The following is a 288,358-nucleotide window of genomic DNA, read 5'->3' as shown; positions in this document are numbered from 1 at the left end:
TTGTGATGACAAGGGTCATGGAGCATTGTGCTGACAAAGGCATGGAGCATTGTGATGACAAGAGTCACGGAACATTGTGATGAAAAGTTCATGGAGCACTGTGGTGACAAAAGTCACAGAGCCTTGTGAAGACAAGGGCATGGACCATTGTGATGATAAAGGTCATGAAGCATTGTGATGGCTGGAGTCAAGGACCATTTTCATGACGGGGTCATGGAGCATTGTGATGAGAAGGCATTGGGGCATTGTGATGACAGGGCAATGGAGCATGGGTCTGACAAGATGCATGGATTATTGTGATGACTGTGGGCATGGTGATAGGTGATCACAAGGGCATGGAGCATTGTGATGACAAGGTCATGGAGTATTGTGAAGACCGGTGTCAGGGTGCATTGTGATGACATATGTCATGGTCCATTGTGATGACAATGTCATGGAGCGTTGTGATGCCAAATGTCATGGAGGATTGTGATGAAAAAGGTAAAGGAGCATTGTGATGACAAGGGCTTGGTGAATTGTGATGACAAAGGCCATTGAGAATTTTGATGACAAGGTCATGAAGCATTGTGATGACAAGGGCATGGAGCTGGATATGACAGAGACATGGAGCATTGCAATGACAATTGCATGGAAAATTGTGATGACAAGGGCATGTAACATAATATTGAGTAGTGTCATGGAGCATTGTGATGACAAGGACGTGGAGAATTGTGAGGACAAGGGACATGGAGCATTGAGATGACCAGGACATGGAGCATTGTGATTGCAAGACCGTGTAGCATTGTGATGAGAAGACCATGGATAATTGGGATGATGAGCGTCATAGAGCACTGTAAAGACAAGGGACATGGAGCATTGTGAAGACAGGTGTCATGGAGCATTGTAATGACAGAGGCCATGGAGCATTGTGAGGATAAGCGTCAAGGAGTAATCTGATCACAAGCTTGTGGAGTATTGTGATGACAATTGCATGGAGCATTGTGATTAAACGGGCATGTATCATTGTGGTGAAAAGTGCAAGGAACCTTTTCATGACAGGGTTCAAGGAGCATTCTGACAACAAGTGTCAGGGAGCATTGTGATGACAAGTGTAATGAGCATAATGATGCCAGAGGTCATGGAGCATTGTGATGAAAATGGCATGGAGTATTGTGATGACAGGCATCATAGAGTGTTGTGATGACCAGTGTTATGGAACGTTGTGATCACAAGTGTTTGGAGCATTGTGATTAAAGAGGTCATGGATCATTTTGATTTCAAGGAGCGTGGAGCATTTTGATGACAAGGGCATGAAGCAATGTGATCCCAAGCTTCATGGAGGATTGTGATGACAATGGTAATGGAGTATTGTGAAGACAAGCGCATGGAGTATTGTGATGACAAGGTCATGTAGCATTTTGCTGACAATGGCAGGGAGCATCGTGATGACAAGTGCCATGGAACACTGTGATAACAAGCATCACAGAACATTGTGATTACAGGTGTCCTGGAGCTTTGGGATGAAAACGGCATGGATCATTGTGATGACAAGGGTAATGGAGCAATTTGATGACAAGAGTTCCGGATCATTGTGTTGTCAGGGGTCATGGAAGTTGTGATGACAGTGGTCATCGAGCACTGTGATGACATGGGTCATGGGGCATTCTGATGAAAAGCTTGTGGAGAATTGTGAGTATAATGTCATGGAGCATTGTGATGAAAGTGGCAAGGAGCATTGTGATGAAAAAGGCATGGAGCCTTTTATGACAGCATTTAAGGAGCATTCTGTTGACAAGTGTCAGGGAGCATTGTGATGACATGTGTAATGAGCATTATGATGACAAAGGTTTTGGAGCACTGTGATGACAAGGGCATGGAGTATTGTGATGATAGGTATCATGGAGTGTTGTGATGACAAGTGTTAAAGAATATTGTAATCACAAGGGTTTGGATCATTGTGATGACAGAGGTCATGAATCATATTGATTTCAAGGACCATGGAGCATAGTGATGGCAAGGGCATGAAGCATTGTGATCCTAAGGTTTATGGAGGTTAGTGATGAAAATGGTAATGGAGTATTATGATGAAAAGTGCATGGAGAATTGTGATGACAAGTGTCACGGACCACTGTGATGACAAGCGTCATGGAGCATTGTGATTACAGGGGTCATGGAGCATTGGGCTGAAAAGGGAAAGGATCATTTTGATGACAAATGTCATGGAGCATTTTGATGAAAAGAGTCCCGGATCATTGTGTTGTCAGGGGTCAGGGAGCATTGTGATGACAATGGTTATGAAGCATTGTGACAACAGGGCTTATGGAGCATTATGATGAGAAGGTCATGGAGCATTGAGCTGAAAATATTCATCTAGTATTGTGATGACAGGTGTCATGGAGCATTGTGATGACAAGGGAATGGAGCATTGTGATGACAACGACCTGGAGCATTGTGATGAGAAGACCATGAAGCCTTCAAATGACAAGGGCATAGAGCAATGTGATGAGAAGACCATGAATCCTTCTAATGACAAGGGAAAGGAACATTGTGATGAATGGATTCATGGAGCATTGTGATGACAATGGCATGGAGCATTGTGATGCCAAATGTCGTGGAACTTTGTGATGACAAATGCCATGGAGCATATGGACGAAAATGGTGTGGTGCATTGTGATGAGAAAGGCATGGAACATTGTGATGACAGGGTCATGGAGCAATTTGATGAAAAGGGTCATGGAACTTTTTGATGACAGTGGTTATGGAACATTGTGATGTCAGGGGTCATGGAGCATTGTGATGAAAAGGGTCATGGAGCATTTTGATGACACAGGTTATGGAACATTGTGATGTCACGTCTCATGGAGCATTGTGATGATAAGGGCATGTAGCATTGTGATGACAGGTGTCATAGAACATTGTGATGACACGGGTGAGTGTGTCTTGTGATGACTAGTGATGGAACATTGTGATATCAGTGGTGAGAGAGCATTTTGATGAGAAGGGCAGGAAGAATTGTGATGACAAGGTTTATGGAGCATTGTGTTGACAAATTTGTGGAGCATTGTGATGACAAGCACATGGCATATTGTGATGACATGCTTCATGGAGCATTGGGCTGACAAGAGCATGGAGCACTGAGATGACTAGGGACATGGAGCATTGTGACGACAAGGGTCACAGAGCATTGTGATGAAAAGTTTATGGAGCATTGTGGTGACAAGTGTCACAGAGCCTTGCGATGATGAGGGCATGGACGATTGTGATGACAAAGGTCATGTAACATTGTGATGACTGGAGTCACGGAACATTGTGATGACAGGTGTCATGGAGCATTGTGATGACAGGGGCATGGAGCATTTGTCTGACAATTTTCATGGATTATTATGATGACAGTGGGCATGGCTCATTGTGATGACAAGGGCATGGAGCATTGTGATGACAAGGTTATGGAGTATTTTGAAGACAGTTGTCAGGGAGCATTGTGATGACATATGTCATTGTTCATTGTGATGACAATTGCATGGAGCATTGTGATGCCAAGTGTCATGGAGGATTGTGATGACAAAGGTAATGGAGCATTGAGCTTCACTGGTGGTGCAGTGGTTGAGAGTCCGCCTGCCAATTCATGGGACACGGGTTCGTGTCCCAATCCGGAAAGATCCCACATGCCACGGAGCGGCTGGGCCCGTGAGCCATGGCCGCTGAGCCTGAGCGTCCGAAGCCTGTGCTCTGCAACACAGAGACCACAACAGTGAGAGGTCCATGTACCACAAAAAAATAAATAAATAAATAAATAAAAAGGTAATGGATCATTGTTATGACAAGGGCTTGGGGCATTTTGATGACAAGGGTCATTGAAAATTTTGATGACAAAGTCGTGAAGCATTGTGATGAGAAGTGCATGGAGCTTGCCATGACAAGGGTCATGGAGCATTGTAATGACAAGTGCATGGAGAATTGTGATGACAAGAACATATAGCATTTTGATGAGATATGTCATGGAGCATTGTGAAGAAAAGGACGTGTGGAATTGTGATGACAAGGGACATGGAGCATTGTGATGACCAGGGCATGGAGCATTGTGATGACCAGGGCATGGAGCATTGTGATGGCAAGACCGTGGAGCTTTGTGATGAGAAGACCATGGAAAATTGTGATGACGAGTGTCATGGAGAACTGTAATGACAAAGGCCATGGAGCATTGTGAGGACAGGTATCATGGAGCATTGTGATGACCGGGGTCATGGAGCATTCTGATGACAAGGGTCATAGAGGTTTGTGATGACAATGGTAATTTAGGATTGTGATGAAAAGCGCATGGAGCATTGTGATGACAAGGTCATGTAGCATTTTCTGACAAAGGCTTGGAGCATTGTGATGACAAGGGTCATTGAGCACTGTGATGAAAAGTGTCATGGAATATTTTGATGACAAGAGTCCCGGATCATTGTGTAGTCATGGGTCATGGAGCGTTGTGATGACCATGGTCATGGAGCATTGTGATGACAAGGGACATGGAGCATTGTGATGAGAAGATCATGAAGCATTGGGCTGAAAATATTCATGGAGTTTTGTGGTGACAGGGGTCATGTAGCATTGTGATGACAAAGGAATGGAGCATTGTGATTACAGGGTTCTTGGAACATTGTGATGAAAAGGGCATGGATCATTGTGATGAACAATGCATGGATCCTTTCCATGACAGGGTTCAAGGAGCATACTGATGACAAGTGTCAGGGAGCATTTTGATGACAAGTGTATTGAGCATTGTGATGACAAAGGTCATGGAGCATTGTGAGAAAAAGACCATGGATAATTGTGATGACGAGCATCATGGGGATTTGTGATGACAAATGTTATCGAACATTGTGATCAAAAGCTTTGGAACATTGTGATGACAGATGTCATGGATCATTTTGATTTCATTGTGATGACAATAGCATGAAGCAATATGATGATGGGCATGTTGCATTGTGATGACAGTGTTCATGGAGCATTGAGATGAAAAGGGGCATGGAGCATTGTGATTACATGGGTATTGGAGCATTTTGATGACAAGGGAATGGAACATTGTGATGAGAAAGCCATGGACAATTCTGATGACATGCATCTTGGAGCTTTGTGATGACAAGGGCATGGAGCATTGTGATTACAGACCAATGCTTTATGCACCTGTCATCACAATGCTCCATACCCTTGTCATCACAATGATCCACGAACCCTGTCATCACAATGCTCAGTGACTCCAGTCATCACAATGCTTCATGACCTCTGTCATCACAATGGTCCTTGCCCTGATCATCACAAGGTTTTGTGACCTTTGTCACAACAATGCTCCATTAGCTTTTCAACACAATATTCTGTGACCATTGTCATAACAATGTTACATGCTTTTGTCAGCACAATGCTTCATGACCCTTGTCATCACAGTGCTCCTTTCGCTTGTCAGCACAATGATCCATGATCCATGTCATCGCAATGTGCCATGCGCTTGTCATCACAATGCCCCACAACCTTGTCATCACAATGCTCCATGCACTTCTCATCAAAATGCTCTCTCACCACTGATACCACAGTGTTCCTTCACTAGTCATCACAATACTCCCTCACCCCTATCATCACAATGTTCGATGATACCTATCATCACAATGCTACACGCACTTATCATCACAATGCTCCATGAACACTGACATCACAATGTTCCATAACCCCTGTCATCAAAGTGATCCATGACCCTTTTCATCAAATTGCTCAATGATCCTGTCATCACAATGCACCCAGCCTTTCTCATCACAATGCACCACACACTTCTCATCAAAATGCTCCATGACTTTTGTCATCACCATGCTCCATGCCCCTTGGGATCAAAATGCTCCATGCCATTGTTATCAAAATGCACCGTGAACCATCTCATCACATTGCTCCATACCTTTCACATCACAATCCTCCATGCTCTCGTCATTAGAATTCTCCATGACCCATGTATCACAGTGTTCCATGACCTTGTCATCACAATGCTCCAAGACCCGTGTCATAAAAATGCTCCATGACACCAGCCATCACTATGTTCCTCGGCCTTGTCATCACAAGGCTCCATGATCATTGCAATCACAGTGTTCCACGACCACTGTAATCAAAATGGTCCATGCCTTTGTCATCACGAAGCCCCATAACACGTTATCAGAATGCTCCATGGCCTTCTCATCACAATGCCCCATGCCCTTGTCATTACAATATTCCTAGACTCCTGTAGTCAAAATGTTCCATACCGCTTTTCATCTCAATGCTCCATCAACCCTGTCATCACAATGCACCATGCCCATCATCATAATGCTTCATGCTATTGTCATCACAATGAAATCAAAATGCTCCATGACCTCTGTAATCACAATGAACCAAACCCATGAGAAAACAATATTCCATAACACTTGTCATCACAACACCCAATGACCCTCGTCATCACAATTTTCCATGGTCTTCTCATCACAATGCTCCATTAACTTTGTCATCTCAATGCTCCCTGACACTTCTCATGAGTATGCTCCTTGAACCCTGTCATGACAAGGCTCCATGCCTTTTTCATCACAATGATCCTTGCCCTTTTCTTCACAATGCTCCAAGACCCATGTAATCACAATGACCCATGTCCTTGTCATCACAAAGCTCCATGACATATGTCATCAAAATGCTCCATGGACTTCTCATCACAATGCTCCATGCCCTTGTCATCACAATGCTCCAAGAACCCTGTAATCACAATGACCCATGCCATTTTTCATCAGAATGATATATGAGAATTTTCATGACCAGGCTCCATGGCCTTCTCATCACAATGCTCCATGACATTCTCATCACAATGCTCCATGACCACTGTCATCACGATGCTCCATGACCACTGTCATCACAACACTTGATGACCCCTGACAACACAATGATCCGGGACTCTTGTCATCAAATGTGATATGACACTTCTCATCACAATGATCCATGCCTTTGTCATCCCAATGCTCCATGACCCCTGTAATAACAATGCTCCGTGACAGTTGTCATCACAGTGCTCCATGAATTGTCTCATCAAAATGCTCCATGCCTTTGTCATCAAAATGCTACATGACATTGTCATCACAATGCTCCATGCGCTCATCATCAAAATCCTCCATGAACCTCGGGATCACATTGCTTCATGGCCTTTCATCACAATTCTCCATCCTCCTTGAAATCAAAATGATCCGTGACCTCTGTCATCACAATACTCCAAACCCTTGTGTTCACAATTTTCCATAACATTTGTCATCACAACGCTCCATGATGCATGTCATCATAATAATCCATGCCCTTGTCATCACAATGATCCATGACCTTTGTCATCAAAATACTCAATACGCTTGTCATCACAATGCTCCCTGACACTTGTCATCAAAATGCCCCTTGAAACCTGTCATGAAAAGACTCCATGTCATGTTCATCACAATGCTCCATGCCCATTTCATCACAGTGTTCCATGCCGTTGTCATGCCAATACTCCACAAGTTTCTCATCAGAATGCTCCCTGAAGCTTGTCATCAAAGTGCTCCATGACCCATGTCATCACAATGCTCCATGACACCTGTCTTCACAATGCTTCATTTCCCTTGTCATTACAGTGCTCGTTGACGCTCGTCATCACAATTATGCATGATCTTCTCATCACAATGTTCCACGGTCTTGCCATCACAATGCTCAATGTCCTGGTCATCACAATGCTCCATGTCCCTTGTCATCACAATTCCCCACGTTTTTTTCACCACAATGCTCCATGACACTTCTCATCACAATGCTCCATGTTATTGTCATCACAATGGACCATAACATAAGTCATCACAATGCTCCCTGACACCTGTCTTCAAAATATGCCATGCCCTTGTCATCACAATGCTCCATGCCCCTGTCATCACAATGCGCCATGCACATTGTCATCACAATAATCCATGAAACTTGTCAGAACAATGATCCATGCCCCTGTCATCACAATGCTCCATGCCCTTTTCATCACAATGCTCCATGACCCCTGTCATCACAATGCTCTTTGACTCCAGTCAACACAATGCTTCAAGGCCTTTGTCATCACAATGGTCCATGCCCTCGTCATCACGTGGCTCTGGGACCTTGGTCACCACAGTTCTCCATGAAATTTTCATCACAATGCTCTGTGACCCTTGACATCACAATGCTCCATGCCTTTGTCAGATCAATGTTCCATGCCTTTGTCATTAAAATGCTACATGACATTGTCATCACAATGTTCCACTCGCTTGTCATCATAATACTGCAGAACCTTGGGATCAAATTGCTTCATGCCCTTATCATCAAAATGTTTTATGCTCCTTGTAATCAAAATGATCCATGACCACAGTCATCACAGTGCTCCAAATACTTGTGATCACCATGTTCCATAACACTTGTCATCACAATGCTCCATGATGCCTCTCATCACAATACTCCATGCCCTTTTCATCTCAATGTTTCATGACCTTTGTCATCACAATGCTCCCTGACACTTCTCATCAGAATGCTCCTTGAACCCTTCATTAAATGGCTCCATTCATTTTACATCACAATGCTCCTTTCCCTTTTCATCAAAATGCTCCATGCCATTGTCATCACAATACACCACAATCTTGTCATCAGAATGCTCCAAGACCCTTGTCCTCACAATGCTCCATGAACACTATCATCACAATGCTCCATGACCCCTGTCATCACAATGCTACATCTCCCCTGTCATTACAGTGCTCCATAAGGCTCGTCATCACAATTATCCATGGTCTTCTCATCACAATGCTCCACGGTCTTGCCATCACAATGCTCCATGCCCTGGTCATCACAATGCTGCATGACACTTCTCATCACAATGTTACATTCCCTTGTCATCACAATTCCCCTTGCACTTGTCATCCCAATGCTCCTTGACCCCTGTCATAGCAAGCTCCATGCGCTTGTCATCAAATGCTTCATGACATTGTCATCAGAATTTTCAATCGCCCTTGTCATCACAATGTTCCATGACCTTTTTCATCACATTCCTCCATGACACTTGGCATCACAATGCTCCATGCCATTGTCATCACAATGGACTATGACATATGTCATCACAATGCTCCAAGACACATGTCTTGATAATACTCCATGACCTTGTCATCACAATGTTCCATGTCCTTGTGACCAAAATGTGCCATACCCAATGTCATCACAATAGTCCAAGAAACTGGTCAGAATAATGCTACATGATCCTGTAATCACAAGGCTCCATGCCCTTGTCATCACAATGCTCCATGAACCCTGTCACCACAATGCTCCATGACTCCAGTCATCACAATTCTTCATGACCTTTGTCATCACAATGGTCTATGCCCTCGTCATCACAAGGCTCTCTGACCATTTTGACAACAATTCTCTATGAACTTTTCATTACAATGCTCTCTGACCCATGTCACCACAATGCTCCATGCCTTTGTCAACACAAAGCTCCATGACTCTTGTCATCACAATGTTCCATGTGCTTATCAGCACAATGCTCCATGACCCATGTCATCAAAATGTGCTATGCGCTTATCATCACAATGCTCCACAACCTTGTCATCACAATGACTTGAAAACATTGTCCTCACAATGCTCCATGTACTTCTCATCAAAATGCTCTCTCACCACTGATATCACAATGTTCCATCACTAATCATCACAATACTCCCTCACCACTGTCATCACAATGTTCCATTAACCCTGTCATGACAATGCTACATGCCCTTATCATCGCAATGTTCCATGAACCCTGACATCACAATATTCCATAACCCTTGTCATCAAAATGTTTCATGACACTTTTCATCAAATTGCTCTATGAAACTGTCATCACAATGTTCCCTGACCTTCTCATCACAATGCACCTCCCCCTTGTCATCAATATGTTCCATGACATTTGTCATCAAAAAGTTCCATGACCCTTGGCATCACAAGGATCCATGCCATTGTAATCAAAAGGCTTCATGAACCCTCTGATCACATTGCTCCAAGCCCTTGTCATCACAAAGCTCCATGACGCTTGTCTTCACATATGCTCGATGCCCTTCTCATCACAATGCTCCCTGCCCTTGTCATTACAATCCTCCATGACCAATGTATCACAGTGTTCAGTGCCTTTTTCATCAAAATGTTCCATGCCCACTCTCATCACAATAATCCATTAAATTTTTCAGACCAATGCTCCATGCCCTTGTCATCACAATGCTCCATTACCCCTGTCATAACAATGCTCCTTGAACCCTGCCATCACAATGTGACATGACATTTTCATCACAAGCCTCCATAACCCTTGTCATCACAATGCTCCAAGACCCCTGTAATCACAATGCTCAATGCCCTTGTCCTCACAAATCTCCATGACTCATGTCATCAGAATGCTCCATGGCCTTCTCATCACAATGCTCCATGCCCTTGTCATCACAAAGCTCCATAACGCATGCCATCACAATACTCCATGAACATTTTCAGCCAAATGCTCCATGACATTCTCATCACAATGCTCCATGACACATGCCATCACAATGCCCCATGACCACTGTCATCACAATAATCCATGACCCTTGAAACACAATGATTCGGGACTCTTTTCATCAAAATGCTCCATGACAATTCTCATCAAAATGATCCATGCCCTTGTCATCCAAATGCTCCATGACCCCTGTAATGAAATGCTCCGACAGCTGTCATCACAGTGCTCCATGACTCTTTCATCACAATGCTTCATGCCTCTGTCATCAAAAGGCTACATTACCTTGTCATCAAAATGCTCCCTGTGCTTCTCATCAAAATACTCCATGAACCTTGTGATCACAGTGTTTCATGCCCTTGTCATCACAATGCTCCATGCTTCTTGAAATCAAATGATCCATGACCTCTGTCATCACAATGCTCCAAACTCTTGTGATCACAATGTTGAATAACACTTGTCATCACAACGCTTCATGATGCCTGTCATCACAATACTCCATGCCCTTGTCATCACCATGCTCCATGACATTTGTCATCACAATGCTCAATACACTGGTCATCACAATGATCCCAGAGATTTGTCGTCAGAATGCTCCTTGAATCCTGTCATGAAAAGGCTCCATGCCTTTTTCATCACAATGTTCCATGTTATTTTCATCACAATGATCCATGCCATTATCATCACAATACTCCACAAGCTTGTTTTCAGAATTTTCCATGACACTTGTCATCACAATGTTCCATGACCCCTGTCATCACAATTATCCATGACACCTGTCATCACAATGCTTCATGTCCCTTGTCATTATAGTGCTCCATGATGGTCGTCATCACAATTATCCATAGTCTTCTCATCACAATGCTCCACTGTCTTGCCATCACAATGCTCCATGGCCTGTTCATCACAATGCTCCATGTCCCTTGTCATCACAATTATCCACGTCTTTGTCATCACAATTATCCATATTTCATGATAGTTTTCATCAAATTGCTCCATGACCGTGTCATCACAATGCTCCCTACCCTTCTCATCACAATGCACCACGCCCTTGTCATCAAAATGCTCCATGACCTTTGTCATTACAAATGTCCATCACCCTTGGCATCACAATGCTCCATGACATTGTCATCACAATGCTCCATGAACTGTCTAAGCACATCGCTCCATGCCCTTGTCATCACAATGCTCCATGACACTTGTCATCAAAATGGTCAATGCCCTTCTCATCACAATGCGCCATGCCCTTGTCATTACAATCCTCCATGACGCATGTATCACAATGTTCCGTGCTCCTGTCATCATAATGCTCCATGCCCACTCTCATCACAATAATCCATGAAACTTTTCAGACCAATGCTCCATGCCTTTGTCATCACAATGCTACATTACACTTGTCATAACAATGCTCCATGAACCCTGCCATCGCAATGTTCCACAGCGTAGGTATCACATGGCTCCGTGACCCATGTCACTACAATGCTCCAAGACCCCTGTCATCACAATGCTCCGTGCCCCAGACAACACAATGGTTCTGGACTCTCGTCATTAAAATGTTCCATGACACTTGTCATCCCAATGCTCCATGACACCTGTAATCACAATGCTCCATGACGCTTGTCATCATAATGCTCCATGGTAAATGTCATGACAATGCTCCATGTCCTTGTCATCACAATGCTCCATAACCCCTGTCATCACAATGTTCCGTGACTCCAGTCATCACAATGTTTCATGACCTTTGTCTTCAAAATGGTCCATGCCCTCATCATCACAAGGCTCTCTGACGTTTGTCATCACATGGTTCCATGAACTTTTCATCACAATGCTCCGTGACCCTTGTGATCACAATGTTCGAATCCTTTGTCAGCAAAATGCTCCATGACCCTTGTCACCACAATGCTCCATGCAATATTCAGCACAATGCAACATTACCCATGTCATCACAATGCTCCATAAACCTTATCATCACAATGCTCCATGGACTTCTCATCAAAATTATCTCTCACCACTGATATAACAATGTTCCATCACTAGTCATCACAATACTCCTTCACCGCTGTCATCACAATGTTCCATGACTCCTCTCATCACAATGCTACATGCCCGTATCATCACAATGCTCCATGACCCATGACATGACAATATTCCATAAAACCTGTCATCAAAATGCTCCAAGACACTTTTCATCACAATGTTCCATGACCCCTGACATCACAATGTTCCATAACCCCTGTCATCAAAATGTTCCATGACAATTTTCATCAAATTGCTCCATGACATTTTCATCACAATGCTCCCTGCACTTCTCATCACAATGCTGGATGGCCTTAACATCACAATGTTCCATGCCCTTGTCATCACAATCCTCCATGACACATGCATCACAGAGTCCCGTGCCTTGTCATCACAATGATCCATGACCCTTGTCATCACAATGATCCAAGAACCCTGTAATCACAATGCTACATGCCTTTGTCATCACAAAGCTCCATGACACATGTCATCAGAATGCTCCTGTCATTCTCATCACAATGCTCCATTCCCTTGTGATCACAATGCTCCATGACCCCTGTCATCACAATACTCCATGAATATTTTCTGCCCAATGCTCCATGAATTTCTCATCACAATGCTCCATAACACCTGTCATCACAATGCTCCATGACCACTATCATCACAAAGCTCCATGACCCCTGACAACACAATGATCCGGGACTCTTGTCATTAAAATGCTCCATGACCCTTGTCCTCACAATGATCCATGCCGTTGTCATCCCAATGCTCCATGACCCTTGTATTCACAATGCTCCATGACGCTTGTCATCACAGTCCTCTATGACACTTGCCATCACAATGTTCCATGCTTTTGTCAACAAAATTCTACATGACCTTGTCATCACAATGCTCAATACGGTTGTCATCACAATCCTGCATGAACTTGGGATAACATTGCTTCATACACTTGTCATCACAATGCTCCTTGCTCCTTTAAATCAAAATGATCCATGACCTCTGTCATCACGATGCTCCAAATTCTTGTGATCACAATGTTCTATAACACTTTTCATCACAACGCTTCATGATTCCTGTCATCACAATACTCCATTCCCTAGTCATCACAATGCTCATTGACACTTGTCATCACAATGTTCCATGACCCCAGTCATCACAATTCTCCATGACACCTGTCATCACAATAATCCGTGAAACATGTCATGAAAAGGCTCCATGCATTTTTCACATCAATGTTCCATGCCATTGACATCACAATACTCCACAAGCTTCTCATCAGAATGTTCCATGACCGTTGTCATCACCATGCTCCCTGACCCCTGTCATCACAATGCTCCATGACACCTGTCATCACAATAATCCATGAAACTTGTCAGACCAATGGCCCGTGCCCCTGTCATCACAATTCTCCATGCCCTTGTCATTGCAATGTTCCATAGCCCTCTCATCACAATACTCCGTGATTCCAGTCATCACAATGCTTCATGACCTTTATCATCACAATTGTCCATGCCCTCGTCATCACAAGGCTCTGTGAGATTTGTCACCACAATGCTCCATGAACTTTTCATCACAATGCTCTGTGACCCTTGTCATCACAATGCTCCATGCCTTTGTCATCACAATGCTCCATTACCCTTTTCATCACAGTGGTCTATGCGCTTCTCAGCACAATGCTCCATAACCCATGTCATCAAATGTGCCATGCACTTGTCATCATAATGCTCCACAAACTTGTCATCACAATGCTCCATAAACCTTGTCATCACAATGATCCATGCACTTCTCATCAAAATGCTCTCTCACCCCTGATATCAGAGTTTTCCATCACAAGTCATCACAATACTGCCTCACCACTGTCATCAAATGTTCCATGACACCTGTCATCGCAATGCTACATGACTTTATCATCAAAATGTTCCATGACCCCTGATATCACAATGTTCCATAACCCTTGTCATCAAAATGTTCCAGGACATATTTTATCAAATTGCTTCATGAACCTGTCATCACAATGCTCCCTGGCCTTCTCATCAAAATGCACCATGCCCTTGTCATTAAAATGCTCCAACATTTGTCATCCAAAGCTCCATGACACTTGGAATCTCAATGCTCCAAGCCATTGTCATCACAATGCTCCATGAAAACTCTCATCACATTGCTCCATGCCCTTGTCATCACAAAGCTCTATGACGTTTGTCATCACAATGTTCGATGCCCTTCTCATCACAATGATCAATGCCCTTGTCATTACAGTCCTCCATGACCCATGTATCACAGTGTTCCGTGTCCTTGTCATCACAATGATCCAAGCCAACTCTCATCACAATAATCCATTAAAATTTTCAGGAAAATGCTGCATGCCCAGGGCATCAAAATGCTCCATTACCCCTATCATAACAATGCTCTATGGCCCCTGCCATCACAATGTCCCACGGCCTTGTCATCACAAAGCTCCATGACGCATGTCATCAGAATGCTCCATGACCTTCTCATCACAATGCTCCATGCCCATGTCATCACAATGCTCCAAGACCTTGTCATCAAAATGGTCCATTACCTTAGGCATCACAATCCTCAATGACACTTGGCATCACAATACTCCATGCCACTGTCATCACAAAGGACCATGACATATTTCATCACAATGATCGCCTACACCTGTCTCCACAATAATCCATTACCTTGTCATCACAATACTCCAAACCCTTGTGATCACAAAGTTCCAAACACTTGTCATAAAAACGACACATCACGCTCATCACGACACTTATCCATGGTCTTCTCATCACAATGCTCCATGACCTCTGTCATCACAATGCTCAATAGGGTTGTCATCACAATGCTCCCTGATACTTGTCCTCATTATGCTCCTTGAACCTTGCCATGACAAGGATAAATGCCTTTTTCATCACAATGATACAAGTCCTTTTAATCACAAGGCTCCCAAACACCTGTAATTACAATGCTCCATGTCCTTGTCATTACAAATCTCCATGACACATGTCATCAGAATGCTCCATGGCATTCACAACACTATGCTCCATGTCATTGTCATCAAAATGCACCAGGCCCCTTGTCATTACAGTGCTCCATGACGCTCCACATCACAATTTTCCATGGTGTTCTCAACACAATGCTCCACGGTCTTGCCATCACAATGCTCCATGCCCTGGTCATCACAATGTTCCATGTCCCCTGGCATCACAATTCTCGACGTCCTTGTCATCATAATGCTCCATGACACATCTCATCACTGTGTTACAGGCTGTTGTCACCAAAATTTTCAATGCATTTGTCATCGCAATGCTCCATGACCCCTGTCATAGCAAGCTCCATGCGGTTTGTCATCTCAATGCTTCACGACGTTGTCATTAAATTTTTAAAAGGTCCTTTTCATCAAAATGCTCCATTCTCTTGTAATCACAATGCTCCATGACGCTTGTCTTCACAATGCTGCAAGCCATTGTCATCCCAATGATCCATGAACCCTGTCATAGCAAGCTCCATGCACTTTGTCATCACAATGCTTCACGAAGTTGTCATTAAAATTTTCAATGGCCCTTGTCATCACAATGTTCCATGCTCTTGTAATCACATTCTTCCATGATCCTTGTCATCACAATGCTCCAAGACCTTGTCATCACAATTCTCCATTACCTTTGTCATCACATTCCTCTATGACACTTGGCATCAAAATGCTCCATGCCATTGTCATCACAAAGAACCATGATATATGTCATCACAATGCTCCCTGACACCTGTCTTCACAATAAGCCATGACCTTCTCTTCACAATGCTCCATGCCTTTGCCATCACAATGCGCCATGCCCACTGTCATCACAATAATCCATGAAAATTGTCAGACCAATGTTCCATGACACTGTCATCACAATGCTCCAAGCCCTTGTCATCACAAAGCTCCATTACCTTTGTCATCACTATCCTCCATGACACTTGGCATCACAATGCTCCATGCCATGGTCATCACAATTGATCATGATATATGTCATCACAGTGCTCGCTGACACCTCTATACACAATAATCCATGACCTTGTAATCACAGTGCTCCATGCCCTTGTATCACAATGTGTCATGTGCACTGTCATCACAATAATCCATGAAAATTGTCAGGCCAAAACTCCATGCCCCGGTCTTCACAATGCTCTATGCCGTTGTCATCATAATGCTCTAAGCCCTTGTCATCGCAATGCTCCATTACCTTTGACATCATAATCCTCCATGACACTTGGCATCACAATGTTCCATGCCCTTGTCATCACAATGGACTGGACATATGTCATCACAATGCTTAATGACGCATGTCATCACAATGCTCCAGGGCATTCTCAACACAATGCTCCATGCCATTGTCATCACAATGTTCCATGACCGTTGTCATCACAACATTCCATATCCTTGTCATCACAATGCTGCATGACAATTTTCATCACAATGCTCAATACACATGCATCACAATGCTCCCTGACACTTGGAAGAAGGCTCCTTGTACCCTATCATGAAATATATCCGTGCCTTTTTCATCACAATGCTCCATGACCTTATCACCACAAAGCTCCATGCCATTGTCATCACAATGACCCATGACCCTTTTCATCAGAATGCTCCAAGCCCTTGTCATCACAATGCTCCACTACCTTTGTCATCACAATCCTCCATGACTCTAGGCACCACAATGCTCCATGCCATTGTCATCACAATGGACCGGAAATATGTCATCACAATGCTCCTTGACGCATGTAATCAGAATGCTACTGGGCATTTTCAACACAATGCTCCATGCCATTGTCATCAAAATGTTCCATGACCCTTGTCATCACAACGCTCCATGATGCCTGTCAGCACAATATTCCATGCCCTTGTCCTCATAATGCTAAATGAACAATGTCATCACAATGCTCAATACACTTGTCATCACATGCTCCCTGACACTTGGCAGAAGGCTACTTGAACTCTCTCAAGAAATAGATCCATGCCTTTTCATCACAATGCTCCATGCCCTTATCATCATAATGCTCCATGCCATTGTCATCACAATGCTCCATGAACCTTGCTATCACGATGCTCCAAGCCCTTGTCATCACAATGCTCCATTACCTTTGTCATGACAATCCTCCATGAAACTTGGCATCACAGTGCTCCATGCCATTGTCATCACAATGGACCATGACATATGTCATCACAATGCTCCCTGACACCTCTCTTCACAATAGTCCATGACCCTGTCATCACAATGCCCCATTCCCTTGTCATCACAGTGCTCCAAGACCTTGTCATCAGAAAGCTCCATTACCTTTGTCATCACTATCCTCAATGACACTTGGCATCACAATGCTCCTTGGAATTGTCATCACAATGGACCATGATATAAGTCATCACAATGCTCCCTGACACATCTCTACTCAATATTCCATGACCTTGAAATCACAGTGTTCCATGCCCTTGTCATCACAATGTGCCATGTGCACTGTCATCACAATAATCCAGGAAACTTATCAGGCCAATTCTCCATGCCCCTGTCATCTCAATGCTTTATGCCATTGTCATCACAATGTTCCAAGCCTTTATCATCACAATGTTCCATTACCTATGTCATCATAATCCTCCATGACACTGGGCATCAAATTCTCCATGCCATTGTCATCACAATGGACCGGACATATGTCATCACAATGCTCCATGACACATGATATCAGAATGCTCCAGGGGATTCTCAACAAATTGCTCCATGCCATTGTTATCACAATGCTCTATGACCCTTGTCATCACAACGCTCCATGATGCCTGTCATCACAATATTCCATGTCCTTGTCATCACAATGCTCCATGACCATTGTCATCACAATGCAATGCTCAATACAGTTGTCATCACAATGCTCCCTGACACTTGCCAGAAGTCTCCTTGGACTGTGTGATGAAATAGCTCAATGTGTTTTTCATCACAATGCTCCATGCCCTTGTCATAACAATGTTCCATGCCATTATCATCACAATGCTTCATGACCCTTGTCATCAGAATGCTCCAAACCCTTGTCATCACAATGCTCCTTTACCATTATCATCACAATCCTCCATGACCCTTGGCATCACAATGCTCCATGCCATTGTCATAAAAATGGACCATGACATAAAATATCACAATGCTCCCTGACAACTGTCTTCACAAAACTCCATGAACTTCTCATCACATTGCTCCAGGCCCTTGTCATCACAATGCTCCATGACCTTTTTTATGAAAATTCTCCGTGACTCCAGTCATCACAATGCCTCATGACATTTGTCATCACAATTCTCCGTGCCCTCGGCATCACAAGACTCTGTGACTTATGTCACTACATTGCTCCATTATCTTCTCATCACAATGCTCTCTGACCCTTGTCATCACAATGTTCCATGCCTTTATCACCACAATGCTCCATGACCCTTGTCATCACAATTGTCTATGCACTTGAGAGCACAATGCTCCATGACCAATGTCATCACAATATGCCGGGCGCTTGTCATCATAATGCTCCACAACCTTGTCATCACGATGCTCCATTAACCATGTCATCACAATGCTCCATGCACTTTTAATCAAAATGCTCTCTCACCACTGATATCAGAGTGTTCCATCAATAGTCATCACTATACCCCCTCACCCCTGTCATCACAATGTTCCATGACCCCTGTCATCGCAATGCTACATGACATTATCATTAAAATGCTCCATGACCCATGACATCACAATGTTCCATAACTCCTGTCATCAAAATGCTCCAAGATACTTTTCATCTCAATGCTCCATGAACCCTGTCATCACAATGCACCATGCCCATCATCATAATGCTTCATGCTATTGTCATCACAATGAAATCAAAATGCTCCATGACCCTTGTCATCACAATGCTCCATTACCTGTGTCTTCACAATCCTCCATGACACTAGGCATCACAATGCTCCATTCCATTGTCATCACAATGGACTGGTCGTATGTCATCACAATGCTCCATGAAGCATGTCATCAGAATGCTCCAGGACATTGTCAACACAATGCTCCATGCCATTGTCATCACAATGTTCCATGACCCTTCTCATCACAACGACTCCATAATGCCTGTCATCACAATACTCCATGTCCTTGTCATCACAATGCTGCATGAACATTGTCATCACAATGCTCAATACACTTGTCATCACAATGCTCACGGACATTTGTCAGAAGGCTCCTTGAACTCTGCCAAGAAACAAATCCATGCATTTTTCATCACAATGCTCCATGCCCTTATCATCACAATGCTCCATGCCATTGTCATCACAATGCTCCATGCCCTTGTTATCACAATGCTCCAAGCCCTTGTCATTACAAAGCTCCATTACCTTTGTCATCACTATCCTCCATGACACTTGGCAACACAATGCTCCCTGACACCTGTCTTCACAATAGTCCATGACCTTGTCATCACAATGCTCCATGTCTTTGCCATCACAATGCACCATGCCCACTGTCATCACAATAATCCATGAAACTTGTCAGGCCAATGCTCCATGCACCTGTCATCACATTGCTCTGTGCCATTGTCATCACAATGCTCAAAGCCCTTGTCATCACAATGCTCCATTACATTTGTCATCATAATCATCCATGACTCTTGGCATCACAATGCTCCATGCCATTGTCATCACAATGCACCAGACATATGTCATCACAATGCTCCATGACACATGATATCAGAATGCTCCAGGGGATTCTCAACAAAATGCTCCATGCCCTTGTCATCACAATGTTCCATGACTCTTGTCATGACAACGCTCCATGATGCTTGTCATCACAATATTCCATGTCCTTGTCATCACATTGCTCCATGACCATTGTCATCACAATGCTCAATACAGTTGTCATCACAATGCTCCCTGACACTTGCCAGAAGTCTCCTTCGACTGTGTCATGAAATAGCTCAATGTGTTTTTCATCACAATGCTCCATGCACTTGTCATAACAATGCTCCATGCCATTATCATCACAATGCTTCATGACCCTTGTCATCAGAATGTTACAATCCCTTTTCATCAGAATGCTCCATTACCTTTGTCACCACAATCCTCCATGAGTCTTGTCATCACAATGCTCCATGCCATTGTCATCACAATGGACCATGACATATATCATCACAATGCTCCCTGACAACTGTCTTCACAGAACTCCATTACCTTGTCATCACACTGCTCCCTGACAACAGTCTTCACAAAACTCCATGATCTTGTCATCACAGTGCTCCATGCCCTTGTCATCAAAATGCTCCATGACCTTTTTATGAAAATTCTCCGTTGCTCCAGTCATCACAATGCTTCATGTCATTTGTCATCACAATTGTCCATGCCCTCGTCATCACAGGACTCTGTGACTCATGTCACCACAATGCTCCATGAACTTCTCATCACAATGCTCTCTGACCCTTGTCATCACAATGCTCCATGCCTTTGTCACCACAGTGCTCCATGACCCTTGTTATCACAATTGTCTATGCACTTGTCAGGACAATGCTCCTTGACCAATATCATCACAATATGTCATGTGCTTGTCATCATAATGCTCCTCAGCCTTGTCATCACAATGCTCCATAAACCATGCCATCACAATCCTCCATGCACTATTCATCAAAATGTTCTCTCACCACTGATATTAGAGTGTTCCATCACTAGTCATCATTATACTCCCTCACACCTGTCATCACAATGTTCCATTAGCCCTGTCATCGCAATGCTACATGACCTTATCATCAAAATGCTCCATGACCCCTGACATCACAATGTTCCATGACCCCTGTCATCAAAATGCTCAATGACCCTTTACATCTTAATGCTCCATGAACCCTTTCTTCACAATGAACCATGCCCATCATCATAATGCTTCCTGCTATTGTCATCACAATGAAATCAAAATGCTCCACGACCCTTGTCATCACAATGCTCCAAGCCGTTGTCATCTCAATGCTCCATTACATTTGTCATCAAAATCCTCCATGACACTAGGCATCACAATGTCCCATGCCATTGTCATCACAATGGACCGGACATATGTCATCACAGTGTTCCATGACTCATGTCATCAGAATGCTCCAGGGCATTCTCAAACAATGCTCCATGCCATTGTCATCAGAATGTTCCATGACCCTTGTCATCACAACGCTCCATGATGCCTGTCATCACAATATTCCATGCCCTGGTCATCACAATGCTGCATGAACATTGTCATCACAATGCTCAATACACTTGTCATCACAATGCTCCCTGACACTTGTCAGAAGGCTCCTTGAACTCTGTCCAGAAATAGATACATGCCTTTTTCATCACAATGCTCCATGCCCTTATAAACACAATGTTCCATGACCTTGTCATCACAATGATCCAAGCCCTTGTCATCACAACGCTCCATTACCTTTGTCATCACTATCCTCCATGACACTTGGCATCACAATGCTCCATGCAATTGTCATCACAATGGACCATGACATATGTCATCACAATGCTCCCTGATAACTGTCTTCACAAAACTCCAAGACCTTCTCATCACAATGTTCCATGCCCTTGTCATCACTATGCTGCATGCCATTGTCATCACAATACTCCACACGCTTGTAATCAGAATGCTCCATGACCCTCGACATCACAATGCTCCATGACCCCTGTCATCACAATGCTCCTGAAACCTGTCCTCACAATGCTCCATGCCCCTTGTCATTACAGTGATCCATGAAGCTTGTCATCACAATTATCCATGGCCTTCTCATCATAATGCTCCACGGTCTGGCAATAAAAATGCTCCATACCCTTGCCATCACGATGCTCAATGTCCCTTGTCATCACAATTCTCCACGTCTTTGTTATCACAATGCTCCATGACACTTCTCAACACAAAGTTACAGGCTCTTGTCATTACAATTTTCCATGCCCTTGTCATCCCAATGCTCCATGACCCCTGTCGTAGCAAGATCCATGCGCTTTGTCATCACAATGCTTCACGACGTTGTCATTAAAATTTTCAATGGCCCTTGTCATCACAATGCTCCATGCCCTTGTAATCACATTCCTTCATGATCCTTGTCATCACAATGCTCCAAGCCCTTGTCATCGCAATGCTCCATTACCTTTGTCATCATAATCTTCCGTGACCCTTGCCATCACCAATGCTCCATGCCATTGTCATCACAATGGACCATGACATATGTCATCACAATGCTCCCTGACACATGTCTTCACAATAGTCCATGACCTTGTCATCACAATGCACCATGCCTTTGCCATCAAAATGTGCCATGCCCACTGTCATCACAATAAACCATGAAACTTGTCACACAAGTGCTCCATGACACTGTCATCACAATGCTCAATGTCCTTGTCATCTTAATGCTCCCAGCACATGTCATCACAAAGCTCCATTACCTTTGTCATCACTATCCTCCATGACACTTGGCATCACAATGCTCCATGCCATTGTCATCACAATGGACCATGATATATGTTACCACAATGCTCCCTGACACCTCTCTACACAATACTACATGACCTTGTAATCTCAGTGTTCCATGCCCTTGTCATCACAATGTGCCATGCGCACTGTCATCACAATAATCCATGAAACTTGTCAGGCCAATGCTCCTTGCCCTGTCATCACAATGCTTTATGGCGTTGTCATCACAATGCTCCCAGCCCTTGTCATCACAATGCTCCATTACCTTTGTCATCATAATGCTCCATGACACTTGGCATCACAATGCTCCCTGTCATTGTCATCAAAATGGACCGGACATATGTCATCACAATGCTCCATGACACATGACATCAGAATGCTCCAGGGGATTCTCAACAAATTGCTCCATACCATTGTCATCAAAATGCCCCATGACTTGTCATCACAACGCTCCATGATGCCTGTCATCACAATATTCCATGTCCTTGTCATCACAATGTTCCATGACACTTGTCATCACAATGCTCAATACAGTTGTCATCACAATGCTCCCAGCCCTTGTCATCACAATGCTCCATTACATTTGTCATCATAATGCTCCATGACACTTGGCATCACAATGCTCCCTGTCATTGTCATCAAAATGGACCGGACATATGTCATCACAATGCTTCATGACACATGACATCAGAATGCTCCAGTGGATTCTCAACAAAATGCTCCATGCCATTGTCATTACAATGCTCTATGACCCTTGTCATCACAACGCTCCATGATGCCTTTCTTCAGTATTCCATATCCTTGTCATCACAATGCTCCATGACGAATGCCATCACAATGCTCAATACACTTGTCATCACAATGCTCCCTGACACTTGTCAGAAGTCTCCTTGAACTCTGTCATTAAACAGCTCAATGCCTTTTCATCGCAATGTTCCATGCAATTGTCATCACAATGCTTCTTGATCATTGTCATCAGAATGCTCCAATCCCTTGTCATCACAATGTTCCATTACCTTTGTCATCACAATCCTCCATGACCCTTGGCATCACATTGCTCCATGCCATTGTCATCACAATGGACCATGACATATATCAGCACAATGCTCCCTGACAACTGTCTTCACAAAACTCCATGACCTTGTCATCACAATTCACCGGGCCCTTGTCACCACAATGCTCCATGTCCTTTTTTATGAAAATTCTCCGTGACTCCAGTCATCACAATGCTTCATGACATTTGTCATCACAATTGTCCTTGTCCTCATCATCACAAGACTCTTTGACTTATGTCACCACAATGCTCCATGAAATTCTCATCACAATGCTCTCTGACCCTTGTCATCACAATGCTCCATGCCGTTGTCAACACCATGCTCCATGACCCTTGTCATCACAATTGTCTATGCACTTGACAGCACAATGTTCCATGACAAGTGTCCTCACAAAATGCCATGCGCTTGTCATCATAATGCTCCACAACATTGTCATCACAATGCTCCATAAATGATGTCATCACAATGCTCCATGCACTTTTCATCAAAATGCTCTCTCACCACTGATATCAGAGTGTTCCATCACTAGTCATCACTATACTCCCTCACTGCTGTCATCACAATGTTCCTTGACCCCTGTCATCGCAATGCTACATGACCTTATCAACAAAATGCTCCATGACCCCTGACATCACAATGTTCCATAACCCCTGTCATCAAAATGATCATGGACCCTTTTCATCTCAATGCTCCATGAAATCTGTCATCACAATGCACCATGTCCATCATCATAATGCTTCATGCTATTGTCATCACAATGAAATCAAATGCTCCATGACCCTTGTCATCACAATGCTCCATTACCTTTGTCATCATAATCCCCCATGACACTTGGCATCACAATGCTCCATGCCATTGTCATCACAAGGGACCGGACTTATGTCATCACAATTCTCCAAGACACATGACATCAGAATGCTGCAGGGGATTCTCAACAAATTGCTCAATTCCATTGTCATCACAATGCTCCATTACCCTTGTCATCACAACGCTCCATGATGCCTGTCATCACAATATTCCATGTCCTTGTCATCACAATGCTCCATGACCATTGTCATCACTATGCTTAATACACTTGTCATCACAATGATCCCTGAAACTTGTCAGAAGTCTCCTTGAACTCGTTCATGACATATCTCAATGCCTTTTTCAACACAATGCTCCATGCCCTTATCATCACAATGCTCCATGCCATTGTCATCACAATGCTTCATGACGCTTGTCATCAGAATGCTCCAATCCCTTGTCATCACAATGTTCCATTACCTTTGTCATCACAATCCTCCATTACTCTTGGCATCACAATGCTCCATGCCATTGTCATCACAATGGACCATGACATATATCATCACAATGCTCCATGACAACTGTCTTAACAAAACTCCATGCACTTCTCATCACAATGCTCCAGGACCTTGTCGTCACAATGCTCCATGCCCTTGTCATAACAATGTTCCATGACCTTATTTATGAAAATTCTCCGTGACTCCAGTTATCACAATGCTTCATGACATTTGTCATCACAATTGTCCATGTCCTCGTCATCACAAGACTCTGTGACTTATGTCACCACAATGCTCCTTGAAATTCTCATCACAATGCTCTCTGACCCTTGTCATCACAATGCTCCATGATCCTTTTCATCATTGTTGTCTTTGCACTTGTCAGCACAATGCTCCATGGCCCATGTAATCACCATATGCCATGCTTTTGTCATCATAATGCTTCACAACATTGTCATCCCTATGCTCCATGCACTTTTCATCAAAATGCTCTCTCACCACTGATATCACAGTGTTCCATAACTAGTCATCACTGTACTCCCTCACCCCTGTCATCACAATGTTCCATGACCCCTGTCATCGCAATGCTACATGACCTTATCTTCAAAATGCTCCATGACCCCCGACATCACAATGTTCCATAACCCCTGTCATCAAAATGCTCCATGACCCTTTTCATCTCAATGCTCCATGAACTCTGTCATCACAATGCAAAATGCCCATCATCATAATGCTTCATGCTATTTTCATCACAATGAAATCAGAATGCTCCATGACCTCTGTCATCAAAATGCTCCAAACCCTTGTGATCACAATGTTCCATAACCCTTGTCTTCACAACGCCCCATGACACTCGTCATAACAATTATCCATGTTCTTCTCATCACAATGCTTCATGAACTTTGTCATCACAATATTCAATATACTTGTCATCACAATGCTCCCCGACACTTTTCCTCAGTATGCTCCTTGAACCCGTTCATGATAAGGCTCTATGTATTTTTCATCACAGTGATCAATACCGTTTTCTTCAAATTGCTCCATGACACCTGTAATCACAATGCTCCATGACCCGTTTCATCAGAATGCTCCATGAGACTTGTCATCACAAGGCTCCAAGGTCTTCTCATCACAATTCTCCAGGAACTTTTCATCACAATCTCCATTGACTTGTCATAAAAAAAGCTCCATGACCATGTCATCAAAATACTCCATGAACATTTTGAGCCCAATGCTCCATGACCTTCTCATCACAATGCTCCATGACACCTGTCATCACAATGCTCCATGACGCCTGTCATCAAAATGCTCCATGACCCTTGCCATCACAATAATCCATTCCCTTGTCATCTCATTGCTCCATGACCACTGTAATCACAATGCTCCATGACGCTTGTCATCACAGTGCTCCATGACACTTGTCATCCAAATGCTCCAAGCCTTCATCAGCAAAATGCTACATGACCTTGTCATCACGATGCTCCATGCGATTGTCATCACAATACTCCATTCCCATTGTGACCACAATCCTCCATGAAACTTGGGATCACATTGCTTTCTACCCTTGTCATCACAATGCTCCATGCTCCTTGAAATCAAAATGATCCATGACTTCTGTCATCACAATGCTCCACACACTTGTGATCCCAATGTTCCATAAAACTGGTCATCATAGCACTCCATCATGCCTGTCATCACAATATCTCATGCCCTTGTCATCACAATGCTCCATGACATTTGTCATCAAAATTCTCAATACACTTGTCATCACAATGCTCGCTGACAATTGTCAGAAGTCTCCTTGAAGTCAGTAATGAAATAGCTCCATGCCTTTTTCATCACAATTCTCCATGCCATTGTCATCACAATGCTCCATGCCCCTTGTCATAACAATGCTCCATGATGCCTGTCATCACAATATCCCATGCCCTTCTCATCACAATGCTCTATGGCATGTGTCATCACAATGCTCAAAACACTTGTCATCCAAATGCTCCCTGTCACTTGTCAGAAGACTCCTTGTAATCTGTCATGAAATAGCTCCATGCCTTTTTCATCACAATGCTCCATTCCCTTATCATCACAATGCTCCATGCCCTTGCCATCACAATGCTCCAAGCCCTTGTCATCACAATGGACCATGATACATGTCATCACAATGCTCACTGATAACTCTCTAATCAATACTTCATGACCTTATCTTCACAGTTCTCCATGTCCTAGTCATCACAATGTGTCATTCCCACTGTCCTCACAATATTCCATGAAACTTCTCAGTCTAATGCTACATTCCCCTGTCATCACAATGTTCTATGCCTTTGACATCACAATGCTCCAAGACCTTGTCATCACAATGCTCCATTATCTTTGTCATCACAATCCTCCATGTCACCTGGCATCACAATGGATCATGATATATGTCTTCACAATGCTCCCTGACACCTCTCTACACAATATTCCTTAACCTTGTCATCACAGTGCACCATGCCCTTGTCATCACCATGTGCCACCCACACTCTCATCACAATAATCCATGAAAATTGTCAGACCAATGCTCCATGCCCGTGTCATCACAATACTCCATTCCCTTGTCATCACAATGCTCCATGATCTCTTTTATGAAAATTCTCTTTGTCTCCTGTCATCACAATGCTTCATGACATTTGTCATCACAATTGTCCATGCCCTCGTCATCACAAGGCTCTGTGACTTTTGTCACCAACATGCTCCATGAACTTCTCATCTCAATGCTCCCTGATCATTGTCATAACAATGCTCCATGACTTTGTCAGCACAATAATCCATGACACTTTTCGTCACAATTGTCTATGCACTTGTCATCACAATGCTCCATGAACCATGTCATCAAAACGTGCCATGCGTCTGTCATCATAATGCTGAACAACCCTGTCATCACAATGTTCCTTAAAACTTGTCATCACAATGCTCCCTGCCATTCTCATCACAATGTACCATGCCCTTGTCATCAAAATGCTCCAACATTTGTCATCACAAAGCTCCATGACACTTGGCATCACAATGCTCGATGCCATTGTCATCGCAATGCTCCATGGAACGTCTCATCCCATTGTTCTATGCCCTTGTCATCACAAAGCTCCATGACGCTTGTCATCACAATCCTGGATGCCCTTGTCTTCACACTGATCGATGCACTTTTAATTACAATCCTCCATGACCCACGTATCACAGTGTTCCGTGCCTTTTTCATTACAATACTCGAGGCCTACTCTCTTTATAATAATCCATTAAAATTTTCAGACCAGTGTTGCATACCCAGGTCATCACAATGCTCCAAGACATTGTCATCACAATGCTCCATTAACTTTACATCACAATCCTCCATGACACTTGGCATCACAATGCTCCATGCCACTGTCATCACAATTGACCATGACATATGGCATCACAATGCTCCCTGATACCTTCTTTCACAATACTCCAAGACCTTGTGATCACAATGCTCCAAAATCTTGTGATCACAATGTTCCGTAACACTTGTCATCACAACGCCCCATGACGCTCATCGTCACAATTATCCATGGTCTTCTACTCACAATGTTCCATTAATTTTGTCATCACAATACTCCCTGATACTTGTCATCTTTAAGCTCCTTGAAACCAGTCATGACAAGGCTCCATGCCTTTTTCATCACAATGATCCATGCCCTTGTCATCACAAAGCTCCATGACGCATATCATCAGAGTGATTCATGGCATTCTCAACACAATGCTCCATGCCCTTGTCATCACAATGCTCCAACCCCTGTAATCACAATGCTCCATGCCCCTTTTCATCAAAGAGCTCCATGAGACATCTCATCACAAGGCTCAACGGTCCTCTCATCACGATGCTCCAGGACATTGTCATCACAATGCTTAATTCCATTTTCATCACAATGCTCCATGACAATTGTCATCACAATGTTACAGGCTCTTGTCATCACAATTATCCATGCACTTCTCATCGCAATGCTCGATGACCCCTGTCATAGCAAGCTCCAAGCACTTTGTCATCACAATGCTTCACGACGTTGTCATTAAAATGTTCATTGGCCCTTGTCATCACAATGCTCCATGCACTTGCAATCAAAATGCTCCATGAACCTTGTCATCACAATGCTCCAAGCCCTTCTCAACACAATGCTCCATTACCTTTGTCATCACAATCCCTCATGACACTTGGTATCACAATTATCCATGCCTTTGTCATCACAATGGACCATGACTTATGTCATCACAATGCTCCCTGACACCTGTCTTCACAGTAGTCCATCACCCTCTCATCACCATGAACCATGTCGACTGTCATCACAATAATCCATGAAACATGTCAGACCAATGCTCCATGACCCTGTCATTACAATGCTCCATGCGTTTGTCATCACACTCCTCCAAGCCATTTTCATCACAATGCTCCATTACCTTTGCCATCACAATCCTCCATGACTCTTGGCCTCACAATGCTCCATGACATTGTCATCACAATGGGCCATGTTATGTCATCACGGTGCTCCCTGACACCTCTCTACACAATACTCCATGACCTTGTCATCACAGTGCTCAATTCCCTTGAAATCAGAATGTGCCATGCGCACTGTCATCACAATAATCCATGAAACTTGTCAGACCAATGCTCCATGACTCTGTAATCACAATGCTCTATGCCGTTGTCAGCACAATGCTCCAAGCCCTTGTCATCACAATGCTCCATTACCTTTGTCATCATAATTCTTCATGACCCTTGGCATCACAATGCTCCATGCCATTGTCATCACAATGGACGGACATATGTCATCACAATGCTTCATGACACATGACATCAGAATGCTCCAGGGGATTCTCAACAAAATGTTCCATGCCATTGTCATTACAATGCTCCATGACCCTGGTCATCACAACGCTCCATGATGCCTTTCATTACAATATTCCATGTCCTTGTCATCACAATGTTCCATGACCATTGTCATCACAATGCTCAAGACACTTGTCATCACAATGATCCATGACTCTTATCGTCAAAATGCTCCTTGAACCGTGTCATGAAAAGGATCCATGCCTTTTTCATCACAATGCTCCATGCCCTTTTTATCACAATGCTCCATGCCATTGTCATCACAATACTCGACAAGCTTGTCATCAGAATGCTCCATGACACTTGTCATCACAATTCTCCATGACCCCTGTCATCACCATGGTCCATGACCCCTGTCCTCACAATGCTCAATGCCCCTTGTCATTACAGTGCTCCATGACGCTCATCATCACAATTATCCATGGTCTGCTCATCACCATTCTCCACTGTCTTGCCATCACAATGCTCCATGCCCTGGTCATCACAATGCTCCAAGCCATTGTCATTACAATCCTCCATGACACCTGGCATCACAATGCTCCATGCAATTGTCATCACAATGGACCATGAAACATGTCATCACAATGCTAACTGACACATGTCTTCACAGTACTCCATGCCCTTGTAATCCCAAAGTGCCATGCCCACTGTCATCACAATAATCCATGAAACATGTCAGACCAATGCAACATGACCCTGTCATCACAATGCTCCATGCCCTTCACATCTAAAAGCTCCATGACACCTCTCATCACAATGCTCCCTGACTCCAGTCATTACAATGCTTCATGACCTTTGTCATCACAATGGTCCATGCTTTTGTCATCAGAAGGCTCTGTGACATTTGTCACCACAATGTTCCATGAACTTTTCATCACAATGCTCCGTGACCCCTGTCAACACAATGCTCCATGACTCCAGTCTTCACAATGCTTCCTGAATTTTGTCATCACAATGGTCCATGCCCCCGTCATCACAAGGCTTTGTGACCTTTGTCACCACAATGCTCCATGAACTTTTCATCAGAATGCTCCATGACCCCAGTCATCACAATGCTCCATGCCTTTGTCAGCACAATGCTCCATGCGATACTCATCACAATACTCCATTACCATTGTCATCACAATAGTCCATTACCATTGTCATCACAATCCTCCATGAACCTCCGAATCACATTGCTTCATGCCCTTGTCATCACAATGCTCCATGCTCCTTGAAATCAAAATGATCCTTTACCTCTGTCATCACAATGCTCCATAAACCTTGTCATCACAATGCACCATGCACTTCTCTTCAAAATGCTCTCTCACCTCTGATATCACAATGTTCCATCAGTAGTCATCACAATACTTCCTCCCCACTGTCATCACAATGTTCCATGATCCCAGTCATCTCAATGCTACATGCACTTATCATCACAATGCACCATGACCCATGACATCACAATATTCCATAACCGTCATCAAAATACTCCATGACCCTTTTCATCACAATTCTGCATGACCACTGACATCAAAAATGTTCCATAACCACTGTCATCAAAATGTTCCATGACCCTTTTCATCAACTTTCTCCATGACCCTGTGACCAAAATACTCCCTGCCCTACTCGTCACATGCACCATGCCCCTGTCATCAAAATGCTCCATGACATTTGTCATCACAAAGCTCCATGACCTTTGGCATCACAATGATCCATGCCAGTGTCATAAGAGTGTTCCATGAATCCTCTCATCACATTGCTCCATGCCCTTGTCATCACAAGGCTTCATAGTCTTGTCATAACAATGTTCCATTCCCTTGGCTTCACAATGCTCCATGACAACTGTCATCACAATACTCCATGAACAGTTTCAGCCCAATGCTCCATGACCTTCTCATCATAATGCTCCATGACACATGTCGTGACAATGCTCCATAACCACTGTCATCACAACGCCCCATGACCCCTGACAACACAATGATCCGGACTCTTTTCATCAAAATGCTCCATGACCATTGTCATCACAATTATCCTTGCACTTGTCAGTCCAATGCTCCATGAGCCCTGTAATCACAAAGCTCCGTGATGCTTTTCATCACAGTGCTCCGTGACCATTGTCATCACACTTCTCCATGAATTTGTCATCAAAATGCTACATGACCTTGTCATCACAATGCTCCATGTGCTTCTCCTCACAATGCTCCAAGCCTTTGTCATCACAATACTCCATGACCCATGGCATCACAATGCTCCATGCAATTGTCATCATAGTGCACCTTGACATATATCATCACAATGCTAACTGACACCTGTCTTCACCATACTCCATGACCTTGTCATCACAATGATCCATGCCCTTGTCATCAAAATGAGCCATGCCCAATGCCATCAAATAATCCATGAAACTTGTCAGACCAATGTTCCATATCCCAGTCATCACAATGCTCCATACACTTGTCATCACAATGCTTCATGTCCTTTGTCATCACAATGCTCAATACAGTTCTCAACACAGTGCTCCATGACACTTGTCGTCAGAATGCTCCTTGAACCCTATCATGAAAAGGCTCCATGCCTTTTTCTTCAAAATGCTCCATACCCTTTTCATCACAATTCTCCATGCCATTGTCATCACAATACTCCACAAGCTTGTCATCAGAATGCTCCATGACCTTTGTCATCACAATGCTACATGACACCAGTCTTGACAATTCTACATGACCACTGTCATCACAACGCTTCATGACCCCTGACAACAGAATGATCTGGGACTCTGGTCATCAAAATGCTCCATGACCCTTGTCATCACAATGATCCATGCCCTTGTCAACCCAATGCTCCATGACACCTGTAATCACAATGAACCGTGATGCCTCTCGTCACAGTGTTCCATGACACTTGTCATCACGATGCTCCATGCGATTTTCATCACAATGCTCCATTATCATTGTCATCAAAATATTCCATTACCATTGTCATCACAATCCTTCATGAAACTTGGGATCACATTGCTTCATGCCCTTATCATCACAGTACTCCATGCTCCTTGAAACCAAAATCATCCATGACCTCTGTCATCACAATGCTCCAAACCATTGATTGCAATGTTCCATAACTCTTGTCATCACAATGCTCAATGATGCCTGTCATCACAATACTCCATGCACTTGTCATCAAAATGCTCCATGACTTTGTCATCACAATGCTCAATACACCTGTCAGCAGAATGCTCCCAGACACTTGTCCTCAGAATGCTCCTTGAAACCTGTCATGAAATGCTTCCATGCTTTTTTCATCACAATGCTCCATGACGTTATCATCACAATGCTCCATGCCATTGTCATACAATCCTCCATCAACCTTGGGATCACATTGCTTCATGCCCTTGTCTTCACAATGCTCCATGCTCCTTGAAATCTAAACGATCCATGACCTCTGTCTTCACAATGCTCCAAACCATTGATCACAATGTTCCATAACACTTGTCATCACAATGCTCAATGATGCCTGTCATCACAATACTCCATGCTCTTTTCCTCACAATGATCCATGACCTTAGTCATCACAATGCTCAATACACTTGTCATCACAATGCTCCCTGACACTTGCCGTCAAAATGCTCCATGAACCCTGTCATGAAAAGGCTCCATGCCTTTTTCATCACAATGCTCCATGCCATTGTCATCACAATACTCCACAAGCTTGTCATCAGAATATTCCATGAACCTTGTCATCACAATGCTCCATTACCCCTGTCATCACAGTGCTCCATGACACCTGTCATCACAATGCTCCATGTCCTTGTCATTACAGTTCTCCATGAGGCTCGTCATCACAATCATCCATTGTTTTTCATCACCATGCTCCACGGTATTGCCATCACAGTGCTTCATGCCCTGGTCATCACAATGCTCCAAGTCCCTTGTCATCACAATGTTCCATAACCACTGTTATCAAAATGTTCCATGGCCCTTTTCATCAAATTACTCCGTGACACTGTCATCACAATGATCCCTGCATTTCTCATCACATTGCACAATGCCCTTGTCATCAAAATGCTCCATTATTTTCTCATCACAAAACTCCATGACCGTTTGCATCACAATACTCCATGCCATTGTCATCACAATGCTCCATGAAACCTGCCATCATATTGCTCCATGCCTTTGTCATCACAATGCTCCATTCCCTTGTCATCAAAATGCTCCATGAACACTGTCATAACAATACACCATGAATATTTTCAAACCAATGCTCCATGACCTTCTCATCATAATGCACCATGAACCTTGTTGTCACAATGCTCCATAACAACAGTCATCTCATTGCTCCATGACCCCTGACAACACATTGATCAGGGACTCTTGTCATCAAAATGCTCCATGACACTTGTCATCACAATGATCTGGCCCTTCTCAGCCCAATGCTCCATCACCCATATAATCACAATGCTCCGTGATGCTTGTCATCACAGTGATCCATGATATTTTTCATCACAATGCTCCATGCCTTTGTCAGCAAAATGCTACATGACCTTTCCATCACAATATTCCATGCGCTTGTCATCACGATCCTCCATTACCATTGTCATCACAATCCTCCTTGAACCTTGGGATCACATTGCTTCATGCCCTTGTCATCACAATGCTCCATGCTCCTTGAAATCAAAATGATCCATGACCTCTGTCATCACCATGCTCCAAACCATTGTGATCACAATGTTCCATACACTTGTCATCATGAGGCTCCATAATGCCTGTCATCACAATACTCCATGAACTTTTCTTCACAATGCTCCATGACATTTATCATTACAATGCTCAATACACTTGTCATCACAATGCTCCTTGACACATTTCATCAGAATGCTCCATAAACCCTGTCAAGAAAAGGCTCCATGCCATTTTCTTCACAATGCTCCATGCACTGTTCATCACAATGCTCCATGCCATTGTCATCACAATAGTCCACAAGCTTCTCATTACAATGCTCCATGCCACCTGTCATCACAATGCTCCTTTCCCCTTGTCATTACAGGGCTCCATAATGCTCGTCATAACAATTATCCATGATCATCTCATCAACATGCTCCACGGTCATGCCATCACAATGCTTCATGCCCTGGTCATCACAAAGCTCCAAGCCCTTGTCATCACAGTCCTATCTGCCACTTGGCATCACAATGCTCCATGCAATTGTCATCACAATGGACCATGAAATATGTCATCACAATGCTAACTGAAACCTGTCTTCACAGTACTCCATGCCCTTGTAATCCCAATGTGCCATGCCCACTGTCATCACAATAATCCATGAAACTTGTTAGAACAATGCTCCATGCCCCTGTCATCACAATGCTCCATGCGATTGTCATCACAATCCTCCATTACCATTGTCATCACAATTCTCCATGAACCTTGGGATTACATTGCTTCATGCCCTTGTCATCACAATGCTCCATGCTCCTTGAAATCAAAATGATCCTTTACCTCTGTCATCACAATGCTCCATAAAACTTGTCACCACAATGCTCCATGCACTTCTCATCAAAATGCTCTCTCACCACTGATATCACAATATTCCATCACTAGTCATCACAATACTCCCTCATCACTGTCATCACAATATTCCATGACCCCAGTCATCACAATGCTACATGCACTTATCATCACAATACTCCATGACCCATGACATCAAAATGTTCCATTATCCTGTCATCAAAATGTTCCATGACCCTTTGCATCACAATTCTGCATGACCCCTGACATCACAATGTTCCATAACCACTGTCATCAAAATGTTCCATGACACTTTTCATCAAATTGCTCCATGACACTGTGACCACAATACTCCCTGCCCTACTCATCACAATGCACCACGCCCCTGTCATCAAAATGCTCCATGACCTTTTTCATCACAAAGCTCCATGACTCCTGTCAACAAAATGCTCCGTGACTCCAGTCATCAAACGCTTCATGAACTTTGTCATCACAGTGGTCCATGCCCCCGTCATCACAAGGTTTTGTGATCTTTGTCACCACAATGCTCCATGAAATTTTCATCACAATGCTCCATGACCACTGTCATCACAAAGCTCCATGCCTTTGTCAGCAAAATGCTCCTTGAGCTTGTCATCACAACACTCCATTACCATTGCCATCACAATCCTACATTACCATTGTCATCACAATCCTCCATGAGCCTTGGAATCACATTGTTTCATGCCCTTGTCATCACAATGCTCCATGCTCCTTGTAATCAAAATGATCCACAACCTCTATCATCACAATGCTCCAAACCCTTGTCATCACAATGTTCCATAACACTTGTCATCACAAAGCTCCATGATGCCTGTCATCACAATACTCCATGACCTCGTCATCAAAATGTTCCATGACACTTATCATCACAATGCTCAATACACTTGTCATCACAAGGCTCCTTGACACTTGTCGTCAGTATGCTCCATGAACCCTGTCATGAAAGACTCCATGCCTTTTCCAATACAAGGCTGCATGCACTTTTCATCACAATGCTCCTTGCCACCTGTCATCACAATGCTCCTTTCCCCTTGTCATTACAGTGCTCCATGATGCTCGTCATCACAATTTTCCATGGTATACTCATCAACATGCTCCACGATTTGGCCATCACAATGTTCCATGCCATGGTCATCACAATGCTCCAAGCCCTTCTCATCACAATCCTCCATGACCCCTGACATCACAATGCTCCATGCAATTGTCATCGCAATGGACCATGAAATATGTCATCACAATGCTTAATGACACATGTCTTCACAGTACTCCATGCCCTGGTAATCCCAATGTGCCATGTCCACTGTCATCACAATAATCCATGAAACTTGTCAGACCAATGCTCCATGCCCCACTCATCACAATGCTCGATGCCCTTGTCAACAAAATGCTCCATGACCCTTGTCATCACAATGCTCCCTGACTCCAGTCATCACAATGCTTCATGACCTTTGTCATCACAAGGGTCCCTGCCTTCGTCATCACAAGGCTCTGTGACCTGTGTCACCACAATGCTCCATGAAATTTTCATCACATGCTCCATGACCCCTGTCATCACAATGATCCGTGACTCCAGTCATCACAATGCTTCATGACACTTGCCATCACAATGCTCCATGCCATTGTCAGCACAATCCTCCATGACCCTAGTCATCACAAAGCTCCATGAGCTTGTCAGCACAATGCTCCATGACATATGTCATCACAATGCACCATGTGGTTGTCATCACCATGCTCCACAAACTTGTCATCACAATGTTCCATGAACCTTTTCATCACAATGCTGCATGCACTTCTCATCAAAATGCTCTCTCACCACAGATCTCACGATGTTCCATGACTCGTCATCACAATACTCCCTCATCCCTGTCATTACAATGTTCTATGACCACTGTCATCACAATGCTACATGGCCTTATCATCACAATGCTCCATGTCCCCTGACATCACAATGTTCCATAACCCCTGTCATCAAAATGTTCCATGACCTATTTCATCTCAATTCTCCATGTCCCCTGACATCACAATGTTCCATAACCACTGTCATCAAAATATTCCATGACCCTTTTCATCAAATTGCTCCATGGCCCTGTCACAATGCTCCCTGTCCTTCTCATAACAATGCACCATGCCCTTGTCATCAAAATGCTCCATGACCTTTGTCATCACAAAGCTCCCTAGCCTTTGGCATCACAATGCTCCAGGCCATTGTCATCTCAATGCTCCATGAACACTCTAATCACATTGTTCCATGCCCTTGTCATCACAAAGCTTCATGGTCTTCTCACCACAATTCTCCAGGCCCTTGTCATCAACATGTTCCATTCCATTGTATTCACAATGCTCCATGACACCTGTCATCACAATACTGCATGAATATTTTCAGCTCAATGTTCCATGACCTTCTCATCATAAATCTTCATGACCCCTGTCGTGACAATGATCCATAACTACTGTCATCACAACGCTCCATGGCCCTTGACAACACAATGATCCGAGACTCTTTTTATCAGAAAGTTCCATGACCCTTGTCATCACAATTATCCTTGCCCTAGTCAGCCCAATGCGCCATGAGCCCTGTAATCACAAAGCTCCGTGACGCTTGTCATCAGAGTGCACCGTGACCCTTGTAATCACCATTCTTCATTCTTTTGTCAGCAAAATGCTACATGAACATGTCATCACAATGCTCCCTGTGCTTGTCATCACAATGCTCCAAGCCTTTGTCATCACAATACTCCATGACACCTGTCATCACAATGCTTCATGCAATTGTCATCACAATGGACCATTACATATGTCATCACAATGCTAAATGACACCTGTCTTCACAATAGTCCATGACCTTGTCATCACAATGCTCCATGCCCTTGTCATCAAAATGAGCCATGCCCACTGTCATCACAATAATCCATGAAACTTGTCAGAACAATGCTCCATGTCCCAGTCATCACAATGTTCCATGCATTTGTCATCACAATGCTTCCTGACTTTTATCATCACAAGGCTCAATACAGTTGTCATCACAATGCTCCCTGACTCTTGTCATCACAATGATCCTTGAACACTGTCCCGAAAAGGTTCCACGCATTTTTCTTCACAATGCTCTATACAGTTTCCATCACAATGCTCCTTTCCATTGCCATCACAATACTCCACAAGCTTGTCATCAGGATGCTCCATGACCCTTGTCATCACAATGCTACATGACCCCAGGCTTCACAATTCTACATGACCACAGTCATCACAATGCTTCATGACCCCTGACAACACAATGATTCAGGACTCCTGTCATCAAATGATCCATGCCCTTGTCATCCCAATGCTCCATGACACCTGTAATCACAATGTTCCGTGATGCATGTCATCACAGTGTTCCATGACACATGTCATCACGATGTTCCATGCTTTTTTCAGCAAAATGCTACATGACCTTGTCATCACAATGCTCCATTACCATTGTCATCACAATCCTCCATGAAACTTGGTATCACATTGCTTCATCCCCTTGTCATCACAATGCTCCATGCACCTGAAATCGAAATGATCCATGACCTCTGTCATCACAATGCTCCAAAGCCTTGATCACAGTGTTCCATAACACTTGTCATCACAATGTTCCATGATGTCTGTCATCACAATACTCCATGCCCTTGTCATCAAAGTGCTCCATGACTTTGTCATCACAATGCTCAATACACTGCCATCACAATGCTCCCTGACACTTGTCTTCAGAATGCTCCTTGAATCTTGTCATGAAAAGGCTCCATGCCTTTTTCATCACAATACTCCATGCCCTTTTCATCACAATGCTCCATGCCATTGTCAAACAATCCCCCATGAACCTTGGGATCACATTGCTTCATACCCTTGTCATCACAATTCTCATTGTGATTGTCATCTCAATGCTCCATTATCATTGTCATTAAAATACTCCATTACCATTGTCATCACAATCCTCCATGAAACTTGGGATCACATTGTTTCATGCCCTTGTCATCACAATGCTCCATGTTCCTTGAACTCAAAATCATCCATGACCTCTCTCATCCAATGATCCAAACCGTTGATCACAATGTTCCTTAACACTTGTCATCACAACACTCCATGATGCCTGTCATCACAATACTCCATGCCCTGGTCATCAAAATGCTCCATGACTTTTTCATCACAATGATCCCTGACATTTGTCGTCAGAGTGCTCCTTGCATCCTCTCATGAAAAGCCTTCATGCCTTTTTCATTACAATGCTCCATGCTCTTTTCATCACAATGCTCCATATCCTTGACATCACAATACTCCAAAAGCTTGACATCAGAAAGCTACATGACTCCTGTCATCACAATTCTCCATGACACATGTCATCACAATGTTCCATGCCCTTGTCAGTACAGTGCTCCATGAGTCTAATCATCACCATCATCCATGGTTTCTCATCACCATGTTCCACAGTATTGCCATCACAGTGCTCCATGCCCTGGTCATCACAATGCTCCAAGTCCTTTGTCATCACAAATCTCCAGGTCCTTGTCATCACAATGCTCCATGACACTTACTATCACAACGTTACATGCTTTTGTCATAACTATTCTCCATGCTCTTGTCATCGCAATGCTCCATGACACTTCTCATAGCAAACTCCATACGACTGACATCACAATGCTTCACGACCTTGTCATCAAATTCTCAATGTCCCTTATGGTCACAATGCTCCATGCCATTGTCATCACAATGCTCCAAGCACTTGTCATCACAATCCTCCACGACACCTGGCATCACAATGTTTCATGCAATTGTCATCACAATGGACCATGACATATGTCAAAACAATGCTAACTAACACCTGTCTTCAGAATACTCCATGAACTTGTCATCACAATGCTCCATGAACCCTCTCATCACATTGCTCCATGCCCTTCTCATCACAATGCTCCATTCCCTTGTCATCACAATGCTCCAAGAAACCTGTTATCACAATACTCCATGAATATTTTCAGCCCAATGCTCCATCACCTTCTCATCATAATGCTCGTGACTCTTGTCGTCACAATGTTCCATAACCAATGTCATCACATCGCTCCATGACCCCTGACAACACAATGATCCAGGACGATTTTCATCAAAATGTTCCAGGACCCTTGTCATCACCATGATCTTGCCCTTTTCAGCCCCATGATCCATGACCCATGTATTCACAATGCCCCGTGTCGCTTGTCATCACAGTGCTCCGTGACCCTTGTCATCACAATTCTCCATTCCTTTGTCAGGAAAATGCTACATGACCTTGTCATCACAATTCTCCATGTGCTTTTCATCATAATGCTCTATGTTCCTTGGAATCAATATGATTCATGACCTCTGTCATCACAATGCTCCAAACCCTTGTGATCACAATGTTCAATAACACTTGTCATCACAATGCTGCATGATGCCTGTCATCACCATACTCCATGACCTTATCATCACAATGCTTCATGACCTTTTTCATCTCAATGCTCAGTACACTTGTCATCACAATTCTCACTGACACTTGTCGTCAGAATGCTCCTTGAAAACTTTCACGAAAAGTCTCCATGCCAGTTTCTTCACAATGCTCCATTCCCTCTTCTTCACAATGCTCCATGTCATTGTCATAACAATACTCCACAAGCTTGACATCAGAATGCTCCATTACCTTTGTCATCACAATGCTCCATGCTCCTTGAAATCAAAATGATCCATGACCTCTGTCATCACAATGCTCCAAACCCTTGTGATCACAATGTTCCATAACACTTGTCATCACAATGCTCCATGATGCTTGTCATCACAATACAGCATTAGTATTGTCATCACAAACCTCCATTACCATTGTTATCACAATCCTCCATGAATCTTGGGATCACATTTCTTCATGCACTTGTCATCACAATGCTCTCTGAACTTTGTCATCACAATGCACAATACACTTGTCATCACAATGTTCCATGACACTTTTTGTCCGAATGCTCCTTGAGCCCTGTCATGACAAGGCACCATGCCTGTTTCATCACATTGATCAATGCCCTTGTCATCAAAATGCTCCATGCCATTCTCATAACAATGCTCCATGACCACTCTCATCACATTGTTCCATGCCATTGTCATCACAAAGCTCCATGACTCTTATCACCACAATGCTCAATGCCCTCATCACAATGCTCCATGACCTGTCATTACAATGTTCCATGAACCATGTGTCAAAATGTTCCGTGCCATTCTCATCACAATGCTCCATGACCCTTTTCATCAAAATGCTCCAAGAACACTGTAATCACGATGCTCCATGTCCATCATCATAATGCTTCATGTCATTGTCATCACAATGTTCATTGCCCCTTATCATCAAAATGGTCCTCCACACCACTGTATTCACAATGTTCCAGGACACTTGTCATCACAGTTTTCCACGCCCATGTCATCACAAGGCTCCATAATCTTTGTCATCACAGTGCTCAAAGAACCCTGTATTTACAATGCTCCAATCCCTTGTCATCACAAAGCTCCATGACACATGTCATCAGAATGATCCATGGCATTCTCAACACAATGCTCCATGTCCTTGTCATCGCAATGCTCCAAGACACCTGTAATCACAATGCTCCATGCCCTTGTCATCACAAAGCTCCTTGACGCATGTCATCAGAATGATCCATCGCCTTCTCATCACAATGCTGCATGCAATTGTCATCACAATGGACCATGAAATATGTCATCAAAATGCTAACTGACACCTGTATTCACAGTACTGCATGCCCTTGTAATCCCAATGTGCCATGCCCACTGTCATCACAATAATCCATGAAACTTTTCAGAACAATGCTCCATGCCCCTGACATCACAATGCTCCATGCCCTTGTCCTCAAAATGCTCCATGACCACTGTCATCACAATGCTCCGTGACTTCAGGCATCACAATGCTTCATGACCATTGTCATCACAATGGTCCATGCCTTCGTCATCACAAGGCACTGACATTTGTCACCAAAATGCTCCATGAACTTTTCATCACAATGCTCCATGACCCTAGTCTTCACAATGCTCCATGCCTTTGTCAGCACAATGCTCGTTGCACTTCTCATCACAATACTCCATTACCATTGTCATCACAATCCTCCATTACCATTGTCATAACAATGCTCCATGCTCCTTGAAATCAAAATCATCCATGACTTCTGTCATCACAATGCTGCAAACCCTGGTGATCACAGTGTTCCATCACACTTGTCATCACAATGCTCCATGATGCTTGTTATCACAATACCCCATGCCCTTGTCATCACAATGCTCCTTAACCTTTATCATCACAATGCTCAATGCACTTGTCATCACAATACTCTTTAACCCTTGTAATCAGAATGCTCCATGAACCCTGTTATGAAAAGGCTCTGTGACTTTTTCATCACAATGCTCCATGCACTTTTCATCACACTGATCCATGCCATTATCATCACAATACTCCACAAGCTTGTAATCAGAATACTCCATGAACCTTATCATCACAATGCTCTATGACTCCTGTCATCACAAGACTCCATGACACCTGTCATCACAATGCTCCTTGCCCCTTGTCATTACAGTGCTCCATAACGCTTGTTATCACAATTTTCCATGGTATTCTCATCACCATGCTCCACGGCCTTGCCATGACAATGCTCCATGCCCTGGTCATCACAATGCTCCAAGCCCTTGTCATCACAGTCCTCCATGACACCTGACATCACAATGCTCCATGCAATTGTCATGACAATGGACCATGAAATATGTCATCACAATGGTAACTGACACCTGTCTTCACAGTAATCCATGCCCTTGTAATCCCAATGTGCCATACCCACTGTCATCACAATAATCCATGAAACTTGTCAGACCAATGCTCCCTATACCTGTCATCACGATGTTCCATGCCCTTGTCATCACAATGCTTCCTGACCTTTGTCATCACAATGTTCAATACAGTTGTCATCACAATGCTCCATGACACTTGTCATCAGAATGCTCCTAGAAACCTGGCATGAAAAGGCTCCATGCCTTTTTCATCACAATGCTCTATGCTCTTTTCATCAAAATGCTCCATGCCATTGTCATCACAACACTCCACAAGCTAGTCATCAGAATTTTCATGACCCTTGTCATCACAATGCTACATGACACCTGTCTTCACAATGCTACATGACCACTGTAATCACAACGCTTTGTGACCCCTGACAACACAATGATATGGGAATCTAGTCATCAAAATTCTCCATCACCCTTTTCATCACAATGATCCATGACCTTGTCATCCCAATGCACCATGACATCTGTAATCACAATGTTCCGTGACACCTGTCATCACAGTGCTGCATGACATTTGTCATCACGATGCTCCATGCCTTTTTCAACAAAACGCTACATGACCTTGTCATCACAATGCTCCCTGCAATTGTCATCACATTGCTCCATTATCATTGTCATCAAAATACTCCATTACCAATGTCATCACTATCTTCCATGAAACTTGGGATCACATTGCTTCATGACCCTCTCATCACAATGCTCCATGCTCCTTGAAATCAAAATCATCCATGACCTCTGTCATCACAATGCTCCAAACCGTTGATCAAAATGTTTGATAACACTTGCCATCACAATGCTCCATGATGCCTGTCATCACAATAATCCACGCAATTGTCATCAAAATGCTCCATGACTTTGTCATCACACTGCTCAATACACTTGTCATCACAATGCTCCCTGACACTTGTCGTCAGAATGCTCCTTGAATCCTGTAATGAATAGGCTCCATGCCTTTTTCATCACAATGCTCCATGCCGTTATCATCACAATGCTCCATGCCATTGTCATACAATCCTCCATGAAATTTAGGATCACATTGCTTCATGCCCTTGTCATAACAATGTTCCATGCTCCTTGAAATCAAAATCATCCATGACCTCTGTCATCACAATGCTTCAAACCCTTGTGATCACAATGTTCCATAACACTTGTCATCACAACGCTCCGTGATGCCTGTCATCACAGTAATCCATACCCTTGTCATCACAATTCTCCATGACCATTGTAATCACAATGCTCAATACACTTGTCATCAGAATATTCCCTGACATTTGTCGTCAGAATGCTCCATGAAACCTGTCAGAAAAGGCTCCATGCTTTTTTCATTACAATGCTCCATGCTCTTTTCATCAAAATGCTCCATGCCATTTTCATCTCAATACTCCACAAGCTTTTCATCAGAATTCTCCATGTCCCTTGTCATCACAATGCTCCATGAACCCTGTCATCACAATGCTCCATGACACCTGTCATCACAAAGCTCCATGACCCTTGTCATAACAGCGCTCCATGATGTTCCTCATCACAATCATCCAGGGTTTCTCATCACCATGCTCCACGGTATTGCCATCACAATGCTCCATTCCCTGGTCATCACAATGCTCCAAGTCCCTTGTCATCACAATTCTCCAGGTCCTTCTCATCACAATTCTCCATGACACTTCTCAACACAATGTTACATGCTCTTGTCATCACAACCTTCATGCATTTGTCATTGCAATGCCCCATGACCCTTTTCATAGCAAGCTCCATGCGCTTGGCAACAAAATGCTTCACGAGCTTGTCATCAAAATTCTCAATGGCCCTTGTCATCACAATGCCCCATGCCCTTGTCATCAAAATGCTCCTAGCCCTTGTCATCACAATACACCATGACACCTGGCATCACAATGCTCCTTCCAATTGTCATCACAATGGACCATGACATATGTCAAAACAATGCTAAATGACACATGTCTTCACAATACTCCATGACCTTGTCATCACAATGCTCCATGCCATTGTCATCACAATGTGCCATGCCCACTCTCATCACAATAATCCATGAAACTTCTCAGACCAATGCTCCATGCCCTTAACATCAAAATGCTCCATGCCTTTGTCATCAAAATGTTCCATGTACCCGGTCATCACATTGCTCCGTGACTCCAGTCATCACAATGATTTATGTCCTTTGTCATCCCAATGGTCCATGCCCTCGTCATCACAAGACTCTGTGACAGTTGTCACCACAATGCTCCATGAACTTTTCGTCACAATTCTTCATGACCACTATCATCACAATGCTCTGTGACTCCAGTCAACACAATGCTTCATGACCTTTGTCATGACAATGGTCCATGCCCTCATCATCACAAAGCTCTGTGACCTTTGTCATCACAATGCTCCATAAACTTTTCATCACAATGCTCTCTGACCCAAGTCATCACAATGCTCCATGAACCGTGTCATCACAATACTCCATGAATATTTACCGCCCAATGCTCCTTGACCTTCTCATCATGATGCTCCATGACTCCTGTCATCACAATGCTCCGTAAACAATATCACCGCATCACTCCATGACCCCTGACAACACAATGATCCGGGACGCTTCTCATCAAAATGCTCCAGGACCATTGTCAGCACAATGATCTTGCCCTTGTCAGCCCAATGCTCCATGTTCCCTGTAATCACAATGTTCCGTGTCGCTTGTCATCACAGTGTTCCGTGACACTTGTCATCCCAATGCTCCATGCCTTTGTCAGGAAAATGCTACATGACCTTGTCATCACAATGTTCTAGGCACTTGTCATCACAATACTCCATTACCATTGTCAGCACAATCCTCCATGAACCTTGGGATCACATTGTTTCATGCCCTTGTCATCACAATGCTCCATGGTCCTTGAAATCAAAATGATCCATGACCTCTGTCATCACAATGCTCCAAACCCTTGTGATCACAATGTTCAATAACACTGTCATCACAACGCTGCATGATGCCTGTCATCACCATACTCCATGACCTTGTCATCACAATCCTTCAGGACCTTTGTCATTACAATTCTCAATACACTTGTCACCACATTGCTCACAGACACTTGTCATCCGAATGCTCCTTGAACCCTCTCATGAAATGTCTCCATGCCTTTTTCTTCACAATGCTCCATTCCCTTTTCATCACAATGCTCCATGCCATTGTCATAACAATACTCCCCCAGCTAGTCATCAGAATGCTCGATTAAGGTTGTCATCACAATGATCCATGACCCCTGTCATCACAATGCTCCATGACACCTGTCATCACAATGCTCCATACCCTTTGTCATTACAGTGCTCCATGACTCTCGTCATCACAATTATTCGTGGTCTCTCATCACAATGTTCCACGGTCTTGCCATCACAATGCTCCATGTCCCTTGACATCAAAATTCTCTATATCCTTGTCATCACAATGTTTCATGACACTTTTCATCACAATGTTACATGCATTTGTCATCGCAATTCTCCATTCATTTGTAATTGCAATGCTCCATGACACCTGTCATAGCAAGCTCCATGCAATTGTCATCACAATGCTTCACGACATTGTCATCAAAATTCTCAATGGACCTTGTCATCACAATGCTCCATGCCCTTGTCATCACAATGCTCCCAGCCCTTGTCATCACAATGTTCCATTACCTTTGTCATCAAAATCCTTTATGACACTTGGCATCACAATGCTCCATGTCATTGCCATCACAATGGACCTTGACAAATGTCATCACAATGCTCCCTGACATCTGTCTTCACAATAAACCATGACATTGTCATCACAATCCTCCATGGCCTTGTCATCACAATGATCCAAGACCCCTGTCATCGCAATGCTCTGTGACACCAGTCATCACAATGCTTCATGACCTTTGACATCACAATGGTCCATTCCCTCGTCATCACAAGGCTCTGTGATCTTTGTCACCACAATGCTCCATGAACATTTCGTCACAAAGCTCTGTGACCCTTGTCATCACAATGCTCCATGCCTTTGTCAACACAATGCTCCATGACCCTTGTCCTCACAATGCTCCATGCGCTTGTCAGCACAATGCTCCATGACACATGTAATCACAATGTGCCATGCGATTCTCATCACAATCTCCACAAATTTGCCATCACAATGCTCCATAAATTTTGTCATCACAATCTCCATGCACTTCTCATCAAAATGCTCTATCACCACTGATATCACAATGTTCCATCAATAGTCATCACAATACTCCCTCACCCCTGACATCACAATGATCCATAACCACTGTCATCAAAATGTTCCATGATTCTTTGCATCAAATTGCTCCAAGACCCTGTCATCACAATGCTCCTTGCCATTCTCATCACAATGCGACACACACTTGTCATGTAAATGCTCCATTACTTTTGTCATCAAAACCCTCCATGTCCCTTGGCAGCAAAATGTTCCATGCCATTGTCATCACAATGCTCCATGTAAACTCTCATCACATTACTCCATGCCCTTGTCATAACAAAGCTCCATGACGCTTGTCATCGCAATGATCGATGCCCTTCTGATTAAAATGCTCCATGCCCTTGTCATTGCAATCGTCCATAACCCTTGTATCACAGTGTTCCTTGCCCTAGTCATCACAATGCTCCATGCACACTCTCATCTCAGTAATCCATGATATATTTCCAAACAATGCTCCATGTCCTTGTCATCACAATGCTCCATTATCCCTGTCATAAAAATGCTCCATGACCCCAGCCATCACAATATTCCACGGCCTTGTCATCAAAAGGCTCCATGACACTTCTCATCACAATGTTCCAAGACACTTGTAATCACAATGCTCCATGCCCCATTTCATCTCAATGCTCCATGAACCCTGTCATCACAATGCATAATGACCATTATAAAAATGCTTTATGCTATTGTCATACAATGAAATCAAAATGCTCCATGACCTCTGTCATCACAATGCTCCAAACCCTTGTGATCACAATGTTCCATAACCCTTGTCATCACAACGCTCTATGATGCTCGTCCTCACAATTATCCATGGTCTTCTTATCACAATGCTCCATAAACTTTGTCATCACAAAGCTCAATACACTTGTCGTCACAATGCTCCCTCACACTTGTCATCAGTGTGCTCCTTGAACCCTGTCATGACAAGGTTCCATGCAGTTTTCGTCACAATCATCCATGCCCTTTTCATCACAATGCTCCAATACACCTCTAATCACAATGCTCCATGCCCATGTCATCACAGAGCTCCATGATGCATGTCGTCTGAATGCTCCATGGCATTTTCATCCAAATGCTCCATGCCCTTGTCATCACAATGCTCCAAGACCCCTGTAATCACAATGCTTCATGCCCCTTTTCATCAGATTTCTCCATGAGACTTGTCATCACAAGGCTCCATGGTATTCTCATCACAATGCTCCAGGACCTTGTCATCACATTGCCCCTTTCCCTTGTCATCACAGTGCTCCATGACCACAGTCATCAAAATACTCCGTGAACATTTTCAGCTCAATGATCCATGACCTTCTCATCACAATGCTCCATGACCCCTGTCATCAGAATGCTCCATGAACACTGTTTTCACAACGCTCCATGACCCCTGAAAACACAATGATCCGGGACTATTGTCATCAAAAGGCTTCATGACAATTGTCATCCCAATGATCCACTCCCTTGTCATCCCAATGTTCCATGACACCTGTAATCACAATGCTACATAAAGCATGTCATCACAGTGCTCCATGACCCTTGTCATCACAATGCTCCATGCCTTTGTCAACAAAATGCTCCATTCACTTGTCATCACAATCCTCCATGAAACTTCTGATCACATCGCTTCATGCTCTTGTGATCAAAATGTTCAATGCTCCTTGATATCAAAATACTCCATGACCTCTGTCATCACAATGCTCCAAAGCCTTGTGATCACAGTGTTCCATAACACTTGTCATGACAACGCTCCATGATGCCTGTCATCACAATACTCCATGCCTTTTTCATCACAATGCTCCATGCGCTTTTCTTCACAATGTTCCATGCCATTGTCATCACAGTGTTCCATGACCCCGGTCATCACAATGTTCCATGACACCTGTCATCACAATGCTCCATGCCCCTTGTCATTACAGTGCTCCATGACGCTCGTCATCACAATACTCCATGAATATTTTCAGCCCAATGATCCATGACCTTCGTATCACAATGTTCCATGACCCCTATCATCACAATGCTCCATGACCCCTGTCATCACAACGCTCCATGAACCCTGAAAACAAAATGATCTTTGACTCTTGTAATTAAAATGCTCCATGACACTTCTCATCACAATGATCCATGCATTTGTAATCCCAATGTTCCATGACCCCTGTAATCACAATGCTCTGTGATGCTTGTCATCACAGTGCTCCATGACATTTGTCATCACAATGCTCCATGCCTTTGTCAGCAAAATTCTACATGACCTTGTCATTACAATGCTCCATGCACTGGTCATCACAATTCTCCATTACCATTGTCATCACATTCCACCATGAACCTTGGGATCACATTTCTTCATGCCCTTGTCATTACAATGTTCCATGCTCCTTGAAGTCAAAATGATACATGACTTCTGTCATCATAATGCTCCTAAACTTTGTAATCACAGCCTTCCATAACACGTGTCATCGCAACGCTCCATGTTGACTCTCTTCACAATGCTCCATGAGCTTTGTCATAACAATGTTAAATACACTTGTCATCACAAAGCTCCGTGACGCTTGTCATCAGAATACTCCTTGAAACCTTTCATGAAAATGCTCCATGCCTTTTTCATCACAATGATCGTTGCCCTTTTCATCACAATGCTCCAAGCCATTGTCATCACAATACTCCACAAACTTGTCATCAGAATGCTCCATGAACCTTGTCATCACAATGCTCCATGACCCCTGTCATCACAATGCTCCTTGACACCTGTCCTCACAATGCTCAATGCCCCTTTTCATTACAGTGGTCCATGACGCTCGTCATCACAATTATCCATGGTCTTCTCATCACAATGCTCCACGGTCTTGCCATCGCAATGATCCATGCCCTAGTCATCCCAATGCTGCATGTCCCTTGTCATCACATTGTTCCATGACACTTCTAATCACAATTTACATCCTCTTGTCATCACATTTCTCCATGCACTTGTCATCGCAATGCTCCTTGACAACTGTCGTAGCAAGCTCCATGTGCTTGTCATCACAATGCTTCACGAACCTGTCATTAAAATTCTCAATGGCCCTTGTCATCATAATGCTCCATGACCCTTGTCATCACAATGCTCCAAGCCCTTGTCACGACAATGGTCCATTACCTTTGTGTTTTGTGTTTTGTGCCCTTGTCATAGTGTTTTGTGCCCTTGTCATCACAATGCTCCATGCCCACTCGCATCTCAATAATCCATGAAATTTTTCAGACCAATGCTCCATGTCCATGTCATTACAATGCTCCATTACCACTGTCATAACAATGCTCCATGACCCCTACCATCACAATATTCCACGGCCTTGTCATCACAAGGCTCAATGACCCTTGTCATCACAATGCTCCCAGACCCATGTAATCATAATGCTACATGCCCTTGTCATCATAATCCTGTAAAACCCCTGTAATCACAATACTCCATGCCCCTTTTCTTCTCAATGCTACATGGATCCTGTCGTCACAATGTACCATGCCCATCATTATAACGCTTCATGCTATTGTCATCACAAGGAAATCAAAATGATCCATGACCACTGTCAACACAATCCTCTAAACCCTTGAGATCACAATGTTCCATAACCCTTGTCATCACAACGTCCCTTGACAATAATCATCACAATTTTCCATGGTCTTCTCATCACAATGCTCCATGACGTTTGTCATTACAATGCTCAATGCACTTGTTATCACAATGCTCCCTGACACTTGTAATCAGTATGCTCCTTGAACCCAGTCATGACAAGGCTCCATGCCTTTTTCATCACAATGATCCATGCACTTTTCATCACAATTCTCCAAGATCCCTGTAATCACAATGCTCCATGCCTTTGTCATCACAAAACTTCATGACACATGTCATTAGAATGCTCCGTGGCCTTCTCATCACAATGCTCATTGCCCTCGTCTTCACAGTGCTCCAAGACTCCTGTAATCACAATGATCCATTCCCCTTTTCACCTCAATGCTCCATGAGAATTGTCATCACAAGGCTCCATGGTATCCTCATCACAATGCCCCAGGACCTTGTCATCACAATGCTCCATTCCCATGTCATAACGATGCTCCATGACCCCTCTCATCACAATACTCCATGAACATTTTCTGCCCAATGCTCCCTGACCTTTCAGTCACAATGCTCCATGACACCTATAATCGCAATGCTCCATGACCACTGTCAACACAGTGCTCCATAACCCATAACAACACAATGATCAGGAACCCTCGTCATCAAAATGTTCCATGACCCCTATCATCACAATGATCCATGCCCTTGTCATTCCAATGCTCCATGACTTTTATCATCACAGTGCTCCATGACAATTGTTATTACCATTCTCTAAGCCTTTGTCAGCAAAATGCTACATGACCTTGTGATCACAATGCTCCATACGCTTGTCCTCACAATACTCCAATACCATTATCATCACAATCCTCCATGAACATCAGGATCACACTGCTTCATGTCCTTGTCATCATAATGCTCCATGTTCCTTGAAGTCAAAATGATCCATGACCTCTGTCATCACAATGTTCCAAAATCTTGTGATCACAATGTCCCGTAAGACTTTTCATCACAATGCCCAAAGACGCTCGTCATCACAATTATCCATGGTCTTATCATCAAATTGTTCCATGACCTTTGTCATCACAATGCTCAATAAACTTGTCATCACAATGCTCCGTGACACTTGTCATCAGAATGCTCCTTGAACCCTGTCATGAAAAGGACCCATGCCTTTTTCATCAGAAATCTCCTTGCCTTTTTCATCACAATGCTCCATGCCATTGTCATCACAGTACTCCACAAGTTGTCATGAGAATGCTCCATCACCCTTGTCATCACAATGCTCCATGACCCCTGCCCTCACAATGCTACATGCCCCTTGTCATTACAGTGCTCCATGACGCATGTCATCACAATTATCCATGGTTTTCTCTTCACAATGCTCCATGGTCTTGCCATTACAACGGTCCATGCCCTGTTCATCAAAATGATCCATGTCAATTGTCATCACAATTCTCCACGTCCTTGTCATCACAATGCTCCTGGAAACTTCTCATCACACTGTTACATGATATTGTCATCACAATTGTCCATGCACTTGTCATCACATTGCTCCATGACTGCTGTCATAGCAAGCTCCATGCGCTTGACATCACAATGCTCCATTACCCCTGTCATAACAACGCTCCATAACACCTGCCATCACAATTTTCCACGGCCTTGTCATCACAAGGCTCCATGACCCTTGTCATAACAATGCTCCAAGCACCCTGTAATCACAATGCTCCATGCCCTTGTCATCACAAAGTTCCATGATGCATGTCATGAGAATGCTCCATGGCCTTCTCATCACAATGCCCCATGCCCTTGTCAACACAATGCTCCAAAACCCATGTAATCACAATGTTCCATGCCCCTTTTCAGCTCAATGCTCCATGAAGCCTGTCATCAAAATGCACCATGACCATCATCATAATGCTTCATACTATTGTCACCACAATGAAATCAAAATCCTCCATGACTTCTGTCATCACAATGCTCCAAACCCTTGTGATCACAATGTTCCATAACACTTGTCATCACAATGCCCAATGACGCTCGTCATCAGAATTATCCATGGTCTTATCATCACAATGCTCCATGACTTTTGTCATCCAATGCTCAATACAGCTGTCATCCGAATGCTCCATGACACTTGTCGTCACTATGCTCCTTGAACCCTGTCATGACACGGCTCCATGCCTTTTTCATCACAATGATCCATGCCCTTTCCATCACAATGCTCCAAGAACCCTGTAATCGCAATGCTCCATGCCCTTGTCATCACAAAGCTCCATGACGCATGTCATCAGAATGCTCCATGGACTTCTCATCACAATGCTCCATGCCTTTGTCATTACGATGCTCCAAGACCCCTGTAATCACAATGCTCCATGCCCGGTTTCATCAGAATGCTCCATGGCACTTGTCATCACAAGGCTCCGTGGACTTCTCAACACAATGCTCCAGGAACTAGTCATCACAATGCTCTATTCACTTGTCATCACAATGTTCCATTACCCCTCTCATCACAATACTCCATGAATATATTAAGCCCAATGCTCCATGACCTTCCTATTACAATGCTCCATGACACCTGTCATCACAATGCTCCAGGACCATGGTCATCACAACGCTCGATGAACCCTAACAACACAATGATCCGGGACTCTTGTCATCAAAATGCTCCATGACACTTGGCATCACAATGATCCATGCCCTTGTCATCCCACTACTCCATGACCCCTATAATCACAATGCTTTGTGACGCTTGTCATCACAGTGCTCCATGCTTTTTTTATCACAATGTTCCACACACTTACGATCACAATTTTCCATAACTCTTGTCATCACAACGCTCCATGATGCATGTCATCACAATACTCCATGCCATTGTCATCACAATGCTCCATGACACTTATCACCACAATGCTCCAAGCCCTTGTCATCACAATGCTCCATTATCTTTGTCATCACAATCCTCCATGACACTTGGCATCACAATGCTCCATGCCATTTTCATCACAATAAACCATGACATATGTCATCACAATTATCCCTGACAACTCTCTTCACAATAATCCATGACATTTCATCACAATGCTCAATGCCCTTTTCATCACAATGCTCCTTCACCCATGTCATCACAATGCGCCATGTGCTTGTCCTCACAATGCTCCACAAGCTTGTCATCACAATGCTCCATAAACTTTGTCATCACAATGCTCCATGCACTTCCCATCAAAATACACTCTCACCACTGATATCACAATGTTCCATCACTAGTCATCACAACATTCCCTCACCCCTGTCATCAAAATGTTCCATGACCCCTGCCATCACAATGCTACATGCCCTTATCATCACAATGCTACATGACCCCTGACATCACAATGTTCCATAAACCCTGTAATCAAAATGCTCCGTAACCCATTTCATCACAATGCTCCATGACGCTTGACCTCACAATGTTCCATTAAAACTGTCATCAAATGATCCATGACAATTTTCATCAAATTGCTCCATGACCCTCTCATCACAATGCTCCATGACACTTCTCATCACACTGTTACATGCTCTTGTCATCACAATTCTCCATGCACTTGTTATCGCAATGCTCCATGACACCTGTCATAGCAAACTCCATCCGCTTTTCATCACAATGCTTCACGACATTCTCATCAAAATTCTCAATGGCCCTCGTCATCACAATGTTCCATGCTCTTGTCATCACAATGCTACATTACCATTGTCATCAAAATCCTCCATGACAATTGGCATCACAGTGATCCATGCCATTGTCATCCCAATGAACCATGATATGTGTCATCAAAATGCTCCTTGACCAATGTGTTCACAATAATCCATGAGCTTGTCATCACAATGTTCCATGCCCTTGTCATAACAATGTGCCATGCCCATGTCATCACAATAATCCATGAAACATGTCAGACCAATGCTCCATGCAGCTGTCATCGCAATGCTACATAACATTGTCATCACAATGCTCCATGACCTCTGTCATAACAATGCTCCGTGACTCCAGTCATCACAATGTTTCATGACCTTTGTCATCACAGTGGTCCATGCCCTCGTCATCACAAGACTCTGTGACTCTTGTCACCACAATTCTCCATGTAATTTCCATCACAAAGCTCTGTGAACCTGCTCATCACAATGCTCCATGCCTTTGTCAACACAATGCCCCATGACCCTTGTAATCAAAATGCTCCATGCGCTTGTCAGCACAATGTTCCATGATCCATTTCACAACAATGCTCCATGCGCTTGTCTTCACAATGTTCCACAAATTTGTCATCACAATGCTCCATAAAACTCGTCATCACAGTGCTCCATGCACACCTCATCAAAATGCTCTCTCACCACTGATATCACAATGTTTCATTACTAGTCATCACAATACACCCCCACCCCTGTCATCAAAATTTTCCATGACCCCTGTCATCACAATGCTACATACACTTATCATCACAATGCTCCATGACGCTTGACATCACAATGTCCCATAACCCCTCTCATCAAAATGCTCCATGACTCTTTTCATCACAATGCTCCATGACACCTGACATCACAATTTTCCATAAACCCTTTCATCAAAATGTTCCATGACGTTTTTCATCAAATTGCTCCATGAAACTGTCATTGCAATGCTCCCTGCCCTTCTCATCACAAAGCAGCACGTCCTTGTCAACAAAATGCTCCATGACCTTTGTTATCACAATGCACCATGCCATTGTCATCCCAATGCTCCATGAAAACTCTCATCACATTGCTCCATGCCCTTGTCATCAAAAAGATCCATGACACTTGTCATCACAATGCTCAATGCCCTTCTCATCACAATGCTCCATGACCTTGTGATTACAATCCTACATGACCCATGTATCACAGTGTACCGTGTACTTGTCATCACAATGCTCCATGCCCACTCTCATCCCAATAATCCATGAAACTTTTCACACCAGTGCTCCATGCCCTTGTCATCACAATGTTCCATGATACCTGTCATTACAGTGCTCCATGACGCTCATCATCACAATTATTCATGGGCTTCTCATCACAATGCTCCATGACCCATGTCATCACAATTCTCCATTACCCCTGTTATCACAACGCTCCATGATGCCTGTTATCACAATAATCCATGCCCTTGTCATCAGAATGCTCCAAGACACCTGTAATCACAATGGTCCATGCCACTTTTCATCAGAATGCTCCATGAAACTTGTCATCAAAAGGCTCCCTGGTCTTCTCTTCTAAATGTTCCAGGACATTGTCATCACTATGCTCCATTTCCTTCTCATCACAATGCTCCATGACCACTGTCATTACAATACTCCATGAACATGTTCAGCCCTATGATTCATGACCTTCTCATCAAAATGCTCCATGAGGCTGTCATCACAATGATCCATGACCACTGTCATCACAACGCTCCATGACCCCTGACAACAAAATGATCCTGGACTCTTCTCATCAAAATGCTCCATGACACTTTTCATCAAAATGATCCATGCGCTTGTCATCCCAATGTTCCATGACCTCTGTAATCACAATGCTCCTTGATGCTTGTCATCACAGTGCACCATGACCCTTGTCATCACAATGCTCCATGCCTTTGTCAGCAAAATGCTCCATGACTATGTCAACAAAATCCTCCATGAGCTTATCATCACAATCCTCCATGACCTCTGTAATCACAAAGCTCCTTGATGCTTGTCATCACAGTGCACCATGACCCTTGTCATCACAATGCTCCATGCCTTTGTCAGCAAAATGCTCCATGACTATGTCAACAAAATGCTCCATGAGCTTTTCATCACAATCCTCCATGAAACTTGGGATCACATTGCTTCATGCCCTTTTCATCACAATGCTCCATCCTACTTGAAATCAAAATGCTCCATGCCCTCTTTCATCACAATGCTCCAAACCCTTGAGATCACAATGTTCCATAACAGTTGTCATCACAATGCCCCATGACGGTTGTCATCACAATTAAACATGGTCTTCTCATCACAATGCTCCATGACCTTTTTCATCACAATGTTCAATACACTTGTCATCACAATGCTCCCTGACACTTTTCGTCAGTATGCTCCTTGAACACTTGCATGACAAAGCTCCATGCCTTTTTCATCAAAATGATACATGCCCTTTTCATCACAATGCTCCAAGCCCCCTGTAATCAAAATGCTCCATGCCCTTGTCATCACCAAGCTCCATGACACATGTCATCAGGATGCTCCATGGCCTTATCATCACAATGTTCCATGCCCTTGTAATCAAAATGCTCCAAGAACCCTGTAATCACAATGATCCATGCCCCTTTTCATCAGAATGCTCCATGAGACTTGTCATCACAAGGCTCCATGGTCTTCTCATCAAAATGCTCCAAGACCTTGTCAACACAATGTTCCATGACCCCTGTCATCACAATACTCCATGAACATGTTCAGCCCAATGATCCATGAAATTCTCATCACAATGCTCCATTACACTTGTCATCACAATGCTCCATGACCCCTGACAACACAATCATCCCAGACTCTTGGCATCAAAAACCTCCATGTCCCTTGTCATCCAAATGATCCATGCCCTTTTCATCCCAATGCTCCGTGACCTCTGTAATCACAATGCTCCGTGAGCTTGTCATCACAGTGCTCCATGACGCTTGTCATCAAAATGCTCCATGCGTTTTTCAGAAAAATGCTACATGACCGTGTCATCACAATACTCCATGTGCTTGTCATCACAATACTCCATTACCATTGTCTTCAAAATCCTCCATGACCCTTGGGATCAAAATGCTCCATGCCCTTTTCATCAAAATGCTCCATGATCCTTGAAATCAAAATGATCCACGAAATCTGTCATCACCATGCTCCAAACCCTTGTGATCACAATGTTCCATAACACTTGATATCACAATACTCCAGGATGCCTGCCATCACAATGCTCCATGACCTTTGTCATCACAATGCTCAATACACTTGTCATCTCAATGCTCCCTGACACTTGTCGTCACAAAGCTCCTTGAACCCTGTCATGAAAAGGCTCCATGCCTTTTTCATCACAATGCTCCATGCCCTTTTCATCACAATGCTCCATGCCATTGTCATCACAAAACTCCACAAGCTTGTCATCAGAATGCTCCAAGACCCTTGTCATCACAATTCTCCATGACACTTGTCATCACTATGTTCCAAGACAACTGTCATCACAATGCTCCATTCCCCTTGTCATTACAGTGCTCCATGAGGTTTGTCATCACAATTATCCATGGTCTTCTTATCACAATACTCCACGGTCTTGCGATCACAATGCTCCATGCAATGGTCATCACAATGCTCCATGTCCCTTGTCCTCACAATTCTCCCCGTCCTTGTCATCACAATGCTCCATGACACTTTTCATAACAATGTTACATGCTCTTGACATCACAATTCTCCATGCACTTGTCATCACAATTCTCCATCACCACTGTCATAGAAAGCTCCATGCGCTGGTCATCACAATGCTTCATGACATTGTCATCAAAATTCTCAAAGGCCTTTGTCATCAGAATGCTCCATGCACTTGTCATCACAATGCTCCAAGCCCTTGTCATCACAATACCCCATTACCTTTGTCATCATAATCCTTCGTGAAACTTGGCATCACAATGCTCCATGCCATTGCCATCACAAAGGACCATGACATATCTCCTCTCAATGTTCCATGCCCTTTTCATCACAATGCACCATGCCCCTTGTCATCCCAATAATCCATGAAACTTGTCAGACCAATGTTCCATGCCCCTGTCATCAAAATTCTCCATGCCCTTGTCATCACAATGCTCCTTGACTCCAGTCATCACCATGCTTCATGACATTTGTCATCACACTGTTCCATGCCCTTGTCATCACAAGGCTCTGTGACTTTTGTCACCACAATGCTCCATGAACTTTTCATCACAATGCCCTGTGACCATTGTAATCACAATGCTCCGTGCCTTTGTCAGCACTATGCTCCGAGTTCCTTGTCATCACAATACTCCATGCGATGATCACCACATTGATCCATGACCTTGTCATCACAATGCGCCATGTGCTTGTCATCACAGGGCTCCACTACCTTTTCAACACCATGCTCAATAAACCTTGTCTTCTCAATGCTCCAAGCACTTCTTATCAAAATGCTCTCTCACCACTGATATCACAATGTTCCATCACTAGTCATCACAATACTCCCTCACCTCTGTCATCACTATGTTCCATGACCCCGGTCATCACAATGCTACATGCCTTATCATCACAATGCTCCATGACCCCTGACATCACAATGTTCCATAACAACTCTCATCAAAATGTTCCATGACACTTTTCATCAAATTGCTCCATGACCCTGCCGTCACAATGCTCCCTGCCCTTCTCCTTACAATGCACCACACCCTTCTCATCAAAATGCTCCATGACACTCTCATCACAAAGCTCCATGACCCTTGGCATCACAGTGCTCCATGCCATTGTCCTCACAATGCTCCATGAAAACTCTCATCACATTGCTCCATGCCCTTGTCATTCCGAAGTTCCAGGACACTTGTCATCACAATGTTCAATGCACTTCTCATCACATTGCTCCATGCCCTTGTCATTACAATCCTCCATAAACCATGCATCAGTGTTCCTTTCCCTTGTGATCACAATGCTCCATGCCCACCCTCATCACAATAATCCATGAACTTGTTCAGACCAATGCTCCATGCCCTTGTCATAACAATGCTCCTTTACCCCTGTCATAACAATGCTCCATGACCCCTGATATCACAATGTTCTAAGGCCTTATCATCACAAAACTCCATGACGCATGTCATCAGAATGCTCCATGGACTTCTCATCACAATGCTCCATGCCCTTTTCATCACAATGCTCCAAGACCACTGTAAGAACAATGTTCCATGCCACTTTTCATCTCAATGCTGCATGAACCCTGTCATCACAATGCACCATGCCCATCATCATAATGCTTCATGCTATGTCATCACAATGAAATTAGAATGCTCCATGACTTCTGTCATCACAATGCTCCAAACCTTTGTGATCAAAATGTTCCATAACACTTTTCATCACAACGTCCCATGATGCTCGTCATCACAATTATCCATGGCCTTCTCATCACAATGCTCCATGTCCTTTGTTATCACAATGCTCAATACACTTGTCATCACAATGCTCCCTGACAATTGTCATCAGTATGCTCCTTGAACCCTGTCACGACAAGGCTCCATGCCTTTTTCATCACAATGATACGAGCCCTTTTCATCACAATGCTCCAAGACCACTGAAATCACAATGCTCCATTCACTTGTCATCACAAAGCTCCAAGACGCATGTCATCAGAATGCTCCATGGTCTTCTCATCAAAATGTTCGAGGCCCTTGTCATCACAATGCTCCAAGACCCCTGTAATCACAATGGTCCATGCCGCTTTTCATCAGAATTCTCCATGAGACTTGTCATCTCAAGGCTCCATGGTCTTCTCATCAAAATGGTACAGGACCTTGTCATCACAATGCTCCATTTTGTTGTCATCACTATACTCCATGATAGCTGTCATCACAATAGTCCATGAACATGTTCAGCACTATGTTCCGTGACCTTCTCATCACAATGCTCCATTACCCCTCTCATCACAATGCTCCATGACCAGAGTCATAACAATGCTCCATGACCCCTGACAGCACAATGATCCGGGACTCGTCTCATCAAAATGCTCCATGACACTTGTCATCACAATGACCCATGCACTTGTCATCCCAATGCTCCATGACCCCTGTAATCACAATTCTCCGTAACGCTAGCCATCACAGTGCTCCATGTCCCTTGTCATCAAAATACTCCATGCCTTTGTCAGCAAAATGCTACATGACCTCGTCATCACAATGCTCCATGTGCTTGTCATCACAATCCTCCATTACCCTTGTCATCACAATCCTCAATGAACCTTGGGATTCCATTGCTTCATGCCAATGTCATCACATTTATCCATGCTCCTTGAAATCAAAATGCTCCATGCACTCTATCATCACAATGCTCCAAACCCTTGTGATCACAATGTTCCATAACACTTCTCATCACAATGCTTCATGAAGCCTGTCATCGCAATACTCAATGCCCTAGTCATCACAATGCTCTATGAACTTTGTCATCACAATGCTCAAAACACTTGTCATCACAATGCTCCCTGACACTTGTCATCAAAATGCTCCTTGACATTGTCATGGAAAGGCTCCATGCCTTTTTTTTATCATAATGCTCCATGTACTTTTCATCACAATGCTCCATGCCATTGTCAGCACAATACTCCACAAGCTTGTCATCAGAATGCTCCATGACCCTTGGCATCACAAAGCTCCATGACCTCTGTCATCACAATGCTCCATGACACCTGTCATCAAAATGCTCCATGCCCCTTGTCATTACAGTGCTCCATGACGCTCCTCATCACAATTATCCATGATCTTCTCATCACAATGCTCCACTGTCTTGCCATCACCATGTTCCATGCCCTGGTCATCACAATGCTCCATGTCCCTTGTCATCTTAGTTCTCCAGGTCCTGGTCATCACAATGCTCCATGACACTTCTCATCACAACGTTACATGCTCTTGTCATCATATTTCTTCATTCACTTGTCATCGCAGTGCTCCAGGACCACTGTCAAAGGAACCTCCATGCGCTTGTCATGACAATGCTTCACGACCTTGTCATCCAAATTCTCAATGGCCCTTTTCATCACAATTCACCATGCCCTTGTCATCTCAATGCTCTATGACCCTTGTCATCACAATGCTCCAAGCACTTGTCATCACAATTATCCATTACTTTTTTAATCACAATACTCCATGACATTTGGCATCACAATGCTCCACGTCACTGTCATCAAAATGGACCATGATATATGTCATCACAATGCTCCCTGACACTTGTCTTTACAAACTCCAAGACCTTGTCATCACAATGCCCCATGACCTTGACATCACAATGTGCCATGCCCATTGTCATCCCAATAATCCATGAAACTTGTCAGAACTATGCTCCATGCCCCTGTGATCACAATGCTCCTGTCCCTTGTCATCACAATGCTCCATGACCCCTGTCATCACAATGCTCCGTGACTCCAGTCATCACAATGCTTCGTGATATTTGTCACCACGAAATCCATGAACTTTAATCACAATGCTCTTTGACCCTTGTCATCACAATGCTCCATGCACTTGTTAGCACAATGCTCCATGACCCATGTCATCACAATGTGCCATGATCTTGTCATCACAATGCTCCACAACTTTGTCATCACAATGCTCCATAAACCTTGTCATCACAATGCTCCATGCACTTCTCATCAAAATGCTCTCTCACCAATGATATCAAAATGTTCCATCACTAGTCTTCACAATTCTCCCTCACCCCTGTCATCACTATGTTCCATGACCCCTCTCATCACGATGTTACCTACCCTTATCATCACAATGCTCCATGACCCCTGACATCACAATGTTCCATAACCCCTGTCTTCAATATGTTCCTTGACCCTTTTCTTCAAATTGCTCCATGACCCTGTCATCACAATGCCCCCTGCCTTGCTCATCACAATGCACCATGCCCTTCTCATCAAAATGCTCCATAACATTTGTCATCACTTAGCCACATGACCCTTGGTATCACAATGCTCCATGCTTTTGTCATCACAATGCTCCATGAACCCTATCATCACATTGCTCCATGCCATTGTCTTCACATAGTTCCATGACGCTTGTCATCACAATGCTCGATGCCCTTCTCATCACAACATTCCATGACCTTGTCATTACAATCCTCCATGACACATGTATGAGAGTGTTCCGTACCCTTTTCCTCACATGGCTCCATGACCCTTGTCATAACAATGCTCCAAGACCCACAGTGACAGTAATCAATGAGAAAGTTCCCATGTGTTAGTTCTCATAATGATAGTTCTTGTAAGAGTGCTCATGTTGGCAGTGCTAGTGGTGACAGTGTTCTTGGTGACAGTGCTCATGGTGGCAGTGCCCATGGTGGGACTACCAATGGTGACACTCTCCATGGTGACAGTGCACATGGTCATGGTGCATCTGGTGGTAATGCAATATAGTGACAGTCCTCATTGTGAGATTGCTCATGGTGATAGTGCCCATGGTGTGTTCCCATGGTTACAGTGCTCATGGTGACAGTGCCCATGGTGACAGTGAACACTGTGTTACTGCCCTTTGTGGTTAGGCCCTTGGTGATACTTCTTATCATGATAGTGCTCAAGGTACCGGTTTCATGTTAATAGTGCTCATGGTAGCATTGCCCACAATGAGAGTGCCAAGGGTGTGAATACAGACTTTGACAGTGCCCATGGTGACTTTTTACTCTGTGACAGTGCCCTTGGGAAAGTGAGCACGGTGAGATTTCTCAAGGTGATAGTGCCCATTGTATCAGTTTTCATAGTGACAAGATCCATGGCGTCAGTGTCCATCATGGCATTGCTCACAGTAATAGTTTTCACGGTGAGAGTGTCCATGGTGATATTACCCACGGTTACAGTAATCAGTGATAAAATGCTCATGGTGACAGTGCCCATGGCGATAGTGCCCATGGTGAGAGTCTGCACATTGATAGTGCCCATGGTGGCAGTTCCTATTGTGAAAGTGCTCATGATGACATTGTCCATGTTGGTAGTTACCATGGTGACAGTGCTCATGGTGATAGTAACCATGGTCACAGTGCACATGGTGGACGTGCCCATGGTGACAGTGCCCATGATGACAGTACTCATGGTGATAGTTCTCATGTTGAAAGTGCCCATGGTGACATTTCACATGGTGGCAGTGAAAAATGGTAACAGTGCCCATGTTGACTCTTCTCATTGTGAAAGTGCTCATGGTGAAATCCCATGCAGACAGTACTAACGGTGACAGTTCTCATGGGTGCAGTGCCCATGGTGACAGTGCTCACAGTGATAATGCCCATGGTCGCAGTGCCCATGGTGACACTGCCCATGATGACAGTTCCTATGGGGACAGTGCCCATGGCATCATTGCTTATGGTGACAGTGCTCATGGTACCAGTGCCCATGGTGTCAGTGACCACGATGAGAGTGCTCACAGTGAAAGTGCCCATGGTGAGAGAGCTCATGGTGCCAGTCCGCATTGTGCCAGTACCCATGGCGACAGTGCTCATGGAGACAGTGAGCACCGTGAGAGTGCTCACGGTGATAGAGCTCATGGTAATAATGCAAATGGTGATAGTGCAAATGTTGACAATACCCATGGTGACAGTACTAATGTTGAAAATACCCATGGTGGCAGTTCTCATAGCGACAGTTCTCATGGTGACAGTGCTCATAATAGCAGTGCCTAAGGTGGTGACAGTGCTAATGGTGACACTGCTCTTGGTGGCAGTTCCCATGGGGACAGTACTGATGGTGACACTGTGCATAGTTACACTGCCCATGGTAACCGTGCTCACGTTGATAGTGCACATCGTGACAGTGCTCATGGTGGTAGTTCACCTGGTGACAGTGCTAAATAGTGACAGTGCACATGCTGACAGTGTTCATGGTGATAATGCCCATGGTGACAGTGCACAGGGTGATAATGGGCACTATTACAGTGTCCATGGTGACAGTGCTCACAATGACATTGCCCATGCTGACAGTGCCGACAGTAACAGTGCCCATGGTGACACTTCTCACGGTGACAGTGCCCATGGGGACAGTTAGCATGGTGAGATTTCTCACGGTGATAGTGCCTGTTGTGACAGTGCTAACAGTGACAATGCCCATTGTGCCAGTGCCCATAGAGACATTCCGCACGGTCATATTTTGCATGGTGATAGTGCCTATGGTGATATTACCCATGGTGACACTGCACATGGTTGCAGTGCAAAATGATGACAGTGCCCATGGTGACATTGCTCATGGTGACTTTGCTTACTGTGATAATCCTTACGCTGAAAGTGCCCATGATGACACTGCACATAGTGTCATTGTTCATGGTAACAGTGTTCACGGTGATAGTTCCAATGGTGAGAGTGGCCATGGTGACAGTGCCCATAGTCACAATTCTCATGGTGTAGTGCTCATAGTGACACTGCCCATGGTGAAGTTATGCAGGGTGACAGTAATCATGGTGACAGTGCTCATGGTGATAGTGCCCATGGTGACAGTGCCAATGTTCCCAATTCTCACAGTGATAATGGCTATGGTGAGAGTGCCTAGGGTGACAATGCCCATGGTGACAGTGCCCAAGGGGCCATGCCCATGGTGACAGTGCTCATCGTGACAGTGCTCACGTTGGCAGTGCCACTAATAAACGTGCTCATTGTGGCAGTGCTCATGGTGACAATGCTCATGGTGACAGTGCCCATGTTTTCAGTGTTTATTGTGATAGATGTCACGGTGTCAGTACCCACAAGGACAATGCCCATGCTGACAAAGCCCATGGTGATACTTCCCATTGTAAAAGTGCCCATGGTGACAGCGCCCATTGAGACAAGTCCCATGGTGACACTGCTCATGGTGACAGTGCCATTGGTGAGAGTGCCAAGAGTGACAGTGCTCATGGTGAAACTGCCCATGGACACATTGTCTATGGTGATAGTGCTCATGGTGACAACCACACGGTGACAGTGCCAATGGTGATAATCCCAGTGGTGACAGTTCTTATGTTGAATGTGACCATGGTGAGATTTCTCATGGTGACAGTGCCTATGGTGAAAATTCTCATAGTGACAGTGCTCATGGTAACAGTGCTCATGGTGATATTACCCATGGTGACAGTACTCATGGTAAAAGTGCCCATGGTGACACTGCACATTGTGGCCATGCAAAATGGTGACAGTGCCCATGGTGATATTGATCATGATGACATTGCGTACGGGGAGAGTCCTTACGGTGATAGTGTGTATGGTGAAACTGCACACAGTTACAGTGCTCATGGTGACAGTGTTCATAGTGAGAGTGCCGATGGTGAATGTGTCCATGGTGACAGTGTCCATAGTCACAATTCTCATGGTGTAGTGCTCACGGTGACAGTGCCCATGGGGAAAAAACAGAGTGTGACAGTATTCATGGGGACATTGCTCATGGTGATAGTGCCCATAGTGAAAGTGACCATGTTCACAGCTCTCACGGTGATAGTGCCCATGGTGACAATACCCAGGGTGACAGAGCACATGGTAAAAGTGTTCACGTTGACAGTGCCCATGGTGACATTACCTAAGGTGAAAATTCCCATGCTAAGAGTGCTCATGGTAACAGTGCCCATTGTGACAAAACCCAGGGTGTCCTGCCTATGTTGACAGTGATCATGGTGACATTGCTCATATGGACAGTGCTATAAGTGACAGTGCTCATGGTGGCAGTGCTCATGGTGACTGTGCTCATGGTGACTGTGCCCATGGTTACAGTGTTTATGGTGATTGATGTCACGGTGGCTGTGCCGATGGGGACAGTGCCCACAATGACAAAGCCCATTTTGATACTTCCCATTGTGACAGTGCCCACGGTGACAGAGCAAATGGTGACAGTGCCCGAGATAAGAGTGCCCATGGTGAGAGTGATAACAGTGACTGTGCCCATGGTGACAGCAACCAGTGTGACAACTCCCATTGTTACAGTGCTCATGGTGGCCATGCCGATGCTGACAGTGCCGATGGTGATAGTGCCAATAGTGAGACTGCTCATGGTGAAACTGCCAATGGAGATACTGCCCATGGTGATAGTGCTCATCGTGACAACCCCTCGGAGGCAGTGCCAATGGTGAGAGTTCTCGTGGTGACATTTCGCACTGTGAAAGTGACCCTGTTGAAATTGCTCATGGTGACATTATGCATGGTGACAGTGCTCAAGGTGATACTCTCCATTTTGACAGTGCCCATGGTGACTGTTCTCATGGTGGCAGAGCCTATGTTGATAATGCTCTTAGTGACAGTGCTCACGGTGACAGTGCCCATGGTAGACAGTGACCACGGTGACTGTTCTCACTGTGATAGTGCCCATGGTGACAGTGTTCACGGTGACACTCTGCATTGAGGTTGTGTCCGTGGTGACAGTGTTCAGGGTGATAATGCTCACAGTGATATTGCTCACGTTGACAGTGCCCAAGGTCACAATACTGATGGTGACAGTAATCATGGTGAAAGTGCCCATGGTGGCAGCTCTCATAGTGACAGTTCTTGTGACAGTGCTCTTGTTGGCAGTGACTATGGTGAGACTACCGATGGTGACACTGCCCATGGTGACAGTGCACATGGTCATGCTGCATCTGGTGGCAGTGCAAAATAGTGACAGTGCCCATGGTGATATTGCTTATGGTGATAGTGCCCATGGTGAGAGTGCCCATGTTTACAGTGCTCATGGTGACAGTGCCCATCCTGACAGTGCCCCTGGTGACAGTGCAGACCGTGAGAGTGCTCATGGTGGCCGTGCCCATGGTGACAGTTCTTATCATGATAATGCTCACGGTAGCAGTGTTCATGGTAATAGTGCTCACGGTGGCAGAGCCCACAATGAGAGTGCCAAACGGGAGAATACTGACTGTGACAGTCCACATGGTGACATTTCTCTCTGTGACAGTGCCCTTGGGGACAGTTAGCATGGTGAGCTTTCTCATGATAAGATCTGTCACCATGGGCACGTCCACCAAGCGCACTCTCACGGTGTGCACTGTCACCAGGGGCACTGTCACTATGGGCACTGTCACCATGAGCATTGTAACCATGGGCCCTTTACCATGGGCATTATAACTATGAGCAATATCACCATGGGCACTGTCACTATTTTGCACTGCCACCAGATGCACCATGACTATGTGCACTGTCACCATGGGCAGTGTCACCATCGGTAGTCTCACCATGGACACTACCAACATGAGCACTGTCAGCCACAGCACTGTCACCACGAGCACTGCCACCATGAGCACTTTCACCATGATTACTGTCACTTTGGGCACTGTCAACTTGAGTACTATCACCGTGAACACTATCACCCTGAGCACTGTCACCACGGGCACAGTCTCAATGAGGACTGTCAACATGAAGAGTCACAATGGACACTATCACGGTGAGAACAGTCAACGTGGTTACTGGCACCAAGGGCACTGTCACTGTGAGCACTGTCAATAAGAGCATTATCACCATAGGCACTGTCACCGTGAGAACAGTCACCATGTGCAGTGTTAACATGGAGACTATCACCTTGAACACTGTCACTATGAGCAGTGTCACCATGAGCAATTACAACAGGGTCACTTTCACCGTGAGAACTGTCATCACCGGTACTGTCACTATTGGCACTGCCTCCGAAGGGTTGTCACGATGAGCACTATCACCATGGGCAGTGTCTCCATGGGCAGTTTCACCATGAGCACCCTCACTATTGGCACTATCACCATTGGAACTGTCAACATCGGCATGGTCACTGTGAGCACTCTCACAATTGGTGTTGTCACACTGGTCGCTGTCACCATAGGCACAGTCACCATTGGCAGTTTCACCATGGACACCGTGATCTTGGGCAATGTCACCATGGGCTCTGTCACCGGGGCACTCTCACAATGGGAAATATCATTATGGGCTATGTCAGCCTGGGCACTGTCACCGTGGGCCATGCAACCCTGACATCTATCACCATAAGCACTGTAAACATGGGCACTAACACCATGGGCACTGTCACCATGAGCACTACACCGTGAGAATTGTGACTATGGGCACTGTCACCATGGACACATTCACCATCGGCACTCTAGCCGTGAACACCGTCACCATGAGCACTGTCACTGTCTGCAGTTTCACCATACACATGATCACTGTAAGTACTATCACCATAAGCAATGTCACCATGAGCAATATCACCATGGACACTGTCACCATTTCGCACTGCAACCATGTGCAGTGTCACCATGGGCACTTTTACCATGAGTACTGTCACCATGGGTAATATCACCATGGGCACAGTCATTGTGAGCACTGTTACTATGATAATTTTCACCATAGGCACTGTCACCGTGAGAACAGTCACCATGGGCACTGTCAACATGGAGACCATCACCTTGAGCAAAGTCACCATGAGCACTGTCACCATGAGAAATGTCACCATGGTTTCATTCAACATAAGAACTGTCACCACAGGGACTATTACCATTGGCACTGTCTCCATGGGGTTGTCACCATGAACACTATCACCATGGGCAATGTCACAGAGGTGTTGTCACCATGAGCACTATCACCATGCGAAACGCCTCCATGGACAGTTTCACCATGAACACTGTCACCGTGAACACTGTCACCATGGGCCTTGTCACACTGTGTGCTGTCACCATGGGCACTGTCACCGTGGGCACTGTCACAAAGGGAAGTATCACAATGGGCTTTGTCAGCGTGGGCACTGTCCCCGTGGACAACTGACACCTTGACATATATCACAATAAACACTGTAAACATGGTCACTGTCACCATGAGCACAGTCACCATGAGCACTGCCACAATGAGCAATGTTATTTATGGCACTGTCAACATGAGCACTGTTACCATGGGCATGACACCATGGGCTCTGTCACCATGGGCATTGTCACCCTATGTACTCTCACCATAGGCATTAGCACTGTGAGAATTGTGAACATGGGCACTGTTCCCATAGGCATTATCACAATGAGCACAGTCACCATGAGTACTGTCACCCTGGGTATTCACACCATGGGAACTGTCACTGTGAGCACTACACCATGAGAATTGTGACTATGGGCACTGTCACCATGGACACTCTCACCATGGGAACTACCACCGTGAACACTGTAACCATGAACAATGTCACTCTGTGCAGTGTCAACATGCGCACTGTCACCGTAAGGACTATCATGGTAAGCAAATTCACCATGAGGAATGTCACCATGGGCAATGTCACCATTTTGCACTCCAACCATGTGCATTGTCACCATGGGTAATATCACAATAGACACTTTCACCGTGAAATATGTGATCATGCAGAATGTTTCTATGGACACTGGCACCATGGGCATTGTCACTGTGAGAACTGTCACAATGGGCACTATAACCATGACAAATTTCACCATGCTAAATATCCCTATGGGCATTCTCACTGTGAGAAGGGTCACCATGGGCACTGTTACTGTCGGCACTGTCACCATGGGCACTGTCATTGTGGGCACTGTCACCATGTCTACTGCCACCTTGGGCTCTGTCAACATGAACACTCTAACAATGCCCATTATCACCATGTGCACTGTCACCATGGGCACTATCACCATGAGCACTGTCAGCATGTGCATTGTTACTATTTAACACTGTCACCAGGTGAACTACCACCATGGGCACTGTCACAATGTGCACTATCACCGTGAGCACAGTTACCATGGGCACTGTAACAATGCAAAGTGTCATCATCGGTACTGTCCCCATGGGAACTGCCACCAAGAGCACTGTCACCATTAGCACTGTCACCATGTGCACTCCAACTTTGGGCACTGCTAATATGAGCACTGTCACCATGAGTACTGTCGCTATGAGAACTGCCATCATGTGTATTTTCACCATGAGTACTGTCATCATGTGTATTGTCACCATTTGCACTATCACCATGAGCACTATTACCTTGAACACTATGACGGTGAGCACTCTCACTGTGGTCACTGTCACCATGGGTACTGGCACAATGCGGACTGGCACCATGAGCCCTGTCACCATGGGCACTATCACTGTGAGCACTCTAACCGTGGTCACTGTCACCATGGGCACTGTTACCATGAGCACTGTCACCATAGGCAATTGCACCATGGGAACTGGCAACATGGGCACTCTCATCATGGGCATTGTCACCATGGTCATTGTTACCATGGGCACTAGCATCAATGGTGCTATCACTGTGAGCACTGTCACCATGGGTGCTGCAACCATGAAAAGTGTCTCTATGAGTACTTTCTGCATGGGTTGTCACCATGTGCACTGTCACCATGACAACTGTCAACATGGGCAGGGTCTCCATTTTTCACTGACACCATGTGCAATGTCACCATGGGCACTATCACTGTGAGAACTGTCACCGTGAGTACTGTCACCATGGGAACTACCAAAATGGGCAATGTCATCATGAGCACTTTCACAATGGGAACTGCCACCATGGGTACTGTAAACGTGCGGACTCTCACCATGGTCACTATCACCATGGGCACTGTCACTGTGAGCACTGTTACCGTCGGCACTATCAGTATGAGCACTATTACTGTGAGCACTACCAGCGTGAGCACTCTCACCGTGTTAACTGTCACCATGGACACTCTCACTGTGAGCACTGTCACCTTGAGCAATGGCACAATGTAGACTGTCACCATGAGCATTGTCATCATGTGAACTATCACTGTTAGAACTGTCACTGTGGTCACTTTCACCATGTGAACTGTCACCATGGGCAGTGTCACCATTGGTAGTCTCACCATGGTCACTGCCACAATGAGCACTGTCACCAAGAGCCCTATCACCACGAGCACTGCCACCATGAGCACTGTCAAAAGAACTGTCACTATGAGAACTGGCACCATGGGCACTTTCACCATGATTACTGTCACCGTGTGTATCATCACCTTGGGCACTGTCAACGTGAGTGCTATCACCGTGAGCACTATCACCCTGAGCACTGTCACCATAGGCACAGCCTCAATGAAGACGGTCACAATGAACACTGTCTCCATGGGCACTATTACGGAGAAAACAGTCACCGTGTTCACTGTAACCATGGGCACTCTCACCGTGCACACTGTAACTAAGGGTATTATCACCATAGGCACTGTCTCCGTGAGAACAGTCACCATGGGCACTGTCAACATGGAGAAGACTATCACCTTGAGCACTGTCATCTTGAGCACTGTCACCATGGGCACTATTACCATGGGTAATGTTTTCATGGGCAAATACCAGGTGAGCACTTTCAACATGGGCACTGTCATCATGGGCACTGTCACGAAGAGCACTGCCACAATGAGCAGTGTCACCATGTGCACTCTCACCATGTGCACTATCACCGACTGTAAGTTTACCATTGGCCCTATCACAAAGTGCAGTGTCACCATCGGTTCTGTTCCCATGGAAACTCTCACCAAGTGCACTGCCACCATGAGCACTGTCAAAATGAGCACTGTCACTTTGGTCCCTGCTATAATGAGCACTGTCACCCTGAGAACTATCACTATGAAAAATGCCGCCATGGGTATTTTCACCATGAGTACTGTCACCATGGGTATTGTCACCAGTTGCACTGTCACCATGAGGACTATTACCGCGAGCACACTCACTGTGAACACTGTCACCATGGGCACTTCTACAATGTGGACATTCACCATGAGCCCTGTCACCATGGGCACTGTCACCATGAGCACTGTCACCGTGAGCACTGTCACCGTGGGCATTGTCACCATGGGCCCTGTCATCATTGGCACTGCCACCATGGGAACTGTCACTGTGAGCACTGTCACCATGGATACTGCAATGATGAGCACTGTCACCGTGAGCACTGTCACCATGAGCACTGTCACTGTGTGCAGTGTCCCCATACACACTATCACAATAAGGACTATCACCGTAAGCAATATCACCATGAGCAATGTAACCATGGGCCCTGTCACCATGTGCACTATCAGCATGGGCAGTGCCACCATGGGCCCGTTATCATTGAGGACTGTCAACATGGGTAATATCACCATGGGAACTGTCACCGTGAGAACTATCACCGTGAGCAATGTCATAATGGGCCCTGTCGCCTTGGGTCTTGTCACTATGAGCACTGTCAGAATTGGTATTATCACAGTGAGCACTCTCACCATGGTAACTGTCCCCATGGGCACTGTCACCATGATAACTGTCATCATGGGCACTGTGACTGTGGACACTGCCACCGTGAGCATTATTACCATGAACACTGCAACCGTTAGAACTATCCTCATAAGTACTGTCAACATGGGCACTGTCACGATTGGCATGGCCAACATGGGCACTCTCAAGGAGTGCACTCTTACCCAGGGCACTGCCACCATGGGCACTGTCACAGTGAGCACTGTCACCGTGAGCAATGCCACAATGAGCACTGTCACTTCTGGCACTGCTTACATGAGCAGTGTCACCATGGGCATGACACCCTGGAAAAAGGTACCATGGGCACTGTCACCATGCGCACTCTCAGCTTGGGCATTACACCCTAGGTACTGGGACCATGGGAACATTCACCATGAGCATTGTTATCATGAGCTCTGTCTCCTTGGGTATTGTCACCATGGGCACTATCAATGTGAGAATTATGATCATTGACACTGTCAACATAGGCACTATCACCATGAGCACTGTCACCATGAGTAATGTCACCCTGGGTATTGTCACCATGGGCTCTGTCACCGTGAACACTACACCATTGGAATTGTGACTATGGGCACTGTCACCATGTGCACTATCACTGTGAGCAAGTTTACCATGGGCAATATCACAATGTGCAGAGTCACCTTCGGTAATGTCCCCAGGGGATCTGCCACCAGGTGTACTGTCACCACTAGCAATGGCACCACGGGCACTGCCACCATGGGCACTGCCACCATGAGCATTATTACGATTAACACTGCTACTGTGAGCAGTATCATCATAAATACTGTCACCATTGACACTGTCACATTTGGCATGACCACCAATTGCATACTCATGGTGTGTACTGTCACCAGTGGCACTGCCACCATATGCAGTGTCATCATGAGCACTGTAACCATGGGCACTCTCACCATGGGCACTGACATCATGGGCAGTGTCACCGTGGGCAATGTCAGCAGGGGCCTGGTCACATGGGTGCTGTCACCATGGGCATTCTCACCTTTAGCACTTTCACTATGGGTACTGTCAGCAGGGGTACTACCACCATGGGTAATGTTATCAGGGACACTTTCCAGGTGAGCACTTTCAACATGGGCACTGTCATCATGGGCACTGTCAACATGGGCACTGTCACCATGGCCATTGTCTTCGTGGGCACTGTCAACAGTTTCACTGTCACTCTAAGCTCTCTCACCTTTGCACTGTGATGGTGAGCACTGTCACCATGCGTCTATAACCGTGGGCATTGGCAGCATGAGCAGTGTCACTGAGGGCACTGCCTCCATGAGCACTATCACCATGAGCACAGCCACTGTGAACTCTATCACCATAAGCACTGTCATCATTCTGCACTGTCCCCATGTGAACTGCCACAATGAGCAGTGTCACCATGGGCACTTCCACCATGAGCACTGTCACCATGAGCACTGTCACAGTGAGCCGTGTCTCCATGATCAATGTCAACCTGTGTACTCTCACCAAGTGCACTATCCTCGATAGCAAGCTTACCATTGGCTCTGTCACAAAGAGCTGTGTCACCATCAGTACTGTTCCCATGGCAACTGTCACCAAGTTCACTGTCACTATGAGCATTGTCATCACGAGCACTGCCACCTTGTACCCTGCCATTATGAGCACTGTCACCCTGTGAACTATCGCTATAAAAACTGCCACAATGGGTATTTTCACCATGAGTACTGTCACCATGGGTATTGTCACCATTTGTACTGTCACCATGTGCACTATCACAGCAAGGACTATCACCTTAAGCAATATCACCATGCACAATATCACCATAGACACTGTCACCATTTTGCACTGCCACCGTTTGCACTATCACCATAGGCAGTGTCACCATAGGCACTTTATTATTGAGTACTCTCTCCATGGTTAATATCACCAAGGGCATTGTCACTGTGACAACTATCACCATGAGCAATATCATGATTGGCCCAGACGTCATGGGACTTGTCACTATGAGCACTGTCACAATGGGCACTATCACCATGAGCAGTCTCAGTGTGGTATCTGTCAACATGGGCACTGTCACCATGGGCACGGTCATTTTCGACACTGTGCCATGGGCACTGTCACTGTGGGCACTGCCACTGTGAGCAGTATTATGATGAACACTGCTACTGTGAGCAGTATCATCATAAATACTGTCCCCATGGACACTGTCACAATTAGCACGGCCACCATGGGCATACTCATGGTGTGCACTCTCACCAAGGGCACTGACATCATGGGCAGTGTCACCGTGGGCACTGTCACCAGGGGCCTTGTCACATGGGTGCTGTCACCATGGGTATTCCCACCATTAGCACTTTCACTATGGATACTGTCACCAGGGGCACTACCGCCATGGATAATGTTATCACGGGCACTTTACAGGTGAGCACTTTCACCATGCGCACTGTCATCATGGGCACTGTCAAAATGGGCACTGTCACCATGAGCACTCTAACCATGGCCATTGTCTTAGTGGGCACTGTCAACAGTTTCACTGTCACCGTAAGCTCTCTCACCATTGCACTGTGATGGTGGGCACTGTCACCATGCGTCTATAAACGTGGGCATTGGCAGCATGAGCAGTGTCACTGAGGACACTGCCTCCATGAGCACAGCCACTGTGAACTCTATCACCATAAGCACTGTCATCATCGGCATTGTCCCCATGAGCACTGCCACAATGAGCAGCGTCACGATGGGCACTTCCACCATGAGCACTGTCACCATGAGCACTGTCACAGTGAGCCGTGTCTCCACGGACAATGTCAACCTGTGCACTCTCACCAAGTGCACTATCCCTAGAGCAAGCTTACTATTGGCTCTGTCACAAAGTGCAGTATCACCATCGGTACTGTTCCCATGGGAACTGTCACCAAGTGCACTGTCACTATGAGCATTCTCATCACGAGCACTGCCACCTTGTACCCAGCTATTATGAGCACTGTCACCCTGAGAACTGTCGCTATAAAAACTGCCACAATGGGTATTTTCACCATGAGTACTGTCACCATGTGTATTGTCACCATTTGTACTGACACCATGTGCACTATCACCGCATGGACTATCACCTTAAGCAATATCACCATGCACAATATCACCAGGGACTCTGTCACCATTTTGCACTGCCACCATGTGCAGTCTCACCATAGGCAGTGTCACCATAGGCCCTTTATTATTGAGTCCTCTCACCATGGGTAATATCACCATGGGCATTGTCACCGTGACAACTATCACCGTGAGCAATATCATGATTGGCCCTGACGCCATGGGACTTGTCACTATGAGCACTTTCACAATGGGCACTATCACCGTGAGCAGTCTCACTGTGGTATCTGTTACCATGGGCACTGTCACCATAGGCACTGTCACTTTCGGCACTGTGCCATGGGCACTGCCACTATGAGCATTATTACGATGAACACTGCTACTGTGAGGAGTATCATCATAAATACTGTCACCATGGGCACTGTCCCAATTGGCATGGCCACCATGTGCATACTCATGGTGAGCAGTGTCATCAGGGCCACTGCCACCATGGGAGTGTCACCATGAGCACTGTAACCATGGGCACTGTCACCATGGGCACTATCACCATGGGTAATGTTATCATGGGCACTTTCCAAGTGAGCACTTTCACCATGGGCAATGTGATCATGGGCAACGTCAACACAGGCCCTGTCACAGTGAGAACTGTCACCATGGGCACTGTCACTTTCAGCACTGTCCATGGGCACTGTCACTGTGGGCACTGCCACCATGAGCATTATTATGATGAACATTGCTACTGTGAGCAATATCATCATAAGTACTGTCACCATGGGCACTGTCCCAGTTAGCACGGCCACCATGTGCATACTGATGGTGTGCACTGTCACCAGGGCCACTGCCACCATGGGCAGTGTCACCATGAGCACGGTAACCATGGGCACTGTCCAAATGGGCACTATCACCATAGGTAATGTTTTCATGGGCAATTTCCAGGTGAACACTTTCAACATGGGCCCTGTCATCATGGGCAGTGTCACGAACAGCACTGCCACAATGAGCAGTGTCACCATGTGCACTCTAACCATGTGCACGATCACCAAGTGCAAGTTTACCATCGGCCCTGTCACAAAGTGCAGTGTCACCATCGGTTCTGTTCCCATGGAAACTCTCACCAAGTGCACTGTCACCATGAGCACTGCACAATGAGCACTGTCACTTTAGACCCTGCTATTATGAGCACTGTCACCCTGAGAACTGTCACTATGAAAACTGCTGCCATGGGTATTTTCACCATGAGTACTGTCACCATGGGTATTGTCACCAGTGGCACTGTCACCATGAGCACTATTACCGCGAGCACTATCACTGTGAACGCTGTCACCATGGGCACATGTACAATGTGGACTTTCACCATGAGCCCTGTCACCATGGGCACTGTCACTGTGAGCACTGTCACCATGAACACTGTCACCGTGGGCATTGTCACCATGGGACCTGTCATCATTGACACTGCTACCATGGGAACAGTCACTGTGAACACTGTCACCATGGGTACTGCAATGATGAGCACTGTCACCGTGAGCACTGTCACCATGAGCACTGTCACTGTGTGCAGTGTCCCCATACACACTATCACAATAAGGACTATCACCGTAAGCAATATCACCGTGAACATTGTCTCCATCGACACTGTCACCATGTGCACTATCACCATGGGCAGGGCCACCATGGGCCCGTTATCATTGAGGACTGTCAACATGGGTAATATCACCATGGGAACTGTCACCGTGAGAACTATCACCGTGAGCAATGTCATTAGGGGCCCTGTCGCCATGGGCCTTGTCACTATGAGCACTGTCAGAATTGGTATTATCACAGTGAGCAGTCTAACCATGCTAACTGTCACCATGGGCACTGTCACCGTGATAACTGTCACCATGGTCACTGTGACTGTGGGCACTGCCACCGTGAGCATTATTACCATGATCACTGCAACCGTTAGAACTATCCTCATAAGTACTGTCAACATGGGCACTGTCACGATTGGCATGGCCATCATGGGCACTCTCAAGGTGTGCACTGTTATCCAGGGCACTGCCACCATGGGCACTGTCACAGTGAGCACTGTCACCGTGAGCAATGCCACAATGAGCACTGTCACTTCTGGCACTGCTTACATGAGCAGTGTCACCATGGGCATGACACCCTGCTTCTTGTCACCATGGGCACTGTCACCATGCGCACTCTCAGCATGGGCATTACACCCTAGGTAGGTACTGGGACCATGGGAACATTCACCGTGAGCATTGTGACCATGAGCTCTGTCACCCTGGGTATTGTCACCATGGGCACTATCACCGTGAGAATTATGAACATGGACACGGTCACCAAAGGCACTATAACCATGAACACTGTCACCATGAGTAATGTCACCCTGGGTATGGTCACCATGGTCTCTGTCACTGTGTGGACTACAGCATGGGAATTGTGACTATGGGCACTGTCACCAGGTGCAATACCACCATGGTCACTGTCACCATGTGCACTATCACTGTGAGCAAGTTTACCTTGGGCAATATCACAATGTGCAGCGTCACCTTCGGTAATGTCCCCAGGGGATACGCCACCAGGTGTACTGTCACCACTAGCAATGGCACCACGGGCACTGACACCTTGGGCACTGCTATTAGGATCACTGTCATCATGAGAACTGTCGCTATGAGAACTGTCACCATGGGTATTTTCACCATGAGTACTCTCACCATAGGTATTGTCACCATTTGCACTCTCAGCATGAGCACTATTATGGTGAGCACTATCACCATTAGCAATTTTACCATGGGCACTGGCACAATTCGGACTCTCACCAAGAGCCCTGTCACCAAGGGCACTATCAACCTGAGTACTGACACCATAGGCAATGTCAGCGTGGGGACTTTCACCGCAGGCACTGTCATCATGGGCAGTGTCACCGTGGGGAAGTGTCACAAGGGTCAATGTCACTATGGGCACTGCCACCATAGGCACTGCCACTGTGAGCACTATTACCATGGGTAATGCAACCATGAGCACTGTCACCATGAGCAATGTCAGCTTGGGTTGTCACCATGTGCACTTTCACCTAGAGCACTGTCATGGTGGGAAGTGTTACCATGCCCTCTATCACAGCAAGTACTATCACGTTAAGCAATATCGCCATGAGCAATGTCACCATTGGTACTGTCACCATGTTGCACTGCCATCATGTGCACTATCACCATAGGCACTGTCACCATGGGCACTTTATCATTGAGTATTCTCACCATGGGTAATATCACCATGGGCATTGTTACCATGACAACTATCACTGTGAGCAATATCATGATTGGCCCTGGCGCCATGGACCTTGTCACTATGAGCACTGTCTCAATGGGCACTATCACCGTGAGCAGTCTCATTGTGATATCTGTCACCATGGACACTGTCTCCCTTATAACTGTCACCATGTGCACTGTCACTTTTGGCACTGTGCCAAGGGCACTGTCATTGTGGGCATTGCCACCATGAGCATTATTACGATGAACACTGCTACTGTGAGCAGTATCATCATAAATACTGTCACCATGGACACTGTCACAATTGACATGGCCACCATGTGCATACTCATGGTGTACACTGTCACCAGGGTCACTGCCACCATGGGCACTCTCACCATGGGCACTGACATCATGGGCAGTGTCACCGTGGGCACTGCCACCAGGGGTCTTGTCACATGGGTGCTGTCACCATGGGCATTCTCACCATTAGCACTTTCACTATGGGTACTGTCACCAGAGGCACTAACACCATGGGTAATATTATCAGGGACAATTTCCAGGTGAACACTTTCAACATGTGCACTGTCATCATGGGTACTGTCAACATGGGCCATTGTCTTCGTGGGCACTGTCAACAGTTCCACTGTCACCGTAAGCTCTCTCACCATTGCACTGTGATGGTGGGCTCTGTCACCATGCATCTATAAACGTGGGCATTGCCAGCATGAGCAGTGTCACTGAGGACACTGCCTCCATGAGCACTATCACCATGAGCACAGCCAATGTGAACTCTATCACCATAAGCACTGTCATCATCAGCATTGTCCCCATGAGCACTGCCACAATGAGCAGCGTCATGATGGACACTTCCACCATGAGCACTGTCACCATGAGCACTGTCACAGTGAGCCATGTCTCCCTGGTCAATGTCAACCTGTGCACTCTCACCAAGTGCACTATCCCTAGAGCAAGCTTACCATTGGCTCTGTCACAAAGTGCAGAATCACCATCAGTACTGTTCCCATGGGAACTGTCACCAACTGCACTGTCACTATAAGCATTCTCATCACGAGCACTACCACCTTGTACCCTGCTATTATGAGCACTGTCACCCTGAGAACTGTCGCTATAAAAACTGCCACAATGGGTATTTTCACCATGAGTACTGTCACCATGGGTATTGTCACCATTTGTACTGTCACCATGTGCACTATCACCGCAAGGACTATCACCTTAAGCAATATCAGCATGCACAATATCACCAGGGACACTGTCATCATTTTGCACTGCCACCATGTGCACTATCACCATAGGCAGTGTCACCATAGGCACTTTATTATTGAGTCCTCTCACCATGGGTAATATCACCATGGGCATTGTCACCATGACAACTATCACCGTGAGCAATATCATGATTGGCCCTGACGCCATGGGACTTGTCACTATGAGCACTGTCACAATGGGCACTATCACCGTGATCAGTCTCACTGTGGTATCTGTCACCATGGGCACTGTCACCATGGGCACTGTCACTTTCGGCACTGTGCCTAGGGCACTGTCACTGTGGGCACTGCCACGGTGAGCATTATTACGATGAACACTGTTACTGTGAGCAGTATCATCATAAATACTGTCACCATGGGCACTGTCACAGTTGGCATGGCCACCACGTGCATACTCATGGTGTGCAGTGTCATCAGGGCCACTGCCACCATGGGCAGTGTCACCATGAGCACTGTAACCATGGGCACTGTCACCATGGGCACTATCACCATGGGTAATGTTATCATGGGCACTTTCCAAGTGAGCACTTTCACCATGGGCACTGTCATCATGGGCAATGTCAACACAGGCCCTGTCACAGTGAGAACTGTCACCATGGGCACTGTCACTTTCAGCACTGTCCATGGGCACTGTCACTGTGGGCACTGCCACCATGAGCATTATTATGATGAACATTGCTACTGTTAGCAATATCATCATAAATACTGTCACCATGGGCACTGTCCCAATTGGCACGGCCACCATGTGCATACTCATGGTGTGCACTGTCACCAGGGGCACTGCCACTATGGGCAGTGTCACCATTAGCACTGTAACCATGGGCACTGTCACCATGGGCACTATCACCATAGGTAATGTTTTCATGGACAATTTCCAGGTGAGCACTTTCAACATGGGCACTGTCATCATGGGCACTGTAACGAAGAGCACTGCCACAATGAGCAGTGTCACCATGTGAACTCTCACCATGTGCACGATCACCGAGTGCAAGTTTACCATTGGCCCTGTCACAAAGTGCAGTGTCACCTTCGGTTCTGTTCCCATGGAAACTGTCACCAAGTGCACTGTCACCATGAGCACTGTCACAATGAGCACTGTCACTTTGGTCCCTGCTATTATGAGCACAGTCACCCTGAGAACTGCCACTATGAAAACTGCTGCCATGGGTATTTTCACCATGAGTACTGTCACCATGGGTATTGTCACCAGTGGCACTGTCACCATGTGCACTATCACCATGGGCAGGGCCACCATGGGCCCGTTATCATTGAGGACTGTCAACATGGGTAATATCACCATGGGAACTGTCACCGTGAGAACTATCACTTGAGCAATGTCATAATGGGCCCTGTCGCCATAGGCCTTGTCACTATGAGCACTGTCAGAATTGGTCTTATCACAGTGAGCAGTGTCACCATGGTAACTGTCACCATGGGCACTGTCACCTTGATAACTGTCACCATGGGCACTGTGACTGTGGGCACTGCCACCATGAGCATTATTACCATGATCAGTGCAACCGTTAGAACTCTCCTTATAAGTACTGTCACCATGGGCACTGTCACGATTGGCATGGCCATCATGGGCACTCTCAAGGTGTGCACTGTTACCCAGGGCACTGCCACCATGGGCACTGTCACAGTGAGCACTGTCACCATGAGCAATGCCACAATGAGCACTGTCACTTCTGGCACTGCTTACACGAGCAGTGTCACCATGGTCATGACACCATGGTTATTGTCACCATGGGCACTGTCACCATGAGCAATCTCAGCATGGGCATTACACCCTAAGTGCTGTGACCATGGGAACATTCACCGTGAGCATTGTGACCATGAGCTCTTTCACCCTGGGTATTGTCACCATGGGCACTATCACCGTGAGAATTATGATCATGGACACTGTCACCATAGGCACTATCACCATGAACACTGTCACCATGAGTAATGTCACCCTGGGTATTCTCACCATGGGCTCTGTCACCGTGAGCACTGTCACCATGAGGAATGTCACCCTGGGTATTGTCACCATGGGCTCTGTCACTGTGAGGACTACACCATGGGAATTGTGACTATGGGCACTGTCACCAGGTGCAATACTATCATGGGCAATGTCACCATGTGCACTATCACTGTGAGCATGGTTACCATGGGCAATGTCACAATGTGCAGAGTCACCTTCGGTAATGTCCCCAGGGGATCCGCCACCAGGTGTACTCCCACCACTAGCAATGGCACCACGGGCACTGCCACCTTGGGCACTGCTATTAGGAGCACTGTCACCATGAGAACTGTCGCTATGAGAACTCTCACCATGGGTATTTTCACCATGAGTACCCTCACCATAGGTATTGACACCATTTACACTGTCAGCATGAGCATTATTATGGTGAGCACTATCACCGTAAGCACTTTCACCATGGGCACTGGCACAATTCGGACTCTCACCAAGAGCCCTGTCACCATGGGCACTATCACCATGAGCACTGACACCATAGGCAACGTCAGCGTGGGCACTTTCACGGTGGGCACTGTCATCATGTGCAGTGTCACTGTGGGGAAGTGTCACAATGGGCAATGTCACCATGGGCACTGCCACCATAGGCACTGTCACCATGAGCACTGTCAGTATGGTTTGTCACCGTGTGCACTTTCACCAAGAGCACTGTCATGGTGGGGAGTGTTACCATGCGCTCTATCACCGCAAGTACTATCACGTTAAGCAATGTCACCATGAGCAATGTCACCATTGGTACTGTCACCATGTTGCACTGCCATCATGTGCACTATCACCATAGGCACTGTCACCATGGGCACTTTATCATTGAGTACTCTCACCATGGGTAATATGACCATGTGCATTGTCACCATGACAACTATCACTGTGAGCAATATCATGATTGACCCTGGCGCCATGGACCTTGTCACTATGAGCACTGTCACAATGGGCACTATCACCGTGAGCAGTCTCACTGTGGTACCTGTCACCATGGACACTGTCTCCCTTAGAACTGTCACCATGGGCACTGTCACTTTTGGCACTGTCCACGGGCACTGTTACTGTGGGCACTGCCACCGTGAGCATTATTATGATGAACATTGCTACGGTGAGCAGTATCATCATAAATACTGTCACCATGGACACTGTCACAATTGGCACGGTCACCATGTGCATACTCATGGTGTGCACTGTCACCAGGGGCACTGCCACCATGGGCAATGTCACCATGAGCACTGTAACCATGGGCACTCTCACCATCGGCACTGATATCATGGGCAGTGTCACCATGGGCACTGTCACCAGCGGCCTTTTCACATGGGTGCTGTCACCATGCGCATTCTCACCTTTAGCTCTTTCACTATGGATACTGTACCAGGGGCACTACCACCATGGGTATTGACATCATGGGCCCTTTCCAATTGAGCACTTGCACCATGGACACTGTCATCATGGGCACTGTCTCCATGAGCACTGCCACCATGGCCATTGTCCTCGTGGGTAATGTCAGCATTTACACTGTCACCGTGAGCTCTCTCACCATTGCACTGTGATTGTAGACACTGTCACCATGCGTCTATCACCTGGGCATTGCCATTTTGAGCTTTGTCGCTAAGGGCACTGCCTCCATGAGCACTATCACCATGAGCACAGCCACTGTGAACTCTGTCACCTTAAGCACTGTCATCATCGGCACTGTCCTCATGTGCACTGCCACAATGACCTGTGTCACCATGGGCACTTCCACCATGAGCACTGTCACCATAATCCCTGTCACAGTGAGCCATGTCTCCATGGGCAATGTCACATTGGGCACTTTCACCATGTGCACTATCACTGCGAGCAAGGTTACCGTTGGCTCTGTCACAAATTGCGGTGTCACCATCAGTACTGTTCCTATGGAAACTTTCACCAAGGGCACTGTCACCATGAGCACTGTCACCACTTCCACTGCCACCTTGTTCCATGCTATTATGAGCACAGTCACCCTGAGAACTGGCGCTATGAGAACTGCCATGATGCGTATTTTCACCATGAGTACTGTCGCCATGGGTACTGTCACCATTTGCACTGTCACCATGTGCACTATCACCGCAAGGATTATCACCTTAAGCAATGTCACCATGTGCAATGTCACCATGGACACTGTAACCATTTTGAACTGCCACCATGTGGACTATCACCTTGGGCACTGTCACCATGGGCCCTTTATCATTGAGTACTGTCACCATGGGTAATATCTCCATGGGCCCTGTCTCCATGAGAACTATCACCGTGTGCAATATTACCAAGAGCACTGTCACCATGAGCACTGCCACCTTGCACACTTCTATTATGAGCACTGTCCCCATGAGAATGGTAACTATGAGAAATGCCACAATGGGTATTTTCACCAGGAGTACTGTCACCATGGGTATTGTCACCATTTGTAATGTCACCATGAACACTGTCACCATGGGCACTGTCACTGTCAGCACTTTCACCTTAGGCACTGCTACCATGCACAATGTCACCATGGGCATTATCACTGTGAGCACTGTCAACATGAGAACGTCACCAAGCGCACTGTCAACATGGGTACTCTCTCCAAGGGCAATTTCACCATTAGCACTGTGTCACCACGGGCAGTATCACCACGAGCATTATCACTGTGGACACTGTCACCAGGGACACTGTCAGTTTCAGTACTGTCACCATGGATACTGCAACCATGAGCACTGTCACCATGAGCATTGTCACCATTGGCATTATCACCCTGTGCACTCTCACCATGGGCAGTATCACCATGAGAACTGTCAGAATGGGCACTTTATCATTGAGTACTCTCACCATGGGTAATATCACCGTGGGCACTGTCACCATGACAACTATCACCGTGAGCAATAACATGATTGGCCCTGGCGCCATGGGACTTGTCACTCTGAGCACTGTCACAATGGGCACTATCACCATGAGCAGTCTCCCTGTGGTATGTGTCACCATGGGCCCTGTCACTTTTGGCAATGTCCATGGCCACTGTCATTGTGGGCACTGCCACCATGAGCATTATTACAATGAACACTGCTACTGTGAGCAGTATCATCATAAATACTGTCACCACGGGCACTATCACAATTAGCATGGCCATCATATGCATACTCATGGTGTGCACTGTCACCAGGGGCACTGCCACCATGACCAGTGTCACCATGAACATTGTAACCATGGGCACTGTCGCCATGGGCACTGACATCATGTGCAGTTTCATTGTAGGCACTGTCACCAGGGGCCTTGTCACATGGGTGCTGTCACCATGGGCATTCTCACAATTAGCACTGTCACTATGGGCACTGTCACCAGGGTCCCTACCACCATCGGTATTGTTATCATGGACCCTTTCCAGGTAAGCACTTTCACCATGGGCACTGTCATCATGGGCATTGTCACCATGGGCACTGTCACTGTGGGCACTGCCACCATGAGCATTATAATGATGAACACTGCTACCGTGAGCAGCAACATCATAAATACTGTCACCAGGGGCACTGCCACCATGGGCAAGGTCACCATGAGCACTGTAACCATGGACACTGTCACCGTGGGCACTGTCACCATGGGCCTTGGCACATGGGTGCTGTCATCATGGCCATTGTCTTCTTGGACACTGTCACCAGTTTCAATGTCACCGTAAGCTCTCTCACCATTGCACTGCGATGGTGGGCACTGTCACCGTACGTCTATCATCATGGGCCTTGCCAGCATGAGCAGTATCACTGAGGGCACTGCCTCCGTGAGCACTATCACCATGACCACAGCCACTGTGAACTCTATCACCACAAGTACTGTCATCATCCGCACTGTCACCATTAGCACTGCCACAATGAGCAGTGTCACCATGGTCACTTCCACCATGAGCACTGTCACCATGAGCATTGTCACACTGAGCTTTGTCTCCATGGGCAATGTCACCATGGGCACGCTCACCATGTGCAATATCCCCGAGACCAAGGTTACCATTGGCCCTGTCACAAAGTGCATTTTCACCATCAGTTCTGTTCCCATGGGGACTGTCACCAAGTGCACTGTCACCATGGGCACTGTCACCACGACCACTGCCACCTTGGGCCCTGCTATTATGAGCACTGTCCCCCTGAGAATTGTCACTATGAGAACTGCCACCATGGTTATTTTCACCATGAGTACTGTCGCCATGGGTATTGTCACCTTTTGCACTGTCACCATGTGCACTATCACCGCAAGGACTATCACCTTAAGCAATGTCACCATGCACAATATCACGATGGACACTGTCACCATGAGAACTCTCACCGTGAACAATGTTACCAAGAGCACTGTCACTATGAGCACTGCCACCTTGGGCCCTGCTATTATGAGCACTGTTACCATGAGAACTGTCGCCATGGGAACTGCCACCATGGGTATTTTCACTATGAGTACTGTCACCATGGGTATTGACACCATTTGTTGTGTCACCATGAGCTCTGTCACTGTGACAAATGTCACTATTAGAATTGCCACATGGGAACTTTTACGATGAATACTCTCACCATGGGCATTTTCAACATGGGCACTGTCACAGTGAGCATAGTTACCATGGGCACTGTCACAATGTGCAGTGTCACAATCGGTACTGTCCCCATGGGAACTGACACAAAGAACACTGTCACCTCGAACACTGCCACCTTGGGTAGTCTCAATATGAGTACTGCCACCATGGGTATTGGCACCATTTGCACTGTCACCATTAGCACTATTACCGCAAGCACTATCACCATGAGCACTGTCACCATGGGCACTGGTACAATGCGGACTTTCACCATGAGCCCAATCACCATGGGCTCTATCACTGTGAGCACTCTCACCGTGTTCACTGTCACCATGGGCACTGTCACCATGAGCACTGTCACCATAGGCAATGTCACCGTGGGCATTATCACCATGGGCCCTGTCATCATTGGCACTGCCACCATGGGAACTGTCACTGTGAGCACTGTCATCATGGGTACTGCAACCATGAGCACTGTCACCATGAACACTGTCACTGTGTGCAGTGTCCCCCATGTGCACTATCACCCTAAGGACTATCACCGTAAGCAATGTCACCATGAGTAATGTCACCATGGGCATTGTCACCATTTGGCCCTGCCACCATGTGCACTATCACCATGGGCACTGTCACCATGGGCCCTTTATCATTGAGTACTGTCACCATGGATAATATCACCATGGGAACTGTCACCATGAGAACTATCACCGTGAGCAATGTCATAATGGGCACTGGCGCCATGGGCCTTGGCACTATGAGCACTGTCAGAATTGGTATTATCACAGTGAGCAGTCTCACCATGTTAACTGTCACCACGGGCTCTGTAACCATGATAACTGTCACCATGGACACTGTCACTGTCGGCACTCTCCATGGGCACTGTCACTGTGGGCACTGCCACTGTGAGCATTATTACCATGAACACTGTAACCGTTAGAAATATCAACATAAGTACTTTCACCATGGGCACTCTCACCATTGGCATGGCCACCAGGGGCACTCTCATGATGAGTACTATCACCATGGGTATTTTCACCATGGGCACTGTCACCGTTAGCAGTGTTACCATGAGCACTTTCTTTATGAGCACTGTCTCCATGGGCACTGGCACAATGTGGAGGCTCACCGTGAGCCATGTCACCATGGGAACTATCACCGTGAGCATTTTTCCCGTGGTCACTGTCACCATGGGCAATCTCACCGTGAACATTGTCACCATAGACAATGTCACAATGGTAACTGTCACCTTGGGCACTGTCATCAAAGGCATGGTCACTGTGGACACTGTCACCATGGGCACTGTCAGTTTGAGCACTGTCACTATGGGTACTGCAACCATGGGCAATATCACCATGAGCACTGTCACCATTGGCAGTATTACCATGTGCACTTGACGGAGTCCAGCTCCATTGAGTCCAGGGATTCCCGAGGGATGGATAGTGTCGGCAAAGGAAATAATTCTATTAAAATTCTTAAAGTATCAGCATTGCATGTTTCTCTTTTTCACGTCTTTATTCTTTATTCTTCTTCTATTGTTTACAATCACAGGTTTATATATTGTTGTTTATTCCATTACCAGGTACGTGGCTAAACAGTCTTAGCACAATCAAACCTCAAAATGTTCTATAAAGATTGTTTTTAAAAAAATATCCCCTAGTTTCTAGATGTCCTACTAAGATATTTCCCCAAGTTCCAATTAATCACAGGTTATTTCTTAGTAACTAAGCCAAGCAGTTATATGATAATTTTAATTGTAAAAGTTGGAGCTATTTGTTCCTATTTCTCTTCCTGCATGGGCAGCCTTTTACATGAGTTCCATGAAAACATTTACAATATACCCGGCATGCCCTTTCTTGTTGTTTCCTCCAACTGAGACAGTGTTTTCTCCCTATCCTAACAACCAATTCTGCTCTAGTCATTTGCTTTTCTATAATTAATGTTCCTTTATAATAGAACCATACATTTCCTATGTTATCAGGAACTCTGGCCCATGGCCATAACTCCATACTAGAGGGTGTTTTTCATAAAGACATCGCTTTAGTGCCAGGCTCTTAATTCTTTACCCATTTCCCCTGGGCTTTAGTGGGTACTTCCCATTCTGTTGTAGTTTCAGGAGGGGGAGTCCTAGAGGAATTTTTCTTTCACGTGGAGCAATATCCCCCAAAATTGCCCCTATATGTAAATTTATTTCCATAAAACATAACAACAGAACTGTAGTCCACCTTCCTGGCATGGCACTGCCATGCAGTTTCGCCTTCCATTGCTCCATGACTTTGTCATGGTGCAGTGGCTCGAGGATGGCTTCCAACATCTCCCCCCTTTTCATTTTTTTTAAAAGTGCAGTATGTAGCTCCCCGAAAAGTTGTTTGATGTTTTTAATAATTATTCTGACAATGACTGGAAGTACAAATATCAGAATTAGTACAACTCCTGCAATGATTCCTCCATTAATGAGCATTGAGAATAAGGTTTTATGTGACACAAATGACTTAATGCTTTCAAAAAAAATCTGAGCAGACTATCCTGGAGATAAATCTAAGTTTGTATTTCCTATGTCATGAATCTCTTGATGTAATTTAGTAAGGTCTAAACTAACATCTGTTTGGTTCCAAACTTCCATAATATGAGTACGAATTTGTTCCCAAGAATATAATGATGCATTCACTTTTAAAGGAGTAACACAAATCCATCTATATTTTTTATGACACGTCAAAGTTAATCTTATTTTGAGTGCTGTTACTTCTTGCCCTATGTGTAAAATTGCTTCTTCTAAGGCATCCACCTTTGCTTCTAACTTTCTGTCTATAACTTCCTGAGTAGCCAGAGCTAAAGATACATTTTTTGAAAGCTCATTTACATGTTGAGCTGCATGTACTTGTTGAGCTACGGAACTTATTGAAAGAGAAAATGATGCTATTACAGCTATCAATGTAGATATTCCTAGAATTAATGCTGAAACAAATCTTTTTGAACGTAATAAAACTTCAGTTTCATGCAAAACTTGTAAGCCATAATCGTCATACCAGGCAGAGGACAATTTTACAGGCAACATAATATATGGTGGTCGTTCAAGAATCATTAAAACTTGTGCATTCATAGAGGAATTTATACGAGTTGTCAAAATACAATCAAAGCAATGTGTCCAAAATGTAGAATCAGAAGCATTATGATAAATATTTAGATCCACATATTTTGGGGCTACCAAGAATACATAAGGTGCTGACACACAAGCCTGCATAGAATAAATGCCCATATTTTTAAGTCTTTGAAGAATAACTGGCGATGGTGCAACAATAGCTTTCCAAAGCTGGGTCTGTGCATAATACATATTATCTTGAGCCATAGTTAGGATAGGAGGCACCCATCCTCCAGTGTGCCATCTATTAACAAGCATAGAAGCAGGAATGAATGAATTATTCCAATCATAACGTGCAAGATGTTGTAAATAAGATCTATAATCCTTACATGGATCAGGATTACTCCAATCATGCACATTTTTTGTGGTATCCTCTATGGGAATATCAATTCGTGAACAATATATACAATAATTCCATGTAGGAAATCCTGTATTGGTACCTACAGCATCCCAGTTACTATCCAATTGGTCTTCCGGAGATTGTAATATAAATGATTGTATTCCTGTACGAATACTTTAAGGAGGATTACAAGGAGGAAATTTAAAGAATGAGAGGAAGGTTGATTCTAAGTTTGATCTTCTCCGGGTGCTAGATAAATCAAAGACCAAAGAAGTCTCTTATTAGATTGACTCGAAGGAGAAGCAGTAAGCTGTCCTTTAGGAAAAACCAGTATACAACCATCCTTACGAGAGGCTACAGAATTATTAATTGATGGAAATATAAAACATATAGGATGGAACTCTGATTTTCCTTGAAAAATAAAATTATTCTTTGTTTAAATTTATTATATGGATAGGAGCTTATGGCTCCTCCCATTAACCTGGGCATAGTAGTAGACACTAGTATACCCTCATTATCCCAGGCTACAGTTTGTAAAATCAGTGGATCAGGGAGATAAGTCCAATAAGAATTACCCAAAACATTTCCCCTAGTTACCTGGCAAGCCAATATAGCAAGCATAGCAACAAAAAGATTTCCAGGTGTTAAGGTAGCTCCCTGGTCTATTACCACTTTCTCGTCGTCATCAGCAAGTCATTTAATCTGACCCCAAATTGGTGGGTTTGAAGTTCTCGTAGAGATGGCTTGTCTCTTGTGAGGTCTTGGGCACGGACGTGGCAGACAAAGAATTGATCTCTCTCCGGTGGTGAGGTTTTGTATCTGCTGCAGCAATGGTTTCTATATGAGGAATGGTGACAGTGAACACGGTGACAACCCATGCTGACAGTGCTCATGGTAGCAGTACCCGTGGTTTCAGTGCTCACAGTGATAGTGCCCATGGTGGCAGTGCCCATGGTGACACAGCCCATGGTGACATTGCCCATGATGACGGTGCCCATGGTGACAGTACCCATGGTGCCATTGCTTATGGTGACATTGCTCACAGTGACAGTACCCATAGTAACAGTGATCACAGTGAGAGTGCTCATGGTGACAGTGTCCATGGTGACTGGGCTCATTGTGACAGTCTGCATTGTGCCAGTAACCCTAGTGACAGTGCTCACACTGACAGTGCCCATGGTGACAGTGTCCACGGTGAGAGTGCTCACGGTGGTAGTGCTCACAATAATAGTGCTCATGGTGACAGTGCTGATGGTGTCAGTGCTCACGGTGACAGTGCCCATGGTTATATTGCCCATGGTGAGAGTCCGCACGTTAATAGTGCCCATGGTAGCAGTTCCAATTGTGAAAGTGCACAGGATGACATTGCTCATGTTGGTAGTTCCCATGGTGAGAGTGCTCATGGTGATAGTGACCATGGTAACAGTGCACATGGTTGCTGTTCCCTTGGTGACAGTGCCCATGAGGACAGTACTCATGGTGACAGTTCTCATGGTGATAGTGCCAATGGTGACATTGCACATGGTGGCAGTGAAAAATGGTGACAGTGCCCATGTTGACAGTTCTCATGGTGACAGTGCACATGGTGACAACCCATGCAGACAATACACACTGTGCCAGTTCTCATGGTTGCAGTACGCATGGTGACAGTGATCAAAGTGATAGTGCCGATGGTGGCAGTGCCCATGTTGACAGTGCCCATGGCGCCATTGCCTATGGTGGCAGTGCCCATGGTGACAGTTACCATAGTGAGAGTGCTCACAGTGATAGTGCCCATGGTGAAAGGGCTCATGGTGCCAGTCCACATTGTGCCAGTACCCATGGAGACAGTGCTCATGGTGACAGTTACCACAGTGAGAGTGCTCATGGTGATAGTGCTCATGGTGACAGTTCAAATGGTGACAATACCCATGGTGAGAGTACTCATGGTGAAAATACCTATGGTGGCAGTTCTCATAGTGACAGTTCTCATGGTGACAGTGCTCATAATAGCAGTGCCCAAGGTGGCAATGCTCGTGGTGACAGTGCTAATGGTGACAGTGCTCTTGGTGGCATTTCCGATGGGGAAAATACCGATGGTGACACTGTGCATCATTACAGTGCCCATGGTAACCATGCTCATGGTGATAGTGCACATTGTGACAGTGCCCATGGTGGTAGTTCACCTGGTGACAGTGTTAAATAGTGACAGTGCACATGCTGACAGTGCTCATGGTGATAGTGCCCATGGTGACAGTGCACAGGGTGATAATGGGCATTGTTACAGTGTTCATGGTAACAGAGCCCAAGGTAGCAGAGGCCATGGTGAGAGTGCCCACAATGACAGTGTCCTTAGTGCCAGTGCCTTCAGTGACAATGCCCATGGTGACACTTCTCACGGTGACAGTGCCCATGGGGACAGTTCGCATGGTGAGATTTCTCATGGTGATACTGCCCGTTGTGACAGTGCTCACAGTGACAATTCCCATGGTGCCAGTGCCCATAGAGACATTCCGCATGGTCACATTTCTCATGGTGAAAGTGCCTATGTTGATATTGTCCATGGTGACACTGCACATGGTGGCAGTGCAAAATGGTGACAGTGCCAATGGTGACATTGCTCACGGTGACTCTCCTTACAGTGATATTCCTTACAGTGACCGTGCGCATGGTGACACTGCACCCAGTAACAGTGTTCATGGTGACAGTGTTCACAGTGATAGTTCCCATGTTGAGAGTGTCCATGGTGACAGTGCCCATAGTCACAATTCTTATGGTGTATTGCTCACAGTGACAGTGCCCATGGTGAAATTACCCAGGGTGACATTACTCATGGTGACAGTGCTCAGGGTGATAGTGCCCATGGTCACAATTTTCACAGTGATAATACCTATGCTGAGAATAACTAGGGTGACAATGCCCATGGTGGCATGCCCATGGTGACAGTGCTCATGGTGAAAGTGTTCATGGTGACAGTGCCCAGGTTTACAGTGTTTATGGTGATAGATGTCACGGTGTCTGTGCCCACGGGGACAGTGTCCAGGCTGACAAAGCCCATGGTGATACTTCCATTGTGATAGTGCCCACGGTGACAGTGCCCATGGTGACAGCGCTCAGTGTGACAAGGCCCATGGTGACAGTGCTCACGGTGACCGTGCTCATGGTGACAGTGCCCATGGTGAAAGTGCTCACCTGGTAAGTGTCCCTGATAACATTACCCATGGTGCTAGTGCCCCTGGTGACCGTACCCATAGTGAAAGTGCTAATGGTGAGAATGCCCATGGTGACAGTGCCCAGTGTGACAAGGCCCATGGTGACAGTGCTCACGGTGACCATGCCCATGGTGAGAGTGCCGATGGTGAGAGTGCCAATAGTGAGAGTGCTCATGGTGAAACTGCCCATGGTAACATTGACCATGGTGATAGTTCTCCTGGTGTCAACCCCACAGTGACAGTGCCAATGGTGATAGTGCCCGTGGTGAGAGTTCTTACATTGAGTGCGACCATAATGACCATTTTCACGGTGACAGTGCCCATGATGATATTACCCATGGTGACAGTACTCTTGGTAAAAGTGCCCATGGTGACACTGCACATGGTGGCAGTGCAAAATGGTGACAGTGCCCATGGTGATGTTGATCATGGTGACATTGCTTACGGTGATAGTCCTTATAGTGATAGTGTGTATGGTGAAACTGCAACAGTGACAGTGCTCATGGTGACAGTGTTCACGGCGATAGTGCCGATGGTGAATGTGCCGTTGGTGATAGTGCCCATAGTCACAATTCTCACAGTGTAGTGCTCACGGTGACAGTGCCCATAGTGAGAATACACAAGGAGACAGTATTCATGGTGACATTGCTCATGGTGAGAGTGCCCATGTTTACAACTCTCAAGGTGATAGTGCCCATGGTGACAATACCCAGGGTGACAGAGCTCATGGTAAAAGTGCTCATGGTGACAGTGCCCGTGGTGAGAGTAACTAAGGTGATATCTCAAATGGTGAGTGTGCTCATGGTGACAGTGCCCATGGTGACAATACCCAGGGTGTCCTGCCCATGGTGACAGTGATCATGGTGACACTGCTCTTGTGGACAGTGCCATAAGTGACATTGTTCATTGTGGCAGTGCTCATGGTGACAGTGCCCATGGTTACAGTGCTTATGGTGATAGATGTCACGGTGGCCGTGCCACAGTGAAAGTGCCCACACTGACAAAGCCTATGGTGATACTTCCCATTTTGACAGGGCTCACGGTGACAGAGCCCATGGTGACAGTGCCCAAGATCACAGTTCCCATGGTGAGAGTGCTAATGGTGACTGTGCCCATGGTGACAGTGCCCAGTGTGACCACATCCATTGTGACAGTGCTCACGGTGACCGTGTCGATGCTGACAGTACCGATCGTGATAGTGCCAATAGTGAGAGTGCTCACGGTGATACTGCTCACAGTAATAGTGCTCATGGTTACAGTGCAAATGGTGACAATACCCATGATGACACTACTCATGTTGAAAATACCCATGTGTCAGTTCTCATAGTGACCGTTCTCATGGTGACAGTGCAAATGGTGACAATACCCATGGTGAGAGTACTCATGTTGAAAATACCCATGGTGGCAGTTCTCATAGTGACCATTCTCATGGTGACAGTGCTCATAATAGCAGTGCCCAAGGTGGCAGTGCTCGTGGTGACAGTGCTAATGCTGACAGTACTCTTGGTGGCAGTTCCCATGGGGACAGTACTGATGGTGACACTGGGAATTGTTACAGTGCCTATGGTAACTGTGCTCACAGTGATAGTGCACATCGTGACAGTGCCCATGGTGGTAGGTCACCTGGTGACAGTGCTAAATAGTGACAGCGCACTTGCTGACAGTGCTCATGGTGATAGTGCCATGGTGACAGTGCACATGGTGATAATAGGCATTGTTACCGTGTTCATGGTGACAGAACTCTAGGTGGCAGTGGCCATGGTGACAGTGCCCACAATGACAGTGCCCGTGGTGAGAGTGCTGACAGTGACAATGTGCATGGTGACACTTCGCATGGTGACAGTGCCCATGGGGACACTTAGCATGGTGAGATTTCTCATGGTGATAGTGCCTGTTGGGACAGTGCTCACAGTGACAATGCCCATGGTTCCAGTGCCCATAGAGACATTCCTCACGGTCACATTTTTCACGGTGAAACTGCTTATGGTGATATTACCCATGGTGACACTGCACATGGTGGCAGTGCAAAAGGGTGATAGTGCCCATGGTGACATTGCTCATGGTGATTTTGCTTATGGTGATAGTCATTACGCTGAAAGTGCACATGATGACACTGCACGCAGTGTCAGTGTTCATGGTGACAGTGTTTATGGGTGATAGCTCACATTGTGTGTACATGGTGACAGTGCCCATAGTCCCAAATCTCATGGTGTAGTGCTCATAGTGACAGTGCCCATGGTGAAAATACCCAGGGTGACAGTACTCATGTTGACAGTGCTCAGGGTTATAGTGCCCATGGTGACAGTGCCCATGTTCACAATTCTCACAGTGATAATGCCTATGGTTTGAGTACCTAGTGTGGCAATGCCCATGGAGACAGTGCCCAAGGTGTCATGCCCATGGGGACAGTGCTCATGGTGACAGTGCTCACGTTTGCAGTGCCATAAATAACAGTGCTCATTGGGGCAGTGCTCATGGTGACCGTGCTCATGGTGACAATGCCCATGTTTAGAGTGTTTATGGTGATAGATGTCACGGTGTCAGTGCCCACGGGGACAGTGCCCATGCTGACAAAGCCCATGTGATACTTCCCATTGTGAAAGTGCCCATGGTGACATCGCCCAGTGTGACAAGTCCCATGGTGACACTGCTCATGGTGACAGTGCCGATGGTGAGAGTGCCAATAGTGACAGTGCTCATGGTGCAACTGCCCATGGATACATTGCCCATGGTGATACTGCTCTTGGTAACAACCCCACAGTGACAGGGCCAATGGTGATAGTCCCCGTGGTGACAGTTCTTACATTGAATGTGACCATGGTGACAGTTCTCACGGTGAGAGAGCCTATGGTGAAAATTCTAATAGTGACCATGCTCACGGTAACAGTTCCCATGGTGATTTTACCCAGGGTGACAGAGCTCATGGTAAAAGTGCTCACAGTGGCAGTGCCCATGGTGACAGTACTTAAGGTGGCAATTCCCATGCTAGGAGTGCTCATGGTAACAGTGCCCATGGTGACAATACCAAGGGTGTCCTGCCCATGGTGACAGTGATCATGGTGACCCTGCTCATGTGGACAGAGCCATAAGTGACTGTGCTCATTGTGTCAATGCTCATGGTGACCTTGCTCATGCTGAACAGTGCCCAAGGTTACAGTGCTTATGGTGATCAATGTCACGGTGGCTGTGCCCACGGTGACAGTGTCCACGATAACAAAGCCTATGGTGATACTTCCCATTGTGACAGTGCCCACGGTGACAGTGCACAAGATAACGGTACCCAAGGTGAGAGTAATAACTGTGACTGTGCCCATGTTGACAGCACCCAGTGTGACAACACCCATTGTGAAAGTGCTCACAGCGACTGTGTCGATGCTGACAGTGCCGATGGTGATAGTGTCAATTGAGAGAGTACTCACGGTGACACTGCCCATGGAGACACTGCCCATAGTGATAGTGCTCATCGTGACAACCCCTCGGAGGCAGTGCTAATGGTGAGAGTCCTCGTGGTGACAGTTCTCACGGTGAAAATGACCCTGTTGAAATTGCTCATGGTGACAGTGCTCATGGTGACAGTACTCAAGGTGATAGTCTCCATGTTGACAGTGCCCATGGTGACTCTTCTCATGGTGACAGTGCCTATGGTGATAATGCTCTTAGTGACAGTGCTCACGGGGACAGTGCCCATGGTGACAGTGACCACGGTGACTGTTCTCACCATGATAGTGCACATGGTGACAGTGTTCGTGGTGACAGTCCGCATTGAGGCTGTGCCCATGGTGACAGTGCTCAGGGTTATAGTGCCCAGAGTTATAGTACTCACGTTGACAGTGTCCAAGGTGACAACACCGACGGTGACAGTAATCATGGTGAAAGTGCCCATGGTGGCAGTTCTCATAGTGACAGTTCTTGTGACAGTGCTCATGGTGGCAGTGCCCATGGTCAGACTACCAATGGTGAAAACTGACCATGGTGACAGTGCACATGGTCATGGTGCATCTGGTGGCAGTGCGCATAGTGACAGTGCCCATGGTGATATTGCTCATGGTGATTGTGCCCATGGTGAGCGTGCCCATGGTTACAGTGCTCATGGAGACAGTGCCCATGGTGACAGTGCCCCTTGTGACGGTGCACACCGTGAGAGTGCCCATGGTGGCTGTGCCCATGGTGACAGTTCTTATCATCATAGTGCTCACGGTAGCATTGTTTATGGTAAGAGTGCTCATGGTGGCAGTGCTCACAATGAGAGTGCCAAAGGGGAGAATACTGACTGTGACAGTGCCCATGGGGACTTTTCTCTGTGTGACAGTGCCCTTGGGGAGAGTTAGCAGGGTGAGATTTTTCACAATAAGATCTGTCACCATGGGCACAGACACCATGGGCACTCTAATGGTGTGCACTGTCCCCAGGGGCACTGACACTATGGGTACTGTCACCATGAGCACTGTAACCATAGGCACTCTCACCATGGGCACTATCAATATGAGCAATATCACTATGGACACTGTCACCATTTTGTACTGCCACCATGTGCAGTGTCACCATGGGCATTTTCACTATGAGTACTGTCACCATGGGTAATATCACCATGGTCACTGTCACCATGAGCACTCTCACTATGAGAATTTTCTCCATTGGCCCTATCACCATGAGAATTGTCAGCATGGGCACTGTCAACATGGAGACTCTCATCTTGAGCACTATCACCATGAACACTGTCACCATGAGCAATTTCAACAGGGCCACTTTCACCATGAGAACGGTCATCACCGGGGCTCTCACCATTGGCACTGCCTCCGAGAGGTTGTCACGATGAGCACTATCACCATGGGCAGTGTCTCCATGGGCAGTTTCACCATGAGCACCCTCACTATTGGCACTATCACCATTGGCACTGTCAACGACAGCACGGTCACCGTGAGCACTGTCACAATGGGTGTTGTCACACTGGGTGCTGTCACAATGGGCACAGTCACCATTAGCAGTCTCACCATGGGCACTGTGACCATGGGCACTGTCACCATAAGCACGGTCACCATGAGCACTGCAACAATGAGCACTGTCACTTATGTCACTGTCCTCATGAGAAGTGTCATCATGATCACTCTCACCATGGGCAGGACACCCTGGGTATTGCCACCATGGGCACTGTCACCATGAGCACTCTCACCATGGGAATTGTCACCTTAGGTACTGTCACCATGGGCACTGGCACCGTGAACACTTTTACCATGAGCTTTGTCACCCTGGGTATTGTCACTATGGGCACTATCACCATGAGAGTTCTAAACATGGGCACTCTCACCATGGGCACTATCACCATGAGCAATGTCACCATGAATACTGTCACAATGTGTATTGTCACCATGGGCACTGTCACCGTTAGCACTCTCACCATGGGCACTGTGATCTTGGGCACTGTCACCATGGGATCTGCCCCCGTTGGCACTGTCACAATGGGAAGTATCACCATAGGCTTTGTCAGCGTGGGCAATGTCACCGTGGGCAAGGCCACCATGACATCTATCATCATAGGCACTGTAACCATGGGCACTGGCACCATGAGCATGGTCACCATGAGCACTGCCACAATGAGCAATGTCACTTATGGAACTGTCCTCATGAAAAGTGTCCCCATGGTCACTGTCACCATGGGCAGGACACCCTGGGTATTGTCACCATGGGCACTGTCTCTATGAGCATTCTCACCATGGAAATTTTCACCGTAGGTACTGTCACCATGGACACTGTCTCCGTGAACACTTTTATCATGAGCTCTGTCACCCTGGGTATTGTCACCATGGGCACTATCACCGTGAGAGTTGTGAACATGGGCACTCTCACCATGGGCACTATCACCTTGAGAAATGTCACCATGAATACTGTCACCCTGTGTATTTTCAGCATGGTCACTGTCACCGTAAGCAATACACCGTGAGAATTGTGAATATGGGCACAGTCACCATTGGCACATTCACCATTGGCACTATCGCCGTGAACACGGTCACCATGAGCACTATCACTGTGTGCAGTTTCACCATACACACTCTCACTGTAAGGATTAGCACCGTAAGCAATGTCACCATGATCAATATCCTCATGGGCACTTTCACCATTTTGTACTGCCACCATGTGCAGTGTCACCATGGGCATTTTCACTATGAGTACTGTCACCATGGGTAATATCACCATGGTCACTGTCACCATGAGCACTCTCACTATTAGAATTTTCACCATTGGCCCTGTCACCATGAGATTTGTCACCATGGGCACTGCCAACATGGAGACTATCACCTTGAGCACTGTCACCATGGTCACATTTAATGTAAGACCTGTCACCTCGGGGACTACCAACATTGGTACTGTCACCATGGGGTTGTCACCATGAGCACTATCACCATGGGCGATGTCTCCTTGGGCAGTTTTACCATGAGCACTGTCACTATTGGCAATCTCACCACCGGCACTGTCACCATGGGCACCATCACCGTGAGCACTGTCACCATGGGCCTTGTGACACTGGGTGCTGTCACCATGGGCACTGTCACCGTAGGCACTGTCACAATGGGAAGTATCACCATGGTCTTTGTCAGCCTTGGCACTGTCCCCATGGGCACTGACACCGTGACATCTATCACCATAAACACTGTAAACACGGGCAATGTCACCATGAGCACTGGCACAATGAGCACTGTTATTTATGGCACTGCCACCATGAGCATTGTGACCCTGAGCACTGTCACCATGGGCATGACCCCATGGGCACTGTCACCATGGGCATTGTCACCCTAGGTACTCTCACCATAGGCATTATCACTGTGAGAATTGTGAACATGGGCAATGCCAATATGAACACTGTCACCATGAGTACAGTCTTCCTGTTTATTGTCACCCTGGACACTGTACCGTGAGTACTACACCGTGAAAATTGTGACTCTGGGCACTGTCACCATCGGCTCATTCACCATCAGCACTATCGCCGTTAACACTGCCACCATGAGCACTGTCACTGTGTGCAGTTTCACCATACACACTATCACCGTAAGCAATGTCACCATGAGCAATATCTCCATAGGCACTGCCACTATTTTACACTGCCACCATGTGCAGTGTCACCATGGGCACATTTACCATGAGTACTGTCACCATGGGTAATATCACCATGGACACTTCACCGTGAGCACTGTCACTATGAGAATTTTCACCATAGGCACTGTCACCATGAGAAGTGTCACCATGGGCACTGTCAACATGGAGACCATCACCTTGAGCACTGTCACCATGAGCACTGTCACCATGAGCAATATCACCATGGTCACATTCAATGTAAGAACTGTCAGCACGGGGACTATCACCATTGGCACTGTCACTGAGGGGTTGTCACAATGAGCACTATCACCATGGGCATTGCCTCAATGGGCAGTTTTACCCTGAACACTGTCACTATTTGCACTCTCACTGTTGGCACTATCACCACAGGCACGGTCACTGTGGGCCCTGTCACCATTGGCCTTCTCACACTGGGCAATGTCATCATGGGCACTGTCACAATGGGCACTGTCACAATGGGAAGTATCACCGTGGGCTTTGTCAGTGTGGGCACTGTCTCCGTGGGCACTGACACCATGACATCTATCACCATAAACACTGTAAACATGGACACTGTCACCATGAGCACGGCCACCATGAGCACTGCCACAATGAGCACTGTTATTTATGGCACTGCAATCATGAGCACTGTCACCATGAGCACTGTCACCATGGGCTGACACCATGGGCACTGTCACCATGGGCATTTTCACCCTAGGTTCTCTCACCATAGGCATTATCACTGTGAGAATTGTGAACATGGGCACTGTAACCATGGACACTATCACCATGAACACTCTCACCGTGATCTCTGTTACCATGGGTACTGTCACTGTGAGCACTATCACCATAGGCAATGGCAGCGTGGGCACTGTCACCACGGGCACTGTCATCATGGGTATTGTCACCGTGGGCAGTGTCACCATGGGCAAGGCCACCATGGGCAATACCACTGTGAGCACTGTCACCACGGGTACTACTATCATGTGCACTGTCACTGTGAGCAATGTCAGTATGTGTTGTCACCGTTTGCACTGTCACCATGAGAACTGTCAACATGAGCACTGTCACCATTTTCCACTGCCACAATGTGCACTACCACCATGTGCACTGTCACCATGGGCACTATCACCATGAGCACTGGCACCATGAGTACTGTCATCATGGGCACTCTCACCAAGGGCACGGCCACCCTGTGCACTGTTACCATGGTCACTATCACCGTGAGCACTGTCACCATGGGAACTACCAACATGGGCACTGTCATCATGAGCACTTTCACAAAGGGCACTGCCACCATGGCACTATTCACGTGAGCACACTCACCATGGGCACTATCACCATAGGCACTGTCAGTTTCAGCACTATCACCATGGGTACTGCAACCCTGACCAATGTCACCAGTAACACTGTCACCATTCTCAGTATCACCATGTGCACTGTCACCATGGGCACTATCACCACGAGAACTGTCAGTCTGAGCACTGTCACCATGGGTATTGTGACTTTGGGCACTGTCACCGTGAGCTCTGTCACCATGGTCACTTTGCCATGAGCACTGCCACTCTGACCACTCTCAGTATAAGAACTGTCACCATGGACACTTTCACGATGGGCACTTCCAACATTGGCACTATCACCATGAGCACTGTCAACAAAAGCACCGTCACTGTGGGCAGTGTCAGCATGCACAATGTCACTGCAAGGACTATCACATTAAGAAATGTCATGATGGGCACTGTCAACATTTTGCACTGCCACCATGTGCACTATCAACTTAGGCACTGTCACCATGAGGACTTTATCACTGAGTACTCTCACCATGGGTAATATCACCATGGGCACTCTCACCATGAGAACTATCACCATGAGCAATGTCATGATGGGCACTGGCGCAATGGGTCTTGTCACTATGAGCACTGAAACAATGGGCACTATCACCGTGAGAAATCTCACCATGCTAACTCTCCCCAAGGGCACTGTCACAGAGAGAAAAGTCATCATGAGAACTGTCCCAGTCAGTATTCTCACCATGGGTACTCTCTTTGTGGGTAATGCCTCCGTAAGCACTATTACCATGAATACTGCTACCGTGAGCACTAGCATGATAAGAACTGTCACCATGGGCACGGCCACCATGGGCACTCTCAGGGTGTGCACTGTCACCAGGGGCACTGTCACCATGAGCAATGTAACCATGGGCACTCTCACCATGAGCAATATCACCATGGGCACTGTCACTCTTTGCACTGCCACCAGATGCACCATGACCATGTACACTGTCACCATGGGCAGTGTCACCATTGGTAGTCTCACTATGGGCACTGCCACCATGAGCACTGTCACCAAGAGCACTGTCACCATGAGCACAGCCACCATGAGCACCGTCACAAGAACTGTCACTATGAGAACTGTCACCATGGGCACTTTCATATGATTACGGTCACCGTGGTTATTGTCACCTTTGGCACTGTCAACGTGAGTACTATCACCGTGAGCACAATCACCCTGAGCACTGTCACCATGGGCACAGCCTCAATGCGGACTGTCACCGTGAACACTGTCACCATGGGCACTACCATGGTGAGAACAGTCACCATGGTCACTGTCACCATGGGCACTGTCCCCGTGAGCACCGTCACTAAGGGCATAATCACCATATGCACTGTCACCGTGAGAACAGTCACCATGGGCACTGTCAACATGGAAACTATCACCATGAGCAATGTCACCATGAGCAATTACAACAGGATCACTTTCACCGTTAGAACTGTCACCGCGGGGACTCTCACTATTGGCACTGCCTCCGAGGGTTTGTCATGATGAGCACTATCACCATGGGCAGTGTCTCCATGGGCAGTGTCACCGTGAACACTCTCAATATTGGCACTATCAACATCAGCACTGTCAGCATAGGCACGGTCACCATGAGCACTGTCATAAAGGGCATTGTCACACTGTTTGTTGTCACCATGGGAACAGTCACCATTAGCACTCTCACCATGGGCACTGTGATCTTGGGCACTGTCACCATGGACTCTGCCCCCGTTGGCACTGTCACAATGGGAAGTATCACCATGGGCTTTGTCAGCGTGAGCAATGTCACCGTGGGCAAGGTCACCATGACATCTATCACCATAGGCACTGTAACCATGGGCACTGGCACCATGAGCACAGTCACTATGAGAACTGCCACAATGAGCAATGTCACTTATGGCACTGTCCTCATGAGAAGTGAAACCATGATCACTGTCACCATGGGCAGGACAGCCTGGGTATTGTCACCATGGGCACTGTCACCATGAGGACTCTCACCATGGGAATTGTCACCTTAGGTACTGTCACCATGGGCACTGTCACCATGATCCCTTTTCCATGAGCTCTGTCACCCTGGGTATTGTCACCATGGGCACTATCACTATGAGAGTTGTGAACATGGGCACTTTCACCATGGGCACTATCACCATGAACAATGTCACCATGAATACTGTTACCCTCTGTATTGTCACCATGGGCACTGTCACCGTAAGCACTACACCGTCAGAATTGTGATAATGGGCACAGTCACCATGGGCACATTCACCACTGGAACTATCGCCGTGAACACTGTCACCATGAGCACTGTCTCTGTGTGCAGTTTCACCATACACACTATCACTGTAAGGACTATCATCGTAAGCAATGTCACCATGAGCAATATCCCCATGGGCACTTGCACCATTTTGCACTGCCACCATGTGCAGTGTCACCATGGACACTTTCACTATGAGTACTGTCACCATGGGTAATATCACCATGGTCACTCTCACCATGAGCACTGTCATTATGAGAATTTTCACCATAGGCCCTGTCACCATGAGAACTGTCACCATCCTCACTGTCAACATGGAGACCATCACCTTGAGCACTGTCACCATGAGCGATGTCACCATGGTCACATTCAACGTAAGAACTGTCACCACAGGGACTATCAACATTGGCACTGTCACCATGGGGTTGTCATCATGAGCACTATCACCATTAGCAATGTCTCCATGGGCAGTTTCACCATGAGCACTTTCACTATTGACACACTCACCATTGGCACTGTCACAATAGGCACTGTCACCGTGAGTACTGTCACCATGGGCCTTGTCACTCTGGGCGTTAACATCATTGGTACTGTCACCGTGGACACTGTCCCAATGGGAATTTTCACCATGGGCTTTGTCAACATAGGCAGTGTCCCCGTGGGCACTGACACCGTGACATCTATCACCATAAACCCTGTACACATGGGCACTTTCACCATGAGCACGGTCACCATGAGCACTGCCACAATGAGCACTGTTATTTATGGCACTGCCAACATGAGCACTGTCACTGTGGGCATGACACCATGGGCACTGTCACCATGGGCATTGTCACCCATGGTACTCTCACCACAGGCATTATCACTGTGAGAATTGTGAACATGGGCACTGTCTCCATGGGCATTATCACCATGAACACTGTCACGATGAGCACTGTCACCCTGGGTATTTTCACCATGGGCACTGTCACTGTGAGCACTACACCGTGAGAATTGTGACTATGGGCACTGTCACCATGAACACTCTCACCATGGGAACACTGTCACCATGAACACTGTCACTGTGTGCAGTGTCACCATGCGCACTGTCACCATTTTGCACTGCCACCATGTGCAGTGTCACCATGGGTAATATCACCATAGGCACATTCACCATGAGAAATGTGACCATGCGGAATGTCTCTATGGGCCCTGGCACCCTGGGCATTGTCACTGTGAGTACTGTCACAACGAGCACTATAACCGTGACAAATCTCACCATGCTAACTGTCCCCATGGGCACTCTCACTCTTAGAAGTGTCAGCATGGGCACTGTCACTGTCGTCACTGTCACCATGGCCACTGCCACCTTGGGCTCTGTCACCATGAACACTGTAACAATGCTCATTATCACCGTGTGCACTGTCACTATGGGCACTATCACGATGAGCACTGTCAGCATGTACACTATCACTATTTAGCACTGTCACCAGGTGAACTACCACCATGGGCACTGTCACGATGTGCACTATCACCGTAAGCACAGTTACCATGGGCACTGTAACAATGTGCAGTGTCACCATCAGTACTGTCCCCATGGGAACTGCCACGAAGAGCACTGTCACCATTAGCACTGTCACCATCTTGGGCACTGCTTTTATGAGCACTGTCACCATGGGTCTGTCGCTATGAGAACTGCCACCATGGGTATTTTCAACATGAGTACTGTCACCATGGGTATTGTCACCATTTGCACTATCACCACGAGCACTATTACCGTGAGATCTCTCACTGTGATCACTGTCACCATGAGCACTGTCGCCACGGGTACTGGCACAATGCGGACTGACACCATGAGCCCTGTCACCATGGGCACTATCACTGTGAGCACTCTCACCGTGGTCACTGTCACCATGGGCACTGTTACCATGAACACTGTCACCATGGTCACATTCAACGTAAGAGCTGTCACCATGGGGACTATCACCATTGGCACTGTCACTGTGGGGTTATCACCATGAGCACTATCACCATGGACGATGTCTCCATGGGCAGTTTCCCCATAAGCACTGTCACCATCGGCACTGTCACCATCGGCACGATCACCGTGAGAACTGTCACCATGGGCCTTGTCACACTGGGTTCTGTCACCATGGGCACTGTCACCCTGGGCATTGTCACAATGGGAAGTATCACCATGGGCTTTGTCAACCTAGGCAGTGTCCCCGTTGTCACTGACACCGTGACATCTATCACCATAAACATTGTAAACATTGGCACGGTCACCATGAGCCCTGGCACAATGAGCATTGTTATTTATGGCACTGCCACCATGAAAACTGTGACCCTGAGCACTGTCACCATGGGCATGACAAAATGGGCACTGTCACCATGGGCATTGTCACCCTAGGTACTCTCACCATAGACATTATCACTGTGAGAATTGTGAACATGGGCACTGTCACCATGCGCACTGTCACTGTAAGGACTATCCCGGTAAGCAATGTCACCATGAGCAATGTCACAGTAGGCACTGTCACCATTTTGCACTGCCACCATGTGCGGTGTCACCATGGGCACTTTTACCATGAGTACTCTCACCATGGGTAATATCAACATGGACACTGTCACCGTGAGCACTGTCACTATGAGAATTTTCACCATAGCCACTGTCACATTGAGAACTGTCACCATGGTCACATTCAATGTAGTAACTTTCACCTCGGGGACTATGACCATTGGCACTGTCACCGTGGTGTTGTCACCATGAGCACTATCTCCATGGGCAATGTCTCCATGGGCAGTATTACCATGAGCACTGTCACCATGGGAATTGTCACTTTAGGCTCTGTCAGCATGGGACTGTCACCGTGAGCACTTTTTCGATGAGCTCTGTCACCCTGGGTATTGTCACCATGGGCACTATCACCGTGAGAGTTGTGAACATGGGCAATCTCACTGTGGACACTATCACCATGAGCAATGTCACCATGAATACTGTCACCCTGTGTATTGACACCATGGGCACTGTCACCATGAGCACTATACCGTGAGAATTGTGAGAATGAGCACTGTCACCATTGGCACATTCATCATCGGCACTATCGCCATGAACACTGTCACCATGAGTACTGTTACTGTGTGCAGTTTCACCATACACACTATCACCGTAAGAACTATCACCGTAAGCAATGTCACCATGAGCAATATCACCATGGGAACTGTCACCATTTTGCACTGCCACTATGTGCAGTGTCACCATGGGTAATATCACCATAGGCACTATCACCGTGAGAAATGTGACCATGCAGAATGTCTCTATGGGCACTGGTACCATGGGCATTGGCACTGTGAGCACTGTAACATCGGGCACTCTCACCGTGAGAAATCTCACCATGCTAACTGTCCCCATGGGAACTGTCACCGTGAGAAGTGTCACCATGGGCACTGTCACTGTCGGCACTTTCACCATGGGCACTGTCATTGTGGGCACTCTCACCATGGCCATTGCCACCTTGGAGTCTATCACCATGAACACTGTAACAATGCCCATTATCACCGTGTGCAGTGTCACCATGGGCACTATCACCATGAGTACTGTCACCTTGAGTAATATCACCATGGGCACTGTCACCGTGAGCACTGTCACTATGAGAATTTTGACCATAGGCACTGTCACCATGAGAAATGTCACCATGGGCACCGTCAACATGGAGACCATCACCTTGAGCACTGTCACCATGAGCACTGTCACCATGAGCAATGTCACCATGGTCACATTCAATGTAAGAACTGTCACCACGGGGACTATCACCATTGGCACTGTCACCGTGGTGTTGTCACCATGAGCACTATCACCATGGGCAATGTCTCCATGGGCAGTTTCACCATGAGCACTGTCACTATTGGCCATCTCACTATCGCCCCTGTCACCATGGTCATGGTCACCATGAGCACTGTCACCATGGGCCTTGTCACACTGGGTGCTGTCACCATGGGAGCTGTCACCGTGGGCACTATCACAATGGGAAAAATCAGCAAGGGCTTTGTCACCAAGGGCACTGTCCCCATGGGCACTGACACCGTGACCTCTGTCACCTTAAACACTGTAAACATTTGCACTGTCACCATGAGCACGGTCACCATGAGAACTGCCACAATGAGCACTGTTATTTATGGCACTGCCAACATGAGCACTGTCACAATGAGCACTGTCTCCATGGTCATGACACCATGGACACTGTCACCAGGGGCATTGTAACCCTATGTACTCTCACCATTGGCTTTAACACTCTGAGAATTGTGAACATGGGCACTGTCCCATGGGCATTATCACCATGAGCACTGTCACCATGAGTACTCTCACCCTGGGTATTTTCACCATGTGCACTGTCACTGTGAGCCCTACACCATGAGAATTGTGACTCTGGGTACTGTTACTATGGACACTCTCACCATGGGAACTATCACCATGAACATTGTCACAATGAACACTGTCACTGTGTGCACTGTCACTATGTGCACTGTCACCATAAGGACTATCACTGTAAGTAAAGTCACCATGAGCAATATCACCATGGGCACTGTCACCTTCTTGCACTGCCACCACGTGCACTGTCACCATGGGTAATATCACCAAAGGCACTTTCACCATGAGAAATATGACCGTGCGGAATGTCTCTATGGGCACTGTCATCATGGGCCTTCTCACGGAGCACACTGTCACAACGGGCAATATCACCGTGAGAAATCTCACCATGCTAACTATCCCCATGGGCACTATGACCGTGAGAAGGGTCACCATGGGCACTGTCACTGTCGGCACTTTCACTTTGGGCACTGTCATTGTGGGCACTGTCACCATGGCCACTGCCACCTTGGGCTCTGTCACCATGAACACTGTAACAATGTCCATTATCACCGTGTGCACTGTCACCATGGGCACTATCACCATGAGCACTGTCAGCATGTGCACTGTCACTATTTAGCACTGTCACCAGGTGAACTACCACCAGGGGCACTGTCACGATGTGCACTATCACCGTGAGCACGGTTACCATGGGCACTGTAACAATGCACAGTGTCACCATCGGTACTGTCCCCATGGGAACTGCCACCAAGTGCACTGTCACCAGTAGCACTGTCACCACGAGCACTGCCACTTTGGGAACTGCTATTATGAGCACTGTCACCATGAGAACTGTCGCTATGAGAACTGCCACCATGGGTATTTTCAACATGAGTACCGTCACCCTGGGTATTGTCACCATTTGCACTGTCACCATAAGCACTATTACCGTCAGAACTATCACCGTGAGCACTCTCACTGTCGTCACTGTCACCATGAGCACTGTTGCCCTGGGTACTGACACAATTCGGACTGTCACCATGAGCCCTGTCACCATGGGCAATATCACTGTGAGCACTCTCACCTTACTCACTGTCTCATGGGCACTGTTACCATGAGCACTGTCAACATAGACAATAGTGCTGTGGGCAGTGTCACCATGGGCACTGCCACCATGTGCACTATCACTGTGAGCACTGTCACCATGGGTACTGCAACCATGAGAAATATCACCGTGAGTACTGTCTGAATGGGTTGTCACCATGTGCACTGTCACCATGAGAACTGTCAACATGGGCACTCACACCATTTCTCGTTGCCACCATGTGCAATGTCACCATGGGCACTATCACCATGAGAATTGTCAGCAAGAGTACTGTCATCATGGGTACTGTCACCAAGGGCACTGCCACCACGTGCACTGTTATCATGGTCACCAGCATCGTGAGCACTTTCACAATGGGAACTACCACCATGGGCATTATCAACGTAAGGACTCTCACCATGGGCACTATCACCATGGGCACTCTCACCATCGGCACTATTGCCATGAACACTGTCACCATGAACACTGTCACCGTGTGCAGTTTCACCATACACACTATCACTGTAAGGACTATCACCGTAAGCAATGTCACCATGAGCAATATCACAATGGGCACTGTCACCATTTTGCACTGCAACCATGTGCAGTGTCAGCATGGACACTTTTACCATGAGTACTGTCACCATGGGTAATATCACCATGGACACTCTCACCATAAGCACTGTCACTATGAGAATTTTCACCAAAGGCACTGTCACCGTGAGAACTGTCACTATGGTCACATTCAATGTAAGAACTGTCACCACGGGGACTATTACCATTGGCACTGTCACTGTGGACTTGTCACCATGAACACTATCAACATGGGGAATATCTCCATGGGCTGTTTCCCCATGAGCACTGTCACTATTGACACTCTCACAATCGGCACTGTCACCATGGGCACAGTCACCATGAGCAGTGTCACCATGGGCCTTGTCACACTGGGCACTGTCACCATGGGCACTTTCACAATGGGAATTATCACCACGGGCTTTGTCAGCGTGGGCACTGTCCCCATTGGCACTGACACCGTGACATCTATCAGCATAAGCACTTTAAACGTGGGCACTGTCACCATGAGCACGGTCACCATGAGCACTGTCACCATGGACCTTGTCACATTGGGCGCTGTCACCATGGGCACTGTCACCATGAGCATGCTCACCTTAAGCACTGCCACAATGAGCACTGTTATTTATGGCTCTCCCAACATGAGCACTGTTACCATGAGCACTGTCACCATGGGCATGACACCATGAGCACTGTCACCATGGGCATTGTCACCCTAGGTACTCTCACCATAGGCATTATCACCATGAGAATTGTGAACATGGACACTGTCACCATGGGCACTATCACATTGAGCACTGTCACCATGAGTACTGTCACCCTGGGTATTTTCACCATGGGCAGTGTCACTGTGAGCACTACACCATGAGAGTTGTGACTATGGGCACTGTCACCATGGACACTCTCACCATGGGAACAACCACCATGAACACTGTCATCATGAACACTGTCACCATGTGCACTGTCACCATGAGAACTGTCAGTATGGGCACTGTCACCATTATTCACTGCAACCGTGTGCACTACCACCATGGGCACTGTCACCATGGGCACTATCACGGTGAGCACTGTCACCATGAGTACTATCATCATGGGCACTGTCACCAAGGTCACGGCCACCATGTGCACAGTTACCATCGTCACTATCAACGTGAGCACTGTCACCATGGGAACTACCAACATGGGCACTGTCATCATGAGCACTTTCACAATGGGAACTGCCACCATGGGCACTATTAATGTAAGCACTCTCACCATGGGCACTATCACCAAGGGCACTGTCAGTTTCAGCACTATCACCATGGGTACTGCCACCATGACCACTGTCACCACAAACACTGTCACCATTCTCAGTATCACCATGTGCACTGTCACCATGGGCACTATCACCATGAGAACTGTGAGCCTGAGCACTGTCACCATGTGTATTGTGACTTTGGGCACTCTCACCATGAGCACTGTCACCTTGGGCACTGGCACAATGTGAACTTTCACCATGAACATTGTCATCATGTGCACAATCACTGTTAGAACTGTCACGGTCGTCACTGTCAAAATGGGAACTGTAACCGTGAGCACTTTCACCATGAGGGCTGTGACCATGGACACTGTCACCATGGGCAAGGTTCCCATGGACAATTTCACTGTTAGTACTGTCACCATGGACACTATAACTATTGGCACTGTCACCGTGAGCTCTGTTACCATGGGCACTTTCACCATGAGCAGTGACACTCTGACCACTCTCACCATAAGAGAGGTCACCATGGGCACTTTCACGATGGGCACTTCCACCATTGGCACTATCACTGTGAGCACTGTCAACAAGAGCACTGTCACGGTGGGCAGTGTCACCATGTGCACTATCCCCACAAGAACTATCACATTAAGCAATGTCACAATGGGCACTGTCACCATTTGCACTGCCACCATGTGCACTATCACCTTAGGCACTGTCACCATGAGCATTTTACACTGAGTACTGTCACCATGGGTAATATCACCATGGGCACTGTCACTGTGAGAACTGTCACCATGAGCAATGCCATGATGGGCACTGGAGCCATGGGTCTTGTCACTATGAGCACTGAAACAATGGGCACTATCACCGTGAGAAATCTCACCATGCTAACTCTCCCCAAGGGCACTATCACAGAGAGAAAAGTCACCAGCGGAACTGTCACAGTCAGTATTCTCATCTTTGGCATTCTCATTGTGGGCACTGCCTCCGTGGGCACTATTATCATGAACACTGGTACCGTGAGCTCTATCATGATAAGAACTTTGACCATGGGCACGGCCACCATGGGCATTCTCACGGTGTGCACTGTCACCAGGGGCATTGTCACCATGGACACTGTCACAATGAGCATGATAACCATGGGCACTCTCACCATGGGCACTATCACCATGAGCAATATCACCATGGGCACTGTCACTATTTTGCACTGCCACCAGAGGCACCATGACTATGTGCACTGTCACCATGTGCAGTGTCACCATTGGTATTCTCACCATGGGCACTGCCACCATGAGCACTGTCACCACGAGCACGGCCACCATGAGCACTGTCACAAGAACTGTCCCTATGAGAACTGCCACCATGGGCACTTTCACCATGATTACTGACACCGTGAGTATTGTCTCCTTGGGCAATGTCATCGTGAGTACTATCACCATGAGCACTATCACCCTGAGAACTGTCACCACGGGCACAGCCTCAATGCGGGCTGTCATCATGAACACTGTCACCATGGGCACTATCACGGTGAGAACAGTCACTGTGGTCACTGTCACCATGGGCACTGTCACTGTGAGCACTGTCACTAAGAGCATTATCACCATAGGCACTGTCACCATGAGAACAGTCACCATGGGCACTGTCAACATGGAGACTATCACCTTGAGCACTGTCACCATGAGCAATTTCAACAGGGTCACTTCCACCGTGAGAACTGTGACCATGCGTACTCTCACTATTGGCACTGCCTCTTAGGGGTTGTCACGATGAGCACTATCACCATTGTCAGTGGTCTCCATGGGCCGTGTCACCCTGTGTACTCTCAGTATTGGCACTATTACCATCGGCACTGTCATCATCGGCATGGTCACCGTGAACACTGTCACAATGGGTGTTGTCACAATGGGCGCTGTCATCATGGGCACAGTCACCATTAGCACTCTCACCATGAGCACTGTGATATTGGGCACTGTCACCATGGGCTCTGTCACAGTGGGCACTGTCAGAATGGGAAGTATCACCATGGGCTTTGTCAGCATGGGCACTGTCACCATAGGCATGGCCACCGTGACATCTATCACCATAAGCACTGTAACCAGGGGCACTGTCACCATAAGCGTGGTCACCATGAACACTGCCACAATGAGCACTATCACCATGGGCAATGTCTCCATGGGCAGTTTCACCATGAGCACTGTCACTATTGGCACTCTCACCATCAGCACTGTCACCATTGGCACGGTCACCGTTAGCTTTGTCACCATGGGCCTTGTCACACTGGGCGCTGTCACCATGGGCACTGTTAGGGTGGGTTCTGTCACAATAGGAAGTATCACCATGGGCTTTGTCAGCGTGGGCACTGTCCCCGTGGACACTGACACCGTGACATCTATCACCATAAACACTGTATACAAGGGCAATGTCACCATGAGCACGGTTACCATGAGCACTGCCACAATGAGCACTGTTATTTATGGCACTGCCAACATGGCACAGTCACCATGAGTGCTCTCTACCATGGGCATGACCCCATGGGCACTGTCACCATGGGCATTGTCACCCTAGGTACTCTCACCATAAGCATTATCACTGTGAGAATTGTGAACATGGGCAATGTCACCAAGGGCACTGTCACCATGGGCACTCTCACCATGAGTACTGTCACCCTGGGCCTTTTCACTTTGGGCACTGTCACTGTGAGCACTACAGCATGAGATTTGTGACTATGGTCACTGTCACCATGGACACTCTCACAATGGGATCTATCACCATGAACACTGTCACCATGAACACTGTCACTCTGTGCAGTGTCACCATGCACACTGTGACCATAAGGATTATCAGTGTAAGCCAAGTCACCATGAGCAATGTCACCATGGGCACTGTCACCATTTTGCACTGCCACCATGTGCAGTGTCAAGATGGGTAATATCATTATAGGCACATGCACTCTGAGAAATGTGACCATGTGGAATGTCTCTATGGGACCTGGCACCATGGGCATTGTCACTGTGAGCACTGTCACAATGGGCACTATCACTGTGACAAATCTCACCATGCTAACTGTCTCAATGGGTACTGCCACCGTTAGAAGTGTCAGCATGGGCACTGTCAGTGTTGGCACTGTCACCAAGGGCACTGTCATTGTGGGCACTGTCACCATGGCCACTGCCACCTTGGGCTCTGTCACCATGAACACTGTAACAATATCCATTATCACCGTGTGCACTGTCACCATGGGCACTATCACCATGAGCACTGTCAGCATGTGCACTGTCACTATTTAGCACTGTCACCAGGTGAACTACCACCAGGGGCACTGTCACGATGTGCACTATCACCGTGAGAACGGTTACCATGGGCACTGTAACAATGCACAGTGTCACCATCGGTACTGTCCCCATGGGAACTGCCACCAAGTGCACTGTCACCAGTAGCACTGTCACCACGAGCACTGCCACCTTGGGAACTGCTATTATGAGCACTGTCACCATGAGAACTGTCACTATGAGAACTGCCACCATGGGTATTTTCAACATGAGTACTCTCACCATGTGTATTGTCACCATTTGCACTGTCACCATAAGCACTATTACCGTCAGCACTATCACCGTGAGCACTCTCACTGTCGTCACTGTCCCCACGAGCACTTTTGCCCTGGGTACTGACACAATTCGGACTGTCACCATGAGCCCTGTCACCATGGGCAATATCACTGTAAGCACTCTCACCTTACTCACTGTCTCATGGGCACTGTTACCATGAGCACTGTCAACATAGACAATAGTGCTGTGGGCAGTGTCACCATGGGCAGTGTCACCATGGGCACTGCCACCATGTGCACTATCACTGTGAGCACTGTCACCATGGGTACTGCAACCATGAGAAATATCACCGTGAGTACTGTCTGAATGGGTTGTCACATGTGCACTGTCACCATGAGAACTGTCAACATGGGCACTCTCACCATTTTTCAGTGCCACCATGTGCAATGTCACCATGGGCACTATCACCGTGAGAATTGTCACCATGAGTACTGTCATCATGGGCACTGTCACCAAGGGCACTGCCACCACGTGCACTGTTATCATGGTCACCAGCATCGTGAGCACTTTCACAATGGGAACTACCACCATGGGCATTATCAACGTAAGGACTCTCACCATGGGCACTATCACCATGGGCACTCTCACCATGAGCACTGTCACTAATTGCATTATCACCATAGGCACTGTCACCATGTGAACAGTCACCATGGGCACTGTCATCATGGAGACTATCACCTTGAGCATTGTCACCATGAACAAAGTCAATAGGGTCACTTTCACCATGAGAGCTGTCACCACGGGGACCCTCACCATTGGCACTGCCTCCGAGGGGATGTCACGATGAGCACTATCACCATGGGCAGTGTCTCCATGGGCAGTTTCACTGTGAGCACTCTCACTATTGGCACTATCACCATCGGCACTGTCAGCATCAGTACGGTCACCGTGAGCAGAGTCACAATGGGCATTGTCACAGTGGGCACTGTCACAAAGGGCACAGTCTACATTAGCATTCTCACTATGGGCACTGTGATCTTGGGCACTGTCAACGTGGGCTCTTTCACTGTGGGCACTGTCACAATGGGAGGTATCACCATGGGCTTTGTCAGCGTGGGCACTGTCACCGTGGGCACGGCCACCGTGACATCTATCACCATAAGCACTGTAACAATGGGCACCGTCCCTCTGAGCACAGTCACCATGAGCACTGCCACAATGAGAACTGTCATTTATGGCACTGTCCACATGAGCAGTTTCACCATGATCACTGTCACCATGGGCAGGACACCCTGTGTATTGTCACCATGAGCACTCTCACCATGATCACTCTCACTATGGGAATTGTCACCTTAGGTACTGTCACCATGGGCACTGTCACCATGAGCACTTTTACCATGAGCTCTGTCACCCTGCTATTGTCACCATGAGCACTATACCTTGAGAATTGTGACTATGGGCACTGTCAGCATGGGCACTTTCACCATCGGCACTATCGCCGTGAACACTGTCACCATGAGCACTGTCACTGTGTCAAGTTTCACCATACACACTATCACCATAAGAACTATCACCATAAGCAGTGTCACCATGAGCAATATCACCATGGGCACTGTCACCATTTTGCACTGCCACCATGTGCAGTGTAACCATGGGCACTTTTACCATGAGTACTCTCACCATGGGTAATAACACCATGGGCACTCTCACCGTGAGCATTGTCACTATGAGAATTTTCACCATAGGCACTGTCACCATGAGAACTGTCACCTAGGTCACATTCAACATAAGAACTGTCACCACGGGGACCATCAAAATTGGCACTGTCACTGTGGGGTTGTCAGCATGAGTACTATCACCATGGCTAATGTCTCCATGGGCAATTTTCCCATGAGCACTGTCAATATTGGTTCTCTCACTATCGGCCCTGTCACCATGGGCATGGTCACCATGAGCACTGTCACCATGGGCCTTGTCACACTGGATGCTGTCACCATGGGCCATGTCACCATGGCCAGTCACAATGGGAAGTATCACCATGTGCTTTGTCATCCTGGACAGTGTCCCCTTGGGCACTGACACTGTGATATCTATCATCATAAACACTGTAAACATGGGCACTGTCACCATGAGCATGGTCACCATGAGCACTGCCACAATGAACACTGTTATTTATGGCACTGCCAACATGAGCCCTGTTACCATGAGCACAGTCACCATGGGCATGAAACCATGGGCACTGTCACCATGGGCATTGTCACCCTAGGTACTCTCACCATAGGCATTATCACTGTGGAAATTGTGAACATGGGCGCTGTCACCATGGGCACTATCACCATGAGCACTCTCACCATGAGTACTGTCACCCTGGGTATTTTCACCATGGGCACTGTCACTGTGAGCACTACACCATGAGAATTGTGACTGTGGGCACTGCCACCATGGGCACTATCACTATGATCACTGTCACCATGTGTACTGCAACCCTAAGAACTGTCAGCGTGAGTACTGTCTGCTTTGGTTGTCACCGTGTGCACTGTTATCATGAGAACTGTCAACATGGGCACTGTCACCGTTTTTCACTGCCACCATGTTCAATGTCACCATTGGCACTATCACCGTGAGAACTGTCACCATGAGTACTGTCATCATGGGCACTGTCACCAAGGCCACAGCCACCATGTACACTGTTACCATGGTCACTATCACCATGAGCACTGTCACCATGGGAACTACCAACATGGGAAATGTCATCATGAGCACTTTCACAATGGGAACTGCCACCATGGGCACTATCAATGGGCGGACTCTCACCATGGGCACTATCACCATGGGCACTGTCACTGTGAGCACTGTCACCATCGGCACTCTCACCATGAGCACTATTACTGTGAGCACTACCACCGCGAGCGCTGTCACCATGGTCACTGTCACCATGTGCACTGTCACCATGAGCACTGTCACTATGGGTACTGGCACAATGCGGACTGTCACAATGAGACCTCTCACCATGGACATTATCAACATGAGCACTCTCTCCGTGGTCACTGTTACCATGGGTACTGTCACTGTGAGCACTGTTACCATAGGCAATGGCACCGTGGGCACTGTCTCCATGTGCACTGTCATCATGGGCATTGTCACCGTGGGCAGTGTCACCGTGGGCACCGCCACCATTGGCACTATCACTGTGAGCTTCTTTACAAAAACAAGTTTGGGCACGTTCTTTACCTTATTATGTCGGTCATGTAAGGTCACATTCTAACTTGCCTGGAATCATATGTGAAGGTAATCGCCAAGCTGACCTTTTGACACGAATTGTCGCTTTCCCTTGTATTGAGGAGGCACAAGCTTCACATAATTTGCATCATCAAAATTCCGTAGCTCTGTGATATCAATTTCAACTGCCCCGGGAGACAGCCAGATCTATAATTAAAAATTGTCCACATTGTCCAACTTATTCATCCAGTTTGCCCATGGGGATCAACCCTAGAGGATTATTACCTAATATGTTATGGCAAATGGATGTAACTCATGTGCCAACTTTTGGAAAGCTATCTTATGTACATGGTTCTGTGGATACCTATTCTCATGTAATTCTTGCCTCAGCAAGAACCGGGAAAGATTTAAGGATGTTATGCAACACGTATTTTTCTGTTTTGCCTTTCTAGGCATTCCAAAAGCTCTAAAAACTGATAACGCTCCTGCCTACATTTCTAAGGCTTTTAAAGACTTTTGTGAAAAATTTAATATTTCCCATTCTATGGGAATCCCCTATAATCCTCAGGGTCATGCAATAGTGGAAAGAGCCCAACATACTTTAAAAGTTCAAATTACAAATTTACAGCAAGGGGAATTCAAATACACTTCTCCACATCACATCTTCAACACACACTATTTGTATTAAATAATTTGAATACTGATTCACAAGGTAATACTGCCATGATGAGGCATTGGAATCCCGATATTAATAAACCTAAACATAGGGTGAAATGGAAGGATCTGCTCACTCGTCAATGGAAAGGACCTGATATTTTCTAACCAGCGGCTGAGGGTATGCTTGTGTATTTCCACAGGACGCTGACTCGCTGTTGTGGGTGCCTGACTGTTTCATCAGACATGTCGGGCCCTCCGACCGTGCCTTACCACTTCCCAGTCAGGCACAAGGCACCACAGCCGGAGACGTCAGCTAATGAATCACCATCAGCTAAAGAACCGCTGCTGCAGCAGATACAAAAGCTCACCATTGGAGAGAGACCAATTCTTTGTCTTCCGCGTCCGCACCCAAGACCTCGCAAGACACAAGCCATCTCTACAAGAACTTCGAATCCACCAACGTGGGGTCATATTAAACGCTTGCTGATGACGCCGATAAAGTGGTAACAGACCAGGGAGCTACCTTAACACCTGGAAATCTTTTTGTTGCTATGCTTGCTATATTAGCCTGCCAGGTAACTAGGGGAAATGCTTTGGATAAATCTTATTGGACATATCTCCCTGATCCACCGATTTTACAAACTGTAGCCTGGGATAATGAGGGTATACCAGTGTCCACTACTATGCCCAGGTTAATGGGAGGAGCCATAAGCTCCTATCCATATAATAAATTTAAAACAAATAATAATTTTACATTTCATGGAAAATCAGGGTTCCATACTATATGTTTTATATTTCCATCAATTAATAACTCTGTAGCCTCTCGTAAGGATGGATGTATACCGGTTTTTCTTAAAGGACAGCTTACTGCTTCTCCTTTGAGTCAATCTAATAAGAGACTTCTTTGGTCTTTGATTTACCTAGCACCTGGAGAAGATCCAACTTATAATCAACCTTCCTCTCATCTCTAAAATTTCTTCCTTGTAATCCTCCTTATGGTATCCATACAGGAGTACAATCATCTATATTACAATCTCCGGAAGACCAATTGGATAGTAACTGGGACGCTGTAGATACCAATACCAGATTTCCTACATGGAATTATTGTATATATTCTTCAAGAATTGATATTCCCATAGAGGATACCACAAAAAATGTGCATGATTGGAGTAATCCTGATCCATGTAAGGATTATAGATCTTATTTACAACATCATGCACATTATGATTGGAATAATACACTCATTCCTGCTTCTATGCTTGTTAATAGATGGCACACTGGAGGATGTGTGCCTCCTATACTAACTATGGCTCAAGAGAGTATGTATTATGCACAGACCCAGCTTTGGAAAGCTATTGCTGCACCACCACCAGTTATTCTTCATAGACCTAAAAATATGGGCATTTATTCTATGCAGGCTTGTGTGTCAGCACCTTATGTATTCTTGGTAGCCCCAAAATATGTGGATCTAAATATTTATTATAATGCTTCTGATTCTACATTTTGGACACATTGCTTTGATTGTATTTCGACAAGTTGTATAAATCCCTCTATGAATGTACAAGTTTTAATGATTCTTAAACGACCGCCATACATTATGTTGCCTGTAAAATTATCCTCTGCCTCGTATGATGATTATGGCTTACAAGTTTTGCATGAAACTGAACTTTTATTACATTCAAAGAGACTTGTTGCAGCTTTAGTTCTAGCAATATCTACATTTATAGATGTAATAGCATCACTTTCTCTTTCAATAAGTTCCTTACCTCAACATGTACATACAGCTCAACATGTAAATGAGCTTTCAAAAAATGTATCTTTAGCTCTGGCTACTCAGGAAGTTATAGACAGAAAGTTAGAAGCAAAGGTGGATGCCTTAGAAGAAGCAATTTTACACATAGGGGATGAATTAACAGCGCTCAAAGTAAGATTAGCTTTGAGGTGTCATAAAAAATATAGATGGATTTGTGTTACTCCTCTAAAAGTGAATGAATCATATTTTTGGGAATAAATTCGTACTCATATTATGGGAGTTTGGAACCAAACAGATGCTAGTTTAGACCCTACTAAATTACATCAAGAGATTCATGACATAGGAAATACAGACTTAGGTTTATCTCCGGCACAGTCTGCTCAGAAATTTTTTGAAAGTATTAAGTCATTGGTGTCACATAAAACCTTATTCTCAATGCTCATTAATGGAGGAATCATGGCAGTTGTTGTACTAATTCTGATATTTTTACTTCCAGTCATCATTAGAATAATTATTAAAAGCATCAAACAACTTTCCGTGGAGCTCCATACTGCACTTTTAAAAAATAAAATAGGGGGAGATGTCGGAAGCCATCCTGGAGGCATTGCACCATGACAAAGTCATGAGCAACGGAAGGCACTGCAAGGCAGTGCCGTGTCAGTAAGGTGGACTACAGCTCCGTTGTTATGTTTTATGATAATAACTTTACATACAGGGGCAATTTTGGGGGATGTTGCTCCAGGTGAAAAAAAATTCCTCTAGGACTCCCCCTCCTGAAACTATCATAGGATGGGAAGTACCCACTAAGACCCTGTGTAAATGGTAAAGAATTAAGAGCCTGGAGCTAAGGGGATGTTTTTGTGAAAAACACCCTCTAGTATGGAGTTACGGCCATGGGCTGGAGTTCCTGATGATGACATAGGAAATTTATGGTTCTATTATAAAGGAAAATTAATTATAGAAAAACAAATGACTAGAGCAGAATTCGTTGCCCGGATAGGGAGAAAACGCTGTCTCAGTTGAAGGAAACAACGAGAAAGAGCATGCAGGTACATTGTAAATATTTTCCTGGAACCATTGTAAAAGGATGCACATGCAAGAAAAATAGGAACAAGTAGCTCCAAATTTTACAATTGAAATAATCATAGAACTGCTTGGCTTGGTTACTAAGAAACAACCTGTGATTAATGGGAACTTGGGGAAATATTTTAATAGGACATCTAGAAACTAGGGGATGTTTGTTTTAAAAAATCTTTATAGAATATTTTCAGGTTTGATTGTGCTAAGATTGTTTGGCCACGTACCTGGTAATGTAATCAACTACGACATATAAACCTGTTATTGTAAACAATAGAGGAAGAATGAAGAATAAAGACATGAGAAAGAGAAATATGCAATGCTGATACTTTAAGAAGTGTAATAGAATTATTTCCTTTGCTGACGCTATCCATCCCTCGGGTATCCCGAGACTCACTAGAGCTGGACTCTGGCAATATATGGCCTTTATTATGTTGTGGAATCTTCCTTCGATGTCTACTGTGTGGAGGGTTTTTATCATAACCTGGTGTTGAATTTTTTCTAAAGCTTTCTCTGCTTCTATTGAGATGATCACATGTGTTTTCTCTTTCAATTTTTTAATATTGTGTATCACATTGATTGATTTGCATATATTGAAGAATCCTTTTATTCCTGCAATAAACCCCACTTGATCATGGTGTATTTTCCTTTTAATGTGCTGTTGGCTTCTGTTTGCTACTATTTTGTTGAGGATTTTTGCATCTATATTCATCAGTGATATTGACCTGCAGTTTTCTTTTTTTGTGATATCTTTGTCTGGTTGTGGTATCAGTGATGGTGTCTCCATAGAATTAGTTTTGGACTTTTCCTCCCTCTGCCATATTTTGGAAGAGTTTGAGAAAGACAGATGTTAAACTCTTTAAGCCAGAAAGGACTGGCAGGACATCTTAAGTGATGAAGGAGAAAAACCTGCAACTAAGATTATTTTTTTTTGAAATATGTGAGATCACACCATGTTTGTTTTTATATGCCTGACTTACTTCTTAAGTACTTCTCACTTCGTCGTAATTCTGCTCAACATCTCTTACTATTAGAGATGTTGACTTAACATAGTGCCCTCAAGGTGCACCCATTTTGTTACAAAAGGCAGCATTTTCCTTCTACTATGCCTGAATATATTTTTATTGTGACACATTTTTTTCCTGCCACACAAAATACTTTTCTGTGCCACATTTTCTTTTTCCATCTATTCCGCCTAAGTGTGTTGTTTTCCTGTTATGGCATTTGAGAATGATGGTGCAGTGTACATGGGATGCAGGTATCTTTATGACTCGGTGATTTTTCTTCCTCTATAAAAATATCCAAAGATTTTTTCTGGATGATTTAGTAGTTCTACATTTTTAGCTTTTTGAGGAATCTTCAAACTGTTTTCTAGAGCAGCTACACCAATCAGCTTTCCCAACAAGAATGTAGGAGGGTTCCCTTTTGTCATGCATGCTATCTTCTCTTTTTTTTATAATAGACAATCTAATAGATATGAGGTGATATTCCACTACAGAGGTTTGGCACTTTCCTAATGTATGTTTGTTATTAGCTGCTTATCTCATATGTGTTTCTAATATTTTCTGCAATTCTGTAGATTGCCTGTTAATTCTGTTGATTCTTTCCTTTATTATATAGGAATGTTTCAGTTCAATTTCACTTCACTTAACTTTTGATTTTGTTGCCTGCTCTACTGCTGTCATAGCCAAGGAATTATTGCCAAGGCCAATCTTGAGAATTTGTTCCTTATCTTTTCTCAATGGATTTGAAACATTTTGGTCTTATCTTTAAAGCAATTTCCCCAACATTTCTGAGATACAATTGACATATAACATTGGCAGTTTTAAGGTACACAGCATGATGGTTAGATTTACATCTATGCTGTGAAATAATGTGATAATAATGTTATTTAATACTTCTATCAACTCACATGGTTACCAAATTTGTGTGTGTGCTGTAAGAACATTTAAGATCTACTTTCCGAGTAACTTTTAAACATGCAATAACGTATTGGTAACTAACTCACTATCCTGTAATTTAGATCCCAAGAAGTTACACATTTTATAACATGAAATTTATGCTCTTTGACTATCATCTCCCTATTTCTCCGAACCTCACACCTATTAAATACGTATACACTCTTTTTTTTGAAGACCTCAGCCATTTAGATTTCATAAATAAGTGGGATCACACAGTTTGTCTTTATGTCTCTGATTGTTTCACTAAGAATAATGCCTGCAAGTTGATTATATGTGGTCACAAATTGCAGGAATTTCATTATATGACTGTATAATATCCACTGTCGTAATATATACATTTCTTAATCCATTTAATCATTGATAAACGGTTAGTGACTATGCCTGGCATATTTTAGATAAATATTTACACAGTGAACATGGGAGTGCAAATATCTCTGTAAGTTAACTGATTTCATTTCTTTCAATTATGTATATTCAGAAATGGAATTGCTAGGTTATATGGTGGTATTATTTTTAGAATTTTGAGGAACATCCATATTATTTTCCATAGTGGTTGTACTAAGTTACATTACCACCAAAAGTCTGTAAGTGTTCCCTGTTTTCTACATGCTTGACTACACTTTTATGTCTTTTCTTTTTCATAATAACCACTATGAAATGCGTGAGTTGCTATCTCATTGTGGTTTTATTTTGCATTTCTCTTACTATTAAAGAGGTTGAGCAAATGTTCATGTGTCAGTTGGTCATTTGTACGTGTCGTATGGGGGGAATATATCTGCTAAGATCTTCAGCCCACCTTTTAATTAGATTATTCAACTTTTGTAAAAAAAACTAAGTCTTTTTTATGTTTCAACATTAGTCCTGTAGCTGGCATGTTGTTGGCAAATATTTTCTCCCATTCCGTAGGAGAATTCCTATACCTCCTGTTCCATTGCCTCTTCACTCTATTCAAGATTCTTTTCTTGCAGAGGCTTTTAAATTTGATGTTTTCACACATGTTGAATTTTCTTTTTGTTCCTTCTACTTTTGGTATCATATCCAAACGAATCATTGCTGACACAAATGCCTTGGAGATTTTTTTCTGTTTAATTCTAAGGATTTTGTGATTTCTGTTCACGTTGTGTTAATTTTTGAGTCATCTAAGATGGGTGTTCAATTTTATTCTTTTCCATGTGGATATCCAGCTTTTCCAACACTACTTAGTGTAAAGTCTATTTTTACTCCATTGTTTATTCTTGTCTTCTTTGTCATGTGTTAGTTGACTGGACATGGCTGAGTTTATTTCTGGGCTCTCAGTCCTATTCTATTGGTATTTTGTCTGTTTTTATTCTAATTTCACATTATTTTGGTTACCATAACTTTGTATAATAGTTTGAAACCAGGAAGTGAGTTGCACCCAGCTTTGATTATCTTGCTGAAAATTGTCTTGTCTATTTTCAGTGTCCTTTGTTGTTTCGTACAATTTTTAGGATTATTATTCTATTTCTGGGAATATTGCCATTGAAATGTTGATTGGGATTCCATTGAAACTATAGATAGCTTGAGGTAGCGTGAACATTTTAACAGTAATCATTCTTTCAATTTAGAAATATGGGATACTTTTCTATTTACATATATCTTCTTCAGTTTTTGTAAATGTTATATTTTTAGGTGTACAGATGATTTTGTCTCCTTGCTGAAATGTATTCCTAACATTTTATTGTTTTAGGTGCTGCGGTAAATGGAAGTGTTTTTTTCTTTTTTTCTGTCAGTTATTTTCTTGTTAGTGTATAGAAATGCAACTAATTTTGTATTCTTATTTCAAATCCAACAAAATTACTGATTTCATGTATTAGTTCTAACAGTTTCATGGGGTTTTGGTGGAGTCTTTAGGATTTCCTGCATACAGAATATGTCATCTTCATACAGAGACATTTTAAATTCTTCCTTTCCACTTTGGATCCCTTTCATTTCTTTTCCGTGCCTAATGATTCTGGCTAGGGATTCTACTATTATGATGAAGAGAAGTGGTGATAGTGACCATTTTTTATTTGTTCCTGTCTTAGAGGAAAAGTTTTCCGCTTTTCATCATGAATATGATGTTAGCTGTGGGCTTGATAATATATGATCTTTATTACATTTAAAATGTTTCTTCTCTCCCCAGGTAGTTGAAAGCTTTAATCAAGAAAATTTAGAAAATTCTTTCAAACATTTCTTCTGCATGCTATTCGTGTCGTAAATTAAAATTTTTGATTTAAAAATGTTAACTGCCCTTGCATCACCAGGAATTATTTCACCTTAGCATGTTGAACATTTTAGTGTGTTTTTGAATTTGGTTTGCTAGAATTTTGTTGAGAATTTTTGCATCTATATGTACAAGGATATTGGCTTGTAAGTTCTGTGCTTTTTGTTTTGTTTTGTTTTGTTTTGTGTTCCCTTCTATTTCCTTATGTGGCTTTGTTAATCAAGAAAATCCTGGTTTTATAAAATGAGTTTGGAAATGTTTCCTCTTTTGTAGTTATTTGGGAGAGTTTGGGAAGGACTGGCAATAAATCTTCATTAAATGTCCAGTAGAATTCACCAGTGAAACTAACTGATCCTGGGCTTCTCTTTGTTGGGAGAGTTTTGAATAGTGCTTCAATTTCCTAAGTCATTATTTGTATGATCAAGATATTTTTTGTTTGCTTGTTTTTTGCTTCTTCATGATTGTCTTGCTATGTTTTATATAGGAGTTTTTGGAGATTTATCCATTTTTGTAACCCAGTTTTTTAGCATTCTTTATAACTATTTGTATGCTATGGTGTCAGCTGCAATTTCTCCTCTTTCAGTTAAAGTTTTATTTATTAAGCTCTTTTTTTCTCTTCGTTAGTCTTGCTAAATCTTGTCAATTTTATGATCCTTTCCAAATTCCAACACTTGGATTCATTTTTTCCTAATTATCTGATATTTGTTTTATTCATTTCCATTTGAATCTTTCTTATTTTTTTCCTTTTATTCCTGGTGCTTAATTTGTTCATTTTCCCTAGTCCTTCATGTATATGCACAAGTGGTTTATTTTAGATTATTCTTTTCTCTTTTAGAAGAATCTATGATTGCTAAAATTAATTCATCCATTGACTGATTTTTCTATATTCCAAACGTTTTGGTATGTTGTCATTTTCGTTTATCAGAAGGTAGTTTCAGATTTCCTTTTTGACTTCTTCCTTGACCCATATATATTTCCAGTGTGCGTTGTATAAGTTTACATATAAGGGATTTTTCTTTTTCTCTTGTTATTGATTTCTAGCTTCATAACATTATGATCAAAAAAGATGCTTAATGTGACTCTGATCTTCTTAAATTTGTTAATGCTTGCTTTATGTTTCAAGACAGTGTCCATTCTGGGAAATGCTCCTTCAGCACTTAAGCAGAATATGAATTTTGGTATTGTTGAATGGAAGTTTTCTATAAGTTTATTAGGTACATTCTGTTTCTTTATTAATTTTCTAATGTAGAAAGTGGGATAATACAGTCACTTACTATTATTTGTTTTATTGTTGATTTATCCTCTGAGATCTTTTTTTTTTTTTTTTTTTTTTTTTGTGGGGTGGGGTGTATACGGGTCTCTCACTGTTGTGGCATCTCCCGCTGCAGAGCACAGGCTCCAGACGTGCAGGCTCAGCGGCCATGTCTCACGGGCCCAGCCGCTCCACGGCATGTGGGTTCTTCCCAGACCGGGGCATGAAGGCATGCCCCCTGCACGGCAGGTGGACTCTCAAGCACTGCGCCACCAGGGAAGCCCTCTATCAGATCTCTTAATGGTTGATTTAAATATATGTTTAATCCCGCAACGTTCAGTACATATATATTTACAATTATTATTTTCTCTAGATAAATTGATCCATTATCATTGTATACTGACCTTATTTATCACTTGTGACCTACTTTGACTGAAAGTCTGTATTACCTGAGATTGGGAGATCAAGTCCTGCACTTGTTTGGAAACTGTTTGGACTCTCAATTTCTATTCCCTCACCTTCAGCTTATGTGTGTCCTTAATGATAAAATGGTTCTTTTAAACAGCATATTGTTTTTTTTATCATTTATATGGCAATATAATTGTTTTACACTGTTGTGTTAGTTTCTGCTGTATAGTAAAGTGAATCAGCTATAGGTATATTTCCATATCCACTCCCTCTTGCATCTCCCTCCCACCCTCCCTATCCCACCAAGCTAGGTGGTCACAAAGCACTGAACGTATCTCCCTGTGCTATGCAGCTGCTTTCCACTAGCTATCTATTTTACATTTCGTAGTGTATATATGTACAGACGACTCTCTAACTTCATGCCAGCTTACCCTTTCCACTCACTATATTCTCAAATCAATTCTCTATATCAACATCTTTATTGCTGTCCTACACCTACATTCATCAGAATGTTTTTTTAATTCCATATATATATATATATATTAGCAAAAAGTTTGTCTTTTGTTTCTTTCTGACTCATTTCACACAGTATGACAGACTCTAAGTCTATCCACCTAACTGCAAATAGCTCAATTTTTATTTCTATTTATGGCTCAGTGATATTCCATTGTATATATATGACACACCTTCTTTATCCATTCTTCTGTCAATTGATACTTAGGTGTTTACCTGTCCTGGCTATTGTAATTACACCTGTAATGAACTTTGTGGTCCATGACCCTTTTGGAATAATGCTTTTCTCGGGGTATATACAAAGAAGCGGCATTGTGGGGTCATATATTAGTTCAGGTTTTAGGTTCTTAATGACCTCCATATTGTTCACCATAGTGGCTGTAACAATTTACATTCCCACTAACAGTGCAAGAGGGTACTGTTTTCCATACACCACTCCAGAATTTAGAGTTTGTAGAATTTTGAATTTGATGGCTATTCTGACTAGTGTGAGGTGACACCTCATTGTAGTTTGATTTATATTTCTTTAATGATTCATGATATTGAGCAAACTTCTATGTGTTTTATTGCAATCTGTGTATCATCTTTGGAGAAATGTCTATTTAGGTCTTCTGCCCACTTTTGGATTGTTGTTTGTATTTTTTGGTTTAGAGCTGCATGAGCTGCTGGTAAATTTTGAAGATTAATCGTTTGTCAGTTGCTTCATTTGCAAATATTTTCTGATTCTGAGGGTTGTCATTTGGTCTTGTTTGTGGTTCCCTTTGTTGTGAAAAATGTTTTAAGTTTCATTAGTTCCCATTTGTTTAATTTTGTTTTTATTTCCATTTCTTTAGGAAGTGGGTCAAAAAGAATCTTGCCGTGATTTATGTCATAGAGTGTTCTGCCTATGTGTTCCTCTAAGTGTATGATAGTGTGGAAACTTACTTTTAGGACTCTAATCCATTTGTGTTTATTTTTGTGTATGGTGTTAGGGAGTGTTCTGATTTCATTCTTGTACATGTAGCTGTTCAGTTTTCCTAGCACATCTTGTTGAATAGGATGTATTATCTCCATTGTATATTCTTGCAAGCTTTATCAAAAAGTAGGTGACCATATGTGCATGGGTTTACCTCTGGGCTTTCTATCCTGTTCCGTTGATCTATATTTCGGTTTTTGTGCCAGTATCATACTATCTTGATTATTGTAGATTTGTAGTATAGTCTGAAGTCCTGGAGCCTGATTCATCCAGCTGCGTTTTTCTTTCTCAAGAGTTCTTTTGGTATTTAGTGTCTTTTTTTGTTTCCATACACACTGTGTAATTTTTCTCCTAGTTCCCTGGAATATGCCATTGGTAATTTGATAATGATTGCATTGACTCTGTAGATTGCGTTAGGTCATATAGTCATTTTCACTATGTTGATTCCTACAACCCAAGAACATAATATATCTCTCCATCTCTTTGTATCCTCTTTCATTTCTTTCATCAGCGTCTTATAGGTTTCTGCATACAGGTCTTCTGTCTACCTTGGTATATTCGTTCCTATTCTATTTGTTGCAATGGTAAATGAGAGTGTTTCCTTAATTTCTCTTTCAGATTTTTCATCATTAGCCTATAGGAATCCCAGAGATTTCTGTGCATTAAATTTGTATCCTGCTACTTTCCCAAAATCATTGATTAGCGCTAGGCATTTTCTGGTAACATCTTTAGGATTCTCTCTGTGTAGTATCAGGTCATCTGCAAAGAGTGACAACTTTAGAGTACCTCCCAGAACTTCTACTGGCAGTGTCCTTGTCCCTATGGTGAGCCACAACAGCCCCCCGCCTCTGCAGGAGACCCTCCAACATTCGCAGGGAACTGTGGCCACGGCTGCCTTACCGGAGAGCGGGTCTTCCCTTGCCTTGCGAGCCCTGGGGTGGGGCTCACTTTACGCCTGGTGTGGGGTTGGTGTGATCAGCTTCGCAGTCTGGAAGGCTTTAGGAGTTCACAGTATAAAAGACTTTCGAAGTAAAATGCAATCAATATTTCCAGCAATTCCCAAGAACTCTGAATCGGCTGTTGAATGGGAGGAAGCATTGAAATCCAAATGAGATGAGCATGGTGGGTGAAGTCCAGAACGATTGATACGGGAAAAGCTGACTTTGGAGATGTCACAACAGCAAAGGGACTCGATGGATTTCTCCTCAGGAACACATGCAGATTGTTGAGTGAACCTGTGGGATGGATGGCATTCAGTGTCCTCATAGGAGGCCGACAGTCATTTCTGTGTGCTGTACTTTATTACAACTGATTTGGTTATGTTCATGTGGGGGGGGTGTTGGAGGGAGGGCAACGTTTTCCCAAAGTTAGGAAGACTATTTAAAAATATATGGGTACCTTCTCGATGTGGAGGAAATCCCAGGGGAAATACTTTTATGCCTGTAACAGTTGGAACCAAGTTTTTTACTTGAAAAAAAATTATAACGTATGATTAAAAATCTTTATAAACAGACTCCTAACAGCAGTAGTACCTCTAAGTCTAATTAAATAAGTTTCAGCAGCCTTTCTTGTCCGTATGTGGCTGTCAGAACTCGGAGGACTTGCTCCTGTTAGGCAGACTCCAAAGTGACGGGTTAATGGGTGAATCCTGTCCATCAGGCACTGGGTGTGGCTCTCTTGTCCTGAACACAGTCTTTGATTTGTATATGCCAGTCATTTACCTGACAGCCTCACCTTAGGCCTGTAAATTCTTAGACAAGAAGCCAGTAACAGATTATGATAACTTGAAAGGATAATCATGTGAAAATGATGATATTATGGGTATAAAATGTACTTTTTTGACAAGTTGGTTCTGGGTCCCTAAACACTGACTGACAGTATATAGCTTTATTTCAGTTGTCAATATAAAAATAGTCCAATTATCACCTATCTTATCAAATATTTTTAACCAAAAAGATACCTGAGAACTCAGTCTCAGGTAAATTAAATTTTAAGAAAAGTACTTTAACATGTCAGTATGACCAGAAAATTAACCTCTGGTTGAATATCATTGTGTATTTTCTTTATAATTGCTTAGGCTTTAATTAACAATCAGTTTTAAAAAGTACATTGAAATTTATCTGTTAAAATGAAACCTTTTAGTTTTAAGAAAAAAATTTAAATGAGATGTCAAGTGCCTAATGTAACATTTTTCTCTGGACTGTTACCCTATTAAAGCTGCTGTATAGTTAATTAAAAAAAAAAGAGTGACAACTTTAATTCTTCTTTTCCAATTTGGATTCCTTTTATTTCCTTGTCTTCTGGGATTGCTGTGGCTGAGACATCCAAAACTATGTTGAATAAGAGTTGAGAGGGTGGGCAAACTTGCCTTGTTCCTGATCTTAGTGAAAATACTTTCAGTTGTTCACCATTGAGGACGATGTTTGCTGTGGGTTTGTCATATAAGTCCTTTATTATGTTCAGGAATCTTCCCTCTATGCCTACTATGTGGAGGGTTTTTATCATAAACTGGTGTTGATTTTTTTCGAAAGCTTTCTCTGCATCTATTGAGATGATCATATGTGTTTTCTACTTCAATTTGTTAATATGGTGTATGACATTGGTTGCTTTGCATATATTGGAGAATCCTTGTATTCCTGGAATAAATCCCACTTGATCATGGTGTATTTTCCTTTTAATGTGCTGTTGGATTCTGTTTGCTACTATTTTGTTGAGAATTTTTGTATCTATATTCATCAGTAATATTGGCCTTCAGTTTTATTTATTCATTTATTTTTTTGATATTTTGTCTGCTTTTGGTATTAGTGATGGTGTCTCCATAGAATTAGTTTTTGATTTTTCCTCCCTCTGCTACATTTTGGAAGAGTTTTAGAAGGACAGGTGTTAAACACTCCAAGCCAGGAAGGACTGGCAGGACATCTTAAGTGATGAAGGAGAAAAACCTGCAACGAAGATATTTTTTTTTAAATATGTGAGATCACACTATGTTTGTTTTTATATGTCTGACTTACTTCTTAAGTGCTTCTTTCTTCGTCATACTTCTTCTCAAAATCTCTTACTATTAGAGATGTTGATTTAACATAGTGCTCTCAAGGTGCAGCCATTTTGTTACAAAAGGCAGCATTTTCCTTCTACTATGCCTGAGTATATTTTTATTGTGACACATTTTTTTCCTGCCACACAAAATACTTTTCTGTGCCACATTTTCTTTACCCATCTATTTAGCCCAAGTTTGTTGTTTCCTGTTATGGCATTTGAGAATGATGGTGCAGTGTACATGGGATGCAGGTGTCTTTATGATTTTGTGTGTTTCTTTTCTTTATAAAAATACCCAAAGAGTTTTTTTTCTGGATGATTTAGTAGTTCTAATTTTTAGCTTTTTGAGGAATCTTCAAACTGGTTTCTAGAGCGGCTATACCATTCAGCATTCCTAACAATAATGTAGGAGGGTTCCCTTTTGTCATGCCTGCTATCTTCTCTTCTTTGATAATAGACAATCTAATAGATATGAGGTGATAATCCACTACAGAGGTTTAGCACTTTCCTAATATATGTTCGTCATTAACCACTTATCAGGTATTTGTTTCTAATATTGTATGCTATTCTGTAGATTGCCTCTTAATTCTATTGATTGTTTCCTTTATTATATAGGAATGTTTCAGTTCAATTTCAATTCACTTAACTTTGGTTTTGTTGCCTGCTCTACTGCTGTCATAGCCAAGGAATTATTGCCAAGGCCAATCTCGAGAAGTTTGTTCCTTATCTTTTCTCAATGGATTTGAAACTTTTTGGTCTTATCTTTAAAGCAATTTCCCCAACACTTTTGAGATATAATTGACATATAACGTTGGTAGTTTTATGGTACACAGCATGATGATGAGATTTACATCTATGTTGAGAAATAATATGATAATAATGTTAGTTAATACTTCTATCACCTCACATGGTTACCAATTGTGTGTGTGTTCTGTAAGAAAACTGAAGATATACATTCCCAGTAACTTTTAAACATGCAATAAAGTATTGGTAACTAAGTCACTATCCTTTAATTTGGATCCCAAGAATTTACACATTTTATAACAGGAAATTTGTGCTCTTTGACAATCATCTCCCTGTTTCTCCCCACCTCACACCTATTAAATATGTATAAACTCTCTTTGTGATGAACTCACCATTTAGATTTCATAAATAAGTGGGATCACACAGTTTGTCTTAATGTCTGATTGTTTCACTAAGCATAATGCCTGCAAGTTGATTTCATGTGGTCACAAATTGCGGGAATTTCTTTATATGACTGTATAATACCCATTGTGGTAACATACATTTCTTAAGCCTTTTTATCATTGATAAACAGTTAGTGACAATGCCTTACACATTTTAGATAAATATTTATACAGTGAACATGGGAGTGCAAATATCTCTGTAAGTTAACTGATTTCATTTCCTTCAAATATGTGTATTCAGAAATGGAATTGCTAGGTTATATGGTGGTATTATTTTTAGTATTTTGAGGAACATCCGTATCATTTTCCATAGTGGTTGTACTAAGTTACATTCCCACCAAAAGTCTGTAAGTGTTCCCTGTGTTTTACATGTTTGACTACACTTTTCTCTCTTTTCCTTTTCATAAAAACCACCAGGAAATGTGTGAGTTGATATCCCATTGTGGTTTTATTTTGCATTTCTCTTACTATTACAGATATTGAGCCAATATTCATGTGTTGCTTGGTCATTTGTATGTCTCCTGTGGGGGGAATATATCTGCTAACATCTTCAGTCCACGTTTTAATTAGATTTTTCGCTTTTTTTTAACTGAGAGTGTTTATGTTTCTACATTCTCCTGTAGCTTGCATGCTGTTGGCAAATATTTTCTCCCATTTCACAGGACAATTCCTATGTCTCCTGTTCAGTGCCTCTTCACTCTGTTCAAATTTCTTTTAGTGCAGAGGCTTTTAAATTTAATGTTGTCACACATGTTGAATTTTCTTTTAGTTCCTTCTACTTTTGGTATCATATCCAAAAGAATCATTGCTGAGACAAATGTCTTGGAGATTTTTTTTTTTTTAATTCTCGGGATTTTGTGATTTCTGCTCATGTTGTGTTAATTCTTGAATTGTCTAAGATGCATGTTCAATTTTATTGTTTTCCATGTGGATATCCAGTTTTTCCAACACCATTCACTGTAAAGCCTATTTTTACTCCATTATTTATTCTTGTCATCCTTGTCAAATGTTAGTTGACTGGACATGGCTGAGTTTATTTCTGTGCTCTCAGTCCTATTCTATTGGTCTATTGTCTGTTTTTATGCTAGTCTCACACTATTTTGATTTCTGTAACTTTGTATTATGCTTTGAAACCACGAAGTGAGTTTCATCCAGCTTTGTTTATCTTGCTGAAAATTGCTTTGTCTATTTTCAGGGTCCTTTCTTGTTTTGTACAATTTTTAGGACTGTTATTCTATTCTAGGAAAATTGCCATTGAAAAGTTGATTGGGATTCCATTGAAACTATAGACAGCTTGAGGTAGCATGAACATTTTAACAGTATACATTCTTTCAATTCAGAAACATGGGATAAGTTTCTATTCACTTGTTTCTTCTTCAGTTTTTGTGAATATCATATTTTTAGGTGTACACATGTTTTTGTCTTCTTGCTTAAATGTATTCCTAAGATTTTATTGTTTTTGGTGCTGCTGTAAATGGAAGTGTTTTCTTTATTTTTCTGTCAGCTATTTTCTAGTTAGTGTATAGAAATGCAGCTAATTTTGTATTTTTATTTCATATCCAACAACATTACTGAATTCATTTATTAGTTCTAACAGTTTCACGGGGTTTTTGGTGGAGTCTTTAGGATTTCCTGCATACGTAATATGTCATCTTCAAACAGAGACATTTCTAATTCTTCCATTCCACTTTTGATCCCTTTTATTTCTTTTGCTTGCCTGAAGGTTCTGACTAGTGTTTCTAGTATTATGTTGAATAGGGGTGGTGATAGTGGGCATTTTTTATTTGTTCCTGTCTTAGAGGAAAGGTTTTCAGCTTTACACCATGAATATGATGTTAGCTGTGGGCTTGATAATATATGACCTTTATTACATTTAAAATGTTTCTTCTCTCCCCAGGTAGTTGAAAGCTTTAATCAAGAAAATTTAGAAAATTCTTTCAAACATATATTCTGCATGCTATTCGTGTCATAAATTAAATTTATTGATTTTAAAACATTAACTGCCCTTGCATCCCCAGGAATTATCCCACCTTATCACGTTGAACATTTTATTGTGCTATTGAATTATGTTTGCTAGAATTTTGTTGAGAATTTTTGCATCTATATATAAAAGGATATTAGCCTGTATGTTCTGTGGTTTTTGCTTGTTTGTTTGTATGTTTGTTTTGTTTTCTTTTGTTTTGTGTTTCCCTTGTTATTTCCTTATCTGGCTTTGTTATTCAGGAAAATGTTGGTTATATAAAATGAGTTTGGAAATGTTTCCTCTTTTGTAGTGATTTGGGAGAGTTTGGGTAGGACTGGCAATAAATCTTCATTAAATGTTCAGTAGAATTCACCAGTGAAACTAACTGATCCTGTGCTTCTCTTTGTTGGGAGAGTTTTGAATAATGCTTCAATTTCCTAAGTCATTATTTGTATGATCAAGATATTTTTTGTTTGTTTGTTTTTTTTTGCTTCTTCATGATTGTCTTGCTTCATTTTATATAGGAGTTGTTGGAGATTTATCCATTTGTGTGACCCGGTTTTTTATCATCCTTTATAATGATTTGTGTGCTATGATGTCAGTTGCAATTTCTCCTCTTTCAGTTAAAGTTTTATTTATTAAGCTCTTTTTTGCTCTTTGTTAGTCTAGCTAAAGCTTGTCAATTTTATTATCCTTTCCAAATGCCATCACTTGGATTCATTTTCTCCTAATTATCTGATATTCATTTTATTCATTTCCATTTGAATCTTTCTTACTTTCTCCTTTTATTCCTCGTGCTTAATTTGTTCATTTTTCCTATCCTTCAGGCATAAGTTTAAGTTGTTTATTTAAATCATTCCTTTCTCTTAATATAAGAATTTATGATTGCTAAAAATAATTCATTCTTTAGACTGATTTTTCTACATTCCCAAAGTTTGGGTATATTGTAATTTTTGTTTATCTGAAGGTAGTTTCAAGTTTCCCTTTTGAGTTCTTTCCTGACCCATAGGTTTTTCCAGTGTGTGCTGTATAATTCTACATATTAGTTTTTTTTCACTTTTTCTATTGTTATTGATTTCTATCTTCATAACATTATGATCAAAAGTGTTGCTTAATGTGCTTTTGATCTTCTTAAATTTGTTAACGCTTGCTTTATATTCCACGACAGCATCTATCCTAGGGAATGCTCTATCTGAACTTAAGAATAATGTGGAATCTGATTCTGTTGGATGGAACTTCTATATAATTTTATTGGGTACATTCAGTGTCTTTATCAATATCCTAAGGTATAAAGTGAGAGAATATAGTCCCTTACCATTATTAGTTTTACTGTTGATTTCTCCTATCAGATCTGTTGATGGGTAATTTATATATATGTTTAATCCTGCAACGTTCAGTACATATATATTTACAATTATTATAATCTCTTGATAAATTGATCTATTATCATTGTATACTGACCTTCTTTATCAATTGTGAACTATTTTGACTGAAAGTCTGTATTACCTGAGATTGGGGGAGTCAGTCCTGCTCTTGTTTGGAAACTGTTTGGACTATCAGTTTCTATTCCCTCATCTTCAGCTTATGTGTGTCCTTAAAGTTAAAATTGCTCTTGTAGACAACATATTGGGTTTTTTTTATCATTTATATGGTAATTTAATTGTTTTACAATGTTGTGTTAGTTTCTGTTGTATAACAAAATGAATCAGCTATAGGTATACATATATTCCAAATCCACTCCCTCTTGCATCTCCCTCCCACCCTCCCTATACCACCAAGCTAGGTGGTCACAAAGCACTGAACATATCTCCCTGTGCTATGCAGCTGCTTTCCACTAGCTATCTATTTTACATTTCGTAGTGTATATATGTACATACCACTCTCTCACTTCGTGCCAGCTTACCCTTTCCACTCCCCATGTTCTCAAGTCGATTCTCTACATCTGCATCTTTTATCCTGTGCTGCTCCTACCTTCATCAGAAACTTTTTTTTAGATTCCATATATATGTGTTAGCAAAGTGTTTTTTCTTTTTCTCTTTCTGACTTCACACATTATGACAGACTCTAAGTCTATCCACCTAACTGCAAATAGCTCAATTTAATTTCTCTTTATCTCTGAGTAATATTCCATTGTATATATATGCCACACCTTCTTTATTCATTCATGTGTCGATTGACACTTAGCTTTTTCCCTGTCCTGGCTATTGTAATTACACCTGTAATGAACTGTGTGGTCCATGACTCTTTTTGAATTATAGTTTTCTTATGGTATATGCACAGTTGTGGGATTATGCGGTCATATATTAGTTCTAGTTTTAGTTTCTTAATGACCACCATACTGTTCTCTATAGTGACTGTAACAATTTACATTCCCATTAACAGTGCTGGAGGGTTTCCTATTCCCTACACTCTCTCAAGAATGTATAGTATATTGATTTTTTGATGACGGCTCCTCTGACTAGGGTGAGGTGATACCTCATTGTAGATTTGATTTATATTTCTATAATGATTCATGCTCAACATGAAAGGTTGAGCCAACTTTCATGTGTTTTATTGCAATCTGGGTATCATCTTTGGAGAAATGTCTATTTAGGTCTTCTGCCCATTTTTGGATGGTTTGTGTTTTTTGGTTTACAGCTGCATGAGCTGTTGGTAAATTTTGGAGATTAATCCTATTTCAGTTGCTTCATTTGCAAATATTTTCTCCCATTCTGAGGGTTGTCGTTTCGTGTTGTTTATAGTTTCCTTTCCTGTGAAAAATTTTTGTTTCACTATGTCCCATTACTTTAATTTTGTTTTTATTTCCATTTTTCTAGGAAGTGGGTCAAAAAGAATCTTGCTGTTATTTATGTCATAGAGTGTTCTGCCTATGTTTTCCTCTAAGTGTTTGATAGTGTCTCACCTTACATTTAGTCCGTTAATCGATTTGTGTTTATTTTTGTGTATGGCGTTAGGGAGTGTTCTAATTTCATTCTTGTACATGTAGCCATTCAGTTTTCCCAGCACCACTTGTTGAAGAGGATGTCTTATCTCCATTGTATATTCTTCCCTCCTTTATCAAAAATAAGGTGACCATATATCTGTGGGTTTACCCCTGGGCTTTCTACTGTACTCCATTGATCTATATTTCTGTTTTTGTGCCAGTACCATACTGTCTTGATTACTGTAGCTTTTAGTATAGTCTGAAGTCCAGGAGCCCGATTCATCCAGCTCTGTTTTTCTTTCTCAAGATTGTTTTGGCTATTCGGCATGTTTTTTTTTTTTTTTTCCATACACACTGTGAATTTTTTTCTTCTAGTTCCCTCGAAAATGCCATTGGTATTTTGATAGGGATTGCATTGACTCTGTAGATTGCGTTATGTCATACAGTCATTTTCACTATGTTGATTCTTCAAACCCAAGAACATGGTATATATCTCCATCTCTTTGTATCCTCCTTCATTTCTTTCATCAGCATCTTATAGGTTTCTGCATACAGGTCTTTTGTCTACCTCGGTATGTTTCTTTCTATTCTATTTGTTGCAATGGTGAATGAGAGTGTTTCCTTAATTTCTCTTTCAGATTTTCCATCATTAGCCTATTGGAATCCCAGAGATTTCTGTGCATTAATTTTTTATTGTGCTACTTTACCAAATTTATCGGTTAGCTCTATTCATCTTCTGGTAGCATCCTTAGGATACTCTATGTGTAGTATCAAGTCATCTGCAAAGAGTGACAGCTTTACTTCTTCTTTTCTGATTTGGATTCCTTTTATTTCCTTTTCTTCTCTGATTGCTGTGTCTGAAACGCCCATATCTATGTGGAGAAAGAGCTGTGAGGGTGGACATCCTTGTCTTGTTCCTGATCTTAATGAAAATACTTTCGGTTTTTCACCATTGAGGATGATGTTTGCTGTGGGTTTGTTATATATGGCCTTTATTATGTTGAGGAAACTCCCCTCTATGCTTACTATGTGGAGGGTTTTTATCACATATTGGGTTTGAATTTTTTTGAAAGTTTCCCTGCATCCATTGAGATGATCATATTGTTTTTCTCCTTCAATTTGTTAATATGAAGTATCACGTTGATTGATTTGCATATATTGAAGAATCCTTGTATTCCTGGAATAAACTCCAATTGATCATGGTGTATTATCCTTTTAATGTGCTGTTGGCTTCTGTTTGCTACCATTTTGTTGAGGATTTTTGCATCTATATTCATCAGTGATATTGGCCTCTAGTTTTCTTTTTTTTATTATATCTTTGCCTGGTTTTGGTATCAGGGTGATTGTGGCACCATATAATTAGTTTTGGAGTCTTCCTCCCTCTGCTATATTTTGGAAGAGATTGTGAAGGACAGTTGTTAAACTCTCCAAGCCAGAATGGACTGGCAGGATATATTTAAAGTGATGAAGGAGAAAAACCTTCCACGAAGATTATTATTTTTTCCTATAAGTGAGATTACACCATTTTTGTTTTTATTTGTCTGATTTACTTCTTAAGTACTTCTTACTTCTTATTTCATCATACTTCTTCTCAACATCTCTTACTATTAGAGATGTTGACTTAACATAGTGCCATTAAGGTGCACCCATTTTGTTACAAAAAGGCACCATTTTATTTCTAGTATGCCTGAATATATTTTTATTGTGCCACTTTTTTTTCCTGCCACACAAAATAACTTGCTGGGGCACATTTCCTTTATCCATCTATTCAGGCTAAGTGTGTAGTTATCCTGGTATGACATTTGAGAATGATGGTACAGTGTACATGGTATTCAGGTGTTTTTTAGAGTCGGCATTTTTCCTTCCATTTTATAAATAACCAAAGATTTTCTTCTGGATGATTTGGTAGTTCTAATTTTTGGTTTTATGAGGAACCTCCAAACTCTTTTCTAGAGTGGCTACACCAAACAGCATTCCCAACAAGAGTGTAAGGTGGTTCCCTTTTGTCATGCCTGCTGTCTTCTCTTTTTTGATAATAGCCAATCTAACAGATATGAGGTGATATCCCACTACTGAGGTTTTGCACTTTTCTTATGTATGTTGGATATTAGCCACTTCTAAGGTACGTGTTTGTAAATATTTTATACTATTCTATAGATGGCCTGTTAATTCTGTTGATTGTTTCCTTTATTATGTAGGAATGTTTCAGGTCAATTTCACTTCACTTAACTATTGATTTTGTTGCCTTCTCTACTGCTGTCATAGTCAAGAAATTATTGCCAAGGCCAATCTTGAGAAGTTTGTTCCTTATCTTTACTCAAAGGCTTTGAAACATTTAGGTCTTATCTTTCATACATTTTCCCCAACATTATTGAGATATAATTGACATATAACCTTGGTAATTATAAGGTACACAGCATGATGATTAGACTTACATCTATGTTGTGAAATAATGTGATAATAATGTTAGTTAATACTTCTATCACCTCACATAGTTACCATTTTTGTGTGTGTGCTGTAAGAACATTTAAGATCTCCTTTCCTTGTAACCTTGAAATATGCAATAATGTGTTGGTAACTAAGTCACTATGCTGTAACTTAGATCCCAAGAATCTACATATTTTATACCAGGACATTTGTACTCTTTGACTCTCATCTCCTTATTTTTCCCAAACCCACACCTATTAAATACATATCAACTCTCTGTTTTGATGACCTCTGCTGTTTAGATTTAATAAATAAGTGGGACCACACAGTTTGTCTTTATGTCTCTGATTGTTTCACTAAGCATAATGCCCACAAGTTGATTTCATGTGGTCACAAATTGCAGGATTTTCTTTATATGGCTGTATAATATCCATTGTGGTAATATATACAGTTCTTAATCCGTTTATTCATTGATAAACAGTTAGTGTCTATGCCTTGCATATTTTGGTAAATATTAATACAGTGAACATGGGAGTTCAAATATCTCAGTAAAGTAACTGATTTCATTTCCTTCAAATATGTATATTCAGAAAAGGAATTGCTAGGTTATACGGTGGTATTATTTTTAGTACTTTGAGGAACATCCTAATTATTTTATGTAGTGTTTGTACTAAGGTATATTCCCGCCAACAGTCTGTAAGTTTTCCCAGTTTTCTACATGCTTGACTACACTTTTCTGTCTTTTCTTTTTCATAATAACCACTAGGAAATGTGTGAGTTGACATCTCTTTGTGGTTTTATTTTGCATTTCTCTTACTATTACAGATGTTGAGCAAATGTTCATGTGTCTCTTGGTCATTTGTAGGTCTCCTATGAAGGTAGTATATCTGCTAAGGTGTTCAGCCCACGTTTTAATTAGATTATTCAGCTTTTTTTTTAATTGAATCCTTTTATGTTTGGACATTAGTCTCGTAGCAGGCATGTTGTTGGCAAATCTTTTCTCCCATTCCATAGGAGAATTCTTATGCCTCCTGTTCAATGCCTCTTCACTCTGTTCAAGTTTCATTTTGTGCAGAGGCTTTTAAATTTGATGTTGTCACACATGTTGAATTTTCCTTTTGTTCCTTCTACTTTTGGTATCATACCCAAAAGAATCATTGCTGAGACAAATGCCTTGGAGATTTTTTTTCTGTTTAATTCTAGGCATGTTTTGATTTCTGTTCATGTTGTGTTAATTTTTGAACCGTCTAAGATGGGTGTTCAATTTAATTCTTTTCTGTGTGGATATCCCGTTTTTCCAACACCACTCAGTGTAAAGTCTATTTTTACTCCATTGTTTATTCTTGTCGTCCTTGTCAAATGTTAGTTGACTGGACATGACTGAGTTTATTTCTGGGCTGTCAGTCCTATTCTATTGGTCTATTGTCTTTTTTATGCTAATTTCACACTATTTTGATTACCATAACTTTGTATAATAGTTTGAAACCCGAAAGTGAGTTGCAACCAGCTTTGTTTATCTTGCTGAAAATTGTTTTGGCTATTATCAGGTTCCTTTGTTGTTTTGTACAATTTTTAGGATTTTTATTCTATTTCTAGGAAAATTGCCATTGAAAATTTATTGGGTTTCAAATGAAACTATAGATGGCTTTAGGTAGCGTGAACATTTGTACAGTATTCATTCTTTCAATTCAGAAACATGGGATAAGTTTCTATTCACTTGTGTCTTCTTCAGTTTTTGTAAATGTCATATTTTTAGGTGTACAGATATTTTTGTCTGCTTGCTTAAATGTAGTCCTAACATTTTATTGTTTTTGGTACTGCCGTAAATGGAAGTGTTTTCTTTATTTTTGTGTCAGCTATTTTCTTGTTAGTGTATACACATGCAACTAATTTGGTATTTTTGTTTCACAGCCAACAACATTACTGAATTTGTTTATTAGTTCTAACAATTTCATGCGGTTTTTGGTGGAGACTTTAGGATTTCCTTCATACAGCATATTTTATCTTCCAACAGAGGCATTTTTACTTCTTCCTTTCCACTTATGATCCCTTTCTTTTCTTTTTCTTGCCTAATGCTTCTGGCTAGGTATTCTAATATTATGTTGAATAGGAGTGGTGATAGTGGGCATTTTTTATTTGTTCCTGTCTGAGAGGAAAAGTTTTCAACTCTTCACCATGAATATGATGTTAGCTGTGGGCTTGTTAATATATGACCTTTATTACATTTAAAATGTTTCTTCGCTACACAGTTAGTTGAGAGCTTTAATCAAGAAAGTCTAAAAAATACTTTCAAACATTTCTTCTGCATGCTGTTCCTGTGGTTAATTAAAAGTATTGATTTTAATATGTTAACTACCCTTACATCCTTAGGAGTTATCCCACCTAATCATGTTGATCCTTTTAGTGTGCTATTGAACTTGGTTTGCTAGAATTTTCTTGAGAATTTTTCGACCAATATGTACAAGTATAATGGCCTGTAAGTTCTGCGTTTTTTGTTTGTTTTGTTTTGTGATTCCCTTGTTATATCTTTATCTGGTTTGTTAATCAGATAAATGCTGGTTTTATAAAATGAGTTTGGAAATGTTTCCTCTTTTTTAGTTATTTGGTAGGGTTGGGAAGGCCTGGCAATAAATCTTCATTAAATGTTCAGTAGAATTCATCCATGAAATGATCTGATCCTCGACTTCTCTTTGTTTGGAGAGTGTTGAATACTGAATCAATTTTCTAATTCATCATTTGTATGATCAAGACATACTTTTTTTTTTGTCTTCTTCATGATGGTCTTGCAACATGGTACATTAGAGTTAGTGGAGATTTATGCATTTGTGTGACCGTGTTTTTTAGCTTTCTTTATTATGATTTGTATGCTATGGTGTCAGTCACAATTTCTCCTCTTTCAATTAAAGTTTTATTTATTAAGTTCTTTTTTCTCTTCATTAGTCTAGCTAAAGCTTTGTCAATTTTATTATGCTTTACAAATACCAGCTCTTGGATTCAGTTTTTAAATAATTATATGATTATCGTTTTATTGATTTCCATTTGAAAATTTCATATTTCTTCCTTTTATTCTTGGAAATTAATTTGTTCCTTTTTCCTAGGCCTTCATGTATAAGGATAAGTCGTTTATTTAAGATCATTCTTTTCTCTTAATAAAAGAAGTTATGAATGCTAAAACTTCACTCCTTAGATTGATTATGATACATCCCCAAAGTTTTGGTATGTTGTCATTTTTGTTTATGTGAAGATAGTTTCAGATTTCCCTTTTGACTTCTTCCTTGACCCATAGATTTTTCCAGTGTGTGCTGTATAATTTTACATATTAGGAATTTTTCACTTTTTCTCTTGTTACTGATTTCTAGCTTCATAACGTTATGATAAAACAGGATGCTCAATGTGGTTTTGATCTTCTTAAATTTGTTAAGGCTTGCTTTATGTACCAAGGCAGTGACTATCAGGGGGAATGTTCCACCAGCACTTAGGAAACATGTGGATTCTGGTTCTGATGAATGGAAGTTCTCTATAAGTTTATTAGGTACCTTCTGTGTCTTTATTAATTTTCTAAGGTAGAAAGTGGGATAATATAGTTCCTTAGTATTATTATTTTTACTGTTGTTTTCTCCTATCAGATCTCTTAATGGTTGATTTAAATATTTGTTTAATCATGCAACATTCAGTACATATATATTTACAATTATTATAACCTCTTGATAAATTGATCCATTATTATTTTATACTGACCTTATTTACTGTGACTGAAAGTCTGTATTACATGAGATTGGGAGAGCCAGTCCTGCTCTTGTTTGGAAAGTGTTTGCACTATCAGTTTGTATTCCCACACCTTTAGCTTATGTGTGTCCTTAAAGTTAAAATGGCTCTTATAGACAGCATATTCCTTTTTTTTTAACACCTATATCGGAGTATAATTGCTTTACAATATTGCATTAGGTTCTGCTGTATATCAAAGTGAATCAGCTATAGATATACATATATTACCTTATCCACTCCCTATTGCATTTTCCTCACACCATCCCTATCTCACCCAGCTAGGTGGTCACAAAGCACTGAACTTATCTCCCTGTGTTATGCAGCTGCTTTCCACTAGCTATCCATTTTACATTTGGTAGTGTACGTACGTCTATATGACTATCTCACTTCGTGCCAGCTTATCCTTGCCCCTGCAAGTGTTATCAAGTCGATTCTCTACATCTGCATCTTTATTCCTCTCCTGCCCCTACGTTCATCAGAACCTTTTTATTTTCTGATTTCGTACATAAGTCTTAGCAAACAGTTTTTTCTTTTTTCTTTCTGATTTACTTCACGAAATATGGCAGACTCTAAGTCCATCCAACTAACCACAAAGAGCTCAAATTCATTTCTATTTATGTCTGAGTAATATTCCATTTTATATATATATATGCCACACATTCTTTATCCATTCTTCTGTCCATGGACACTTAAGTTGCTTCCATGTCCTGGCTATTGTAAATAGACCTGTAATGAACTTTGTGTTCCATGACTCCTTTTGAATTATGGTTTTCTAAGGGTATAAGCACAGTAGTGGGATTGCTGGGTCATATGCTATTTCTAGTAGTAGTTTCTTATGACCTCCATACTTTTCTCCGTAGTGACTGTAACAATTTACATTCCAAACAACAGTGCCAGAAGTTTCCCTTTTCTTCACACCCTCTACAGAATTTATTGTTTGTACCGTTTTTGTTGATGGTCATTCTGACTAATGTGAGGTGATACCTCAGTGTAGATTTGATTTACATTTCTTTAATGATTCATGATATTGGGCAACCTTTCATGTGTTTTATGGCAATCTGTATATCATCCTTGGAGAACTGTATAGTTAGATCTTCTGCTCATTTTTGGATTGTTGTTTGTGTTTTTGGTTTGGAGCTGCATGACCTGTTGGTAAAATTTGGAGATTAATCATTTTTCAGTTGCTTCATTTGCAAATATGTTCTCCTATTCTCAGGGTTGTCTTTTGTTCTTGTTTATGGTTTCCTTTGCTGTGCAGAAGCTTTTAAATTTCACTAGGTCTCATTTGTTTATTTTTGTTTTTACTTCCATTTCTCTAGGAGGTGGGTCAAAAAGAATCTTGCTGTGATTTATGTCATAGAGTGTTCTGCCTAAGTTTTCCTCTAATTGTTTGGTCATGTCTGACTTTACATTTAGGACTTTAATCCATTTGTGTTTATTTTTGTGTATGGTGTTAGTGAGTGTTTTAATTTCATTCTTGGACATGTATCCGTCCAGTTTTCCAAGCACCACTTGTTGAAGAGTATGTCTTGTCTCCATTGTATATGCTTGCCTGTTTTGTCAAAAATAAGATGACTATATGTGAGTGGGTTTATCTCTGGGCTTTCTATACTGTTACATTGATGTATATTTCGGTTTTTCTGTCAGTACCATACTGTGTTGAGGACTGTAACTTTGTAGTATAGTCTGAAGTGCAGGAGCTTGATTCATCCAGATCCGTTTTTCTTTCTCAAGTTTGTTTTCGTTATTCGGTGTCTTTTTATTTCCATACACATTGTGCAATATTTTCTTCTGATTCCCTGGAAAATGTGATTGCTAGTTTGATAGGCATTGCATTGAATCTGTAGATTGATTTGGGTAATATAGTCATTTTTACAATGTTGATTCTTCCAACCCAAGGACATGGCATATCTCTCCATCTGTATCACCTTTCATTTCTTTCATCAGCATCTTATAGTGTTCTGCATACAACTCTTTTCTCTCCCCGGGTATGTTTATTCCTATTCCTTTTGTTGCAATGGTAAATAAGAGTGTTTCATGAGTCAAGAGGAGTTCAAGTTGTCTAAAAGCCTACATGTCATTTGTAGAAAGGATCTAAACTTCAGGTATACCCTGAGGTATGTCTTTGCATCTATGGCCCATGGTGCCATTTAGGGGATGTCTATTCTGGAGGGGACCTATAGAGGTGGTGTTTAGGGACTGAGGGGAGGGATTTGGATGTCTCTTTGGGAGCATATCATTTTGCGCCAGGGCTTAGGAATATTTGGCAGATGGTCATTGGTGGCCATGTTTCGATAGCACATGGTATTTGCAACGTTCTCCAAAGGGAGGTGGATATGGGTAAAATTGGAGATTTCTAATCAAGGCAGGATTTGAGGAATATTGTTTAAGTAAGGGTCCTAGTACAAGTGTTGGGATCTTGCCAGAATGACTTTTGTGACCCAAGTTCCATTATAGGGTCCTCCAAGCATTTGGAGATCTGTGTCAATAAGATTCGATTCATCGGAAATCACTTTTCTCGTAAAGATAGTCTTCAAATCAGGCTAAGAAAGGATACTGGAGATAGTCAACTGGGATCTGGAGAGAAACAGGGTACCATTAGGACTTCATTTTCTATAGTTTTACTACCATTCATGAACATATGGCGCCCTTCTTGTCAGGAATGGAGAAAGAACAGTTGTGCTGCTGGGACACAGAAATTATCATGCAAAATTACATGCATTGGTTATTCATGAGGGAAAGTATAGTCCCAATTTAGAGAGGCTCTATTTAGGACAGATGTACATCTATCATGAAGAGTATGGCCTTTGCTCATTCATGTACATAAACTATGTATAATTTTCCCTAGCGGGTTATAGAGTTGTGAGCCTTGTGTCTAGCGAAGAAGTACATACTTCTGTATATGAGGAAGGGAAAGCCTTCTGGTCCAGTATGTCAGTTACCTGCAAAGTTTCTAAATGAAAAATCCAGCATTGTTCTCTCCCAGCTGTGTGATCACAGGCAATTTCTTTTCAGCATCCATTGGTGGTATGAAGGTGATGATAAGAAGAACAGCAAATACTTACATGATCTTTACAGTGTGGTGAATGTAAGTCTTTATCAGGTGTCATAATACACCAGGTAATTTAATAGTATTCCAGCTACTAATGTTAATTAGGTAGGATGTACTGTGTGTCACACTCTTTTTTATGCCCTTTATTCATATTTAGTCCTTTAAACTCTACCAATGGGGAAAGTTACAATCATTATCCTCATTTTATAGATGGCCCAGAGAAGTGAGGTCCCTGTCTTCAGGTCACACAGCTGATAATCATGGAAAGAATTACTGTAAGGGTCCAACACTTCTCTTGTGCCAACTGCGGGCTGGAACACGAAAGGATCATTGTTTCTTCCTCAGAAAGGACAGCTAATGAGTTATGTCAGAAGATGATAGTGTAAGGCCCTCCAAAAATTCTTTACATTACAAACCTACAAAGTTGTCAGACTCAACTTTTTCAGAACTCTGGAAATTGACAAAGTTTCACAGGAACTAGGGAAGTATTTACGTGTTTAAAAATGACTGAATCTTGGTAAGATCAGCAAGCTCTAGAGACTTAAAATGGTCACAATCCCATCCTCCTTTTTTCCAGCTTAATAATAGTACATATTGAAAGAGTATGCATTCCTTTTGCATCCGAGTAGCCACCAGAAGGAGAAGAACAAAGTGAGAATTCTTTCAGAACCTCATCTCCAAAGATTTATCATTATCTGATGTGACTGAGATGTTCCTTGGAATTCTGCGTTTTCAAGACTGTCTATATTTGACATAATTTGGAGGTCACCCAGTGCAAATGTACTTTAACCTGGGGAGTTGTCAAAATAATTATGGGGGCAGAAAGAAAGTTTTAAGAATTAATGCCAAGAAAGATCCCAAATTTGATGCAAAACATCATTATACAGATTCGCCCAGCTAAACAAACTCAAAGCAGGTTAAACTCAAAGAGATCCATAGCAACACATATCATAAACTACTGAAAGCCAAAAACCAAGAGGGAATTGTGAAAGCACTGTGTAGCAACCCATGACATGTAAGAGATTCTCAATTAAGCCAAAAAAAAAAAAAAACAAGACTACTCATCAGACAACATGCAGGGCAGAAAACACTTCGATACATTCATAGTGCTAAAAGAAAAAAAAAACAAAAACTGTCAACCAAGATTTTTATATGCAGCAAGACCATCTTTTGAAACTGAGGACAGGATTAGGACAATTCCAGATAAGCACAAAACGGAGAAGATTTATTGCTAACTATCTGCCCTACAAGATGAGATAATTCTTGGAGAGTGTCCAAACTAAAATGAAAGACACTTTGATGATAACTCAAATCCAGAGAAAGAAAGAACATCAGTAAAAGTAATTATATAGGTAAATATAGAGGATAATTTAAACGATTTTTTGTGTGTATGATTGTAGTCTGAATAATAGTCCCCCAATATGCCCACATTTTAATCCCCAGGACATGTATGTTATTTTATGCAGAAAACTTTGCATATATGATTATATTAGAGTCTTCAGATGGGAAATTTTCTTGGGTTACCTTGGGTGGATCTAATCAAAATATTTCTTATAAGAGGAATGAAGGAGATGTCGGTGACAGAGGACAAGTTAATGTGATGACAGAAGTAGATAATGAACTGATGTATTTGAAGGTAGTAGAAGGGGTTACTAGACTAGGAATACTAGCAACCACTAAGCAAAAAAAAAAAAAAAAGGGCAAGAAATACATTCTCCCAGCAGAGCCTCCAGATGGACCCAATCCTGCCAACATATTGACTTTAGCCCAGTAAAATGGATTTGGGACTTGTAACATGTAGTATTTTATGAGAACAATTTGTAAAGTTTTAAACAATTGAATTCCTGAAAATGTGTTAAAGCAACAATAGTAAACAAATGCAGTTACTTTTTTCTCTTACCTGATTTAAAGCATTACTCCACAGGAAAAAAAAAATTAATTGGTGCTGATGTAAAAAGTGTATAAAGATGTAATTTATGATAAGAACAACACAAGAAAAAGGATAAACTAGATAAAAGAAAAAATTCATATATTGAAATTAAGTTGGTATTAATGTGAACTAGGTTGTTAGAAACTGTCAGTTTACTTTATAACAACCTAACTCCAGAGCAACAACTAATAAAATGGCTCTAAAATGTATATAGTAAAAGAAATAACAAATAACCATAAAAGTGGTACACTAGAAGATGTCCAATTAAAAAGCAGATTGTCAGTATGGATTTTTTAAAAACATGACCACGTATATGTTGTTAAAGAGACAAATCTTAGTGTGAAACAAATAGATTTTAAGTAAAATGTTGCAAAGATAAGTCTCATGCCAAGAAAACTCGAAAGAGAGTTATAGTGACTATACTAACAACAGACAAAACAGATTTTAAATAAAAAAATGAGACAATGGACAGTATATATTACTGTATTATTATATTAGATTAATAATATATTATTGATAAAAGGGTAAATCTGTTGAAATACACAAGAATTATAAACAAATGCTCACCTAACAAAAAAGTTCCAGATACCTGAATCAAAAACTTACAAAATTTGAGAGAGAGATAAATAGGTTCAACAGCATATCCAAATGAATGACAAAACATATGATCACCAAGGGAAGAGAAGACCTAAACAAAACTATGATATAAACCGAGTGCACTTAACAGACATGTACACAACATTCCTCCCAAGAACAGAAGAATACAATTTCCTTTCACTTGAACTAGGAATGTTCTCCAGGATAGACTTCACGTTAGGCCATAAAACAAGTGTCAATAATTTAAATCACACCAAATTGTTCTCTGACCACAAAGGAAAGAATAATGGGCATCAGTAATAGGAGTAACTTGTGAAAACTTGTAAATATGTGGAAATTAAACAATGCATTCCTAAGTAATAAAAGAGTCAAACAGTGTCCAAGAGATATTAGAAAATACTCTGAAGTGAATGAAAATGTAAACACAACATACCAAAACATGGGATTCGGCAAAAACAGAGCACAGAGGAATATATATATATATATATATATATATATATATATATATATATATATATATATATATATATATATATGTATGTATGTATGTATGTATGTATGTATGTATGTATGTATGTATGTATGTATATATATATATATATATATATATATATATATAATACATTATATACATTTGTATAGTTTTCTCCATGTCTCTTTTGCAGTTTATTAAATATTTATTAAATATGGGTTTATAGTTTTATGAAATTGGGAAAATTTCTGCCCACATGTTTTTTGAAACTATTACTTTCGGAGCTCACTCCCATATCATTATCTCTTTCCAGAACTCCAATTACATGAGTATTAAGGCACTTGACTTTTTGACTTTCCCCACACACACACACCTTTTGTATTTTGCATAGTTTCTTCTACTTTGTTAAACTTCCTAATTTTTTCTTGTGTGTTAATTTGTTAATCACATCTGTTATGTAAAATCACAGGTTAAGAACATTAAAACATCTATTATAAATATATTTCACATGTCAAAGAAATTCCCAAGAAAGGGGTGGGCCAAAAGAGTTTTTGAAGAAATAATGGACAAAAAATTTACAAATTTAATGAAAACCAAAACCACAGATGTTGCTGGTAAGTTTCTGGTAAGTGTTGATGGAAGGAAGGTAATTGTGAATGTTAGCGTTTTGGAGTTGTGTTTTGTGTTCCTTTAATATTTTTGAGTCTGTTCTAGAGAAATTATGTAGTTGCCATCTGATCCTTTCAGGCCTTACTTCTTTTTCTCTAGAGTGGCATTTAGGCATAGAATACCTGTGTTGTCTGAAGAAATCAGCATTGTGTTTTCGTTTTTGATTTTGTTTTATGATGTACGATACATTATTTTTATTTCTTAATTGAAGTATAGTTGATTTAAAAATTAGTTACTTTTTGCTTTACAGCAAAGTAACTCAGTTATCTATATATACATTCTTTTTCATGTTCTATTCCATGATGGTTTATCTCAGGATACTGAATAGATTTCTGTGTGCTCTACAGTAGGACCCTGTTGTTTACCCATTCTATATATAATAGCTTATATCTGTTAACTCCAAACTCCCACTGTATGGGGGAGGGTGTTAGGTGAGGAAGAAGGTGGGAGGTTTTCATATTCCTCTTTTGATAGTGCTGTTGATCTTGGGAGGGAATGAATTGACAGATAACCCTTCATTCTTTTCATCCCCCAGGTCCCTACACCTTTAGTATCTGTGATACCTCCAATTTCTCTGACTACATCTGTGGAGGCATTGTCAGTCAAGTCAAAGTAACTAAGAGGATAAGCTTTGTGACTATGAGCAGGAGGGTGTGTTGTAGGGTTCCAGGCATCTCCACGTTTTTTACTTTTTTGGTTCTGATATCTTGTTCTTCACAGAAAACCTTGCCTACCTGACAGGCAGAGCCGGACTTTGTGATAACAAATTTTGTCAAGTATTCTGGCCCTCCTCAGCCACAAATTGGCTTCCGGGTCCTGCACCAGTTCCGTGCCCAGCATGGCCAGCTCTCTCGGCCTCACAATGAGGTAGATGGGTGGGCAAGCCAACCAGGCCCTTGAACCAAAGCTGCTCTATGCCTTTTCATCTATTTAATTTTTCTCCCTCTCCCTCTCCCCACAGTGGTGTGATTGTTCTTTTACTCCTTCCAGGAGGACGCAACAGAACTGGTGACCCTAGCACAGGCTTGAATTCTCAAGCTCTGCCAGCAGTGTAGCAAAACAGTCTGGATGAAGACCTCATCCAGAAGCCGGCTTATATGGCCCCTGGGGATCTGGCACCCATCAACTCCTTCACTGGTTGCGTGGCTGCCCAGGAGTATATGAAGGTCAGCGTGAGTGGAGACGGACAGTGCTGGGCGTGGACCAGGTTCCTTTCCTGCCCTGCTGCTTGCTTTCCAGCTCTGATTAACCAGCGATCACATTCTCTTTCTAACCGACTCCTCAGGGCTGCTCTGGAAAGTTTATGCCTGTTATACAGTAGCTGTACTTTGATGCCATTGAGTGTCTCCCTGTGGAAAAAGAGGCCTTTACAGAGGACACGTGCCTTCCAGTATGTGATTTGGGCCCATGGAGAAGACATTATTGTGGATCTTTTTAAGGTGGCTTTTCCCTAACCCTCTCTTCCCTTCACATGACTCAGTGCCAGAACCATTATGATGGGCAGGTGGCTGTATTTGGCTCTGACCTGCAAGAGAAGCTGGGTAAGCAGAGATACATCTTGGTGAGAGAACCTTGTGGTCAAAAGCTACCTTTAGGTCCCCTAGCCTCTGGCCACCTCTTCTGGAGTCTCCTCGTGGTGTACAAGGGATGGTGTTGGCTTGTACCCTCATCTCATCCCTCTTCCATTTTCTTCACACCAGGTCCTTTATATCCTGGTCTTGTGCCTCTTTCCTTAGAGGACCATGGATATTTATGGCACTGTGACTTAAATATGCAGTCATAGATCCTCTTACACTCTCTTGCCATCTGCAGGGGTAGTGAGGACTGAGGAGTGGTTTTGTTACCCAGTGACCCTAACCATCTTGTGTCTCTCTTCTTGGCCACCTCCCAGGTGGGTGCAGGGGCCGTTGGCTGTGAGCTACTCAAGACCTTTGCCATGACTGGGCTAGGCTGTGGGAGGGTGTGGCAATCACCATTACAGACATGGACACCATAGTAAAATCCAATCTGAATCGACAGTTCCTGTTCCGACCTTGTGATATCAAGGTGAGTGGAATGGATATGGTATGTGGTTCAGCTTTGTTTTTCACTTTTCTCCTGTCTTTTTCTGGTTATCTGTCTTATTGCCTTTGGACTTTTTTTTTTTTTTTTTTTTTTTTTGGTACACGGGCCTCACACTGTTGTGGCCTCTGCCATTGTGGAGCGCAGGCTCGGGACCTTCAGGTCCAGCGGCCATGGATCATGGGCACAGACGCACCATGGAATGTGGGATCTTCCTGGACAAGGGCACGAACCCATGTCCCCGAAACGGCAGGTGGACTCTCAACCACTGCACCACCAGGGAAGCCCACCTTAGGACTTTTTGTTTGTCTCTTTCCTTCAGTTCTTACCTTATTTCTTTTCTCTACCACTCACTTTTTCTTCCAGGAGATATTTATTGAAAACTTATTACATCTTTCATTTGTGTGTTTAAACCTGTCCCCAGCCATCTTTTTTTTTTTCTTTGGTTTTTGGTTACAGCTAATGTGGAACTCTGGAAGCTAGATTATAGAGGGATCTATCTGGGGCGTCTCTGTAAAGTTCAGTGTTATTTTGCCTGCCCAGTGTTTATCTTTCCTTTCATTTTATCATGCAAATACTAGGTACTACTTAAGTAGTTAGAATATATAAGATAGCAAATGAAAGGTTTCTGCTTTTGTCTAGTGAGAAGACATAGTAAATGAGAGATTCTCTAATGCAGTGGAGGTTGGCAGCACTCTTTCCTCAAGTCCAAAAGATCACAACTCTTTTAAGAATACTAAGACATTATGTCCTTTTTATCCTCATTTTATCAGGTGAAAGGGTAATTTTCCACTCTGTTCTAGGAGGCTGTCCATAACCCCAAAACACAGTATTTTCCAAATGACCAGACCAATTCATGATGATACAGAACTGTGCATTAACTAAAGAGCCATTCAAAATACAGAGAAAGACAGTGGGTATTGATGTGGATCAGTATTTTACCTTTCAACTAAACTTTAAAGAAATATCGCTTGTCAAGTTTTGATATATATATAATTTTAAATATCAACAGTCATCTGAAAATGTTATTGATTTTTTTTCTGTGAGGCTGGATATCCCTGACATCTTTCAAGCAAAACATGTAATACATTAAAGTCAGTAAATAACGAAAATTCAGCTATCTTCTAAGACATTATATAAGTAAAATTTGTAAAACTGTAAATACAGATTGACTCCTGTCATTAACGCTTTGTATTGGAGTTTCTTTCATAGTGTTTGTAGTATATAATGGAATTATTCCATATTTATTAATTAATTAATTAATTAATTTTTGGCTGTGTTGGGGCTTCCTTTCTATGTGAGGTCTTTCTCTAGTTGTCATAAGCGGGGACCATGCTTCATCGCAGTGTGCAGGCCTCTCACTAGTGCAGCCTGTCTTTTTGTGGAGCACAGGTTCCAGACGTGCAGGCTCAGTAGTTGTGGCTCTGGCCTAGTTGCTCCGTTGCATGTGGGATCTTCCAAGACCAGAGCTCAAAAACATTTCCTCTGCATTAGCTGGGAGATTCTAAACCACTGTGCCACCAGGGAAGCCCCTCCAATTTTAAATGGAGTAATAATATTTTAAAATGTTCTCAGATTAAATATCAAACGTAGGAAATCCTGATAGCTGTGCATCAGATAAAAAAGAAACCACAAACTTTGTTTTAACTTCATTTTGGACAACTGCTAGAGCAAATAATAAATACAATAACACTGTATGTGGTTAGAACATAACAAGTTGAAACATACTGTGTAGGGGCAAGAATGAAAATCAAGATATAGAACTGGAAGTGCCATGAGAGGGTGGTTTGCAGTGTGGTAAAGGAAATCCACATTGGAAAGGTGGTATAACCGCAGAGAATTAAAGATGGTATACGAGAACAGGAAGAAATCTCAGGGAAGAGTATGCCAGGTGAAGTTAACAGTGTGAGCAAAACCCTGAGTTTTGAATATGGCTGCTATGTTTAAGGAGTAGAGACAGAGATAGATCATGGTAAGAGAGAAGGTTGTCAAAGGAATAGGGACCAGCTCATTTCACCCTTAGTGAAAGTGGGAATCAATAGAGGGCTTTGAGGAGAGGAATGTGATCTGACTTGGACTTTCAGAGGATCCTTTTTGTTTTTGTAAGTTCAGAGGACCTTGGTTTTCTTTGCGTGAATGCACTCCAACTCGGTGTGCTAGTAACGAAAAACAGTGGATGTTCGGTAGACAAAAGAACAGATACTCAACCCATTGTCTCCTATTGTATCACTGTTTTCCTTTTTTAATCACACCATTCCTCATTTGTCCCAGCCCAATCTGTGTGGCATTTGTCATAGACCACAGAGCCTCCTGACCTCAGAGCCTAGGTCTTGTGCATCATTACTTAAATCAGTTTTCAGAACAGCTCTGTAAAGTTTTGTTGGGTGATTATGTGAATGACAGTTCTGTTTCTCCATCACTACCCAGAAATTGAAGTCTGATACAGATGCTGCAGCTGTGAACCAGATAAACGCACACATCCGTGTGATGAGCCATCAGAACTGTGTGGGCCCTCACACAGAGCATGTGTATGATTGATAAATTCCTCCAAAACCTGGATGGTGTGGACAATGCCTCGGACAATGTGGATGCCCGTGAGTTTTGGGGATGGGTGAGGACGAGGCGAGAGTAATGTGTGTGTTTTTGGGAGTGTGTGTCACCGTGTCCTATCCTGATGTTATTTTCCCCACCCTCACCTGCTGCAACTTTCTCACAGGCACGTATATGGACTGCTGCTGTGTGTTGTACCGAAAGCCTCTTCTGGAGTCAGGCACACTGGGTACCAAGGGTAATGTGTAAGGGTTTATCCCCTTCCTGACAGAGTCATACAGCTCCAGCCAGGACCCTCCTGACAAGTCCAATCCCAGGTGCACACTGAAGAACTTCCCGAATGTCATCGAGCACACTTTGCAGGTGATCAGCCTTGCAGGGAGAAAGAGGTGGAACAGATATGTACTGGGACAGTGTCTCAGTTGCCAAACTTGTTATTCCGATGATGAAGACTCAGTGTATGTAATATCTGCCCTCTCTTTAACTCTCCTTCACTCACTTTAAACCTAGGAGCCTAATGCTTTTCATAATTATTTTTTAACTTGAAATTTTTATTTTGCAAACATACAGGGAAGTATTATTTATACCATGTGTAATACTTTATGTGAGAAGTGTATATCTAAACGGTGAGGATATGTTTCTTTGTGTACAGGATACTATTTTGTTGTTGAACAAAATTAACTTAATATCATCTCTGCTAGTTATTTAGATATCTCTAATATTAAGTCCATATTTAGGAATAATTTTCTAATTGTTTCCCAAAATATGTTTAGTAGTTTGTCAGCATAGTTGTGTTTATATAGTACACATACATACAAAAGAGCATAACTCTCAGGTACATTGACATAGTAAAAGCACCCCATTAACTGGTCCTCAGAACTTGGCCCTAATTACAGTCCCCTTTCAAACCACAAATAACCATCCTTTTATCAAAATGATTCTTAACCCAGTCTTTGAGGCTATGTTTAGGAAGTATGGGAACAGGAAGAAAATGAGCAGTAACAGTTCAGTCTGTCACTTTTCCTTCCAGAAGGGATGAGTTTATACTTGTGGAGTCAGTTCAGTATGTGTCTTTCTCCCTTTCCATGCATCCCATGTTGGTGTGTGTGTGTGTGTGTGTGTGTGTGTGTAGATACAGAGAGACGGAGAAAGAGATGTGTTTGGGTGTGTGTGTGTTCATTTCTATACATATAAATCCTCTCCTAGGTTATGGTTCTATTATTGTGTTTCTCTCTACCCAGTATGCAGAAAGGCCAATAAAAAGGATTTTAAAACTAATATACTATGTGCCCTTGGACTTAACCACTTCATGCTTCAGATTCCTTATCTGTAAAATTGGAATGACAGTAGTAACTCTCACAGGAATTCAGAAAATCATGTATACTTAATATGCCCTTGTGACTTTCAAACTAAGCTTTAAATGTGTACATGTTTGCTTATTTCTTATTAACTCCATGAGGTGTAGTTTTACTGTTACAGTGTTTGTCTTTAAAATGAGGAAACACAAGTAAAGATATGCCTGATTGTCACAAGACTGTGGCACAGCTGGCCTTTGAACCTGGATTTCGAGCATCAAGGTGCTCCAGATCACTTCACCAGTGACTATTTATCGACCTCCGAATTCACAGGGGTCAAACCTCTATCTTACTTTCTTCCCAGTCCCCAGAACCTGCATAGAGATCGTTCATGTTTTATTCTTGGTGTGAACTTTTTCTTGAATTGATGCATGACATACCTAGGGTAATGTGTACATCTTAATAAATTCTGCATGAATGTACACTTGTGTGTAAACCTCTTCCCAGATTAAGATCATAGGTTTTTACATTGAAGTGGTGAGGGCTTGACAAGTTTGACGAGACAGATTGGGAGGGTTTTCTTCCTCTGTTCTCCCATAACAGCCATGCTCTTCCTATTTGCTGTATTTCCTGATGGTGGTCCTAAGGCCTACAGAAACTTATTTGTTTCCCGTAACCCACATAGTGTTGATTTGCTCTGTCTGCCATGGATGAGTTTGAAGGTCTGTTCAAGCAACCAGCAGAAAACGTCAACCAGTACGTAATGTGAGTAATTCTGTCCAAATCCTCGCTCACCGTGTCTGCTGCCTGTCAGTCAAAGCATTCTGTAACCAGTGTAACACTAAGGACATGGTCTACTTTTCAAATAATCTAATGATTCCTTGGGCCTTATACATTTGGGAGTCAGCACTGACTTTTCATGCTGTTAAGCTCCCTCTGGGATCACTGTGTAACTCTGAGTTTTTGTCCTCTCTAATTCTTGATAGGGATTCAAAGTTTGTGGAGCAAACACTGCACCTGGCAGGCATCCAAACCCTAGAGGTGCTGCAGGCTGTGCAGCTCAGCCTGGTGCTTCAGCGGCCACATACATGGGCTGACTGTGTGACGTGGGCTTACTAGCACTGGCACAACCAGTGCTCCAACAACATCAGACAGCTGCTGCGCAGCTTTCCTCCGAACCAGGTATTACACTCTTCTGGGCTCCATTTGTCAGAATAGGCTTACTGGAAGCAGTTTGTTACACGCTTTTGACATGGTTCATTGCAGTTCATCCATTTGTGGCAAGACCACCAAGTCCCAGAGATCTCATTAAATGATTAAGTGAGTGATTTTTGAAGTCAAAGACCTGTTCCTCCCAACCTCTCTCCTCTACCTGCCCAGCCCTGTTCTCTCAAGCAACATACTTGGTACCTATTTCCCTTAGATATGACATGAGTCATTCCAGATTCCCTGTCAGGGCTATAGAGATTGTAGAAGAGAAATTTTGGTGTTAAGAGCACGGGACCTAGGTGGCTTCAAATCTCAACTGCATTTGATATTGGGACTAATCATGTATTTTCTCTCTGTGCCTTAGTAGCCTCATGTAGGAAGTTGGAATAATGGTGACCTAATTTCATGAGAGTTCTATGAGGGTTGATTTCTATTTACTAAGTTAATAAATTAAATATGTTACTACACGACTGGCAATCCATAAAAGTTTCATAAATAGCTCTGTGTCTGGCACAAAGGGGGTGCCCAGCGATATACTAATTTGGGACTTCCGGGCTTGAAAATGAGGAGTCACAATTATGAGAAAGACCTCTCCTCTCAGGTCCCACTCTCCCACATCTTTCTGTTTTCCTAGCTTACAAGCTCAGGAGCCCCTTTCTGGTCTGTGCACAGACGCTCATCTTTGATGTCAGCAATGAAGTCTCCTCCCTCAGGTCTCCTACAGTCGGGTCAAATGGGGGTACGTGGATGGGAAGGAGGCTGCAGCTCCTTAGGTGAGTACTGATATGCTTACCCCTCCATACCTTGCCTTCTTTTAGCCCCTGCATCTGGACTAGGTGATAGCTGCTGCCAACCTGTTTGCCCAGGCCTATGGGCTGAGGGGCTCTCAGGACCGAGCTTCTGTGATCATACTCATTCAGTCTGTGCAGGTCCTTGAGTTCACCCCGAAGTCTGGTGTCAAGATCCATGTTTCTGACCAGGAGCTGCAGACCACTTCGTGTGTTGGTGAGGATGTTTATCTAGTTGGCCTAGAGCTAGCATCCTACTTATCACCTACCTATGCAAGCCTCCCCTGTACTTCTGTTTTGCCACTGGCTCTGCTCTGAGATCACAGGCCTGAGATTAATCCACACTGTCCTTTGGTCCTTGCTTCTTCCAATTTAAAATAAGGTTGGTTGGTTGAGGCAAGTTCTCTGATGCCCTACTACTTTGTTCTTCCCACTGTTTCTCCCTCAGGTGCACCAGTTGTCCAGCTCTTTTCTGTGTGTATGTTTGCTTTGTTTTGTTCTTTCTCTGTTTCTTTTTGTGTCCATATGCAGGGACAAATGGATATGATCTTTACCAGTATGCTCTCTGCCTTGATTTCTTCCTTGATTCATTTCATTATAGATCTCCTCATCCACCTCCCCCCTTCTTTGGTATGCCTGTTTACCCTATTGTTATTTATTTATTTACTGATTTATTTATTTATATAGGCTGTGTTGGGTCTTCATTTCTGTGTGAGGGCTTTCACTTCTTGTGGCTCACGGGCCTACTTGCTCTGTCGCATGTGGGATCTTCCCAGACCAGGGCTCGAACCCGTGTCCCCTGCCCTGGCAGGCATATTTTCAACCACTGGGCCACCAGGGAAGGCCTAACCTATTTTTAACCTCCATATATCTTTCCTCATCTCCCTCTCTAGATAGCCCTCCTCATCTCTCCATCTCTAACTACCCCCCGACTCAAATTTCCCCCCCTCTACCGTATTCTGTCTCATGCTCTGTAAGTCTTCCTCTACATTTCATCTTCTTTATATATATCCTTCAATTTCTTCATCTGTATATCTCTCCCCTCCTGATGTATCCCCCGCATTTCCCTTCCGAAATAACTACTCTCTCATGCTCCTCTTTGTATATTTTCTTTCTTTATCTCCCTCGTGTCTCCCTTTCAGGTGTTTTGAACTTTCCCATTCTCTGAACGTTCTCATAATCTTCACATTTATCCTCCTTGGTCTCCCTCTTCAGATTTTTTTCACGTCTCTCCCATTTCATATTACTCTCTTCTTTGCTGTCTGTACACTTTCCCCCTATGTTCCTTTCTGTATCTCTTATCCCTCTGTCTCTTGTTTTCCCTCGTATCTTCCTTCATGTCTCCCCATCTCTCTCTATGTCTTTCTCTTGAAGTATGTTCTCATTGACTCCCTTTTTTTTTTTTTAATTGTGGTAAGAAACACAAAGGATTTACCATCTTTAAATATAGTAGACTTCCAGTTTGGAAGGCTTACTATTTAATGGAATGGATTTTAAGGCTTAATATTTCATTGGATGGATAGATCACATTTTTCTGTCCACTCATTCAGCAGTGAACAACTTCTGTGCTTTCACCTCTTATCTGTCATGATTAATGCTGCTGTCTATATCCTTTCTTAGTGGCTTTACCTGTTGCCCTCAGTGTCTCTACATATCTCCATGTCCCACACACCTGTCTACCTTTTTCTTTTCTGACATGTTTTCTGCCCTATCTTTCCCCCTTCTTTTCTCTTTCCCATGATGTCTCTCCTTTTCAAATCCTTTATCTGCCTGAACATCTCTGCCCCACCCTGGACTCCTGCTGGCACCTCAGACCGTGAACAGGGATTTAACATGTATCTAAGGACTAACGTGTACTTCCTCCCTTTCCGCAGTGGATAATCACCTGCAGGAGCTCGAGCCATGCTGACCAACCAGAGAGCCTCCCTGGGTTCAAGATCTACCCCATCAACTTTGAGAAGGTGCTGTGATGGGGACCTCAACCGTGTATGAGAAATGGCTGAGCCACCCTAAGCATTTTTGGGGATTACAGGCCTGACTGTAATTATGTAAATTTTTTTTTTTTTTTTTGGTACGTGGCTTTCTCTCTCTTGTGGGCTCTCCCATTACTGAGCACAGGCGCAGGATGTGAAGGCTCAGCAAACATGGCTCCTGTGCCCAGCCGCTCCCTGGCATGTGGGATCTTCCCCGACTGGTGCACGGACCCGTTTCTCCTGCATTGGATGACCCAAGTATCTTTTGTGGTCTGGGCTAGTATTTGGCTGGTCTGGCAGGTAATTGAGGTGAATATACCTCAGTTCCCAGTATCCAGGAAAACTTTTTCTCTTTAACTCTGTCTCTCCTGTTCTTCCTCTGTCCCCACTCACAACAGGATGATGACAGCAACTTTCATATGCATTTCATTGTGGCTGTATTGAGTCTCCGGGCAGAGAGCTATAACATTCCCCCTGCTGACCGGCATAAGATTACAATACTCTATACCTAACCTTGCATCCTTTTCCAAGTTTAACTCTGCCACATTTGAAGTCTTCTGTAGACCTTGAACGTCTCTAACAACTATGTCTTCTCATCACCTTCTGTATTACAGATCAAGCTGATTGCAGGGAAGATCATTCCAGCCATAGCAGCTATAGTTGGCCTTGCAGGTCTGGAGCTGTACAAGGTAGTTCAGGGACACCAACAGCTTGAGTCCTATAAGAACAGCTTCATCAACTTGGCCCTTCCTTTTTTTTCCGTTTCTCTGAGCCTCTTGCCCCACACCATCACCAGGTAAGGGCTTGCTTTTATAGAAACCTTTGGTGTTGCCCATCAGTGATTGATGCTATGTGTGTGTGTGTGCATGCGTAGAAGTTGTGTGTATCTTATTTCGGTAGAACAGGCTCTAGTTTTCATCATACCTGGTGAGAGGCTTTTTTAATTTTGTGTATCCTTTGTTCATTGTTTGAACCTGTGCAAAGTAGGAATGGAACTGGCATGTTTGTGAAATGAAGAGGAGCGTATGATTAGGGCTTGCTCCCATTTTACTCTTTGTGCTTTACTCTGTGCTTTGTCCCATAATACTACAACCAGCAGTGGTCACTGTGGGATTGCTTTGAGGTACAGTGGCTGCAGCCTAATGGTGAAGAGATGCCCCTCAAGCAGTTCCTTGACTATTTTAAGGTAAGACCCTTTCACTCACTGCACCTGTGGTGGTGGTTGCCCAGGTTACTGGTACTGTCCATCCCAGTGACCCTGTTGCCCCTCCTCGTTTCCACCCTCTTCAGACAGAGTACAAGTTAGAGATCATCATGCTGTTCCAGGGTGTATCTATGTTCTACTCCTTTATCAAGACAGCAAGTAAGATCAAAGATCAACTCAGGCTTGAGTTGGGTCAGTGTGCAAACAGAAACAGGTCCTGCCTGGGGTGGGAAACATCAGCTAGCTATGCAACTCATCTTCACTGTTCTCTTAAATTTGTCTCTGTAAGTCTTTCCTCTCTGTTTACTTCACAGACTCTCTTTCTCCTCACCCCAGGATGTCAGCAATAGTGAAACGAGTATCAAAGCAAAAGCTGGGACACCACATTCAAGCACTGTTTCTTGAGCTGTGCTGCAACTAGAGCGGCAATGATTTGGATGTCCCCTATGTACGATACACCATTCGCTATTCCCTCTACACCCATCTACCTCATTCTCAGTCAAATCAATCTATTTCCATTTCTCTTATAGTTGTCGCAAATGCTGAGCCTTAAGTTCTTCTGAGGACTTTTTGTTGTTGCTGCTGCTTTCTACTGTTTGGAGTTGGAATTCTTAATAAAGAGTTATTAATCCAAGTGTGTCATATCATTCTTTTGTCAAAGGCCTGTACCCTGTTGTCTGTGGGAAAGACCAGCCTTTCTTTAGCTCTGTAGGTTCAGGTGATAGTTTGAAAGGCTCAGCCCCTCCCACCAGCATGGAATTTGCCTCACATCCAAGCTTATGAGAAAAGATTAAATCCACCTGTTCTGGTAAACCATTGGTTTGCTATTTTTTCCTTTGTCCTCTCTGTTTAAAAAGAAATAGAGGGGGAGTTCAGGAAGATGGCAGAAGAGTAAGTCACGGAGATCACCTTCCTCCCCACAGATACATCAGAAATACATCTACACGTGGAGCAACTCCTACAGAATACCTAATGAACACTGGCAGAAGGCCTCAGGCCTCTCAAAAGGGCAGAAACTCCCCACGTACCTGTGTAGGGCAAAAGAAAAAAAGAAAAAACAGAGACAAAAGAATAGGGATGGGACCTGCACCAGTGGCAGGGAGCTGTGAAGGAGGAAAGGCTTCCATACACTAGGAGCCCCTTTGTGGGCGGAGACTGCTGGTGGTTGAGGGGTGTAGCTTTGCAACCACATAGGAGAGCACAGCAACGGGTGCGGAGGGCAAAGCAGAGAGGTTCCCACACAGAGTATCGGTGATGACTGGGACTCACCAGCCCAAGAGGCTGGTCTGCTCAATGGCCGGGGCATGCAGGAGCTGGGAGCTTTGACTCGGGCTTGGGTCAGAGCGCAAGGAGAGGACTGGAGTTGGCGATGTGAACACAGCTTGAATGGGTTAGTGCAGCACGGCTAGCCGGGAGGGAGTCCGGGAAGAAGTCTGGAGCTTCCAGAGAGGCAAGAGACATTTTCTTCCCTCTTTGATTCCTGGTGCGCGAGGAGAGCGCTACTTAAAGGAGCTCCAGAGAAGGGTGAGAGTTGTGGCTATCAGCGTGACCCCAGAGATGGGCATGAGATGCTAAGGCTGCTGCTGCCACCACCTAGAATCCTGTGTAGAAGCACAGGTCCCTCCTCATGCCTCCGTGAACAGGAAGCAGAGCAGCCCGCCAGTGTCAGGGTCCCGAGATCCAGGGACAACTTCCCCAGGAGAATTAATTGTGCACCTCAGGCTGCTGCAAAGTCACGCCAGATTTGGACACCACAGGCCAGACCTGCATCCATATGCCTCCATCCCCACGGCCTGAGAGAGGCAGAGCCACTGAATCAGTGGCTCCTTTAACCCTGTCCTGTCTGAGCGAAGAACAGACACCCTCAGGCAAGCTACATGCAGAGGCAGGGCCAAATTCATAGCGGAAACACAGGAGCTGTGCGGGCAAAGAAGAGAAAGGGGGGCTTCTCTGGTGGCACAATCATTGAGAATCCGCCTGCTAATGCAGGTAACACGGGTTCGAGCCCTGGTCTGGGAAGATCCCACATGCCACGTGGAGCAACTAGGCCCGTAAGCCACAACTACTGACCCTGCACGTCTGGAGCCTAAGCTCCACAATAAGAGAGGCCACGACAGTGAGAGGCCTGCACACTGTAATGAAGAGTGGCCACTGCTTGCCAAAACTAGATAAAGCCCTCACACAGAAATGAAAACCAAGTACAGTTAAAAATAAATAAATAAATGAAAGTACACTTAATTAAAAAATATATTTTTAAAAGATATTTCACACCAGGGTCAAAAACTAAAACAAACAACAAAACACAGACAACAAAAACAAAAAAGATAAAGGGAGATCTCTCCCAGCAGCCTCAGGAGCAGCAGACTAATTCTCCACAATCAACTTCATGTACCCTGCATCAGTGGAATACCTGAATAGACAATGGTTCATCCCATATTGACGGGTGGACTTTGTGAGCAAGATATATTATTTATTCCTCTTTTCCTCTTTTTGTGAGTGTGTATGTGTATGCTTCTGTGTGAGATTTTGTTTGTATAGCTTTGCTTTCACAATTTGTCCTATGGTTCTGTCTGTCAATTTTTTTTTTACTTATAAAATATTTCTTTCCTTAATAATTATTTTTTATTTTTGTTTTAATAACTTTTTAAATTTTATCTATCTTTTCTTTTTTCTTGCTTTCCTTCCTTCCTTCTTTCTTTCCTTCTTTCTACTTTTTCTCCCTTTTATTCTGAGCCATGTGGATGAAAGGCTCTTGGTGCTCCAGCCAGGAGTCAGTGCTGTGCCTCTGAGGTGGGGAAGCCAAATTCAGGACACTGGCCCACAAGAGACCTCCCAGCTGCACATAATATCAAATGGTGAAAATCTCACAGAGATCTCCGTCTCAATGTCAAGACCCAGCTTCACTCAACAACCAACAAGCTATGGTGCTGGACACCATATGCCAAACAACTAGCAAGACAGGAACACAACACCACCCATTAGCAGAGAGGCTGCCTGAAATCATAATAAGGCCACAGACACCCTAGAACACAACACTAGACCTGGAAATTTTCACCAGAAAGACAAGATCCAACTGCATCCACCAGAACACAGGCACCAGAGTCCCCTCCACCAGGAAGCCTACACAACCCATTGAATGAACTTTAGCCACTGGAGACAGACACCAAAAACAATGGGAACTACGGACCTGCAGCCTGCAAAAAGGAGACCACAAACACAGAAAGATGAGCAAAATGAGAAGACAGAAAAACACACAGCAGATGACGGAGCAAGGTAAAAACCCACCAGACCTAGTAAATGAAGAGCAAATAGGCAGTCTACCTGAAAAAGAATTCAGAATAATGATAGTGAAGATGATCCAAAATCTGTGAAATAGAATAGAGAAAATGCAAGAAACATTTCACAAGACCTAGAACAAGTAAAGAAGAAACAAGTAATGATGAACAGCACAATAAATGAAACTAAAAATACTGTAGAATGGATCAGTAGCAGAATAACTGAGGCAGAAAAAATGGATAAGTGACCTGGAAGTAAAATAATGGAAATAAAACTGCAGAGCAGAATAAGGAGAAAAGAATGAAAAGAACTGCAGACAGTCTCACAGACCTCTTGGACAATATTAAATGCACCACATTCGAATCATATGTGTCCCAGAAGAAGAAGAGAAAACGAAAGGGACTGAGAAAATATTTGAAGAGATTATAGTTCAAAATATCCGTAATATGGGAAAGGAAAAATTTAATCAAATCCAGGAAGCACAGAGTCCCATGCAGGATAAATCCAAGGAGAAACACGCCAAGACACATATTAATCAAACTATCAAAAATTAAATACAAAGAAAACATATTAAAAGCAGCAGGGGAAAACAAACAAACAAACAAACAACACAAAAGAGATTCCCCATAAGGTTAACAGTGGATCTTTCAGCAGAAACCCTGCAAGCCAGAAGGGAGTGGCAGGACATATTTAAAGTGATGAAGGAGAAAAATCTACAACCCAGATTACACTACCTAACAAGGATCTCATTCACATTTGATGGGGAAATTAAAAACTTTAACGACAAGCAAAAGCTGAGAGACTTCAGCACCACCAAACTAACTTTACAGCAAATGCTAAAGGAACTTTTCTAGGCAAGAGACACAAGAGAAGAAAAAGATCTACAAAAACAAATACAAAATAATTAAGAAGTGGGAAGGGGAACATACATACTGATAATTACTTTAAAGGTAAATGGGTTAAATGCTCCGACCAAAAGACACAGACAAGCTGAATGGATACAAATCCAAGACCCATATATATGCTGTGTACAAGAGACCCACTTCAGACCGAGGGACACATACAGAATGAAAGTGAGGGGATGGAAAATGATATTCCATGCAAATGGAATTCAAAAGAAAGCTGGGGTAGCAATTCTCTTATCAGAAGAAAATAGAATTTAAAATAAAGACTATTACAAGAGACAAAGAAGGACACTACATAATGATCAAGGGATCGATCCAAGAGGAAGATATGACAATTGTAAATATTTATGCACCCAACATAGGGGCACCTCAGTACATAAAACAAATACTAACAGCCATAAAAGGGGAAATCGACAGTAACATATTCATAGTAGGGGACTTTAACACCCCACTTTCACCAATGGACAGATCATCCAAAATGAAAATAAATAAGGAAACACAAGCTTTATGTGATACATTAAAAAAGGTGGACCTAATTGATATTTATAGGGCATTCCATCCAAAAACAACAGAATACACATTTTTCTCAAATGCACATGGAACGTTCTCCAAGATAGATCATATCTTGGGTCACAAATCAAGCCTTGGTAAATTTAAGAAAATTGAAACTCTATCAAGTATCTTTTCCGACCACAATGCTATGAGACTAGATAGCAATTTCAGGAAAAGATCTGTAAAAAAATACAAACGCATGGAGGCTAAACAATACACTACTTAATAACGAAGTGATCACTGAAGAAATCAAAGAGGAAATCAAAAAATACCTAGCAACACATGACAATGGAGACATGATGACCAAAAACCTATGGGATGTAGCAAAAGCAGTTCTAAGAGGGAAGTTTATAGCAATACAATCCTACCTTAAGGAACAGGAAACATCTCAAATAAACAACCTAACCTTGCACCTAAAGCAATAAGAGAGAGAAGAACAAAAAACCCCCAAGGTTCGCAGAAGGAAAGAAATCAAAAACATCAGATGAGTAATAAATGAAAAAGAAATGAAGGAAACAACAGCAAATATCAAGAAAACCAAAAGCTGGTTCTTTGGGAAGATAAACAAAATTGATAAACCATTAGCCAGATTCATCAAGAAAAAAAGGGAGAAGACTCAAATCAATAGAATTAGAAATGACAAAGGAGAAGTAACAACTGACACTGCAGAAATACAAAAGATCATGAGAGATTGCTACAAGCAACTCTATGCCAATAAATTGGACAATCTGGAAGAAATGGAAAACTTATTAGAAATGCACAACCTGCCAAGACTGAATCAGGAAGAAATAGAAAATATGAACAGACCAATCACAAGCACTGAAATCGAAACTGTGATTAAACATCTTCCAACAAACAAAGCCCAAGACGAGACGGCTTCACAGGCGAACTCTATCAAACAACTAGTGAAGAGCTAACACCTATTCTTTTCAAAGTCTTCCAAAATATAGCAGAGGGAGGAACACTCCCAAACACATTTTAGGAGGCCAACATCACCGTGATACCAAAACCAGACAAGGATGTCACAAAGAAAGAAAACTACAGGCCAATGTCACTGATGAACATAGATGCAAAAATCCTCCACCAAATACTAGCAAAGAGAATGCAACAGCACATTAAAAGGATTCATTTAACCATTGATAAACAATGACATAGTTAATGACTATGCCTTGCATATTTTAGGTAAATATTAGTACAGTGAACAAGGGAGTGCAAATATCTCAGTAATTAATTTCATTTCCTTCAAATATGTATATTCAGAAATGGAATTGCTAGGTTATATGGTGGTACTGTTTTTACTATTTTGAGGAACATCCGAATTATTTTCCATAGTGGTTGTACTAAGTTACATTCCCACCAACAGTCTGTAAGTGTTCTCTTTTTTTCTACATGCTTGACTACACTTTTATGTCTTGTCTTTTTCATAATGACCACTATAAAATGTGTGAGTCGATATCTTTTTGTGGTTTTATGTTGCATTTCTCTTACTAGTACAGAACTTGAGCAAATTTTCATGTGTCTGTTGGTCATTCATAGGTCTCCTATGAGAGGAATATATCTGCTAAAGTGTTCAGCCCACTTTTTAATTAGATTATTCAGCTTTTGTTTTAATTGTGTCCTTTTATGTTTGGAGATTAGTCCCTTAGCTGTCATGTAGTTGGCAAATCTTTTCTCCCATTCCATAGAATTCCTATGCTTCCTGTTCCATTGCCTCTTTACTCTGTTCAAATATACGCACACACACACACATATATACACGTATACAGAAAAAAAAAAACTATAACCCCCACCTAGCCATAACATTGTGGACAGTTCCCAGCTACCGGGATCTATTTACATTTGGCGCTGAAACTCTGCCCCAGAGAGGTGGGTGTAACTCCAACATCGCTAGGACCACAGGATGTGTCTCTAGACCCCTAACTACCTTAGATTGCTAGGTAAGGAGTACTCCAATCAAGGCACTTATGTTACTAAGAATGGAACCCACAAAGTCTGGCTCCTGTGACCAAGGGGTTTACTGGTGGGATAAGGGGATTATGATGCAAAGGGCGGGGCTCCAATCAGTCCCCATCTGGCATGCAGTACTCCTGGCTTGCTTCCTGGGGAAGGGAGCATCTGACCGTGCTGCTGTCTGGAGCTCTGATGTCACAGCCTCAAGCCCAGAAACATCCACGTCTGGGTGCTCTGGAGTGCCTTCCTGTCCTGTGTCCCTACGTGACAAAGGTCTGAGCACTGCCTGGGAAAACTCTTCTACGTGGGTACCAGAGGAATGTGACAGGAAAAGCAGTAACAACCCCAAAGTCCATCAGAGTAGAACGGGCTAACTGGGGTGTGTTCCTAAAATGGAATACTACCCTCCACCCAAAAAGAGTGGATAACGGCTAGTCATCTCAGAAATATAAGGATGAGGGGGAGAAAAGTCAGCTCCAGAATACCCATTGTATATAACACATAAACTTCAAAATTAAGTAAATATAATTTGGGGGTGTGCAGTGAAACTTTATACAAACTACAGAATTCAGAATTCGGGTTACAACTAGGTGGAAGGGGGTGGTGGGGCGGAGTGTCTGGAAGAAACACGGAGTGACCTTTCCAGATGTCAGCAGTGCCGTTACTTACGATGGGGTGGGGGGTACACGAGTGTCTATTTTATTATGTCTTTCCTTTTACATCACTTATATACACTCTGATGTGTATGATTTATTTCACAAAAGTTTTAAGAGCCAGGTCTGTGCCAATCAGTGGTCTGAGAATCACTGTGGACATACACCATTCCCAGGTCACATATTTGTTTTTTAACTTGCTTTGGATGCCAACCTTAATTCACGCAGGAAGATAAAAACTTCCCTTAGTGGCTGCTTTCTAACTTTGTAAAGACTGAAAATTAAATCTGAGATGATGTAGTAAATTAAAACGATAGTGATGTTTTTAGATCAAATTGTATGTGTTAAAGTGTGTTTGATGGCTCGTTTTTAACATTGAAGAGAATTTGGCATATTCATCTCAGATTAGTTTTGTTATTTCAATTAGAAACCTACTAAATAACTCAGTTTAGGATTAAATGGAAAATTTAAGAACATTGTATTAAATGATATTTATTTGTTTTATTATTATTATTTTTTGATGTGAGGAAAAGAAACCTCAGGTTTTCTGGTTTCTTTTTTTATATTGTGAATTTTATTTTACTTTTTTATACAGCAGGTTCATATTAGTTATCCATTTTATACATATTAGTGTACGTATGTAAATGGTATTTTTAAAAGAACTAGAGATTCACCGTGTTTATGAGTTTATTAGATTCACTAGATCAGGTTAAATACTAGAAGAGGTGGCAATTAAAGGGCTTAAAAAGAAAATTAGGGAACAGTTCTCAGAGCTTTCTGAGATGCTCTTCCTGGGTTAGAATCCTCAAATTTGGCTCAAATAAAATTTTCCAATTTTTTCTTTAAAAAAGTTTAATTTAAAAAAATAAAAGATTTAATTTATAAATGCACTTAAAAAAAACAGTGATGCCCTTATGCCTTTTTATGGCAGTAGACGATAAAAAAAAAGATCAGAATTAACTATTTCAGATACTTGCAATGACCAGGGTGGGTATTTGGTAAAGGAAGCAGCAGCAATGTTTTGTAGTTTTCTGGAGGACCAGGAAAAGAGGCCCGTGTGAGCGGGGACTGTGGGAAAATCCTCATAGAAAACCCATCCCTCTGACCAGAGGAACCCAAATAAGATGTCCCTGTGACCTGAATGGTGGCAGTGTGGTTTTTGTTTTGTGTTTTTTTTTTAATAATTTTTATGGGAGTATAGTTGATTTTAAATGTTGTGTTAGTTTTTGCTGTACAGCAAAACAAATCAGTTATACATACACATATATCCATTCTGTTTTAGGTTCTTTTCCCATAGAGGCCGTTACAGACTAACAAGAAGCGTTCCCTGTGCTATACAGTAGGTCCTTACTAGTTACCTATTTTATACATAGTAGTGTGTACATGTCAATCCCAATCTCCCAATTTATCCCTCCCCCTCCCCTTCCCACCGGTAACCATGTTTGTTTTCTACATCTATGACTCTATTTCTGTTTTGTAAATAAGTTCATTGGTACCATATTTTTAGATTCCACATATAAGTGACATCATATGATATTTGCCTCTGACTTACTTCACTCAGTATGACCATCTCTAGGTCCACGCATGTTGCTGCAAATGGCATTATTTTGTTCTTTTTTATGGCCGAGTAATATCCCATTGTATATATGTACCACATCTTCTTTATCCATTCCTCTGGGGATGGACATTTAGGTTGCTTGGCTATCGTAAATAGTGCTGCAATAAACATCAGGGTGCACGTATCTTTTCAAATTATGGTTTTCTCTGGATATATTCCCAGACCTCCTTCCCCAGCCCCACTCTGCAGCCCTTGGGAATCTCCTTCTGAACAAAAGCAGAGATGGCCAGATGGTTTTTGGTGGTGGGCCTCGCCCCACTCAGGGCCCGTGGGGGGACCATTACTGAGGAAGGCAGACGTGACCCTGATGGGCCCCAAGGCTGCTCCCCCTCCCTCCTGAACCCTTAGGAGCCAGGCCGCAAGGCTGGTCACTCGACAGAAACACCTGGGAGTGAGTTTAAGCTTAAGTTTAAAAAAGGAAAAGGCGACAAGTACTTGCCCCCAGACCCATGAAATCAGGAATTCTACAGTAGGGCCCGGGAGTGGGAATTTTTCTGAAGTTCCCCCAGGTGACTCCAAAGTGCACCTCCCAGGCTGAAAACTACTAACAATTTGATTTGCAGCAAGACTCCTTAGACCAAAGGCAACAGTGTCCACCAGCACGGCTGGGCCCAAGCTCTAACGAAGAGAGCACAAAGGCAGCTCCTGTGGTTCCGAGCACCTTCCAACTGCAGACACCATTTATGCCATTTGACTTGGCAAATGCCTTCTGTACAGCAGGACAGGGTGACGATAACTCAGGTCCTTTCAGAGTTATGGAGGGACCCCCTGTGTACAGAACCAGCCTTCACGGTGCTGCAGAACATTGGGAATTCTATTTAAGCTGAAGCTAAATTTTATTTTCCTCCCTGAATTATTTATTCCTCAAAAAATAAATGGTGAACCCCAGGAGATGGTGGTGACAGCGCGTGTTGGTCAGGAGGGACTTTAAAAATCACTGCTCCAGCTGCTGCAGTAACAAATTCCACAAATAAAATGGCCATCGCAGAGCGCTCACCTCCCATCAGGTCACTTGGCAAGCTGATCTCGCCCCAGAACACGTATGTCACTTTACGCTCGTGGGTGGTTGGTGCCTCCATCCGGAATGAGTGGGAGGCACAGCGAAGCTGATGGTGCCCATGTCCTGGCGGAGCACAGCACATCTGACTGCACCCCCTGAAGCCACTGCTTTTATAAAACGAGTTGTACTTTTGTAACCAGCAGTGGTGACCCCAACTTGGCCATCTATTCCCTGCGCCCCCATTGGTGCCCCGGGAGCTCCTTTCGTGGGTCACTGTTCATCCATCCCTCCTCTCTCACCCGCTCCCCAATCTTAGCCTGGAGGTGAGCGTGCGTTTCTGGACCAAACGTCAACGTGTAACTGACACCACAACTAGCCACAGTGCACCCTGCAACCTTACGGGTAAGATTCCAAGAACAGCTGAGAAGCAAGGAGAGCTGGGGTTGTGGACTGGATGAGAAATCTGAATAAAACAAATCCCCACCAGATAATTGTGGCATAAAATAAATCTAATGGCAGACTAAATGGAGTATCTGGGAAGTACCTTGAACCTTCATTCAAAAACACATAACTCCTAAACCACGTCAGTTTTCTTGTTTCCACTTTTAATTCTGCCATTTTCCCTTAATGTTCAGGTTTTAACAAAGACAACAGGGCTATTGCTTGCCAAATCCCAGCTAGGAATTCAGAGCATAGAACAAATCAAAACTACAGCCAAAAAATTATCTGTACAACTAACTTTAGAAAATAGTTTAGTACAATTTTGTTGTATAACTCATTTACAGGTTAATCACATGTACTTATCAAATTTCCTCCTGATAATACATGAAAACAAAAACTCAATAAACTATGCATAGTAAATCCAAAGCAAATTATATACAAAGAAGCAAAACAAATTTTTAAGTACAATATATGCATGTTCAAAGAACTAAGACTGAAAGAAGGCCACTTTCTTTAACGCCAGGGCAAGGACGAAACTAACAGCTGCATTTTTCACCTGCAGTAAGGTTAACCACCAATCAACAACACTGCACTGACAGCCACATCAGGAAAGGCCACACTGTACATATGAAATGCTTCATGCAAATACATACATCAACAGGAACCACCAATCGATTCCAATGCAATGTCAGGTATGACTGTTTCCTGCTGGGAGAGGCTGTCAGGACACAGGCTTGCTCATTACCAGAGATGATGCACTAATTCTCACGTTGCCAGACCAGGTGGAAGGTGGACCAAAAGTGAACACAACGTGTGAGAACAGGCACCAAACTTAACTGGAAATAACATCGTTTGGGTGGGGCAGCAAAGTACGTACGGTGGGGAGCACTTACTTCACGTGTTGTGTGAGCGGAGTGGGAGAAGTTCCTGACCCCAGCTCTTTCCAGCATGCCTCTTCTCTAAGCTTACAGGTTTTAGATTCTCTACATTGTCACTACAAGTGTCTGCTAAATGAAGCATTTTACCAAGATAGCAGGAAAGTAAACTTAAAGAAACAATGAGCTTTCTTGCCAAAGGCCAGGCAGGAAGCTTACGAAGCCCCTACCCAGAGTGGGGCTCAGCCCGCCTCTGTCAACAGGGAGCAGGGGCTAACTGTGGGGACAGAGCACGTGCTCCCCGAGTGACAGGAGTGTTCAATCCCATCAGCAGAGGTCTGGAAACCAGAGGGAGGGACAAGGGTAACAAAGAAGTAGCATGCTTAAACCTTTGGCAACCAAATGTTTTTTTTTGAAAGCTCTTAATAACCTGCTTCAGTAGAATTCCTGATGAACACAAAGCCCTTTTTGCTTAAAAAGCAGATGACTGAAAAAGTTTCAAATGGTGCACATTCGTCTTCAGGAATGCATGCTTTCTCCCCCAAATTAACTAGGGCTGCAAAGCATTCACTACAAACCGCTAGTTCAAACAATGGTCAACTGTTACTAACACAGATTCTCAGTCTGTGATACCTCAACATCAGTGTGTGTGCGCTTGGAAAACTGGACTTTGACATTAGGCAGCCCTGCCCTCCATCAAGTCTCTCAAATCACCACCCACCATGGCCACCTCCTTTCACAGAAGCACAACCCCTCTAACCAGATCTTCCACCACAGCGGTGTATTTGCGTCACTTACGATGGTTTCCAAAGATGACAGGCAATCTGTCAACTCTCTCCCTGTTCTCAACTCCCAAGCATTTGCACTCCTCTCCCATCCTTCGCTTCTTAGAGGATGTTTCTCTCCTGCCTATAATATTGTATCTGGTCTGCCCTAACTGGTTCTCAAGCTGCCTGGTGACCAGTATCCCTTGGGAAGATGTTAAACATCCAGATTTTCACGAGTTGGATTCTCTTGGTGATCCCCAGGCTTCCACAAGCCACCCCAGCACTGCTCCAATACTTGGCAACCACTGGATTTGTAACCCACCAGTTGCAGGAAATTCACAATATGCTGGGGGGATCTGAATGACATTTCAAGAATTATTCTTTCATTTCACATTCTTCTATCTCACGAAGAATGAGAATTTTAGCTAGAGAACTACGTGCTGACTACAATGGGCAGACAAACTCATCACAGAAATGTAACATCCTGTGCCAAGGTGCCTCGTCTAAAAAGGTGCAGGAGTGGAACTTCACCTAACAGAGCTCTGCTTCCCAGGGTCTTGCCCAGGACACTCCAGTTGGTTTAACAGGACTCTGACCCAACACATTGACTCACTTCTCTCAGGCCACCTGGGCTGTTAAAAACATCTGTTTGCTACAACAATCTCTGAAAGGAACTGCCCTGCTCCCATCTTTTTTTTTTTTTAAATATAAGGTTGGTTCCGTTGAAAATGATTAACATTTTAAGCAGGGGAAAGAAAAGCTGTCTACCAGATTAAATTTTAAGAGGATCCTGTTATTTGCTATACAAATATACATTCCAACTTTTACAGCATCCTCTTAAAATCCTCCAGTCTGACCTTTCCTACAGAAGAACAAGAGATCAACATTTTAAGTCTTCGACTTCGAGGACATTATTACTGATACACAAATGCCTTGTGAAAGCTTTTGCAACTGACAAAATGTACTGAAGATGACCAAGAGGCCCATGTGTTAGGATACATTTTCTGTTTTCCAACAGCACACAAACTCCTTTAAGGAAAAAAATATAATCTTATCTGGACATTCCTACTAGCTGGTCATCTGAAATGTGCAGTAATGCTTGTGGCTGACAGTCTCATTTGGCTCCACTACAAAAGCTTCCTCTTCTTCAAGCTACTGTCCTCCTCCTCCAGTCCCCTCTCGTCCCAGCCTGAGTTCCTCTTTGTGTGGTGGCTCAGAGAGCCACGCCTCTCCTGATCCCCCTTGGTGAAGGCCCTGGTCTCCCTCCTGTGGCTGAGTGCCTCCCCTTCCTGGGCACATCTTCTCTCACTCGTGGAAGTACTGGTACTAGCAGCTGGAGGATCACACTGCATATGAGGTCTGTGGTTGTTCACAGCAGCTCCCTTGGCGGGGGCCTGCTGCCTGATACTGGTCAGATCCTGGTGACTTCCGGGGGAGCCTGGCTCTCCAGAGGGAGGCGTTGCTCCAGGATACCGGGGGCTCGAGGGCTGCAGCTCACAGAGGCACTTCCCTTTGGCTTCACAGCCCAAGCCCATCCTCCTAAGCAGTCGTGGGTCCCGAAGCCAGTCCTGAAGGGGTGGCCTTTCAGGGTCCTTTGCAGTAACAGTGACAGTGGCTTCTTTGGACTCAGAGGGTGAGGGGTACAGGGAAGAAGCAAGAGACATCTTGGCAAATTCACTGTCTAGCTTGTTGCTGGGCACTCTGCCCTGGGGTCTGGACACCTCTGGGGTGATAGCAGGAGGGTGAGTCAGACTTCTCTGCAGTACGGGCCTGCGTTTCAGAATCTTCATTGCATCGTGTCTATAGTTTTTGTTGCAAGTCTTAATAATGGCACCACGCTTCTGTGCATCCTGAATCAGGTGGTTCCAATGATGGTTTTCCTTGAAACAAAGAGAAGGAAGAAAATTACAACCCAAAGAAACACTCATATGCTTGGGAAGCAGAGGTTCCAGCTTTCACTTCTGAACAAATAGTAAGTATACTTTCGTGAACAGATTCTCAAGAATCCATTACTTTTCAGACAAGGCTGAAAGGAAAAATAAGGTCGAATACAAAACTATAAAGCCATGCTGCTAGAACAGAACACTGGGAACCACCTCTAAGAAAGTACTTCCATCATTTTACCACTGATACTCAGGCCACGTGGTGAATTAGCTGTCATGCAAATCTGTACCAACTGCTGGTAGCCTCATGTAGCTCTTTAATCTTCAATTAAATAAAATTAAAAATTCATTTCCTCAGTTGCACCAGCCACATTTCAAGTGCTCAGCAGACACATGTGACTACGGTTAGTATCCTGGACAACACAGACACAGAAGGGCTCCGTCATCCCACCAAGTTCCCTTTGACACTGCTGACCCTAGAGTCTTGCCTGTCTCCGGCCAAGGCTAACATTCTGGAAGAGGAAGGCTTGGTTTCAGAAAGCTCTAACTCTTGAGTGCATGCTGACTGTTCTAAAAAGAGGACCACAGCTTGCATCAAATTCCCAAAGGCTTCCCAAACTCCCAAGGGCTAAACCATCTTAATCTGCTGAGATAACTATTCCAAAGATGTTGTCTCACTTGTGTCTCTTTTCTAGAAGAGCTTAAATTATGAAAAGCACATCTAAACGGAAAAACAAAACAAAAACCCAACTCACGCATCTCTCCTCTCTTCCTTTTAGAGTTTCCTCAGCAATAAATTGCTTCTTTACAACCATCAGAACTTGGGCCTCTTTAGACAGAAGAAAGAGAGAGTATGAGGGAGGAAAAAAAGACAGAGACTGAAGGAAAGAGAAGGAAAGGATAGCTCCCCTCATGGGGGCTCCTGCACTATTCATGAAGGTGGGTAAGGGTATAGCAGTGAAGCTGCATACATAGTACTGACCTGCTGTGTGACCTTGGTCAAATCACTTGACCTCTCTGAGCCTGTTTCCTCACTGTAAGGTATGAATAGTATTTTATTTAAATGACTCTAAAATGTGCGTTGAAATAAAATAAAATAAATAAAATGCACTTTATTTTCACATTCTACCATTTCTGACTTTAGGGTGCCTCTAGGCCAGACAGCAGTTTCCATGTATGTAATCCTGGAGGAATTCATGGCTGGGCGACTACAACCGCTTGACTTTTAGTCAACAAACCACTTCTAAAAAGAATGAGTCCTGGCTCTTGCCTGAAAAATCTTTCCACAGACATCCTCTGATAAGACAAGAAAGTACCAGCACTACAACTTGGAGAATGGAGATCAGAAGTTGGAAAAAACCCCGGGACCACAGTGGGGCCCTCTCATGACACGCCTCTGACTGCACAGGGAATGGTTCGAGCGTCAGCAAGGGTACATGGGATGGTGAATGGGGACGACCAGAGTGTTAGTCTGAGAGTGAGATGCTTTCAGGGGTATCTTAGTCTACCTATTTTGCTGTTTTTCCTAGGTATGAACAAGAGTGGTATGACACTGGGTTGGCCAAAAAGTTCATTCAGATGCTACAGAAAAAAAAACAAATGAACCTTCTGGCCAACCCAAAAAAATCTGTCTAAAGTCTAAAAGAGTTCTTTCAGTCACTATAAGACAAAAATTCTAAGTGAAAATAAAGTGTCACAGTTCAATAGTGGAGCATAAAATAATGACGCACATTATATAACTATTGGCTTCTTGGATTTGATAAACTATGGTGGCAATGCAGACCTCACAGGGCCTTTTAAAGTAAGTCACGTAAATCAAGTGCACGGTACGGTGACCGCATGCATCAGGAAGGTGCATGTAAGCAGTACCAGGCTCAGATCTCCCTGACTCAGGAGAGCTCTTGAGAGTCCTACCCTGTGGCTGGAAAGCAGATGTAAAGCAGATGGCCTTGCTGCTATTTCTGCCAATTCTACTGCACCTAAACTTGCTGTTTAATCCAATCCCTAGATCACAAAAACAGTTCTGAGAAGGGGCTATTAGTCTTGATTTCTCAGAGGAAACCGAGTGCCTTAATCACTGATTCTATCTCCATAAGGGAAACTGGGCTGAAAAACCAAAAAAAAAAAAAAAAAAAGAGGCTCGGGAAGGGGGAAGCCCAAGGACAAATATGCAAGTTGGATTGCGAAGTCCAAATGATAAACTGGAAGTTTTTCTACTCTGTTCTGTCGGTCTCTTTTTGTCACACTGGCTTCCCAGAGTGAAGATAATAACGTCTATACTGCAGCTAGACGTCAGTGGTCTTCAAATCTGCGTGACGGTGACTCTGGGGCTCACAGAGACTTACTCGGGGGGATGTGAGCACGTTTTCTGGGAATCAATTTCCAAACCTCAGCTTCCAAACCCCAGTTCCCTATGTCCTCCTGGGGCTTTTCTGCCCTTCCACTCCATCCTTCACAACCACAAGTCTCACCTGTCCCAAATCTGACCACAGGGCACACAGCTAGGGGAGGTAAACACGCCTGGGTGTCAAATAGAGGGGGTGGTAAACAGAGGGGTGCCCATGAAGGCTCCTGCAATCAGGGCATCTAAGAGACACAACTCTATAAACATTTTACTTTTCGGGTTTGAACATTATCAAAATTCAACTGTGTGAAAAGAGTAATTGTTAATATGTTACTCAACTGACAAGATATCATTTGTTAATACTCAGATCCTTATGGTCACAGGAAAAATATACTTTTTTAAAAAACTCTTCGAGGTAACTATACATTCATAGGAAGTTACCAAAACAGTCCAGAGGTTCCACACACCCTTCACACAGTTTCCCCAAATCGTTATGAAAACCAATTCTTTAAATTTTCAAATTTACATGTAAAGTTTTTGTGGCAGAAAAGCCTTATAGTCATATTAACAGAAAGACTTTTAATTATGAAAATATATAAACTACCCCCACTGAATTTTATCCTAAACAGTATAAATGGCAATTCAATTTTAAAGAGCAGAAAGAATAGCACTGCTCTCTATTCCACTGGATATATTTCAGAGTGGCATAATGGATTTATTTTTAATAGCTTTCTTTTAAAATGTCAAATATTTACAATACATTAGAAACAAAATCTTTATCAACACTTAACGATGAAACATTTTCAATATAAACTTAAAAGCGGAGGATACACAGCTTTTAAACATTCTTTCAAGGGGCTACACAAACAACAAAGGTTGAAGACCACAAATCTAGGTAAGAGCTGAATGAGAAAGACTGTATTTGGGCGCCCTCTGGTGGAACTAACCAAAACAGGGGAAAATCCTACTGAGTTGGCACCTCTCCTGAGATAAAACAATGACTCTGTTAAATACAGAAATTAGAGAAACTGAGTTATTACACCTAATGAGGCAGGCAAATACATGCTTTATCTAGCTGTGGTTCACCAAATTAAGCTGTACTATTACTATTTGTCGACTACACATGTAAACTTGCCCCTCCTTCTACAGGAGTATCTGTACGCATGGATGAGCTCTGATGCCACTCACCCCTCAAGGGAAACAGCAAGCAGTGCTGCTCTAAGTGCCAAGACAGAAATGAAGATCCAAGCACTTTCCTGCAAATTCCCCCTCTCTCTGGCATTAAGCTAGGCTAATAGCCACATTTACTGAGTGTTTACTAAGTGCTAACCAATCTTCTAGCACTTTACATATATGGGTTTACATGTCTTCTTAACAATTCTACGATGTAGATACAATTTTTTTAAAGCTCATCTTGAGAGTACACTACGGATACCTGGGTCTTGGGCTAAGAAAGGGTGAGCGGTTTAGGCATTATTAAAGCTCCCAGGAAGAAGCTGCTGGAGGACAAAACAACCAGTGGGAAGAGGCTCATTATTGTTTGTAGCCTCAAAATCATTTCCACTTTGATGAAAAATAAAAACAAAACCTCAACCCGGTATCAGTCATCATGAGCAAACTCTGGAGTTCCCCGGTCCTCTAGAATGTACCTACCATCAGGGTCCTCAAATGTCCCAGGATGAAGAGGCTGTACTTGGCTCGTGTGATGGTGACATTCAATCTCTGCAAACTTGCCAGAAACCTAAGCAATAGAAGGAAAAAAAAAGAGTTACTTCTTTCTTCAGAAAGACTCGGCATGTCAGTGTAGGTGAGACACAGGCATTTCAGACAGCTTTTCTTGGGCTCCTGCTTTAAGCTCGTGGTGCAGGACCCGACACAGAAGCAATTCCCATTAAGGACAGCAAACAAACAAGAGGCCCAGTGCTTTCCTTCAAAGTGATGCATCTGTCTGTCGATTTCCTATTTTGACTTGGATGAGATATTGGAAATTTTAATGGTATGATTTTTAAGCCTTCAAAGATCCTAAAAATATGATAGTAGATCAATTATGACACATACCATGGAGAGGAGCATGCCCCTGCAAAATATACTGGATTCAATAATCTGTTTCACTCTTATCAAGTGAAACAACAGATTCACACTGTGACATGGGTTAATACACAAGGTACCAAGAGAAGCAGACCTAACAGTGGATCAACTTCACAACTTAAAAAAGAAACCTTCATGATATTACTCAATTTTTTATAAAAGAAAATAGAGCAAATGATGGTATTCTCTAACAGTGATTAAAAAGATCTAACTCTGGATCATAAACAAGCAAAGAATCAATGATGACAGTTACCCACCCAATTGAGCCTTGCATGGCATTTGCTCTGACACATGTAACAATAATACAGTCTTTCTCACGACCCTGGAAGGCATCCACGGTATCTACTTCTGCTGGCCTATTTACGAAGAGAGAAACATATTTGCTGAAAAAAGATAATTATTAAATATACATATTTATACAGTAGTATTTCTTACTTTTGTAGTGCTATCTTTTAAAACTGGAGTAGAATTCACATAACACAGAATTCACCATTTTAAAGCACACCATTTGGTGGTGTTGAGTCCATTCACTACAGTGTGCAGTCATCACCGCTATCTAATTTCATAGCATGTCCATCACCCAGGAGAGAAGCCCTGTGCCTATCAGCCATCAGTCTCTATCTCCCCCTCCCCAGGCCCTGGCAACCACTAATCTACTGTCTGTCTCTATGGACTTTTCTACATGGGAAATTTCATATAAATGGAATCATAAAATATGGGACCTTTTGTGTTGGGCTTCCTTCACCTAGCATAATGTTTTCAAGGTTCATCCGTGTCGTAGACTGGTAACAGTACTTCATTCCTTCCACGACTGACTATTCGCTTGTACAGATACACAATTTACTTCTTACCTAGGTACCATTTTGGGACATTTGGGTTGTTTCCACTTTTTGACTATCATGAATAATGCTGCTACGAACATTCATGTACAAGCTTTTGTGTGAACCCTTTCTCAATTCTTTCAGGTATGTACCTAGGAGTGGAATTGCTGGGTCACGTGGTAATTCTATGTTCAACTTTAGGAGGAACTGCCAAACTGTTTTCTGCAGTTTCTCATCAGCAATGTGTAAGTATTCTAATTTCTCCACATCCCTTCCAAAACTTGTTATTGTTTTTTTTTTTTTTTGTAATGATAGTCATCTTGGTGGGTGTGAAATGATATCTCCTCACTGTGGTTTTGATCTGCATTTCCCTCATGACAAATGATGTGGAGCAGCTTTTCATGTGCCTGTTGGATTTCTGTTTATCTTCTTTTGAGAAATGCTCTTCACATCCGTTGCCCGCTTAAAAAGTTAGATTATCATTTTATTAAGTTGTATGAGTTCTTTATATATGCTGGATATGACTTGTCAGATAAATATTTTGCAAGTATTTTCTCCCACTCTGTGTGTTGTCTTTTCACTCTTTTGATAGTGTGTCCTTTGAAACACGTAAGTTTTTAATTTTTATGAAGGCCGATTTACTTCTCCTTTGGTTACTGGCGCCTGGGTATCATATCTAAGAATCTGTTGCCTAATCTGAGGTCATATAAATTTACCTTTGTTTCCTTGTAAGTTTTATAGTTTTGTCTCTTAGACTCAGAGCACTCATTCATTTTGAGTTAATTACTCTATACAGTGTGAGACGGGGGTCTAAATTCATTCTTTTGCGGGTGGATATCCAGTTATTCCAGCACCATTTGTTGAAAAAGTATTATTTCCCCAATGAGTAGGCTTGGCACCCTTGTTGAGTATCAACTGGCCATGAATGTATGGACTGATTTCTGGAATCTCACTTCTATTCTATTGGTCTATATATGTCTACCCTTATGACAGTACCAGTGTTGATAGCTTTGTAGTAAATTTTGAAAGAGGGAAGTGTGAGCCCTCCAACACTGTTCTCTGTCAAGCTATTTAGGGTCTCTTGCACTTCCATGTGAATTTTAGAATAAGCTTGTCCATTTCTGTAAAAGAAGGTAGCTGGAATTTTGACAGAGGTAACAATGAATCTGTAGATCAACCTGGGGAATGGTGCCCTCTTAACAATATTAAGTCTTCCGATCCATGGACATGAAATGTCTTTACATTTATCTAGTACTTTAAATTCTTTCAACAACGTTTTGTCCTTCTGTGTATGAGCTCACACTTCTTTGGTTACATTTACTCCGAAGTATTTTGTTCTTTATGATGCTAGTGTAAATGGAATTTTAAGAAATTTTCCTTTTCAGACTTCTCTAGAGTGTAAAGAAATACAACTGATTTTTGTATACTGATCTTGTACCTTACAACTCTGCTGAACTTGTTTATAAGGACCAGTAGTTTGCATAGATTTTTTTTAGGTTTTTCTAGATGTAAGAGTATGCCATTTGTTTTTTTTTGTAGTTGTTGTTAGTTTTTTGTGTTTTTTTTTTTTTTTGGTTTTTGGATTTTTTGTGGCCACACAGCATGCAGGATCTTAGTTCCCTGACCAGGGATCAAACCCATGCCCCCTGCGGTGGAAGCATGGTGTCTTAACCACTGGACCACCAGGCAAGTCCCAGATTATGCCATTTGTTAAGAGACACTTTTACTTCTTCTTTTCCAATATGGATGCCATTTATTTCCTTTTCTTGCTTAATTGCTCTGCATAGAACTTCTAATACAGTGCTGCACAGAAGTAGTGCAAGTAGAGAGTGGCATCCTTCCTCATCATAGGGGGAAAGCTTTCAATCTTAGCATCAAGTATGATGTGTTAGCTGTGGGTTTTTCATAGATGCTCTTTATTAGGTTGAGGAAGTTCCCTTCTCTTCCTAGTTTGTTGAGTATCTTTATCATGAAAGGTTGCTGCATTCAGTCACATGTCTTTTCCACATTTATTCAGATGATCACCATCATGTGGGGTTTCCCCCTTTAATACGGTATATCACACTGACTGATTTTCATATGTTGAACCAACCTTGCATTCCTGAGATAAATTCCACTTGGCTGTGGTAAATAATCCTTTTAATATGCTGTTGAGTTCAGCTGCCATTATTTTGTTGAGAACTTCTGCATCCATATTCATAAAGGATATTGGTCCATAGTTTTCTTTTCTGGTGATGTCTCCATGGCTTTGGTATCAGGGTAATAATGGCCCCATAAAATGAGTTAGAAAGTGTTCCCTTCTATTTTTTGGAAGCATTTGCATAGGACTGGTGCTAATTCTTAATGTTGGACAGAATTCACCTGTGAAGCCTGATCCTCTGTTTTTCTCTGTTGGAAAGTGATTACTAACTCACTCTTTTTACATTTAATAGGTCTATCCAAAGTTTCTGGCTTTTCCTAGAGTCAATTTTGGTACTTTGTGTGTTTCTAGGTGCAGAAACTTTTGAGTTAATGGATTTCTAATATTTAATTTTTTTATTTTACTGTTGAGGCATAAAGGAGACAAAAACATGATCTTCACCCTATACATGAAGGCACTAAAAGGGTTAAATAATTTATTGTAAGTGAAAATGTGAATACATGATTCTCAGTAGAGTTAGAATTCAGATAACAAGTCATCCAACTAAAGGTAAAGGCCTGAAGAATTTCTCAGTCACTTCCATTGTCAAGTGTAACGGTGATGACATTTGAACTGGCAGGAGGCACTCCATCTGCAGGGGCTACACGTGTAACCACACTCCCTCCCAGCACAAGTCTATGGAGCCAGGGTCCTAGTCTCCTTGTTCTATACTACCAGGGTCTAAGACCACTCCCTAGAGTTAAGTTTCCTTTGCTTCTTTCCTTCTATCCCCTCTTTCTTCTTTTTAATTCAACAGAAAAACTCAAAATCTCTGTAAAAATAGAGATGCCTCACCCTTTTCTATCAAACTCTTTGTCCAAATCCTTCTGAATCATCGTCTTCTGAGCCTTGTAATGGGTTATTATGCCAATGTTTCGGAAAGTAACATCCCTTCTTCTGTCTTTCATAAGTTTAATTATTTCCATTACCAGTTTTATTTCTTGAACATTTACATATGAGCTAAATAAGATGAAAACAAAAAAATACAACACATCAAAACTAATAGCAGTCCAATTGCTAAGTTAAGTTCCACTTGGTTTTCCACTACAGTAAAGGGTACATAGGTAGGTTTCATCTTTATTCAGTCAGCAGTGATTCAAAGAGGCTGTTATAATGACCATTAATATTGTACATATGAATAAATATAAAAATAACTGCCCAGTGAAACACAAAGTTGTAGGAGAGAAAAGTGGTTCGAGTTACGTGATGTTAAGGCACCAGTTTCTTCACTTATTAAAACAGGGATAGCCACAGTGAGAACGAAAGTATTCATAATAATAATGAAGATATGACTAATGAATAGCTAACATTAAGGATTGACTATCTTCCCAACACTGAGAAAAGTGCTTCAGATGTACTACCTTCCTGCATTCCCCACCACAGGTCATGCAGATCATGCACCACATGACCGAGAGGATGGCAGCCACACGGACTAAATGTGACCCGGCTCCCAGAGATGAACAAACACGGGGCCCTACAGCAGGATCACGTCCTCTGTCCTTGCTGGCCTCATCCTGCACTCCCAACTCATCTCCTGAATTACAATGCGTTCCCTCATCACCATACCAAATGCAACATGTGTGCACACTGGGGGATGCCCTGCACGCGCAACTTTATTCCCGAGGCTACCTTATCTGTCTCACTTTAAAGCCTTAAATATTCACTATTCTAATTTCAAGACTTACTATACGGACAAGCCAGTCAGCTAGCTTTCTTTTCCATACCTGAAAGCTTTATTTGGTCACCTCTCAGGCCAACTCTCTTCCCGTGAACATCCATCTCCATAATACTTATGCGGTAAACTCTCAATCCCCTGCTCCATTCCAACAGACCCCACTACAACTTCCACAGTCCCTCTGGAATAGCAACCCCCCAGCCAACTGCTCCGTATTTCTAACTTCTTCACTGAGGGGCCCCTCCTTCCACCACTATTAACTAATATCTTATTCTCATGGAGGACACCACTTGCTTTGCAGCTCTCTCTTGACACAGAGGTGGAATTTCTATTTCTTCATACGTCATGATGCAGGGGTGGCATTTCTATCTGTGCTAACAAATGCAGCCTCCGGGCTCCTCCTCCTTTATTCTCTCACAAGAAGCCCCGGCTCCTCTGAGGTGCTTGCTAATTAGCAACCACTGCTCCTTTTGTGCTGTCATTCACAAACCACCTGATTCACAATCCAACATGCTGGAAGTATTGTCCACCCTCTGCCTCACACCTTGATTCAACTGTATCTGTACTTATCCGTCACAATACTTAACCCAACTGGAACCATTAATCACCACGGTGATGGCCTGGTTAATGTCTGTCTCGCCTGTTGGACCACAGCAGCCTTGCACTGGGGCCACGTCTGTTTTACTCACAGCTGGGATCTCAGCATGGATCTACTGAAGTGCTGACCGCATTTTAGGTAACATAACCCCCATTACCCAGTTAAGAAAAAAAAAAATCAAGACTGAAATATATAAAGACATCAGTAATTTATGATTGAAAAGGTGAAGTTATCAACCCAGCTAAAAGAAAATGATTGTGCACTGGCACTAGGCAGAGAGATTTATATGGAAAGTATTTTGAATTTAAATATGAACAGAAACAATACAAAAATTCTGGGACCATCAGTGGGGACTGAAGAAAAAGGAGAACTTACTCATTATCCCGCTTTTCTGAACCATCTTCAACATCAAACACGAGGTAGGGTTGAAATGGCCAGTCAGATGAACACCGAATGGTCTCTGTCATTCTACAAAAGAGCAGCCACCATTTAGAATGCAAGTCAAATTACAAGAGAAAATGTTTTAGAATTATTATTACTATTTGTTCTTTCTGTGGAAGAGAGCAAGGGAAAGTTAAGAGGACAAGAAGGACCTTCTTTTTAAATAAAATTAAATACTTGTAAATAACATATTTTAGTGAGAGGTAGCAGGTGAATTTCATTTCTATTCTAGTACTAGGGAGAATGACCCATGTAAATTAAAATATAACAATCATGATTGGAAAGTTACTCATAATACAGTAAGTGAAAAAAGCATGCTACAGTATACTATGTAGAGCATGGTGTGCTTTTTTCCTCCAAAAAAAGGAGAAAAAGTAAAAAAAAGATGTGCATAGTACAAGGACTGGAAGTAGATATAACAAAATGTTACCAGTGATTACTTCTGGGTAGTATCAATAGGGGTTGGGTTTATCCCTTTCTTTTCATTTATCTGCATTTGCTACAATCAATAGGACTTTTGTAATTAAAATTATTAAACCTTTGTGTTTTTAATAACAAGACCTAAAAGCACAACAAAAGAGCTATTCTTCCTAAGCAGCCAAACCTACAAATAAAACAGGTGAACATGCAATGAACAGAGCTCACCTATTTGTTTTCAAGTTCCTGTTATAAATGTAATTAGAAGGGAAGAGACATATGTCTGGGTGCATCCTGTACTGAATGGTGAGCTGTAAGACAGGCAGCCTGCCAATCACGTTGTGCTCCACGTTCTCTTCCAGAAGGTTGTAGAAGCGGGCCATCATCGACTGGTCATAGCCATACTCCTGGGCCTTCTGAAAGGAGGAAAACAAAACAATAATCTGCAAGAATTCATGTGTACTTTTCCCACTATTAAAAAAAAAATCACTGACCTCTCAAATGTACAAGGTATTACCAACAACCAAAGATTCAGAGAGAGAAGATATTTCCGACTCCAGCCCTAGAAAAGCCATGTAGCTTGACTACAAAAGTTAAGGTATTTTCCCCTTATTTAGAAAACCCACATACTGCTTATGAACGAGATGTGATCTTGTGAATGACCACAACTCTCGCTATTTTGGTGCTAACAGGGGTCACCTGAAAGAATCAATGATAAAAGCAGCAAAGAACTGTAACACAGATTTTAACAATTATTTCTGGGCTATGCTATCACAACTAGAAATAATGAATGCCATTGTAAATAAGCCTCTGAAAGACCACTTTCTTCATCCATCCATCATATACCAAGCAGCTAAAATTTGGGGTGCTGACAGTCTACAGTGAAGATCAAATGTCACAGAGCTTACATTCTAGTGGAGGACACAGGCAACTAAGTTGATTTCATAAATCCAAGAAAGGGTTACAAACCTGTGATCTGAAACACAGTGACTTAATTGACAAACGAAGAAAACTGTCTTAATGTTATCACGGTCGTGCCTTGGGATATACTTTTCAATGGTAGCATCATATCAAGATTCAAAAAGTATTACGTCTTAAATAATCTAGAAGCAAAAAATGTGCTCTGGAAAACCCACTAGGATGATGCAATCTTTATGAGGGACGTTGACAATATGAGCGTTGAAGATGTATGTGCAAAGTTTTAATAAACCTGTTTCACAAACTATCAGAGTGGAGAAAACAGGCGTTACTTCTTATTTATATTAGTTATATATGTGATTATTTACATATGTGATATTAAATAGGTTTCTATAATTAAAGAGAATATTTTTAGTAGACATTTGGCAATTTCATCTATACCCCCCAAAGTTTATCTATTCGTTAGCTAAAAAACCTCATTTATTTCACTCTGTGAAAAAAGAAAGAGGTTTATATGAGGTAACACATCTACTTCCAGAAAAAAAAACTGAGTCCATCCTACAAAATGATGGAGATTTTTATGTTTTGACATGAACATATATCCCTGATCTATTTACTGACTGGAAAAAAAGGTAATTTGGTACAGACTGATTCCTCCACCTTTAAACAAGGTCAAAACCTACATACAGGGCTTCCCTGGTGGCACAGTGGTTGAGAGTCTGCCTGCCAATGCAGGACCCAAGGGTTCGAGCCCTGGTCTGGGAAGATCCCACATGCCACGGAGCAGCTGGCCCCATGAGCCACAATTACTGAGCCTGCGCGTCTGGAGCCTGTGCTCCGCAACAAGAGAGGCCGCGATAGTGAAAGGCCCACACACCGTGATGTGGAGTGGCCCACACTTGCCACAACTAGAGAAAGCCCTCACACAGAAACGAAGATCCAACACAGCCATAAATTAAAAAAAAAAAAAACTACATACATATACACAAATTTATACATTCCCTATAGCCATCTGACATTCTGAATCTAGTAACTTATTTACTGTCTGTTACCCACTAGAATGTCAGCTTCATGAGGGCAAGGATTTTTTTTTTCTTTGTGGTATGCGGGCCTCTCACTGTTGTGGCCTCTCCCGCTGCGGAGCACAGGCTCTGGACACACAGCCTCAGCAGTCATGGCTCAGCCGCTCCGTGGCTTGTGGGATCTTCCCGGACTGGGACACGAACCCGGGTCCCCTGCATCGGCAGGCGGACTCTCAACCACTGTGCCACCAGGGAAGCCAGAGGCCAGGGATTTTTGTCAATTTTCGTCACTGTCATGACGCCAGAACTTAAAAACAGTGCTTGAATTAGCCTGGCACTCAATGAACACAGACTGAAAAAAAGTCAACACACATGCCCACAAACTGTTCAAATACTCACTAAACTGTTCATAGTACTTATCCGTAGGGTTAGAAAGGCATGCTGAGAAAATTAACTTTGTAATTATTTTCTGAATCTTCTCAATAAGCCTCTATTATTTTTGAAACAGTAAGAAAAGCCCGAATGGATTTTTCTCATTTCTGCTGTTCTTAATCAATCACCAAAGGAGACAGTGAAGTTGAGGCCTATCGACAACCCTTTTCACTAACCACGTGCTAAGGCCCTTCAGGAAGTTAAATCAGTAGGTTTCTGAAATACTGCCACTATTCAAAGAATGCAGGGCAGAGCTGGCTCCTCCTAGGTCTCCACAAGCAGAACCCCCCACAGCAGCTCTGTCCTATGGACAAGGTTTTCACTCAGGGACATGGGCGCTCCTAGGCTACTCCCTTGAACAGTCACGCACGAGTGTCCAGACGTCAAAGAACTGCACTATCATTTTGATGATTCCAAAGTCAAAAACAATACTAACCAAAAAAACCAGCTTTCTTTCCATAACGTAACAGAAATGCTGTGAAAATGGTCTGTTCTCTGGGACAGTTTATGCAGCCACTACTCTATATTTGTACAAATAATCTATGTATCAGTAAAATGCTCAAATTTCATTAAACTTCAAAACCGTCATCTAGACCTATGAAGATTACCCAAAACATCTGAATCCTGATTCTGCTGTGCATTTCTAGGAGCCATCTTTAGTGAGATTTAAGAAACGAAGTGAAGGGAACCACAACTTTGGTGCTCATCTTCCCACAAGCACAGCCCACAACCTCTTTCCTTTCACCACCTTCCCTTTCAGAGGATGTGAGGGACACCGGCATTTTCCTGTGCTATAGGATACAGAATCCTAAAATTGAAAACGTTACTGTAAGAATAATTTCTCTTTATACTGTTTTCCTCAAATTTGCACATATTGAAAGATAAATCAGGAGGTTGGATTCTATTCCCTGCTTTTAAAGTTTTTCTTTTATTATTGTTTTGGTGTTTATGTTACTAAAATAAATCAGATACAGCCCTTAGAACAGCTGCACACTGCCTTTCCCAAAGGAACAGCCCACTGCACATGGGACATCCTCCTCCTAAACTTCTGGTCTGTGACACTCACACTGCTCCTGTCACACACACATAAGCACATTATGAACAAAGGAACATTTCCGGAGACTTTCACTATGAAGGCTCTCAACAGTGGTTCTCTTTTCTCAGCCATTCCCTATTTATCCTTGCAAATAAGAGATGATGATCCAAGAAAGACCGCCCCACCGCCCAAAACAAAAAAAAAAACCCAAACAAGCCCCTTCCACTTTAAAGCAACACGAATGTGAAAAAACATACCATAGAAATGACTGTGGGAGGGAGCTGCTTAGATCTCCTACAAGGATGAGCTTGTTGCAACGATGTATGAGTGGAGTAAGAGTTTCAACTTCACAAGACTGTCCGGCCTTGGTAAGAGAGTACAGAATGGAGACATAATCAGAATTATCTCTATTATTTATTTATCCATATACAGTCTATCCAATTCACAAGTGTCCTAACCATTCAGAAACATACAGTTTCTCCTTCTGCACCAAAGATCAAAAATAAGAACTTCCTTTGGTTAGAAAACAAAACAACAAAAACATTCTAAACGCCGAAGCGGGGGAAAAAAACCCACACACGTTTTGAAGTCAGCCACCACTCAGGTGCCACTACCACCTGGGAAGCAGCCCATAAGCAAGAAGGGCCATGTCATGTCCCCAGTTTGTCTTCTTTGTCCCTGCTGGGTACATGGCTGGGGGGACTGTGTGTCTGTGTGCCCCACCCCCTCTCTCTTCCTTGCTCCTCAGTAGGCCACTTCAGTTGCAAGACTCAAGCTTCTTTTCAATTCAATGACATTTCCTTCAATTATTTCATCACTTCCATCTTTTCTATTCCTTCGTTTTGGTGAATACTGGATCTTGGATCTCCTGGATGGGTTCTCTGTACCTCATTTTCCATCTCTTTTGTCTTCTGGCTCTACATTCTGGCAAACAGTAGGTACCCAATAAATGTTTGCTCAATGAATGAAGTAGAAATAAAGATGTTAGCTGAAAATACGGTGGCTCAGAGCTGTCCAGAGTTATATTAAAAATGCTTCAAAAGGTCACCAGAGGGCTTCCCTGGTGGCGCAGTGGTTGAGAGTCCGCCTGCCGATGCAGGGGACACGGGCTCGTGCCCCGGTCCGGGAAGATCCCACATGCCGCGGAGCAGCTGGGCCCATGAGCCATGGCCGCTGAGCCTGTGCGTCCAGAGACTGTGCACCACAACGGGAGAGGCCACAACAGTGAGAGGGCCACGTACCGCAAAAAAAAAAAAAAACAAAAGGTAACCAGAGATATCCCAAGCAGGAGCTAGAATAATCCTTGGGAGGGATTTTATGAAGAACAATCAGGAATCTCTAAGACTACAGTCCCAATACTGAAAAAGCAATTTTCATCGTGGTGGGTCATTAGCAGCGTATTTCAACATAAGAGAATACATATGTAATGGCAGGTCAAAATCAGATGCAAAGACCACTTTGTCAACATCTCGGCAGCCACTCTTCATCTAAGACTTACTCTTTACTCCTAGCAAAGCTGTATGGCCGACTGCTTACTGACCTCATCAACAATGACACAACTAAAGGGGACACCCCCTTGCCCACGGAAAGCAGCCTCGAGCAGCAAACCACCACTCGTGCTCAGTGTGCAGCAGATGATGTGGGACTCTAAGATGATGATGTTCTGTGTCTTTTGTGGGCATCCTTGAACCTAAGAGAATAAAAGTTCATCAACATTCAGTTGTATATAAATTCTTAACTACACTTATTATGTGGCAGAATAATGTCTAGTAAATGTTAGGTAGGAACCTCAAGCCTAGAAAAGAGAAGAAACATTCAAGATAATCAGGAGCCACCAGAAAGAACACTTTGCAGTGGAGTCTAATCTCAGAACATGAGTTAATAATAAGCACATTAAGAAAAATTTATTCAGGTTTAATTTGGTCGAAGTGGATTACAATTCTTACAGCCTGACGTATGAGGGAAGGTATCAGAATAAGCAAAGATTAAGTAATTCTACTGAGTTGTGAAGCAATTATCTGAGTAAAACCAGGATCAGAACTAAGCCTGAACATACACTTTGCTGTTAGTTTTTAAGTATGTAATATTGTTCTTTTATAAGGGATAGTACCAACAAAAACGCCTGTGAAACTGACAAGCATTCTAGTTCCACAGTGAAATCCAACAACCTTGGTCCAGACTATAATGGAATAAACTGTGATGGAGACTAACAGTATGAATGACACCTCACAATGCATATCATTCAGTGTTCAAATTAATAAACTAGTACTCTCATCATAGATTCAGGTAGCCTATCTCCCCTCCTGAAAAAGCTGTCGTGAATCATCCCTGAACATGTGATAGATTCAACCATGGATGCCAAGGCATGTATGTGAAGAGAGGGTGGCAACTGTGGCCTTCTGGTGCTCACATGTTAACTGTCACATACCTCTCCTTTCAGCTATCTAATGAGTAAAACTGCCAAGTACAATTAATTTAATGGCCCACAGAACAATGTGATCAGCGGCAAAAACCATAATACTTGTAAACATGGACTTCATCCTTAAATGTGGGAAGATTAATTTTGGGCTCAGCTTAAAGTTTTATTAAAAAGCTTTCCACATAACTTTTGATTTAAATAAACAAACTGCTAGTGGAAATACACATTAAGTTCAATTATATTTATTTAGTCACACAGAGAAGTCAATAATACATTCAAGAGGAAAACCTCAGCTCAAATATACAAATACCATTACCGGTTGAGTATTACCCTCTCTTTCCCTGACTGCTAATTCATTTCATTAAGGGCTGCATACTGGTGATGGGGTACACACCTGGCTCATTCTAGCTTTGACCAATATAAATGTTAGTTGATATTTTTATATCCAAAGAAAACTGGGAAAAGTTATACATGTTATAGAAGGATTTTTTGTGATCAGAAACAAGTAAAAGGAGTGTATGCTTTCAGCCAAAAACTGAGAAAAAAGGTGCTTATATTTCTTGGGCCACATCCCAGCCACTGTCACTCTACCTGAATTCAGATGTGTATTTTTTTTCCTGTATCTTCAAATAGTTACTTATTTATTTATTTATTTGGCTACGCTGGGTCTTAGTTGTGGCATGTGGGATCTTCCCTGCAGCGTGTGGGATCTTTTAGTTGCAGCATGAGGGATCTTTTAGTTGTAGCATGCGGGCTCTTAGTTGCAGCACATGGGATCTAGTTCCCTGACCAGGAATTACACCCACACCCCCTGCAATGGAAGCAGAGTCCTAACCACTGGACAGCCAGGGAATTCCCCCAAATTTTTAAATGTAATTGAGAAAAGACCACAGGTTGTCTGAACTATTTCATAATTTTAAAAAAGAAAAAGTAATACCAGTAAAGTGCTACAGGTGAACTACTTACCTCTTTAATTTTAGAAGAAAGCTCCTGCCTTTCTTGTGAAACTTTGGCCATTTTTTCATCTAATTCTTGCCTCTGGAAAAAATCAGAATGCCATCATTAAAATTAAATTAAGCATTTTAAAATGCTTTCCAATGGACTGCCTCACATTTCAAAAGGGTGAGCCAGTACTTTACCAATGAAAAACTGATTCGCCCAGTGTGTTTTCTCTATACCAGTCTTTCTGTATTGCTGTGTGTCAGAGTTTAGCTAAGCTACTCCATGGTACTGATGCCCTGGCATCCATTTTGTTTGGCCAAGCAGCCTGCAGAGACCCCAAACTAACACTAGGCCCCTTCACACACATGCACGCCCTAGATGGAAGCCCGTGGAGTCACCGGCCCACCAGCCAACATAAGCTCTTGTGATCAACAGTCTCCTCTGCCATCCAGTGCCTTCCCCTTATATGCCCTTTAGATAAGAGACCCTCTAAGCTACTTACCAAAACCCTGCTCTTTCAGTTAAAATTGGCCAATCCAGCCCTAGCCTGGGAACCCCAAAGTACTCCACGCATGGACTCTGATAATGACATGTGCGCCAGGGCCTGCCTCTCTCTGTCTGCACTCTCCCTTGACCTGCCTGTCATGCCCCACGAGACATGCCTTATACCTTCCTCAAGACCTGTGAAAATAAACTTCTCTATTTCGCTTTCTCTTGTGGTCTGTTTTTAAACATCAGCTCATTGTCCAGCAACCCGACAACCAGCACCCCATGCTTCAATCAGTAGGTGCTAATTTGATAAATTCTTTTATTTTTTGTGGCCCCCCTGTGCAGCATGAGGGATGCTCATGAGGAACTAGGGTTCCCTGAGCAGGGATCAAACCTGAGCTCCCTTCAGTGTAAGTGCAGATTCTTAACCACTGGACCACCAGGGAAGTCCAATAAATTCTTAATAGTGTGTATGATTCAGTTCTGTTCAGAGTACTGCAGGTACGCTTTCTGCTTAAGCAGGCCAACCCTTGGGGCATCACTTACGTGTTATCTACTCTGCCTTCATGCTATTAACAGTGGCGTTCAGTGGCTAAAACAGACTGCACGTGGCCTGCAAAGTCTGAAATACTTACTATCTTGTTCTTTTAAAAAAAGGTTAACCCCTAATGTAAGGCATACCATCTCTGTGTACATTTTTGTACACAAATTATGCTATTCCACAATGAAAGAATGGCATCAAATACTCACCAACTAGTTTATCTATGAGCTTTTAAAAAACACTGATCAAGACATGTTTAGATACCTGTAGTTCCCTTCCACCTCGGCATAAAGCACGCTGGCGAGAAAGTTCATCTAGTTGATGATCTAGAAATTCCTTTCTTCTGTGAATCTCATGAATATGAGAAGGTAAGTCTTTTTCATTAAAAAAAAGATAAAAAGCTGTTGATTCTAACAAATACACACATATGCATACAAATGAGAAGGAAAACTAGCTTTCAAAACTAGACTACTTCTAGGGTCTCCAAATTACCTTTAATGCCCATGCCATTTTCTACCATACAAAAAGAAACAGAAATCAATTTATATATACCTTTATTCAGTACTTACTCATTCTGTGGTTAACTTGGCTCTCCAAACTGAATTTTAGGACCTCAGTATTAATACACTTTTCTGGACCTAGACGTACTAAATTTATATCTCCACAGTTTCCTGTTGATAGAAGTCACACTTAGAGGTTAATAAGAATGCTGTCAATTTCTGTACATAATAATTATTTCTAAGCAAATATATTAACAATCAGAGAAAGGAGCTAACATGAACTATTAATCAACCAAATACCTGGAACTGCGCTAGAGGTTCCACACACATTCTTTTAGATTTGCTTCATAAGAATCCTATAAGGCAAGGATTTATTTCCACCTAATAAAAGCTACTGAGGTTGCACAAGCAGTACACTGCAGAGTTGAGATTCTATTACACTAATGCTTCTCAAACTATGTTCTATACATCACTCCATGGTAAGATGTATTTGGGAAATGGCGAGTGAAAATAAAACAAATTTCTTGACCATAGGATATTTCGAAGATGAAGACTTTTCTCTATTAATGCAGGTCTGAATTCCCCAAACAGAATCTTACAGGACCATCAAATGCTTTTCTGCAGAATACTGAGAACCACGGTTTTGAAACACTGTTCCACATCACAATGCCACTCCAGGATCTAAGGGACACAAGATGCTGGAAATTCTGGAATATGGTAATTCCAAAAACTGTCAGCATCATTTAACTGGTTTATTAACCACATTTTAATTTTAGGTTAGCACATTTCAGATATTATTTAATCTAAAAGTCTCCCAATGCTTCACTGAACTACTAAACTATAGCAATCATGCAGCGTTTATTAGCACTTATCCCAATCTGACACATCACATACTTGATTGCTATCTCCTTCCACTGAATCCAAGTCCCATAAGAACCAGGTTTTGTTTTGGTCACAGCCTAGAAGCGCAGCTGGCACGTAAGTACAATAAACATACACTGAATGAATAAATGAACTCATTATACAACTGTTCACACATATTTTTGTTCCTAGTTCAGCTCATTCTTCTAAAATTTGAAGCCATCTTCTCTGACCAACATTTACTTGAAGGTGTCAAAATTGCTAACTTGTGTTTCTACCAGAAAGGTGGATGAGATTTATAGCCACTATAAGCATCTAAAAATGCTCTAGAAATTAAAACAGACATCCTTTAAATTGCAGGGTGAGCTCAGAAGGATGTAAGAGAAATTCCTAGGGGCCAAAAACAAAGAGAAAGGTGAAAAACAGAGGTGAAAGCCCCTGAGCTGCTGTGGCTTCCCTGGAGGGAACAGGGTGAGGGCTGGTCACTCTCTAGATGCTTAGGTGTTTGTTTTTTCATTTACATACAATCAAATGCAGAGATTTAAAAATCCTTAGTTCTACAGAGTTTGACAAATATCTACATCAGCAAAACTACCATTCCAATCAACATATAGAAATTGTATAATGGGGGCTTGGATTTTAACGTCCACTAGAAAGCAAGAGGGCATGCAAGTGGTGGAGGGATGAAAAAGACATGAATTTATATTGGCCTGGGCTTAGCTGGGAAAAAAAACTCTCTTCTAGGACTTTCCAACTATAGGCCCATGCCACATGTGGACTTAGAGCTTAAACACATAATACAGAGAATGACAAAGGTGACCCAACCAAAATACAGTTGAGATTTTAAAAATGAGAATACAGTGAACAATGTTATACCAATATATTTGAAAACCTAAGGTGAAGTGGAGATTTTTCTTGAATAATATGAATTAGCAAAACTCACTCAAATGTAGAAAACTTGAATAAACCAACAATTAAAGACATTCAGCACACAGAAACTTACCCATCTGTCAAAAAACAGACAAAAAACAAACAAACAAGAAGCCCCCCAAAAAACAACACTAAAAACAAATTAACCTTCAAATAACAGGTAATTCCCTGTCATATATGAAACATCCCAAATAAATGTCTGTATAATTCCTTTTTTTTTTTTTTTTTGTGGTTCACGGGACTCTTACTGCTCTGGCCTCTCCCGTTGTGGAGCACAGGCTCCAGACGCACCGGCTCAGCAGCCATGGCTTATGGGCCCAGCCTCTCTGTGGCACGTGGGATCCTCCCGGACCAGGGCACGAACACATGTCCTCTGCATCGGCAGGCAGACTCTCAACCACTATGGCACCAGGAAAGCCCTGAAAACTTCATTTTTAAAGTCTGTATAACTTCAATACTAAAACCAAAGATATGACAAAGAAAAATTATAGGCTGCCGTCAGTTAAAAAAATCAATAGCAATCCAGCAATGTGGTAAAAAAATAATAGTACACAACCAAGCAGACCTTATTCTAGGAATCAAAGATATTTTCAAATTAGTAAAGCATTGTAGGGAATTCCCTGGCAGTCCAGTGGTTAGGACTCGGCACTTTCACTGCCATGGGCCTGGTTTCAAACCCTGGTCGGGGAACTCAGATCCCTTAAGCCTCAGGGTATGGAAAGAAAGAAGAAAAGAAAGAAAGAAAGAAAAGAAAAGGGGCTTCCCTGGTTGCGCAGTGGTTGAGAGTCTGCCTGCCGATGCAGGGGACAGAGATTCGTGCCCCAGTCCGGGAAGATCCCATATGCCGTGGAGCGGCTAGGCCCGGGAGCCATGGCGTCCAGACCCTGTGCTCCGCAACGGGAGAGGCCACAACAGTGAGAGGCCAGCGTACCACACACACAAAAAAAAAAAGGAAAGGAAAAGAAAGGAAAGAAAAGAAAGAATTAAAGAAACAAAGAAAAGAAAAGCAGAATTCCCTGGTTAGGACTCTGTGCTTGCACTGCCATATGATGAGGGGGAGGGTTATATGAATGAAAAAATACTGCATGCAGTAAAATTCAACACCCATTAATTAAAAAACTATAATTAGGTGGGGACTTTTTTAACCTGATAAAAGCGTATATACCAAACCCCAGGAACAAACATCACACTTAATGGTGAGATGTCCAAGGTATTTCTGTAAAGGACACCCAGGACCACTGAACATAGTGAAAAGAAGCAAAAACGAAAGTACTGAATAAGAAGAAAAAAGCCGTCTTTACTGACAAGAGATGTCATTTTCTCTCTAACAAAAATATTAAAAATCCAACCTAGACACTACACTTGTGCCACCTTCGTCCCAGCCTTCTCGTGTTGTCAGCCCACACCTGAAAAAGGGCTTATTACCCTCCCTCAGGGAAAGGAAAGTGAAAACCACACGGGAACTGTTCTCGGTTGTATAATTTGATACAACTACTTTGGAGCAGAACCGGGCACTATCTAGAATCAGCACAAATCCTTCAACCCAGCATTCTCATTTCTAGGTATATATACACTAGACCAGTGTTTTTATAAACTCTTTTGACCGTGATCTATAGTATGAGGTACACTTCACATTGAAAGCCAGTACACTCATACCTCACCAATAAAACAGGTTTCACAAAACAATACTTTACCCCTCACTACCTACACTCTAATCTTTTCTGTTCTCTTCTGTTCTATCTTATCTTGTGTAAGTATGCTGGTTCTGATCTCCCTAAACTGATTTCACAATCCACTAACTGGTCACAAGCCACAGTGTGAAAGCACTGCCCTAGCAGCCTGTATGAATACTCAGGAGACGTGAGTAAGAACACAGTACTCCAGTGTACTCCCTTCAGCTGCTGTACAGTACAACACAATACAACTCAGTCACTGCAGTAAACGTTTTCATCCTGCACTGGAGAAACAGGCACAAGTACAGGAATTAAGTTTGAAATAACAAAAAAAAAAGGGAAAGAACTTACATTTCTATCAATGGATAACGAATGAACTGTGCACTCATAGATGAGACACCCTATAGCAGTTAACATGAATGACCGTATCCATATACAGCGATACATAAAGTCATAGTTCTCACAAACATAATGGTGAGTAGAAAAGTTGCCGTTCACAATGCATTTTCAGTTTTAAAAGCAAATGACCTCTAGATGTAGCTAATACATGTGCAATAAAAGGGGAAATATGTGTGATCCTTGCGAAGACAGACGACACATCCTGGCTGCTCCGCAGCTGGTGTGGCCACGGGACTAAGTTCTGGCCAAAAGGAAATAAGCAGAGGTGCTACTGGCAGCGTCTCAGAACTTTCCTTAAAGCACAGCTAGTATATCTGTCCCTTTTTCCTTGCACTTGCTAGATGGGAATACTGGTGCTGGAGCAGCTGTTTCTGACCATGAGGTGCACTAAGGAGTGGGGGGTCCCACGTAGTGCAGCAACAAGGTAGAAAGACCCTAGGTCTCTGAACACTCGGAAGTAGAGTCATCACGCCAGTATCATCCCTCAGCTGCCCATCTCTGGGCTTCTGAGTAAGAAGGAAATAAACTTCTATCATAGTTAAGCCACTGTAGTTGGAGTGTCTATTATTTGCAACCCAATTGAATCTTAACTGATTTAGGTCACTGCCAGGTAACATCAAGGAAAATAAAATTTGCTTAGGGAAGACGAGATACATGTGCTTAGAAGAGCAGCCCGACCCAGAGCCATAACCACGCCACTCAGGATGGCTGGTGTGAGAGGAGGTGTTAAGGTTAAGTGCACAGAAATGACTTTACACATTCGCTCAAGCATTCCGAATCCTCGGTGGCAATGCTCTTCAATCTGTCAACTGTACTGAAAAGACTTGTCCCTGTGGTATACTTTACATCTCAACTCCTCAGCTTCTCCGCCTATAAAATGTAGATAGGTTATTTATTGCATGGCTCAGAGGATTACTCTGAGTACTGACACATAGTGAGCACTCGGTAACCATAAGTGATGACTGCTCTAGCTTTTGTGTCACTAAACATCTACTAAGTCCCAACTGAGTGCCAGGCACTGTTCCAGGCACGGGGGTTACTACAATGAACACATTTTTAAAAGCCCTTGCCTTGGTGGACCTCGTTATATTCTAGCTAGACTGAACCATCCACGGTTCTCTGGCTTCTGGTCCTTTTTATGTACAGTAAGTTCCACCAGAGTCCTCTCCCCACTTCACTTCCTCATTGCTCTTCCACGTTTCATCTTAGATATCATTTCCTCTAAAAGTCTTCCCTAACCCCTACACAACTGAATCAAGGGCTGCTCTAAGGTGTTTCAAACGGCACAGGGCCTGGCACAGAATAAATGCTCCAAAATATTCAGTAAACAAAGCAGTAAGTACACATGGGCCACAGCCTCAAGTAGAAAAAATGACCAGAACTGGCTTGCTCTTTGTCATTCAAAGTTACCACACTAAACACTGAAAACAAAAACAAATGAAAAGCCCACATAAGTATCATACCTAAAGGATTCTTCTTGTCTTTACACTTCTCGTTGAATTCAAGCATAATTTTTTTCGTAAGTTCATCAACAGCTGTATTGGAAGGTGCACACACAAGGACACGGTTTTGTTTGATTTTGGCATTGGAGTTCTCATCTGAATGCCCCCTCCTCTGGTTCGACAATTTGCAACAAATAAACAAACAAGAAAACAAACAATACTGATAAGCTCTATTGTGCAGTGTTATAGTTCTTCTCTACTGTCACATATATTTGAAAGTTCCCCTAATAACTAGTTAAAAGTAAATAAAAGCACCTACATCTTACACTGATGTTAAAAAATTAACCTGGCTGGGAATTCCCTGGCCAACGAGTGGTTAGGACGCAGTGCTCTTACTGCCAAGGGCCCAGGTTTGATCCCTGGTCGGGGATCTAAGATCCCACATGCCGCATGGTGTGCCCGAAAAAATAAATTACTCTGGCATAAAATCTAACTTCTCTGAGCCTTACCTTACTATCCACTTATTTTATTCAATGTTCAATCCAAAATGTAACCCAGGAATACATTCAAGATTGTCTCCTGGGATTAGCCGTGACCTATAATAAAGCCCGAAGACCACTATTCTAGCCCTTAGAATTAGTTTCACACAAGATAACATTTTCTGTTCCTTTTATTTCTTATAACCTTCTCTACCTCTGCTACCGCTTTATCTGATATAGTTCCACACAGTATCAAAAAGATACACAGAAGTGAAGGGAAAAACACACTTTAGTACTTATTTACACGGTAAAGTGAAACAACATACTCAATTAAGGGCACCGATGCCCTCGTGCACACTCTACCTCTGTCAGTAGGCGGTACAGGAGGCCCACAATGGTTTTTGATTTTCCTGTCCCGGGTGGTCCATGAATCAGACAGATCTTGGCAACTGCTGGGGAGTGTTTCACCATGGCATATGCAGTTTCTATCGCTTTCTTTTGGTCTTCATTGAAATCTTTTAGGTAGGCGATCTATACAAAAGACACTAGTGAGAACGAGCGGTTCTTCCTGGGATGGCACAGGAGAGCGAGAGAGTGGAAGACATCTGTTTGAACTGCTGCTGACCTTTGTCAGACAGAAGCTTTGGTGATGATCAGGCAAAACCCCAAAATGACCCTTAATCTAAGAACCACTTTCACTACTGGAAAGAGCTACTGATGAGTCTACAGGCCTCAGTCCACCTACAACCACAACAACTATATTTTTATTTGTGATTCTTATAAAGATGATCACAATAAACTGTTTTGTACTTTTCTTCTTTTTATTCCGTGGTTCTTCCCATTTTAGTCAATCCTCTCTTTAGACAGTAAAAACATTCCAAGACTTCCTTTCCTAACACAAGTGATACAGTCAAAACAACAGGGATTTGGGGTCAGATCTGAGTCTACACCTCAGATTCACTCAAACGCTAGGTCTCTAAACTCCTAACCTCTCTGGGCTTCAGGCTTTGACAATCATTAAATCTGGGATTCCTTAGAGGGTGGGAACTGACTGAGAAAATGCATATGAAAGTCCTAACACAAGACAGGGGTTCAAATAACATTCCTTTCCTTCCGCCTGTCTCTGTGTTAATTTCCTGGAACTTACACCCAACTCTTACAACAATGAGAAATATGTGTTCACACAAAAATCACAACTTCGTCGTCGCACTGACAACAGTACCAGTCAATGCTCCACTGATCATTCAAATGCAAAAGTCATTCCATTAAACCTCCTCTTACTCCTGTATTTAATTACCTAACAAACAGTTAAGTAGGATGTTCACCTCACATTTTAATGCTGCTCTGCAAGCATGTTTTCAATTCCCTTTTGGACTCTACCTTTTTTCCTGAGGTAAGCTGACTAACTTAACACAAAGAACTACTTTGCAATATTAAAGAAAACTAAGCACTAAAAACGTCACTGGGCACACATGGTGACTATGTCTTTGTTGTAGACAACAGGGAATGTGTGACAGATAAAAATAACATGCTTTAACATCTTGACATGAAATGTTCTGACTTTCCCTGTTATCAAATGACTGTCACTCACAATTCTCTCAGATGCTGTAGTTAGTAAATCTTTTGTACAGAAGTCCATGGGGTTTGGATTCAGAACGGCTCTGGCCAGTTGGTTCCGACCACTCAGCAAAGACATGGCTTTCAACTTCCTCTGTGTAGTCACCAGAGAGCTGATTACAAGACATTTCACGAATTCATTTAAATTGACGGGTAAATTATGTTGAGTCTGGATGGAAAGGGAACACTCAGATTTCCCATTACGCACTATTATCAAGAAGGAGAAAAAGCAATTTCAGTTACCAGTGAATAACAGTGTCCAGTTAAAAAGGTTATTCAGAACAAGGTGTTTTGTAACTTTTTTTTGTGTGTGGTATGCAGCCCTCTCTCAATGTTGTGGCCTCTCCCGTTGCAGAGCACAGGCTCCGGACACGCAGGCTCAGCGGCCATGGCTCACGGGCCTAGCCGCTCTGTGGCACGTGGGGTCTTCTCAGACCGGGGCACGAACCCATGTCCCCTGCATCGGCAGGCGGACTCTCAACCGCTGCGCCACCAGGGAAGCCCTGTAACATGTTTTTTATACATCATTTAAATAATTTTCTCAGTAAGTATCTACTGACTGCCTCCTAAGAACCAGGAAACATTTCTGTCCTCTGGAGGCTTATTTTTTAGAAGAAGGGGGCAGATAAGCAAATAAACATGTCAGGTGATGGTAAGTGCTAGGAAGAAAGCCGAGAAGGGGGATGAGGAAGTGATGAGGGTTGTGAGGGAGTGTTGTTGTAGACAGGAGAGTCAGGGGAGGTTTTCCTGATATGATATTTGAGCAGAGCCATGGCATTAAGTGAGTGAGCCATGCCCGTAACCGGGGAAAGTGGGTTACAGGAAGAGAATCAGCAACTGCAAAGACAATGGGGCAGCGAGGTGCCTGGATTATTTTCACAAAAGGGAGAAGGCCAGAATGGCTAGAAGGAAAAGCAGGGAGAAGCGAGCTAGAAGACCAAGACGGTAAATGCAGCTACACTTCAGAGGGCTCTGCAGTTAACCACTCTGAACATGACTCTGAGTCAGTTCAAGAGCACAGGACAGCTCCGCGCAGGTAAGTGACACACGCTAAGTCACACATTAAAAGAATCACTTATCGCGAATGAAGAATAAACTGCAATGGAAAAAGCACAAGAAGACAACTTAAGAGGCTAAAATCTAGGTAAAAGTGAATGGTCACGTGGGCCAGGAGGCAGCAGGAGAGGTGGCACTTGGATGTAGGATATATGGCTAAGGAAGATCCGACAGGACTTCCTGATGCATTAGATGGAGCATGCGAGGGAAAGCAGGACTCAAGGATGACTCTGAGGTTTTGGGCTGAGCAACTGGAAGAATGGGATGGAGGTCCCACATGCTGAGTTGGGAAAAAACGGAGCAACAGCAGGTGTCAGGCAGTAAATCAAGTGCTTCCTTTTGGAGTAGGTTTGAAATGTCTAATAATCTCCAAATGGAGACGTCAGGTAGTTGGATGCATGAGGAGTTCCGGGAAGGAGACAGAAACCATTGCTAAATCTTAGAAACAGAACTTTGGCAAATGTAACCACTTGTAAGAGTTGAAAGCACAGATGAAGCTAGATATCCCTGGTGCTCAATGCATCTTGCACAAAGAACTGAGCTCTGACCACACAATAGTGGACATGGCACACCAGTTAGGATGCGGCACGATGTTAAACTCTAAGAGCTTTGTTGCTATTTTTAAGATATGATACAAAAAGGGGAAGGAATAATGATCACATATTCTCTTCCCGTAACAGAGACTAAGAGAGCAGCAATGTCAAAAAGGCAGCTTGGCATATATCAAGCATGTGGACTTCGTAGTCAAACAAAATTAGGTTTCAATTCTGGACCGAGTGTTTTAATAGTAAGGATGCCTTTGGATATGTTACTTAACATCCCTGAACTCTGATTTCCCAATGAGCAGGGAACAAACCATTCTGCTTTGCAGGGCTCTGGGAAAAGATGATAAATGTGTACAGGAAGGACAGGGCACACTGGCTGGCACACAGTCAGTAGTCCTTAAATTCAAGCTAACATTATTTTTGTTATGCTACCTTAGGGAGAGAAGTCCCTACACCACAGTGGATGGGAGTGATGAAACAGTAAACCCCTCCAGTTGCCTTACAATTAGTTCTGTGTTTGGTCTGCTCATCAATAATTAGCCCCCAAACCAAGGCTGGAATGTGATTTAACAAACAGATGGTTTGCAAACTGTCTGTTTTATAACAAACACACTGACAGATGAAGGCATTTACTAGAAGGAGAAGACATTACAAAAGAAAGCTTTAAAATCCTAAGTCTAAAGCAATACGTGCTGGGCCTTTTCCAGCTGAGTCTAGAAAAACTAAAAGAGGACTCTGAATGGTAAGTAATCAACCTAGCAAATACAGTCTGGTAAACATAGAGCAAACATACATCTGGTAAATGGACAGCAAATAGAGGGCTGGTAAATGTATAGCAAATACATGGCTAGTAAAGCCTAATTTAGAGGGAGATGAAAAGATGAGCTGCTGACAGATTTCTCTTCCATGTCTCATTAGGTACTTACTGACTGAAGTGCGGCGGAACGTATGAACATAGCCACAGTAATGTTCACGGGGAACTTGCAGGCGATGTCTCTCTATATCCTTCTTCTCTCCATTTAGTCTTTCAGGAACCAAAAACACCAAATCATTTTCCTTTGGATGAAGCTGTTTAGCTAGTTCACATTCCTCAAGATAAACTATAACACAAGAAGAAGCCAGCATTTATTCTAACAGAATTATTTTACATGAGATTAAAGGATATTAAACGCTTGTACTAAATTCAAGCAAGTATACAGCACTAGCGGACTTTGTACATACTTCAAAATGATAGTCTAAGCTAGTCAGCATTGACAAATATTGATCACACAGCATTATAAAAGTCTTCTTAAAACCTGCTACAAAGCCAAAATAGATGAAGTCATAATATTCAAAAGTAGCTAATACATTTATTTTCCTTGAAGTTTACCTTAGTTTTTAATCAAGGAATTTTCACTTTTGTGCCCTGCTTTCAAAATCCCGAGAGAAAATCTGGAAACAGATCCATGTACACGTAAGAATTTTGAGCCTACTAGTGGCATTTCAAACAAGGGGGAAAGGACAGTAGTAAAATAAATGGGGCTGGGAAAACAGAGCAAGCTCTAAAATTAAAAAAAAGTTCAGTACCAACTGCCAAATCCAGCAGCAACATATTGAACCAAAGCACGAAGTACTAGGATTAAGTAGACTGAACTACTAAGTCAAAAAAGAATTTTAAAAATGCATCATGTAAGAAATGTCTATTTGAAGGCATCAGAGAGCAAATACAACAATGAAGAATCACTCTGTTGAGATCCAGAACAAGGTGGAGATCCGTAAGGGTCAGCCCAGTATTTTCCCTAGAAACATCTGAACTCCTCAGGGAGTGGCAGCCAGGAATTTGAGCAGTACCTGGGATAGCCTTGTACAAAAAAAGAGACAAAAACTGGAGTCCAGGGCCTGCATAGATAAAGTAGGCATCCTGGTAGCCCTCAAGCTTCAGGTAGGGACCATGAAGGACTACACCCAACAATGAAGGCAGCTTCAATTCACCCGAGTACTTCAGGAAAGCTCAATCCTTTAAGCTGATCCCACATTGCTAGTACTCCCAGAATCCTGGCAGAAGCAAAGAAAAATCCTCTCTGGAAGAGGACATCCTATCATCCTAGGCCCCTGATTATTTTTTAAATAGCTTTCCAAAGACAATGACCAACATATTAGAAATAAGCAAAGCACCAGGAGAGAATACATGAACTACTAGAATCAACAAACAAACAAAAAAGGGCTGCACAAGGCACTACACAGAGTACAGTCCTTGAATTGGTTCTAGGACTCCCGCAGGCACCAAAATCCTCAGATGCTCATGTCCCTTATGTAAAACGGCATAGTATTTGCATATAACCCACGCACATCCTCCAGTACACTTTAAATCATCTCTAGATTACTTATAATACCTAATACAATGCAAACGCTATGGACATAGTTGTAAATCCAACATAAGTGGTATGTAAATAGGTGCTGGTGCATAGCAAACATGTTTTTCTGGAATTTTTTTTCCCTGAATATTTTCAATCCACGCTTGAATCCGATGACGCAAATCCCGCAAATACAGAGGACCAACTGTATGTATAACACAGTTTAAAATATAGAGTTAAAATACGTAACAATAATAATATACAAAGTGGAACAGATAAACAGGGTTAAAGTTTTTTAAGATTTTGCCTTATCTATGGAGACACTTAAAGTATCGATGAAATCTGTAAACTTTGAATCATGTACGCTCTAAGTGTTCACCTAAACTACTAAATGGCAAAAGAGGTACAAGTTGACGTATAATTTCCAAACTAAAAGAAAAGAAAAAATGAATGGTTCAAAGGTCTCACATATATGTAAAGAGTACACTCTAGTTCTATCAGTTTTTTCTTTATATATTTTATTAGGTATTCAAAATGGTCCTATCTTCTGTTCACTGAACTTGCTATCATTGTGAAATACTCGCTTTTAATCTCAAATAATGCTCTTCTGCCGTAAAGTCTATTTAGTCTGGTATTAACAGAGCAAAACAAGTTTCTTTTAGTTGGGTTTGCATGAGTAGCTTTCTCCAATCTTCCTCTTCTAACCTTTCTGTATCCTTATGTTTACATGTATTACTTGTAAACAGCATATAACATGCCAATACTGATCTTGAAATAACTTTTTCTACCCAAAGATACTACGGCTAGTTAGAAAATTGAAAGCTCACATACAGGATAAAACATATAGATGGTATCGGTTACATCAGGTAGCAAGAAAGCTCTCAAAGACTAGCCTGTCTAAAGGGCTCAGGAGCCAACTTGAAGAAACCAATTACAAAGACTTGAAACAAGTGTATTTAAGGCCATGTGTTCATAACGAAAAAACATTTTTTTAAAGTTCACTGGTCAACCCAGCACTTGCAGAGAATTAAGTCATTATTTTGAAAACTGGTCAGGAGTCAAGTATCAATACTTATTCTACCCTTCTTTATAAAGTATACTACTGAGTAATCAAATAAAATGGAGCACTTTTTCTTTACAGAACTACAATAGCAAATAAATGAAGAAATGATCAAATAAAAATATCACCATTTTGTATCCTTTAGTAAAATAATTAATCTAGGCATTAAGGATCAACGGTTATAAGTATTACAAAAAGAGAAATTAGAGATCAAGCACCTCCTGATAAAGGAACACACCAACCTCAGCTATGAACTAGTTTTGCCAAAAATATTAGGTCCAATGAAACTGATCAAGCCTCTAGATCCAACTATCAATTTACAAAAAGTACAAAGGACTGAAAAACATACTAAACACCACCAGGGGGATGCTATCAGCAAGACACAGACACAGACCCTGTAATTCTACAGGGTCAACAACACAATTTCTTCAAAAAATAAATTACAAAGCGGGAGGGATCCATGAGACAATTGTAATTGAAGAAGACATATTAACAATGTCAGTGAGTGGACCTAACTTGGATCTTAATTCAAGCAGGCTGAAATAAATTGTTCTTTATGAGGAAACGGAAAACTTGAACACTGTCTAGCTATCTAATATTAAGAAATCATGGTTCATACTTTAGCAACAAAATAATGAATTATCAGCAAAAATACTATGAATTTTTAGGTCCATCTCTATTAGAGATAGTCACTTAAATAATTATGACACCAAAAGAAAAAAAATCTAACCAATGATGATCTGCAAAACCTCTCCCTAGAAAACTGTAAAACATTACTGAAAGTAAACCTAAATAACTGACAGTATGTATCGTATTCAAATCAGTATTAGAAAGATGTCAATTCTTAACAAATGTCCACATCTTTTTTTTCTCTAAAACTTACATGGTAATGCAAAGGGACAAGAATAGCCAACGTACTCTTAAGGCCAAACAAGGTAAGCAGACTTGCTCATTAATGTTTATAATAAAGCTTAATTAAGTAAAATTAAGCAATGTGATATGGGCAGAAAGGTAGGCAAATGATCCAACAAAGAAGAAAGGAGTCCAGAAAAAGGCGAGTGCATTAAATGGACATTAGATTTGTAACAAATATGACACTGCAGACCATGGAGAAAGGATAATCTTTTCAATAAACACTACTGGGGTAATTACATCTCCATTAGGGAAAAAAAAATGAAACATGGCCCCTACATCTTACTCGTGTACAAAATCCATTCCAGGTCGGCAAAACAGCGAAGCCTCTAGAAAAGGGATTGGCAAACTTTCTGTAAAGAGCCAGATTTTTCTTTGCAGGCTACACATGGTGTCTGTTGCATATTCATCATCATCTTTTCTTCAAAAGCTTAAAAAAATGTAAGAACCTTACTCTTGGGCAGTATAAAAACAGGATACAGGGTAGATCTGCAAGCTGTGGTTTGCTGACACCTGTTCTAGATGTTAAGATAATATATTTATGACCTGCAGCAGGGAAAGGTTTCTTAAACCTTTGGCACAGACCATTAACCATAAAAAATACACAGATGCATTTGTTATGTTAAAAAATAAAGTCTAAACAAGAATAAAATAAGAATTTTAAAGACATCACTAAGAGAGACATAATGCAAGCCAAAGTGGGAGGATGGTTTATATCCAGATTGCATAAAGAACTTGCTACAAATCAGTAAGGAAAAGACAACTAACAGAAAATGAACAAGAGTCTTTAATAGGTGCTTCCCTAGAGAGGTTACTTGAGCATCTACTAAATATATGAGAAGGTGCTCAATCTCACTGATAGCCAGGATATTACAAAATAAAACCACAAATGGCCATCAATACACACACACTACAATGGCTAAAATGAACAGCACAATCAACACAAATGTGTTGGCAGAGACATGGAGCAACGTGACTTCCATACGCTGGTGGGGTGTGTCATTCTGCACGACTAGCTTGGCATTATCTACTCATGTTAAGCTCATGCATAATACCCTGAGACTCTGAGACCCACTTCAGGAGACAGACTCCACAAAAATGCCCTCGCATAACACGAAGAGACACATGAATGACCATAATAGCATTATTCATAAAATGCTGTGTGTAGAAGAAGGCCTGAGGCTGCTATCATTAGAAAGGCCTGCTTACAAGGTTGGCCCCCTTGGAATCTGGGAACTTGGTTTTCCAGACAGCTCTCATCATTTGCTGATGACAATGGCTCACTGTACCTTACCTGTTTGCCAAATTTTTTCTCTACAGCTTATGTCAAACACCCACTTTACTTGTGAAAGTCATGAATGTGGGCTAGGCAGAGGGTGTTTTAGGCACTGGGTCTCTAAGCTTCCCTGGTAGATAATGTGTCACATGGGTTGTCGCAGCCCACTACTGGGAAAATTAAGTGTGTCCTGTGTGACTTCGCTGGGAAATGACTCTTGGAAACTTGCTCCTGGTTTCCTTTTTCCCTTTGCTGATTTTGCTTTGTATCCTTTTGCCATAGTAAGTCACAGCCATGAGCAGGAATATAATTCTTGTGAGTCCTCCTAGCGAATCACTGAACTTGGGCATGGACTTGGAGAGCCCTGACACACAGGCCTAAACTGCTGAAAAAATGTCCATTAACGGGAGTTCTCTGGCGATCCAGTGGTTAGGACTCGGCGCTTTCACTGCTGTGGCCCGGGTTCAATCCCTGGTCGGGGAACTAAGATCCCACAAGCTGCATGGCACTGACAAAAAAAACTTCTTTAAAATAATAATAACAAAAATGTCCATCAACAGTAAAATTGTGACACAGTCACATATTGAAATACCACCACAGCAATGAAAAAAATACCAAAGATGCACACAAAATTGATGAATTACGAAGACATGTTACGTGAAAGAAGTCAGACACAAGAGTAAATGCTATGTGATTCTATCATACCATCAAGATAAATGGATGATAAATCAGTGATTTAAATATTAGAAAGAAATATAAAACTACTACAAGAAAATATGGAAGTATTTATCTGATTTCTAAAACCAACTGAACAGTAAAGAAATAAATACGGTATTTTTGAACATGTGAAGATAAAAATTGTCTGCCTCAAAAACTGCATGTGAAACTGAACAGCAAATAATGAAATTGAAAAAAATTAACAATGCATACAAGTAAGAAAATAACCTCCCTAAGAGAAAAAAAAAGGACAAAAGGCATGAACAGACAATTATCCGCCCCCCCCAAGAATATAAAAGACCAATAAATATTTGAGGACAAAAACTACAACTTCAAATGAGATACATGTTCCATATAAAACTGGGGGATAAGTTTAAACTAGCAAATGAGAAGAGATACATTCTTACATTCTTATGTCAGAAGTGAAAATGGTATTCTTTTTGGTAGACAGAGGCAATATGAACCGAAAGTCTTAAAATGCACACACTGTTTGATCTAGCAAAGGGATTTATTCAGTGTAACAGTAAAAAATCATAAGTAATGTACATGTCTAACTAGAAATTACTGGTTAAAGAGAACTATGGAATACACTTACAATGGAATAACTACAAACACTGAACATGCTATTATTATTTATCTCTGAAAAGACATTTATAATAGACTAAATGAAAATAAGACAAATGTAAGCTTCACGAAGGTGGAATTTTATGTTTTCATCACAGCTACATACCTAGCATCTAGAATCATACACTATCAGGTAGTATAAAGTCAGTAAATATTTGCTGAATAAATACATGAAAAAAGTCACTTAGGTAAAATAACCCTACCCACCCACCCTTCACTCAGATGAATAGGAAGTCTAGCAGTAAGATATACAATACTATGTTCATAAGATGATCTCTGAATGATGGGAACTGTGAGTGATGTTTATTTTACTATTGGCTAATATTATCTGAATAATCTACAGTGAACATATAATACCTTCCCCCCCAAATATATGTACACGCTTTTTTTCTTAAGTGAATCTATGGAGTGGGATGGACTGCAAGGGGGAAGGAGACAGACGGAGAATTTATACTTTTTATTTTAAAGGGTTCTAAATGCTTGGTTTATTTATAACTAAGACATAACTGTGACACATGCTCCAGACAACTCATGAAGTGAGAGCAGAGACGGCAGAGAGATTTACTCAGAATCTGTACGCACGATCATGTCAACACCCCCTCCGCCCCCGCCAATCAAACTCCCTCACTCACCTTCTCTCTCCCTTGCCCAGCATCTAGGGACACTTTGGCCTGTGGTATTCTGCTAGCACAATGGTTAAAACCATGAATTTTATAACTGTCCCAGTAATTATCCTCATTAAGTAAAGACTTTAAACATACTCTTTGTAAGAGCTTACAAATTCACCTCAGGAAACCTATATCCCAGAAAATTCAAGCAATTATTATGTTCCCTCAAATAGCAATCTCCAATTATTATATGATAGAGCCCAAGTTACATAAAAAAGAACTTACCCACAAACTCCCAGTATTTTTTATAATCAGCAGGAAATTTTCGTAAATGCAACTGATGGAATTTCTCTTTGTTTGGAGAGCTGTTCCATTCCTGTGCCACCTACGCAAAGCAAAAAAAGCAACTTAAGAAAGCAAAAACATCTGAAAAGCCAATGTTAAACGGCAAAATTTTCCAAAGTAAGCAACCATAAAATCCAGAACCTAGAACTCCTGTGTGACACAAACATTAAAAATTAATTTGGGACTTCTGGTTTCCAGCTTGGCATGTAAGGAACTTAGAAGTCGCCACTCCATCCTAACAAGTAAAAAGAGACAAAAAGGTGGATACAGACAATCACAACTTGCCAGCGCAGAAAACTCTGAAGTAGAAACCTCCATGCCAGGAGGAAATCCTGAACTGGATGCGACAAACTGTTGGAGGCTCAGCATGACCTCTCTTAAAAACTCTAGGGGGACCCAGTCATAAAAGGGACTCCACACTTTGGTGAGTCTTACCTCTAGGAGCTCGAACAGGCCCTCACAGTGAACACTGGAGAAAATTCCCTGTGTGCTTCCAGCGGGGGTGGGGGGTTGGTGGGGACTGGGGTAAAGGAACCATTGTGTAATACACCAGAGCATTCTTGACCTTCTTAACAAGGCCTGATCTATGAGATGCTATTTTTCCGGAGTCAAAGTTGCTGGGATTTTATCAGAGCTTAAACTACTTGAGGGAAGAAAACCAGCTCCAGCCCATTCTAACCATCCTGTCTCACCCAAGGAGGTGGGGGGAAACTAAGAAGCATGTGGTGTAAAGTTCTTAGTCCAGAGGCAAAGGCTCACTAAAAGAGTGACACCTTATCATAGGACTATGGAATGGTCTTCCTTCCCCCATACCTCATTTCTATATCACTAAAGGCCTATTTACTGCTGTTCCTTTTACTTAGTAGATTACGTCTGCCTTGCAACAAAAAAATTACAAGGCATACTCAAAGGCAAAAAGCACAGTTTGCACAGAATAAAGAAGCACTAAAACCTGTCAGATATGGCAGGAATACTGGAATTATCAGACCAGGATTTTTTTTATACTATAGTTAATATACTAAGAGTTTAATGAAAAAAGGAGGCCATGAAATAATAGATGGGTAATGTAATGAATGAGATGGAAAGTAGAAAGAATCAAAAGGTAATGCCAGAGATCAAAAACACTGTAACAGAAATGAAGGATGCCTCTGATGGCCTCATTAGTACACTGGACATTGCTGAGGAAACAATCTCTGAGCTTGAGGCTACAGCAATAGAAGCTACCAAAGCTGAAAAGCAAGGAGAAAAAAATGGGTAAAAAAAACCACACCCCAGAATATCCAAGACTGTGAGATAATGACAAAAGATGCAGCATACACATAATGGAGATACGAGAAGAAGAGAGAGCGAAAAAGCAGCAGTATTTGAGGTATAATGACTCAAGAGTTTTCCAAAATTAACATCAGACACCAAACCACAGATCCAGGAAGCTCCAAGACCAAGCAGAATAAATGCCAGAAACTACACCTAGGCATATCATATTCAACCTTCAGGAATATGAAATATCAAAGATAAAGGAAAAATAATTCATGAAAGAAGCCTGTGGGAAAAAACACCTTATCTATAGAGGAGGAAGGATAAGAATTACATCTAACTTCTCCTCAGAAACCATGCAAGCAAGGAGAGAGTAGTGAAATATTTAGACTGTTGAAAGAAAAAATCCTACCAATCTAGAATTCGGAATGCTGAAAAATTATCCTTTAATAGTGAAGGAGAAGGGCTTCTCTGGTGGCACAGTGGTTAAGAATCTGCCTGCCAACACAGGGGACACAGGTTCGATCCCTGGTCCAGGAAGATCTCACATGCCACGGAGCAACTAAGCCCGTGAGCCACAACTACTGAGCCCGCATGCCACAACCACTGAAGCCCACATGCCTAGAGCCCGTGCTCCATAACAAGAGAAGCCACTGCAATGAGAAGCCCACACACTGCAAAGAGTAGCCCCTGCTCGCTGCAACTAGAGGAAGCCTGTGCACAGCAATGAAGACCCAATGCAGCCAAAAATAAATAAACTAAATTTATTTAAAAAAGAAAAAAATAACTCAACAGTAAGAAAACAGACAACCTGATGAAAAAGATGTGCAAAAGGCCTGGACAGACACCTCACCAAAGTAGATATACAGACCGTAAATTAGTATATGAAAAAATGCTCCATATCTTATGTCATCAAAGGAATGCAAATTAAAACAACAAGATACTATTACACACGTATTAGAATGGCCAAAATCTGGAGCACTGACAGGACCAAATGCTGACGGGGATGTGGAACAGTAGGAACTCTCATTTATTGCTCGTGGGAATGTAAAATGGCACCATCACCTTTTTTTTTTTTTTCTTTTTTTTTGCTGAGCCACGTGGCTTGTGGGATTTAGTTCCCTGACCGGGGATCGAACCTGTGCCCCCTGCAAGTGGAAGTGCAGAGTCCTAACCACTGTACCACCAGGAAATTCCCAAGATGGTACCACCAGTTTGGAAGACTGTTCGGTGGTTTCCTATGAAACTAAACATATTCTTACTGTAGGATCCAGCAATAGTGCCCTCACTATTTATCCAAATGAACTGAAAACTTACATTTATGTTAAAAACCTGCACATGGATATTTATAGCAGCTTTATTCATAACTGCCTAAACTTGGAAGCAACCAAGATGCCCTTCAGTGGGTGAACGGATAAACCAACTATGGTACAACCAGACAATGGAATATTATTTAGTGCTAAAAAGAAATGAGCTATGAAGCCATGAAAAGACACAGAAGGACCTGAAATGCACATTACTAAGTGAAAGAAGCCAATCTGGAAAGGCTACATACTGTGTGATTCCAACTATTTGACATGCTGGAGAAAGCAAACTATGGAGACAGTAAAAGGATGAGTGATTGCCAGGGTTGAGACTGTGGAGGGGTGAACAGGCAGAGCAGAGAGGATTTTTAGGGCAGTGAAAGTACTCTGATATTAGAGGACTGCTACATGTCATTATACGTTTGTCCAAACCCTTAGAATATACAAATCAAGAGTGAACCCTAATGAAAACTATGGACTCTGGGTGGTAATGACGTGTCAATGTAGGTTCATCAGTTGTACAAATGTACTACATTGGTAGGGGATGTTGATAATGGGGGATGCTATGCAGAGTTCCTCTAGCTCGCTGCAACTAGAGAAAGCCTGTGTGCATCAACCAAGACCCAACCCAGCCAAAAATGAATCACATAAATTTCTATATATATTTAAAAAAGATAAGTACTGAGTACTATCTCCAAAATTTACGCCCAATGAATTCACTTCTCTTTATTTCCATAGCTACCACCTAGATCAAGCTACCATCATCTTTCTCCTGGGCTATTATAATAGCCCCCGACAGGTCTACTGCATCTATGCTTACCTTTCTACAGTTATTCTCTAATGAGCAACTAAGAATGTTTTCTTTAAAACAAAAAAGTAAACTATTACATATTGCTACTCCCCCAGCCTAAACACCAACCAACTAAAAATCCTCCAACATCTTCTCACTGTACTGAGAATGAAACCCCAACCTGCACTTACAGGGTTGTATACCATCCAGCTCTTGACTGATTTCTGCAATCTTACTTCATTTCCCTTTACCTCTAAGTTACCTCACTCCAGTCACATCAGCCTAATCTCTTTGCTCACACATGCTCAGTTAGGCCTACTTCAAAGCATTATAGTCTTGACCCTCCCCCCTCCTCTGCACAAAACCCTCCTCTCCTGGCTCTCAGCCCGATCTCAAAAGCAGCCTCCCAATGTCGCTCATCATATCAACCTGTTTTGTTTCCTTCACAGAACAAATTATAACAGGAAATTAGCTAAAAATGGTGCACTCTCCCTATAAGGGGTGTGGGCACTAAGAATCACAGCTGGTACTCCAGAAGGGCCCCCTTTCTGCCTGCTCCTTGTCTACACAACCTAAAAAGCAGCTGCCAATTACACTCTGCATACACGTGCATGCACACACAGGTAACCGAAGGGGACTGCAGACAGAGCCAGCAAACCAAAACTTTAAGAAAATAGAGTATTTGCCAAAACTGACCAAAAAAATTGGTCCCTGTCAAAATAGTGCACATTTATCTAATATTTTTGTGTGTTAAACGTAAGGATTAAAAACTAATATATCCTCTATCAGTCACATCAGTACACAAAAGACTCATATTTCTTTTTTTCCCCCCACACACTGTATTTTATTTTTACAAGAGATAAATAAACTGACACCAAGCATTGCAAATGGATGACCACAACAAAAGCAACAATGATTGCAATTACCAAACACGAAACAGACTCATACTATGTCATAATATTGACATTCAGTCCAGGAATCCTCCACTGTAACAGCTCCTTTACTTTGTTGTGAAAATTGACTTGTATACTTTTTGCCTCTGAGTCCTGTGGGATTTTTTTTTTATTCAAGAGACTCATATTTCTAAAAGTTGAATTTGCTCGTTTGCCCTTTGGGGCAAGGGATAATTCTACGCAATGTCATTGCATTCCACCTGCAATAAGACATAAGAACTGGATAACCAAACACTGCGTTTCATGTCCTAAATAGGATACCAACCACATTTCTGTCAAAGGACTCTAAACACACTTCAGCATTCCATTAACAAACAATATTACGAAGTCAAATTACATCCAAATGAGGATAAGAAGCCTTGGCCCAAGACTGTGGTTGATGCCACAGTCTCTGGCTTATAAGAAAGAATAAACATTAAAAGTAATCAAGGTATCTGAGAATTCTCTGGCAGTTCAGTTGTTAGTGCTTTCACTGCTGAGGGCCCAGGTTCAATCCCTGGTCAGGCAACTAAGATCCCACAAGCCACACGTTACAGTGGGAAAAAAAAAAAGGAATCAAGGTATATTAATAATACCATTAATAAATGTTGGCCTATATAAACTACAAATGCTAAAACAATGCTGTTTCACTACATGGTTAAAGAAAAAGAACAAGATTGCAAAAATAAGAAAAAAAGAACAAGATAAAACTTCACGGTAAAGATGACAGATTGAACACAGGCATTTCCTTTCATTCCCCTGAAACCCCACTAAAACACCCAAGGGATTTTTCACAACAGGATTAATTCATTAGGATGAAGAGAACAGAAGACGAGGCAAGAGTATCAAAATCTGGGAAGCTGGTAAGCAGATGGATGAATGGTTAACTAACTCAGCAAGTCCAAGAAGCTGAACTCTAAGAAGGAAGTGTCTGACATACACCTCTAGGAGGAGGAGGGCTAAAGGGAGACTGCCCATCCCTGTTCCTAGCAAAAAGCTAGAGTGGTTTCACTTCTATAAAGTGTGACCGTCTCTGCCTGTGGGGCAGCAGATAGAGAGGGGATACTGTACTTAAAAAAAAAAAAATGTGGGGGGGGGCGTCCCTGGTGGTACAGTGGTTAGGCATCTGCCTGCCAATGCAGGGGCCACGGGTTCTATCCCTGGTCTGGGAAGATCCCACGTGCCGTGGAGCAACTAAGCCCATGCACTACAACTACTGAGCCTGCGCTCTGGAGTCTTTGAGCCACAACTACTGAAGCCCTCGCCACAACTAGGGAAAAGCCCACGTGCAGCAACGAAGACCCAACACAGCCAAAAATAAATAAAATAATTTTAAAAATAAAATAATTTTTAAACAGGGAATTAAGCAAATATTTAGATACTGAATGCCTGGACCTTTCCCTCTGCCCCCACCCTCACCCCACAGTCAGCTCCCCATCAAGCCTATGCTTTCCAGGCAATCGATCTGAAGATTCTTCTTGGGGAAATCTGACCTCACTAAGAGGGGAAAAGAAAAGACTAAAAACAGTGACATGAGGGTGGGGATGAGGCTTCCCAATAAAATGCCAAATGGTCAACAAGCCTATCCCTTTCACTCAGAGCTTCTAATCTGTTTTAAAATCTTACATGTAACAAAATATAGATTATAACTATACCCAAGCATGTAATCTTAATATAAAGAATGAAACTAATTTGGATTTCACCATGTGATGGTGTCCTTCAGATCACATTTGACTTCCACAGTGCAAATAATAAAGGACCATTTTAGTACAAGTATCTCTTTTCCTAAGCATCTCTTTTGACCTGTCATTATTTAAATGCATCCTCTTTTCTTATAGCATTAAAAAGTTGAGATATAGTTCACAATATAAAATTCACCACTTTAAAGTGTGCACACTACAGTGTGTTTTTAGTACATTCACTATTTTGTGTAACCATCACCATTATCTAATTCCAGAACATTCCCACCATCCCAAAACAAGCCTTATACCTATTAGCAGTCAGTCCTAATTCCCACACCCCTCCCTCACCCATCCCCTGGCGACTACTAATCCACTTTCTGTCTCTACGGATGTGCCTATTCTGGAAAATTCATATAAATGGAATTACACAATGTGTGGCCTTCTGTACCTGGCTTCTTTCACTTAGCATAATATTTTCCAGGCTCATCAAAGGACAGGTAAAAGTACATAGAACGGGTCATTCCTTTTAATAGTAGACTAATATTCCATTGTAGGCATATACCATGTTTTGTTTACCCATTCATCTCCTGATGGACATCTCGGCTGTTTACAACTTTTGGCTATTATGAACAATGCTCCAATCTGCTTGTTAGTATCCTGTTCTTAAATGTGAGTAAACCAACAAAAATCATTAGACATGTGAAGAAAGGAGTTAACATGAAAGGTCTGTAGACACTAAAATGAATAGGAAAAAAGCAACTGGGAAAACAGGGACAATGAAAGGAGAAGAAAACTTTCAACAAACTTTAAACTTATCATTAATTAACTTCAGGTAGTAAAAAATACTGTGCACATGAAGAAAGCACACAATCCTATAAAAAGGAATAATGAGAGGACAAGAGTACTGTGAAACTAAAAATATGCTCAAAAATTGTTTCAATAGACTTGGACGCTGAGAAAGTCTCCAAGGAAGGAGAATGACGATGACAACAACAAAGACAGAGATGGCAAAATAGAAAGAAATTTTAAGACATGCAAAGTTTCAAAATTTATCTCCTACACATTCTTTTCTCAGGAAGCTTGAAGGATGTGCCTTACTAAAATGAGAGGGTGACAAAAACAGACAACCCTGGGTACAGGAGACAAAGATCCAACACAGGAAAGAAGGAAATGCAAGCCCTAGGATGAGGATGGTGAGCATTTCAGGTTAACCATCCTAAACCAAGAAGATGAAATTTATCAACTATCTGATGTGCCTGATCATACTGAGAGGCCTAAACATCCAAGAGACAGCCTGAAGCTAAATTAGTAATACGTACATAGAAAATTAAGTAAACAATAAATCCAGAGAAAGCAAAGAGTCGGAAACGAAAAGTAGTTACAACTACCACATGACTTAGTCGCGGACACTTTTGTTTTTAATTCAAAGACCTTATTCTCTTTTGTTTAAATTAATTTATTTTTGCTGTGTTGGGTCTTCGTTTCTGTGCGAGGGCTTTCTCTAGTTGCGGCAAGCGGGGGCTACTCTTCATCGCAGTGCGTGGGCCTCTCACTATCGCAGCCTCTCTAGTTGGGGAGCACAGGCTCCAGACACGCAGGCTCAGTACTTGTGGCTCACGGGCATAGCTGCTCCACGGCACGTGGGATCCTCCCAGACCAGGGCTCGAACCTGTGACCCCTGCATTAGCAGGCAGATTCTCAACCACTGCGCCACCAGGGAAGCCCAGTGGACACCTTTTATATCGTCAAAATAATAACAAATACTGACCTAAAAATTACAAGACTACTCCATAGTGAGGATGGGAAAACAGGAGAGGTGTGTGTGAACACAGGGCTGGGAAGAGAGGGTACTTCCTGTAGTGGGTAATTACAGAAAATGTCTAGTACTGAAAAATTAACAAGTCAAAATAGTGGCATGTTATTTAGAAATATGGAAGTAAATAACAAAAGGATCCCTCAAGGATCAAAAATAATTACTTGGGGAGGTGAGAGTGGCTGATTTTTTTTTTTTAATAATGGGCCTTCCACAAGTATTTGACTATCTTAAACTTTGTGTATATACAAACGGAACTTGTGCTCATTCTGCTTTGAAAAGGTTCTAGCTACAGAAATGTCCTGAAGGAAGAAATCTTAAAGATAAACATATAAATACTTCTGAACTAAGGGAAAAATAAAATCACAAATGTGTCCTAAATTTAAGGGCTATGAATGGCCTCTAAGCAATTTAGTGTTTTCTGGAAAGGATAAACGTTCAAGAAAAAAGTAAGCTCCAAGATGAAGAAAATCTCTGTATATTCCCCAGCTTATTTAACTGTATACACTGTTCACTGAACTAACGATTTTGTAAGGTAAGAAAATCATTCTTGTAATACTATTTCACATTGTTCTTAAGGAGAGAGACTGAAGAGCCTTTATCAGTTAGTTGTTTCTAATGGTTCTGAAACACTAGTAAAATAATTCTTACGACAATGGCTGAAATTTAGGGCATAAATTGACACCAACTTGCCTCTTTGTGCAGTACATCTCCTTTGCCTTTAACAATTCTAAGCTGGATCTTTGCAGTCTCTCTGCCTGTGATATACTTCCTATGGCCAACTCCTTCTGCTCACTCTGGTCTCGGTGTGAATACCATCGCTCACAGAGGCCGTCTCACCTTTCAGTCTCAAGTGCCTGCTCCCTTTTGTTCTAGATCATTCTAGAGCACTCTAGAGCCTTTTGTCCCGATCTGAAATGATCATTCCCAGAAGGCAGAGGCCTTGTCTGTCGTGTTCACCACTTTACCCCCGCCAGGTCTGTGATAGTACTGGGCAAGTATCAGGCACCCGAGGATCTGCTGACTGAATACGTGGGTATTTACCTCAGTGCTCTTGGTTTTGAAGAGTCTTGTTGCACACTCACCTTTTGGGTTTTTGTTTTTTAACCAATTTGAAAAAAAGGAAAAATCGACCTGCTGTGAGAACACCAAAAACATCCTTCAAAGTGCAGGTGGATGTTTACACTAAAGAATTACTGTTTTTCTGAGGTTCAAATTTAACTGGGAATCCTATATTTTTCTTGGCAATCCCAGTCAGGCAGTAAGAAAGAGAGAAGAACCAGAATGGGATGTGTTGGGGTAGGGGGGCAGCTAAAGGCTGCTATGAGGCCTAAGAAGTTGGGAAGACAGATGAGAAATTTGGGATTTACTGCTTTGTGCTGACCAGTGTAACTTGCCCTTTGCTACCTCCTCAAGAAAACTTCAGTAAAGGTTTACACTACTTTTCAAAAAAATAAACGCAGATGAGAGACTATGTCCTCTGAGAAGTCTTCCCTTATTTTACACCGAAAAACGTTTCCTCCTCCTGTGCCACCTCTGGACTTGGTAAACTAGCACTCTGAATTGTGTCTGTAAGCTCCAGAAGGGCAGAGTTTAAGGGTTTCCTCTGTATCACCGGCATCTAGAACACTGTGGGGCACAATGTCTGTTCAACATGAAATCTACAAGCTACATCTAAATCAAAATGCGATCAGTTATTTTAGCCGTACTCAGCATGGTAAAGAAACGTAATTTCAAAGTCTGAAGGTATACGATTAGAACATATACTTACAGTTTCAAAAGTATTCAGGATCATCAAAGGGAAAAACACATTAAAATATTCTCTACCATCTTGAAATCTCACAGGCACAGGTCTTGTGATGGACTGACAAAGAGTTGAAGGGGGTCCGCACTGATCAAAGTCCACAAACATTGCGTATTTCCATTTTAAGACCTCTTTAACGAAGGTGTCAGAGATGGACTGTGCTGACAAGAAAATGTTTACCGGAGAGGAAGGTGAAAAAGATCTGTTTTCACAAAATGGAACTTTGTAGCCTTGCCTGTTGGAATTATTTGGAGTATGACACTGGAGAACGTTGCACAAACCCTTCATTTCAGCCACTGGCTTCTGAGACACCACAGAGACTGGCTGTGGTACTTTCAAAGCAGATTGTACCCCACTTGACTTATTTTGCAGAGTTGGTAAGAGCGCTGACGTATTTACCAAAGACTTGTAAAGACCAGCAATTCGTGAAGTACTACTGGAGGTAAATATCTTAGCAGTGGGAGGTCTCGAAGGTTTAGATGAAGAGAGAGGCAAGCCAGGTCTACGAAATGTATCTTCATCTGCTGCTTTAGCTTCAGAGTGTTTGGAACAGTATTCACCCTGGTTTTCCAGTGTTTCCACACAATCTTTGTATTTACATTTTGTGCTACTCCAAGATTCCAACTGAGGCCGACTCACAGAATCTTCTTCTACCTGGACTGTATCTCTTCCATGAACTACTTCAATGAGTTCATCATTCTCTTTCTCCATTTGTGAACATAAATCCATATCTTCTGGATCACATTGTGTTAAAAATATATTATCCTCCTCTATGTCACTGTTGCATTCAGGTTCTCCCTCCTTCAAAGCTGCCTCTGCTGCTTTTTTAATGACCTCTTCAGGTACATAAGCTGGACCATAACCCCAATCATCTGTGATATCCCCTACATGAGTCAAGCACGAATTCTCTTCATTCTCTTGAACTGAATTCTTGTTGTCTGGTCTCTGATCTTGCCGAACTGAAAACACTTCACATGGACTTTCAAACTCAAAAAAATGAGAATCCGATTCCTCAAACCGCAAAAGGGACCTTGTATTTTCTTCCTTTATTACATTCTGTTCCACATTTGTGTTAGCTATTGAAGTATGATGCTCTGGACATCCTTTCTCAATGCATGTCTTACCCTGTTTAATGTGTTTCTTAAAACCCACAATTCTTTCATCATCATCATCATCTTCATCAGATTCTGAAATAATAATGACGTGTCCAGAGCAGGTTTCCCTGACACTATTTTGGTTGGCTGTCAAACATCTTCTATCATCTTTAACTTTTCTTTGTAGCTGGGATAAACTTCTTTGGGTTGAACCTGATGGGAACTTAATAACACTGGCTTGAGCTATTAAAGATAATATGTGGAGGTCTCTGTCTATCTGAGAATCTGTTAAAGGGTCAGACTTAGGACTGATGCTAAGGACCTGTTCTCTTAAATCAGAAGAAAACTCAACAGTACTCTTGCTAATTCCCGTATCTCTTGATTCAAGTCCAGTCACAGGATCTTTAAAGGGAGGTGTTTTCTCCACAAAAATATCGGTCATTTCTGTGAATGAGACCAAATCTTTATTACCAACATGACATTCTAGTATTTGACAACTGATATCAGGGGTGGAGAAAATGCCCAACTCTTCTTCCTGTACTTGTTTCTTTTTCAGCAGTAAACTGTTTTCAGGTTTTTGTTGTCCATTTTTATCATCCAGAACACCACTAGGGCCTAAAGAGAGATTGTGTATGAAGCCATCTCCTTTCTGAGCTCCTGTATCTTTCTGTGAACAGAAACTTTCAATGCTAGATACAGTCAGGTTTTCCTCTAAAGTGGTACTTTTCCTGTCTTGCTTTTTCATTACATGCAATAACTTAGCACAGATTTCATCTTTATGTGCCTTAGTGTTTGCTTTTGAGGTTTTGCCAAGAGCATCATCCTTTAAAGAGAAATCCTCATCTGATGTGGACACTTTTTCCAGAGAGTCATTGCTAGAATCAGTCAACAAACCTGTTGATGTGATTATTCCTCTGTCAAATACCTTTTCTGGACCATTTCTTGAAGTACAATTCTGTGGGGTATATGAGGAATTCTCTTTTACAGACTTATGCTTCCCTGTACTTATTTTAACTTGGCCTCGAGCTCTTTCATTCACAAGCCTTTTACTACTCGGCTTCAAGCACAACTCAGCTGAGAGATGGTCTTTGAGTTTCAAATCTTTTAGATAAGTTTGCTCATTATCCTCTTCTATGGCATTATGTGCCTTGCTGAAAATACTCTCTTTCACTTGACATGCATCAGCTTTCATCGGTTCTTTAGAGAATGTTGGGCTGGAGTTTTCCAGACAGTGCCTTTGTTTTTTAGACTTCTTCCCTGTTTGTTCACTTTCTTCTTTATTGTAAGATGCAGGAGGTGTTTTACATGGAGGAGTCAGATCCACAGAAGTGCTACACTGAGGCACTTTGAATTTTATGTTTCTAATACTTTGCTTTAAACAAGTTTGTAACTCATGGGTTTCCTGACTAGTCAACTGCCAACCTAAAGATATATTTCCTCGTAGGTATAAGTTGACCTTATCCCAGAATCGCTTACAAAGAGTCTGCTGCCCAAGCTGATAGCCTTCTTTAAGGAGACTTCTGATCAGCTGCACACAAGCAAGTTGTACAGAGTTAGATGGCACTGAATGCAGTGACAGAGATATCATTGTTGTGCCTTTGGAGCAGTTTCCAGATGACTTCTCAGAACTCCGAGCAAACGCGGTGGTGGGAAGCTTGGCACATTTTACGATGGCTTCCACCCACTGCTGGGAACTAACCCACAGCAAATGCAAACACTTTTTATTTCTATGCACTTCAATCACTGACACCAAAATCAGAAGGAAAAACTCAGTGACTGTGTCACACACGGCGTCCGTCTGGTTGAGGACGTCTTTGACTTCAGAATGCAGATGATGAATAACCTCCACTATATAGGCCACACCCAGATCCTTAAGATCCATGAGGGACTGCACAAAGTGGATGAACCACAGAAACGTGCTGTTATGAACACGCATGTCTTGACCGATATCTGACTGAAGCACATTAGCTAATGTTTCCATTTCTTCATACATGTTAGGACAATAATCTGGGCAAATGGCTGATCTCCACCCTGAATCCTAACATGAAAGAGATACTGACATTCAGATAAACAAGCACCATTCATGACAGGTTTAACACAAAAGTTGCCAACAAGAAAATACACTGCTCAACTTTCCTTGTGTTGATGTACATATATGGACCCCCAAGAAATTGAAAACAGTCCAATTTTGAGGTGAAGCTTTCATGAAAAGGTTAAATTTACAAAACCTCCATGTACTCTGGACCTCTTTCCTTCAGTTGGTTTTGATTTCTAGTCATGTGATTTATCTCCCTCATGCCATAAATGTTCTACCCTTCCAAAATGTACTTAAAAATTAATCTCTCAAACTGTGCATGCTCTCATTACAGACCATTTTTCCTCATGAGCTACTGTTCAATCAGAAACTGTTTTATGCAACAGTTGACTCAGAATAGCTACATATCATAAAATCAGCAATGCAACTAACCACGTAAAACACTGACTATACAATATAAAGGCAATACAATATCATCTGAATTCTCAAAATGTTTTATACCTTTTTGGTCTTTTCAGGGTTATAATTGTATACCATCTGGCTGCAAGTCACCATATCATCTAAATATGACTCCGGTTCTGACTTGGTCCTTAAATATTAAGAACAAATAGAAATTACTGAAATGAAGGGTAAAAAGAAGAGAAAAATCCTACTGTTAAAGTCAATTATAGTAGACTTCCTCATACAGACTGTCGGAAATCCTGACACAGGAACTGAACGAACCTCACAGAGCTGTTCCGTATGTTCTGGATCTCTTTCCTGTAGCTCACATTGTTGATAATGGATTGAAATGCCTCAATAGGATCAATCAGTTGACCCCAGACCTTAGATCCAAGACGATCCAGAATCACCATGAAACAGTGTAACGCTGGCCAGAAAGGATCCACACTATCATCTGAAACACAATGGAGTAATTTGCCAAATTACAACACAATTAGAGAAAGGGACTAAAATATATTGAGAATTAAGCATTCTTTACCTGGGTAGCAACAAAACTGAAAGCAAAGCAGGAAGTAATTTAAAGTAAAGTGTTGTCAACTACAGGTTTTAGAAACCTGGCAAACTTTTAAATAATGTCTGCATTTTTTTTTAAAGCAATACACCTCTGTTAAGAAATCTTGTAGTGTGGAACAAACTGAGATAGTCCAGATAAACTCAACTTTCTCACCCTATTTGCCAACCTGAAAGAATCGTTCCTCCTCTGCTTCTTCCAGACCTTTATACTCCCATCCTTCAATAAATAACAGAGGTAAAGTAGAAAAAAAAAGGGAGAGAAAGAAAAACTTGGTATTTTCAGATCTAAACAAAGTCCATGATATGAGAAATCCTGAATTGTGTGTGTCATTCGGTTGGAATAAAGGACTGAACCCCTCATCCACTGGATAAGCAGAGATACATACTCTTTATCCATCCATTCTCAACATGGCTTTGTTGTTATCTCCATTCCATCCAACTGGCAGGAATTCCCATTACTCACACACTCTTATGCCCGGTCCTTCCCCTCTTCTCTACATGCAGGGGCAAAACACTGCCCTGCTCAAAGACCTTCACTTGCTCCTTAATGTCTTCTAAGGAAATTAGAAGCCCTCAGTCAAGCATCTGTAAGATCTTACTCTATTCTTTCTTTCCAGATTTATTTTTGACACTCACATAAAGATACACCACCTACAGAAAAAAACAGATAGCTGGCTTTTTCCAAGTGAGAACCAGAATGGCTTCACTGTTAGCACCACCTGTCATCTTCCGCAGTATTCTTAGGAGGCAAGTGCTCTAACTCACCCAATTACTCTCAGCCTTAGAACTTTCTGCTTTATTTCCCTCAGGGCTCTTAGAGTCTACTTTTTTTTTATCATAGTCGTTCGTGTAGAACTGCTCATATACTTTTTTATCCTCTACTGAAGCTGTCTTATGTCTAGGAAGCTCTCAAATAAGGAAGAAAGTCATTAGTTAGGTGAAGACAATTATGGAATGTTTCTTAAAGAGGGGACTTCCCTGGTGGTGAAGTGGTAAAGAATCCGCCTGCCACAACATAGGCAGAACACTCTATGACATAAAAGACCCTTTTTGACCCACCGCCTAGAGACATGGAAATAAAAACAAACAAATGGGACCTAATGAAACTTCAAAGCTTTTGCACAGCAATGGAGAATATAAACAAGATGAAAAGACAACCCTCAGAATGGGAGAAAATATTTGCAAATGAAGCAACAGACAAATGATTAATCTCCAAAATTTACAAGCAGCTCATGCAGCTCAATATCAAAAAAATAAACAACCCCATCCAAAAATGGGCAGAAGCCCTAAACAGACATTTCTCCAAAGAAGATATACAGTTTGCCAACAAACACATGAAAGGATGCTCAACACCACTAATCATTAGAGCAGTGCAAATCAAAACTACAATGAGGTGTCACCTCACACCAGTCAGAATGGCCATCATCAAAAAATCTACAAACAACAAATGCTGGCGACGGTGTGGAGAAAAGGGAGCCCTCTTGCACTATTGGTAGGAATGTAAATTGATACAGCCACTATGGAGAGCAGTATGGAGGTTCCTTAAGAAACTAAAAATAGAACTACCATACGACCCAGAAATTCCACTCCTGGGCATATACCCTGAGAAAACCATAATCCAAAAACAGTCATGTACCACAATGTTCACTGCAGCTTTATTTACAAGAGCCAGGACATGGAAGCAACCCAAGTGTCCATCGACAGATGAACAGATAAAGATGTGGCTATACATACAATGGAATATTACTCAGCCATAAAAAAGAAACGAAATCGAGTTATTTGTAGTGAGGTAGGTGGACCTAGAGTCTGTGGTACAGAGTGAAGTAAGTCAGAAAGAGAAAAACAAATACTGTACCCTAACACTTACATATGGAATCTAAAAAAAAAAGGTTCTGAAGAACCTAGGGGCAGGACAGGAATAAAGATGCAGACATAGAGAATGGACGTGAGGACACGGGGAGAGGGAAGGGTAAGCTGGGACGAAGTGAGAGAGTGGCATGGACTACCACATGTAAAATAGCTAGTGGGAAGAAGCCACAGAGCACAGGGAGATCCGCTTGGTGCTCTGTGACCACCTAGATGGGTGGGATGGGGGTGTGGAAGGGAGACGCAAGAGGGAGGGGACATGGGGATATATGTATATGTGTAGCTGATTCACTTTGTTATACAGCAGAAACTAGCACACCATTGTAAAGAAATTATACTCCAATAAAGATGTTAAAGAAGGAATCTGTAGACCCCACTCGCTGCAACTAGAGAAAGCCCATGCACAGCACCAAAGACACAACACAGCCAAAAATTAATTAATTAATTTTTTCAAAAGTAAGTTAACTTCCTTGGGCTTCAGGTTCTTCTTTTATGAAAGTAACGTGCTGAGTTAAACTCTGAAGGTCCTTTCCAATTAAAAATTCTGACTCTGTGACCAAAACCATAAAACGGTCATTCTTTCTTTCCTCCACATCATACACCCAAGTTCTTACCGTGACACTAGTATTTTCAAAGTGCACCATCATCACAATAGTCAGCAAATAAAGTTTATTACCATCTGATTGCCTCTCCATGGCGTGAAGTATTGATTGCATAAAATCATTCTGTTTGTTTGAGCCCAACAACAGTGAATCCATGGTTTGCTCCTCAAGAATGGTCAGCAACATGCAGATACCTGTAAGATCACGTATAGTTTTCTTGAATTGATTAAATAAAACTGTTCTAATGTCTTCTCCAGTTTAGTTGGCAAAAAGAATAACAAGGCAGTAAGATGAAACCAAACAGTATCCAGTGCCTCAGACATTGAAGTCTGAGATATTCATATACAACTCCTCCTCCTAAGAACAGAACTTTAGATTGAATAAAAAGGGAAAATGGCACGAACCTGGTTAGAAAACCATTTCCAAAATGACTACCACACAATTTGCATCTCATAATATCAAAGACCCCTTAAATTTTAAGATCACTATATTTCAAGTACCAGTCACTGCCAAATATACACATGACTGTAAGACTCTGAATCAATGAAGTAGGACAGAACTACTTTAAGTCAATATACAACTTGATGAAAACCAAAGTTAGTATCGCTTTCTCCCAGGAAATATTTTACAGATGGGAAAAGAGGTATTAAACCTCTGTTTCAAGAGATCAAAACCCTATTAAGTTCAGCTGCTGTGCTAATACGGTAACATCTAATACTGCCTTAAATAAAAGATCTATTTGCCATACTTGAAAATGTACCTCTTACACCGATGATTTCTAGGATAAGAAATGTTTAAAGACAAGATGTTGTAATAGTCAATTTAATGACAGAACAAGAATTGTGAACTATGAAATCCTTTATTTAGCAATTTTGATCAGATTACCAGAAGAGATCCCTTCCCTTGCAGGATAATCGTAAGAAATATTGGAAAATACTAATTATATGTGTGTAGGAACAATACTCACCTAACCAATAGTTTTTGTAGTTGGCAGTATCATACATGTGTGAAGGCAGAAGAATCAGTTTACCCTTCTCAAGGACAGAAGAAGTATCAATGTCTGGACTTTCGAAAAGCCCCAACTCAATAACTTTAAAAAGGCAAGTCAAAACCTCCTGTAAGTCATAATAATCATCTCTGTTCACTTTCCCCAAGTTTCTTGCTGTCAGGATAGCCCAACGTGAAACCTAAAAGTGTAACACATTCATTACTTCATTTAACACACAATTGTCTACAGAAAGAATACAGTTAAAATAAGATTCTCTACAGATTACAGAGGACACAAGATACATCAAATACTTTAAAAAAATCATTGCACCGTATATCTTAAACTTATACAGTGCTGTATGTCAATTATACCTCAATAAAACTGGAAGAAAAAAACTATCATATAGAATAAAGTACTTTAGGAAAAATACATGATTTTCAGACATTTAAAGGAAATAAACCAAAAGGTCCATGATGACAGAAAAAAAAAAAAGACGGAAGATACTAATTACAATTGAACTTTGAACAACACACAAGGGTTAGGGGCACCTACCCTCTGCGTAGTTGAATACACTAATATAATTCGAATATAACATAGTTGGCAGCCCTCCATATCCTGGTTCTGCATCATGGATTCAACTAACCTCGAACTGTGTAGTACTATACTACATGCTATTAAAAAGAATCTGTGTATAAGAGGACCCATGCAGTTCAAACCCCTGTTGCTCAAGGGTCAACTGGAATGCGACATGTGAACCTTACTTGATCCTGATTTGATCTAACCCTGATAAAGCATTTTTGAGAGAGTAACTTCCACTCAAATACTGACTAGAAATATATTATTATTATTATTATAAGTGTGTCGATGTAATTGTTCTTTTAAAAGAGCACTTACCTTTTTGATACACGAACTAAAGTATTTTATGGATGAAATGCTCTGATGTCTAAGATTTGTGGTAACTAAACAGGAGTAGAATATTGACCACATATTGATAACAGATGAAGCACAGTGATGGATATGTGGGGGTTCACTACACCAATCTATTTTTGTATGTTTGTAATGTTCCATAATAGAAAGTTAAAAAAGGAAAAATGAAAAGAGAAACCTCAGAAGAAATCAAAGGTCACCTCTACATGGCGATATAGCATAGGGAAGTGATTTTAAATTTATTCTGCACTACAAACTGAATTTAGTGATCACAACCAACCTTAAAAACTAAATAAAATTTTAAAAAAAAATCAGTGGGCGTCCTTCATAGTAACAGTAAGTACTGTTTTGTGAAATGTTTAGGTCACGTATGTCTATATGTGTGTGAACTCGATGAAGAATATTTTTACTTAGGTTATGGGCAGAAAAGTTTGCAAAACATAGAACTAGTGGACAAAAGAATGGGCTCTATGCCAACATAATTAAGTAATGGATTTTAAGCTATCGAAAAAAAATACAAAGGAATCAATGAGTCTATAACTTATGATAAACAGATGAATAAATGAAGAGCAGGGAAAATGGCTCTTGATTATAGTATAATCAATGTCAAGTGCTGACTGGTAAACGTGTAAAGTGCTGGGGTTGAAACTATTTTGCAATCTTAGAAAAACTGGCTCAGGGAAGAACCATCAGGTAATGCTAAATTTAGGAGAACATTTTGGTGAGGAGTAAGGTATTTATGTGATCTTAGAGTACTTAAGAAATAGACATTGTACAGTGAAGAAACTGGACAACACCTCAACTAGATGATCAAAATTAACATCACCATGAGAGGCCGGATGATATGGCATGCCGTATATCTGACAGCCTGAGAAGGACATAGCATCCTTCACTTATGTAGTATTCCAGTTGGAACGTATAACCGAAGCCTAACCATGTGCAAGCATCAGACAAACCCAAAATGAAAAGCATTCTATTTTTTGTAAATGGGAGGGAGGCAGAAATGACTATTCTTCAGAAATGTAATTGTCATAAAAGACAAAGATAGGCTGCGGAAATGTTACAGATTAAGAGAGACTAAAGTAACACAACTACATGTAAATCCTGATCCTGGTCTGGATACTGGAGTACAGGGGGAAAATGCTACAAAGTACACTGGATCACACGACACAACTGGAAAACAGACCTTACTGTGTCAATGTTAAAGTCACTGAAGTTTATAATATTGTGAGAATATACTTATTCTTAGGAAATATACACTGAAGTATTTAGGGGCAAAAGGCTATGATACATGCAACCTACTCTCAAATGGTCAGAAAACAAACAGCTTTGTAGTTAACTGAAAGCAAATGATAGAACAAATGGAGTGAAACATTAGTAATTGGTGAATACAGCTAAAGAATATACAGGTGTTTTCTACTTTTTTTTTATTTTTGAGAATTTTCTGAAAATTTTAAAGTATTTTCAAATAAAAACTTTAAAAAAAGCATTAGGGCTCTGGATCAGGCTGCCTATATACAAATCCCAGTCACCATACTAGCCTGTGTAACTGTGGTTAAGTCTCCTGACTCAGTTTCCTCACCTACAAAAACACATATATAATGAAGAATACAGTCATTCCTGGCCCTGCAGACCCAGTCACCCAGTCTGCAAGTGCTTGGCCCAGGTCCTGGTTGCTCAGCTGGACCTGCTTCCTCTACTGCTTTGCAGCTTTAAGAAAGCCAGTCCCTAGGGCCTCCCTGGTGGCGCAGTGGTTGAGAGTCCGCCTGCCGATGCAGGGGATACGGGTTCGTGCCCCGGTCTGGGAGGATCCCATATGCCGCGGAGCGGCTGGGCCCGTGAGCCATGGCCGATGGGCCTGCGCATCCGGAGCCTGTGCTCCGCAACGGGAGAGGCCACAACAGTGAGAGGCCCGCATACCGCAAAAAGAAAAAAAAAAAAAAAAAAAAAAGAAAGCCAGTCCCGGAGAGCAGCTGGCTGTACTTTCTGTCAGTCTTCTTTCACAGGCAGGAAAGCCCCACCCTTATTTTAAGCACAGGCCTCGACTCTGGTTCTACCCTTGCCTGGAGTAGACTTGTAATTCTTATTATCATGCACAAACTCAGTCCCCTGCTACCTACAGCTACCCAGGCCGACATACAGGTTTCCACCATGTATCACTTTGTATTTCTGTTCCATTACTGGTCCAAAGAAACATTTACCCTTTAAAAAGTGTGACTATACCTTTTAGAATTCCACTTTTTGAATTCTTTTCTATCATTGTTTGGGTTTGGCACAAAGGAGACAGAAATTCACCACCATTCTGACTGGAAACCCCATTACCGTGTTCTTTCTTCGCCACTTAAAAAAAAAGCCTCTTTACTATCCTTCTATTGGCAGAGCAACCCTTCGTGGCTATTGTCTTAACGTTGTAACTCAGTTCTAGAGGCCAATGTGCACAGGTCCTACTGCACACGCTGCCTCGCCACATGATGTTAAGTCCTCAAACTCGAGCAACCAGCTCAAAGTCAGGTTCCAAGCCTCTGGTGTTGCTCTCTGCTTCTGTCTACCTACTGTTCTGATTCTCATGTTCCTCTTCCTGTTTGGCACCTAAGAACTGAATCTCCTTGTTCTCCCCTCTACCCCATCACCTGTTAAAAATCTCATCTATTAGCAAAATAATTATTTCAAGTGTTTTAACTGGTATTTCCATGTGCTTGGAGCGGGGCAGGCAAGCAAGAAAAGCAAGAGAGAACTCTCCTTCTTCGTTAGTTCAGGTCAACACACTGAAAGTTCAGATTATTCCCTCATGTGTCTTTTAAACTGAAGCATCACCTGTCAGAACTGTTTCCCTACTCTTTTAACCCTCTTCTTTGAGCCCCCCAGCACCCCCTCCTGAACTACAGTAATGTTACAACAACAAGAGAATAACTTTGGCAAATATTTTAAACAAAGTACACATCAAAAACCTCTATTATAGTTATCTGTAATATAGGTGCAAAAATAAAATATCCCCTCTTCCACTGCCTAACACTCACACTCACCATTTCATTGGGATGGACCAAAAACAAATAGATCCCTGGATGTTTGTCAAAAACCTGAAAGGAGCAGTTAGCTTGTTCCATCCGGCAAAGTGCTTCAACGCATAATTCATCTAAATAGAAAAAATAAGGCAGTAAACATAAGACATAAATCTTATCAACGTATCAAGATTCCCTAAATTTGGCTCCTTCAGTTGCTCTGTAAGTAAATGAAAAGTTGCTCCTTTTTTTTTTAAACTGAGGCATAAAAATGCTGTAAATGTAGGAATGATATTTAGCTGCTGAAAGACCGGTAGGTTGATCATAGTGTGTGCCTATGAATTGCTCTGACTTTCCTAGTACAAACATCTTTTTTCACACTGGGCATAATTATCTCCAGAGAGCACCTTCTTAGAAGTATGGCTATAGGTCCAATTCTATTAGCATTTTACATTTTGATCCATGAGGACTTTATCTTGTACCACAGGGATAAAATCAGCTTTGCCCCACAAATGACTATTTTGTCCTACTCTCAGTTACTGAGTAATCCATTTTCTCCACTGGTTTGAAATGCTACCATCAGCAAAGAGTAAATTCCCCAAATATATTCGGTTTACTTCTGGAGTCTCTACACTGCTCCATGAGTCTATCTGTACCAGCACTATCTTAATCCCTGTTGCTTCATGGAAATTTCTTCATCACTCTTTCAAAAGTATACTGAATAGACTCATACGTTTACCATATCAGATGAATCAACTTTATTTTGTCAAGCTTCAAAGAATATTGTAGTGACAGTGGTTAGCTTTGGGAAGGAGGGACAATGACTGGAAAAGTAAGAGGAGAGCTTCTGGTGTGTTGATGATGATTTGTTTCTGACCTGGGTGCCAGCTACACAAGTATGCTTAGTTTATGAAAAATCAAGCTTATATAGTTTTCTGGATATGGTACTCTTTAATAAATGTTTGAAAAATGACTTGTTCGAATTTAAAAATCTAGTTATTTTGAATTTATTTAGAAAGAACTGATTTATCTAATAAATCTTTAGATATACTTTTCAATTTACTGAAAATACAGAGGATAGAGAAACAAGTCAAATAACATGACAAGGAAGAAATCAGAAAAGTCCAGGAAGCACATTATTCTTTAGGGCAACCATCTGGTCTCAGCAAGTCAAAGTTATGACAAAAAAAATCTATCTATCTATCTATCCATCTATCTATTTATCTAACTATATCTATACCTGTGCACACATACGTAAAAGTAAACTATTCTGGATTAAAAGAGATGTAAGAAATATGGAACCAAATGGAACCAAATGCACAGTCCCTGATTGGACTCTAATTTAAATAAATCATCCTAAAAACACATTTTGCAACTACTGGGAAAATCTGAATGTGGACTAGATACAGTAGTGGGTGCCTTAAAGGTACTGTTATTTCGTTAGATTTGACAGATCAGGAAAATGTCTTCAAGAGATTCATATTAAGAAATGCAAATATAAATGGCCAAAATCTAGGCAGACATAATATGCTATGCCATTGTGATTACTGAAAACTACTACAGACCAGTGGTTCTCAACCTGGCGATTTTGTCCCCCACTGGCCCTGACCCCCAACTCCCAAGGGACGTTTGGCAATATCTGGGGACAATTTTGCTTGTCACAACTAGGGTAATGGGGAGAGCAAGTCACTACCAGCATCTAGTGGAGAGAGGCCAGGGATGCTGCTAAACATCCTACAATAAACAGCATGTCCCTCAGGAACCAAGATTTATCCAGTCCAAAATGTCAACAGTTCCAAGTATGAAAAACCCTGCTACAGACAAATTCCAAGAATGAAAATTAATTGAATGGATAGAAGAATAAATATGTGATAAAGCAAATACAGCAAGATATCAGCAGCTGTACAATCTATGTGGTGTGTATATGGTATTCACTGTGTAATTCACTTTTCTAGGTTTGGAAATGCTCAAAATAAAACGTTTGGAAAAAAATGTATCCTAAGTATATGTTTAAGAAACAGATTTTCAATATAGATAAACCCAAATTCTTACAATTCTTAAAATATAAAAATGATACAACTGTGAAACACCCAAGATACTCACTAACACGCTCATGTAAAAGCAAATAAGGATATTTCAGTATTTCAAGAAGAGCAACTCGAAGCTTATTTTCAAAGTCTTGGCCAGTAAGGTCAAACAGCTGTGCCTCTCCATTGTTGTCTACTATATATAACTCGTCATCGTCTCCAATTTCTCCCTTCATGGCCTTTTCAAAGTGATTTATGAGACGTGAGGTTTCTAATTCCCATAAAACCTACAGGAAAAGAAAAACGGGCAGTGTGCTTTATATCTTATTAGCAACAAAATATACTGGATATGATGATCCTTCTAGAAAGCCTTTTCCTAAGCATAAAAATTCAGAAGTTTAAAGAAGTACCAGGGTTTCCCTGGTGGCACAGCAGTTGAGAGTCTGCTTGCCGATGCAGGGGAAACGGGTTCGTGCCCCTGTCCGGGAAGATGCCACATGCCGCAAAGCTGCAGGGCCCGTGAGCCGTGGCTGCTGAGCCTGCGCGTCCGGAGCCTATGCTCAGCAACGGGAGAGGCCACAACAGTGAGAGGCCTGCGTACCAAAAAAAAAAAAAAAAAAAAAAAAAAAAAAAACGACTCAACCTCTTATATTAGATTTAAAGAAAACAGTCACTGAACATAAAAGTGGCTTTTATGATACATGAACATGAGTACATAGAGCATGAGATGTTTACAACATTGCTCTTGCAGAGTTTTGTTATCAACAGCACTGTCAACTATACTCTATTGAAAAGGAAATGAGAAGTTGGAGCTTCTTTACACAAGCTGGGCCTTCTCTGACTTCCCTCCTACGTTCCAGCCATAGGTAATTACCTTGAAACATCAGCTTTAGCATAAAGGCATTGGTTAGGTTCATCGCTAGGCAACTTTGTAAACGTAAAGTTTTCCTCAAAAGGTTCATAACTTATCATCCCCCTCCTCTCTTCTATATTATTATACGTAACTCTATGGTCTGTATTCCATTTCTCATCAGATAAATATAATAAACCAATATTCAAAGCCACATATTTAAAATTATATGTTTCACTTTGGTTCCTGTGAATGAAAAAAATGTTTGTCTTTATTGATTTATAGCACTTAACATTAAAAAATGAAAAGAGGGGAAAAAAAGAACTATTAGCCAATAAAAGAATAACCCAAGCCATTCAGATACCTGGCTGTTAAGAAAGTCAAACACAACGACATTAAAACATGAACCCAAAAAAAACCCATACGTCACTTCATTTCATGAAACTGTTTCACATCAAAATGTCTAAAAGTGGAGGATTATAAAATTCTGCTTTAGATTTCAATTCAATTCCATCAATCAATAAGCATTTATTCAGCACCTACTATCTACCAGGCTATGAGTTACATACTACACGTATATTAGCATTCACAGTTTAAATCACGTTTTCAGTTCCCTGAATGCTTCCAACAGAGTTTAAATTTATTCTCTTCCTAGTTATCAAGCTCTGAAAAATACTGCCCAATTAATGTAAAGTACCTTATGTAAGAATGGCAATTCATCCCTTGCTTTGTGGTATTCCGCCACACATTCTAAGCAGTAGCAGAGGTCTTCATCAGCTGTTTGAAATTCACTGGAGTGGGTCTTGGATGCATAGCGTTGCAGGAAGTCAATGGTGGAAATACCACCTGGTGTACACCAACAACATGTGCTCATTCTGTACCTGTATCCAGAAAAGAAGACATGGAAAGACTAAAGAAAAAAAAAAAAAACACAACACTTCAGGCCTATTCTGGTGGAGAATGGGTACATTTCCTACTAATGATCATGTCTTCAACTTACAATGTGCCTCGACCACATCCAGAACATTCTGCTGGCCAGCTTATCAATCACTGGCTAAACTCAATCTGGGCTTACTCGTAAAAACTTTACCTGTGACACATGAAAAATAATGAAAAATAATGAAATGAAAGCAGTTAGTAATAAACATCATAAGGCAACATACAGCTGTGTTATAAAGCCGGCTCAAAACTATACAGTACTGATGGGAAATTATACACAGAGACATAGAATTATCAATGTTTTCAAAGTACAGATTTTGGAGTGTTCTAATCATGTACTGGAGTCAAGTAAAAAGCTCAGGAAACCTTTCACATTCCCTGAGGCCCTGCTCCAGAAATCCCTGAAAACCTTAGAAATCCCCAAATATTAGTCCATACCAATAAGAAAAACTCATATAGAGAAGAATTTTCTCTTGGTTTGGAAGTATATATACACATGAATTTGCACATGTGTGTATGAACTGCTGCCCATAACTCACTGCTCGTCAAGGCAGTATAAACTGTAATGGCTGCAAATATAATAGCTACAAACCTATTCCTACTAAGTTTGAAACGTACAGTTTTCAACTGTCTCCAATTTGGGGTTTTATACTACCATCAGAGCCTCCACCATCCAAACTCAAGTAAAAAGGGTTAAATGAAATTAATTTCAGAGATTGGTTCAAGATGGCGGAGTACAGGATGTGCATCACTCCCTCTTGCGAGAGCACCGGAACCACAACTAACTGCTGAACAATCATCAACCGGAAGACACTAGAACTCACCAAAAAAGATACCCCACATCCAAAGACAAAGGAGAAGCTGCAATGACGAGGGGCGCAATCACAATAAAATCAAATACCATAATTGCTGGGCTGGTGACTCACAAACTGGAGAACACTTATACCACAAAGTCCACCCACTAGAGTGAAGGTTCTGAGCCCAATGTCAGGCTTCACAACCTGGGGGTCCGGCAACGGGAGGAAGAATTCCTGAAGAATCAGACTTTGAAGGCTAGCAGGATTTGATTGCAGGAATTTGACAGGACTGGGGGAAACAGAGACTCCACTCTTGCAGGGCACACACAAAGTAGTGTGAGCACTGGGACCCAGGGGAAGGAGCAGTGACCCCATAGGAGAGTGAACCAGACCTGCCTGCTAGTGTTGGAGCGTCTCCTGCAGAGGCAGGAGGGGAGGTGGCTGTGCCTCACCGTGGGGACAAGGACGCTGGTGGCAGAAGTTCTGGGAAGTACTCCTCGGTGGGAGCCCTTCCAGAGTCCGCCATTAGCCCCACCAAAGAGCCAGGTAGGCTCCAGTGCTAGGTTGCCTAAGGCCAAACAACCAGCAGGGAGGGAATGCAACCCCACCCATCAGCAGATAAGCAGATTAAAGTTTGACTGAGCCCTGCCCACCAGAGCAACACCCAGCTCTACCCACCACCTGTCCCTCCCATCAGGAAGCCTGCACAAGCCTCTTAGGTAGCCTCAGCCACCAGAGGGCAGACAGCAGAAGCAAGGAGAACTACAATTCTGCAGCCTGGGGAAGGAAAACCCTATTCACAGAAAGACAGACAAAATGAAAAGGCAGAGAGTGCTTTGTACCAGATGAAGGAACAAAATAAAACCCCAGAAAAACAACTAAATGAAGTGCAGATAGGCAACCTTCCAGAAAAAAGAATTCAGGAAAATGACAGTGAAGATGACCCAGGACCTTGGAAAAATAATGGAGGCAAAGATCGAGAAGATGCAAGAAAGGTTTAACAAAGCCCTACACGAATTAAAGAAAAAACACCTAGAAGAATTAAAGAACAAACAGAGATGAACAATACAATAACTGAAATGAAAAATACACTAGAAGGAATCAACAGCAGAGTAACTGAGTCAGAAGAACGGATAGGTGATCTGGAAGACAGAACGGTAGAATTCACCTGCTGTGGAACAGAATAAAGAAAAAAAGAATGAAAAGAAATGATGACAGCCTAAGAGACCTCTGGGACAACATTAAATGCAACACCATTCACATTATAGGGGTCCCAGAAGGAGAAGAGAGAGAGAAAGGACCCAAGGAAATATTTGAAGAGATGATGGACGAAAACTTCCCTAACATGGGAAAGGAAATAGCCACCCAAGTCCAGGAAGCGCAGAGAATCCCAGGCAGGATAAACCCAAGGACAAACACGCCAAGACACACAGTACTCTAATTGACAAAAAATTAAAGACAAAGAAACATTACTGAAAACAACAAGGGAAAAACGACACGTAACATACAAGGGAAGTCCCATAAGGTTAACAGCTGATTTCTCAGCAGAAACTCTACAAGCCAGAAGGGAGTGGCACGATATATTTAAAGTGATGAAAGGGAAGAACCTACAACCAAGATTACTCTACCTGGCAAGGAGCTCATTCACATTCAACGGAGAAATCAAAAGCTTTACATACAAGCAAAAGCAAAGAGAATTCAGCACCACCAAACCAGCTCTACAACAAATGCTAAAGAAACTTCTCTAAGTGGGAAACACAAAAGAAAACGACCTACAAAAACAAACCCATACCCATTAAGAAAATGGTAATAGGAACATACATATCAATAATTACCTTGAACATGAATGGATTAAATGCTCCAACCAAAAGACACAGGCTCGCTGAATGCATACAAAAACAAGACCCATATATATGCTGCCGACTAGAGACCCACTTCAGACCTAGGAACAGTTACAGACTGAAAGTGAGGGGATGGAAAAAGATATTCCAGGCAAATGGAAATCAAAAGAAAGCTGGAGTACCAATACTCATATCAGATAAAATAGACTTTAAAATAAAGAATGTTACAAGAGACAAGGAAGGATGCTACACAATGATCAAGGGATCAACCCAAGAAGAAGATATAATAACTATAAATATATATGCACCCAAAATAGGAGCACCTCAATATGTAAGGCAACTGCTAACAGCTATAAAAGCGGAAATCAACAGTAACACAATAATAGTGGGGGACTTTTTTTAATGTTAATTTATTTATTTTTGGCTGTGTTGGGTCTTCGTTGCTGCGTGCTGGCTTTCTCCAGCTGCAGCAAGCAGAGGCCACTCTTTGTTGTGGCGTGTGGGCTTCTGATTGCGGTGGCCTCTCTCGTGGAGTACGGGCTCTAGGTGCGTGGGCCTCAGCAGTTGTGGCATGCGGTCTCAGTAGTTGTGGCTCTCAGGCTCTAGAGCACAGGCTCAGTAGTTGTGGCCTGCAGGCTCTGTAGCGCAGGCTCAGTAGTTGTGGCGCACAGGCCCAGTTGCTCCGCAGCATGTGGGATCTTCCAGGACCAGGGCTCGAACCCGTGTCCCCTGCACTGGCAGGCAGACTCTCAACCACTGAGCCACCAGGGAAGCCCGGAACAGAAACAACGTGCACAAAACACAAAAGGATGGGGGCATGTCAAAGGGACATAATAGACACCAACCTGAAGAGCTCCCAGCGGCCAAAGCTGAAACAATCTGAGTAACAAAATAATGTAATATTGGATTATAACCCACAGTATAAATATACATGAATCCATACTGATACAAATGAATGAATAAACAAATGTGGGGGAAGGAACAAACTTTCCTTATGGAAGAATTGCAAATAATATATACAGATACTCCCCGTTCCAGGAAGTGGAGCTTAATCCCACCCTACCTTGAGCGAGGGCTGGACTTGGTGAAACACTTCCAAATAAGAAAGGATGCAAAGTGAAAATCACACTTATGGTGGAGACACCTGGCAAACACAACCTCAAACCAAGTGATCAAGGTTAACATCACCAGTGGTTAAGTCATGTTGGTAACCCCTGACACAAAGTGATGAGGCAGGAACTTCAACTCTGCAGTATGCTTCCCCAAACCCACAACCCCAGTCTATTCATGCGAAAAACATCAGACAAACTCAATGTATTAGCCAAACAGCTATTAGCCAGTCTTTGACAAAAATGGAGAAAACCACACCCAAGGGAAATCAAACCAAATGTTCTATCATATGGAAACATTTTATTGGTAATTGGGCCAGGAAATTACCCAACAAAACCGGTCTTGAAAACTTGACCTTCATTATCTAATGAATGTATATCAGCCTGATGGGAAAAAAGTTACAAACCCAACTGTAAACCCAATGAAGTTCATTGCCTAACTGGATGATCCTAATCCATGCATTCTCATCAGGAGTGACATCATCCTCAAGGAGATGAAAACTGGTTAGTGGAACACATCCTACTCTTTTTACATATAAAGCACAGGTATATGGACATTACGTAAAGAAGTATATAATATATATTGGTGGGATTAAAATTCATGGCAAATTCATAGGAAAGAAATGTCTTAAACGTTTCCTTTCAGAGAGGGAGAAGGGACAATAAAAGGTTAAGAAACATGACCCAAGTCATTGAATACTTGGGTACAGAAACTTGACAATGTTACATTTTTGAATGCATTACCACCCAAAAATTCAGAGTGCATAATAAGCTCTGCTAATGGGAAACTGATCACATCTTGACAGTATTTATAGTTTCTGTACAATCAAAAACATGGATTTGTCTTGTGAACTGATTTTTAAAATTTATTAAATATTAACTGTATACTTTCTTCAGGCTTCTGAAAAGAATTCAGGGCAGCTTTCAACATTAAAGTATAAAGAAAAAGACATTTTCGAAGGCAATTTAGAAAGGGAGAGAAATCAAAACTTATGTAGAAGAAATTTAATTTCAGTAAGGCCTAATTTAGGAGCTTCCTGAAAAGTAGAGCAGAAAAATAGTAAGAGTTACACAGTCCTTGTGTGAAAAATTAAAAAAAGTAATATGCTAGTTCGGCTGGAGAGACCTGCCCTTTCCTAACACTAATTCTAATTCAATTACATTTTTTAAGGGTGCTGCAAACTAGGGAATATGAAGTAACAGAATAGACACTATGTTTCTGCAGAATATAAATTTCACTCAAAGAACTTCTCATACTTGAAAAACCAGTAATATAATACCAGGAAGTTAAAAGTCTGCAGAAGCTGTGTTTTTCCAGTGATGTAATCTAATTCAACAAGTTTCACCCTTCTAGACAATGCAAGGACAGAAAATGAAACTCAGGGAAGATTTCTCAAACATCAGTTGTTTCAAGCTTGACTTGAGCAGGAAACAAGACTGCAGTCAACTGCAACTTTGAAAAAATCAAGGTACTGAAGTACAAATAAAATGTTGTATACATTTTTTTTTTTTTTTTTTTTTTTTGCGGTACACGTGCCTCTCACTGCGGTGGCCTCTCTCGTCGCAGAGCACAGGCTCCGGACGTGCAGGCTCAGCGGCCATGGCTCACCGGCCTAGCCGCTCCGTGCAGCATGTGGGATCTTCCAGGACTGGGGCACGAACCAGTGTCCCCTGCGTCGGCAGGTGGACTCTCAACCACTGCGCCACTGGGGAAGCCCAAAATGTTGTATACTTTAAAATAATTATTAACAGAGAAGTTAGTTACCAAAATAAACTTTCTAGTAAAAAAAAAAATTATGGAGGCTGCTTTTTATTTCACTCACTCAGAGAGCTGGCTTACTTCCACATTCCAGAAAGCAAACTAAATGTTCTCAATGTAGATAGGAGTTACTGCCATATAACAGGTAAGTGCCATGGAATTTAGAAAACAGAGAGAACAGTGCTACAGCAAATCAACAATAGAAACATGTTTCCATAGTTCTCTCAAAGGCCATAAGTGGGTGTGGTTATGTTCCTAAAACTAAAATCATCATTGGCCTGATAGCTAAGCCCAAAAAAATCTGAACAGGGTATACTGAAATTTTTCTTTTAAGGGAAAACTGCTGGTAGATGACTATGAATCTTGCAAATTTTTGTACAATTCAGTTCTTCTGGAGGACAGTTTTGTTAAGTTCATCAGTGTTTTTACTGCTTGGAATCATTACTGAACCACAAATGGGGGAGTCCAGGGAATCCTCAAGCTGCATGACAGAAGTAAGAGCGGCTCCTGTGCATCAGAGAGACAGTATTTTTGCCAATAACATAGGATGCTTCACCAGAGGTATAACTGTAATTTTCTATTGACTTATCCAGGGGATATCATTTATCAATAATAGCTGGCCAGAAACTTCAAATAACAATCACTTTCTTCTATCCTTCCTAGCTAAACTTTTTGAAAATTTATTTATTTTAAACTTCTTCACAATTGCTTTTATTTATTTTTTTCCTCAGCCACGCTGAGCGGCTCGAGGGATCTTAGTTTAGATCCCTGACAAGGGATTGAACCCGGGCCACGGCTGTGAAAGCGCCGAGTCCTAACCACTGGACCACCAGGGAACTCCCCTTGAAAAAATAATTTAGATTCACTTCTTTAGCTCCTTTGCACTCTGGCTTCTACCTTATGTTTCACTGAATGTTTTCACAAAAGTCCCTAATAATCTCTTTAATACCAAATCCAGTAGGTTCTTTAATGGACTCCTCTAAAGCATATGAAACTGCTAAGCATGTATTCCTTAGCTACGACAACACACCATTCTTCTCTCACTTCCTCTACCCAGCCCCCATAATCATCTGTTCCTTTTCCCCCTGCTTCATATCAACATTTCCAAAGGTTTGTCCTCAGGACTCTAACCCTTCATTCAATATCCTCTTTGTGGGTGACAATTCAACCTATTTCTTCAACTACTATTTATAATGAAGCTTCCCCAAAGACTGAGAACGTAGGTAAAACTCAATGCCATGTTTGTGTTTCAGCTACTCAATAAATGATAGCCTAGCCTAGAATTCCACAAAGATATACAGCTGCCCTTCAGTTTCTGCAGGGGATTGGTTCCAGGAGTACCCCCCATGCACACCAAAATCTGCAGATGCTCAAGTCCCTTCCATAAAATAGTGGAGTACAGGGAACACAGTTGGCCCTCTATATCCACACATGGGAAACCCAAAGATATGGAAGGCTGACCGTACTCAATATCCAACTGTACAGTGAATCTATACTCACTTGACAGTTGCCTCAAAGTAAACAGGACCAGAACAGAACAAAGTCCTTCCCGTCAATGTGTTATCTGTCCTGTATTCTCTGTATCCACGGTATTACCATGACTTCACTTTTTAAACCAGTAACCTGTGAATTCTCCTATGCTATCCTCCCTTAGCCCCCATCTCTACAAGTTCTATAGAGTCTACCACCTTGATTACCTCTGTACTTTACTCTCAGTGAGACTGCCATTTCCTTAGTTCAATACATTTTCATTATTTGTCTGGATTACAGAAGAAACCTAAATGATCTGCCTCTTGTTTGATCCACCATCAATTCTTCCTCCAAAGTGCTGCCAAAGGCCAAAGCCAAAACCAGACTCTAAAAGCACAAATGACTCCTCTACCTTTGGCCGATAAAATTAAAATTTCTGACCTCACCACACAAGGCTCTCCATGACCTGGCTTCAGCATCATCTCTTGACATTCCCCCTCACTTGCACTTCCTAAAATGCTTCCTGGTGTTTGGCATTACCTGCCTTTATGGAAGCTCTTCCATCTGCCTTGGACACCTACTCTTCATACCTTTGCCTGCTTCTTAACCCTGGATGTGCCTCAGACTCACCAAAGGAACTTGGCAAAAAAAATTAGCAAAGGCACATGGTGAGATACCACTGAGAAAATTCAGATGCGTTCTAAAGAAGACTCCACCAGTACGTCTGATAAAAAGCCAGATTTGGGGGACATCCCTGGTGGTCCAGGGGGTAAGACTCTGCACTCCCAATGCAGTGGGCCGGGGTTCGAGCCCTGGTCTGGGAACTAGATCCCACATGCATGCCGCCACTGAGAGTTCGCAAGCCACAACTAAGACCCAGCACAGCCAAAATAAATAAATAAGTAAATATTTCGGGGGCGGGGGTGGGAGGAGCCAGATTTGAGAACTACCTCTGAGCATCATCATGCCTGGAGGCTTGTCTGACTCATTCCCTCCCTTCCAATCTGTCTTTGATGACTTTTTTCTCTATCCCCTCAGGACTTTGTACATGGTCTCTATCACTGCATTTACCATGTTAGGCTGAGCTGTTTACTTATCTGTCTCCCACCTACAAGCTCCATCCTCAGCAATTCTGCGTGTGTTAGGGGGCAAGGATCCGTTCTGTATTTTTTTTTCTTTTGTCTTACTTCTCAGTGCTTGGCACATATTAAGTGCCTGAAAAAAAAAGTCTTAAATGTCTATTTAACAAATAACTGCCGACACTTCCCTGGTGGCACACTGGTTAAGACTCCGCGCTGCCAATGCAGGGGGCCCAGGTTCGATCCCTGGGTCTGGGAACTATATCCAACATGCATGCCACAACTAAGATTTCGCATGCCACAACTAAGGAGCCCGCCTGCTGCAACTAAGACCCAATGCAACCAAATAAATAATAAAACATGTAAACATTTAAAATTAAAAAAAAACAAATAATTACCTGGGGTAATGGCCTACAGCGAAGCCATCCTTTCAGTCGAGATTCCTGGGTTTATTTGAGAATGGGTGAGGATCTGCATTCATATATAACCAGACTCTGGCCCCCAACATTTCTGAAAAAGCAAAACAAAACAAAACTGAGGAAGTGGTTTTTAGACTCGCTCTCTCACCTGGGCTTCACATCAATCCTTATAAAGAACCACCAATATTACCATTTGATGACAGGGCTCAAGCTCCCAGAGGTTAGACAACATGCCTGTGGATCTAACAAGGAATGAAGAAACAGTGCAACTGCCATTCTGACTCCACAGGGGGAGTGGCTCCACGGGGGACCTCGTCCCCACGCTGGGGACAGCGAGGCACTTTGTCATTAAGTCCCGCAATTAGCAGGTGAGTTCAGCCCTACGATCGTCAGTAGCTAACACCTCTGCCGCTTTGACTGACCAGCCAAGGGTTCTTCTTCCTTCGAGCCTCGGGCCCGATTCCTTCTGGGCCACACAGGTCTTGGCACATCGTCGCTCCTGGAAGGTGGGGAGGACGGCAAAGGGCCCTCTGGCTGGCTGTCAGCGCTCCATCGCCTTCAGGTGGGGCAGGGAGGGCTCAGGTGGCCACTCGGGAGGGGCACACTCTCCAAAGGCACGAACCCCAGCAGGAGAAAGCAGGGGGCGCCGAGCGGACAGAGACTTTCTGTAGTGAGACACCCCACTCACTCCCACAGAAACTACGCAGCGCCCAGACTCAGAAGAGCTCACACGGGACGGCACTGCAGACGACGCGAAGGGAGAGGACCGGAGGGCGCCCCAATGGGCGCCGCAACTGTCCTGAGGGACGCGGCCGAGCTCACGCCGCCCCTACCCCACCCGCCCGGGCCTCACACGCTGCGACGGTTACACCGTGCGCACTCCCACGCTCACCGGGCCAGCAGCCGTGAGTTCAACGCTCTCCTCACCCGTCTCGGCCTCCCCCCGGCCGCTAACCAGCCTCCGCCTCCGTGCCTCAACTCAACAGTCCGCCGAGAACGGAAGTGCGGGCCTGCGATCAGTCGCCAACATCCGTAACCGACCACCCAACCGAAGAAGCCCCGAGCGCAGGACCCGCCCTCTGCGTGGCGTCGGCCGTCCGCAGGCCCCGCCCCGGCCGCCGCTTTCTTGTTTTGGTGCCCCGAGGGGCGGGGCTTGGGAAGAGACACACCCGGGCTCCGCCTGGAGGCCGGGAAGCCCGGCGTGGCGTCACTTCCGGGCTCCCAGGGCCGCCCAATCAGGAGCGTCCGTGAGGGGCGGGGTCTGGGGGAAAGCTTGAGGCCGAGGTTCCACCACGGCCTTGACCCGGATTTCTCCGGTAGCGGCCGCCCACCGATGCGCCCACCCCGGGCGACCTGGACGCTTACCCTGCTGTCTTTTCTGCCCAGTCCTTTTTCTTCCCTTTTAGACGCCTCAGGAGTTTCAGCAGGGGTGTTACGGGTTGCGAAGGAATTGTTTTTCTCTTTCGATTTCCTTTAGAGACCTAAAATATAATATGTAATCAACACGTACTTTGGGGGAAGTATATACTTTGTATCATAGAAAAGGGATACATTAAGTATTGGAAAGAGGAAAAACAGTACAGAATATAACAGTAAAACCCCCTGGGAAGCCTACCCATTTTTTGTTTTTTCTTTTAACGCTTACTGCTGACTTCGACGATGAGGCGTCACCACTAGCTTATACTCTAATAGAGGAGACAGAAAAACAAATAATTACTAGTTCTGATCAAGGCTCTAAAGGAAAGCAGAGGCTGAGTTAGGCCCGATCCAGACCGGTCAGCCAGCGATGATCTTACTGAGCAGAAAACCCTAACCAAAGAATGAGAAGGGGTGAGCCAGGGAAGAAGTGGGCAGGGTCCTGCTGAAGAACATTCCAGAAAGAGGGCGTGGCTTATCGGAAAGCCCCGATGCCTGTTATGGAAATTTAACAATCCCAGCGGGAGGCAAAGACTGTTATTCTCGTTTCTAGATTTTTCTCTGTCAGGCGGACTGTGTTGGCCAAATTCAAATCCAGTGTTTAAATACGAAAGTTACAAAACTGTGCGGAACTATATTGCACTATAAATTGGGTAGGTATCCTTTTTAAAATAATATTAATACTTTTGTAAAATAGGGATCTGGCTGGCTATTAAAAAAAAAAAAACTTTTTCTGAAAGAGAAGATGGAAAAAAAATCACCGGAATCTCTATTTCCCTGAGATAACCATTTTAATGTGTATCCTTGAAGAATGTATTACATACGTTTTTATTAAAGTAGCCATGAAAGGATATTTATAAAATGCTAAGCTACTCACCACAGTGTAAGAAACGGAATATTACCGTGAATCCTGAACAGAGGGGCTCCTCCATTTTACAGGGTAGCTTGGGCTAGGGACACACAGAAATGTTTTAACTTCTTATAAAATCAGAAAAACAAGTGGAATATTACGTTGAAGAAAATCTTTTAATATTTACCATTTATTTGTCTTTATACCAATACAGTCATAAAATATAAATTTTGGTATTTTTAAGGAGGAGAGTGCCCCTGAAGGCAAAAAGTGCCTAGGGCCACTGAAGCCATAATTTCATCCTGCTTTGGAGCCCGCTGTGGGTCTTTCCTTATAATATTACCACGTTTGTCTTTAATCTGTAAATATTTGAAGCTTAGCGTGTTTTTGAGCTTTATCAAATTAGACTGAATGCATTTTTCCGTGAATTGCTTTTTATACTCAGAGATTCATTGACCCAAGGTATGCTCAGGAGTTGTAGAGCCCAAAGTTTACACAACTTGAGGGGTGTCTTTAATATTTATTTGAAATGAATAGCACAAATTACAAATTTTTTAAATGGACAAACCCCACAAATACTAAAAATTCAGAAAAAAAAATATTTAAGCTGCAAACACAACTCTATAAAAGTTATATATTTGGGCTTCATACACTTTTATCTCAGCAATGAGGTTGAAGATCATTTTCTATACAAGGAACACAAATGTAATTCAGTCTCTTTTCTAGTAAGATTGATGAAATTTTACTGTGTTTATGAACATTTCAAATTAATACTTCGTTTGATAATATGCACATTTTAGGATTGTCAAGTTTAAAAAATTTGGATCAAGCCTTTTTTCACAGATAAGCTGTAAGAATTCAGAACACATAAAGTTTCTGGTGTAATGATTGAACCTAAGTACTTGGAATTGATAACACATTACTACTAGGTTGTCATAGATTTTCTCATTTTTAGATACAGATTGTGAGTTTTATATGTCAGTATTTTATGTCAAAATTTCAGTACTTTTTCCAGTTTGATCATTTGACTCATTACTCATCATTATTTGGATCATCAACATTCCAAGAACATGTTACACATTATTTCTATTTGAAATGGATCTGTTCTTAATGAATTACTAACATATTTGTTATATTATAATTTCTATTGACTTCATCATCATTAACCTTCATTGTAGCCTCTTAGTCCATTATTCTGTCAACTTTATATAATTTATATATAATTATACACAATAAGTACACATTTTAGGTGTATGGTTGAGAGATTTTAACAACTCCATAATTTCATGTAACCATCTCTAATCATGATATAAAACATTTTCTTCCTGCCAGAAAAGTGCCCTTGGGACACTTGGCAGAAAATCTTCTCCCCATTCACCCAATGGAAACATTGATTTGACTTCTATCAACATATCTATCATCATAGATTAATTTAGACTATTCTAGAACTCTATCAATGGAATTATACACTATGTATTCTTTTGACCATCTGCTTTTGTTCAACAGGAAGTGTATGAAGTCCACAGATGTTACTGTATGTATCAGCAATTCATTTTTATTGCAGAGAAGGGTGTCATTCAATGAATACAACACGATTGGGTTTTTTTCTTTTAGTCATCTACTGATGAATATTGGGTGGTTTCAAGTTTTCCACTGTTAATAGATAAAGCCGTTGTGAACACTACTGTACAAGTCTTTTTATGCTCATATGTTTTCATTTAACATGTATAAATATGCAGGAGTGGAATTGCTGGATTACAGGGTAGGTGTGTCTTTAACATTACAAGAATTTACAAGCCATTTCCAAAGTGATTTGACCATCTTCAATTACCATAAACAAAGTATAAGACTGCCATTTGCTCCACATCCTTGTCAATACTATCCCTATTGTAAGTATTTTAAATTTCAGTCATCCCAATGGGTTAAAATGGTGCCTCATTTGTATTTCCCTAATGAATAATGATGTAGAACATCTTTTCTTTTCTTTTCTTTTGTGGAATGCGGGCCTCTCACTGTTGCGGCCTCTCCTGTTGCGGAGCACAGGCTCCAGACGCACAGGCTCAGCGGCCATGGCTCACGGGCCCAGCTGTTCCGCAGCATGTGGGATCTTCAAGGACTGGGGCACGAACCCGTGTCTCCTGAATCGGCAGAAGGACTCTCAACCACTGCGCCACTGGGGAAGCCCTAGAAAATCTATTCATGTGCAGATTGAGAATTATTGTATCTTCTTTGTGAACTGACTGAGCTTTCAGGCAGAGCACAGAGGATTTTTAGGGCAGTGAAAGTACTCTGATATTAAAGGACTGATACATGTCAGTATACATTTGTCCAAATCCATAGAATGTACATATCAAGAGTGAACCCTAATGAAAACTATGGACTCTGGGTGATAATGACGTGTCACCGCAGGTTCCTCAGTTGTAACAAATGTACTACACTGGTAGGGAATATTGGTAATGGGGGATACTATGCATACGGCAGGGGGCAGCAGCGGGTATATCAGAAATCTCTGTAGCTTGCTCTGAATTTTGCTGTGAACCTAAAACTGCTCTGAGAAACTAAAGTCCTTTTTAACCTTATGGTCAAACAGCTCAGACGTTTGAATGGAAATAGCAGGTAGGTAGATTAATATTTTAGCCTGGAGTTTGGGGGAGAATCTGACCTATAACTACACATTTGGGAGCCATCAGCACATAGATGTTATTTCGAGGCACCGGGAGAATGTGAAGAGTCCAAAAAGTCTCGAGGAACATGAGCATTTAGAAGTTGGGGGCAGTTGGGGGAGTGTAGCAGAAAGTGGTAATTGATTCTACCTGTATAGAATCAAAGATAGCTAATACTGGGCTTCCCTGGTGGCGCAGTGGTTGGGGGTCCGCTTGCCAGTGCAGGGGGTGTGGGTCCGTGCCCCCGTCCGGGAGGATCCCGCATGCCACGGAGCACCTGGGCCCGTGGGCCATGGCCGCTGGGCCTGCGCGTCCGCAGCCTGTGCTCTGCGGCGGGAGGGTCCGCAGCGTTGAGGGGCCCACGTACCGCAAAAATAAAAATAAAAATAAAAAAGATAGCTAACACCATGGCTTGTTTGTATGGTGATAACAATGCAGAATAGAGATGACAATTGGGAACAATTGTCCACAGGGGTATTTACCCTTTCAGCCATTTAAGGCAGGTTGAGCTAAATCCGAGCCCCAGACATGAGCCCAGATGGGTTGAAGACCATCCTATTTTTTGTGGCTACAGTGATGGCTCAGAGTTGGGCACAAGCTCTAATTTGGGCACTGGAAACGAAACCCAGGACTTAAGCAAGAGCTATTGTTCTCTTCTCTGAATGGCATCCTCTATTTAAGTAATAATAAGGATGCTATAACATGGGGCTCTATGAAGGCACCCCTCAGGACCAAGGGGCCCCTTGTGTGGATTGAAGATGAAGTGGACTCTGGAGAAGGGAGAGCTGAGAATCAGCAAGAAAACACATTTTGGGGACTCCGAGTAGCTGGATCCATCCTCTCCCTCTGGATTTTCAGTCTGAGAGTCCCCAGATTCCTTTGAGCTATCTGAGTCTCATTTTCTGGCACTTGCAAGTCAAGACTTCTAACCTATAAACTCACAATCCCACTCCCCGGAGAGAACCACTGTCAACACTTTGGGTTTAATTCCTCCGTTACTCTGTAATGCATCTCTATTTACACATTTTTTTTTCTTTTTTGGCTGCACCACGCGGCATGTGGGATATTAGTTCCCCCAACAGGGATCGAACCTGTGCCCCCTGAATTGGAAGCAAGGTGTCTTAACCACTGGACCACCAGGAAGTCCCTATTTTTTTTTACTGTTACAAAATTAAGAAGATAATATGTACACTTCTGAATGAAAAACAGTATATATTTTAGTTGATGATACTGTTTACCTTGTATGTTAAAAAAATCTATCACTATCATTATTTTTTTTTAATTTATCTATTTATTCATGGCTGTGTTGTGTCTTTGTTGTCATGTGTGGGCTTTCTCTAGCTGCTGCGAGCAGAGGCTGCTCTTTGTTGTGGTGCGTGGGCTTCTCATTGCAGTGCCTTCTCTTGTTGTGAAGCACGGGCTCTAGGAGCGTGGGCTTCGGTAGTTGTGACACACAGGCTCAGTAGTTGTGGCCTGCGGGCTCTAGAGTGCAGGCTCAGTAGTTGTGGTGCATGGGCTTAGTTGCTCTGTGGCATGTGGGATCTTACCAGACCGGGGATTGAACCCATGTCCCCTGCATTGGCAGGCAGATTCTTAACCACTGCATCACCCGGGAAGTCCCTCATTATCATTCTTTAATTACTGCCTAATATTCCATTCTAGGAATACACCATCATATATAGTAAATTTCTTATGAAAGAACATTCATTTTTCTAGTTTCCATATTATAAATGTGCCATTCTTTTACACTAGTTCTGTTATTTCTTTAGGTCCTAGAAGTGAAATTGCTGGACCTCAGAATATGTACATTCTTAAGGCTTTGATGTATTCTACCGGATTGTCCTCCAAAAGGAACATGTAATTTATATTCCCATCAGCCTGAAGATTGGTATGTTTGACAGATAGAAGGAGGTGACTAAAGGCAAGATGCTTATTAAAAAGAAAATATTCATTTGTTCTGGGACTTCCCTGGTGGCGCAGTGGTTAAGAGTCCGCCTGCCAATGCAGGGGACATGGGTTCACCTCCTGGTCCAGGAAGATCCCACATGCTGCGGAGCAGCTAAGCCTGTGCACCACAACTAATGAGCCCATGGGCCACAACTACTGAAGCCCACATACCTATAGCCCGTGCTCCACAACAAGAGAAGCAACCAGAGTGAGAAGCCCGTGCACTGCAATGAAGAGTAGCCCCTGCTCTCCGCAACCAGAGAAAGCCTCTGCAGCAACGGAGACCCAACACAGCCAAAAATAAAGTAATTAATTAACTTTTAAAAAGAAAATACTCATTTGTGCCCTGAATATTTATCGAGTGTCTATTATTTGCACAACACCATGATAGGTGCTGTGGATATACTGGTGAATGAGGACTCCTAAACTTGTTTCTCTCTATTCTTCCTTCTCTGATGACGGCAAGCTTGGAAACATGTCTAGCTTTGTGGATGAATTAACCAACATCACACAGCATGATGCTACACTCAGGAGACAAGGGTGCTGCACCTTGGCCCAGAGGGTGGCCTCACTGTATGGGATATTGCTCACCCACACCTTCCTTTCTATGTTCTCCCCTGTACAGATGAGGCTAGAAGCCTGGGCACTTTATTCCCCTTGCCAGCAAGGGAAGTCTAACAGAGGCAGTTTTTCCAGAAGCAATGGAAGAGACTGCTGGATTCTTTGTTTTTTCCAGTTAAACACCAGAAGAATTCTGTGACTGGCTTTGAGAGGGCATCTTGTATGAAAAATACTTATCTTTAAACACTAGAATCACACTCGGGAAGATGAGATACGCACACCATGACAGGCACATGGGAACCGAAACCAGCTTCCAGGAACACAAACGTCCCTGTACCACTTACCTAATACGCACACACACTAAAATATACATCTAAACAACTGAAACACAGAAAAAAATGGCATGCATTATTAAAATTGTTAACATTCTCTGTTTTGCTGAATGCACGTATAGTTGAATCCACACCATGAAAATGTTCATTGGGGAATTCCCTGGCGGTCCAGGGGTTAGGACTCTGCGTTTTCACTGCCGAGGGCCTGGGTTCAATCCCCGGTGGGGAACTAAGATCCCATAAGCTATGTGGCACAGCCATAAAAAAAAAAAAACAAAAAGAAAATGTTCCTTGGACATGACTACCCTCTGCTGCCATTAGAGGGACTTGGGATCCTGTTGTTGTATGAAAACCATTAGTTGTAAGTATTTTCAATATGATAATTTTCAATATAATAGCACAGAAAATATTAAATCAACTCATGTACTCGCCTTTCTTTTCACATTCAGACAAACTTGAATATGAAATGTGAATCAATTTTTAATGTTCCACAGTATGTTATTATTTTCATACCCTTCCTTTGGCTGTTGCACCTTCTTCAGTAAAATCAATAGTGGAAATAGCATTATTGACACGTACATAAACACAACCAGACCTAGAAAAATGGACAAGAGAGTATCAGCCGCTTAACATTGTTCATCTCCGTCTTCTCCCTCACTGTCATCGTCACAACAAAAGATGTCTCGAAACAGGAAGACTGGCTTGGGGGTTGCCAGAGTCTGGATCTCAGTCCCGTTTTTCTCCATCTTCTTCTCTAATTTTTCTTGAAGCAACGGTAGACTAGTCTCATGAAGGTAGTCTATAATCTCTAAAGAAAAGAAACTGAATCTTGAGATGATCTGACAAAGCCTCTTCCCAAGGTCAAAGGACGGATGGCACAGATGATGACAATGCATTGTTACTGGCACTACTGTGTGCAAGACCTGGCTCTAACTGCTTTATTCATAGTCACTCATTCAATCCTCTCAAAAATGCTATGAGGTAGGCACTATTGTTCACCCGTGTTTCAAATGAGGCATAAAGACATGAAGCTCATCCAAAGTCATAGAGTCAGGAGGGCGAAGCCAGGATTCAAACCCAGGAAGTGCTGTCCGCTGAAAGCAAGGAGCATTTTGTCACACACTGCAGGGTGCAGTGTTACCTGAACCAGTGGTTCCCAAACAATGATGCTGGGCAGGCCACTGGCGACTCATCTGTGAGCTTGTTAGAGAAAAATCTAGCCTCTGGACCCAGACTAGAGACTAGGATCGACTGGGTCTGGGATGAGACCCAGGTATGTATCTTTTTTCCCAAGTTCCCCACCTGACTCCGATAGTCCAGGTTTGGGAATTACATATGTAAACCACCTACAAATGGCTGCAGAGAAGAAACTGTACCTCCAGTTTTTTGTGGATCAGTGTGTGTGCAGGCATGTGGTGTAAGCATGTGTGCTGTGCAATCCAGAAGCACTCGCAGCTCCTCACCCAGTGCTTGCTAAACGCCCGGCCGCCTGGTGACCACACTTCTCAAGCTCATTATCTCATTTAGTACTTTTGAAAGTCCTGTCAGGTAGGGGTTATAATTTGCCAATTTTTACCATTTTCCATTTGAAGAATCTGAGGTTCCCAAAAGTCACTACCCAAGGTCACACTACCAGCGTGTGTCCCCATATGCTGCGTTTTTAACTATTCAGATATCGAAAATACTGACCTGGAAAAGTCTTCTTCTGCCAAAACGGAACACAGGAAGCTTTCAGCTTATAAAATTTACTTTGGACGTAAGATGGAGGAACACCCCTTTAGAAAGGAAAAGGTGTCAAAAAGTTAGTGGCAGTTTAAAAATTAATCATTTCAGTCCTGTGTACTAAGTGCATTGATTGAGGGGTGGTCTACAGACCTAAGCAGCTTTCTTAATCCTCATGTCTACACATGTGAGAAAAATAAGACACGTATGAAAAGCTATTGTTCATCTGGTTAAACACACACACACAAAAGGAAGAAAAACAGAAGTACAACAACACGGATTCTGTCTAAACTAGAATAATCTAAACTACCAGTTGAGAAGACAAGGTGTAACACTAGCTCACAGGGGCTGATGCTAACATTGTCTTCAGCCCCACCCTGAGGGCTCTCCGCAGAGCAACAAATAACCCTCACGACCACTCTGTGTGGGGCCTCCTATGCTTATCCCTCGTTTTGGAGATGGGGAACCCAAGAGAAGATGCCCAAGATCTTACAGTGAATAGGGGGGAAGGGCTGGGACTTCAATTGGGTCCACTCCAAATTCTACTTTTTTCTTTCTTTTTTTTTGATATCAGTGTTTTTTAATGGAAGTATAGTTAATTTATAACGTTGTGTTACTTTCAAGGGTACAGCAGAAAGATTCAGTTGTACATATATATATATATATATATATATATATAATTTTTTCAGATTTTTTTTTCCATTATAGATTATTACAAGATATTGAGTATAGTTCCCTGTGCTATACAGTAGGTCCTTATTGTTTATGTATTTTACATACTGTAGTGTGTATATGTTAATCCAAGCCTCCTAAGTTATCCCCCTACCTCCCGCCCGCTAACCCTTTGGTAACCATAAGTCTGTTCTCTATGTCTGTGAGTCTATTTGTGTTTTGTAAGTAAGTTCATTTGTATCAGTTTTTTAAAGATTCCACATATAATTGATATCCTATGCTATTTGTCTTTCTCTGTGTGGCTTATTTCACTTAGTATGATCATCTCTAGGTCCATCCGTGTTGCTGCCAATGGCAACATTTCACAAATCCTACACTCTTAACCACTACCTTCAGGCTAACTATATATTTGTCACAATGCAAAGGCAGGGGTCTGGATTTTTTACTTTACAAAGCTAAATAAAGTGGATGCTTACGATATTCTGGTGAGTCAAATCCACTTTTCATTTACAATAAGTAGGACAGAAACAACCACATCTTAAATATTTTTTTAAAGTGAAAATCACTAACTTCACTTCCTGGGCACTCACTTCCTAAGCCACAAAAGCGTGGCATATTTGTTTCAGTAATTAATTAATCTAGTTGTTATATGATTAGTGGGAATAACTGGATCTGCTAGGTATGTGGAAGTACAAGATGGCTGGGCTCTCTCTGCCTCCTCATGGCAGCAGCTGCCCGCCGCGTGTGCATGGCATGACACGCACTGTCTCCTTGCTGTCGTCGTCATCACGGTGCTGTTACAAAGCTGCACAGATGAGGAAACCGTTACGCAGAGGCAAGTGAGGGAATGACCTGCCCAAGGCTGGCTAAATTATGAGCAGAGTCCCAGGACTTGACGCCCGGTCCACCTGACTGCAAAGCCCAAGATCTAGGGCATCTATGCCTTCCCTCTTCCCACAGCGCCCCACACCCAGGTTGTTCTGCAGATCAAAGCTCAGGCTTCAAGAAGTAACAATAACTGACCTGGACATTTTCAAACGAAGTAGGTGTTACATCTCATTAGGTGGAGATGCTTTCTTTAAAATCCTGCCTAAACAATTCACAAGGGAGGCTTAAAGAACCTGAAGAGACCGAACTTCTAATTTAATTATTTTCACTGTTTTAATTCGTTATTAAAACTTTGAGGATGTACTATTTCCAATGGTATTTGACTGGATGCCATGATGTCTGTTTTACAGTTTTGAGATTTCTAAACCTTAACCAGAACAATCAATATTTAAGTATATAATTCTACTTAAAATCATTAAAAACCCATTTTAATTTAAGAAATGTGATTTGTGGCAATGTCACAAGATACACAAACATTTATTGGAAAAGTCAGATTTTTCAAAAGGGGTTTGATATTACAAAGGGAGGGACCTGTCGACATGAATACTTCTTAGGATGGGAGTTGGTGGGGTACACAGCAGGACAGCCTTCCTTCAAAGCCCCTAACACCCTCCCCTCTCAGGGACCCACACCCAAGAGCTGGTGCCCCACCCCTGAGACGAGCTAGAAGAGGAAAGGGTTTGGAACCATGGGCATGTGTCTGTGACTCCCAACAGGGCCTGCCACGAAAAGATTCCAATTCTCCAAGTTAAAAAAAAAGGACTGATTGTTCTTTGTCCATAATCCCAAGGTGTAAATAACTAACCAGCAGAACCAGTTTACACCCTTCCTAATGGATCAGTGACAACCTCACGCCAGCAGCCACGTTTCTGAAAGGCAGCCAGGTTGTGGCAGCCCTGTTCCCCTCAGCACCCTTCCCGAACTAAAGGCCAGACAGTCCCTCAACATCCCCACCTCCCAAAGCCCACCAACCCCTGAGCCCTGTGATGCTCAACAGTTTGCATTGCTTAGAGGGACTGTGCTTTGCCAGCCAGCTCTCTGTTGCTTGGCCAGCAGTGAACTCAGGTCTTCAGAGTGATGGCCTCTCCTCCAGTGGCACGAACTGATTGAAAATGCAAGGACCATAGCAATGAAGACAGACAGTGACAACCGATGAAATCTCACTCCTCGGAGGAGAAATGCAAAGGAACAGCACACCGAAACCACTGAGGCAAATCCGAAGAGGAACAGGAGCTTGATGTGGTCTCAAAATATCTCCCCGTGGCCGTTTCTTTTCACCAAGAGAAAAACTTACTTTTCTACAGTGGGGCAGTGTGGCAGAGGCCGCCAGAGCCAGGGGATCAAAATCAGAACCACATGCCTCATGATGGGATGTGACCTGGTGACACAAACACAGCCTCCCCCGTGACTGATTCCCGTGTAAAATACAAAACCCGAATCTAACAGTGAGGAAGCGTCTGACAAACTCCCCAGCTGAGGCAAGTTCTCCACAATGACTAGCCTGTATTTTCCCACAATTTCAACATCGTAGAAGACAAAGGCATTAACAGATACACACTACTGTATATAGAATAGATAAACAACAAGGACCTAGTGTATAGCACAGGGGACTATATTCAATGTCTTGTAATAACCTATAATGGAGGGACTTCCCTGGTGGTGCAGTGGCTAAGAATCTGCCTGCCACTGCAGGGGACATGGGTTCGAGCCCTGGTCCAGGAAGATCCCACATGCCGCAGAGCAACTAAGCCTGTGCACCACAACTACTGAGCCTGTGCTCTAGAGCCCACGAGCCACAACTACTGAGCCCACGCGCCTAGAACCCGTGCTCCTCAACAAGAGAAGCCACCGTAATGAAAAGCCCGCGAGCCGCAATGAAGAGTAGCCCCTGCTCGCCCCAACTAGAGAAAGCCCACGCGCAGCAATCAAGACCCATCACAGCCAAAATTAAATAAATAAGATAATAAATAAATTTAAAAAAATCTATAACAGAAATCATTTTGCTGTACACCTGAAACACTGTAAATCAACTATACTCCAATAATTAAAAAAAAAGAAAAGAAAAGGCAGAACAACTCTGCTGTTTAGAAGACTCTAAGGAGACAGATCCTGGACTGGATCTTAAATCAGGGGGAAAGTGTTATAAAGGACAGGACTGGGACGCTGGGTGAAATTTGCATGGGGGCTGTGTTTTAGACAATAGTAGTGCATCAGTGTCAGGTGCCCTCAGTACGATCACTGTGCTGATGCAGAATAACAGCCTTGCTGAAGACATGGCGTCCACCACTAACACTGAAACGGTTAAGGGAAAGAATTCTATTCCCTTGTAGAAGGGAGCGGGAAAGGGAGGGATGATAAAGTCAATGTGGCAAATGGTAAAAGGCTAATTATGGGCAAAGGGACCATGGGTTCTTCATCCCAGTCATAGCTGGTGTGCTCCATGAAGCTTTTAAGAGACTCTGCACACATTTCATTCACTCTTCTCAGGTGTCTTGGGGTGGCGGTGGTGGTTGGAGCAGAGGGAGGACAGGTCTGATTTACCTGGTCTGGTACGTAGACAGGGTGTTCCCAATACATATATACACAAATACAATTTATAGATGAGTTCCATAAGCAGCAGGAATTTCAGTCCTGTTCTTCAAATCTGAGAGGCATTTATTAGAACTCCTCTCTGATTTTTTCATTAGATTAATATTAAACAAATGGCCTTACCCTATGGTGCTAGCAAGATCTTCCCAGTCTATTTCATTAACATCTTCCACATTTATTTCATTCAACCTATGAGAAAAAATAAAAATTAAGTTTTCAAGCCAAAAATCAACAGGATCCACATCTTCATGGGCTCACAGAATATTAAGAGCTGGAAGGCCTCAGCGTGTTCACCCCTGCTCCAGCTCCCCTGTTACACAGGCCCAGTGTCACTGGCATGCTAACCCAAGGTCAGCCCAAGGTCTTGGGGTGAGCTACAGACCAAAAAATCACCCTTCCTCCTCCTGAGCCCTTTGCATCTCCCACCAAGCCTAGTAAAAAACACAACTTCACAAGGAACTATATTAAATATGCTGTGATAAACCATAATAGAAAAGAATGAAATATGAAAAAGAATATATATATGTATAACTGAGTCACTTTGCTGTATAGCAAAGGTTAAACACAACATTGTAAATCAACTATACTTCAATTAAAAAAAAAAGAAAACACAGGGACTTCCCTGGTGGCAGAGTGGTTAAGACTCCACACTCCCAATGCAGGGCACACGGGTTTGATCCCTGGTCAGGGAACTAGATCCCACATGTATGCCACAACTAAGAGTCTGCATGCCACAACTAATGAACCTGCCTGCTGCAACTAAGACACGGCACAACCAAATAAATAAATACAATATTAAAAACCAACCAACCAAACAAACAAAAACACAACTTCACCATTCAATGTAGACACACAAGAGTAGTATACATGTGTACTCAGCACTTACTAAGTGACAAACACTGGGTTAAGACCTTGATACCCACTAATCCATTTACCCTCAACACCACCTGATGAAGCTAGGGGATTATGTCCTTTCCACAGGCCAGGAATCAGGGTTGAGAGCTCGGGTCATTGGCTCAAGGTTTCATGATTCATAGGGGGTACCCACATTGGAACCCAGGCCTGCCTGACGTGAGATGCCCTCCTTGGCTCTGCTAGTCTCTGCTGTCTCTGGTAGAGGAGAAAAACCCCAGCCAGGCCAGCGTGGAGAACGAGGAAGCCCACCAATGAAGGAGAAGCAGGCTTCCTGACAGAGCGCAAGAATAATGAAGCTGGACAGGGCGGCCAGAATCCAAAGGTTTCTTCTGCTCTTTGCTGTTCCTCATTGGACATGAGGCCAGGTCCACTAGACTCGCAGTCTTTGTAAAACAGTTCTGTGTCTCCCTGTCGATCAGGGGAGGGAGGACTCTGCACGGACCAGGAACTCAAAGACAAAACTAAAGACCAAGCAGCAGTGACGCCAACTAATGCATGCTAGAGAGCAGTAGGGCTCGGCCTGAAGTATTTACCTCCATTTTCCAATGGACAGAAGTAAGCAATGTCTATGTGAAAGCCTTAAAGACTCAAAGAGCTATGTTTATTGAGTGCATGCTACGTTTTGCATGCATTTTCATTTCTTCGGCCAATAACACTAAGAGGCAGGTACTGTTATTATCATCCTCATTTAAGATGAACAAACCAAGAACTAGAAAGGCAGGAAACACATCCAAGGTCATGCACATAGAAAGAGCTGGAACAGGAATATGAACCGTGGTAATCTTACTGCAGATTCTGCTGTTTAACAATTACTCTTTGGCTAGAGAGGAAAACGGGTAAAATATCGTCACTTTCTATTTCTGTACCTTTCAATGAGGTTGATCTTGGCCTGTAGGGCATTAAGTCCCCGGTATACGTCCCGACCATTTGTCCTCTTCTTGGTTAGAATTTCCATCCTACATTGAAAGAAAGAAAAACAGTTTATTTTCGGGGTAAAGTTTCCATTAAAATGTCCTTTGTTTTCCTCATTTAAATTGTCCTTATTCAGAACCACTTTATAACTTTTGCAACTCATCACAGCTAAGATTTACCACCATCAAGAATATACCTTTTTAAAAGTTTTTTAAAGTGGGAGAGGGTAAATAAAGAGATAGAAAGTTGATGGTTATTGAAAATGAGTGATGGATACAAGGAGTTCTAAGTTGGTGTGTGTTACACAATTTCCATAATAAACAGTATAATAAAAGGGAGGAAAAAAAAAGAATAAGCCTGCTTGCAGGTGCTAAAGGATGCTGTGTAGACTCAATTTATTTTTGCTTGTTTATCAAACAGAGAGATATTGCTCTTATTACCATTATAGCTGCTGAAACACCAAACTACACAGATTTACTAAAGTGATCAATGACTCCATGATTCCTCTAAGGCCCCAAGTTCAAGGCTGAGGGAAAGGGTTCCCTGAAGTTCCTAATGAGAGAAGCAGCCCAATTAAAAATATTTAAAAAGTGCTTCTCTTGAAGAGTGAAATCTGTCACAATCTGATGGACAGATCATGAGCTGTGACATTTACTTTCTTGAGCAGGGAGGTACATGAGGCACACACAGAGAAACTGACAGTTTTTACGAATAGCCGCCCATGTTCACTGGTTTGAAATGTACCCGCTGATGCCATTTCAATGTTTCATGAAGTAAACCTATGCTCAGCATTCAAGTTTCCTACTTTTTTCTTCAAATTAAAAAAGAACCCTTGCATGTTATTTAATTATGCTGATTCTGAAGCACGGCTCCCCTTCATCATTTCCTTTTTAAGACACTGACATATCATCTTCCAACCGAGGCTTTATAACCCACTCCTTTTTTAAAAGTAATTAATTAATAATTTATTTATTTTTGGCTGTGTTGGGTCTTCATTGCTGAACGTGGGTTTTCTTTAGTTGTGGCGAGCAGGGGCTACTCTTCATTGCGGTGCATGGGCTTCTCATTGCAGTGGCCTCTCTTGTCGCAGAGCACGGGCTCTAGGCAGGTGGGCTTCAGTAGTTGTGGCACACAGGCTCAGTAGTTATGGCTCACAGGCTCTAGAGTGCAGGCTCAGTAGTTGTGGCACACGGGCTTAGTTGCTCCACGGCATGTGGGATCTTACCAGGCCAGGGATCGAACCCGTGTCCCCTCCATTGGCAGGCGGATTCTTAACCACTGCACCACCAGGGAAGCCCCCACTCCTTTTTTTTTTTTTTTTTTTTTTCGGTACGCAGGCCTCTCACTGTTGTGGCCTCTCCCGTTGCAGAGCACAGGTTCTGGATGCACAGGCTCAGCAGCCATGGCTCACAGGCCTAGCCGCTCCGCGGCATGTGGGATCTTCCTGGACCAGGGCACGAACCCATGTCCCCTGCATCGGCAGGCAAACTCTCAACCACTGCACCACCAGAGAAGTCCCCACTCCTTTTTTTAAGCCTAAGATATAGGGGTAGAAAGGGCTCTGGTTCCTCCATATTACACACTTCCCCCCCAAAACATTATCTGTCCTTATTTCCTGAGGGTAGTCTTCTAGTAAGATAAATATTCTACAGCAGAACGGTAAGGTATATAAACAATACTCAGTATAATCTAGCAGTTTGCTTTTAACGTACAACATGCCCACTCTGGATTTCATTCTTCTTTAATGGTCAAGATGACGGAGCCCCCTTTATGCAGGATGATGGAGCCCCGTTTACACAGGAGACCTGGGTCGTGGGCTGTAGAACCACTGCTTCAAGCTGTCATGTTGCAGCTGAAAGTTAGCTCGGAATCCCTCCAGGGCTGGGAAAAGCTACGTTGGGCAAAGAACATGCAGCAACATCTGGACCGAAACTACTTCTTCATGATGGATGTACCTAAAGATGTTCTAGGATGAAAGAGTATGACTGCCCTGCTTTGGATGAAGACAGAGGAACTGCTGAATTAGAAAGCAAAAGTAAAAAGGTGGAGGTATTACTGATCACTACACTTGTGATTTCCCTCCTAAATATCCAGACGTTAATTTTGTATTTCTTTCATGCTATAAATAGGTAACAATCTTGTTTTATGAAGAAAGGGACAGAGTGAAGAAATCAGAAGTCAATATTCAATATTAAAAAGATTCAAGTTCTGTTTACAAAACAGAAACAGACTCACAGATACAGAAAACAAACTTATGGTTACCAAAGGGGAAAGGGGGCAGGAATAAATTTGAAATTGCAGATTAGCAGATACAAACTACTATATATAAAATAGATAAACAACAAGGTCCTGCTGTACAGCACAGGAAACTGTATTCACTATCTTGTAATAAGTTACATTGGAAAAGAATCAAAAAAAATAATATATATGCACAACTGAATCACTTAGTACACCAGAAACTAACACAACATTGTAAATCAACTCTACTTCAATTAAATAAATAAATAAATAGAATAAAAAGGTCCAAGTTCTTTATGAAGAAGCCACACAATGAATCAGGGGTGGTTAAATGCTAACTTAAATCAGCTTTCGATATTGAAGTGGTTGGAGCAGCGGATTAGAGAGGATCATTCTTGACCTACTGTAAGGCTTTCCACGTGTTAGTTACAGATATTCTTAGTAACCTCAGCAGTCCACCCCTCTCCGGAAGTTGCTGAGAGAGGGGCAGGGAATGCTTCTTGTTGAAATTTATGTAAGAAGCCTCAAACTTACCACTTACTTTGACACTGCATCCAATTCCTGGTTTCCACTTTTGCCTCCACTTCTACCCAGGATATGCCTTTGTACAGTTTTTCCCAAACAACTGACAGGCGACCTTCAGGATTCTCTTGGAGTTTAGAATCCATCTCGTTTAGCTCCTGGGGAGACATTTCCTTTAGAATCACTTCTTCAACAGCCTTGATTAGTTTCTGGGTGTCCGTCTTGCTCCAAGCACCATGATTTCTTTCTGTTGACATAAAAGGATGGTCTTGAAGTTGCTCATCTATTTGCTTTCAAACACAATATTAACAACAAAATGATGATGAGGGGTATCTGTCATTTGACATCTCTCCAAACCCACAGAAGCTACAACACCAAGAGTGAACCCTAATGTGGACTGTGGACTCTGGGGGGTTAAGATGTGTCAAGGTAGCTTCACGGATTGTAACAAATGGACCACTCTGCTGGGGGTTGTTGAGAATGGGGGTGTGCCGTGCATGTGTAGGGCAGGAGATAAGTAGGAAGTCTTTGTACCTTCCTCTCACTTTACCTGTGAACCCAAAACTGCTCTAGAAAAATAGTCTTTTTTTTCCCTTAATTTATTTATTTTCTTTATTTTTTTGGCTGTGTTGGGTCTTAGTTGCGGCACATGAGATCTTTGTTGAAGCACGTGGGATCTTTTGTTGCAGCGCAGGCTCTTTGTTATGGTGCACGGACTTCTCTCTAGTTGTGGCGTGTGAATTTTCTCCCTCTAGTTGTGGTGCATGGCCCCTGTAGTTTGTGGCATATGGGCTACAGGGTGCGTGAGCTCAGCAGCTGTGGAACACGGGCTTAGCTGCCCTGCGGTATGTGGGATCTTAGTTCCCCGACCAGCGTCCCCTGCATCTGAAGGAGGATTCTTTACCACTGGACCACCAGGGAAGTCCCAAAATAAAGCCTTTATAAACAAAAAGGTAAATCAGACACTTTTCAGAAGACAATGGGCAACATCTCAATTACACAAACATAAAACTATCAGTTATGCACTTCCCTGGTGGTGCAGTGGTTAAGAATCCGCCTGCCAGTTCAGGGGACACAGGTTCGAGCCCTGGTCCAGGAGGTTCCCACATGCCGGGGAGCAACTAAGCCCACGCGCCTCAACTATTAAGTCTGTGCTCTAGAGTCCGCATGTCAGAACTACTGAGCCCTTATGCCACAACTACTGAAGCCTGCGCACCTAGAGCCCGTGCTCTGCAACAAGAGAAGCCACGGCAATGAGAAGTCCGTACGCCACAACAAAGAGTAACTCCCGCTCGCCACAACTAGAACAAGCTCGCGCGCAGCAATGAAGCCCCAACGCAGCCAAACAAAACAAAACAAAACCAAAAAAACTATCAGTTACATGCAAATCAAAATGAAACTACAAAAGTGGCCATAGATTCCTTTTAAGGACCAATCACACTCACACACACATACACACACACACACACATACACAACCAACTGCAAAGAAAACAAATCCTTTCTTAATGCAATCTTTTTTTTTATCTTCGAGAAAGCTGTTCTTCCTGTTTCTAAGAGTAATACCTACTGCAAGAAATTGTGAGGTTCCCAAACATTTAGTGGAAAGAGAATAACCAAACGACTTTCATGTTATATAAATAACTCTCCCCAAGAGTTTCTGGAGTGAAATTAACAGCTACAATGGCGTCACCACAGTACTTGATGAAGGCACCTGTGAATTTCTTTTTTTCTTTCTTTTTTTAACATATTGCACTCATTAAGCTATTTTTTTAATTAAAAAAAATATTTGGCTGTGTTCGGCCTTAGCTGCAGCACGTAGGACCTTCGTTGTGGCACACAGGTTTCTCTCTAGATGCAGAGAGTGGGCTTAGTTGCTCTGCAGCATGTGGGATCCTAGTTCCCTGACCAGGGATCAAACTCATGCCCTCTGAAGTGGAAAAGTGGATTCTTAACCACTGCACCACCAGGGAAGTCCCAGCACCTGTAAATTCCTAAAGCCAGTCCTTGGTGCAGGGCATCAAAAGCTTCTATGATTCGCTCTTCTTGTCTACATGCTCACAGTCATGCTAAGGAAGAGGCCTCAAGCTGGAAGGCTACAGATATCTTCGATCTGGCCTACAGAATGTTATTGTTACTATTTCCCCAATAACAATTTGGATGAATATTTAAAAATCAAGAGAATCCCAAGAGGGTTTTCCCTGGTAGGGCAGTGGTTAAGAATCCGCCTGTCAACGCAGGGGACACGGGCTCAATCCCTGGTCTGGGAAGATCCCACATGCCATGGAGCAACTAAGCCCATGCACCACAACTTCTGAGCCTGCACTCTAGAGCCCACGAGCCACAACTACTGAGCCCATGTGCCACATCTACTGAGCTTGCGCTCTAGAGTCTGTGCGCCACAACTACTGAAGCCAGCGCGCCTAGAGCCCATGCTCCACAGCAAGAGAAGCCACCACACTGAGAAGCCCGCACACTGCAACAAAGAGTAGCCCCTGCTCACCGCAACTAGAGAAAGCCCGCTCACAGCAACGAAGACCCAACACAGCCATAAATAAATAAATAAATAAATAAATAAATAAATAAATAAATAAATAAATAAATAAATTTATTTTAAAAAAGAGAGTCCCAAGAAAAAAAAGATCTTGATTTCACACACACGTGCAAATCCAGATGTTTGCTTTACTTCTTGGAAACTGGCAGAATTGGCTGTGCTGAGTCTTCGCGTGGCACCGGTGGCCAGAGTTGGTGGCACAAAAGGCGTGGTCTCCACCACCTCAGAGTTTACCACGTGCGGACATGCAGACGCCTTGCTGGGACCCGCTGCACGGCTCTGCCTGCAGGGCCGGAGCATGTGAGCCTCTGGGCTGAAGCTAACACCCACTAAGGACTGTCTTCTGAAAGCAACTGGGGACTTTTTAAGGTGAAGAATATAACCAAGGAAGCTTTTTATGAAAGAAGAGAACAGACAAGAGACGACTGACACTGGCTTTGGGAAACGTCCCTGACTAACAGGCCCTCCCTTTGATGGTTTCCCTGGTCACCTGGGGGAAAGGACCTTGGTGGCCCAGGTTCTCCTGCCCACCGGCTGAGTGGGTTTCAGTTTACCTGGCAGTTGGAGTCACACTGAAAGCTACTGACATAACGTGTGGCAGAAATCAGTCTGGTGAATAAAGGCTGCATCAATATGCATGAAGAAATAAATGAATCAGTAAGAGAATGGCTGAAAGAGTGATGACTCTCTCAGAAGACAGGCCTGCAGTGATGCCTGGGCCCTGGGCCACTGTGGGCTGATTTGTTCACCAAAGTGGGCTCTAGAGACCACGACTTACAACTGCTGATCTGGGAGAACTTCAGGGCCACAGAGAGGCTACTTCCAGACATCATCTCGCCAATCTTTCTCCAGTCGTTTCCATGGAGGGACTGGTATATCTTTAGCTTCTCGGTATCTCCTTTGCTATACCTTAGAGGAAGGGAAAACAGATCACAGCTAAGCGTTAACCACAAGCTTAAAACCACTATTCTCACTGCAGCACGCTGTGACGCTGGGAGAAGCCGTATAGGGCGGGCTGTCAGGAAACCTGCTCAGCGCAGTCCTACCAAGGTCCTGAGCCCAGATACTTCCTGTCTCGGCATCGCAACCATGAGCACCCTGTAAGTCAGTCACCGCAGTCCCTGGCTCACTTACACAGAGGCCAGGGCAAATAATCTGATCATGCTATTCCCCAGCCAAATCCATAAAGGCTTCACACAATAAAACCCAAACTTCTGACTGTGCCTGCAAAGCTCGGTGCTCCCTAAGTTCAACCCTATTGGCCTTATCGGCCTTTCTCACCTCGAAGCCTCTGGACCTGGGGTGGGAATGGCCTCCCTCCACCGCTGGAAAGCTCCTGCAAGCTCTTCAGAAGCAGCTTAAATGGTGCATCTTCAGAGAGGGCTTCCCTGACCACCTGGTTGGAGGTGTCCTGCTGTCCTCTCCCACAGGACACTCTGCTGCTCTCTCACTGCCCCCGTCACCACTGGCAACTGTACGCTCGTGGCTTCCCTGGTTTATCTGACCCTTCGTCTAGGCCACCACTGGCCAATGGAAATATGAGCCACAGATGTCATTTAGAATTTTCTAGTGGTCAGGTGAAAATTAATTTTATTAATTTTTTTAAAGATAATTTATTGGCTCAGGCAATTGAAAAGTCCAGATACAAGTGGGCCCTAGGGTGAGCTTAATCCAGGAGCTCAGTCAAATCACCAAGGACCACTTTCCACCATTCCACTCTGCCTTCCATGTGTTTGGGGGTTTTATTTAGCGGCAGCATGCGGCATGTGGGATCTTAGTTCCCCAACCAAGGATCAAACCCACACCCCCTGCAGTGGAAGCACGGAGTCTTAACCACTGGACAACCAAGGAAGTCCCTAATTTTATTTAGTTTTAATGAATTAATAACATATCTTATTTAACTCAATATACTAAAAATGCAGCCATTTCAACATGTAATCAGAACCTAAAAGTATGAATGAGATACTTTACACTCTCTTCTCCACACCAAGCCTTCTAAGTCCATTGTATACTTCACTCTTCAGTGCATCTCAGCTTGGACTAACCACAGTTCAAGTGCTCCATGGCCACATGAGGCTGGTGGTCACATGGATGGACAGCACAGCTCTGGAGGGGAAGTCCTCGGAGGGTGGGGACCCTGTCAGTTTTCTACACTTTGGAACCCGGTAATGCTTGACAGACAACAGGTGCTCAATAAAGATGAGACAGGGACTTCCCTGGTGGCGCGGTGGTTAAGAACCTGCCTGCAAATGCAGGGGACATGGGTTCGATCCCTGGTCTGGGAAATCCCACATGCTGTGGAGCAACTAAGCCTGTGCACCACAACTACTGAGCCTGGGAGCCACAACTACTGAAGCCCGTGCGCCTAGAGCCCATGCTCCACAACAAGAGAAGCCACCGCCATGACAAGCCCACAAACTGCAACGAAGAGTAGGTCCTGCTCGCCACCACTAGAAAAAGCCCGTGTGCAACAACAAAGACCGAACACAGACAAAAATAAAAGATGTGACAGATGCCTTAGCACAAATCGGTCACAGTTTAAGGAAGTTAAGAGGCAGCAATCCCACATAAAAGCAAATACATTAAAAGAAAAGAACTAAAGTGCACTATAATATATGCAGATTTTGAGATTAAACATCTTAAATGTTTAAGGGAAAAAAAGCCATCATTATGACATTTTATAATTCCTTTTTGGTGGGAAGGAAGAGGGGTCAGAAGTGGTAGTTTATGTTATTACTAATGCAACACAAAAGCAGCCCTAATAAAATACTAACCATTTCTAATGAGGATGATCCACAACTACCGGGGGACAGTAAGATCCTAGCATTCTCAGAAATGGATCTAAAATGCAGAGCATGGTGAACAGAGATGTGAAATCCTTCACCATTAAGAATCAAGCTTTTTAGCAGTTTCCTTTATAAGGCAAGCAGGGTCTTCCTGAGATTTAAACAAGACTTAAAAGTACCCTTGAAGCAACAAAAAAGAGGACATGAGAGAAAAACAGAGTGTACGAAAATGAGGAAACAGGTGTACTGACCTCCATGGCCCCTTGGAGCCTTACAATTCTTTGATTTTTGACTTTCTATGGTTTTTTCACTTAAGAGTTCCTTAAGTTGGAAACATACTTTAAGGGTAAATGGTCAGCACAACACAAGTAATATGGTACCAGTGAATGAACTTTATTATCAGAATGACAGACCTTCATTATTTGAAAAATGCCATTTCCCACAGTGATGTAACAGGTAGAAAAACAGGTTACCTCATTCATTTACCAAAAGCATCATTTTGGTCCCACTTAAAATGTCACCCTTAGTGAATTTCCTTAAAGTACATGGCGGGGGCTTGGGAAAAAGAGAGGGCAGGTTTCAGTCTGTGTGGAGGCGCCTTTCCTCTACTTCCGGTTTATTTCTTTTGGTAAAAATTTTTAAAAAGAAGCCGAGGTCATATCAATGTTACGTTCTGATAGTACCTATGTCCTGATTCAAGATCACGGCGCTCAGTAGGACCCAACTGGCCGTGACAGATTCACTCCATCTGCCTCCTGGAAGTGAGATCAGTAGTTGAGCCCTAGGTGGCTGTCTGGGCCCTCAAGGGTAGGAGCTGATGCTTTCTTCCTCATCCCTTTGTCCTTAAGCAGAGTGCTTACCCACCACTGACGCTCAGTCTACATTTGATTTATTTGGAATGTTGGAAACAGAACATAATTGGGTATTTTATTTAGGAAAAAAGGGAGGACAGAAAGGCTACCGCCACATGAAGCTCTGCATTGATGTTACCGAATCACACTTAAATGACCTCACACAAATGCTCACCCCCACCTTCAAATATTTACTGAAAACCCAAAGCACTGGGCTCAGTGCTGAAGGGCACACATCACACTGAGAAGGAAAGTCTGGGTTCGCAAGGAGCTTACAACTTAGGAGACTGCCGAGAAAACTGCACAGGTGACGCTAAGAGGCAGCGCGTGGAGAATGCTACAATTGACAGCATAAAGTAAAAGCCAGGGATTTAGAAAGGGGAAGATGACAGAAGATTTATTCAAGAGGTGGAAACTGAAAGGGACTTTGGAGACATACACCTGACGGCACATCTGGTTTCACACACGAAACTCTTCACGATTTTGTTGTGTACGTTTTGATTTACAGTATCAGCAAAGACTAGAGAAATGCTCTGCTCAAGTTTTTTCTTACCTGCCTTGGTAATTGTTGACATCAAACATCTTCTTTGCTCGACAGTATATGAGTTTCCAGGGCCAGGCAATGCCCTTACCTAAAGTCGGAAGAGAGGTGGTCAGAGGGACAACCGGAGCGTGGCATGAAACACAGTCGCAATTATAAAAGAAACCCAGAAGGGCCCCTTTTTACAGCACACGCTATCCTAGACCCCAGGTGGAGGGTGTGGTTTCCTATGTCCTGCAGAAAGCCGTCTTGGGGAGCAGATATACAAAATCCCCAGTTTCCGTGGCCATCTCTGGAAACTAGATGCTTAGTATGTAGGGGCTCTAGTTTCTGTTCTGCTAAATTCACGGAAAAGACCCTTATTAGGCAAAGAGCTTTTACCGTAATCTGGAGGTGGAGGACACACTCCAGCAGCTCCCCATAAGATAAACAAAAAAACTTTGCAATTGAATAAGCTTCTTCCTGCTTTGCCACTCTAAAGATGAAAGGATCCCCCAGCAGGGGCTCACTGTTCTGTTTTCCTTTGTGCATTTCACCTTAGAAATTATCCTCTTTAAATTCAAGAGAGATTTTTTTTTCCAGTCCAAACCTACATTGCTTCGTGACCTTCTAACTTCCCCAGGATACCTCCAAGAGGAGGGTTCCAGCTCAAAGCGCAAAAATGGCTCTACTTAAAAAAAACGTCTGAGACTCTGGTGTATACCAGAGTACTTTGTGCAGTGTATGCAAAAAATACACAATAGAGGTCAAGAAGAGAAACCAAAACCGTAATTGTTACCAAGTAGGAAAGCTGGAAGCTGATCATCTAATTTGTTAGAAAATCTGTAAAAGCACTATCCTTGGGAGACGTGAACACATTCCAAATCCCTGAACGTATAGGCTGGCAATAAAAATACTATTAACGTAGCAGCGGCTAACATGCACTGCATGTACTGGACGGGCCAGGCATTGTGTTCAATACTCACCATGGTTATCTGTGCAAGGCTGGAAGGCTGCAGATGGTCAAAGAGGCCACAGTTCTAAACTTACCAACGTGCAATCTAAACGAGTATTTTCTTTTTAAGTCGGTGATTAGAGATTTCTCCTCTGGGTATCTGTCTGTGTACAGCAGCATGTCTGCATTCTCGATTCCTGTCAGAGACAGAAATTCTCGCACATTTTTCTCTAACTGCTTATTTTCCTTCACGGAAATCTTGCCAAATTTAATAGCGACACCTAGGATTTGGGGAAGGAGAAAAAGGTACACAACTGTCAACAATGAATGAAAGCGAACCACCGTTTTGTCTTTAGCAATCACAACAGCACCCGTCAGCTCCTCCCCACCTATCGGGGAGCAGCCCCTGCTTGTGCCCTTGACATTGGCTCTCCTGCAGAGTTCGGCCAAAGCCACACTGTCCTCCCAAAGTCTTCCCTGGCCATCCTACTCCAATGTGACCTTTCTTGTGTCATCAATTCCTTTTTACACAGTTATTTAAGAAATAAATTAACAGTAATAGATATTCATTAAAAATTCAAACAGTGTTGAAATAAAAGTTTAAAAGAAGCGCCCCCCCCACACTTCACTATCCTCTGCCCCTCCTCCCCCCAAGGCAGTGCTGGGAACTGGCTGGCACAAACATGAACATGTATATTCTCTACGAATATATGTTGGGGGGAGGTGGGGACAATGTCACTGAAATTTACGTTCTATTCCTCGTCATAACTCAAAGCACTCAAGTCTCATTATTATTGACTGCATTACACAGTACATTTTCCTAATCTTAAACTTATTTTAAAAATCTTTTATCACTTGCAGTACACAACCTTACATTTGTAGTTCATTCTGAAACCCAATAAGCTTTCTGGGAGGTTCTTGTAACACAGTGAAATCAAGAAGGAGACCAAGCTGGGTGTTGCCTGAAGCCATGCCCACTACAACCAGCTCACCCTCAAATTAATATCCTTGAAATTACACCTCATCAAAGCTGATGATGTTGATATGCGTGTTTTAATTTGATTTCACTTGTGCCCCCCTCCCAGTGTCTCAACCACTTAACCTCCTCCCCCTCTTCTTCCGGGCTTGATCTTCTAGTCTGTGGATCACCTGGATCCATTAGTCCCGTTTTTCCTCGCCTCCCCTACCAGTAGTTGGGCACAGAGGAGGAAAACTAGTGCACTTCAGTTTGGTAATTTTACAGTGCAGATAATGATTCTGGAAGGAGATAAAGCTGAAAGTAGCTAAGGGATGCTCTTTGTGAATCTATAAATATGAACCACTCACAAAAGAAAGTCAGGGCTAGTTACGCATATAGAAAAGTTCAACAAATATTCAAGTCCCACAAGCTTACCCTGGGCTCTAAATTCTTTAAAGCGTCCCAAGTCATCCCGATATATTCACTTAATTGTAGTGGCAGCCCTCTCCTTGATATCAGGGAGGAACTCCTGGAGCTGCCTCACAGTGGAATCCAAATCCACGTCTGAATTATCTGAATCTCTCGAATCTTCAGATAAATATTTCGTTTCAGGATCTATAGCCGACTCCAAATTGCTTTCTTCTTCATTTGTGGGTTCTAATCTAAGGAGAAAAAGTGGATTGATTAACACTGACAGGTCACGTGCCCTAATGGCTTTCAGATTCTTTCCTTACAGTGACTCTCCCTTTGACTAAGACAGCATTAAAGCTGGAAGGGATCTTGGAGTTGATTCCGTCTGTGATGTCTGAACTCTTTAATGTAGCTTTACTAACTTGGATACACCTCAGAGGCTGCCTGGAAGGTAAACATGTCGCCTTAAGCCCTATTTCCACCAGGCATTGCTTATGTTACTATTTCTCAACTGTATTGTTTCAGATATTGACTTCCTCATAAGCTCAGCCCTCTTCTACACCCATGGATACTCAAGACACCTCCCCCCCACCAATGAGTTGTTTTATAATAATGGTTACTAATTAGTTAAGTCAATATTCAGGGTTTACATCGTTACAATTGCTTCCTTGAAGTTAACAATGGCCACATATTTTCCCCTTGGCAGTATAAAGAAAACATACTCTTCTATGTATCTATCACTAATTCATTCCCACAGACTTTCTGCCAGATGTGCAAAGGTGTTCTTAGCCAAGGGCATCAGCTAACCACCCAGACAGGAAACTGAAACAAAACAAAAACAAAAACAAAACTGTACGCATTTGTCTGCGCAAAGGGTCAACAGCTTTCACAGGTCCACAGCCCCATACAAGTTAAGAACCACAGGCCGAGAACATTCCTGCATCATTATCAGTGATCTAAAAATGTCCCCAAAGAGAGGGCACAGAGGATGATGTGAGTTGGGCCCTCTGCCATTTAACTTCTATGTGAAACTATTTTAAGCCAGGACAATCTAGCAAATGTAAGAACATCACAGAGTAGAAAAGGGGAGAAAACCTGTCCCAACTCCCAGGAACTGAAATAAAGTGCTTCAAAAAAATTCCTGCATCTATTCATCGGCCAGTATACTTAAATGATAATTATATAAAGAACGATATCTAAGTTTCTTTTATTAGGGAGAACCCTAAGTCAAGTTTTTTTTCCTGTTCTGTAGCATTCTAAGTTCTCTGATCCTTTCTCCTCTCTCTGTACATATAGACAAGGTAATTGTGGGGTCTTAAAATTCTTTTTAAACTTATACATAGAATTTCAGGGCTGGAATAATTCTTAGTGAAAACAGACTGTAACTGCCTTATTTTGTACATGAAGAACGCAAGGTACCTGCCAAGTTACTCAGTTAAATGTGCACAACATCCTATACATTCGATGGTCTATCTCTTTATGATTTCTGCCACTTCCTATGGCCGTGCTGAACAAAGAGGTAACGGGCAGACTTCACACCCAAGACGCACACCATCAGAAGGCTCTACACCCACACGTTACCTCTGCACCTATTCCGAACAGGCCTGGGGTTTCTCCTCTTGTGGCCTGGGTTTCACACTTTCTTCAATCAAGGTACCAGTACCTTCCACTGAATCAAAGCGCGTGTCCTCAGAGCTCGTCCTGAGCACTGAAAACTCACCAGCAGGTGCCACGGCAGTATCAACAGAAGATCTTCTCTTCCTTTTCTTAGACTTTTTCTTAAGGCCACTGGACTCCTGATTGCCCCCTGCAGTCCCGACCGCACCAATCACTTGAGATCCCTCTGAGTATATGTTCTCAGCGCTCTCAGGCGCAGGCAAGGCCTCGAATTCCTGGTCACTTGGACGCTTCCTCTTTCTTGTCTTAGACTTGCTTTGATCTGCAGACACTGGTAGTTGTGCGATTTCACCTTCTTGGCCCATGGGAGGCTGGGGTTCCTGCTCTTGGGATTCTGATCTGGGCAGGGTGATGCTTGCACCCAGACTCTCCTGGACAGCATCACAGGACGTGACTTTCCTCCGATGTTTTTTTATGCTTTTTCCCCCGAACTTTATCATGCAGTTCTGATTCATTTTCACGTGACTTAGTAACTAAATGTGCTTCAGGCCCTTTTGTTGACTTTTGCCGCTTGCTTACATCAATGTAAATGACATCGACATGCTTTCTAAAATTCTTGGGTGTGTTCACAATGTTTTCTTTTTTTTAAAAATTCTGTCTCAATTATCCTTTATTGGTAGTTTACCTTGAATTACTCTGGTAACCTATTGAGGTTTTTTTTTTTTTTTTCCTCCAATTTGCGCTGTCTCGGCGCACGTACGTGTCACCAGCTCTTTTTTTTTTTTTAATTTATGGCTGTGTTGGGTTGGGTCTTCGTTTCCGTGAGAGGGCTTTCTCCAGTTGTGGCAAGTGGGGGCCACTCCTGATCGCGGTGCGCGGGCCTCTCACTATCGCGGCCTCTCCCGTTGCGGAGCACAGGCTCCAGACGCGCAGGCTCAGCAATTGCGGCTCACAGGGCCAGCCGCTCCGCGGCATGTGGGATCCTCCCAGACCAGGGCTCGAACCCATGTGTCCGGCATTGGCAGGCGGACACTCAACCACTGCGCCACCAGGGAAGCCCCCACAATGTTTTCTTTATCCACCAGGATGTACACAATACCTGTTTCCTTATAGACTCCCAAAGCACCTTTTCTTCTCTTTTTATTCTTTTTCGGTATAGAAGTGGTCTTTTCAGGCTCATCACACATTTCTGATTGTTTCAAAGCAGAAGAAACAAGATGCTGGGCATCCTTTCTCTTTTTTTTTACCCTTAGTTATGTCAGCCGGTTCCTTTGCCAGGGAGGAGTCTCTGAATCTTTCATGGGGATGCCTCCCATGTCTCTCCTTATGTACAGAATGCTTGATCTTTTTCTAGACGAAAACTGGAGTGTGGGTTTCCAATCTGCTTGATCCTCCTTCCATTTTACTCCTATAGGGAAACAGAACCACATGGTTTCTTTTCGCAGAGCATTTTAAACATTAGCCTCAGGAGGAAAAAATAAATCACACAAAAACGAAACTGCAGGACAAATGGCAAGCCTGGAGTCATGATTATAAGTTTTCCATTATTCTAAATGTGTAGCAAGCTCACTGTAATTCACTTGTCTGGTTCCATTGCCTTTATGATATGGAAAAAATATAGTTAATTGAGAACAGTGCTCTGCCATGATCGGGCCCTTGTTCCCCCACGGCCTCATCTTCTACCTCTCCTCTCAAACTCTGTTGCTCCAGCTACATGGGACTATTTTTTTTTTCGGTTCCCCAAACATGCTCCACTCCTTTCCCTGGCTTGAGGTCTTATAAATCACGACTCCCTCACTCTGGGCCGCTCTCCGCTGTCTCCTACCCCTCCCTGCCTCCTTTCATCCTTCAGAGCTTGGCTTGAGCATCGCTTCTTCCAGAAAGCTTTAAAAGAATATAAACATTATGATACCATGCATCCTGAGTTAAGACAATATAAATGTTATGATGCCGTGTATATTGAGTTAAGAGAATACATACATTATGATGCCATGTATATTACATTCAAAACACAAAATCGTTTCATGTATCTTTTCTGAATGGATACATATGTAGTAAAACTATGAATAGAGCATGGGGAATGTAACTGGTAAATTCAGGGATTAGGGACAAGTAGAGAGCCAGTTACTCTTATATCTTCAATCTTTCATTTCTTAACTGGAGTAACGAGTACAGGGGTATTTGTTATATTTTTGTCTACTCTTATTTGTCTACTCTTTTAAAGAGAACTGAAATAGTTCACTTTCTAAAAAGCAAGGGGCAGAACAAGAATACAGACTCCTTTCACTGAAAAATAAGCATTAAGGACTTCCCTGGTGGCGCAGTGGTTAAGAATCCACCTGCCAGTGCAGGGGACACGGTTTCGAGCCCTAGTCCAGGAAGATGCCACATGCCACAGAGCAACTAAGCCCTTGCACTACAACTACTGAGCCTCTGCTTTAGAGCCCATGCTCCACAACAAAGAGTAGCCCTCCGCTCGCTGCAACTAGAGAAAGCCTGCGGGCAGCAACGTCGACCCCACACAGCCATAAATGGATCAATAAATTTATTTTTAAAAAATACAAGCGTAAAAACAAGCAACTGAAGGATGTAAACATACTGTTTCAAGTATTTACCAAAAAGAGAGAAGGAGAGAGAAAAGAAAGAAACCTTTCCTGACCCTTTGAGCTTGGTCCATTCCCCAAATGCTATACTTTCATAGCAAACTATTTTTCTTTTGTAGCATTTAGCCCAGCTGTGGTTCAGAGCGGGAACATCAAGTATCCACTGACCTCAAACTAGTAGATCGCATCTTTGAGAAAGAGGCTGAATGGGCCTTGTTAGTGTCCAACAAAATGTCCAAGTTCTGCAATAAGTTGGAATGAAGTTTAATAAGGCTCCAATGTCAATTCTTATACAGAGCACGTGCATCCTGGAGTTTAAGTACAGGAATAGAAATGTACTTCACAAAAGACATGGTTAAAAATATAATTTTACAAACACAGCTTACAACTCTCCTTGCTCCGTATTGCTTCTGGGTTTCAATTTTTAAGATTTTATTTCTCTGCGACTAAAAGTAATACTAAAGGTAATACGTTTACATGGTTCAAACATCAAAATAATCTGTCCTTATTTTCCCTCCTTTCTCACAGAGAAGGCAGCATCTGTATATTCTGATCTGCATTTTGCTATTTTCACTTAACAACAGATCCTGGAGACCTCTCTGTGTCAGTGGTCTTTCAAGTCTGAATGCTTAAGCACCTTTTCTACCAGAAGGTACCTACTTTCTCCTCGGTAGTCAAGAAGCTATAAGAATTGTCTAGCTGGAAGGATGGGGAATAACAAACATATGGACTGATACCTATAAGCCAAAACTACCAGCCTCAGGATCTCACCTCCAACGGAGGCAACAGGAGCTTTGGTTAAGGCCTTCCTCCCTGGTGTCACCCAGAGATGCACAGAAACCCCTTCTTAACCCACTTCTTTGCAGCTTCCATCTCCAAGACACGCCCCCTGAGACTGCTCCAGTTAGAGTGCCTATGACCTTAGAGCCACTAAATTCAAGAGATACTTTCCTGGCCCATCTTTCAGGATCTCTCTCTCTCTCTCTCTCTCTCTCTCTCTCTCTCTTTGGCTGCACCACGTGGCTTGGCGGAATCTTAGTTCCCTGACCAGGGATCGAACCCGTGCCCCCTGCAGTGGAAGCACAGAGTCCTAACCAATGGACCACCAGGGAATTCCCTCAGGATCTCTCAATAACAATGAACAGAGCAGATAATTCCTTTTAGTATTTTTACCTTCCATTAGTTTCTTTCTTTCTTTTTGTAAATACCTTCTATGCTTCTCCTTCTGGTCTCTTGAACTCAGCACCACGTTTTAAATATATAGTCACGTCCCACTAAAACCTTCTTATGGCTTCTCCATTATTCTTTGTAAGTTTATTTATTTTATTTTATTTATTTTTGGCTGTGCTGGGGCTTCGTTGCTGTCTGTGGGCTTTCTCTAGTTGCCGCGAGCGGGGGCTACTCTTCATTGTGGTGTGCAGGCTTCTCATTGCCATGGCTTCTCCTGTGGCAGAGCACGGGCTCTAGGAGCGCAGGCTTCAGTAGTTGTGGCGCACAGGCTTAGCTGTTCTGAGGCATGTGGGATCTTCCCGGGCCAGGGCTCGGACCCGTGTCCCCTACACCGGCAGGTGGATTCTTAACCATTGCACCACCAGGGAAGTCCCTCCATTATTCTTAAAATAAAGTTCCAAATCCTTACAGACCTACCATGCCCTTCATGAGCTAGTCTAGTCCATGCCTACCCCTCCACCGCTCATTTCTCCCTGGGTTTCAGACATCCTGTCTTCTTTCGGTTCCCAGAATACACCGTGATCCTTCTCGTTATCAGGGACTTTACAAAAGCACCTCATTTCCCCAGGAATGCCTTTCCTCCGTTACCTTTCTGCGCTATAACTGGTCTAAGTTTGAAACTCACTTTCTCTCATCACTTCTGGGTCCCGCCTTCTCGTTACAATGTTTCTCAACAATCAAGCTGCTTGCCTACTGCACTTCGCTCCATTGGGACAGAACCGGCCTCTTAAGGGCTGGGATCTTCTCGTCCGTCTGGCTCCCAAATGATTCCCCGGCATTCGATATGTATGGATATACATTTATTCACACTTATTCGGAACATACCACTTCCCGCCTTTCAGGGACGTGCCCAAGCCTGGTCCCGATCCCCTCCCCACTTTGGGGTGCCCTGGAGACGCTGCTCTGCCCCGAGGTGGGCGTTCCGGGGCTGAGAGGGAGGAACGAACGAGAGGTTCCCGAGTGGAGGGGCCTGGAGCGGCTGCGGAGAAAACAGGCGCCACCCTCATCCCTGGGGACCTGGGCCAAAGGCAGGCCTCCGGGGAGGTGAAGACAGCAGCCACACACCTCTCGGCTCAGACACGCCAACTGGGAAAAAAGCCGGAGCAACTATAAGGCGCTTTCACTTACCTTCCGAACGCGTGGCCACCTGCCTTCCAATCCGGAAGTGCTGGTGTGGCGAAAGCGGAAGTGGGTGTGTCACTTCCGGCCCGCCCCCTTCGGCATCGCCCTGCCGTAGCAGCTCGCTGGCTGTGGGGCTGTGACTCGCGTCGTTTTCTGCCCAATTTGCTCCCGGGCTTGTTGCGAGTGGGGTGGGACAGGGTAGAGCGGGATCCTAAAACTAAGAAAGTGGGACAGAGCCCTTCCGCCGACTTGCTTATTCGTGCATGCATGCCATTTATTCAACAGTTTTTTTTGCTGAGGTCCGTCTGCAGTCTAGGAGTGAACAAGATGCTGAGGGCTAACCTGAGGAAGACAGAAAACAAACTAATCAACCAAGATAATTTCAGATTATCCTCTAAGGAAAATAGATCAGAGTAATGTGATAGGGAGCGACTAGGGACAGTGAGAGCTAGGTTAGATAGTAAGGAAGGCCCTTGGACGAGTGACAGTTGAGTTCTAAATGAAAAGGGTGAAAAAAATCGATGGAAGAGTGTTCCAGGCTGGGAGCAAATCCAGGGGCCCTGAACTTGGTTGCTGCAGGAACTGAAAGAAGGCCAGGGTAGCGGGAGCACCGTGAGTGACGGGGACAGAGGTAAGGGGTGAAGTCAGGGGATGGCAGGGGGTCAGTGGTGTGGAGTCTAATGCATATTGAACTTAGGTGGAGGTTAGAGGTAGAAGAAACCTTGTAGATCTATTCCGATTCTCCCATTTCCACTGAGTCCTGAAGAAACTTAGCTTATGATTAAAAGTAAAGCTTTAAGCAGGCCATCAAGTCGAGGCCAGTATACATGCCACCCAAACTTTTAGTCTTACTGCATAGTGAAGACAATCACACCAGCAAAGAGATTTCTCATGGAATCCTATAACAACCCCCTGTTTTAGGAAATCGTTATTAGGTAATATCAGCCTTACTTTGTGGATGAGAAAACTAGGGCTTCATGTAACTTGTCACCGGGGAACTTATGTGGCCCCAGCTAGGATTCAAACCTGTGATCTTCCTACTACTGCAGTATCCTGCGCCTTGCTGCACCACCTGACTTCCTCTGTGTGAGCTGCCAAGCAGCTTTGATTAAAAAGTGCACAACACGCACTTATGTGAAAGTCTGAAAGTGAAGCAGACTAGAGAAACCATAAAGCGTACATCATACACCTGTCACCACCCAAGGGCCTCTTCAGGCCTTGGATGGACAGTCGGAAGTCTGTCTGATTTGCTCTGGAAAGGCAGTGCTGGTGTTGTCCACTGTTGCTGTGCAAGGCCGTGCAGTGAAGGTTTGTTGCCTGTGCAACTTCTCTGTGGTGAACCCTTTACCCAGAGCCTTGTGGATATCTGCACATTTAATGAAGATGATAATGATGGGTGAATGACGGCACTAAAGGCTGGAACTAGAAGGCAGACTAGGGATCATCCAGGCTAGTGGTTCCCAAAACACTGCACCAATCACTCGGGAAGCTCTTAAAAAGTGCAGATTTCCCACTTTGCATACAGACTGCATACCAGGCACCATTATTGTGACATTGAAATCCATAGACATAATAGCATTGTAGTTCTGTGTGAGACTGTCCTTGTTCTTGGCAGGTACATGTATTTAGGGTCAGATATGATGCTGTCTGCAGATCTTTTCAAAATGGTTTAGCAGTGTGTGTGTGTGCATGTTCACACACACACACAGAAAGTAAACGTGGCAAATACTAAGGACCAGTCAATCTAGGTGAAGTCTATATGGGTTTTCCTTGTACTCCTCTTTCAAAGTTTCCATAGCTTTGAACTTAAAAAAAAAAAATCCAAAGGGGAAGAAGGATTAAAATACAGATTCTCAGATCCCATTTCCAGATATTCTGATTCAGTGAATCTGTATTTCTCAACTTCCTTTTTTTCTGTTGCACAAAGTTGGGTACCATTGATTTCATTCAACTCTAGCCTTTCCCCCCCTACACATTTCACAGAAGAAAATACCGAGGACCCAAAAGGTGACTAATTTGAGATCACACAGTGGTTTAGCTGTAACATCAGGCTTGGCATGCGGATTTCTATTTCATTCTGAAACACGTAATGCTCCGCCCCGGGCTGTGTGTGTGTGTGTGTGTGTGTGTGTCGCTGGGAGAAGTGGGAAGGGGCGGCGAGAGGGGTCGTGGTGAGTGGGGGGGTGTATGTGTCTTTGACTTGGAAGTCAAGTGTAGCTGGCCTTCTAGAACTCCGTCGCTTTTAACACAGCCCAGTGGTGATTCTTGGGTTTTTCTCAGGTCTACTTAAGAAAACTCAAAACACGTCCACTTAGGTGGCCGCCAAAAAGTTTCCTGAAAGTAAATCGACCAGCCCTGTTCCAGTGCCATTGGTCCCCTGTCACCATGGAAACGGACGGTTCCATTCTTCCTCAAGGGGTGGTCGTGATTTTCTCTCCTTTTCGAATCCACAGCGCAGAGCCCAGAAGGCGCTCTCAGGAGCCAGAGGGGCTTTTGTAGGTCTTAGTGCTCCTTGCAACGAGGGGGCGGCGCGAGGTGGGTGTGCCTCGCTCCGGAGGGAGCCCGGCGTCTGGTGTCCACCCCGGCGTCCGGGTGGTATGTCCCGGGACCGGCGGAGGGCCCCTCCGAGTTCCGCACCAGCCCCCCACCTGGGAAGGCCGCTCGATCCAGCCGGCTGGTCGACTCGCCACGATCCCCAGGATGCCAGAGGCCAGGACCTCCTGCCACGACCTCACGCGACGGAAGAAGAAGCAGCCGGTGCGCCACACCGTCAGCCAGATCTGCCTGCCCCCGCGGCGGCCCCTGACCGTGGCCGACATCCAACCGGCCATGGAGAATGAGAGGCTGGGGGTCGTGCGGGATTCCATGTTTCAGAACCCGCTCGCTCATCGTCAAGGTGAGCCGCCCCCACGCCCTTCACCCTCTTGCACTCGTCCCCTCACTGGGCACCTACGCGGCCGGGGGTTTCCACCCATCCTGCCCCAGCCCCACCGCCCCGCTCCAAGCCTGGCACTGGGAGCTCCAGCTGTGGTCCAGACAGACCTGGACCCCCAGGCGGTCATGGGCAGGCCGCATCACCTCGCTGAGCCTCAGTTTCCTCATCCTCAAAGTGGGAGGATAATGGCACTCATTAAAGGGAGTGACTGGGAAGATTGTATAAGGTAATCCCTGCGAGATCCCTGACACGTGGTAAGTGCTCCACGTTGGCGGCTATTTGCATATGTATTCACGCAGGGTGAACCCCCAGGGTGACAGACAGGTAGCAGCACCCTTACCACCAGCTTCCTTACCACCAGCCAGCCCTCGCAGGGTGCAGGCCGCCTGTCCCGATTCCCCTGCATGCCTGGGCTGCTGTTATGTAGCCAGTGTTCTGTACGTCCCTTGGAAGCATCACATCACACGCTAATTTCCACCCAATCATACTCTTAACCAGAATTACGACCCTAAGAGACAAAAAGCGCGAATCTCTGCCCCAGGGGTCCCACAGACACAAACGAGCGAGGGAGCCGCCGTTTCCAACTAGGTCGCCGCCTCTTTGATCGCACGCTCCCTTACATTAGTCACGTTTCGGGAATGGTGATCACCCAACGCTGGCGTGGCATCTACGCCCCTTTCCGGGGCCTCAGGGAAGGTCAAGTTGAAGTTTGGCGCTTGGGAAGCTGGTCATGGAGCAATTTTACCTTGCGCCACTGGAGGGCAGTGTGCCTTTAAAAATGTGCGCAGTTCCCCAGATTCCGGGGGTGGACGGCGCAGGTGACAACCGTGGATTCAGTAACAATTATTTATCTGAACGCCAGGAGCTGTTTAGAGCCCAGAGGTTTTGGTTGTTGTTAGTTTTTTGTTTGTTTCGTACAGGGAACCTGGGCTTTCTTAACATCGTGGTAGAATTAGCTGAGTTAACTGGCTCCTGTGAAAACATGGATTCTCTGCTCTTGCCCTACCCAAACTGTTTCCTGGACCAGCAGCTGGGAGAAGCTGGCTTATCACACTAGGCACCCTTCCATCTAACACCTCCCCTTCCTAGGCCTCCCAAAGTGGAGCAAAATCCTTCACTTATTTATAGGTGAGAAGAGCCACTCTCAGAGGACAGATGGCACAGACAGATGGGGTTCACCACTCTGGGATCAAGGGGAGAATCAATTTCCTCACCTCTGATCATTGCTTTTACTCAAGCAGTTACTGGGGGACCAACGCCTTCCTAGTTAAATACAAAATGGACAGTGTAATGGAGTTATTCTCCATGGTGAATTAAGTGTGATGCACACCCCAAGCTATAACATAGCCATAGAGACACATACATACATATAGGTATATGCATAGATATATACACATTGTATATACACATATGTATGCACACATACACACATGTGTATGTACAATATACATGTGTTTAACATGTATAACATACATCTCTAAGTAAACATTTCCCCTCCCATTTTTCCTTTTGCTCGTGCTGCATATCAAGAAAGACAGTATTTGTCCTCTGGATGGCACTAGCTGAACAGCTTCCAGATGAATTCAGTCCTAATTCCTGAACTTGAACTTTGGGTTGGAAAACGTGTGGGAGACACTGACCCACCACCGAGGGTTCTGTCTTCAGAGCATGTGACACAGAGCAGGGCTGCCCCGTCAGCGGTGACTCGGCTCAAGCAGCAGGGGGTGCCCTGGTGATCGTGCCCAGCTTGTCTCCTGTCAGGAAAGCAGGTGTTTCCTTTTTTCTTTTCTCCCTCCAGTTCTTGATGGGCCGTAAGGTAGTTTCAGTAGTAGTGAAGATTATGTCCACATTTCAATACTGACCACCACCACCAGATTTTTCTACTAAAATCTGGCCTAAGTAAAAGCTGCAGAAACATTGAGAGCAAGGAGTAACCTTGATTATTACCTTCTTCAGACCCCTCCTTACACTGGCGACGCTGAGGAGGTCTGTGGTGGGTTCTTTGTGCCAGGTTCTGGCAGAGCCAGGGGTATAAGCTTCGTTCACTGGCTCCCAGCCCAGCTTTACTTTTACCACTCCAAAAAGCTTCCTCTATTTTAAAGGAAATTTAAATTATGAAAAAAAACTTTGAGGTTTTCAGCTCTCAAGAAAAGAAGATTGAAAATATCCAAGATGGTGGAGCCTTTAAAAAAATCTTTTTAAACAATAATGTATTGCTGAAATTTCTGTTGAGGCATGGCTTGTGGATTTCTTGACTGTGGCATGTCAGTTTCACAATCCCAGATTTTCAAACCCTTGTTTCTGTGCGAGTTCTCATTGTGTGCAGCAGAGGTGGGAGTGCCCTCTGCCTGGGGTGTCTGCAGGAGAATGATTGGAACTGAAGTATATTTTGGTTTTGTCTCCGTCTGAATCTGAACGTTGCATCTGTATTGGGGGAACATAGCACCTGAGAAAGAGTCATTGACTCCCCCATGTTGGGAGGTTGGTGCTCAGATTGTTTTCTCCAGTGAATAGGATTGCAATTTTCTTTTTCATTTAAAATGCAGACACACTGCCTGAACGAACACAACACTGCTGTTTCACTCCCATGGAATTTACCGGGACGTACACACATCAGTTATTCAAGAACATGTCTGCCAGATGTCACCATAACCAAGTGAAAAGTGAAAACCTCAGACATCCAAGCAGATATTTTATCAGCAAGAGCTCAACAACTCTTTGCCTCATTTAAAACCAAGCCAGCTGGCTATTGAGTGGGGCTGATTGAAACAACTGCATGTTTTAATGTGGCCACAAGAAGATGCAGGTGTTTTCCATTAGAAAGGGCATCTATTCTATTGTATAAAGTGACGTGTGGTTAGCCAGTTTTCCTTCAAATGTGACTCTCTGGGAAGAATAAAATTAAATAGAGAAAGAGCCAGGCTTCTCCCTGCCTGATTCTCATTTCCCCAGAACTCTGTGACTCAACAGAGGATTCTGCGACAATCGCCTTCAAGGCTCCTTTACAGAACCTGTTAGGGTGCACCGTGCCTGCCATCAGAACTCGACTGATATCCTGTCAATACAATTGTGGGGAGAGACTGTTTGGTTTGCTCCACTGACAGCCTTGAATCTTCTGTTGCCCTGGAGAGGCAGGCTAGGTACAGGGGTGGAATTTATTGAATTGAGCATCCTTAGAGTGTGAAAATGATCACGGCACCCGATGTTTTTCATAATTTCTCACCGACTCTGTTTTTCGGTGGGGCTTTGTGTCACAAACAAGAAGCGTGTACATTTGTAGATAGAGCTATAGAATCACGTCATTCTGGGGTTGGAAGGAAGCTTACAGCCATCTAGTCCAATTCCTTTTTTGAGGCTATTAAGACCCAGAGAGGGGAAGAGACTCACCCAAGGCACTACCCTGACCTGGTCACAGAAGTGGGGTGAGATTTATGTCACCTGACTTCCAGACCCATGCTCTTTGGCCGCGATACACAATTAGTTAATGAATGACAAGCCAGATTGGTTATATCTCTACATCAGGCAGTCAAAAAAATGTTCATTGCTGAATCCGGTTCCATTATTGTTTCACTCAACATTCCTTCCAGAGTGAACTCTGCTAATTTCTTGGGATTTGTTGACAGCCAAGAAATATTTATTGAATGTTTACTGAGTACTCTGCACCAACCTAAGCTCTCTTGGGGGCATAGAACCAAGTTCAGAACTTAGCTCTTTCCCATAAGGAATTAATTATCTAGCTGGGGAGACAGAATATCTATCTATATCATTATATATATGTATTTCATATGTATGACATATATATTGCTTTGCATAGCCCCTGCATCAAAGAAAGCTCTCAGGAAACATTAGCTCTTACTCTTGTGCATGCGCGTGCACACACACACACACACACACACAGAGATAAGACAAACAATGTCATGGGTCACCCCCCTGTAAGTTTCAAGTTTCTGCACTACCCAGAAAGGTTCAGATTTGTGGGGAGGAAACCCTGAGCACGACTCAGGAGGCTTTATAAAGGAACAGTCCTGAAACTGGACCTTGAAGGGTGAAAATGTAGACTCTGATCAGGAATGGAGATTGGGAGAAACTCAGCCCTCTGGGGCCAGATGACTCGCCCCTCCTTAGATCCTAAGGTTTCATAGACTGTCACCCCAACCCGAGTTCTATTTCCTAAGACTCAGCACCGCTGGTGGGATTCTTATCATCGTCTTCACGGGGAAGAATTTATTTAGAGCCAGTGTGTCCAAATTGGATGCTCTACAAAATTAGGCAACCACACTCAACCACACTAAGAGCCTAACATCTCTAATAAATATTGAGGCTGGTGAACATTGGCACATAGGTAGAGACAAATGCAAAGAAGGTGGGCAGACAAACACACAGTCGGGCAAACAATCCATCGTAGGTCAGTTTTTTTTTTTTTGGCTGTACGTGGGCCTCTCACCATTGTGGCCTCTCCCGTTGCGGAGCACAGGCTCCGGACACGCAGGCTCAGTGGCCATGGCTCACGGGCCTAGCTGCTCTGTGGCACGTGGGATCTTCCCAGACCGGGGCATGAACCCGCGTCACCTCCATCGGTAGGCAGGCGGACACTCAACCACTGCGCCACCAGGGAAGCCTCCGTTGGTCAGTATTTTTATCATGTTTGAATGAAATGGGAAAACGTTATATTCCGCTATGTATTGCAGAGAATATGCCTTTGATTGCTCAAATCCTTTTATGTTCAATTTACAATGTAACTGGAGAAGGTAAAACACAAGGAAGGGGGGCTGAAACTGAGCTACCCACCTTAATGACCCAGTCTTGGCAGGCTGGTGGGCAGTTTTCATTTTTCTAGGGAAAGCTATGTGGTTGTCGATCCCTGCAACTCTTTCTCTCTCGGTCCATTTTTTTTCTTTTTTCTTCTTTTTAAATGAAAGCTTCCAGCTTCCTGGCGCCCAGGCACATCCTTCGGTGAGCAAGGGTGAGCAAGCAGGGGCTGCAGCAGTGCCCAGCCCTGTGGTCGGTTCAGAAAGGAGACCTGCTCCCTACCAGGCTTTTTACCACTGGCCAGGGTGGGGGGGTGGGAAAGATCTGCTGGAGGAGGGGCCCACCTTCCTCTTTGTTTCTCTAAAAAAGGGGGGCTTTGGCTTTGCAACGTTAATGAAGACCTCAGAATGTGGGTTCCTGGGGGATGAGCTCAGCCCCCTTTTGAACACTCCTCACAGATCAGTGGTGGGAAGGCCGTTCCTCCAGGAAGAATTCTGAGTCCTGGATGAACAAGTCGGCAGTGGCTTCCAGACCTTCCAGAATCTTCCAGGCTCAAGTGCTGCTCATAGTAGAATTTAGGCCCCTTTTCCTGTATTTGAAAGACAAAGTTTTCTTGCTTTATGACTGGGCCTGCGGACAAAAGTTCAACCCCCTAGTTCTTTCTCTTTTAAAAGAAAATATTTATTTATTTATTTTTGGCTGCGTTGGGTCTGTGTTGCCGCGTGCAGGCTTTCTCTAGTTGTGGCGAGCCAGGGCTACTCTTTGTTGCTGCACACGCGCTTCTCATTGTGGTGGCTTCTTTTGTTGCAGAATACGGGCATGCCGTGTTATAGTCATGCTGGCTTCCACAGTTGTGGCACACGGGCTCTAGAATGCAGGCTCAGTAGTTGTGGCATGCGGGCTCAGTAGTTGTGACTCACAGGCTCTAGAGCACAGCCTCAGTAGTTGTGGAGCACAGGCTTAGTTGCTCCACGGCATGTGGGGTTTCCCTGGAGCAGGGCTCAAACCCGTGTGTCCCCTGCATTGGCAGGTGGACTGCTAACCACTGCACCATCAGGGAAGTCCTTGATATTATCTTTAAAGCGATGAGGAGTTTCGTGGGAAGGGTGTCATGACAGAATTTGTGTTTACAAGACACTCTGGCCACAGTGTG

General features: G+C 42.9%; 1 protein-coding gene and 2 pseudogenes across 3 annotated transcripts; 1 reads left to right on the top strand and 2 right to left on the bottom strand.

The window, feature by feature from the left end:
- Positions 1-105,299: 105,299 nt before the first annotated feature.
- Positions 105,300-172,699, top strand: LOC308610495 (ubiquitin-like modifier-activating enzyme 1; annotated as a pseudogene). The gene is made up of 21 exons: positions 105,300-105,443; positions 119,633-119,852; positions 147,293-147,427; positions 152,091-152,188; positions 152,276-152,422; positions 152,546-152,721; positions 152,841-152,945; positions 153,036-153,116; positions 153,447-153,601; positions 156,044-156,210; positions 156,333-156,529; positions 158,162-158,226; positions 158,448-158,643; positions 159,305-159,366; positions 159,489-159,671; positions 161,333-161,419; positions 161,830-161,922; positions 162,046-162,227; positions 162,516-162,617; positions 162,722-162,794; positions 172,479-172,699. The product of its transcript is annotated as a ubiquitin-like modifier-activating enzyme 1 (transcript).
- Positions 172,700-175,758: 3,059 nt separating this feature from the next.
- On the bottom strand, positions 175,759-245,841 carry LOC308610502 (putative helicase senataxin; annotated as a pseudogene). Its single transcript has 25 exons — positions 245,668-245,841; positions 236,973-237,156; positions 235,502-235,712; positions 233,423-233,532; positions 229,452-229,671; positions 228,559-228,678; positions 225,726-225,897; positions 225,504-225,591; positions 221,841-225,005; positions 212,235-212,334; positions 205,346-205,519; positions 202,793-203,025; positions 201,565-201,732; positions 200,744-200,894; positions 195,487-195,588; positions 195,182-195,318; positions 193,912-193,983; positions 192,067-192,216; positions 190,784-190,890; positions 187,347-187,534; positions 186,636-186,728; positions 184,783-184,947; positions 181,245-181,343; positions 180,553-180,640; positions 175,759-176,552 (listed from the first exon to the last, which is right to left on the bottom strand). The product of its transcript is annotated as a putative helicase senataxin (transcript).
- Positions 245,842-253,919: 8,078 nt separating this feature from the next.
- LOC308610494 (transcription termination factor 1-like) lies at positions 253,920-273,408 on the bottom strand (the record flags this gene model as incomplete). The annotated part of the gene is given in 11 exon segments (XM_081259608.1): positions 253,920-254,265; positions 255,147-255,232; positions 259,452-259,517; positions 261,110-261,199; positions 263,928-264,160; positions 267,248-267,377; positions 270,659-270,737; positions 271,676-271,861; positions 272,974-273,019; positions 273,023-273,200; positions 273,380-273,408. Coding segments are annotated over 11 exon segments (1,305 nt in total). The 3' UTR covers positions 253,920-254,083.
- Positions 273,409-288,358: the final 14,950 nt, after the last annotated feature.

This window comes from Mesoplodon bidens (genome assembly GCF_964165515.1).
Source record: "Mesoplodon bidens genome assembly, contig: HAP1_SCAFFOLD_123, whole genome shotgun sequence".
NCBI lineage: Eukaryota > Metazoa > Chordata > Mammalia > Artiodactyla > Ziphiidae > Mesoplodon > Mesoplodon bidens.
This window is presented reverse-complemented; position numbering and strand designations above follow the sequence as displayed.